A 288,358-nucleotide genomic window follows, 5' to 3' on the forward strand; every position below is an offset into this window, starting at 1 on the left:
GCATTCCCTGCCTCAAAAACGAGAGGACATAGTCACAAAAACCAGCCAGTGTGTTAAGGATTGTGCACATACATTTGTATGCAAACAAGAACATGTATTATGGGGTTTTTTTTAATATTTCAGTGGTTCCTGACTCTCTGATAGAAATGTGATTCACTGCGTAGAGAGTATTGGGCTCAGAGACAGCGGAGACCTGAGGTCTGTTGCTTTGCCTTTGTCCTGCTGTGTCACTTCCATTCTCTATGCTCTGGTTTGTAAGATACTTGGAGATAGATATTGTCATAACAAAATAATTCTACAGAACAGGCAAAATAACTTTTTTTTTCCCCTCGTTTTTTGGAATCATAACTAAATTTTGTACTGCAAACTATGTCACTTTTCAGTAAAGCCCAGTCCAGTTCAGAAGTGAATAGAAATTTTGTCACTAACGTGAAACACAGCAAAAGCAAGCTCTCCTTTTCATGGACTGGATTAATGAGCACAAGTTTAACAATAAATTTCATACTGAAAATTACAATAAAAGCTGTGTTGAATATACAACATTTACCTGTCGAGTGCTTAACAGTTGAGCAGCAAGATTGTAGTTTGCCTGCGATACAATACTTGGCAGCAAGAGGCAATCTTATTCCCCTGCATGTTGTCTTCTTTTGCCAGCTGAATTCTCTCAGCTGAAACTCCTTGTGTAGGCTGCTCCTGTGGCAAAGCAGGTGCCCTTACTCAGAACTCAAGCAAGAGAGACCCATGATACTATTTTAAAAGGCATTTGCTAAATAAGAAACTCCAGTGCTACAGCTCATGAGTTGTAGAAACTCATGTTTATTGTGCCAGTTGTTTCATTGCCTGAGGCAGCCAGGAACAGGGACAAAAGAGGATGACATGGGAAATCCTTAAGTGTTTAGGGGTGTTACGTTTTCCCACTGGGGCTAAAGAGTAATTCTGTCATCTACTTTATTATAGACACAGAACATTTGATGTAAAATACGTAGAAAAACTAGAATTAACTCAGATAATATATTCTACAGAATTTATTTCTAAAATATTAAAACTGATTACTATTTTTTTAAAATGGTAGAAACCTACTGTTATTTTCAAAACAGAGTCTACTTCATTAACGTGTCCCTTGGTATGAGACATGTCAACACTTGCCTTTTCAATGTTTCCAAATTTGTTTAAAATATTCCTTAATTTTGCTGTTATCTGTAATTGCTGTCCATATGCAAACTATTAATTGTCCATTTTCTCCAAGAAGTATGAAATGCAAAGCACGAACATTGTGGAGTGATGAACAAGTGCTATTTAGATGTAAAGATGTTGGAGTGAACATGCTTGAGTTCTTCATAAGTGCTTCCTGTTGACTGTCTCTTCCCACTCCTAAAATCAGAGGCAGCTTTTAATTTTGTTGCTAATAAATGTGCCAGAGTATTGTTTTCACTTAAGGAGGAAAGTTATAACATCCTTGAGAACTCTCTGCTACCGTAATAGCTGATACCAAGAATTTTACTTTTTATAAGAACATCCAATTCATAAAACATCTGTCTTGCAGCCTTAGTCTTTTCTTTTTTTCTTCCTTCCACCCTCCATCTTAAGAGTCTGGGAAAGGCCTGTTGTACAGTAAGACTTTTCAATAAAATTGAGCACGAGGGCAACTCTAGTATCCTCTGTGCTAGCCATCTTTATTTTGCTAAAAGGGTTCATTTTATTTTTCACTTAACATTAGCGTGTAGATTGGAACTGTGGTGAAAAATAGTCCCCCCATGGGCTCTAAATATAAGAGTCCCAAGGGAATGTCCCAGGGGGGCTACAGACTCTCCCTTCCCATACACAAACAAACCTACCCCACGGGCTGCAGAGATGTGATACGAATCCTCGTCCTCTGAGGGATGTAGATCCACAGGCAGTGTGTCAGTCTTGATACAGCACAGCCTAGTACAAGATGAAAATCCAAGACAAGGAGAAGCAGAAAACTATCACCTAGGGGAACAAAAAGTTTCCTTCAAACTACTGTTAGATTTTTAATTTTTTTTTTTCTAACATAGGTAATAAATAGTACATTAAAACACCCTTTTATAAAAGGGAAGGGAATCAGATCTTACAAAGGAAAAGTTAAAACATATACTGCTCTACTGCTGTATAGTCCTTATGGTTGTGAGGATGATACGCATGACACAAGGTCCCGCTGACCGATGTCACATCCATGTTGCTACTTCTCAGCTGAGAAGATGATTGATAGTACAAAAAAAGTCAGGAGATAAACTATTTACTGAATTATTTAATTTGGTTCTTAGCAATGACACTTTTGTTTTACTAAGCCATTTTATGAATTAATGTCAAATAGAACCAAGTCAAAAGAAGTTTGCCTGATGTGCATGTTCTTCTCTAACTGTGCACTTTTCCAACAAGCTATGAAGACTGGTTTAGCTTTTCTCAACAGGAAAAATGGTGGAAGATACAAATTAACACCACTGTTCTAACAATAAAAGACTTATCCAAAAGCATGGGGTAAAAACTACAAAGCAAAGCAACACCCTAGAAACATTGCTACCGTCTCTTTTTTTTGCCTATGTCAACTGCAACACCATTTAAGTTAACTCTGCTTCCAGGCACATGTAATATAAAGTGTTTCTTGCATAACAAGAGACACTAAAAGGAAACAAGAAATAGGCATCCTTTTTATTAGCATTTTAGCTTGGGATTTTCAAATAAGACATTATGGCAACTAATTCTTCTAGTTTTCTCCATCATAATCTCTTTAAAGACGTTCTTAGGAATGAACTTTTGGGCAGGATTTATGGGTGAAGGTCACCCTTGCTGGGCTGCTGGGGGAACATTGCAAAGAATCAGCCATCCATTTGTGAGCCTCTGATACACAGATTGAGGAGGAGTTTTCACCTTCTTGAAAAGATTCCATCATTGTGTGCTGGTTCTCTTAAAATCAGAAGCAAGCAGGCTGGTTTTTTTCAAACCATTTCACACAAATACCACCACTTCAGTTCTCACAGAACAATGCCCATGTAAACAATGCTTAACAACTGGGCCCTTTTTAATTGACTGATCGTAGGCACTTCTATGGAAATACGTCTGAAGTGTAGTTTGTGAAACATGTTAAAAAAGTGTTTGATGTAAAATAAGTGCTAGACATTTAACAGTGCAAAAATAGTCAAAATCTGTAGATTACAAATCCATTCCTAAGAGCCTCCGCCTGTAATATTGTCTTAGTAAAGTTGATATTTTAAGTTAAATTGCATTCTGGTGTAATAACCTTTTACAAATAAAATTATTAATACAAATGTAAATGCCTGTTAACATAAAACATGGCAATTGGTTATTTTTGTTTGTTTCCATCTACAGCTACTAGATAGCAATTTTGTAAAAAAAAAAAAAAAAAACGCAAAATCAACACTTATTACATTTCTTTATGTTTAAAGTGTTTTCCTTGTTTTAACAAGCTATGTAACATTTAGACTGTCTAGTCCAGCCGTCTTTTAGAAGGTTCATCTCTGTGTATATATATAAATATATATATATATATATATTTCCCCATAAGAATATAAAATTGCTTTTGAAATTTTTGTTGGCAAGTGGTAAATAATACACCACGGCATGGATTCAAAAGCACTTAAGTTGATGGTCTTTCAGACACGTAATCCATTCAAATGGAGCTCGTAAAATTGTGGTGTAATTGCAGACATTTGTTTTAAATTTGTGCATTACTTCTAACCTTACTAATTTTTGAGGAAAATAATTATGTTAAGTACTTAACATAATTTTCCATTACAGATAATCTTGCATACTAAAATTGTGGAGATCTCAACAGTAAAGCATCATATTTAGTTTGACTGTTGCTTTTAAACTGTTTGAAGAAGCAAAGGAAAGTTCATCTTAAAATTTGTACATGGAAATAATTTTAAGCTTCATGAACTACACATTTCCTTAATTTCTTTTCTTTTTTTAAACAAGTTGTAACATCAAAGATGCCAAAGGGTAATATAAGCTACAATAATATTCAACAGAACTTAACCTAGACCTTATGTTGTAATAATTTATTCAAATTTACTGTATTCTTCTGTATTTATATTTTCAGTATTTATTATGAATGACATGGAATTTGATGTATCTATTGTGGCTTATTACTGCAGTGTATATATATTACAAAAATGAGCATTTTTAAGTCTTACCATTAGTTTTTTTGTTAATTAGTGGCACTTGTATTGGCTGTATTTTTATTATATATTGTACAATATTGTCGATTTGTTTGCAATGAAGTAAAACAGGTTTCTACGTTACCTCATGGCTGCCAGTGCACTGTGCATCTTATTTCTACTATGCAGTTACTAGACATTCCTTTTTTTTCTTTAATTTAATCAGCATATAAATATGTAAGAAATGAACAGAAATGCCTTGTTAGGTATGTCCATTTGCCCTTTAATGATACTACTGCCTACACTTTTCTTTGGCCAACTGAATAAACTACACAATTAATGTACATCTATCATGGTGAATTTAATAATTGAAGTTCTAAGTTAATGAAAGAATGGTTTTCAACAGCCATTGGAAAAAAAAAATCCCAACAGCTCTCTCTGGTGGACAGTTTGCAGTAATGTCACACAACAAATCGTTTCAATGGCTACAATGGCATATAAAGCATACCGTTAAATTTCAGGACAACTGCTTAATTATTTCGAAAACTGCTGATCAACATTGCTTCATTATGAAAATAATTAACAGTCACAGTTCCCTCCCTTCTTTTTATTCATTAAAATTGAGCTGTACATTTATAAAACGCAAATTGTCCTTAAGTGTGCTAAATAATTTTTATTTACAGAAACTGATAAATATCAGGTGTTGTTCTCTAGATTATGTTTTTGTTAGGTGTTACACAGAATGGAATAGATGCATGTCTGCTATCAGACTGGTTTTTGCATTACTGTGAACATCGTGCTGCTATAGAACTTGCTAAGCCATATTGGCACAAAAAATTTCGTAAATCAACTTTCAACACTAGTGTTCTTCTAATTCAAGGCATCACAATGTCAGCTCAGAAGTAAGACGACAACACTATCATTCAGTTATAAATTAAGCTATGAATAGTACTTACATAATGCTGTACTCACACTAGTGTAACTCAGTGATGACACAAAATCCTCAGGTATGGTGAGCTGGTCAAGTCCCACTGCAGTGGGGCCTCTTGTCCATGGGTGGGAGTGGCCCAGAGCCACAGGCCCTGGAGTCCAAGAATATTTAGGATCTGCTTTGTCCTGTTGGCAGTAAGGCTGAGCTGCCCTTGCCTGAAAACAAGCCTTCTCAGCAGTTGTGATTACCTTCCTGTATATGTAAGAAAGCATGGCCAGATGGAGGTTAACACTGATGATGCTTTTCTGGTAAGCTTCAGTAGTTTACATATACAGTATGTAAAAATTCCTAGTCTATGTAATAGTATTTTCCCCCTCCCTCGATGAGGGAAGTAGGGCAGGGGAAAAGGAGCATAATATAATTGCTGTAAGTGCTTTAAATTTAAAACAAGGCAATAAAAGAGCCAGGGAACACCCTGCAACAAACCCTGATTTTCCAGCATGCCATATATGTGAACATCAATGATATCCAGAAGAGCTGTAGGTAATGAGGCACTTAAAGATATTTTTAGTTGGTTTTCAGATATATATTCCAGCATTAAAAATGTTGAAATGTTTCTCCATCTACACATTCCCCAGCACTTAGGTGCTAGTTGCAGTGGTTTCGTGCCTCAATCATACCGACTGAACCTGGATGGAATTTTGACTACATATAGCTGTAGCACTGCTAAGTTTCACCAAACACAAATTCACCTAAGTAGATTATTCTTTCTGCAACTGAGTTGCCAAGAAATTACCAAGCGTACTACTGGTTGATACTAGACACACTGGGTTGTATGTCTCTTACACTGCATTTCAGATTGCTAAAGACTTCCACCTTTCTGCTTACTTTGAGCCAAAAAAAAAAAAACAAAACAAAAAAAAAAACCCAACAAACGAAACCTAGGAAAAAAAACTAAGAAGAGAAATGGAATGGGTGGTAACAGAAGACCAAGCAGGACAGTTCTCTACTTCAGGACCTGAGATTTTTTTCCACTTGTCCTCTCTCTAAGCCTCTTTCCTGGACAAATTCTCTTTTCTTTGCTGTTATCCTTTCAGTCACACAGTCCTTAATATTACTGCAGGCATTCCCTTCTCACACCAGACACTACCATATGTACTTCTCCTTCATGAACCCAAGCTTCAGATATTCCTTCCTGGAGGTTCAACATCTACTAACTTTATCCACTATATTGAAGACATTACTGACAAGACAGGATTTACCTTTGGCTGTCTTTAGAGTGTAGTAATATTAGGTACACAAACTTATAACTTAGTACATTAAGTATTCCATTCTGTAGCCTTGAAAAAAATACAATGATCGATTAGGAAGCTGTGAAATGTTTAGTCTTATCTCTACATGATAGCTAGAGTTGGTCATGAAAAATGAGAGAGAAAGAATAATGATTTGTTAAGCATTTTTAAGGAGATTGTATTGGCTTTAAAAAACATTCAGTGAAACATCAGTAGAAAGCAGTGTTTCTTGCTAATTCACCATATATGTTTATTAGAATATAAGATTTTTAGGATCTGCAGAGCAATCCCACTGTAACTATGCTAAAAAGGGACACTGAGGTCTTGGTACCTTTTCACGACTTCAGTCTGAAGTCTGAGACGCCCACCAAATGCAAAAATCAGGTCAAGGAATCCTGGGGCACCGGAAACAGAGCAGATGCCTGACTGACTCCAGTTAAGACAAAAAGAGAAATGGGTATTTTCCAGCAGAAATTTTATGAAAAACATTCAGAAAAGCAATATGATGAGAAAGTAAATTCTAACAAGCCAGAAAAGCCTCAGACTGTTACGTATGTATTAACTTACGGCTGCCAAATCATGTCTGGCTGCCTTACCTTCCATAGGCTCCTATTTTTGCAAAAACAATGCACTTAAGCCTTTGAAATTATGCATATGTCCAGTGGCACCAACATACTGGCTGAGTTTCTAAACAGAGTGAAGGAGAAAACAAGATATTGAGAATCTAAAAATCAGGTTATCTTAGCATTTAAACTGACATAAGCCAGCATGAAAACCAACCTGGTTATAGCAGTGGCTTGTTTTTGCCCTGAAATAGGTGGATGATTAAGATTGCTCATGGTAAAGAGAAGAAGGCAGAAACAGTGTCGTCCACTTAAAAGCTGGGAGGTTAAAGGGACTAGCAGGAGGGAGGAATAAAAAGCTAGTGGGATAGTCACATTCAAAAGAGTAACCACTTGATTCTCTTCCCTCTCAACACACATTGGAGCAGTCTAACAGTATTGACATACTACTAGTAGTTGTTTGTGTCACTGCTTTTGAATTGTGCTGAATCAGCCTATCTCAGTCATTTAATGGAGACCATTCTCCAGTCACCCTGTTGTTGATACTTCAATCTGATAACGAGTTCTACCTGAAAGACTGAGAGGATGCTTTTGAAATTCACCAACCCAGAATGGACATGACATCCACTTTTTAGGGGATTTTGCTTCTGTTTTCTGAGCCTGGGAACACCAGTGTTTAATTTTAGTCTCTATATGGAATGCTATACAGTTTTCAATCTTTGCATCCATGCCCACCAAAAAATGAATGGCACCCAGTCTAGACAGTGGTATTTCCAATATAGCTCTTCCCCCATCCATTTAGCCCCTTCCTATTCTGATTTTCTTTTCCTCTTCTGGCTTCCAACCCTTTGCTAATGCTTTACTTTTGAAAGATTTTATCTTCCTTTGAAAATTATAATCTTCTATTAATTTCTCCCTCAGACTGTGAAGAAGCTGAACAAGACATGCTAATGTTATTATTGCTACCCTTTACAGAATGGAAATGTTAGCTTGACTTTATATTACATAGGACAGAATCAGATGTTGTAAATTTAACTTGAAAAATATACTTTTCAAAACCTTTTAAGAGGGCAATCTAAAGTGAAGAGTTAATGTTTGTCATGCAGCAAAGCTTTTAAATTTTTTTTTTTTTTTTTTTTTAACGTCATAGTCTTAAACTATTATTACACTATTGACACAACTGCAGTTTTGGAATGTATATTTTAGCAATTAAATCCCTACTTGAAGAATTCAGGAGGTACATAAAAATATAGAAAAGGAAAGATTACATATCGCTTCCTTGGAACATTTGATAGAAAGTACAATTCTAAAGGAGATCTGTGCACAAAAAGCTCAAAGGACTGGCTACAGTTCTGGCAACTCAGCCACTGAAAACAATGCCCCTAAATCTCAATATGATATTATAATCTTGATCAGATACATAAGATTATATAAGGTTCATTCCCAAAATGTGGGAGATTATTCTTTACAAGGAAAGTGTTCCACAAGTTCCTTCAGTTTCATGTATTTCTGTGTCAAAGTAATTCAATATATTTAAAGAAATGTATACAGCAAACCACGAAGTACAGAAAAGTTAGTACTGCATAGTAGAATGTACAATAATTACTCGAGAATCATGCTGGTGGAATAAATTATGCAAAGGAGAACATCTGCTTCTACCCTCTAAAAAATACCCTGCAAAATAGTTTACTTTTCAGGAAAGTTTGAAGACTGATGCTAGAAAAGCACAGAGAAGATGCACAATAACTAATACTTGAACTGCTTGCACTTTTTCTTACTTCTGCTTTATTGTTACTTTTGAAAAAGCAATTTTTTTTAAAACTATGTAATCATTGTTTTAAAAAATATTTTCTAAATTCCCAATCATATTTACAGAGATCTGATTGCTCTTCTAAAATTGTATGATACCTATATATATACATATACACACACACACATATACGTGCATATTTGGAAGCGTGATACTCAGTGTACAAACAGAAGTTAATTTCAGATCTTGCAACAGAATAGAACAAAAGAAGTCACTTAACATCTTCCTCTGTTTATAGACCTGCTTCCCTCTTTTCTGGCAGGTAGTAGGGAGTCCAAATAAGACTGAATTGCTATTGTACTAACTACTGCAAAAATACAGACTAAAATGTCACTCATAGCTTAAAGAACAGAGAGTAAACCTATTTAAAAAAAAAAAATATTAAGACTGTTTGCAATAGTTGCAATGGTTAAAAAGCCTATGTGCAAGTGTCTTATGGATTTTGGATTATTGACCTATGTTAGGCCAGAAAAGAAGTCCCAAAAAATGAAAGAAAACTATTAAAGACAATTTTAAATCACAGGATAAATTTTCCCCTTCCACAGTTAGAACTAACACAAAATATAATAACTAGCTGTCCTGCTATACCGATTCTTCAGAGAAAACAGAGTGACAAGTACATATATTGCTACATCTGCTATAATATCATCTTAGATTACCAACTAGAAAAACAAAAAGGACAGAGTGGATCTCCTCTAGCACTGAACTCCTGCTCATTAAGAGATTCCTCCCTGCAAGTGCAAGAGAACCCATGTTTCCTTGCAATTTAAATTCTATGCAAGTTTTGAAGGTTACCTCTAAAAAGAAAAACTGGTAATGAGTAGATAAATGATGCTTCATATATGCAAATTCCAATCTGACAAATTTTTAAGAGAAAGAGGTTGCATGAAGAAATCACCCTTTAGTGGTATTAGAAATAATCTAATGCATTTGCTGTATAACACAAATTGGGAACTAAAAGAACTCAAGTCCTTTTAAACAGTTACGCTAAATACCTCGTCTTCTAGAACAGGTTCCTTGAGCACGCGGTTTCCATTTCATACCAGTGAGTCAACACGGCGTAGCTGCTATCTAGGTAATCTCCCATCTTCTATCCGTATTTGCTGAACAATTTTCTCATTGACCTGCATCCTGTTTTTTCCTCAACTCATCCAGTTTGTCAAGAGCATTTGTTGCCTTTCCGATACTCATTTGATCTGTGAAAGTAACAAGAATACTTTGTATTCCATTACTGAATTATGGAAATATTTATCACAGGGCACAGCAAATTTTGGTGCAATACCATTCAATACAGCCCTCTGGTTTCCACAGCAGCATTAATAACCCTTCCCAGTACAGTCTTTTCAACAAGTTATATTCATACTGTAGCAAATCATTTTAAGTCATACAGGTTTAACTTCATACTCAGAGGCCTCACCAAAAGCCTTACAGAAGCCAAGACATGACTCAAAGGCATGAATATCAGGCCAGAAAAAGAAATTAGCTTAAGTTGTTAGTGCTACTGACAAGTTCTTGCTGCTCTTGCTTATTTTCACCTGTCTTTTAGATAACTTAGAACTAGTGAAATGATTTCTTGCTTTTCTTCAGAAGTTGAACTTGTTAGTCGGATACTGTTAAAGTGACCAGAGACAGCTGCCTCCCCACATTAGAGAAAAAAAAAGTCCACATCATCCATCCATCCATCTGCCAGACTCTATAGATAAATTAATAATTATCACACAGATAAATGCTAATACCAGGATAAAAAGACAAACTTAATCTAAATATATTTCGTCCTATTAAACCTTTAATACTCACCAATTGAAACTTATTCTCAGCTTTACATGTGATCATGCAGCCAAATACTTTCCTTTGTCTTCACTTCAAAAATTTGAATTTTCTTTCCTTTTGGCAGCCATGACTTTCCTTAATCTCCCTCTTCTTACAAGTACGGTACTGAAAGGAAATACTAAGCATTTCCTAAAATACTAGTACTAGCTGCATCTATCTAGGTCTGAACTTATTGCTCAACTTTGCCCTGTTATGTGCACCTTTCTTGAGATTCAGATCATTAAATAGTTCATTATTAAGCTGGTTACTATTACACCTCCTATTTTCTTCCATTTGAATAGATATTGCAGATATTCAGCACAATTCTTTCAACAAACTGCGAAGTCTAAATACCTTTTTACCTGTGATATTTCCCACCCCTGCTTAATAACATCACTGGCACTTCTAGACAACAGTAGGCCTTTTCCTTGTCTTTATTCTGCCATTTCCTTCCCTTCCTAGAAGTTTATTATTTTAATTTCATAGCCATTTTCCTCCTATATCATAACACATACAAATGTAAGGTCATTTTTAAACCTCCATAATTTGCATAAACCAATTGAGTCTTGTCCAAATCAAAATATAAAATTTTATTATGAAACAGAGTTTACCTTATTAAAGTGCAATTGTACGTGATGAGAGATGCTTTAAAGGTGGGATGGTCATTAATATTACATTCATACCCTGAAGGAGACATTTTCAAGTAACTGTACCTCTGTTTCTAGAGGCCATTTCTTATGCAGTAGAGCGACCTTCATTAAAGAAGGCCTGAAATAATCACAGTCAGAAAATGGGCATGATCAGTGATTGCAATGGAAGACTAACTCGAGGGTGTTCAAGAATGGTGCATCCAGTAAAATAAGCAAAGAAAAAACCAACCATATCTTGGGCTGCATCAAGAAGTGCAGCCAGCAGGTCAAAGGAGGCAATTCTGGCTCTCTAGTCTGCTCTCATGAGACCCCACCTGGAGTCCTGTGTCCAGCTCTGGAGCCCTCAGTACAGGACAGACATGGACCTGTTGGAGAGGGGCCGGAGGAGGCCACAAAAACGATCAGAGGGCTGAACATCTTCTGTATGAGGAAAGGCTGAGAGAGTTGGGGTTGTTCAGCCCAGAGAAGGCTCTGAGAAGACCTTATTGTGGCCTTAAATGTACTGAATGTGGCCTTAAATGTACTTAAATGGGGCTTATAAGAAAGACGAGGACAGATTTTTTTATAGGTCTGTTGTGATAGAACAAGGGGTAATTATTTTAAATTAAAATATGGTAGATTTAGACTACATATAAGGAAGACATTTTTTACAATGAGGGTGGTGAAACACTGGCCCAGGTCGCCCAGAGAGGTGGTAGATGTCCCATCCTGGAGACATTCAAGGCCAGGTTGGACAGGGGTCTGAGCAACCTGATCTAGTTGAAGATGTCCCAGCTCATGGCACAGGGCCTGGAGTAGATCACCTTTTGAGGTCCTTTACAACCCAAACTATTCTATGATTCTATGACATATTTTTAAATAATCAAATGAAGTCTATGTATGAAGACGTAGCTCTACATGATCTATTGAAGTATACTTGTGAATGCTTACAAGAACACAATATTTCATAAAAGAGCTAGCAGAATAGTTAGCAAGGCCAAGGTCTCCCTTGGACTGATAAAACTGAGGTCAGTCCTTTGTAAAAGGGGAAGCATCAAAAAGAAAATTAACATGCAAGTGTTTACACAAGGAATTATGTACAGATAACATTACAAACCTGTTAGGTAAAAATTGTATCTATCACTACAAGGTAGAAAAAAAGGTGGGTTTAGTAGATAACATCTAATTTAAAAGCAATAATGAAAAAAATGCTGAAAAAAACATGTTCATGTTAAGCAGCTCAGAAACCTGTTAAAATATAACTGTCATGAATTTTAAATTTTGTGAAATATAACAAAACCTATAGAAAGTTTGGGCTAAATAAAAGAAGATTAAAATCAGAATAAGCACATTTTCCATTAAAATAATCACAGATACGTATTTCAGTGAGAATTTTTTTTTTCTTCTACAGAAAAAGAATTGACTTGTTACAAGTTGAGCACAGTGTGTTAGCCTATTTGGCTTGAACCTGAAGATCAAATATTTAATTTTTCAAGTGAGGGAACTTAAAAAAAACTGAGAAAGATTCACTGAGTAAAGTAAATGATGTCAACCAATTGAGCATAAAAATATAAAGTGTCTTGGTTTTTAGACAGTATACAATAATTTCTTGTAACTGCAGAGAAAAATTAGTCTTCTTCTGAAGTACCTACAATACACGGACAAACAATATACATAGGGTCCTGAAGGTGAAGGAGGACTACAGGATCCATGTATCAGTGGCCAACATATGAAATCTTATAATAGAAATATTGTAAACATTTTTCTTAATCGGGACCTCAATGATCTTTGGTGTAACAGACTCCTATGGAATCTCTGATGACACATTTTATGTACAACTTAAATAAGAAGAAACTGTTTAAACATTTTGCATTTAAAGTACGCATCACTTAAAAACGCAGTATATATATATGATCACAGTCTGGAATGGATCTTCTAATAAAATGCTCCTGGCATATAAATATAAAATCTTAATTGTTCTGGCCAAAGATCCACTTCTGGAAGGGGTCTGACGGATTACAGGATGCCAAACTTGGATGTTCTCCATTTCCTGTAAGGCACATATGTAGTGCTGCATTGTACAGAGTTTGATCCTAAAGTGGGTAAAAAAGGAGGAGGAAAAAAAAAAAAGTGAACAAACAATGAGCATGCTATTTCCCCCCACTCTGTTTTTTCCCCCAAGTTCATTGTTATAAAATAGAGTAAGGCCATACAGCTGGTACAGGGGCTAGCAAACAAATGTGAGTAATATGCAAGTACCAACTTGTTTTGTTACAATTATTTTTTTAAATTTCCTGAAGATACAAAACATTTGGATTAACTTCCATGTGGTTGCCCAGACACATACACTAAAGTAGGGGTGTCAAACTCATTCTCACAGGCGGGCACATCAGCCTGGCGGTTGCCTTCAAAGGGCTGAACGTAATTTTAGGACTGTATAAATGTAACTACTCCTGCATTTATACAGTTCTAAAACTACATTTGGCTCTTTGAAGGTTTGACACCCCTGCACTAGAGGGTATCAACTGGCTTTGTAAGCAACATTTCTACTTCACATTTTAAATAGTGAAATTATCAAGTTTTGGCCTGGTAACTGAAAAGCTGAAATTATCCACATTTTCTTTGCACAAATAACTTACTCCTTTTTGACTTCAGAATTTTGTTTCTTTGAGATTTTCTCTTTTATTGGAAATCAAAATATAACTCATGTCAAATATCACTGATAAGATGCCTATTCGCTCTGCAGTCTAGATACCTTTTGATGCAGCCATTGCTCTTCTCCAACAGCAAAAGTTTTCTGGCCTTTGTAGTGACATTCACGAAGCTGCACAGGTCCTTTAGAAGCATGCAGACAAAGCTCTTTCTGAATGTTATGTCGAATTTCATGGTGTGCAGAATATTCAAAGTACTATTCAAATAATTTTTAAAAATTCAGTAAATAAATACAAACGAGAGCATAAAACTAAAATAACTTTGAAATTCCAAAACACAAATAGATTTTGTTATTCAACAATTTGAGACTACAGAATCAGTTATCTGATTTTTAGCATACGCACTGTAAATGTGTTTACAAAACTAAAACCATTTTTTTAATACTAATGCAATTTAGACATACTTAATTGTATAAATTGCAACTGACACTCACTGCATTATGATGCAAGACATCATTGCTTGCTCCTCCAGGAATTTTAAGTGATTCAAGGAGACAAACGGAAGAGTAGAGATGGTTGCATGGAAAACTAATATTTTGGCATTTCTTAAATTTAAATTAAAAAAAAAAAAAAAGTTGCTGAATTTTGGTTTTGTCACATGGAACAACACTGACTCCTGTACATCAGCTTTTGCTGCTTGATATAAAAAGTACATTCTAACAATAGAATGCTGTTATGTTCTCTTGTGAGGTAGTCATCAGAAAAGTAATATAAGCATGTATTTTTTGAGTGAATTTTACCATTATTTCCTGACAGTACTCTTAAGGGTCAGGAATCCTATGTTATAGTTCAGGTCTTAACAGAGATTTAATTCTAACAAGTTACAGACACAGCTGTCCTTGCCTGCTACCCTACCATCCTGGTCTCTTCTTTTTCTCTCTTGTTAAACAGCATTACATGCTATTACCACAGTTCCCTGGCTCCATATGTCAGCCTTCTTCACCATATCTTTCCTTTGACTTTTAAGCCCAGGCTCACTTAGCTCCCTGTGGCTTTCAAGTATCTGTCCAATTGGTTAGCGTCTGCCTCCTCACTCTCTCAGCCTCAATGGGAACAGCACTGAGAAAAACAGGCACCTCACTCTGAAGTCTCTGTGCCCAATATTATTCCCTGAAATATGTACTGATGGAAGTGACCTGCTTTGTCACATAGTTCTCAGACATAATACTTTACTCTAAATCTGTTACTCTTACTTAATCTGTTCTGATTTATCTTTTGAACTCCAAAATCTCTGCGAGCCCTGAAAATACAACTCAAAAGCTAGGTTTAAAACTTCAATGATTTTGGATATTGAGATGGACATGTTCCCAGCCCCAGCATGTTCTAAAAAGGAAGAATGATAAACAACTGATGCATAACTCTGTAGAGCAGGTTCTCTCATCTAGCCACCTATGGACAAAGATGACAGCATGAAAAATTTTAATCTACACTGTTAGAGTCTGGAAAAGAACATAATACAACTGAAAACAGAGTATTATAATGAGAAGGGTTAAGTAAGCAAATATACACATCTCTTCAGCATTACCAGCTCAACCTGTGTTAAAATTGCTGGTAGTGAAAGGGATTCAGACTGTTATTTTATGGCAGGAGGACAACCAAAAACTGCAACACTTGAAAGCGCAGTTATAGTACAGTCCATGATAACTTAGAGAGAGATGACAATAGAAGCATACAGCAGATCTCTTAATACAAGGCCTTGATACAGTGTTCTCGCATTAATGACTGTGACAATGCCAAAAGGCTAATATAATATTAATCCACAACAGAATAAAAAAAAAAGTTCAATACCGTAAGAAGCTAATGTAACAGGGTAGTTGTTAATCTAGACAGCATTCCATCTCCCATAAAAATTGATTAGGAAAACATCAGCTAACTAGGGCTGAGCTTTCACAGTGCCACCAATGTATGGCTTTTAAGACTGAATATTTTATTAAAAAAAATTAATTACAACTGTATTCTAACAAAAACTTTTAAATATTTGTTGACCTTTAGTTATTAACGATCAACAGTTAAAAAACTTTATTCCCCAAATAACTCTTTAAGGCAACAGAAAAGCATTCATTTCTGGTCAGGAAAGGAGGTGGCACTTTTATTACTATTACAGTAGTGCCCAAAGGATTTAGTTTCTGATATCTATTGCAAGTCATACTGAAGAAGAAACTGAGCACCACTGCTGCCTCCAAGAGCTATTCAAATACAACTCTTCTTGGATAAATTTAATCATATTATTCACTTGCATTAGCCAGTACAGGACAGATCACTTTGACCTCACACTATGAGGCTGCAAGCATGATAGGGAAGGTGGCTCAGGCCTGGCCACTTGGTGTCCCACTGGCCGGATTCCCGCCAACATCTTCCTTGACAGTGCAAGTCCTGGCAGCAGAGAAAGAAGCAACAGAAGGAAGCATAAGGAAAGGAAGAATTAAGAAGACAACAGTTACAAGAAAGTAGTATGGATAGGATTAAAAGGTTTTGCACAGAAAGGAGAGATCAAGTGAGGCAGTGCAATTGTGTTAAAAATCTGAATCTGCATGCTGAACATAAAATGTTACAAGTGGGGCATGGCGTGAAGAGCAGTATGAAATTTTCCTTGAACAGCACAGATACAATTTAACTGTTAAAAAAAGAGAGAAAAATTGCATATTAAAAATTAGTCCATTTATCTAAAATAAATGAAAAGCTTTAATATGGTAAAGTCACAGCTGAACAGATGATAAAAATCAGGTATCAAATATTTTACCTGATTTCCTCCAAGTCCATGACAAGAATACATAATCAATGGTTTGCCACCATGGTTATTTTCACCAACATCCAGACACATGCGGTTACCTGTGTTTTTTAACTAAAGAAAGGGTGTTATCAGAAAAAAAAAATAAATGAAGCTCAGTGGGGATTACAAAAAATTACAGTCTCACTAGCATACAAAACTAACCTTTGGCTTAACAATAATTACAGCTGTTAATTTTTACTTTCTGCTATGCTCAAATGTAAAAACCCTGGTCTCTCAGAGTTAATCTTTTCTAACCAAAAGCCTAGTAGCTATGTTATGGTTGTCTCCAGCCACACACTGTGAATTATTAGGCTACTGAAATACAAGGTTACTGTTATTCAAATTACAATTTGAACAGACACATACAAAGATACACAAAAAATATTCTAAATTGGAGGAAGTGGAAGTGCTAAACATTGCTAAATATTCACATGCACTTTAAGCAAAGAATTATTAGTTGTTTAATCTTTTGTTGGTTTTAGCAATGCAATGTCTAAGAAGTTATATAGCAGAGGAAATGCAATGCTCTTTTAGAAAACGTATGTATAACAATAAACACACATTTTCCTCATCATAAACCCAATTCTGAGAAGTAAACAGCTGTCTAGTTTTCCTCATGAACATGAAGTAAAAATTCCCTCAGACTACTTACTATATAAAGCTAAATTCACCTTGATAGTTCAGGAAATCTCTCACCACTGGCTTAGTACTTTGGTGTCACTTTAAAGTGACTGTTAGTGATGGTCAGAATGTTGTTTATCTTAACAGGTTTCAAGATCCCATTAAGCCAGGCTACTGTAGTTATTAAGAAGCTTTGCTTAAATTTCATATGACCATTGACAAAGTTATAAAATATTCAAACAGCAAGGTATGCAGAAGAGATTCTTTGTCCAGAGCAGCAACAGAAAACCCTGGAGCTATGGCTAAGGTAGCAAAAAAGATTAGCAAACTTCCTGGATTACAGAAGACTATAGAAAATAATTAAACTTACATATCCAGAAAACAAAGGATTCAGGTCTGGCACATATGCTTCTGGATAAACATTACTGAGATACCAGGTAAAATTTTTACACTGCAGACGCTGCCTTAAATCAAGTCTTTTTGAGATGTCTCCAAATGTTTTCTGTTAGAGGAAGGGAAGTTAAGGAAGGATGGAAAAGAAACATACTAACATTACTAATAACGATTTTGTACATATAAAAATCTATCATGTTCTGTATTGCAGTATTAAACAAGTTTTAAGCTTCATTTGGTTGTGGGTTTGTTTTGTTTTGGTTTGGTTTTTAGTACTGTACTACTATGGTTACTGCTGTTTATTTTTCAAGATCAGAACATCACTGACTTCTTGCCTTCAGCATTCCCAAGCATGTGCAAAAAAACCTGCAACATGGAAAAAACAGTAGTATCCTTAGTCCCAAGAGGGTTCTAACACAGTGCCATGAAGTGGGAAAGTACAAACAAGACCATACTGATGACAGCTATAAAGCTGAATTATCTCACTCAAAAGAGTGAGCTGAAACAAAGAATTAGGTTAATTAAATAATTAGCATAATAGTCAGTACAATGCAGAATCTCCCAGACAAAATTCTGTCGCCTACCTGCTAGCATGCTTTCAAAATCTAATGCTACTAGTAATTCACAAAAATTTATCATACAAAGGGAGGAAAAATAGTTTCTTGAAGAAAAGTCTAGATTCCATCTGGTGAAAGACCAAAGTTACAGAAAACCTGCAAAAATTAATAAACCAACACCCAACCCCCCCAAATTTAACTTAAGCTTTCAAATAGATTGAGACGGGACAGATATCATTGAATAAGCTTTTTTCTGCAGCTAAAGAACAACAAAACCTGCTTTTTAAGTAATAATACTAAGCAACTTGAGACTAATGAGACACTATATTTCTCACTCCAAGTTAGTTTGCATTTTCTGTGCTCAGTAACTTTTTTCATGCTCTTCTGGCAGTTGCAGTAGCTGTTCAATGCAAACAAGCCAGGATTTAAGAGAACGTATGAAAAAAACCTACCAGCTGAAAAAACCTCACCCCACAAAACACCATCACCACCAGACACTAACGTTTTTCATGCTTGTTGGTGCTACAGCGTTAAGAAACTGAACTCTGTCTTTTCATTAATATATCTGTAATCCTTACATACTTTGTCAGTAAATAACTTTTGCTCACCAAAACTTTCAACGCAGCAAGTGTGATTTCTAATACCACCACCACCACCTACTTGTTTCACAATTTTTGCTGCCTCTGTGTTTCTTCGGTAAAATATTTCTTTATATTCATCCATCCAGACTTCTGCAAGGCGGACTTGATTACGTGTGATCACTTGTGTACCTTTTGGGAAACTATGAGGACTCTTGCTGCGGAAGACATGGCCAACAACAGAGCAAGGCATGATCTCCAACTGTCCACCACATTGCCACACCTAATAATAACATTTTTGTGTAAGTGCACTGCAATTAGAATTAAGGGAGTGCAAAAAAATTCAGCAATGTTAATGTTCACCAGAAAAACACCCAAACCACTAGCAAGAGTGCATATATCAGGCATACCATAAGTGAATTTCCTAATCAGGTAAACCCTGGAAATATACATTTCAGTTATTGAATCGAAATACATTTAAAAAAAAAAAAGAAAAAAAAATCAGTTCAGTGATCTAATTTGTAGTTTACTTCATAGGTCATTAGTAATTCATTTTCTATGTTCTAGTTGGCTGATTCAGCAAAGAACTGAAAATATCATACTAATTTATCCTCAAAAATCCTGTCCACTTTCAGTATAGAGATAGCTGATAATTAAGTAGCTAAACTTACTCTGAAAGACATTTCTATATTTTCACCTCCCCATATTTCCATTTCTTCATCGTAGCTTCCAATGTGTTCAAAGTAGTCTTTTGATATTGAAAAGAGACCTCCAGCAAAAGTAGGTGTTCTGCAAAAAGAGAAATTTACTGAGGAAGACAGAATCCAAATAGGTAGGTTTTAAAAAATACAGATGTAAAAACATCACATAACTGTTCTAGGAAGTTTTCAGGTATTTGTCAGTGTTTCATTACATTGATACATTTTCTTGGCATAGATAATACTTCAATTAAATCTACCCACATTGAGTCTTATTTATCAGTTTTATTATCATTTATTATCAACCAGTTTAGACTAATGACCGCTGGTATAAAAATACAGCACCAGGAAAAATAACGTATTTTTCCTGTATGGAGGATATCAAGAAAAGCTATTACTCCTCCAAACCAGTAACCCATCCAAGACCAAAGCACATACAATTACCATCAAACACACCACTGTAGCGGACTAGTATTTTGGTGCTTCTGAACTTTTGTTGTCATCCTTTCAAGGATGACAAATGGGGAGCCAGAATCTCTGGTACTGTCTCTGAAAATAATTGTTTATAATCCTCTTCTCCCCACTCCCACCTGATGAAAAAAAAAAAAATATAGAAATTCCTTATTATGTTCCTATTGTCTGTAGAAAAAAGGTAACGCAGAACAATTACTGTCTTAAGGAGGTTATATTTATGTGAAATTTTAAAAATTAAAATGTGGTTCTTAAAGAAAATATTACAAAAACTATTTAAGACTTCTGATAAAACTCATCTGAAGAACTGTTCATTTACAAACTGCTACTCATAAAAACCTGAATTATTTAAAATATTATTCAAATTATGTTTACCTAATTGGATAGGTTTCATCTTTTCTTCTTTTATTCTCATGTTTAGGTAGAGACTCCCATCCAAATGACAAACTCCAATCAAAATTTCCTCTGTTGTGGCCATGCCCATAAGGAGATGGTTTAGTGAATTCAAAAGTATTGAGATCTATAGAAGCAATATCAGGGCTTACAACAGCAACCGGGTTCTCAGCTATTCTTGCCAATAATGGCTCTAACCAGCCATAAAAGCATTCACCTATGGAGGAAATGGGAACAAGCACTGAACTTCTACTTGTCTATAAAGTAGCACACAGCAACTATTTTAACATGCCCACAGCAAGCCAATATGCACTGCTTTTAAATAGCATTGCTAATTATACTTTCAATAATGTAAAACTGGAAATAGCAATATATATAAATAGCAATAGGAAATATATATAAAATAGGCAATATGAAAGATGATCCATTGCTAATGTCCATGATTCATAAAAAGCCTGCAATGTTAAATCAACGAAAACAGTGTTACAAACCAGACCTGGCACAGTCACAGGTTACACTTACAATGAGCATCCAGAAAGGTCAGGGTCTCTCCTGTTGCTACTGAAGCTCCCAACAACCGTGCAGTGATTAGACCTTTTCTTTCCTTTTGACGGACTACTTTAACTATTTGAAATTGTTTCACATATTCATCTAGTTTATCATGCAAGTATTCTAGAAAGAGAAATCAATTTCAGGATATTCAGTGCATATCAATGCCACTCCTTAAAATTTTATGTTATAAACAGGATAAACAATTCACACTAATCCCAGGAATGACCTCAACATCAAAGCCATAAACAATTCCTGACTGTTGAATACTATTTTTAGGGGCTGAGTTTTTTGGGTGTGGGGGTGTAGGAAGAGGTGACTAGCAGAGAACAGAGGATACTAAAAATATTCTAAAAGAGAAAGGCTGTGCCAGTACATCTCTTCTGCACTATCAACAGTTTGAATATCAATTCAACATCCACTTTCAGAGCAAATAGATCACGTACTTACTCAAGTTATCTGCAGAACCTGCACATTTTTTCCTTAATGACAGCACATTTTACACAGAGTTTTCAAGTGCTATAGTATTTACAACAGCAGCAGAAGTTATATAAAACTCTTTAAATGTGCAAAATTTGAGCAACAGTCCCACATCCCTCATTAAATATCCCACATCGTCTTCCTTCCTCTGCCCATCCTTAGTATTAAACTGTACAATCAAGCATACTTTATAACAAAGTGTGACAGTGTACTAAATACAGACTTGCAAAATGTGTAAATAAATTAATATAAGCATGTACGTATAGACATGTCTATCCAAAGTTAAGCATATAAAGTTTTTTGAACTTGCATTTGTGATCACACCCAGTATACATTCAATTGTTTTTGGCAGTCAACTTGAGTGCCAAAGATTTTTTTTTCCATTAATACTTTCACTTTCTAGGAAACACATTTCTCTTCATATTAATGAAATTAATTTGCATAAAGACAATCACTATGATAAAATGCAAACTGGTACAAGCCTTGGCCAGTTTATCCTTGGATACTTTGTTCTATAAACTGTGATTGTTTTGAAGCACAAATTACAGATCTACTTGTCATGCAACCAGTTATGCAGTTTAAGCAGCATTAGAATTAGAATAATCAGAAACAGAGTTTAAAAATTCTCTAGAGGACAAGAATTCCATATTTGACTACCTTATTAAAAAAAAAAAAGATGGGGAGAACTAATTCCTAGAAAAATCAATCAACAAAACCACTTAGAATACTTTATACATGTTAACGTTCATACTTATTTGCAATTCCAACATGCCTTAAATTAAAAAAAAAAAAAAAATATATATATAATCAAATCAGAAGAAAATAGAAAGATTTCTCACCATCTACACTGGCATCATCCACCAAAATAATCTCCTTTAGTAGTATGGCAGGAGAGGTATACATCACGCTGTGAACAGTTCTGAGCAGAGTGGACCATGCTTCATTATGAAAAACTATTATAATACTTGTGGTTGGCAATGGCGGGCAACGCTTAAACTTTTGTTCAATACATCTACAGATCAGAAAGTGTAAACTATTAGAAAATGGACAAAAACTTCTGACTGAAACTCTTCAAAGAAACCCTCTTCTCATACCCTGTAAGTATGGACATTAAATATTTCAGCTTTTCCACTTTCTATCCCAGTTTTGGAGCACAGAGGCAGGTACTCCAACTGAAGAAGCTGTACAAAATATTTTTTTAAAAATATGACAAAAAAGAATTCACTTGAACAACTGACTTAGTTCTGCTGCTACATCACAAACGTTTGAGTATGCGTAATAGAGCACTCAAGTCTCCTCAAAAAAACATGCTATTATATTGAGAGCGACAGATACTGAGCTGCAAAATTAGACTTTCAGTCACTATTACTGTTGAAATACAAAAATACAATGAAGAATAATTATTAGAAGAATGCAGAGTTTTCAATGAAAAATAGGACAGATCTAATCCAGAACTTCAAAATCTTGTAGAAATAACATATAATCCTTACGGCAAAATATCCCATTCAAGGGATACAATTTTAAACCCCTAGTTTTTCAAGGCTGATGTAGTCTGAACAGAACTTTAAATCCAATTGCAAGACAAGTTGACAAGTCAACACTTCTGTATTCGTAAGCTGCTTGCTTACTGTTTATTGCTTGTCACATTTAGAGACTGGAACATTCCCTAGGGTAATTATCACAGCCATTGCCTCACAAAATAGGCAAAAACCCAGCAGTTATGCTCTAGCAAAGGTTATTGTGAGTGGCACCACATGTAAGGTGATATTCATACTGCCAGCAGCAGCCCAGTAAGGTTAGTCACTTCTGACACAGACAGCTGAGAACGCATAATCTGGCTGTGACAGAGACTGCTCATAACCAAAACTCATTCTATGCAAGTCCTACAGTCTTCATTAATAAAGTTTATCAGTATAACAAGGCTCATGAGATGTTCAATTGCCTTCTTCGATAGTTTATCATTACTAATTTATTAAACTATGCTGGTGGTTTTATGTATGCTGAATACTTAAAAAAATAAAGGTGGGGGGAGGAATGGTCTTCAAATTCAAAAAGAGTTTAAACCACATTTTTAGTTTTCTTCTAAGTAAAACTTAGCAGGCTTCCAGAAATTTACTCAGAAATTGCAGCTTTAAGGCAAAAGCATAAAACCTCATTTAAATATGGTTACTTTGAATTCAAAACCATGACAGAAGTGAAATTTTCTAAACGTTCTTGGCTTCGGCACAGTGGATCATTACGTACAGTCACTCATTATTTACAGCTAGCAGACTTTCCTAAACTATCACCTAATGGTGAATTCAAATAACTTTGCAGTCTGCATTTCTGGCAAGTTTTTCAACCATTAGGACATACACATTTCAACATACTCAGGAGGTCGAGTGTCTGGTCCAAGATCTCGGTGTAAAGAAATCCTGTCACTTGCAAATGCATTAAAGCAGTGCTTTTCTTCTCCACGCTGTTTTTCTTTCTGTTCTTCTGAATTTAAGCTGATGGTTTTAAATGCTTTACCAGAAGCTCCAGGAGAATTAGGATCTTGAAGAGGTCGATCTAGAAAGGGTTTTAGTTCCACTGCAGTATAGTGTCCCGGCAAACAGTGGCCTTCTCCAGGAACCTTAGTTTGCCTAACAGGTGCTTTTATCTGCATTTTTGGATTTGCACCTTTGATATTGTTCATAGCATTTAACATGAGACCTAATACATGACTTTTCTTTCCAACAACTGGCTCAATTCGTGTTTCATCTTTAAAATCTTGAACACCCACTTCTCTTTGCAATAAAAATAAAAATACCAGAAAGACAAACACAATAATGCTAAACTTCCAAAGTTTCCAGTGAAAAAATAATTTCTTGAATACTTTAGGTGTCTTTTTCAAAGCCATTCTAGTTTTAAAAATTTGTCACCAGACAAAAGTTTTGTGAATTATGTTCTCCAAATAGGTCACAGCATTTCTTGAAATTATAAGACCTGTAAATTAAAACAAAAAGTATACATTTCAACACCTAGTATATTCAACAATGTAAAACCACAATAAATTAATAGACAGGAATTAATTCACAACTCCCAACTGTCATACATGATGTGTCCATCACTTAAGGTGTAATTTTAGGACTGTATAAATGTAACTATTCCTATTTCTATACAGTCCTAAAATTATATTTGGCCCTTTGAAGGCAACTGCCAGGCTGATGTGTCCACTGGTGAAAAAGAGTTTGACAGTCCTGACTTAAAGATAGGTCAAATCTATCTATAAGATACCCAAGATACACTTTGCCTGTTTGTTTGGGTTTTGTTTGTTTGTTTGTAGTTTTTGTGTGTGTGTGGTTTTGTTTGGTTGGTTTTGGCTTGGATTTCTTTGTATGTTTATTTGGGTTTTCTTTTGTTGTTGTTTTTCAAATATACTTTAAATAGAAGAATGAGAAAGCAGGCATATCACTAAGAATAAAACAATATTTTTACACAATGTCACTACTTCAGATTAATTTTCTTCCAAATCTTGATCATAAAGTTGTTTTAAATTGAGAAAGGTGTTGTTTTAAATCTTCTAGAAGCAGGGAATTTTAGCTGAATAATGAGACAGAAGGAAAAGAGAAGGAATCAATACAGTAAGTTCAAGTTGCATGTACGAAAGATCCACATTAAAAAGTGAACTATGAAGTTAGCAAGGACTTCTCAATCAACTCATTTCAATAATATTGACATTTCTAATATCTAAAAAAAAAATCCATTTCAAGATTAGACTGAAGTAATCAGACTTTCAAGTGGGAAAATTTTGCATTAATTTAGTTATCTAGTATACATATTCAATGCAGATTTAATACACCTAATTTGAAGTAGGTTACTTTAGCCTGAGGATCAAGTCATCAGCCTTTTTCACTCATTTGTATTGCATTTTCTGGCATGTGCCACTGTAGCTCATCAAGAGAACATGCCAAAGAGCTCTCCTCTTTCTGGAACTCTGCCACTATTTTTTTCACAGATAAGCAATTATTCAGTAGTTTTCAAAGACGGGCAACTATGAAAAACATTTGAGTACTACCAGAATCCAAGTGATTTGAATTAAATTCTGTCTGCAAAATTGGCACTTTACAAAAAGGGTAAAAATAGCAACCAGTTTGAACTTAAAACACAGCTTTATTTTTGTGCAAGTTGCATGTACATGAACTGAGAAAAGAAATAAGCAGCATCTAGACGAAAGCCACAGTTAATTTCCACTTTCTAACTACCAACCACAGAATTGCAAAAAACTACTTTTCTGTTTCATCCTTTAAAATATGAATAGTTTCTGTATTTATTAATTGGAATAACATATAGCCAGGCAGAGATATAGAAAACAGAAAAAACCTCACCTAGTTTCCTTCAAGAACTTGCAGGATAAATTAAGCATCTGGACTAGTTCACATTATTATTGATTTCAAAGCTTATGTCAGCTTTTTATAATAAACCCATACATTCAAACCGCAGTAGTTTTATCATAGAACTATTGCTATGAGGGTGCAGATGGGAAGCTCATTACATCATTGCCGTATAAATACTAAAAGGTACCAAAAATGTGCTTCACAAGGCTCCAAAAATTTCCAAGAAAACACATTAAAAAAAATCTCCATGTCACTTCCGTCTCGCACATTATTTTCCCACTTTTCTCTAGCACTGAAAAATTTGTATTACAATACTGGTACTTGGACACTGCAAGACTAAGAACAAAAACTTTCTTTCCTGGTTAAAGGACTGCAACCAATTTAACAATCTGCCCGATTAAAAAAAATGCCTTGTTTCCTCACAATGTCTGGTGGGTTGATGTTGGCTGGCTGCCAGATGCACCACCCAGCCAGGACAGTGAGATCACTTTCCAATTACTGTTGCAGGGAAAACAGAGTAGGATGGTGAGAAACAAAGACAAAACTATAAACCAGCTTCCCAGGTTCAACTTCACTCCTTCATTCCCAACTCTTCTTTCTCCAAAGTGATCTGCCAGGATCTTGCTCCTGCATGGGTTCTCCATGGGCTGCAGCTTCCTTCAGGGGATATCCACATGCCCCGGCATGGGGTCCTGCACAGGCTGCAGAGAAATACCTTCCAAGGGCTGCAGGGAAATACCTGTTCTGATATCTGCAACACCTCCTCCCCTCCTTCCACACTGACCTTGGTTTCTGCAGGGTAGTTTCTCTCACATTTTTTTCCTCTGTCACAGCTGCTGTGCAGCATTTTTTACCCTTTCTTAAATACATCATCACAGAGGCACCACCTGCTATGCTGGGTGGCTCAGCTTTGGCCAGCAGTGGATCCATTTTAGAGCTGGCTGGAACCAGCTGTGTCCAGCACAGGGGCAGCCCCTGGTCTCTTCTCACAGAGGTCACCCCTGCAGTTATCCCTGCCTCCCAGCCTTGCCATGTAAATGCAATATGCAATGTAAAACACTAAGCATATATAGAAGTCAGCAGCCAGCAAGGAGACACTAACTTGTAGAACTACCATTGCTGAATCTGCAAGGGCTGTGCCCAAGTCTACAGCTTCTGCAGCCTGTAACCAGAATGTTTTCATAACATCACAAAAAATTGCATTACTCTTTCTTCGTGCACTGTGCACAAGCACATATGATATTAGTCAATCTTAAAGCTTAGGAATCAATAAAACAAACAAACCCCAAATAAACAAACCTCAAACCTGAAACAAAGAAGTATATGGTTTGTTTGTTTTTTGGTTTTGTTTTTTTTTTTTTTTTTCCCCCAATATTTGAGAGATCTGGCAACTTCTTTATCTCACAGGCAGTCATTAGGCATAGTCAATCAGAAAATACCTGGAGGGGGGGGGTGGCTGATTTGGCTGCTGCCCTCAAATTTATTTTATATCACTAAACAAGCAATAATGTTGTCCAACTTCCTCTAGGCCTCTTCCTCTCAGTAAGGAGACTTAAATTTGTCTGTGACAAGAGAAAGGTAAATGAACATAATGGTATAAGATATGTTGTGAAAAGACGGGTTAAAGTTAATTCTACACAGCAACATTGACTGTTTTACACTGAAATTATGCTGAAATTTGAGAACTTAATCAGTATTTGAGTCAAATATTTATGTCTGTCTCTTCTTGTTTTAATAAGCTGGCATGAGACTACTCAGGGTAGAAAAACTACATGGTATGGCTATATATCAGTTATCCACCTTAGTACCACAGATATCTTTTAACTAATTTAACAACCACTTCAGAGAGCTATAAATTGCAGTTGTCAGATTTCCACTTTCACCTTCAGCATTTCAATTAATTCAGCAACGTTTACTTACACTAAGCTCACTATGCCATAACGTTCTTTTCTAGTTTTATGTTTACTACATGAAGTTCAGCTTCCCTGTCTCCAGCAACAAAAAGCAGAAACAGACCAGAAAGCAAAGATTTCTTCCACAGAGTTTTAGCACATACTTCAGACTTTTGCTTCTGCTGGCTTTGATGCTGACACACTGACCTATTCTTCACAAAAGGTCGAAAGTCCATATGTACATTTAACCAAAAACTTAAACTAAATTACCATTAATTTTATTTAGGATTATTTCCTGCACAAATTGAGCATATACAAATCCTTAATATATTCATGATCAACACAATAGTCAAGATATCTACAAACTAAAATAATGAAAATCTATAATCCATCAGAATATTTCTTGCACTACCTGTGTTTTACATACATCTGTCTTCCGAAATATAATTCATTAAAGACAATAATAAGTAGATCTAATGAGCAAACAAGAAGATAAAGTAATTTATGTAGCATTTGGTTTCCTATGTAACTATTTTCATTTTATACACTCTGACAACATATTTCCTTGCATTGGATACAAGTGTCTTAGCTGCTCAGGTCTGAAGTAGACCAGGCTGCCATAGCACACAGGTGAAATGTGTCTGTCCCTCAAAATTAAAAGACAATTCACCTGAGTCAAGTGGGTCATGCAAGCAGAGCAACACAACCCCATGTGGACTGGCACACTCCAGCACACATGGCAGCATGCTGCACACAGAAACTAGTGCAAGTGCTCTTTTTTAAAGAAACTATCAAGTGACAGCCTTGGGATATTATTTGCAGCAGAAATTAAGTGGGCAAACACAGGCTTGTTTGCCATAAACGTACAGGAAACTCTTTGATATAGAAGAATACTGAGTGTAGTTTTATTGACAAAATCTTATTGAGGTATTGCTTACAATAAGGGAAGAGCTCTTAGCCACACAAAATAGCAGTTTCCAGAACACAGACTATATTGTCCAAAGAACTTTTGTTATGAAAGCTGTATCTCTTCCTTAGGGCTTTTACCAGGATAATTCTGTGGTCAAAAAAAAAAAATCTTTATTTCCCACAAATGCCTCACACGTTTTTATGGCATAGCAATGTCAGTAAGCACAGAACAAGCTACTATTCCATCCTCTAGGACACACTGATGAAATACGTGGTATGGTTAAACTCCCTGAGGTGGCTGCTTAGCAAAGTGTTTCATCTTCTACTCATTAGTGTTATTTTCACTAATAGTAGTCTGGATTCTTATAGCACTTGGAAGTAATTAGCCCTAAATACCAGAAGCTGGAATTTAGGGAGGTTTGTGTTTTGTTTTGGTTTGTTTGGTTTTTTGTTTTGGTTTGGTTTTTAAAAGAAGAAAATAACCAGAAAACCAATATGTACCACAAAAGTCTTCTAAAAAGTGACAAAAAACAGCTGCCACACTACTTCAAACCACATCAGATGAGTAGTGTGCGAATTCAATACACGGTCTATGCTACATTATGCCACCCACTAACTAACTCTGATGTCAGACTGCAAATACTCTGGCTTACAAGAAAGCCTCACTACAGTAGCCAACATGTAGACAACTCTGACTTTTTGTTATCTTGGTCTGAAAAACACTGTAGACAATCTTTTAGAAAAAAAAAAAGTCAAGATAAACCAAATCAGCAGAAATTCTTTCAGACCATACCAGTAGGAGAAATTCCTTGGGGTCAGTAACAACAATATACTTGATCTTATTTATTTAAACAAAACTGCCTTAAAATTAATTTTTTAAAATTTGAATTATATATAGGCTTCTGACGTTTCCTGAGAATGTTGCTTATGGAACATTAAAAAAAAAAAAAAGAAATAAAACCACTGAATATAAAATTAAAAATACTTAAGAAAAAAGTTAAAAAGAGAAAAATAGGAAAATATTATAATCATTAAGAATGACTAATCACAACTATTTAACTACACAACTATGTTTCACCCTTAATCTTATTTCTTCAGTAACTCCAGGCAATCAAGAACATTCAAAAGCACTTCAGAACTTGGGGAAAATTAAAACAGTTGCTTCAGTTTACCAAACTATGTTACTGTATACAAGAATACTAGCACTTGGCTTCAATAAAGGAACAAACTATATAATGAAACGTACATAAGTTAAAAATTAAGGTTTCACATGAAAAGGAGACACAGAATCACCTGGCCAGTTTCTGTCTCTACAGTAGTAACAAAAGACACTTGCCTATCTGTTCCCCTAAGAATACCCACTGAATACATTCCTAGCTGGGGCACACATGCCTAAAAGAAATAGAGATTCACAAACCCCAGACACTGTTCCTCTGGGTACATTCTTTGAAGCTCAGCCAGTGGAAATGTGGTTCTACTCCTGAAAAAAAGTTGTAAGCGGAATACTGAACTTATTCAGTTCCTGAGTCTTAGTTTTAGAAACATTATGAGCATAGGTTATTCTAGAAAACACTGGGCATAATCTACACCAGTGATTATTACAGAAAAATCATAAGCTGTAACTAGATGATAACACAACAGGCTGAAGAAATTCAAAGCAGCAGAAGCCCAGAACACCTAACCAGAATACAACTTTGCAAACTATCTTCTTCAGCAGTTTATTTGAGAAAATAAATACAACACCCCTGCCCTCACGCATTCTGAGGGAAGTGCTTCAAAAAACTCTTTCAAAATAAGCAGTAACACTATTTTTATACAGCAAAGCACTGTACATGATAGGCAGAAATAGACAGTCCCCTGTGACAATAGATATTATATTAAAAGTATACATTAACCGTATACTGTAAAAATTTAAGGTTTATTTTTACAGTCTAGAGACTATAAATATGCACTTATCTCAAATTTAAATTTCACTCAATTCTGCAGTTTCCCTTTTTTGTTGGCCGGATTGGCTTGGGCCTCTCTTAAAATCATTTTATACTGTCCCTAAAAATGCTATGATGACAAGTGAGCACCATAGCAGCTGTAAAGTGCTGTTTTAATTTAGCATCTGATTTTCACTTAAGCACCAGAAAATAATCTCTGGATCATAACCAAGGGAATCTTCCTGATTGTAGTAATGTTTGTAAGATAACAAAACCATTTAAGTATTAAAAGCACAGGGCTTGAAATCAGTTTTACAGCCTAATTGGCCTTAAACTTTTATGTTGTTTAAATGATGTGTGTAAAGCAAAGTGACTCTCATCACTGATTCTTGGAGATTTACAGAGGTTTATCGGGTCAGTGACTGCTAAACTAATCTTTGTCAGAATCTCCCAAAGGTGTCTTCACTTTCTTCCTCTCCCCACTTCACTGGTTCTTTTCCAGCTACATTTCATGGCTGAATAACCTTACCCAATAACAGTCACTTGACTATAGAATTTAATTACTAAGTTACTGTCAGTAGTTTTGCAACATGACTTCTCTGTAAGCAGAACTCTTTCCTATAGCACATGATATCAGCAAATCTTAGGCAAAATCAGACAAAAGAAAGACAGCAAGTGAAAAAAATCTTGCCTTACACAGGTGGACACAATCTAGCACTTCATGGTCTAGAAATCTGAGGAACTTTCAAATCTTCTAGAAGATCTAGACAGAAATTAGCAATTAGGAAAAACTCATCAGTGCTGGCAGGCACCTGATCAGCAAATCACATTATTAACCTGATTCTCTACATTGATTCAAAAGAAAGGAATAGATATCAACTCTCAGAACAGACAGACCAGGCAACAAATCTATGCAAAGCAAAAAGGAATGTCGCAAAGCAACACAGTTTGTCACCTAGAACTGCAGACTTTGGGGAAATGTCTCAGATAGGGTAATTATACCTTGTTCCTATTTCGATCTAAATCAAGATTACCCAGGATGATGCTGGAATTGTCCCACCCCCGCACCCCCCCCCAAAAAAAAAAAAAAAAAAAAAGAGGGACAAAGTTAAATGGTAACAGCAGTTACAAGGAGGAAAAGTGATGGTCTGCTCCCTCCCACAGTGCAACAAAAATAGTAATTTTGGCTCTCTGTAACCAACTCAAATTTACTTTGCTATGTTATGGAGAAACCTTGAGATGATAGTAGCAGATGCCAAACTGACCAGCCCACTGAGCAAACCTAGTTAAAAAAAGAAACCAAAAGCCATAAATTGGCTGCTCTGTCTCAGTCTTTAATTCTGTCGCTTGGCTCAGCAGAATAACACTACCTTCAGTCAAGATTGAATAGATCAATATAATTCATATTTTTTTAAACAAAAGATGTGTTGTTACAGAAAACTAATATGTAAAACACCACTGAGATGCATGCATAAAATGCATATTTCCAGTCTATTTTATTCAACCAATAAAAACATTAATGGTTCTTTATACAAGCATATTTTATACAAAGTTAAAAAAAACACAACACACCTCTATGAAACTACGGCTACGTTACAATTAATTTTTCCTGTCAGCTCTCCAGAGCCACAAAAATATGTCAGTACCATCACCTGCTGTGTAGAACTATGACTAACAAACTGATGGAGAAAAGTGACAATCTAGTAACTTTAAAGCACTTCATATAGGATTAAATATACCAGCAGAAACTGGCAACGTACACAAAGAAACGATCACGCTACTGTTATCAAATCAATGCGGTTCTGTGGACAAATACTTGGGTGGGATCGGTACGTGTCAAGAGACACCTCCCTCAGTCAACACTTTTGGTTCGGACAGCGCGGACGGCCGGTGGCCAGCACTTCCCGGAGCCCCGTTCGCCCGGCTGCCGGGCAGCAGCGCCCTTCTCCGCAGCCCCGGCCCCGTCCCGCGTTAGCCCGGAGCGGGGCACACAGCGCTGGGCGGCCTCGGGAGAACCGGAGGGGACGGTGCGGGGGGCGCGTGAGAACGCGCACTGGCGGCGGGAGCGCGTGCGAGGGCTGTGTGAGGGGGACCCCGCGGGCAGGCCCCGGCCCCGCGTGTCACGCCTCCCTCCCGCCCGTTCTGCCCCGCGCGCAGCCGGCCGGCGGACGGTGACCGGAGGGGCCACGACCCCTGGCTAAGCAGGAGCGGAGCCGCGCGGGGGCTCCCGAGGCCAACGAGCTGCCCCCGCCCGCGGCTGCCGCACTCACCTGGTCCGCCGGGGAGAAGCCCGAGGCGCGGCCCGCGCGCAGTGCCCTCCGCCGCACAGGCCCGGCCGCGAGGCCGCCCACGGCGCGAGGAGCCTGCTGCCGGGCGCGCGGCTGCGGCTTCCGCTCAGCGGCCGCCAGGTGCGCGCGGGCGGCCGGCCCTGCGCCTGCGCGCGGCCCCGCCCTCACCTGGCGCCCAGGTGCGCGAAGCAGCTGCCGCCGGCGGGCCGCGGGGGTGCGCGCGCTGCCCGGGGCCCCGCGCGGAGGAGCGGGGGGTGCGGGGTAGCGCGGAGGAGCTGGGGGGATGGGTGCGGGGTCCCGCGGCTGCCGGGACACGGGACACAGACGGGCCCGCGGGGCTGCCCGCGACCTCAGGAGCACCGGCGCTCTCCGGGTACAGCGCTGTGCCTCCCTCTTCGCCTCCTGCACCCGAAGGAAAATGCAATTTTCAGACAATTACATAATGCACACCACAGCAGGGCACGGCCAGCGGTGTGTGCTGTAACATCTAAATTACAGATTGCAGTTTAAGCATCCCAGCAGGGTGCTGTGATTTTTTTTCTTCAATCACCTAAGTGTTACGCCGTGTAAGATGTGGTTGACCAAGCACTCCCAGCTCACGTTGCTGGGAAACAGAACACAAAATCCCTTAGAGGTGAGATCAGAGTTTGAGAGAAAAGATATCACACTGAGTTCCCTTCCTTCACAACGCTGAGGTTCCCAGAGGGACAGATAGAAAATCACTTTTTTATGAAAGCACAGTTTAAAAAAAAAAGTAATAACCACACAAAGTTTGCTCCTAACTTCCCTTAATAGAGCATAGTTTCTCTCTTTCTTCCTCCTTTCAAATGAAAGTTGCACAACTACAGTCTCAGCCGTGACCTCGGTTGATTTCTTTCAGTTGCTGAGCAATTTGCTCAGCAAATATACAGTGAGTTCACAGTACTTATACTGATTCTACAGCAGTGATAAAAATGCTAATACCTGTATTTCATAATGGAATTCATCTTCCTCAGGAAGACTTCATGAAGATTTAGACCAGAATTAATCGTAATTCATGTGTTCTGGTATTTCTAGCATGTTAAAATCCTTCTTTGTGCCTTTAAAAGTTGAGGCCTGAGCTGTACCGAGTACTTACATCACCTTATACATGCAGAGCCAATATGCAACATTTTGTAGCACAAAATTCAAGCAAGGCAAATTTCTAGCATGAACATTTTAAAAGCTGCTATTTTCCAGAATAAAGCCTGCATTAACAGGCATACTGATTCCTAAAAAAACCCCATCAAAACCAACAACTTCAGAACATGATTTAGACCACTCACTTGGCTCCTCTTCTAGCAAGCATCATGTCACACAATTACCAAACCAAGTTTAAGCAGAGATAAAAGCATGCAACTTTTGCAGTAGCAGTCTAATTCTAAACAATTTAAGGCAGGTCAATGTTTCAAAAAAATGATTTCAATTTCACTGCAAGATGAAGCAAGAGATAAAAACCACATAGTGAATGAAGCTAAAAATGAAAATCACAGTTGTAAGGAGCCTAAACTGCCAAAATAGTGATCTTACTTTAAAAAGTGACATAGTCACTGATGGAGAAGTACTTGATAGTGAAATTTTTCCTTAATTTTTTTCTCCTGTTTTTTCCTGTTCAGTATTGTGTAGGGAACACACTAATGAGTTCTTTATGATCAGCTTCCTAAGAGCCAAAATCCACCCCCACTATCGAGCCTCCCCTGAAATGTCTCCTGGATCACTTTCAAAGACAGTTCATTCAGAAAATTTTAAACAAATTCTGTAACACCATAATCTCTGTTTAAACTACTACGTTTATAAAGCTAATTACTCATCTAACAGCTACCAAGTAACCTAAACCTTAAATCAGTTGCCTGATTTATGAGCCTTTCTAAAAATTGTTCTAGCCACATTTGAGAAATTCCTCACAATAGTCAAACCTAGTCCAAAAAGAGGAGAAAATCCTGCAAATTACTTTTACTCCAAGAGTCTTGCTAGTTTAGTTATTTGAGTTATATACTAGTTATTTTGCTTAATGATACTTTCTCAGCCATCTTTCTAGTATTGGTACAAATCTGAAAAAAAAAAAAACACAGTAGGGATTTAAAACAAAAGTATTATTGAGTACACTGTTACAAAAAATGTTTACATATCCTCTAGAAGATATTCTAGCTTTCTGTACCTACAGGGGAAAGGGAGGAAGAGAGGAGAGGAAGAGACACCTCTGGCTTATGTTGCTATAGCTACCAGATGCTTGAGTGGGATCAGTACGTGTTGATGATTTTCATTTTCAATGAATGAATCAATAGAAACTGCAGCTTCACTCTCCTCTTTTATTCACCAAAGGCAAATCTGGAAGATGGGTTGCTAAGCAACACCACACTAAAGACTGCAGCCTTTGAAATCAGCATTACTGACTCCCCTCCACCCCAGGAGTCTCTTTCATTCAAAACCATTTATTAAGAAATTGGCTAAAAAAAAAGAAAAAAAAAGCGCTAGCAGGACATGCATTTTTAAAATAATCCGTAAAGGCAGAAGGAAAGCTGAAATTAACACTCTCCATTGACTGGAGTAAAGAGAAATGAAACAAAGCCATACTATTCCTTGTGCAGGGAAAGTAAACAAATATTTAGTAAGGACAGGAAAATTGAAATTGGTTTATATAAACCAAAATGGGAAGGCCATTTATTTTTCCTGGAAATACTATATTAGGACAAGATTTTCTCTAAAGGACTATTTATAGCCACTTTTTTTTTTTAATTGAAATGCAAAGATGTGCCTCATTTGCACTCTCTCTTTGAAGGCCTCATCTATAAAAAGACACCAGTGGCTAGATATGCTCAAGATGGCTAATAGGAATTCAGAAATCTTTCACCTGCACCATATACAAACAAAGCTCTTCACCAGAAGTTCACCATGAAAACCTCAGTCTCAGTTCAACTTCTATCAACTAATTTTTGTATCTTATAATTGTCATGACCTAATCTGTTACCCATCTTTTGAAAGAGTAATGCCCATCTTATGTTCATTATAAAACCAAAATACAGTAGATGTAGCTGCAGATTAGTTTTTCCTTTTTTGAAAACATCTTGCATGTATTGCTATGAAGCCACCTATTTTTATTCTGAACTTCAGCTAAATGTTATTCCAATGCTACTAAGGAAGCAAAACCACATAGATCCTGTATCAACAGGGCAGCATACAAAGAACTCCTGTTTTACTAGAAACTGCCTTGATAAGGCCTATGTACTAATGCTTTTAGAAGGGGAACAACAAGAAACTAAAACAGCATACTTAAAGAATTAATAGTGTACTGACCCCCAGAGCCCAGGTCCCTTACAGTTCCCCCCAATCTCAGCATCTTCCAGATCCTTCCATATTTCTCATTCCACTCCCATATAATTGTTTTTTCCCCAGTCTCCTAAATCTTCTTCCCCAGAGCTCTGTCACACTGCACAACCTGCAGGCAAAACCCAGGGAGCCTGTAATGTGCCTGGTACAGTTATGGACCCACCAACTGCCAGTGCTCAAACACATGGGATAAGGCTACAGCATAAGTTTCAAGGTTCCCTAGGGAAGGAGAGGCCACTTAGTTGGATCTTTTCTCAATTCTAATATTCATACAAAACTTGCAGAAGTGTTACAGTCCTGAGGTACATCTATTAATTTTAGGTCAGCTGACCAACAGCTCAAAATTTACTGGAATGCAGAGCCTGGAAGCCACCAGTAGGCAGCATCATTGCATAAATGATGCACATCAATCTATTTAGGAAACAAGGCTATAAAGTTACCCAAGATACAGCACCCAGTTATTCATAAGCAAGACTAGATACGATTGTAAACAGGCTCCCTTTTGTAGCCTTAACATTCAGCTGTTGTAAAAAAAAAAACGCAAAAACCAAAATAAAGTCACTTTACATCATGTCAACATGAAAAGCTAAAATTGCCTAAGGAAACTGAAATTGGTTATTTAAGAAAGTTAATTACTAGTATTAAAAATTCTCTTTTCATGCCAAAGCATTACTTTTCTAGTCAAATACATACAAAATCAAGTGCTGTTTGAAAACCAAATACAGCAGTGTAACAGTGGTTTTTGTTAGGCATTTGTTTTTCTCAATAACTCTGCATTGACAAAAAGCCTGATCCTTCTCCTTCCTCTCATTCATTTATGACATGTTATTGCTCCCTTAAACATCCACAGATGTATTTTGTATGTGTGAAAAGATCATGATCCCCTGTAATCAAAACCATTTACCCAAAAACGTGTTTTATATGAATTAAACAAAGTGACTGCTAACTTCTGCACATATGACTGCACTGTCAACACATACAATGTTTCAAGACTAAACACTCCAAATTAAAGGTGTTATATATTTCTCTTAATGGAAACCTGACAGGTAGATAATAGAAAACATGAGTGGAAAATCAATTCAAACACAATTTCTTTCAGGGCTACAGATTTTTCATTAAAATAATCCATATCTCTAGTATAATTAAATATATTCACAATACTTTTGTGCTGGTATGGTCTTTGTCAATCCAGTATTTAATTCATAGTTTCAGAAGTCAGATTAAACAAACAAGTCCCATAAGTCATACCAAAAAAAAAAAAAAAAAAAAAAAATCATGTTCTTAGTGATGCACGGGCCTTGTCGAGTATTTCCTTTCTGATCTTCGGATAGTTCGGATGCACTTCAAGGACCTGTCAAAAGACAAAACAACCCAAGAGTTCTGTGTCGGAAAGAATATTTTGTTTGGTTATCCCCCTCATCACCGAGTTTACACATTCAGAACTAAAATAACAATATGACAGGTTTGTTTTAAGAATGCATACATATTTAACTACCACCTTCAGAGGTCAAGAACAGCTTTATCAAAGACACCTTTCTTCCCTTGCACACTGTTCTGTCACCTTGGTGCAAAAGACTCAGGGGTCGAGGGCTAAAGCTTCTGGGTGGCTTGAAACACATGCAGCCAGCACAGTGACCTCGGAAGACATTTCCAAGGTTTTAAGTACACTTGCTCTGCCATGATAAACTGCTTTTATGTTTTCACTCCCTCAGGCTCTTTCTTATCCTTCCATTCAATTTGTCCTTTCTAGTTATCTTTATTTCCCCCCAAAAGAACGAATATAATTGATTTCATTATTGATAATAATAATAATTATTCATTCATAGTGTTCACCCTGCTTCTGCAATAGTAGCCCTTCCTCTTATTCTGCATCTGCTCTATTTATATTAGGACCATACAAAGATAATACTGGAAGATACTTTCTAACAGTGTGTCTGATATTAAGATTTCATTAACTTCTTCAGCTACGCTTGTCTATGGATTTACCAAGTTGCAACCAGAGGGCCAAAAGAAGGTGCTGCTATCTGAATATGCTGTCACACAGGATAGCCAGTCACTTTACCTCTTATTTACCCAGTGGCCAAGGAGCTCAGGATAAAGCAGATTATGTAAAGGATATATAATTTAATCGAACTTAGTAAATAGAGAATCTTTCTGACATTAAGCCATGTATTTTAGAAATTTAAACTCAACAAAAAAAAAAAGGATTATGTAAAAGAATGCTGCTACCATAGACAGAGTAGTAAGTGCATATACAAATTCTACCTTATGGCAAACATCGATTGCATCAACATATCTCTTTCCTTTCAGGTAATTGAAAGCCAGCTTGTAACCTGTATGTAAAAGAGGGGAAAAAAGGTGACAATTTCAGTTTTTGTATTGAATAATGAAAATATCACATTCAAATTAATTTTGGTCATTGTATGTTTCTATAGTTAGTATATTTGTTTCCTACTACTCTCTCATATAAGCCTGTAGAGATCAAAATTGCTACTGAAAATCACCTCAAGAACTAAGTAAAAGTCCTTTACACACTGATAGTTAATATGTGAATCAAAGGGAGACATTATTCTAGAGAGCATGTGTTACTCCAGAGAATACATCATGGTTGTCCTCTTTCAATTACTATGGTAACCCACAGAGTTCTTACTGTGACCTACAATACACTGTCCCTCTCTAAAGGCAGTTTCATTATCAAAAGACAAAAGAAGGAAAAAAAATAATCAGGATAGCAATAACAAACTATGGAATTAAAAAGAGACCACAAAGTATGTATTTTTGAGGGGTCACAAGCATAGCTCAAAACCTGGAATAGAATTTGTGGAAAACACCAGCCTTGGGACCTAGAGACAGACTCTAAGTATTGAGTAAGAAAAGGCATTTTATCCTATGTATAGGGTTCATAAAAGTTTTCCTACATCAAAACAGTCTAAAAATGAGACAGCTTAGCATAGGCTTGAATTAACTATCCACACTGGAACTTGAATTGTATCCCAAATTTCCAGTTAAGCACCTTTATTAAATTGGATATAGTTAAAGACATTTAAATAATTTATTTTTTTAATCCTTACACATGTATATAAAACCTTATCCATATAAGTAGATAATCTGTCTGATTATCAAAATGAAATAATTAAATCAATGATCTGTCACCATCAGCTACATATTGGGTATTATAAAAGATTCTCTACCATAGACAGTACATACTACATTAGTATAAATACATTATTAAAAATTAATACTGTACTTAAGGACAAAGTTGTTCACAAAGAGCAAACTAAAACTGTTTCAGACCAAACCTTGTACTAAAACAGTATGGAGAAACTTCAGAAGAATCATAAAGCTGCTACCTCTGGCCACGGGGGCTTTCCAAGTGACCGTTAAATACACCTTTGTACATCTGTGTGTTTTACGTGAAGAAAACCAGTGATACTCTATCTCTATGGAAAATTAAGAGCAGCCTTTTCAACAAAGGGTAGCTGTTCCATTCCTACTGCAGTGCATGAAATCATACATATAGGTTCTATATACATGCCTATTGTCGGATTTGTTTGGTTTCCGTATTTCCAGGCCATCTCATAATTTATTGCTGCATCCTTATATGCTTGTTCCTTTTCCATTATGTATCCCATGTATTCGTAAGCTTTGCAGCATGACTGCAAATATAAATATTCATTCACAATTTTACTTAGGAAAGCTTATATATAATAATACCAACAGCTTAATTTCTTAAATACTTCAAATCTGTGAAAGTGGAAAGCATAAGTGATATTTGTACTAACTTTGATGACAAGTTAGTCTTGACTTAACATGTCCGTAATACAAATCAGTTATATGGAATTCTGCACAGCAACTTCTTAAGTTACTCTGAGTCAAGTACAGAGTTCATCACGGAAGACACTGCAACTACTCTTAAAAATGTTTAAAGCCTCCAGGAACACTATAGATACCCTTCTCAGTTACTAATAGCCCTGCATCAGTCGCATGTCAAGACCAGCCGGAAATCATTTTATCTTCCACAAATATTGCTTCACTTTGTCTTAAACACGTATTTTCACAGCCTTATTTTTGGAAACAGTTTTGCATTGTGATTTTCCATTTAAAGCTGAAGACAGACCCGAATATCCTGAAGAAAACATAAACCATTAAATATTTCATTTTGTATAACTCCAAGCAGCAAGCTACAAGCATCCAAAAACTATTAAGCGCTAGATGAAAATATTAGCTTTGCTTATGTTACACATAAATGTAAAATTTCAAAAAATAAGCAAAACTCTAATTACCAGCTGGGCTTACTGTGAACAGCTTATATTATCATGCTTCCAATAGGTCCAATATTTTCAAGAGAAAACTGAAGATTCTCTAAAAATGTGCACCTGGTTTACGTAGGCAGAGTAAAGAAATTCTGAGATATAAATTACATTCCATCTTCACTATTTCCAATTAGGTTACTAAAATCTACTGATGAAAAGCTTTCAAATCACAGCATGCTGGGATAAATAGTATGGGAATGCCTGGAAGATAAAAATACACTCCCCCTATCATTTGTGATAAACAAAAAGATGAAAATCAAGAAGAGCAATCAGTAAGAAATCCTAATTTCATAGAAGTAATCTGCTCACTGGGATCTTACTAACCAAACCTAAGTCTTTAAAATCAAAACAAACCCATATTACAAGATAAGAGACTTCTATGAAGTTTTCGGTCAACATATTTACTTAAATTGTATATACAGATCCACATCATTCAATTTTCACTGCTAAAAATCCTAAAATCTAATTCATCACAATTACATGTTTTCTCAATCTAATAAAATCTTCCAGATTGCAGAATACCACACAAAATATTGTGTTGTGAATTAACAAGCTATTCTAAAGATCTAAAATATCCAGCATCTATTTGCATAGTACAATTCCTGCTTAGCTGCTCTGCGTTGGAGAAGAGTCAGTATTTTTTACTGTGCTGTTTTGTTAAGGAACTGGAGTTGGAGACTTGTAATTTGCCATCCTCCTTCCTATAAAGCAGAGCTTGTTTATCCAAGTCTCATATGTCTCAGACTCTTTAGAAGTTACTTGGTAGGATAACATAGGCTATGTTTTCAGAGCTGCTTGGGAATTTCTAAAAAGTGTCACTTGTGGTATACACCTGCTCAACAGAGCATCTATTTCAAGGTATGTTTTATTTTGGAAGATGACTCATGTTTATCCTCCACTGGGATAGATTTTGCAGCTTCTCTTGGCCATCTGGACAAGTGTGTAACTGACCTTGAGGGAGACTTTTTTCTCAACTAAATTCAAAATTATTTTCTGTAAAAATGAAATTGAGTATATCCTATTTTAAGAGGCATCTCTGCAGAAACACATCAAGAGCTGTTATAGCTGCCTCTTAAATTTATATTTAGAAATAAGGAGTACAAGTTCAAAAAAGTTAACTTCTCAAGGAGATAGCAGATATATGACTTAAAAATGAACTTTAACTTCCATATTAGTGAATTTGGAAAAAAAAATACACATCAGGCCCTTTCCTAAACAAAATCTGTGTACTATGAACAGTATCTTGAACCTGCAGCACAGGTATCTATTGGATATGCTTTATGTGAAGGGAAGTGTATGGACAGAAAAATGTGACAGCAAAAATAGACAAATTGAAAAATAAGCACAAGGCCTAGGATTTGTGCCTGTTCCTATAGTCAAAGAGTTTGCCTCCTCAGAAACCCTGAGGTAAAAACATCAGAGCTTGTCCCCAGACAAACTATCAGACAGTATCTTCACAAGAGGATTAATACTAGCATTGAAAAAAAATCCTGTATAGTAGCAGGCTTATGAACATAAACGTTTGAAAACACATTTTAAGACATTAAGATAATATCTCTTAAGAAATGGAGAAGTCTCCAAAATTTATATGGCTACATCTTCAATGGGTTTGTCAGACTCAGTAAAATGCCTCTCTGACTTTCCATAAACACCTTAAGCTTCTAGTGTCACCACAGCTAAAACATGCATAACTTTTTATGGAACATGAATAAAAATGACTAAGCAGCATTCACAGGTTTGTTTACTGTGCTCCAGTGTAAAGTTGCTGGTTTCCTGGCTTCTTTTGGTCTGCTTTTCCTTCAGTGAGATACCAGGCAATTGGAAAAAGAAATACATCTCAAAAATCAAGTTTCAGAGGAAAACCAAACATTTAGATGAATTAAAAAAGAAGGTTACTAAGGTTATTTTCAATGTGCACTCACCCTGTTCTGACGAAGGCATCGTTTTAATAATTCACCTGCCATATCATATTTTGCAGATTGAATATATATATCTGCAAGCAGAAGCCAACTCTTTTCAAACTCCTCTGCATCAATTGGATTCCAGTTCATTTTTGAAATCCGTTTTAACTGATTTCTGGCTCGTGGAGTCTGTTTCAAGATCATGTAGGCTGTGGCCATTCCCAAAAGTGCTGGTATATGATCCTTCTGCAGCAAAAAGAATAGTGACTGCTTGGTGCTTTTTTTATTTTGCTTTTAACGGTTTTTTGAAATTAGACTTTCACCAGGTATGTGAAAACTAAACCGAATGCTAAGTTTCAGTAAATATGGAATATCAAATCTTACGAACATGTTTTCCATCTATTGCTATGATCATTTCTGTGAGACTAATCATGATAAACACCACATTGAATAACTGAGAGGCTGAATACGAGTTTGGGGTCAAAACAATTTTCTTTGGGATCAGGAAACGCTGAAAGCTTCCACAGGTATTTCAACTCGACAAGAAACACTCTGATACCACTGAGATCTAGCCTTTTGATAAACAAATAAATACTTCAGATAGAAACTGAACTCAGTTGAAGTTACAATACAAGTGGTATTTTCTGCTTTTAGAACTGCCTGTCAAATGTCAGGGACAGGGACACCAATTTCTATTATTAGATATACAGATCCTGAAAATGCATGTCCAAACTGCCTGTTATCCAAAAGCTACGTATAACAACCAGGATTCTTAAAAGCCACTGCTTTACGCAAGAGCCTCAAGCAAGCAGTAAGTAGTGCATGAGCAAGTATGATTTTTAAAATCCTGCCTTTATCAGTAACGAGTATAGATAAGAACGGGGCTCATATCCCAAACCTGCTTGCTAAATGCAGAGAGTAGCTCTACCAGCAGATAACTTAAAAGCTTCTTTCTCCCCCTCAGTGTTCCTGGCTCACTATCAGTATCCTGCCTCTACACGTCTTTGTAGGGTTGTACTGCAAATCGCCTTGCCGTAGGGTATAAAAAAAAAAAAAAAGGCAAAAAAAACAACCCACCAAAAAACCTTCTTCCACATAATGATCAGCTCATCCCACCTCTCCCTCAATAGTCACACCTAGCATGGATCAATAACCTTTGAGGAGATTAACACTGTATATTTTATGTGACCCTGGAGAGAAGACTAGATAGACTGGAGCATTTTTCCTGCTGGAACTGTGTCACCAGATGAAAAACATTCAATATTCACAGGACCTCAGATCAATTCTGAGCAGAACTGGGAAGCCAGTACTGCAGGCAGAGGGTCACCTTGTTTGTGATCCTCTAAACTGCCTTACATACAAGATGAGCAGTTTACTCAACTCAGCCAAGGAGCAGTGTAGCACACAGTTAACAGCAGTAGTAACTGAAATATTTCTTGGCATTCTGATGGACTAAATGTGTCTACATGTGCTTAAATAAAATCTGTTGAAAGGTGCTGGTAACAAGAATGTCTCTTCTTAATGCTAAAGCTACTGACTAAAAGTAGCTATAAAATAATGAAGATTTCCATCATAAGGATGAATTTTAAGCAGATGGATAATCTTGCCATGGAATCTAAGTTCCATCAAATTGCCATGAAGTACACAAAGGCAGCTTATATTTGGTTTTGCTTACAGAATGAAGGTACTGGATAGACTTATATCATTAGACACGCTGGTGGCAAGATTGGGAATTAAAAAGCAAACCCAGCAACTCAAACCAAATAGTCTATTCATACTGCAGTAATTTGTCAATATTAGCATTTAGTGTTATAAATTTGCAATCCAACTGAAAACTTCTAGAAGGTGTTGTTATTTCAGCATCTTATTACAGCCACTATTCCTGAATGCAACTGTGAGACTAGTTAAAAAATGTGCAGTCAGTGTGAAAGAGAATACTGAGGAAATGAGACAGGTTACTAACCTCAGCCACTACTATTTCAGTGAAAGTGTTCAACGCTCGTTCAACATTTGATTTTTGTTTGGTTGCCATGAGACAATAATTTTCCATGATTCGTAGTTGAATGTGACCCTGAACGGTCTGAGGCTTGAGTTCCTTCAGAAGATTTTCTGCTGTTTTTACAGCCAACTGCACAGACTGCTGCTTCTCTTTTGAATTACTGTTATCAGAAAGAAAGTGTTTGTAAAAGTTTTTTTTTAATATACACCAAATTAATTACAAGTTGCTACCAATTTCATGCTAAACACATGTCATTTTGGCTCTGCTATATAGGCATTCTACATTCATTCTCTTCTGTAACAACAGTAGATCCAACCTAACAAGCTATTTTTAACACTGCAAGTGACCCGGATTCCTGATAACATCATCTATATTTTCTCCTTGAGACTGACCTATTACAGTCTAGGATGGTCTCTCACAATATATTAAGTAGAATAGTCAAAGCATTACATGGACTCAAAGTTCTAGCAATTTAAGTTAGCACACATCATTAAGGGGCAGCAGAGGAAGGGGATGACAGAAAAACCCAAGCAATATTTATTTCATTCACTTACCCTATGTCAGTATCCAGATTTTCAAAGACTTCACCACCCACAGTTTCATTATCTGGGTTCAAACAAATTTCAATCATGTTGTAGACTGCATTCTGTCCCCAGTCACTGTCCTTTCGGGCTTTATTAAAATGCCGGAGTGCATCATTCGGTTCACCTGTATACCTAAACAGATAACTAAAATATTTAAAGCTGGGCAAATAAAATTTCCTGTCCCAGCTCCCAAAAAGAAACCCAAGTATTTAAAAACAGACAATACACTTGCACACACCAATAATGCAAAGATTGAACAGCATACATACTATTGCAAGGAACCTGCTTTTGCAGAGTAAAAACAGCCTGATAAATTCTAGAATTTGAAACTAATCCTATATTATCAAGCCAGCAAGAATATCCATTTTAACAGCAGGAAATACGAAAGATGTATGTGAGACAGATAAAATCACTTCATTTTAAAGAGACGCTCATTGGAAAGTATTTCAGAAAAGAAAATGAGACCTTCCCTAAAATCCTAGCACCTCAACTAATTAGGAAATTAGTGCTTTATTACATATCACACTATATGTAGCACCTTTGAATGATAATGAATGACAAGAAAGTTAATTTAAATATGTACCACATAATCAAATAAACCTTATCTTAATTATAATTTAAAGTACCAAAGATACAGTCCTTTGCAGTAGTGAAATCCTGGTTCAAGCTTTGTTCTGGAAGAGTGCTTTTCAGCCATTAAAAGAAATCTTGGGACTTCTTCTAGTTTCCCAGCTCTTCTTAACAGATCAATTAATCGCGAGAGGGTTGCATAGTTATCTAAATACACAAATAATTAGGACATTGTAATTCTAGTTATTTGCTGTATTAATTTCTTAAGAAACGAAGAGCTTTCACCTTGTGGTTTTCACATACAAAAATTACATATGGTGTAATACATAAGGCATATTACATAGTAACCACGGATATAATTGTACCTCACTTTCCAAAGCACTCAAACAAAAGTATTTGCTGCATTCTCACAACTTCTTGCACAAGCTTCACTAGAAAGCTTTACATTTATTATAGCACTATTTTAACAGATTTTAGTACCTTTCTCTCTCTGTTTGTAATTTGCAAATTGCTAAAAGCAACTTATTCCTGTCTGACACAAGTTTCCTTTATCTATATTGAACTAAAATGCTAGCTTTGTGTTCATGCACTTGATACCTTAAACACAAGAGAAAGTGCTTTACAGTTACAAGTAAGTAACACCCCAGCTATATTTGGCTTGAGGTAAACGATGCACATTACACTGCAGCAAATTACTGTATCTACGATAAATAATTTTCCCATCTTCCCCTACAATCACTTCACATTTTTATATACAGTAATGGTCTTTGGTTTTAGTATCCACTGCATTATAAATAGCACCTTTCTTTTTAATCATACGAAGTATTTTTTTCAATTTCTATTCCTCTCTCTCATTAGAACTATGTATCATACAGAATTAAAAATATCACTGCTGAATATTCACCTGGCTTGCGTTCTAAGAGCTGCTGGAAATGAAAGACAGCGTGTTCATAATCTTGCTTCCTGAACATGAGATCAGCCATCATCTACAATATTGACCGATTTAGAGAAAACAAAATAAAATATTACAGATTGCCGTTTATAATTAATTCTAGTTCTTCAAAGCAAGGAATGGAAACTACAGCTTTAGCGTTCTTCAGGAATTGCACAAGTTGTAAATTGTGTTGGGTTTTTCATTACTCCCTGGAAAATAAACACTGTCTATATTACAGACAGGATAATAATGAGCAGGAACAGGGTCATATCTCAATTTTTCACTTAATGTAGAAATTAAAGGAGCATAAACCACTTCAATGTACTTTTCAAATATTTTGGTTTTCCTTGTATAGTTTTACTCCTAATTTTATTTCCAATAAATGCAAATTAAACATATAGAAAAGCAAATTTAATTTAAAATTAGGAGGAAAGAAAGACCATAGCCCCCCCCCCCCCCAGCCATGGAAGTAAAATTATTTCATTTCAGCTTTTCTCCTCTGAGAGGTAACTAATAAAGAAAAGATTTAGTAACATATATTAAGAGTGCTATTACCCCTCTCCTTGCACCATACTAGGATAAATTCCAGATGTTAGACTGCAGTGAGAAAAATTATTTCCATTTTAAAATCATTTTGCTCCTAATATGTTAAAGCAAAAGCTGCTCAATCTACTGAACTGTCTTCTAAGCCAGGAAGTATACAGAGAATCTTTAGCTGTGATTAAAAATTGTTTAGGAGTATGATTAACTATGATTGTATAAGGATGTAAAATATTACTGTGCTGGAAAAAAACTTCTTCCCTGACCATTAGTGAATTGTCAATAGAACATGCATTAAGCCATGCTTTAATTCATTTTACAAATACTACTTTTTCCTTTACTAGTGCTTTTAAAGACACATTTTTGCATTAAGATAGAATGAAGGCTATGATTGCTAGAAACTTCACATTGAATCATTATCCAACATAAACAGAAAAACATCATCTTGTACTTTGTTGTACTGCATTTTTCACGTATTTTTGAAATCGGAAGCTGGAAGTCTCTCTTAAAAATAGTATTTTATTGATCCATTGCATTGCAGACACACAAACCTCAAACTTCTGATACAGGATGGGTATAATAGCACATACCATCGTTGCTGCTTCATTATCTTGGTCGTTCTTCAGTAGTAAGGAACACTGATGTTGACAGGCATCAGTATCATCTTGTGCAAGATATAAACGTGCAAGTTCCAACATTGCCTGTAGATTAAAATATATGTAATCAAAGATGAAGAAAGCTGGTTCAGCTCTATGAGTATTAACCTGAGATTTCAGAGCCTCAGGGAAAATTTCTTTCTTTTCTAAGGAGAGAGCTTTCTGTGCTGTTTCCTATGGGTTCTTGGTCAAGTAATATAATTCATTTTCACTCCCTCACCTTTAAAACAGATAAAACTTTTCTTCAGAGGCTTATTCTGAAGTTACATTGAAAACAGAGCCACTCAGAGAGCATTGTTCTGAAGACTTCAATACTTTGGTAAGAATAATTTTCACCAATTGGTTTTGGAGTATAAGCAAATTCCAGAAGAAACAGTTCTCTTATTTCCATTTCCAAACCTACCACATTAAGACTCTGTGTGGATCAATTTCTGAGAAGCAATCGTATAATAAATACTAAACTGAAATGTACATAAACATGCATCCTTAAGGCTGAAGTCCCAGCACAGGGATTGTGATTTAAATGCCACAGAAAAGTTTATAAATGCAATAGTTACCACGGATTTAATCGAGTTCCCATTAAAGAAAACAAGCCAATCGCAAAGTAAAATTAGCAGTAGACAAACAGTAAGCAATGTCACTCCTGTTTAGTTTTAAATGGTGTTTTGATTTTGTTTTTGAAAGGGAGGCATTTATAATTGCATCACAAGTCTCTCTCTGGTTACACTTGCGAAAGGCACTTCTGAATCAAAACAGAGTTTCAAACATCCTGTTCAGGATATGAAGGCTATTTGCATAATATTTAAAAACTGTTTTCTTCTTAATTAGATATTCAAGCATATACTAAATATTTCTGAAACAGAAAGGCAGGTGGGTAAGCATTGAAATGAAATGGAGATAGCGGGCATGTAAGAATTTTAATTATAAAAGTTTTCTTCAAGCCACTGTTCTTACATGCATAACACAGTGGAAGACAAAAAAGCAGTCTGCTAGTCATGGAACACCTCCTGCCTTGGGCAAGGCAGAGAAGAATGCCAGTTAAACTGGACTTCTTGACTAGATTCCAGTGACCTGAAGTGGTCTCTCAATTTTCAGCTCCAACCCCAAAAACAATGATACTGTGAAATGTGCTTGATGCAGTCTGTGATCCCCTTCAAGTCTGCATCTGGAAAATGCATTGCCTCTTACCTGATCAGAAAAACGAGGCAGGGCATTACACACCAGATTTAACTACGTAAAACAAAACAACACAACACAAAACCCTTACAATATTGACTGCAATCTCTTCTGTTTAGCTAAATAATTTGTTTAATGCAACATTTAAAATCTGGTTTGGGTTACTTTGGCTAGATTATGGGAAATTTAGTTCTGATAAAACAAGGTACAGGCAGCTTCAAAGGAATTTCCAGTACCTCCGTATGTAATTTTAAGGAAAGTAAACTCTGTGAAGACATTGAGAAATAGATGGGTGTATAACAGCTCAAGTCTGTATTTCATAATCTAAAATAATTCAATTCCAACCTTGTAGCAATGTTTTCACAAAGGAAGGGAAGAAAATAAGTTCAAATCTACTGAAATTATAGTAGAGTAAGGTGACTCATTTATACTAGTTGTGGGTAACCAAAAGTATTTTGCTTTCAGTACTCTAAGCAGGGAACAAATTCTAACCCACAAATTCACCCTTAGATTGTTTAAGATGTAAATGTATTCTGTATTGCTAGCAAAGTAGGATTAAAGCAAAAATCTCCACTAAGTGCATCTCACAGAGATACTCAGTACAAACATCACTGCACAGCATATCTTGTAACACTGTGTATATCTCGGTAGTATCATTTTGGCCAGAAATGCCATGCCGGTACTTCAGTATTGATGTGAAAGAAAAAAAAAAGATTAAGGCTTTGATAATGAATTACTTTGATGCCATAGCACAAAAGCCATTGCTGTACCTGTACTATGACAGGCAGTCTCCTCACTTTTAATGGTAGAATAGGGAAGTTACCCTTCTTTTAAGATTTTAAGGATGTTTTTGTTCCTCTCCCAATTTATTTTTCTTCTCCACCATTCTTACAAGAAGCCTTGAGGAAAGCCCGTCTCAAAGATGCTGAAGTTGTAGCTTTAGTAAGGACCTTCCTTGAAATCACAATAGATGAGTTCAAGTATTAAAACCAGGTGATATCCTGATAATTTAGCGGCTAGTGAATCTGATAGCTGTGCAATAAGAAGCGGCAAGATAAGAAGTCTTCACATACACCTAAATATACAACACACTTATGCTAGAAAATAATGGAAATTTGACAAAAAAATATTTTCATTTTAATCTAAAAAACCCACTAAAGCTGACACTTAATTTTGGTGCTCATTATAAATTCCCTAGCATTTTGCTTTTCCCTCTCTTATCTCTAAAACCTGGGGCTGTGAAAGGAGGAAGACTGGATAAAAATAAGCTCAAAGTTACCAGCATTTATCAAGAGGCAGACTTGTGAAAAAGAGGCAGTGCAGGGAAGAGAGAAGCAGCGCAATAACCACTGCTCAACAACAGCAACGTTTTGTGACTAAATTCAGAATCCTATCAAGTCTGAATAAAAGTATGAAACTGCTAAAACAGATACAGAAGAGACAGAAATTATCTGAACAGACTGAAATCACTGGTTCTTCATTCCAGAAGACAAGCAACAAGCAAGACTGAAACAATCTCCATTATTACTATGTCCTACCTTACCATGTCCTCAACTGGTACATGACAGGCTGACTATATAATCTAAGGGCCAACTCAGAGCTGGCAGAACACCACTTGAATCAGCAGTTTGTGTAAGAGACAGAAATTAGCAATACGTACAAATATTTTATCATAATAAGCAACAAAGGGGATAAAGTTCAAGGTTCTGTCCATATTATTAAGCAGAAAAGATTGCAAATATACTTCCACACTGTGGATAATTAGCAAAATACATTGCTAGGTATCAAAACTTAATGGAAAAACTGCAAAATACTCAGAGGGAGAACTGACCTTGTTATCGGTTTCACAGTGTACAAGAGCTTCTTTGTAAAATTGAATTGCTTTTTCATAGTTTCGCTGGGCTGTAGAATGTTTTGCAATCTCAGCACAAATTTCAGCTGCTAACTTTTTCTGTGCAGGAACTGCATCCAGCTGTTCTATCTGAGCCCGTTTAAGCACTCTGGCTTGTAATTCTCGAGCCTAGTCGGGGGAAAGGAGCGAACAGTCAAAAATTTTCTAAGACATGAACTTTATATTATGTACTTTAAAGTAATGCAATTAAATTTTTAAAAGGTTCTATAAGCACACTATGTATTTTATAGATGAATAAACACCTAAATAATAAAAAAGCAGGAAAAAATGTCTCCAGTATAAAAAACATCCATGAAGAGAAGCAAAATAAAACAATCCTCACTATCTCCCCCTCAACAACCTGTCTCAAACCACCCTTGCTTTCCCAAAATCCACATTAAAAACATGCTGAAAACCAACTTAAGGTTCAACACTTTCAAGAACATGGAAAGCCAGTACACTTTTTCTAACACACTCCTTATGACAACTGCATGCCAATCCAATAATGTACAATCTACACTTTATAGAACATAGTTTTGACATAAACATACATGTGTTGTTTTGTGAAACGTAAGGAACCAGACATTAAAGCAAAAAGCTGGGGAATAATCCAGTTTACCCCTAGTGTACTTTAAGAAAAGTATGGTACAAACAAGCTCCATACACAAATGAAGGCATGTATGAATGCAGGCTTCCAGTAAAAGCCTGAATTTTGATCTAAAATTCAGATAACACCACTCACAAAAAGTTTAGTCTTTGTAACCACTTATGCTCTTTACACTTTGCACCAGTCACCGGTGCTTTATCCCTACCATGTATGCATTTTCCTCATTCACAAAAATATTATTGTTAGAATCTTGAATAAAAGTGAAACCAGGGATAAAAGTGAGGATGTGGCAAGCTTTCATAAGAGTTTTTTGTTTTCTCCTTTACCTGTTGCAGTGAAACAACAGCTTCATCAACCTTCTTCATTTTGCTGTAAATTTTTGCCAGAAGCACCTGGTAACGTGCATCTTCCATCAGAGAAGACAATTCATTAACTGTAAGAATTACATTAAACAAACATGATTCCTGTAAGAACTGATCCTAGTAAAGCCAAAGAAAGGTGAAGCTTTATCCATACTCCAGGAAGAGCTGATGCGAAAAGTTCACATCTTGATCTTATGTATTTAGGATTGTGATTTGACTCATCATGTTTTTAGTGGGCAGAGCAAACAGTACAACCTACAAACAGTGAAATTCAAGGCCAAAGGCTTTGAAAAGACGCTTTCCTCAAAAGGGAAAAAAAATCAGGTATTCTCTTGACTGAGTTACCTGGGTTTTCTCCCACTGGAGCGAGGATTCTAATTCAGGTCCCTCAGACAGAGTTCAATACTGTCCCCAGTTCTTTGACCTAGAAACGAACCAGTGACCATTCCAAAGACCCAGTAATACCAACAAGCTTCGCTTGATTCCCCAAGGATACTCAAAATCCTCAAGAGTATCTGTTATTTGTCCCAATGAAAATGGCAAGGTATAATTAAGCAACTCTATCAAGCTGCTTTAGAGCCCCTAAAATAATACAGAAACACTGTCTAGTCTATTTGCATTCTCAAAAACATGAGAGAAAAGCTTTTGATTTAAGCGGACAGGAAATAAAGCCACTCCTGACATTTCTTGTCTAAATACACCTCAAAGCCAATGACAAACATCCACATTGTTTCCATGGGTGCTACTGTATACCCAAAAAACATAAGATTGTTTGATGAAATTTCTAGTCAGACCTTAAACTACCTTTCTTTTGCTAGAGTCTGGAACTGACACAAAAAGTTACTTGAATTAAATATGTCAGTATCTACTCAAAAAGCAGCAAGCCCCTTTTGAATAATGGTTAAAATATATATGCACAAAATATTTGAAGAATACAAGTTCTCCCTTGCTTGTGTTCATTTTAACCTATTGACAAAGTGGTATGTTGAACACAGTTCCACATTAAAAACATATGTCACTAAAATTCCTGTTTTATCTTTAAAAAAAGTAGAAAAATAAAAGTATGTTGAGCTATGCTTTATTAGCATACTGTCTTCAAAGGTCTCTAATTGTGACAAGCTATTCTAAATCGGCAATTAGGTCATGTAGCCAACTATATAAGATCATTCCCTCTAGTACATTTCTTACATGTCATTTTTCTTCCACAAATGAAGGATATTTTAGCATGTCTAAAAAAATAGACTGAACTGTTCAATAATCTTCCCAATCAGCCAATGAGAAACTACTTCTTTTCATGTAGAGAATGCTTGTGTATCAAATACGTACAAAAGGGGTACTGGCTTATGTACTTTATGCTTCATTTTAAGATGGAAGAGAAGATTTTAAAGTACATGGGGAAAACTGTATTTACTGCTAATTTATCTTTCCACACTAGGAGATCTTGAGTGTGATTGTTACATTAGCCAGATCCTCCAAGGCTTAACTAAGACAGGAACAAAACATTAAACTGGAGTAAATAAGAAACAAACGCAACATTCCCCTGCACAACATGAAAGACCGGTAAAATAGCAACAGAAGAAAAACTTACAGAAGGGACTAGTAATAAGACTTGATAATACTGTTTCTGTATTGAGATAGCCACAAAAGTTAACAAATATGATTAAACCATTACAAAAAGATTCCTTAAGAGTATAGCTCAATAGCTCAGACTAAACACCCTAAAACTTCTTCATTGCCTTTTAACAAAAACAAGGAAAAAAATCTAAAAGGTTTAGTTTTGTTAGTGCATATTCCTACAAGGTAAAAGAGGGTCCTAAGAGAGGTCTTCAACCAGTTCAGTCTCTTTGCTCTGAGGACACTGGGTAGAATTCACCAGCTAAACCACCATTCCCTCACAGCAGGAATGACTTACCTATACTTGTTCAGTTCAGAAACTGATCATTTGTTAACCACAGAACAGAAAAAATTTGCATGTGTAGACCTCTGCTATTGTATTTACTGATTTCATCTATCACAAATGTTCCAAGTTTAAAAGTCCTGGCAAAAGCACTTTTAAATATGAGTATTTTAGAGTGTATTTCTCATTTAGCACTTGTCTCTTATTTTTTACTGTTCAAAAGCAGTTTATGTGGAACTTGTTTATTGCTTAGAATCATGCAGAAAAGACAAACAACAGTATAAATTGTATGTTTTGCTGTAAATTAGTAATATTCCTACCAGGCTTATGATCTAAAGCTTGCTGAAGTACTTTTGCTGCCTTTTCATACTGCTTCAGTTTCATTAAAAGCTCAGCCAAATCATAGCAAAGGAAATTCTGTTGACCGCTTCTCAATGAGGCTTCATAGTAACTGATTGCCTAAAAGGAAGAAACAAAAAAAATCTGCATGTTAAAGACAAATCTTAAAGACAACCACCTTACCACTCAGGTATTTAATGACACGCTACCTAGAGTTCTCTCCACTTTCTTCTCTTTTCTTGTAATCAAGTCATTTCTAATAAATACTATATTGAAAAGATGTTATTTAGTTGCAAATTCAGGCTTCCATAATGTAATGACAAATTAAAGCTAGAGCCCACATGCATTTACATAGTCTAACCACATCATTACATTTTATCTCTGACAAGCTTGCTGCCAATTAAACTACATTTTCATTAGCTGCTGAAGTTGTATAATTCCAGTCCCGCTCTATTGTATACAAAGGACAAATATTTTCCCAAAGTCTACCTGCAAAACTTGAAGATGAAGATGTTTAAAAATACCAACTAAGCATAATCTAATAAAAAGGAGTCTTCTCTCTTTGCATTTTTAAACATAAAACCTGAAAATCATATCAATTAAAATGTTAAATATTTACTCAAGAAAAAAATGCAATAATACTTTATTGATCCAGAACATTGCTAAGTTTAAAAAACCCACTCCAAAATAACAACTTAAATAGTGCTGAAATAGGATGTTACGTCTTTAAGCCAAGGGAAAAATGAGAACTGAAATTAAGTTGAAAAGTTAAGTTTCCAAAATGAATTAGAAATATTTTTATTAACTTTTATTGTTTTAAAATAGAATATACTTAAACATGCTTTTGCAAGGGCCAGAGAGTTGACTGACCAGGTATTTTGAAGGGGATCTACAAACATAATTCCTGGATATTAATGCTGTTTAGCACTTTAAAGTGAAATGCTTCTTCTACCCAACCTGAAAACAAAGTCAGACAAAGCCTGATGTTGACACTAATGGACACAATACTTCCTTAGCCTAATACAGTATTTATAGAATACCTTCGAATAGTTATGCGTTTTGATTAGGGCTTTTCCAATTTTACTTGCTAAAGCTGGATCTTTCGGGTCTTTCTTCAAGGCCTGTTCATAGACTTCTATGGCTTCATCAGGCTTCAACAGTAAAAGATAAAAACACAGCAGTGCAGGATTAAGATAAAACATGTATGAAGAAAACAAAACCTGGTAAAACCTCCAGAAATGACTACAAAGGACTACTGGTTAATAAACTGCAATATTTCTGAGGGAAGAATGCTAACTACGAAATTGCAGGAAGCATAAAGCCCATGCAAATTTACATTTCCATGTTAAAACAGAATGTGGAGAGAACTTGGCAAACAAATACGTCTGAATCAACCTGATTCTTGTTCCACTGAAATTTCTCTACTAATATTTTCACTATTTAACAAACTTATTACTGTCTTGGATGACCACCCAGTTCTCTCCTCTAGCCATATTATAGCAGATCTAAACAAATTCCCCTTTGCTTTATAATTCTTGATTAAGGAGAAAACTACACACCAACATTAATAAGTAAACAACAATTCATCACCTGCAGATCCCCAAACTAGTAATCTAAACTATTAGCTACGCATCCTAACCCAAACCCTTCTTTCAAAATGTTAATTTAAATGTATATAATTTAAATTCCTATGTCCACCTGATTACATTGTCTTCTACAAATACTGAATAACGTTTCCATTTCATCAAAAAGGCAAAGCACACAAAAAATGTATAGGAATTCGATAATTTACATTTCTTTAAAAAGACTTCCAACATGAGAACTGCTACCTAGAATTATTCTAAGCTTTAGAATTTTCTAAACATCTCCAACTTCTTTCTGAATTTAATTTAGCTCTCACTTTAGATTTTTGTTAGTCCTACGGGTCAGTGTACTTCTCTCCTTTGCTTCCATCCAATCAGTTATTAGAATACATGAATTTTCTTTGAACTTATAATAGTCACGTTGTAGCCAGCAAGGGGGAGGGGCGTGTGTGTGCGTGTGTGTAACGTTACCTCCTAAAGTAAGAGTCAGCATCCCACATTGTCTCAACTTGCCAAAGTCAACAAATGACTCAATCATTCCATTCACCTCTAGCAAGCACTTACCTCTTGAATATTCATGTATGCATCACCAAGAAGAAGAAAAGTATGAGCACTTGGCAGTTTTTCTACTAGGTCTCTGGAAAGAGAAGACAGACCTTTGCTCAATATTTAGATAACCAGTATTGACATGTTAAACAACAACAAATAGGGCAAAAATAAAACAAAAAACATTTGAGATATCTTTCCAAAACAGGACTTCCAACTTCTGTTTCAAATGTCACAACTCTTACTCAAAGGAATTCATCATGTCACTAAATATTTCTGATGTATTGTATTAGAAAGGGAAAAATGCGCTCACCATGCTACCATTAAAAAAATCTACAGAAATACACCACCCTCGCCCCACAAACTCTTACCTATAGCAGCCAGCATATAACTTCTTATCTTTCCTGTACTGAAGATAAATATCTGCCATTTTTTCTTTAGCTTGTACAAAGTAAGGTTGTTCAGGTGTAATATGTCGAAGCATAGTCAAGGCTTGTTCAACATCTGCTTGAGAAATTGCCAGATCTGCATTTGCAATCACAACTCTTAGTTCCTCAGGAGTTCCAGAAAATTCATTAATGGCCTCTTGCAGTATTATAGCAGCTTCATGCTGCAAATAACAAAACCAACAGAACTGTCATTGAACAGTCAAATATAAAGACATCATAAGAAAATTAATTTCTGGGGGCATTACACAAGCCAACCAAAAAAACATCACCAAAACCCCCAAACCATACTATTCATTTCTTTTGCTAAAACTTTTAAAATGCTTTTTCCTCTTGATTTTGTAAGTAAAATTTATACGATATGCACTACCAGAAAAAGTTTTCGTAGATAAAGCAACGTTTTCTTGCATATATACAAGGAGATACTCAAAATTCAACCGGACAATGCCTTCAGCACCTTGTTCTCACAGGTCCGGCTTTGAGCAGGATGACCTCCAGAGGTCGCCTCCAGCTACACGATCATGTGGCTTCTCTTATATTCTTATATGTATGTAGTGTCCTGCTGTTTATTAAAGATTGGGCTGGTGGCAAGGATGCTGCTACACAAGGAAAAGGACACAATCCAAAAATATTTCTAATAGCATTCCGATAGCAAAACAGGAATCTACATGTCAACAAATGAATCCCAACAGTATCTCCTCCTCAAAATTAAAAGCTGTTTTGTATACTCCAAATTGATCACCTGCAAGTAGATTTTTTTTCTCTGTACAATTTAAGGTACGAGCTGTCGAGTCAGATATTAACACCTCTGAAATTTTACCAAGCCAGTCCTCTTGGTAAAAGAGGTGATGGTTTTCTATTCTGAATTAATGAGGATAGACACTTTCTGTGAAATTGTTTTCAGGTGTGTATTACATCTTAACAAGTTTGCCATCTTACCAGTTCTCCATTCAAACGATGAGCTTCTGCTAACTCCAGGAAGATAGACACACGGTCACCTGCATCAATTTCAATTTTTTTCCCTTTACTTTTTGAGGAAGCTGTAGGTTTTCTCATGCCAGGCAAATTCTTCGCCATCTGTAAGGTCTTAATAGCTTCTGATAATTCTCCCATCTTCTTCTGGGTTTGGGCCTTAATTAAGTGATAAACAGGATGTTCTCTCACCTAAAAAAAATATAATGAGATAAAGAGTTCTGAAATTCTACTTTACACGTAGTATTCAAACTTCCTGAAAGAAGATTGATTTTTTTTTGACCTTGGTTTCTTCTTTTCTCCAAATATACCCTGTTCCAATGTTAATAATTTACTTATGAAAATATCAGAATTTTCAAAGTGTATGCAAGCTAGTAATTAAGTAGGATTTTAATTAAAAAAGAAAAACTATGACATGAGAGGAGACTTTGGGATAGAAAAACATTCATTACAGCATTATTTGAAACTAGACTGAATTTTAAAGGATTCTGAGTGTTCCCCGCACTGCTGTATGCACACTTCATTAGGCTATTAATTAAAACAAGTATACAATCATCATTTGGCATAAGTCCTGCCTGCCACTTCTCCACCTTCTTAAAATACACTTCACATGAAAAGGAAATGTTAATGGAATGGCAATGGAACTGTGTACAAGGTTGTGAGCACCTCAGTGTCTCCTTAACCAGGCAGTTAATCTTCAGCTTTCTTGCATCACTTGGAAGAGGAAGCAAGATGAGAGCACACTTGCAAGGACATGGTATTTTGTCACTTTTCAGCTAAGCTCTGTCAAGAGACCTAGCACAGCTCAGACCTAATTAGTGCTCTGTAGAGAGTGTTCCCAACTCAGTGTTAATCATGAAGTTCCACTGATGTCAACAAATGAAAAATCCCATACTGCAAGGTATAAGCCCCAGGAAATAAAACTGGTGAGGACCACTGCAAAGCAGTGAACATTGTCTAGTACAGTGCTTAATTTACCAAATTCGCTCCTGAAAGGACAGAAAGGATGGAGAAAGATGTGACGTTAATGGAAAAGTGCATAGAATATGGCTAGTTTCTTAACACTTAGACCACTTAGAGCAGCATGAATTACCAAGAGGTAACTACAAACCCCTTTTGATGCCCTCATACATCTGTGCGTATCTTCATCAGCAACTGTACATCTGTGCAAAAAGTCCACAAACAACACTGGATCACTCCTCAAGTCCTTCTATGTTGACTTTTAAAGATTTGCAAGGTTAGTCTGGAACTACAAGTTCTATTCATAAGATGTTTTTAATATTTATGTAAGGATTTGAGAAAAAGCTAACAGTTCTTTCTTTTGTGTTTCAAAGCAATTTCAGCATGTTGTAATAAGGTGTTAGTTTTGTTCTTATGGTCATTCCTTTGATAAATATTCAGATATCATGTTTATATACGCATTTGGATATTAAACTTATAGTGGAAGAGTCATAAAAATTTCAGCTTAAATGTCGGTTTATACAAAAACATTCAACTTCAGACAATTGAATATATAAAATGGTTTAATTCTTTTGTCCAGCTCACCTCAAAATTGTAGCTCAGACAAAGTTCCAAGGACTGAGAACACAGTTTAGTATTGTTTTGAGCCAAACAGACCTGGGCCATCAGTAAGTGTGCATCTGCGTAAGAGGGGTTCCTTTCAAGACAGTAACGTAGATTACTATGGGCTGCTTCAATATCCCCTAGGAAGTTAAAACAGGGAAAGTAAAAAAAATAGTTGATATGAAATACGGAGGTTAAATATAGAGCTTTTACTAATTATTCACCAATTTTATAACTTGTGTTTTTTAAAATAAGCGTTTAGTGAATAAACTTACATACAAAGTATTATATGGCTATTAAACAAAACCAAAACCATGTCAAAGGGGAGATATTTTCCCATTATTCCATCTGTAAATCATTCAATAAGTGATTGTTTTTGGAAGCAATAAATTTTAAAAATACCATATGTATGTGTCTAATTAAGATATGCTCACACAAACTACAAAAAAGGCAGTGCAAATATTCTTCACCTAGCTGTAATACAGTGTTCTGCAGAGAAAGAAAAATATTCATTATGATTTAAAAGTATGAAATTATTTTTTTATATTAAAGAAATTAAAGAGGTGGATAGCTAACCATTCACGTAACTATTACCTGACAAGTATTTCACTTTTGCAATTAAAAAGATGGCTTGTTGAAGACCAGGCACAGTTTTTACCACAGTTTCGAGAACATAAGCACAGTGCTTGAGAAGTGGTGAAGGAGACTGCCCAGGTCTTGCAGGCTAGGAGGTAAAAAACAAAACAAAACAAATAAAAAAACCCAAAACACAACACTTCAGTTAACAGGTTTTGGACTTAAATTTCATTTTAAGTCAGAGCTTCACTCAAAACTCAAATGAGCAACAGCAAAGCATTGTTGGTTTTTTTCAGCCCGAAAAGCTGAAAACTGTCATTGTGAGGAAATGTTAAAATGCATTTTAAATGTAAGGGGGCAACTTCTTGATATCAGCTGGAACACAAGACAGCCTCATAGATTTTAAGGATGATAAAGCACTTCAGATCTGACATAAGCTGAAGAGTTGGTCCATAAGCATTTGGCAACATACTCCAATAATCCATGCCAACTCATCCAACGCAATGGTAACATGACCAGAAAGATGAGAAGAAAAGATTCTGGTGCTGTCCCTCCTACCCTCAGTTCCACCTCACAGAACGTATCCTTACTGCTAGCAACAAACTGAAAATAGCAGCTGAGAAATAGCTACTTACATGTAAACTGCTAGTACAGTGTGCCACACTTCAGTAGCTCACTATCAGAAACACTGGTCACTTCCCTTTATTAACTAGTTGCTAACTGTTATATATGTATATATATAAAAAGGCAACCTAGAGATCCTTTTGTTCAAAGCTAACATTTCCACAGGACCTATGCCCTGGGGAAGCAGCAATCCTCCACTCCCAAACTAGCAGCCTCCACCACCTGGCTGAACTCCTCACCTTCTACTGCCACAAACTCCTTTTTGCAATAAAGGGATAACAACAGTTTAGGAAAAGCCTGTCTTCTCTGTTACAAATGTTTCTATAGACAATAGTTCAGGAAAAACAGTTTTCATTCCAAATTAAAAACCACCATTGCCACTAAGTACTTCTGGAGTATACCCCAGGGAAACCTTCAGACAAGATGCTACATCGTAAAATGACACTTGTTATTTATCTCCATCTGTGACATACAATTGTCACTGCTTCTGATGTTTTAGTCTATTAAACATTACCATTTCATTACAGGTGGTAGGACAGATTATAACAATGGAAAACTACATGTTTGCCTGTTACATTTTAAAACTCTACAAATATTTATGGAAAGGTTCTGTAATTAGACTAGAAATCTGCTAATGACAGGATAACAAAAGTCATCTCCCAGCTGTTTCAGAAGGATGATCTATTTAAGGAAGACACTAAAGAAACTTTAAATGTGTTTCTTCTGCCTTAGAGATGTCAGGTCCCCATTGAATTTATTAAGTTCTACATGCCTTTGTTGCCAAAAGTAGCACAAGCAAATTCAGTCACAGAAAATGACCCATCTAAATATGTGAGATTTTCTTTGGAATTAGTAATAAAATTTTTTAAAAGTAGATTTTTACCAACACACACAAGAGACTGAAACAAAGGAAGAATATATGTATATTGAAAAGATATTTCAAGAATAGGACCATCAGTATGAACATCCTAGTTTCATATCGAGATAGCTCTTTTCACTGTATTGTTACAGTCTTCCTGACCAAAAGAGATACTAAAAAGAGTATAAATACACACACATGCATTAAGCAAATATCCCAAGTTTCCTCAGGTTTTATCATTGCAACTTTCTCACTTCACAAAAAAATATTTTCATAGTTATTTTGACTAAATAGTGGTATGATGTTTTAAAACATGCTTTACTTCAAATAAATTCACATTTTAAGATGGAAAATTCACTCAATTTTTGCTTCATGATTAACTGATCCCAGAATTAAAACCAAGAATATTTTCCATTTTCAGACAGACATGATATACAGCTGCTTACCTGTGCTGGGCAAAAAATAAGATATTCACTAACGATTTCTAGCAAGAAATCAGGGTTTAGTTTTTCAAAATATTCCACACTAAGAGGAAAACCATGCAAAGCTGAAAAGTGAGTATCCAGAACATCATTCAATAAGGCAATAACTTCTTCTTGTCTCTTATGTTTTTTCATAGCTAGAACTGCACGCAAGAAAGACAATTCCTATAGAATTAAAAAAAAAATAAAATAAAACATCCTCCATATTCCAGATACATTCCTCTGTTATCAATACTACATAATTATTCATGTTAGCCATTTTTTCTTTATATTTAGGAATTATGTAAGACATTTAGCATGTTCACTGACAATGACACTGATGATGATATCAATAGATTCCTTTAATTTGTGCAAGAAGCTCTAATTTTTTCTCAGCTCACAATCCTGAAAATAATTAATATTCCTCCCTTCCTAACATTTCAAACTTATTGTCAGAGATAAAGCACTGGAGGAAGGCAATGATGCTTTTGCTCTGCAAGCAAACAGCCTCATGTTACAAAGTTAAGCAAGACGTTAACCTAGATTGACAGGAGGAAAAACTGAAATTCAGATTTAATGGTGCTCCATTACGAATACTCTGCTCAAGTGTCTGAAATACAGAACATGAAGCAGGCAGTGGACCAGAATTGAGATTGTAATCAAAATACTTTAATAAAGAAAGATGTTTCCTACCCCAGATTTCCCAATGGATTGTTGAATTTCATTAAGAAACTCCAACTGCTGCTCTGCATCTTCTAATTTGCCTTGTATTAGCTGACAACGGATAATTCCTGTAACATATTCAAACATTTTATTGCAGATTTGTCTTCCTGTTCAAGCACATGCTTCGGTTTCCAGAACTAACTTTTTCTCTCATTAGCCTCTTCATAGAGTGGTGGTATGGGAAGAAAGAATAGATCAAGACTTATGGCAATGCAGATTTTATGTACTTAGAAACACCTAGGACAGATGATACCTGATACTCTACTATATGCAATGCTATAAAGCAGTTTCATGAGAAGATCTCATCCCTTATATTACGAAGTTTAAAACCAAATCTTAACTAGATCTAGACTAAGTACAAGTATCATAAAGTTTGGCTTCTGAATTCAGAACAAGATGTAAAATGAACAAACAAATAAACAAACATGCACACACCCAACTACACAGATGAATGACTCCTTCCCTCTAAATCTTTTGTACTGTTTCAAGTTTCAGATTACAAGGCAATGGCATAGTCAGCAACAAAAAATGCAGAGGAAAAATGTGTGAAGCACATATGCCATATTTACTCTCCATTTTCTTGACAGCAATTGGACTTTATCAAAGGCATTTATTTTTGTTTCAAAGAATGCAATATATACATCAAAAGTCTCATGTGTTTTGACTTGATCATGTTTGTCAACCTAATTTAGACATGTATGAAGTCATGGACAGCTTGTTTTATCAACCACCCTTGAATTTTTTATTTTTGTAGTGCCTAAAAAATCTCTAGCTCTTAGGCACTACAGAAATAAAATAATAATAATTTTAAAATACAGCTACATCTCTATCCTTGCCGTTACTTTGAGAGTTTTAATTTTAAAAAGTTTCACTTTTCAAAAGGAAGACCAAAAGACATATCCAGTGAGGAGAAACTTGCTACAAGGAAGACAGTATAACATGAATGAGGAAGCACTATCCAATCCTCTTGCTCTAGTAGTTCTAGATTTTCCCAATAGCAGCAGTAGAAAAACTTGATCAAGAAAACATCATCTGTGTTTCAAGATCACTAAAAAAAACCAGACAAAAGTTAAAAAACTTACCAGTTAGAGCAGAAAAGCTTGTTTCATCAAGTGTAATAGCAGTCTCATACCATTTTAAAGCTTCTTTCACTTTCCCTTGTAAAATCATTTGGTAGCCAAGTTCAGTAGCAAATTCTGCATTGTCAGATGCCAAATCAGCTGCTCTTTCAACTAAGGTTTGTGTGTGTTGAAGGATGAGTTGGTTCCGGCCACACTAACGGGAAGAATAATCATTGAAGTTTTTCTTATTTCTCAGATTCACTTGGAAAAACACACTGAAAATTGCTGTAGCAGTGGAGACAACATCACCTCATATAAGACTAATATGATCTGTAAGTAAGTCTATAAAAATGTGACATTCAAGTGTGCTGAATTCAAACAAATATCCAATACCATACAATAAGTTGATAGTTGCTTTGAATACCTCCTTCAAATGATTCTGATAAACACAAAGATTAAAGAAATCCTCAGTTTCAAGGCTACGTGATTAACCTGGTCAGTAAAAACATCTTTGAAATTAGATAGTTTAAGTATTGTAATTTATACTGAACGTAAAACTTCAAAAATGTAGTTAGCAAAGGCTACCCAAGGTAATCTATTTCAATCATCTGCAATCTTATACTTTTTAGCAGACATTTAACATCTGTCTACCAGAAAATAAAACAAAAATAGCATATATAGATAGTTGTATGCTCCTTAAGGAAAAAAACATACTCACTGTTCTAGTGAAAGCTAAAGCCATTTTACAGAAGAGCTGTGCATTGCGTGGTTCTAACCTCTCCAGTGCTTTAATGAGGTCTCCCAGTCTTGCTGAAGCCTTGGAGTAAAAGGAATAACATCATAAGTAATAGAAAGAATGAACAGATTAGGACAATTGAACTTTTCACTAAAAATTAGTCACATATTTTAATATGCAATAATAGCTTGCAAGTTAAACTCGAAAGTTTTCAGGGCTAAGAGATTTATTTTGGAGTTCCTAGCAAAATGCTTTGGAACAGTAAAGTGACAATAAAATAGATTATGTGTCCTCTATACATGCTCTAAAAAAAGTGAAAGACTTGAGCTGAATCTGATATAACAGAAGAGCCCATAAAGCATGACAGTCTGAGGAATCCAATCTGTCAATCTTCTTTGGCCTTCAGTGTAATACAAACACACATGCTCAAAATCAAAGCACTTACAGATGCTCAGATTTTTAACATCACAGCTTCTCAAATGACCTAAGGTATTTTAGACATTTCTAGGCTTACAATAATAACACACATGGGGTTTTTTCTAATATGATTTTAGAAGTAGACACCTGAATGATGTTTAAAACTCGTCAGCTTATTTAATTTTTTCCCAGATACGGGGTTTCATCACATGTGACATTTTACCCCAGAATCTTTCGTTTACACCCTACCATGTCCAGCAAGTTTCATTCCTGGACAGCTTTACTGAATTGGAGTCTGCAATTGTTACTGTTTCTGCATATTTCCTATGATTGTGCATAAGTAAGACTTAAATTTGACTAAAAATAAAATAATGACTAAAGAGTTCTTTGCAATAACAAAAAATGTGTTAACCTAACGTATTTTTCTTCTAGAACTTGAAAAAACACTGAAAAGACTTGACTTCTGCTAAGTCTCCACTGAAATTATACCAGCATTTTTACATAATGAGAAAGAGATATTTAAAAATATTTAATGATTTTTGGTGACAATTTAGTTGATTTATTTTAAAATTTCTTGAAAAATGGCACAGGCAACATACGTACAAAATACATCCATATGTCCCTGTGCAGAAAAGGATCTTGAGACCAAAAGCAAATGTTAGAATTCTTTGAGCTAAAAATACCCCAGTAACTGTCAAAAAAAAAAAAAGTGAACAGGTTATACAACCTAACATGGCCGACTAAGTGGCTATGACCCCCTTCCACAAAATTATCACTACAAAACCTCATTATTTCCCTTATTTCAATAAATTAAATACTTAAATGAACGGAAGACTTATGATAACTAAATGCTGTTTCGATAAATTCATAAAACAATAAGAGCTTGCTTTGATGATTCAAATTAACATGATGCAACTAACTCTCCCGCTTTCTGGAATGATGGAGGAAAAAATTTATGTTTCCCTTGGCACCCAGAAAACACCCTGACAATAAGCTAGAGCAGCCATTTCAGTCAGAATAAGTGAATATGCATCTTCCTGCACCTTAGTGTGGCATGCAACCAAAGTATACGAGTTGAAGACATAAAGACAGTGCACGTAGCATCTAGTCCCTACAAAGGCTCTGTTATGCTCAGTCTTCTGATAAAGAGACTCACCTCAGATATATTTCCTTCCCTGCACAGATGATGCAGAGCCTCCATTCTTATGGCTTCTAAATTGAAGGCATCTTTCTGCAATAGTCTAAAGCCAAACAAAAAGTGAAAGTAAAGAAACCAAAACAAAACCTTTGCTCAATCATCTGTTTTATCCTAAGAGGGGAACAAAATAACTTGTATTGCACAGTCACTTGAAGTTTTAGCTCTCAACTGAAAGCACAGCTTTGTTACTTCTTGCCTATCTCTGAAAGGTACTCTTCCAGCCAAAATGGATTCACATATAGATGTAGCATCCTCACAGAATTGCAAGGCTTGACTCTAATAAAACTTAATTTAGTTTAAATGTATTTTTAAACAGATTTAACTAATTCAAATTCATTTAAAAAAAAATGGAAACCTATCTACTTTTGTTTCAAAGTCTTCTTACAGTGTAAACATGGCAAGAACACAATTAGTGGTGTGCTACTTCATACTCAACCTGTGTGCAGTTTCAACTGCCTGCTCCCAGTCCTGCAGGGCTAGTTGTAGCTTCATTTTCTTTATGAAAGCAGGAATGAAGTTTGGAAAGTTTGCAATTATCTGGTTCACAGTTTCCAGAGCTCCTGAATAATTCTGTCGGACCTCAAAATACTGTGTCTAATGGAAGGAAGAGAAGTCACATCAAAAGCCTGTACACTCACATAGGTTCTTTCATACAGAAACTAGAAAAGAGAGGTAGTGCGAGAAAAATCTTTCTTTAAGCATCTTTCTTTAAAATCTTTCTTCAGCATCAACCACTAGAGACACTGCAACAGTCAAACAGCATAAGATGTTTTGTAAAACCTGGTGTTTGGTGGGCACTCTATAACAATGGTAAACTCAGCATTTCCAAGCTACTAGTCGGTTACAAGCAAGAAAAAGACATGTAGATTAAGAGAAAAATTGTCTTATCAGGTTTCAAATAACTTTGCATAAAGCATCTCACAATTTTAGGCTATTGCACACAACTCACAGATTAAACATTTTTTTCAAGTCCTAAAGTGTGTACCATCTAAAAATCCACACTTAGCAAGTCACTGTTGTTGTTGCCAGAATGAACACTTTTTTAATTGTAAAGCAATTTACAAAGTACTCCAAATGCAAAACTGCTTCAGAAGTATCAGGTATCACAGTTTCATATGAATTTGAGTAGAAATCATCTTAGGGCTTAAATTTTCTATTTTGCTTTGACGCTTAAAACTTCCTTATCATATGCCAGGTAACTGTGTGCCTGCCATTTTATTTCGTATTTTTGCAATAGGAATAGTGCAAACATAGTAGTTTCTGAGAGCTAATTTCTTAAGCCGCGGCCAGAGAGCTGTCTAAAATCTAATTGCAGTTAACTAAATTTGAGATATACTGGTAAATGAGCTAACAGTCCACACACAGCCAAGCACACATGCCAAACCAAATGCCATTGTGCACGCTCTCCTGAACTTCAGCCTTCTTATTTGCATTGAACAATTCTTCTCCACATGCAGCTTTAGAATATTAAACAAACATATTAATAAGTAACAATGGCTGTGATATAAACAAGTAGCATACCCTGAAACAGAAAAATGTGTACAGAAAACAATTCATACCATTCCTTTAATGAAATATAATCAAGACAAACACTTGAAACGGACTAACGACAAATAAAAAAGAGTATTAACAATATTCACAGATAATCACACTACAGTGTTTAACTACTACTGGTTTTTTTTGCCATGGTACACAGCAATTCTGTAATGTGGTGTAATGTAGGTGGTCCCATGCAAAAAAAAAGAGATCACAGATACTTGTGCACTTTCAGGTGATTTGAAACCTCATTTCTTACATACAGACACATGAATAAAAACAGTTTTACTTGTGTACATAGTAAAATCATAACCTCAATATATATTTAGACAGACCATATTTAATACTGTCTACCACAGGAAACAGAAGTGACAGCATATTTATATTGTGCTGGTCATCAATTTATGTGATAACTCTTCTGTATTCTCTAAACTATTTCTTAAATAAATTTAAGCTCCATTTTTGCTAAAACCTAGTGTTTTTCTCTGAAGAAAAAGAATATGACTGAGCCACATTTCTACTCCTTGGACAAGCTCACTTACAGACAACCATTCTCAGCACCTATCGCTCTACAAGGCTAGTATGACATGTAGGAAGTGTTCAAATCATGAGGTAAACGTACTTTACCAAGCAGAGCAAAAACATCATTGCCTTCCTGCAGTGCTTCATCAAAGTATTTCACAGCTTTTTTAATGTGAGTTTCTTTCCCACAGGTGACATCAAGCCATGCTTTCAAAATCAAACCCTGTAAAGAGAATATAAATTGAAATTCTTCACTAACTAGGTAGTAAAAAATAATGTATACTAGATACAGCGGTAAGTAGAAATAACCTAAAAATAAAGTAAGACTTAAAGTATCTATTTTTAACTAGTTAACATACCTATTTCAAATTATATCCAGTCTACAGAATAACCTCAAATATTAGTAATTCATGCCAGCATTAAACAAATAATATATTTTCCTGCAGGATTAAAAAAAAACCAAAACAACAAAACAACAGTGGACCAGGACAATTCTAACATGCTCAGCAGACAGAACAAAACCTCATGGGATTGCATGAGACAGTAAGAATATTTTCTGCAAACATGTCTGCAGAATATTTTCTTAAGATTTTGTTTAGATGAGACACTGAGAAACATGTGGGGTGCTGAAAAAGGAGAGATTTTTCCTTCCACTGTCTGTTAAAAAGAAATACCTGTATGTGAAGGGAAAGATCTGAAGTTTCAACAGTATTTAAAAAAAAAAAGTACTTCAAACTTTTAATAGGTGAAATTTGTCTTTTCATTGAAGTAACTATTACTTATAATTAATGAATGTTATTTTTCTTATGTGTTCCAGACATATAATTATATACCTTAAGTAAATCAAATGTATTTTGAAGTGCTGGATTATTTAACCAAATTATAATTGGCATCAAAGCAAAAATTCAAACTATAAAATATCAATAGCTTTTTTGTAACCTAAAATTAAAAAGTGAGTCGTATTTAAGACTCAAAGGTTAGTGGAAAAGCCATATTTTGTAATGGCTAACAATCAGAGTCATGAATTCATACACATATTAGGGTTGAATTCATACATTCAAGTATTTAAAAAAAAACAATGGGGGGTATTTTACTTCTATACAAGGAGTACATAAAGTATCTTATCAAAATGAACTCTATACACTAAGAAAATCACATTCCATCAAGTTTAAGCACCCCAAACACCTCCCAAAAACATTGCTATATACAACACTTACATAGACTTCAAAATAAATTACATTGGGTAAAACCCTGGGCAAATTTTCTCTTTAACAGCTGCTGAAAATTAAAATCCCTAATCCTCTAGGTATTTTTGAATCTTTGGATTCAGAACAGATTTCTCCCTCTAGTGCAAGAATCACACTTAGTTTTTTGGTAGGAATTATGATGCTCAGTATCAAGTAGCAAAATTGGCATAACTACATATTATTTCCATTGGTCAATGCAGACCTTTCATTTATTACATGAAAATGAATACTGAGCAGACAAAACCAAATCATTATGTGAATTCTACTCTGGCCTGTCAAATGAATTTATGAGATCTAGAAAGTATTGACACACAAAACAGTTAATGGAAACCTCTGAACAGTGCTGGTGCAATAAGCCTAGCTTCACAGTATTTGTGGTCCTATTAGTATTTTATATAGGAAAAAAAAGTTACCTCTTTGCTACCACCAGAAACTTTGATCATTCTATCAACATATTCACGGGCTTTGTCCTCACGACCAAGATGCCACAAAAATAAGCCAGCAAAGTACAGAGCCTGCTGTCCTGCTGTTTTACGTTGTTCCTTCAGTTTTGCATCCAACTCTAGAATAGCTTCTCGATCTGAAAGGGTTTTGTTCAGAGCTTTTGTTGATCACATCTCAAAATATTACACATGAGCAGCAGGTAAGCCAAGGGCTTCCAAAGCAAACATTGTTTCATGTATTATACATCGAGAAACACACAGGCAATCTGGTACAGAAATTAAAGACTTAAGAGAGTTCCCATCAACATGACCATTTGTGCAATAATCCTGCAGCTTGTTAAACCTTAGATTGTAGTTGAGATTACTGCCACATAAATGGAAACTGGACAATAACGTTCAAATTTATACCAGTGTGCCAAATAAGTAAAAAGTTAACTGTAGAGCACCCTAAAATGCTGAATCCAAGATGATTTAGCTCCAGTATCCCTGGGAAACGTGTGATGCGTTTCTTAACACTAAAATTTATTTTCTTACATTCTCTTTGTTATTGTCAGTTGCTCTCATCAGGTTAATCCCCTATAGAAATTTACTTTGGTGTGTGGGACTTACTGTCAAATATTTTCTTTCAACCTCATTTATTTCTGGTCCTCTTTTAGGAGCCATTAGAAGCAAATGTTTGACTCTTACTCCCATGACTTTGTCAGAGTCTTGAAATGCATGATAATTTTGCTGCCCTACAGTATTAATCCTCAGGGACACAATTAAGAGCAATGTCACTAGTCAGAGCTGATTCACATCATACCACTTAACAAAACTGTCAGTAACAGTTATAAATCTGCAGAGCCAGGAAGATACCATGGCAATAGTTTAACGACAACTCAGTTTATCTGATAAACCAATTCTTTTCTCCCTTTGTAAGAACAAGTTAACTTGAAAGATAGAAATGGTATGGCTTTAATGACTTCTTAAATTGTACTTCTGCTCAAAAGTATCAATATCAGATAAGAGTGAACAACAATCACAAGAAGCACAATCCAGCTTCTTTTTTTTTTTTTCCCATAAAAGATTTTCCATCATGGTGAGCAAGTTGACTTTTTTAGTGTTTTATTCTAACGCCCAGTCTTACTCTTCACAGTTCTGTGTTTTGGTATTTTTCTTTACAATCGTGATAAGCATCACTTAATTCAGTCCTAGATACTATGTCAAATGCAAAGCTGGAGTATACCTTTTTAAATTAGGCAGAATTAGTCTATAGCTCTCAGATCTTCAAACACAGTTGTTTAAAACATGAAGCAATATTGTTTTAACAAGCATACCTGGATTAGGGCTCTTTTTATGGGCATAAATCAAAGCCATTAATGTGCAAAGTGACACCTCCTGTTTGTTTTTAATAGACTCCAACTGTCGAATGCCATCTTGGATGTCCCCTAGTGAAGACAAGTGCAGAATAGGCTTTAACATTTTTCAAGACAGAGAACATCTGTATCAGATCTTAATACAACTTAAATTGTCCCATTTTTTCTTGAGTGTTTTTGATAACACTTCCTTTGTAACTTCCTTCATTATTCACACATCCATTTTCACTTGTTTATGCAAGTCTTTCAAACACCCACAAGAAAGAAAAAAAATCATCTCAATGCAGAGAACTTGAAAAGAGTTATGTGCTAGTTCTGTCAACTGCCATAAAGATGAAAATCATCTTTATTATTTGTCTTATACAGGGCACCAAGCAGGCCTTGTTGCTCCTGTTTCTTTACATAGCCAGGATTGTCTTATTTGTCTGAATCTTCTGAACATCAAAAGAAGAGACACTATCTTGAAAAACAGGACTGTATAACTATGAAACAAAAAAGTCAGGCAGCTTGGGAACAGATACAACACCTCAAATACCTTCAAATCCTTCCCAGCCCATGCCTCAGTCCTCCCCCACTTTGGGTTACTTGCTAGTATTCTGTGACATCCTTGAAATACAGATTTAGCTAAATAAACTTCTCAAACCAATTTTATGTATACAAATATCCTCCCAACAGACATCAGCTGCCAGCTCATTTGAGGCAGATGGATACAACAAAGTTAGATACAGCTGCATTAAAAGGAAGAGATATTAGCTGGAACAAGAAAATGTATCTTTGTGATACAATGTAATAGGCATTCGGGTAAGGCTCAAATTCCCTTCAAAAACCTTATTTCTCACTTCATCATTATGCAGTCTAGATCAGTTCCATTCAAGCTGGCAGGGGGGTTACAGATAATGAAACAATGGTAATCTTCTCAACATGGAAAATATTCGGACTCCATAACATCACTTTCTTTCTGTATAGGAGACTAAGGACAATTTTGTGAGGCAGGGGAGCACAGCGTTTCGGAGCGGGGCTCCAAGTCAGCTCACACCACCGATCCCAGCCCCCGTTACCTGCCCTCAAGGTGCCGTAGGCCCGGTAGAACTGGAACACCGGATGACTGCCCAGCCGCCTCAGCGCCTCCTCTGCCGCCGCCCGGAGGTGCTGGAAGTGGCCTTCTTGGCAGTAGTAGTTGAGCAGCGCCTGCGGGAGAGGCGGTCACCACTCACTGCTGAGAACGCTTCACTCCGGGACGGCCGGAGGCAGCGCCGACCGTCTCGGACCGGCCCCGCCTGGCCGCTCGCCCTCCTCTCCCAGGCTCCACCGCCCCCTCCTGTGGCTCGTCGCCCTCCCACCCGCCGGCCCCAGGCCCTGCTTGGCCCCACACCCACGGAGAGGCCCGGGGCGGGACGGCGCCCACCTGCTGCCCCTCGGCGTCCATCGTTCCTACCCGGCGCCGCTGAGGGGCCTCCGGAAGGGCGGCGGAGAGCTCGGCAGCACGCTGCCATTGGCCGGCCAGCTGCAGCGCCCATAGCCATTGGCTTGGAGGAAAGGAAGCGGGAGAAACACGGGAAGAAAAACTTGTTGCAAACGCCGGAACGTGTATGGCGAGCTATTGGGCTCCAGGGAGATGGGGGCGGGACCACCCTGACGCGAGATCCCGAAACATTGGTGCGAGGGGGCGGGGCTGGCTGAGGGGCGTGGCGCCTCCTGTCGGCGGGGCCTGGCGGTTTCGTCGGCCTTCGCTCGGGTGCGTCAGTGGCAGAGGGCTAGGTGCAAACCTCGAAAGTTTGTTTTCTCTTCTTGCTGTTTTTTGGCTGGATGTACGACTAAGTGACCCACATTCCATGTGTCTCGTTTTGTATCTCAATACTGAGCACTTCAGGTTACATGAAGGTTGATTGTAGAAATTAACAAACGGTGGGGTAAAAGCAAATACATGAAGTCCGTTCCTTCCTTCCTTCCTTCCTTCCTTCTTTCCTTCCTCCCTCCCTCCCTTCCCTTCCTTCCCGTCCTTTCTTCCCCGCCTCCAGGTGAAAGCGTTCTCAGTCATTATTTCTAGGCACCAGAAACAAGAAGCCATTGCCAAGTGACGTCTCTCCAGAAGGGCTGTGTTGTTGGTCCCACATGAAAAGCACCAATAACGCCGTTTAGCACCAGAAGACAAACCCATCCCGTGCTGAACGAGCAGGTGAAGCTGACTCTGCGGGCCAAGAGCACTCAGAACTTCCCTGACAAACCCACTGCACAGGGCACTTTGTTGCACACCTCCCATCCACAGGGCCAAAGAGGCAACGCAAAAGCTGATGTGTTTTTCCCTTGTTGGCCAAGATAATCCTCAAAATTTTCTGTTATGTTTAAGCGATACTTTACCTGTTCTGAAGTAACTTTTTGGCTTCTGTAACACTGAAAACCTAGAACAGATGTGAGAAACAAGTATTTTTGCATGGCCATGACCTGTGATCTATAATGACAGTGGCATGGTTCTCATTTATGTTAAAATTACTTCCCTGACAAAACAAAGTTTAAAAAGCTGTGCATAGAATATTAAAAAATATTCTTCAATTTACTACTGTATTTTTGAAGCAGTCTATTATTCCTATCAGTTTGTGGATAATTTACATACTTTTTAAGGTTACCTTTTAATAGCAGGCACAGACAAATTGCTTATAAACTGGTTTTATAAGTTTAGTATTCACCTCTGAGTGTTTTCATTGGAAGTTGTAGAGGAATGCATGTGAGCATATAAAATGGACATTTTCAGAAATTCACTGAAGCAGTTGATCAGGAATAACCGACAGACCCACTTCCCAGCTGCATTTGCTTTTTTCCATATCACTGTCCACAAATGATAGCTTCTAGGAATGTTGTGGTTCCGAGAAAAATTTCTGAGGAAAAGTGCAATGGTTATTCACTCCAACACTGATTCACCTTTTTCAGAAATGCACTTGAATACAAGTTGTTCTGTAGCCTATTGGTGAAGAGTATGTAGCAAAAATAAACTGGTTCTCATAATCCAAGTTGGGGAATGTATTTAGTACCATTTTCAATCCTCATTTTTTTCTTGTTAATCTCTTGAATGCTCTGTTCTTGTTCCTGGGAATGCTATGAGCCTCCTGGGACACACTCTGGAGTCGGACGGTCGAGTGTCCCACTGCACGGAGCTGCTGCATGAACTCTGGGCAGTGCTACTGGTACTCACTGAATCATCATGTGCAGCGTCTGACGTCCGTTGAAGTAGAAACTCCTGGTTGGTGACTAATGAGCAAATCCCAAGGATTTGCTTACACAGAAGAACGGTACGGCTGGCTGTAAATGTTTTCAGTATCCTCTCATTCTGTGGTTTTAAAAGCATACCTTTTTATATTCAAGACAGATAATAAAGACAAAAGGAACATACAATAAAAAATGTAATCTTTATTATTTTGGCGCATTAATAATGTTGTTTAGCATCAGTTAGGGTAATAGTAGCATTTTCCTGCATGCAGTTCACTAATACAGTATTAGTCAATAATTTTAATAAAAGTAATGTATATTTAATTTTCCTGTGTAAGAAACATAAAATGTCCTGATGTGTTGGATTATACAATTTTGCTACTTTCTCTTTGTGAAAAAATATTGTGGACCCAAGATAACATTAGTTCTAATGCAGCATGGATAAAAAAAACTATGTGAGTAAATATGTGAAAAAATTAAGGACTTTGTGAAACAAAGGTTGTATCTGAAAACTAATGATGCAGGCACTGCTTAGACATTCAATTTTAACTTTACACCGTTTCCCAACTGCAAAAATCAAATGATTAACTTATTTCACAGAATGTATTGATATGTTAGCAAATATTGTAAAACATCAGAACATACAGCTATCCCTTCTTTTAGTTAGCTTGTTCTCTGGAGTTCTTGTGTGAAAAGGTACTATGGACAGAAAGTAATAAAATGGTGTGACATCAACCTGAAGATAAAATTCAGTTCTTGTTTTTATGTACATAATGCTGAAAAATAAAATAAAATAAAATGATTTTTACAGTATTTATATTTGCTTATAAAATTCTAACATTATTTTCAACAGGTTTAGTAGTTCTCAACATGACTGTACAGTTTGGATATACACTATATGCTTCTTACTGAAAACTAAAAAGTGTAAAATAAATAAGCTCCTAAATAGCTGCAAAATATTGCTTAATGGTATGGTGGAATGAGGTCTTGTTGAGTAGTTTATTTCATTTAGCTCTGATGTATGGCTTCCCATATTTAAGAATCCTGGACAGTCAAAGGAACAGAAGCATAGGCAATATAAACATGCACTGATAGCATCCAAACTATCTATAATGGTAGATAATAGGTAATTTTACCTGTTGAACACTTGCACACTACACTTATTGTGGTACATATTTGATGCAATAAATGTGCTTAGGTCATTATCTGTTTGCTCAAACATGCACCACAGGTTAAAAATTACTATTTACATAGCAGAGGGCTTTTCATTAACATGTACAACAACCACCTTACTGAGAGCTGAAGATGGCTAAACAATACTGCAGGATAAAGCAGAACAACTGGATCGAGGGCTCCTTTTGATCAGTTTGGAGGGTTGAGGCAGATTCATTTAGTATTTGTACGCAGAAATGCACGTGACAAAGACAAAATCTATGACTCCAGAGCTAGAAGGAAGTTTGCACTTTCTGAAACTTAATGGTCTGTGCAAAAAATAAACTGCCTCTACCGTTGCTGTGAGTTATAGGGGACTTTACAGGCATTTCAAGACTTGTTTGGGCATGATACAACATGAGTACCGTAATTAAGCACCTCAAGATCTGTTATGCCTTTCCAGAAACACTGTGCTAAAAAAATCTGTTGTTCTTTGTGGCTTAATGTTATTTTCATGCATGATCTATAAGTGCAGCATGCCTTCATGCAAAACATTTCTGTGTGTATATTAGTTGGGTATTAGAACACAGGTCCCTTGTACCTGTAAAGACATATTTCATCCCTGCCCCAACAGAAGCCCCATTTACAAAAATAGTCACATGTAATAAACAAGATATGAATAAAAATAAGATGAACCCACTAACACAGGTTTTGTAAAAATATGATGTGTGTGGCAGTTGAAATGCAAACAGTGGATACAGTTACTGTATTGTTTTATGCTAAACACACAACGGCGTGGTTTGCACCCCTTTTCACTGGTCCCTACAGTCTGAGTAGCCATTTTGTCTCTCCTCTTCAGCAGTGTCAGCTGGTAGTGAGAACAGTAACCTCCTGTCACGGTTGTTTCCCCATATCACAGTCACAGTCACTGACGAGGGGTCACTGTCTTTAAATAGGCACTGACCTTTAATGTACAGTATATTTGTAAAAATTGTCAGTTTGGCATAGACCTCCAGCAGGAGTCCTGTTGACACAAACACATGATCCTACAGGCTGTGAACTATTTTGCACATAGATGATTTTGCTTGCTATTTGCTTTTATTTCTGAACGTCTTTACCTTCCTTTTCATGCTTTTCTTTGACTGGCCTTGTTACACGATCATAAGAAGGCGGACAAAGTGCTGTTGATGCGGTTACATCAGTTTTCTCTGTAAATGAGTTTTCATTTAACTTGTCAAGAAGGATTTCATCCTTCACACCCAGACCAGCCCCTCCTTCGGTTTTGTTTTTGTTATAGATAAAGGAAGCTTGTTTTACTGTTCGTTTTAAAAGGTGACGTCTATAAGCCCGTTGAATAATGACAGCAGATACTTCCTCCTGTTTTCGTTTTAATGTGGTTGTAATTGGTTCATAGGAAGCTTTTGAAGGATTGGATGCCATAAACCGATCTTCCATCTGTATTCTGAGGGCGTCCATCTCCCCACTTTCCCCCAAAACACGCTTTGTGAAAGCAAACAAGATGTCAAGGCAGTGAATTCTGTCACCGCTCACCATGGGCAAATCCATTGCAATAAGCTGGACTTTGTTGGGTTTGGGTAGATGAAGAGGAGGCTCAAGTGCTGCTGCAAAATCAGACAATTTCTCAAATTCCATAAATTGTGTTGCATCAGGATCAAACTTCTCCCAGACTTCATAGAACATCTCAAAGTCATCCTCGCTCAAGGGTTCAGCACTTTCTTCAGTAGCAACACCAAAGTTCTCCAGAATCACAGCAATGTACATGTTCACCACTACCAGAAATGAGATGATAATGTAGCTGACAAAGAAGAAAATCCCAACGGAAGGGTTGCCGCAGTCGCCTTTCACAGAGCTCCCTGGATGAGCTTTATGGGGGTCACAGTCTGGCTCCCCACTGTTAAGAATTGGGGCAAGCAAACCATCCCAGCCAGCAGATGTGGTGATTTGAAACAGGCAGATCATGCTGTTGCCAAACGTTTCAAAGTTGAACATGTCATCTATACCAGCTTCCCTCTTGACATAGGCAAAGTTGGACATGCCAAATATCGCATAGATAAACATGACCAGGAACAGCAGCAGACCAATGTTGAACAGAGCAGGAAGAGACATCATCAAAGCAAAAAGCAGAGTGCGGATTCCCTTAGCGCCTTTAATGAGACGCAGGATTCGACCGATTCTGGCAAGTCGGATGACTCTGAACAGTGTGGGGGACACAAAATATTTCTCAATCATCTCAGCTAGGAACATACCTAAAACAGAAAAAGAAGAAAAAACAAGATAAATTACCTCTTAATATCATCGCAGAAATTTAGAAAAATCATTTGAAAATCGGTGGGTCTCTGTTGCAATTAAAGATTATCTCTAGATTCCACTTGCATTAATTCTGTTATATCAGTTATACCAGTTATGCTTAATTTCTGAAGGTGCAATATATTTTGAATGATCGTAACAGTTTTGATGGTTGGATTAGGTAAATTAGACTAAATGAAAAGCTGCATGACTTAGCTGTAAACCTTGCGATGGCAAAAGCTAACCATATAGCTCTATTTGAGTAAAAGTTCACCTTATATTTATTTTGCCTTCTTTTTAGTTTCATAAACAAGACTTACCTACTATTGAGAGAATAACAACTACAAAATCAAAAATGTTCCAGCCTATAGTGAAGTAGTAATGGCGAAGTGAAATTAATTTCAGGACACATTCTCCAGTGAAAAGGACAATGAACACCAGGTTTATCCAGTATAAAATATTTTCCATTTCTTTACTCTGGTCATCAGTTTCTACCATCATGGTAACCATGTTAAGACAAATAAGAATCATGATGCTGATGTCAAATACTTGTTGTGTCACAAAATCAAAGACCATGCCTTGGAATTTGTTCTGAGGAGAAAAGAAAAGAAGAAACATCCAATACAGCTGTAATTGTTTTCCTGCAAGAAGAAAGTAGAAAAATACATGCAGTAAGGCCAGTGGGACTTCAATAGAAATGTAACTAGTGACCTTAAGTAGAGTAGTCATATTAAAATGAATATAACAGCTAAGTTCGGCCACCTTTGTTTGTATATTCATACATAAAACAATTGCAAAGGAAAAATATTTTTTTGTGTTTTCATTTTCCATTTTTGCTGACTGATACACCAGTTAATTATAATTTTCACATGGGTATATTTCTGCTCTCTATATATCAATAAAAATTGAACTGTTCATAAATAGCTATTAGTCTGATGTATATAAATGATTTTACCCCCGGTCTTGGTATAGGTTTTTGTGGTTTTTTGGATCCCAGCTTTTTCATTGCATTATAATATTTCTTCTGCTCCTCTGTCATAAATATGTCTTGACCTCCAAAGTAAAAACATGAAATCAAAACTGGTTATAACCACATTTATATGCAGTGTTGAAAAAAACTCTTAAAAAGAAACGTGATATGTTTATTTATTTATTTCAGGAAAATCAGGCTTGCTGAATTGGGGAAAACCTCTTAGCTATCAAATGCAGCTGTCTGAAATCTAAGCATTTAGTCCAGAAGTTGTCTGAACTTCCAGTACTGCATTTCACAAAAAAACAGAAACGCAGTATTCTTCTGCAGTTATTTTCCTTGAGCTGCAAGAAAACCTTTTCAATACCACTTTTATTTTATAGTAAGAGATACAGTAAACAGCATCTGAGATAAGCTCAAATAGTCTGGGCTGCTCAGTACAGTCACTTCTGAACTGCGATTTTAATGCAACAAAGGAAGCAGACAAACTCAAGTTTTCTGTACATGAATGTGTTAGTGTTTTACGTATCTCTAATTTAGCAATCACAACAGTATCATTGGGAGTCTTCAAGATTTTTGAGAGATGGATTATCAGACTTTGGAGAACACAGCCAAAGACTGAAGCACTCTCGATACTGTTAACAGCAAAATGGTCTCCGTCTTTTATCTTGTTTAGCTTTCATGTTCAATGAAGTTCTGATTAGCCAAAGGCAGAACTGGCCTTTGGAGTCCTGACAGGGAAGATAAAGAAAGAATTATAGGTCTTTCATGGCAACCTAACCAAAATCCACTGCCCATAATAGCTTTCTCATAGAGACAGCTTGAATGAAAACTCATCAGACTCTACATACCTCTTGAAGTAAATTTTTCCTGGATAAAAGATACTTGCAGACATCTGATTCCAGGAATGTCTACAAACACATAGGACTTGGATGCAGCCCTTTTGTGGATGTTTGGGAAGCCTGAAGAGATGGGAATGGATACACCATACACTGGACAGGCTCCCCAGCCATATTCCTCTAGGTCTTAATCATGTGTGGCTTCCAAAAATCTTAGCATCTCTTATTAGTAACATAAACCCACAGGAAGACCACTAAGGTAAAATTACTCCAGTAATTCATAGCTGCTTTTGTCCTTTAGCTTTCATTACCTTATCTATTTACAGAAAATAGTTTTAAAGACGAGCATCTTATACTCAGACCATCTATACCAGTGAGATTATCTACATCTACACAATGAAACAATTAAGAAAGGCCATAAGATAGCTACAAACTGCTCCTGTTCTGTATAATTTCAGATCCTTTAGTGGCAGAAAACTTGAACACCGGGATCATTAAAGCAGCATCTGTAGTAGTGTGATGAAAGAATGCTTTATTTTTCATAACCAGGTAGCTATTTTTTGTGTGCGTGCGTGTGTGTGTGTGTGCGTGTGCGTGTGTGTGTGTGTGTGTGTGTGTTCAGAGAATCACTACAAATCATGAAGAAAAAAAATCAATAAATTAGAAATGGTTTAATGTACAGGCCTAAGTTAGGCATTTGATCATGTAAGGAGATTTCATGCAGTTTAGGCATGGAAAAGCAGATAACTTGAGGAAGACTAAACTGGACATTGAATTCAGAAGAGTCTGTGATGTTAATATATACTACATCTTGATAAGATTTTATATGCTAATATATTTCAGCTTTTTCAATTTTGAACAAACCTTGTGCTTATATTCCATATGTCATGCACTTGCAAAAATGCGATATTTTAGAATATCTTTAGAAGAGAAATGAAAAAATACTTATCTTCTTTTTTTGCTGATTGAAGTTATCAATAATGACACCAATGAACAGGTTCAGGGTGAAAAAAGAACCAAAAATGATAAAGATGACAAAATACAAATACATGTACAGGTTGTCTTCATACTTGGGTTGCTGTAATATCTAAGGACAAAAAAAAAAAAACCAAACAAAAAAAGTTGAAATAAACTGAACAAGTGGCAACCTAGTGTAATATAACCTTAATATTTTTTGTCTAGACAATACTCTTGTCATCTATTTCAATGTATTTTGTCTATTCCATCTATTACTGTCAGCATCTGACAGTTCTCTACAATTTGTTACAGCAGAATCTCATATTAATTTAATTTTGTTTCATTGTATTGCATGAATATTGTTTTTTGAAGATATAGAAGTACACACTTGTTGATAGATTGACCTCAACAAAGCAAAGAAGGTAATTTAGAAATATTTGCAGTACTTACATCTCTTGAGTCAATAGCTGCATACATAATATCCATCCAGCCTTTAAATGTAGCCTGTAAACAGTACACACCTGTTTAAGCATAGAGCTTGAAGACAATTCATGTAATTATTTCAGCAACTGAGTACAGCACCAGAAATAATTAGCAAAACATGAGGTTTTAGATAATTTTATCTCTCTTTTTTCACAGCTGCTCATTGGATACATTGCTGTGCATTCTCATTGTCTCTATATGAGCACTTTAAGAAGTAAGTGTAATTAATTTATTTCTAAATAATTATCACAAATGATAGAATGCAGTATCTAAATGTTCAACAAATCTTGTCAAACTGCAAAGGCTACATACAGCTGGGAAATAGCTTTACGGAACTGAGTTGCCACCACTGAAGACTGATGTGGAGTCCCTCTCAAATCAGTCAGAAAGGTGGCAACCAAAGAGAAGCAAAACTTTGATCAGCTCAGAAAAGGTATTTTCCTATCAATCACAATTCTAATTTTTCTCTGCTTCAAAAGACTTTACCTGATTTAGGAATTCTATTTTCACTTTAAATGTATTGTGTTTTACAGAGGTTAGATCCATCAGATATGTTCTGAAATAAACTGGTAAGAAAAGGATGTGTTTTATGTGGATCAAAGGCTTAACAAGCCTCATAGGTGTCAGTATTTACTGATTTTTTACAGCTATTTCCTCTGTCCAAAATCCATAAATGATTATATCTGACAGAGAGGTGTAGATTGCTTTATCTGAGTTCAAAACAGAAAGTAATTTTCTCTGTTGTAGAATTAAGTTCTCTTTTGACTAGGCAACACCTCCAAGTAGATATCACTCAGTTTTTAATCCTGTTGTGCCCAGAATAAAACAAAGAAGTGAAATAGTTCTTTGTCATTTAATTCCTATTATAATTCTGCTAAACAAGGCTGCAAACCATCAGTTCCTTCATATTCTTTGCCACAGAGATCAGCTGCACAAACAAGTTGGGAATGGAACACTCTTCATCTGTGGTTATTTCTGTATCTCCATCATCCTGAGGCTTCATTTCTAGTGGAGGTTTCAAAAAGGCTTTGCTTATGCAGCATACAAAGGAGCTGGCATTGTCCTGAAGTGAATTTAAAGGAAAAAAGGTCCCCTGAACTTTTGAGACCATGGAATACGAAAGAGAGCTGATTATCCTGAGATGCAAATCCAGTATGCAACAACTTTCACATCTTGGGGCCAACACAGAAAATACGAAATTCTAGCAACTTGCAGTATGGTGGTGAAATCAAAGTGTAGTATCAGAGAACCAATAAATCTGAACCAAGTAGAAGTCTCAGCTGAAGAATTTAAAGCGGAATATTTGCACTGCAAGGGATTAGGAGAGGTAGGATCAGCTTTATTTATGTAATTCTTAATATATGTTTAACCTGTTTTCAAAGACTTTAATGATGGACACTCCACAACCTCATAAAAATATATTTTCCATCCCTCATCTTGATTTTTTTCCTGATATCTAAATCCTTCTGTTGCTGTTTAAGAGTGTCACTTGTCATAATCGTTACATACCTGGAGAACTGAGTACTAATCATCCTTTGTGTAGTACCTTTTACTTATTTGGAAACTGTTGCTGCCTTTCTTCATTAGGCTGTGATCACTGTTCCTTCAATTTTCCACGTAGATTGTTTTCCAGAACTCTGGCCATTCTCATTATTTTCCTCTGAGCTCTCTTCCGCTAGTTCATCTCTTAAAATGTTAACCAAAACTGGACTCAGTATTTCCGCTGAGGTCTTAGAAGGTCTAAATAAGGTAGGATGACTATTTCATGTCTTACAGGTGCTATTTTTGTTTCTGTCTTGATACCTTATTTGCATTTTTTGGAATGTCATAACTTAGGTTGAAATCAGCATTTCAACCTGTAACACTAAATGCAAACAATGGGCATACTTTTACATCAGAAAGATGATACAAAGGATGGCTCTTCTGCAAAGTGTGTGCTGTTGCCTCAGATTCAGACGCATGATGATCCTTGCATATCATCCTCCAGGCAAAGTGGAATTACTGGTTTTTGTAAATTTATTGGTGTACCCTAGACTAATTAGACTGAATGGGAAAAAAAAACCTGAACTAATTTAAAAATATTAAGCTTCACCATCATCAGTAAAGGACTCCATTATAAACAGACAGTACCTTTCAGCCTGTGCTAGGAAAAAGAGCTGAAGAACTGAGCTGCTTGTTGTTATAATTAAAGAGGAAAATTGAAGAGTATGGGGGGGTGGAAAAATGTAACATTTTACTATCTTGCAGTTCAAAATATCTAAAGTAAAAGATCTGTTTTCCACAATTAATTTAAGAAAAAAATAAGATATCACCATTCTTGAAGAAATAAAGTAATAAATCCCCAAACCTAATTAAAATTAAGTAATTGCAATAATTAAAATGTTCCCTCATCATACTATTTGTTTTATTCTAAATCTCTTCTGAAAATCGGTAGGAATCAGTGAATACAACCATCATTATGCAAACCCCTTTACACCAGTTAAGAACTTATCTGCAAGTAAACGGATTCTTAATTCCCAAAGCAGAAGCATCAGTTCAGTAGGAGAACTTGTAATTTTTTAATGTGTTGATTGAACAATAGCAAACAATGGAACTGGAGGTTCATTGTCAAGGCATCACATTTGGTGAAAGAATGTTATTTCTACTGCATTCAGTAGAAGCTTAGGCCTGGTCATGTTAGACTTAAATTTTATCTGCAACACACCTTCTTTAAGGTAACAATCGGGCATTTGTGCATAATGAATAGAAAATAAGACAGAAATATTACTAAGAGATGAAATTCTTAGTTTCTTTTTTGTATATTCAAATATAAAAATATATTGTATACTCTCAGTGACACAAAATCAGGAGTAATTAATTGATTTCAAAGATTACAGCAGTGTAACTGAAACTGGCATCTGATCCAAATGTTGTTTTCCCTAAAGAAATTTGAAAGACACGTATTCAAATGCAGATTCAAATGTAGTTAGAAAAACCAACAAAACAAAAATCTCCCAATCTGCTGTTGTTAAAAGTACATAGACTGAATAATAATTTCTAATGGAGCTATAAGTAATGCTGGAGTTTCACCAGTCCATTGCTTTACCAGAAATAACCACCAGGAAGATTCACATTCCCTTTTGGAGATACAATAGCAACTTGCTTTTAAGATACTAACCTGCTGGAACTTTGGAGCCATCCTAATCTTATAGCCCTAGAATTCAGCTTCTGATTTTTTTACCCTACACTTGATAAAATGTGTTTTCTTATTTATATTGGTAACAGAAGAATAATATAACATTGTGCTTTGAGACCCAGTGGTTCTCCACATTTTATCCCTGTAAGCAGGATACATGCTTATCAGCAGGATAAAAGCAGGTCTCCGGGAGATTTACTTACCAAAGAATCCAAACACTAGGTTTAAGTTAAAAAAGCGTAAGGCCATAAAATTATCAGGGCAGATGCCACATCTCTCTGTGTACACCAGCCTCTTCCTCTTCACCCACTGATGTATGCAAACTGCGAAAGGAATTTCTGCAGCAGATCTGTCTCCGCTTTCGTGCTTTTCTTTATGGACAGAGAAACACTCAAGCAAGTTCAGACCAAGAAATGAAAAAATAAGTTTGTAGATCCATGTAGACCAACATGAGCTACGCTGGATCATAGAAGAAAAAAATTCTTATAGAGAGAATGTGTATTTATATGACCAATTGTATGAATATTTACACTCCAGCTTCAAATTATGTAAGAATTTTGGAAAATAGTCTCAGATTATCAATGTCTATAACACTTGGTTACATCAATGGCATATACTGTTGGCCTGTATTTTGGGGCAGAAAGAATTGTAACACTGCTATCAACACTAAAGATTTTCCACACGCACACACCTCCCCCAAAAGAAAAAAAATACAATATGCAAACCAAAAATGAGTTTGTGTTCTTTTCTTAGGTCCCTCATTCCTCATCACCTCCAAGGAACCTCAAGAGCCTCTCAGAGAGTTCTTTTTGATAAAAAAGCCACTGCCACACATTTCCAATCTTTTTTTTTTGTGACTAGAATATTTCCTTCAAAAATTATCCCACTTCTTTGGAGTATTTCTGTGTGAAATATCTCTTTCTTTTCTACGTCACTCTTAAAAAAGAGATTTTTTTTTTTTTTTTCCCTGTGATGATCAGACTCATCTACTACTAGAAAAGCCTTTTCACTCCAGCAGGATTGTTCATGAGACTCATTTGTGTCTTTCCCAGAATAATAAGGTCCTCAGTGCTAGGGTCTAGAGGTGTTTTTGCTTGTTCTTTTTTTTTTTTCCATGAAATTGGCACTACTTCCAGTAGTGGTCACTCCAGACAGAAAACCTCAGTGATGCAGAAAAATTTTTATATTGTGTTACAGAAAAGCTGAAGGGAATTACAATACTCTTCGACTAGCTCAAAGGTCATAAGTAAGAGGGGGGAATCGAGAATGGAAGTAATACTGGATTGTAAGAGGCAGCTTTCTGTAATCAGTTTCTAGCTTCCTGAAAGAGGAACTTTGTATCTGTAATTCATCCATTGATACTTATCACTGAGTTTGTCCATAGGAAAATGTCATTCAACTCTATGGGATTTTTTTTCTCAGATCTACCACAACCTGAACGGAAGTCTGTCCTTGAGGTTGTTAAGGTGGAGAACCAAATAACTTCAGTAGACTTTTCAACTAATCATGAAGATGTTAACAGAAGGCCATTAATGTTCAGCTTGTGTGCAGAGAAAGCATATTCACTTGCAACCATGAGTTTTTATTCCAATTTTTCAGGCTTAATACCTTATTTGTGGCCAAATACTCAAGTTTCAATAGTTTAATCTTTGTTTCTGACCTAATAATGGATACCTCTAATTAATTCTTAGTATTTACTGATCTTTTCTCTTGCTACAAGCTGAGTAGGAAAGGTAGGGAAATCTAGGGTTATGACATACCTGTTCACTTCTAATGTTTCATCTGAACACGATGTTCTAGATTCTCATCAAAAGTACTTCATAGATCAAATTGAACATCACCTTAAAAATATCTTTGATTGAGAAAGTGATGTAAGAATCTCAAACATTTTTGAATTTTGGCCTTTCTTGTGTTCTTGAACGTGAAAAAAATATAGATTCCACATATTCTAAAGCACTAGCTGAAAATCAAGCTGATACTTTGCTTTCTCTGGCCAAGGGCTTTTATAAGTCCATAACTGCAAAATCACTACCAGCAGCTTACTTACCAAACCCTAAAAGATGTGGAGCCAAGTGTCTGTTTTATGGAATGACAGAAGTGCCCATTTTTCTGGTATGTGAAACAAAAAAATGTGTTCATGTTTTTACAAGCATTTTAGTAATACAGAAAAAATAAGTGGTCTTGTCACTGACATTCTACTCACACACACAAAAAATCGATCCATGAGGAAGCCTTTGATATTGGTGCAAAATCTCTATGTTGTAGATACTGCAAAAACAACTGGCTTGTCCTCCTATAAGAGCTAGCATCCCCCTTGGTAGGTTTAGGTTAATTTTTCCTTTGGAAGCATAGGAAAAATTGGCAAATTTCTCCCAATTTGCCTCCCGGAACAATCCAATAATTTAAGAATCCAAGTCTTACTGTAAGAAATATTTGTTAATTTCAGTGAAGATGGAATGAGCTATGTATAGCCGGGACACTGAAATATGTATAACTGCAAGTAGCTGAGTGGGGTGATTGTGGCCACAAAGCCAGGAAAAAATGTACGTGGTGTTATTCCTGTCACAGAGTAGTCTCGGTTACTACTGGAAGAAGCATTGCAAACCACTCGGAAAGAGTGATTTTGCTGATGTCTCATTTCTCTTGAACATGTGTAATAAAGCATTCTGCCCCCACTAGCCCCAAGGGAAATTATAGATCAGTGCATTTCAAAAATAAGACAGAGTAAATAAATATTTAAAGTCTTTCTACTACAATCTAATTTTTTAATCAAAATCAAATTCGATTCAGTAGTTTATTTTTTTAATACTGCTGGTCCCTGCTCTTTCCTGATGTGACAGTAAATACTTAATCAGAATGAAATTGATATTGTCAGAGTTATCAGTCACACAGGTGAGATGCTGTATTAGCCGGGAAAGGCAGTTCACAATGCTCAGAACTACTTTTTTAGACCCTGCGCAGGACCATCTCGATACCACTGCATCATGTTACTGAAAACTAGGATTTTGCAGAATTACACAGTAACCTCAAAAAAACCATAGAGGTTGCTAAATGCATACAACACAGGTTAGAGTGCAGTGTTTTCTTGAGTAGAGCTGGGTCAAAATGTTAGCTAATTCAAAATCTAAAGACAGTGTCGTCAGGATGCAATTTTGATAGGGAAGCCATAACGTTATAGTATCTTTCTGCATATATTCCTTTTTTTCTTCTCTCAGTTTTTACTAAATAAAGTCCACTAGGTGCTTATGCACAGAAATGGCAGGGAAAATATTTCATAGACTGCAGTACCTAATGATATTTTTCTTTTCCTATTTCTCTTCTGAATGAGAAATTGCTTCTTCAATCCCATAAGTCTGCACTGGTGGCAGCCACATCACTGAGATGGGATTTCCGACCTGGAATTCTTCTCTGTGACTTATTCACATCAATCAGGTTTTTGGTTTTCAGCAACAGCAAAGCTTAAAGTATTCAGACAGCTGAATACCATTCCTAGGTGCTTCTAGAAACTTTTGAAGCTAGAAGGGTCTAGAGGACTAAGGGAGCTATAAATGAGAAGAATAGCAATTGTTCTGTCAGATGTCCTAGAAACTGTGTTCTTCTTTGTAGGCTCTACTTGCTGCTTACTACAAAAAGAGTAATCCATTATCAGTGCAGCGGTAATACTAAATTACAGATAAAAATCATCAGGCATATCTGTTTTCTGTCTTTTTTGCTTGCATTGCTTTTCACTACTACGTATAAACAATGAGAGGTATATAAAGAGTGATAAAGAGTGATCACTTACTACTTGAAGTAAAGAAAGATACCCAAATCCTACATTATCAAAGTTTACTTTCACGTTTTTCCATCGGGCACTTTGATTGTTTTTTATGAGTTCCTCGCACTGACTAAAATTGTTGATTTGGTCGACTTCAAACCTTTCATCAGTTGTGGTGTTAACACAGTAGTAGAACTTCCCAGCAAACAGATTTACTCCCATGATGCTGAAAATTAGCCAGAATATAAGACAAACGAGAAGCACGTTCATGATGGATGGAATTGCTCCTAAAAGGGCATTCACAACCACCTAGTACACAGATACAGGGGAAAAAAGAAAAGAGTGTAAGAATATTTACAGCAGTAAAGGCTTGTATACTGTTTTACCAATGCTTAATAAAAGGTTGTTCAGAAATTAATACTGTAAGTGTTAAAGCAGTACATTAATAACTGTAGCATTGCACTGTTCATTTAAATGGTCAACATTAGAACACATAATAAAAGGAAAATAAGTGAGAAGATTAAAATAATTAAAAGAAAAGCAGGAGAAGACCTGGTGCTAGAAAGATGAAGCCTGACACTGATATGTTCTATATAAAAAAAGACAAATGTGTTAAATAAAAATACAGACATAATAAAATTCTAAAAATGCATCAAATTATGTTTAAAATGTTTAAAGAAAAATGGCAACCTATAGATTTGTTCAACATAGCTTTGAATTTTAAGCTGAAAACATAAATGCCATGAATCTAGAAACTAAGCTCTACATTAAAAGGATTATGCAGGAATTAAATACATATCTTTATTGCCTTTTTGTTCCATGCAGATTATAACAAAGATTAATTTCTTTGTATAGAAAAGCAAGACAGTTTTGCAATATGTGCCTACTTGAATCAACATAATTTATTTCAAGCTCCAGTCTTATTGTTTCATATATTGCATTTAAGTCAGTAATACCCTTCATTTATCTAAAGAAGGACATATATCAAGGACATATTTAAGGGTTTTGATTTTGCATTTTAAATTACTTTTGTCCAGTTGCCTTCTCATCCACTTGCAGGCAAGATGTCAATGATTACTTTTGTAGATAAAAAGTGTATTTTTCTGATATATACAGTAATTAATCACGTGTCTGTCAGAGCTATCAAAGCTTTTGTGATATTTGTTTGGCTAATAGCTCAGCAATCATTTCTCCTTAAGTATCCAATACCAGGTCTCATTTAAAAGTTATATTTTAAATTTTACTTTTCTTCTTTGTGAAACTTTTAGGACCTTGTAGGAAGGTAAAAGAAAATATATAGTAGGGCTCTGATTCCAAGTAATCCAGCAGCTGCAGTAAGACAGGAAAGGATTGGCATGGATACTTGGGATGTATTAAGGCATCACAGTCCATCTTTGTTTCCTTCTTTCTGCAACACAGAGGGATCTTCCCCACTACCAACATAATTCTGAGCAAGTTCAATCTTACTACCTGTATTTCACAGCCTCTTGAAGGCCTTTGGAACCCGAGTATTGTCTCAGCACCCTTCTCCTCCCAAATGTTATGGCCAGGAATTAGGACCTGTTTAGAGATCTTAAGTAGAAATGTTATTTCAGGGCACGTTTTCTTCTCATTTAGAGGGCCTCCTGCATTGACAGAGAATACAAATGAGACCTTTCTGTAACTGAAAATTCTCCCTATCTTTTATTAAACCAAGATTTTTTTAAAAATTAGCTTTTCTTGGCAGCTTCTTGAGATTTATACTATAGAAAATGTGAAGGTGATGTATGCATAAGGTAGCCGTTAAAAAAAAATGTTTAAAAGGCTAACAAGGTCCCAGTAATATTCTGAACATCAGAAACAATTTTCAAAGGAGTGAGGGAAATGGGTTTTTACTATCATATGGGGAAAAAAAAAACTGTTACTACTTAAATTGATGAAACTGAGGACAACATAATAATTAGGAATGCAATGATTCTGGAACTTAGTGCTTGTCTTTTTTTTTTTTCTTCACCCATAATAATGTGTTATACTGATTGAATTCCTCCATTTAATATTGGCAAAAAGCCTGAAAATAAAGATGTCAGGAAAGAAAGATGGGGATTTAGGCCTGCAACTTAAATAAATTAAGGTTACTTGTGCTCACATGAAGAATGGTTTTGCATGAATTGAGTGCCTGTAGCAGTTACCTTTTTAGCAATTCTGAGATCCATTGGACCACAGCACAGATCCAGAACAGGCAGCAGAATATTAACAGTTAAAGTAATTGTTATAACAATGATGAATTGATAATAGTTGTAGAAAGAAAGATTTCTACAAAATGCCATCAGTGCATCTCACATCTTTAGATGAACAGGCAATGCAGTCTCACTGCTGAGACTGCCAAAAGATCAGCCACGTCCTCTTGAATAAGAAGTGACAGGTTCCAGCAACTGTTCCAACAACGGTTCCAACAACTTATTTCATGTAGGTCCCTGAAAATCCATCAAATGGTAACAATTTTTGGTCATTACTGACCTGGCCTGGATGCGAACTGGTGACCTAGAGATGAAAGGCTCTGTATCCTATTACCAACCCCTTGAGCTATCCAGTCCCCCTGGAAGGTTTTTTAAGAAAAGAAGAGAAGAAAATTAAAATTTTTTGAAGTTGTTTTCTGCTTGCATTTTGTTTTTGTTTGATTTTTCATATTGTTTTTATCCAACCAGTGTTAAGCCTTTGACCTACCATACTTATAATGTAAAACTGCATTTCTACGTGCTGGTCAGATGGTCGGCTGACTGACAGTCTACTTGAGGACAAAGTCTTTAATTTCTTCAACATACACAGTTGAAGGCAATTACTTTATTGATGGATAGAATGCTTTTTTCCATTTACTTTTTTGGTATTTGTTTTGGGAATAGCTGAGGTATATGACAATAACCAGGACATTATCTTACATAATATATATCCAAGATAGCACCCATACATACATACACAACACCTACTCACATAATTTACAGCAAATGGACACAAAAAAGTGAGAACCAATTGAAAAGTGAACTGAATGCAACTGAAAAAATAAAAATATCAGCTTTTGCTACCAGAGCTGTGCATGTGTATAGAATGAGGGTTGTGCAAAATACCAGTTTATCACTGCTATATGAGTAGAATATAAGGAAGCTTTACTAGATTCAGCCTTGCTGTGGGATACATCTGAAATACATCAGGAGATATAAATTTATTATATTTTCCCACATCAAAACAGTTTCAATAGATCCCGGCAGCTCAGCAGCCACAGGCTTTCCAGGAATTCCTACACTGGACCTCACTAATGGATATATCAGGGCCTCCTAAAATCTGTAAACAAAACAGAAAACGACCTTCAGTAGTACTTAGCCAATTTTTCCATAACTTTTGCAGCTTCTGTGAAGAAGTTCCAAACTCTGTCCCTGGTACAAATGAGGAGGACTTTACCAGCTTGGGGATGGAAAGGGACATTTATGTCAGGAACATTCCTGCTATTTAAAATGGCAAAGTACTTTATTTGCCTCCACTTTGGAAGTTTTCAATTTAATAATTTTAGGCTTAAACAGGAAAAGTTTCTCAAAGATTTGATATGCTAGATCTCACATCAGAGTCCTTTGAAGGGGTCCATCAAAGGCTATAGAGGTTATTTAACTGTTACCTCATATTTTTTTCTGCATGTGCATTCTCAGGTAAGGTTCACAAGCACAGAAAAGCCAAATAGTTTTAACTTCACCAGGACCTTTATGGATGAAATCAAACCTTGTCTTCTATGCATGCTCTATGGCCCTAACAAGAATAAGATATGTTCCTACTGTACTCAGTTCCTTGTTAACTGGAAAAGCCTGAGAAAGCCTTCAGGAACGTCAAGGAGAGGACCAAATGTCCAGAAAAAGGAATAGCGTATTTCTCTTTAAGTGACTATCAGCATAGTCACACAGTTGTAGACTTCAGATCGTGCTTGTTACAAGAAGCCATCCATTTCTCTCTTATCAGTACAAAGACTAAAGAGCCAGTAGTTTAAAGACAGCAGCATGCAGATGGAGTTTGACAACAGCTTATGCAGCATAAGCCACATTAGAGCAAAACAGGAAAATTCATTCCTGACTCAAATGAAACACTAACACTGCCTTGGTCAGGATTTGAGAGTAAGTGTTGCCTTGTCTTGAACAAGTATGAGGTAAGAACAGCTGCCATAAGATTATGAACCTCCTGTGCTCAACTGGCCCAAGTCCAGATGTACACAAAATGAATTTGCACTGAAAGATGAAGGAGGGAGTAAGTGGCCATTGGTTTAGATTCTTGGTAAACAACAGAGGGACAATCCATGAATGGACAGGAATAGAGGCTCAGGTGACATACATGAACTGAGTTTAACATGTTCTCATAGTGAAGAATTTTGAGGACATCACACAAGGAAAGCTAGAAGATGCTGAAAGCAGACTGGCTTGACCAGATGGTGGGTGTCAGCTAAAAGATAGGTGTATTCTATCTTAAACTGTGGAGGAGTTGAGGCAAGGGAGGAAAAGACATAAGGAATACAGTAACTTTCCCAGTCAGGGCATCAAAAGAGCATCTGAGAGAGACTGTGAGGAAAGCTCATACCAGAATAAAAAAGATTAGCACTATTTAATAGACCAAGGCAAGAAATCAAGGGAATAAACCTCTGCCTTGAGAATTATAATCCCCGGCTCTTTGCATTCATGGGTCAACATCCACAAGAGAGTCAGTGCATCAGCAGATTTCTTTCTGTTATGGCAGCATAAGCATACCAGTGGACCTTCACTGACCAAGTACCAGCACAGTGAGATCAGCTGTCCAGCATCTGGAATTCAACGTACGGCTCCCCTTCATGTACTTTTAACTGGTAGCTTTTCCACTGTCACTGGATCCCCTATCACATGTATACTATATGTTTTATAGTTTACCCATCATGAAGCATGAGCACATGTTCCTATCAGACCACTCAGAAATATATAATAGGAACTTCTCCATATGCAAAAAACAGTGTTTTCCAAAGACTGGCACATAAAAAAATAGACAGATGCTCATAAAGTGACGTGCAATCAAAAAAATTGTTATGCAAACTAAATTTAAGAGAAATGTGCACCCATTCTGCTCTTTATGTCCATGTGAGAGGAAGACCCGTACGTCAAAAAGAAACAAGCTAACTAACTCCACCCCCCACAAGCCCCTCGATTTTGCTAATTGCACAGCAAAACCAAATTCAAAATGTCAATTGCCTTATTCACAAAACCTTTTGAAAGGTAATGTGAAATGCAAGGGTAGGAAGTATAGAGCAAAAGGTTCCAAAGAATTCTTTAACGTACCTTCCCCCAAAAATACTTGAACAGCTCCTCAGTCCCCGGGGATTAAATTCACCTCATAATTATATCTATGAAGAATGGGGAAAGTCTCACAGACTCTCTCTTTGCAAGCTTTTCACACTTTGGGGATCATAGGTGGCTTCAAGTTTATGAGATGGCAGTTTCTGGCATTTCACTACAAAACTCTATACATAAAGATAATCCGGAACCTTGTAGATATGCAGTGTGATGCAAAACACGAGACTAGTTTTCCAGAAGAGAAGTACCTTAAGAAACATGCAATTCCTTCAATTTTCTCATTTGGTTTGTCAGGTAAAAGAGGAAATGCTTGGACCTGCAGAGTAATCAGTGGTGATAAAATCTTAATCAACAAACCAAATCAACAGAAAAAAATCTCAGCAAATAGAATTTTCATCAGTTATGAGATCATCCACCAGTGCAGTGATGAAACTTGGATGTGGTCTACCTTGACTTCAGTAAAGCCTTTGACACAGTCTCCCACAGCATCCTCACAGCTAAACTGAGGAGGTGTGGTCTAGACAATATAGTGAGGTGGGTTGCAAACTGGCTTAAAGAGAGAAGCCAGAGAGTGGTGGTCAATGGTGCGGAGTCCAGTTGGAGGCCAGTATCTAGTGGAGTGCCTTAGGGGTCAGTACTGGGGCCAATATTATTCAATATATTCATTAATGATTTGGACGAGGGAATGGAGTGTACTATCAGCAAGTTTGCTGATGACACTAAGCTGGGAGGAGTGGCTGACACGCCAGAAGGCTGTGCTGCCATCCAGCGGGACCTGGACAGGCTGGAGAGTTGGGCAGGGAATAACCTGATGAAATTTAACAAGGGAAAGTGTAGAGTCCTGCATCTGGGCAGGAACAACCCCAGGTTCCAGTATAGTTTGGGAAATTACATATTAGAGAGCAGTGTAGGGGAAAGGGACCTGGGGGTCCTGGTGGACAACAGGATGACCATGAGCCAGCACTGTGCCCTTGTGGCCAGGAAGGCCAATGGCATCCTGGGGTGTATTACAAGGGGGGTGGTCAGTAGATCGAGAGAGGTCCTCCTTTCCCTCTACTCCGCCCTGGTGAGACCACATCTGGAATATTGTGTCCAGTTCTGGGCCCCTCAGTTCAAGAAGGACAGGGAACTGCTGGAGAGAGTCCAGCGTAGGGCAACAAAGATGATTAAGGGAGTGGAGCATCTCCCTTATGAAGAAAGGCTGAGGGAGTTGGGTCTCTTTAGTTTGGAGAAGAGGAGACTGAGGGGTGACCTTATTAATGTTTATAAATATATAAAGAGTGAGTGCCATGAGAATGGAGCCAGGCCCTTCTCAGTGGCAAACACTGATAGGACAAGGAGTAATGGGATCAAGCTGGAACACAAGAGGTTCCGCTTAAATTTGAGAAGAAACTTCTCAGTGAGAGTGACAGAGCACTGGAACAGGCTGCCCAGGGAGGTTGTGGAGTCTCCTTCCCTGGAGACATTCAGGGCCCACCTGGACACCTTCCTGTGCGACCTCACCTAGGCGTTCCTGCTCCAGCAGGGGGATTGGACTAGGTGATCTTTCGAGGTCCCTTCCAATCCCAAACATACTGTGATACTGTGATACTATCCAGGTTTCTGCAAAGATTAACAAGGGTGAAGGTGAGCTTAAATATTTAAACAATTCAGACTAAAACTGTTAAAACCTTAAAATAATTCAGTTGGAAGATGTCCAGCTTATAACTATTTGAGTTCATCTTCATCGCAAAAGCATTCTGTGACACTGAGATAATGATCAGCAATGTGCTATCCCTCAGTAAAGTGTAAACAATCTCTAACAAAATACATAGTTTGCCTTAATGCCATATACATACATATAATTTATTCTTCACTACATGATCTATGAATATGTAAGCACAGAATTACATAACGTTTAGAAAAACATTTAGAAAAGTTAGAAGCAAAGGAAAAAATAAAACTGAAATCGTATTCTATCGAACTAATGCTTACCCTTAATTCAGGATCACTACAAAGTAGCAAATAGAAAGTTTGTAAATTATGATAATGAGCAAAGATATTATTTAAATCAAGAAAAAAGTATAAAAGGTCCTTTCATGAAAGAAATGAAAGCAATTTGTCAGTGTTAGAACTGGCATGAGAAGCACCTTGCGTATGGAACAATTGAAAAAACAATTAGTATTTAAGACAAGATTTATGATAAGGTTTTTGATTTTTGAGTAAAATGAAGACTGTACTGGGAATACAGGATGAAGATTATTAGAAAACTACCATTTAAAGCAGCAATTGTAAAGAAAAATTTGGACTTTACTGAGAGTCTGCAAAGAGAAGATAGGCAGATGGAAAGAATCAGAGACCTGACAAGGAGCTTAATACTAACAGTTATGAACAAACGAAGTTGAAGAAAGAGATGGAAGATCTCAGAGGAAAAGAAAATCACTCCCTTAACAACTGCAGCCCTTTCTACTTTCTGTTCCTCAATCATTACTGTACAAGTGCAGCTGACCGAAGAACATTTCTACTAGATAATTTTATCTTCAAAGAAAATAATTCCTCAAATACTTATTACGCAAACTATTTTTACAAGACTTTGTGCTGGAAAAATTCCATGCTATTGGGTGATGAGTTTATATCTTGGAAAGCTAGAACTGTTAGCAGGGAGGTTCAACTAGATGATCTCAGGAGGTCACTTCTAACCTCAACAATTCTACAGATCTGTCCTAGCTCTTATAAGAAAATAGAACTTGTTTAAAGTACCAACAAAAGCATTTCTTATTCATGTAACAGTCTATTCAAAGCAAGCTACACTGTTGCATTTAACCAAACAGTGGAGTTCCCAAAGCAGTTTTCGTTCTGTTTCTCACCAGAAATCAAGTATATAACAACACAGAAGAAAAGACATAATTTAACATACTGTATGATGAAATACAATGATTATCTGCTAAGCAATAAATTACAGGGCTGCATTTGTTTGAGAAGACCTGGTAAATATTGTAAATACACATGAGTATGAAAACAGAGTGACTATTTCCTGTGGAAACAGTATCTTTGAATTTCACCGGAGGCCGTAAAAAACAAAAACCAAAAAAACTCCCCACACCTGTTTTGCTCTTTCTGTTGCATGAAAGAAATCTTATTGACCTTTATGTGTTTTTAGCATTTTGTATTAAACTATATTATGTTCCTCATCCAAATTTCATTAAATTTGGATCCTAAAAGTAAGGATTTTTTCCAACATAAAAACATCTGATAGTGAATGCAAATTTTTATATCACTGACGTGTCTCTTGAGGACATTCCTAAACTCCAGGAAAGATATTACAAAAATAATACTGCTATTGGCATTTTATAAAAATCAAAAAAATAGTTTCAAACACAGGCCAAAGATGACTGAATTCAGATTTAATAAAGGATATGTTATATGGTGTCTCACGTTATTTATATACACCTGGAGTGATTTTCTTAACGTAAAATGTAGGGTGTTAAAAATTATGCAAAAATTTAAATTGCAATTATATAAATATCTATAGAAGTGACTATTCAGATCATAGTGTTTTGGTGTGTGCTTAATGTATTACAAGTGATGTTCAAAACTTTCTATGAGATGTTTTTGAAAGTATGTAGCTATAAATTGAGTAACAGAGTAAAGCACAGATCTTTCCAAAACAATACAAAAGCCAGATTCAAATTTTTAAAGAAAGCCATTTTTTATCTTGGTTAAAAAAGCATCTGAAAACGTAAAAATAGCTGAGGTACCTTACTCCTGCAAGAACTCAGCACTGAATAATAATACTGATTTTATAAAAACTTTTCATGTTATTTCTCTAACATCAGAAATTTCAAAGGATTTCCAAATATTTAAAGCAGTTAAGAAGGGTGTGTAGGGTGAATAGTTTTTGCTCCTAGGGAATCTCAAACAAGATTGTTTCTACTTCTAACCCTAAATACACAAGGTAGTGGTCAGTCACACTGCAATCAGTAAGGGTAGAAAAGGGGGAAATACTGTACCCATAATACAGATAAGGGGAGGAACCTGTGGTCCACCCCATCCAAGCTGAAGAAAGGTTATCCTATATGAAATAGAAATATATAGCCTGTTAGTAGTTGTGAATCTGTAATGACAGACACTTGATGTAATGTTTTATAACTCAATCATATGAGAAATGTCTCTTTCCTACTCATGAAGTTTGGAGTTCTCTTGAAAATGCCTCATTATCACTTTCTTGGTTGAATTTTAGAGGATATTTAAGACATCAAATACTCTAATTTAATTTTAGAAGTTGTGAAATTGGACTGGAAATTTGAAATACAGTAAATGTTTAAAGCCATCAGCCAGAAATATGCATAAGGCATGCAAAACTGAAAGTGCAAGTGTATTTCAGATTGTTTGCTGCCTTCTACTATTTCTCTAATAAATAAATCAAGCACGGCATGACATGCTTTATTTTGTGAAATTAGACACAAATGCATGCTTTATTGTCACTTAATTCTCTATCTCGGCAAAGCAATGTATACTCAGTATTCTACATTTACAAGTAGCATACCAATTCAGAACTAGTGCAAAAGCATTATATTGCAAGTACTAAAAAGCTAAACAAAAAGCAATGGGTATATTCAAATCTCAGTTTGCAGATATTTCTGCTCAGTACATACACTAATTGAGATGAGAATATAAACCCTAAGACAGAAGTTTAAATTGAATTAAAGCAATCCTTTACTTTGCCTTCCAGCATCTGTGTGGAGTTGGGTTTGAGATTCACTTCGAAAAGTATTATAATTTCTCAGAATTCAATATACTAGCAGATATTTTCAATGCCTTCAATATGGCAAAATTCACTTTTTGCTCAAGGCAAGCACAAGCTATGAACCACTTGTACCCTATTTTGTACAAGTGATTGATATATCTTATATTCACTTTGGAAATCGAATTTATCCCATTTATGAAACAGCATCATTACAAAATTAAGTTGTAACTACAGAGTATAACTGCAGACTTATAAGAATATAACTTAAAAAGTGAAGTAAGTTTCATATTTAGGGTTAACAAAATAGTTATTTGTATTTATTGTATTTATTTGTATTATTTATGTAAAATGCTGTATTCTTCTAATTCACATGAATGGTAAATTTATTTAAGAAAAAGAACACTTTAAAGTAGCTGAGAACTTAGCAGATAGTTTCACAAAATGATGCAGAGATTTTGACATACAGGGACTTTTGTGGAATACATATGATCTCTTATATTTTCAAGACAAAAACTGCACAGTTTTGTACATGGGAGTAAACATGAATATTATAAATACATGCTGAATAAAAACTCAGCTTGTTTTGTTGTAGTATTGTATAGGTATAGGTAATGTAAGAAAGCAAAGAGGGTTGATTTATTTTTACATTCTGCTGGCAGATAAAAGAATCTGTTTTAAAGGATTTTTATGAAATGAACTCAGTTTCTGAGAAAACTGTAATTTGACTAGAGTCTTATTGTGAGCTGAGCTGGTCAATTATTTGGTATTTGAACCTTTTTACTGTTCGTGAGTCATTCATCAAGTAATGCTACTATCTGTCAATGAGCTGTTGTGAGTACTTGCCAAGTGCTTTGGAAAATCCATTTTCAGAAATACATGTAACTAATAGCAAGGAGAGGGCCTATAGAGTTGACCAGTCAAATTTGCTAAGTGACTGGAATGAGATACTTCATTGATTGTCATTAACATTGGAGGACAGAGCTGAAACTTTTTTTCTGCTTTTCATACTTGTCTGTGATTCCTGTACAGTAAGGTGCTCGTGAATTATTCATGTTGAGTATCTGAAAATCTATCATATGATTTGGCTTCTGGCATAGTTTCATAGTTATTCAGTGAGAAATAAGGGAAAGCAGTAAATAGATTTCAAATAACAGGTACTTTTCTTTGAGCATGAATATCCTAAATCTTTTAAGTGGAAAACTTACTAAGGCAATTATGTAAGGAAAAAGAAAAATGGAATAAAACATTTGGCAACCGATTTTGACATTATCTTTCTCAAAATGATCTGTTTTTTCCAGCATCATCTAAACAGCTGTCTTTCTTATCCCTGTTTAATTTCTGTACTGGTCTCCCAGTCCTCCTGCAGCTGACCAAAACATTATTAAAAAAAGTAAAGCTGACAGCAATTTCTCAACATTTATCTGTATAAAACCACATGTATCTGAATGTTCATGAACAGTAAGTACAAAGAAAGACAAAGAGAAAATGGCTAAATCAAATAGTAATTCCAAACTGAAATGAAAATTCATACATTCTGTAGTATTTGACCAGCTCGTACCCTGCTGAATATCGATTAATAAATTTCAAATGATGAGAAGACTGTTAAAAGTCAATTTGCTATATAAAACTGAAACTCATTAATCTAGTAATCATTGGTTAGCAATTTTGTTTTCTGATGCATTCTGAGGTAGAGATATGTAGCCTGATGAATACAATTTAAGGAACAGAATACTAAGCCTCAATTTTACTTGATTAAGCTTAGATTTGTACCTCAAGGTTGTTCAGACAGTATATTCCAGGCTATTCCACTGGCTTATAATTGTCTTGAAATTCATAGTTTCCTTTTTTTTTTTTTCCAGGAAGTAGCAAAAAGCATTCTCTTAAAACATATTTCAATGACATGCATATAGAGTTAGTTTGTATTCAGTGGCTTTAAGGAACAGAAGGTATAAACAAATGAAAAAAATAAGTTAAAATGCTTTATTGAGTGAGATGAATAGTAAGCAGGGCCTCTGTGTTACTGAACAAGAAAGAAATAATCATATATATATATTGTATTGAATAGAGGTTTGTTGAAATAAGAAAAGCATTTACCTTACAAAAAGAATTTCATAAAGACATCAAATGACTTGATTTGTTTTTAAAGTCAGCCAAACTCAGAAATAGACATAAACCACTAGCAGGTATGAATATATCTCTAGTACCATCTAGTAAAATTCAGTGGGGTTAGACCAAAGATGGTTCATCAAATATGAAGAAAAATGAAGGATTTCAACTGGCAACAGAAAATATATTTATTAACTAATGCTAAATTAGATTCCTGTATAAATATTGTGATAGGCTTATCAGTAAACAATTAATAAAATCTTATCACATTTTATTCATTATTGTCTGCTGAAAGAGTTCATAGTTGGTAATTTCAAAACCTTGCATGGAAAACTCCTGAGATTGGCTAGAAAGTAAAGTAAGCTTAATGAATGTAACTTCTATGCAATACTGCATATGGATTTAGGTGAATTGATGAAGCTTTTTGCGTATCTGTTAGTAAAAGATATGCAGTAGATAAAAAGATAGTGCAGCATTTCTGCATGGACTTGTCATTCCTTATTCTGCATGCATGGATTCTTTCTATGCATGCATAGTTTCAGATTCCTTCATGTTGTCTTACCCTCATGCCTTCAAATCGTGACAAAGCTCTTAGAGGTCTCAAAGCTCTTAGTGTCCTAAGAGACTTAATGGCACCAAGTTCAGAGTAACCCAATGCATTTGCTGTTAAGCTAACCAAAGAGACCTATATGGAAACAGGAAAGTAAAAATTATTATATCGTACATACTGCTTTATATACCATAGATGTGAGATATAAACTTCCTTACAATAATCTAATTTTGGACCACTTTCTTCTGGAAAAAGAAGTCTTCTAAATTAAAAAAAAAAAAAAAAAAGTAATATGAAAGAAGAGTAGGACAGGTGAATAAACAAAAATTTCATAAGGTAACAATACCTGGAAACATTAATACTTTTGAATTTCGTATTTTGCTAGTGATTTGAAGGAATTTTAAACCAGAAAAAGCAAATTAAATTAATCTCTCCATTTTACAAATTTAGGTATTGCTGTCACTTTTTCTTTGTTTTACAATGCTGCTACAGCTGGATCAGTAGTTATAGCTGATAACGCCCATTTTATTGCCTGCAACTGAAAGGGAAATAATTGAACCGTCGAAGCCTCTTTTGAATTAACAGATGGGTCATAGAGCAACAGTGCTCCTCTGGAAATTGGTGGAAAGGATTCATTTTTCTGTATTCAGTTTCACTGACTAATCCTGTTGCCTGACTGCTGAATTTATGTGCTCTACAGGCTGGCATTAACCTGGATTATGCCATTTCTTGAAGACCTTCTAAGAACAGTTCCACAGGCAGCAGGTGTAATGAAGTTTCATATCCACAGGCATTTATGTATCCTGTGTTCCTACATTACCTCAGTGAGAAGAAAACATGTTCTCTACATTTGCCTTGGCTCCTGTCCAAAAGAATACCTTCTGTTTTCTTCCCATTTCCCCTAGATGCTCCTTCATCACTCTGTTCTAATGCTTCACATAGTTACTCAGCCAAAAATAGCATAATGATCTCATGTGCTCTTTCATTATAAACAACAATGCATCAAGTAAAGATAATTCTAGTACAGTGCTCTTTATGAACCACATTTAAAAACAAGCTTTATGTGTGAATTCTTGAGCTTTTCAAAGTTCACAGTTATTTTGTACTTGTCAGTCCCAAGCTCTAGCAAGCCACAAAACTAGGTCCTTCTGAAAACTGAATTTCTTTCTCCAATACATTCATCATAATACTGAAAACTTTCAAGCTGCCATAATCTAAAGACAACTTAAAGAAAATCGCCAGGTTTGTAAATCCAGGATTTAATCATGAGCTTGTTCAGACACATGAATGTGTGTTATACCTTCACATAAAGAAGTATTCAAATTTTCACATTCATAAGATGGGTGCTCAGGATATTATGATTTAAATAAGGTCAAATTTTAGTGAAAGTGAGTTTAGAAAAGGAACCAGTGCTCCTGCTTGCATGCTTGTTCAAGCTTTTTCGTTATAGGTGTCACTTAGGTACCCACTTTGAGAAGAATTTAGATATTAAAGAATGAAAGTGTTTTCTAAGGAGAGGGTAATGTCTTTGTATGAGTACTATGTTTGAACGTGTTTATCTGTAGCTGCATATGTGAGGCTGAAACCTAGATACATTTCATCCATAACATACACCAATCCAAAAGGATGAAGGCACCAGTCACAAAACAGATGTAGAGAAAATGAACTGCTTTGATTAGCCCTTGGAGGCTGGGAACATATTCAGAAACTGTTGGATTTTTAGCAATTCTTTGGGTCAATAACTACTTACAAAGTTTACCTTTTACCTATTCAATGTGTGCTTCTAAATCACTGAAATGAAGAAAAAATGCATCTTAATTCTAAAGTTGAGCTTGTTTAATATTTGTTTTTGAGGTAAGTTTTATCAGAAATTTCTGTCTTAAAAAATAGCAACTGTTATGGTTTTGTAACTACGTAAACACAGAACTTCATAGACTGCAGAAACAGTATGTGTTTCTGCACATTGGAGGTTTTCTCAAGGGGGCCTTCTTAGGACACTACTTTTTAAAATTCTCTGTAATTGCATTAATACATCAAGAAATGGCCTCCCCCATTTCACAGCGCAGCAAAGTTGTAACTGTTAGATCACCCTTGAGGAGAAGGTTATTGAGCCTGATTTCAAATACAGCTGTGAAGATTGCAAGTTCAGTAATATCCATTGGACTTTTAATACTAAGTAAGCCACACCACAAATGCTACAGATACATCTTGCATTCCTTGTAGAACCCTAATTCAGACATATGCGTAAAGTTGTGGACTTTTGTGATGTTCATTCTCTTGCCAAATGCGTTTTAACTGAGATGAGAATTTGATGTCTGGTAGACCCATCTAAATGCTGGATGCAACACAGATCACAGCAATGGGAAGGCAGATCTGAAGGCGGGAATGAGCTGCCAGGAGCAGAACTACCTCTTTCAACAACAGTGCTGGGCGAAACCCTCTAACTGTGGGGATATGATGTGAGCTTCTTTTGTTAGCAGATCTTCCAGTCTTTCTTAACTCTGTGGTATAGGAAGGCAGTGTTGTAAGCGTAAAGTGAAAGAGAGAGAAATATGGTATTTTTTCCATCTACCTTACTTTTTAAACTGAAAACTAAACTAGAGCAAGAAATTAGAAAAACAAAATAAGAACAACAAAACCAAAACAGATAAAGTAGGAAAGATACTACATACATCAACAATCAGGAAGTCCAGCCAGCACCAGGCATTAGTAAAGTATGTTTGATACCCATAGGCCACCCACTTCAGCAGCATTTCCAGAATGAAGATGTAGGTGAAAACCTTGTCAGCATATTCCAGCATGGTCTTGATAGTTTTGCGCTGTTCAATATATATGTCTTCAAAAGCCTATGGGTAAACACATACAAAAATATTTGTTGTTCCTTTTTGTAACTTTGTCACTGCACATACTTCATGTTGCAACCAAAAAACAAACAAATACAACAAAAAAAGGAAACAATCTTTCTTCACAGAAAAGCATAGGAGTGTCATATCTATCTGATTTCTCCTTTTCTGCTAACTCAGTATATACCTGTTCTTCCCGCATGGAAGTATATTTTCCAGCTCATAGGAAGGAGAAGGAGATATTACAGTGCAACCACTTCAATGGTCAAAGACCTTTTAAAAAATTTATTTATTGCTGATGGCGAATTATTCTTCTCAGATAATTTTGAGTACTCACAAAGAACACTGATTTTGTAGAGTGAACTGCAAACGCAGCCTGAACTGAATTCTACTGAGATCATTTGGCTTGCACATAAGTAGATCCATTTTCAAAATCCAGAGCCATAGCTGTAAAGTTTTCAGGACAATGACAGTACAACTGATCTTATGTTTTTAAGTCCTGTTGCTTTTTGAAAATTTTAAATAACAAATCATAAACCAAGTTCTTTCTTCCTTAAAAGAATATTTATTTCTCTAAATCAAATACCTGCTTTATTACTCAGCTTTTATGAGATCCTTGCAATGTAATTTACATTTTTGTGTGTTTTCATTTTTAAACATTTGAAAAAAACATATAGATTCTGCTTTTTAGAAATTCTTGCTGTCCTCGAAGACATTTCCCCTTTAATTGCTTTTCAATTTTAATTATGCTTGTATTTCTTACAGAGAACAATTGATTTTTTTTTAAATTGAAAGAACAGCAATGATCTGATAGTTTGTAAAGACTTGGATATTCATTGATATCAACATACATTTTTACCCAGCCTACTTTTGAATTCTTTCACATCTGTCCGTTCAAATGATTAGTGTTTGTCTATCAATCATTGAATTAACATCTGTGTATCAGTAATTTGGGACAGCTAGATGAGGCACTATGATACCTGACACTTCTGTACGCACTAACAAGTCTGTTGCACAAAAGTGGGAAGCCACACACCATTTCCTTCTCACAGCTGGGAAGACAGCAGTGGCTAAGCCAGCGGGGCTCTGGGCAGCTAGCACCATGTCTGCTCTCTGCCAGAATGGCCCTACGGAGGGGATTTGCAGGCAGCCTGCCTGTGCCTACGTCTGCCTGCTTGTTCCTGTCTGCACCTGCCTGATTTCCTGGCTGTAGAGACAGTGAGACTTGCCTGGAGCATGGTCTTGGGGTGAACATTGGGATACAGCGCTGGCAGGTCCAAAGAGACCTTTTCACTACCACAAAGGAAGCTGAAGGCAGAGCGGGATCTCACATCTCCAAGGGACTGGGCTAATCCCTGGTCTCTAAAGCATTTTCACAACATAAATGTTCTGTGGATGACACATGAGTGAGAGATGCTAATACTGTGGCATCTCCTCTCAGACTTCCCCTAAACATAATGATGGAAATTCACCTTTATCAGATCTCCTGCCAGTACTTTTCTCTCATTTAAATTCTTGTCACTGAAGGCTTCCTCCACTTGGTAGCATGAACCTAAACTAAATAGATGTGAGTCTTTTGCTATTTTGAGGGGTTTAAATCACAGGAAACATGTTACATGGTGTTGAGTAAAAGTTGCTTATTTGATGGTTGTGTTGATATTATTAGGCCAAACAAAAGCAGAATGATTCTTAAAGATTTAACTGAAACTAATGACAGGTATAATAATAAACTACTAACCAGTAATGGTATTTTAAAATGTTGGGAGTGGTATAATGAGTTTATGATACAATTTAGCAAGACAATTTTATGATGATTATGATTACTTAAGTAGTTTACCAAAGGGTAATTGCGACTACCCAAGGTATATGCTAGCTATACACTGTTATCTGAGGGCAATTTATTGTTATCGATTCATATTATGGTTGGCTTCTTTTTATTTTGCCCTCACATACTTGTTAACCTTAAAGCAAATTCATGTTTTTAAAGATATCCCTTTAGTCTACGTGAGTATGAATCAGTAGAAGCTGAATTAGAAGCATAAATAATAAATTCATAGAAGGGAATAATTATACACAATCCTTATTTTTCTTGTTGTTCTAGCACGTAACATTGATAAGACTGTATAAACCATCTCTGGCTCCTGCAAGGTATTGAAAGCCACAACACTTCCACACTCTTTTTTGACAGCTGTTCTCCCTAAGTTGTATCAGTAAATACCAGTAAAACCAGAGAGCAAACTCAAATAACAAAATCAAACATGTTGTCCCTTTCCCTGCTTCACGAGTATCACTAACTTTAAGCAAAGGAGTTAAGCTCTCTCAAATCAGCCTTTCGGCTGTTTTTTCAACATATTGTTGAGAAGAGACTTTTTCTACCACTCTTTCAAAGGTCTGACTAAAATGTAATCCTGCCATTTGAACTGTGTGTTTTTTCTGGTGGAGAAAACAAAATTAAAACTGTTTGAAGACCAAACTTCTAAGAAATTTTCTGACAACATTGTGTCACCATTCATCTTCTACTTACCAGAGCTCCGCTACTGAGGAGAATCATAAAGACAATGAAAGTCTCAAACCAGTTGTGTTCGACAATCCTGAAGCAGGTTTTTCTAAGGTTCCACCACTGCTTTCCTCTCCCTTCTTCTATACTTACTTGACAGCACTTGAACCTTCGTACACACCCTTTAAAAAAAGGGTATGTATTGGGGGGGGGTGGGGAGGGAGGAGGGAAAGAAAGAGATTTTGTTGAATTGCATTAATTTTGGATATGCATTTTGTTAGTGATACAATGCTACCTTTCCAGAAGCAGTGCTATTTAGTAAAAACCCAGTAGATTTTCACCTCAATGACCTTGCTTTTCTCCAACACAAAAAAATTTAACGTTGAGGCAACTGGAATTTACGATCAAACGAACAAGTGAAAAGAAAGTATTTCTCATTTATCAAGAACTAAGTGCTCAATATAGAGCACACAAAACATTAGAAGTCCATGGAACATGAAGCAAAATTACAAAATAAAAAGTACTAGTAAAACCATACAAACTCATCAAATACATAGTAGGTTTATGTAGTAATTTATGGACAAGTATTATTAAATTTTATTCTCTCTTTTTGGGGGATACTAAATTCAGACAATTTTGTGTTTATTGTATGAAAAAATTCTAAGTCTCATATCTGAGTTCTGAGCTTTTCAGTATTGGCTAACTTGTCCAACTTGTGGCCTTAATTTGTTTAAGCTTTTATGATTTAGATGCTAACTTGGTTTTATTCTTTCACTTAGGTAGAAAAATACTAGTAACCAATAATGGTATTTTCTTTGCCAAATCCAAGTCTGTTACAGTACTACTTCTTACTAGTTCAGTGTAAATTTCTAAATAAATGTCTATTATCAGATCCAGAAATAACCCAATCCCAGCACCAAGTGTAGCACTTTTTTTCCAAACTCTAAATCTAATTTTTGCTTACATATACGAAAAATTACATTTATATCCTTAAATTACTGTTTTAAACCTATTCCCTTCCCCAATTCCTTTACATACACACATCCATAAAGTTTCTAACATGGAAATGCTTTTGCAGATAAAGTTTATGACCAGATTCTTGTTTTATTGAGTTCTGTAAAAGGGGCAACAGGAGGAAGCATGAAAGACAAATGAGTCCAACAGGTGAGACTGTTCTTGCCCCAGGTGGCACACAAAGGCTCTTTCTTCTCTTTTGCCAACTTGTGGAAGGTTCCTTCAGCATTTTGCACAAAACCATCCAGGTGCAGTTTTTATTTACTTCTCAACAGCTATTTCATTAATGCACATTTTATAAAGCACTTTGATAGATATCTATGAAGTGTAGTGGTTATTTTATTATCTAGGAAACTGTAATTAAATTCAGGGAGCACAGTATTTTGTACTAAAATAAAAATTGCAGTAATATATTTTTCTTATTTTAAAAATAACTATAACTTTCTGATAAAATGTTTTATTAATTGCTTATCTGATACATAGTATAATTGTGGTATCAGTACTCATATGGTAAATTATGGTCTAAAAGTACTATCACTAGTAATTGTAGTTTAAACATTAACAAAAGAGTAATTCAATAAATAAATATTCTTAGTTTAAATAAATAATTATTCTGCATTTCATGAATAAGTATTAGGAGTATTTTAGTTCCAATCACCTTCTGTGAAGCAGGCCTCTGGCTCCTGGGCTTCTTCAGGTTCAGCTTCTGGTTGCTCTTCTGCAGGAAGTCCAATATCAACTGTGCTACCTTCAGATGAACTAGACATGTTTAACTTCTGTAAAGGAAAAAAACCCAAACCTTAACAAATACACAGTAAATATTTTTAAGGCAAAAATCAGTTGTTTTGAGAATAAGGAAATACTTCTGCCATGTTTTTAAATGTTTGAGTATTCAACATAACTAAATTGCTGATAAACATATGTGAAACAGGTACAATCGTTCGGTTTCCTTCTACACTGTATGGAGATATTACCTAGAAAGTGTATTAAGCTTTAAACTGAAACGTATGAATTGTAATGTTAAGGCTGTAAAGTTTTATGACCACAACTAGCTGTAAGCGGCAATGATCTCTTGATCATCATAGAAATAATGAAGTTCAAGTATATATGTGGGAATCTATAGCAAACACTGAAAAGCAGGTAAGAGCCTAAATATATGAGGTGTGAGCTCAGAGGAATGAGGGAAAAAAGCATTGGTCAGCAGACAAGGTTGTACTTTACAGGTCAGAAAGTCCAGATTAAAAGTGCTGAATGTCTAGCTCCGAGTGAAGCAGAAGCTGTGTACAATAAGGCCGAGGTAGTTTAAAGATGGCCCATAAAACATCAGATTGTGCTATATAACCTAATCAAATTTTCAATTTGATTCATGCTCATCAACATGATGACCATAGAGAGCAGTGAAAGGTGGAAACTAAATATTAAAAAACTGAATACACTTAAGCTAATCCTACCCTAAAAGTCCTCTAAGTGTTGTAACATGTAGCTAGCACCTGGCTACAATCCAGCTGGTTGGTAATGTGGCTAAAGATTGGGTAAAAGTTGTGAAGGGAACATATTTAAGGATGTAAGGCTAAAGAAAATAATGGAATAAATTCAATACATGCTCATCAATGCTAGGCTGCAGCAGTCTTTTTGATATTCAGAACAAAAAACTCCCCAAACCCTAACAGCAAAACTCTTACTAAAACAGTAGCCAGTCCATTTTTCAATAACAATTCCAGAACTCATTGAGTTGCATGGCACTTAATAAAATCTGTAGTATTTTAAGTAGCCTGGTTTTAGTTAATTTCATCTTGTGGTGAATATAGATATATTGGGAGAATAATGTTTCAACTTTATCAGAAAAATGAGTTGACGTATCCAGTTTCAGGCTCTGTTGTTATTTGTCACAAGAACCAGTCTATAAAGGTTATTTTCCAAATTACATACAGAGTTGCCTCCCATATTTTTACAAAAATATTGTATACTTGTAGTAATCAAATTTTCACAAATCATCCTTTGCGGAAAAATTTACCATTTTGCAAAATAATTTTGAAAATAATTTTAAAAACTTTTCCACAGCTTTTTCATTTTTGGAAAAAAAAAAACCCACCCTGTAATTCTATTTCTGTATTTTCTTCTGAGAAGCAGGTTTTCTGTAATATTACTGTCAGCTGCTTTGTGCACACTAAAATTAAGATCATTGAAATTAACTGTCTATTTTATGGTATTAAGATGATTAATTTGTTACTTTGCTAAGGGAGAAAAGAGTACCCAGCAGAAAAACAAAGGAAACCAGATCAACTAAAAACCAACCTCCTCCTGAACACTGCCAGGGGGAGGGGGAACTTTTAGAGCTGACACAATCAGCAAGAAGGGATCCAGCCCTGTAAAACTCCAGGAATGGTGCTGAAAAACTCAGGATGGTCTGAAGCCAGCTGGAACTCATCTGTTAGTGCCCTCTGGCCTGAGATGTAGAGAACCCACACAGCCTTTCCTAAGTGGCTTCTCATCAAAAGCTCAGCTAATTCAAAGGCTCTGCTGTTCTGGTGTTTATAATTTCTTTTCTACAATCCCGTTATACTAACCGTCAATATAAAATAAGGACTTGGACTCAAATCCAAAACAGCACTGCTGGATGGATCTTCATGTAAAACAAAATAAAAGACCTGCTCTTTCAGAAGCTTCTGGAGGAGGTCAGAAATGCCATAGTACTTTCTCGATGGGATAAAAGGTAACCCTGGCCCTGCAGTAGCAGCACATTTAAAGACAGCTTCCTAAGTTGAATCTGTTGCCCACTGATCAGTCATAAACCAGCCCATGTCACTCCATTGGTCTGCCTGCCCTATGATGGGTTAGACCACACTGACCAGCATTTAAGGTAGTTGTGGGGAGAGTAGATGACCGTTGTTTTTCACCAATGGATCTTTGGTTAAATCATATGAATCATAGAACACCAGGTTGGAAGGGTCTACAAGGATTGTCTGGAAATGTTGTTCTATTCAGAAATTCTTCTTGCTGGGGCAAGTTCTTTATGTGCTCCAATACATTTCTGTAACCTCTACTGTTGCAGTGGTTCAGAGGCTCGAGTCAAAGCCAACTTATAAGAATTTTGGCTAATATGTAACAGGAAAAGAAATATCAATGATTCAGACACTAATTGGAAATGGCAACAACACTGTCTCTTGTCGTGGGGAGAGGCTGTTTGGTACAGGTTTGCTTTCCTGGGGGAGGAACCAAAGATTGCACTTAGCTTAACAATGGGTTTTTACTGGGAACACTAGAGGGCTTACGCACACTGCAGTGACTGCAGCACAGAATTCAACTGGCCTAAAATCAGGTGTCTGAAGTACTGCTAGTAATACAACAGGAAGGGGGAAAAGATGATCGGTCCCACAAAGAACCCGGATTGCTACCAGAATGGACACTAGCTAGTTTAAGGCTGAGGTCCCTCAAGTCCGAAAATTAGTTTTGTTAAGTGTCTGGAAATATAATTTTTTCATTTTATTAAAATGTCAACAAACTAAGTCACTGAGGGTGTAGCTGTTTGGCAAATCATGTTATCAAATAAATTTAAATATTTTGTTAAAATAGTCACAAACAGTCATGTAAAGGAACAGTTATAGCCTTAATATGTTTTTTTATAAATACAGTTCTCAACAAGGCTTTATATCTACATCCTGCTTTGGCATTCCCTTAGCAACATGAGATATTTTAGTCTGTTGATACTATTTTCTAGTTTCAACAGCTAAGTGAATTGGAAGTATATGGAAGAGTCTATGGTTAAAACTTTTTATGGGAATCTAGGTCTAGAGGAGTGACAATTTTAAAATCTAGAAGAATTCCAGTGTCTAAAGGAAATAGATAAACTATCTCTATGATTTCTGATTTATAATTGCTCACAAAAAAATGCCATAGAGGGGGATTTTTTGAGTGGCAGAGAGAAGTTGCATGACACACCTCATGGGACCTTTGCTACAGGAGGCAAACAAAAGTTTCTGGGCTAAGGCACTGCCCTGCTCTACCAGTTGTTGCAACTACCATATGGATCATAAACAGTTCTTACGGATTAGTTTGGTCTCCCATTGCCTGGCCTCTTGTCTCCTCTTGGAGACTGTAATATTTAACCCTTCCTTACACTTTCGTTCATGAAGAATAAAACCCTTCTTTATATATTCATTTATGCCCATGTACAAAGAAGCATAAAAATAACAAATGATCAAGAACTGAGTACACTGGCTTATGCTGAAAAAAAAGACAGTCAATAGATCAGAGACAAATGCACAAAATATCTAAATACCTCTTTGCTTTCTTCCAGGTCTGATTCACTACTAAATTCCTCTGTGTTTAGATTTTCAAAGTCGGATTCACCCAATGCAATAGGCACTGTCACAGTGAGGCTTGGGTTGTTTATGAATGACATGTAATCACTTTCATCAATTATGTATTTTTCCACACTGCTGCCTGTGCCTATGCCACTAGTTGTTCCATTTGCATCTCTAATATAGTCATGGTCCTTGCTTAGTTCCACGGTAGTATGGTTAGAAATACAGCTGTTTTTGTTGTTCAAATCTTCAAGTGGTTTGATTTCATCTAAGGCTTTTTGTTTCTTAACAAAAGCTTTCTGGATAAATTCACGTGCTTTTCTTTTTACATAATCTATGCCTTTCTGCATTCTTGCTACAGCAATTTGCAGATTATTCATTTCATTGTCATCATCTGTCACGGCAAGGTTGTCCGCACTAAATGAGCTCAAGAGCAAGGCCAAAAATAGGTTCAGTACCTGCAAAAAGAGAAAAAAAAATGGACGTTCTAGACTTTATCCCAACAAACAACATTTAGTTTATTAAAAATTGTCATATTAGTGATATCAAAGAGTACAATCCCAATAATTCACCATAAGCAAAGAAAGACACCCTCAAAAGTTTTAACTTCTCCATAAAAACCTGAGCATTTTTCATTTTGCTTAGGTCCCGTTCACCATTCAAAAATATTCCTACAACTGAATAATATCTGTAAATGTGTTTTTAAATCCCCACAGTATATAAATATTAAGGTGCAAAGTCTAAAAATCCAAAACCAGAGATAGCAGATTTGCTATTAAGCATCATTAAAAAGTTTAATTTATCCCATCACACAGCAGACATTAGATTATGTAGGTGACTAATCATATGGGATAAATAATAAAGAAATCCACAGCAAATGTTTTATAAAGAGCCCATAAACTAAAATTATTTGAAGCACAAAATATTTACAAAGAGCAAGAATACAAATCTAGAATGTGACTAAGTGCTCACTCTAACATTCTTAGGATTTTGATATGGCAGAACACTTTGTTCTCAATCCAAAAAACCTCTTAAGCTTAACTTTAAGCATCGCTTGAATCCACCTGCTTAAGTGCTTCATTGAAGCAGGGCCAGAGCACTTAGCTGACTTCAGGACTGAGCCCACTCTATTGCCAAATAATTTTTTGCTAATGCTTTGATTACGTACCACTAGGTTTCCAATCACCATGACCATCATGAAGACAGTAAGGCACATGGCTTGGCCAGCAACCTCCATGCAGTCCCACATCGTTTCTATCCACTCTCCACACAACACTCGAAATACGATCAAAAAAGAGTGAAAAAAATCTTGCATGTGCCAACGTGGAAGCACACAGTCACTTGCGATTTTGCAGACACATTCCTTGTAGTTTTTCCCAAACAGCTGCATCCCCACCACAGCAAAAATGAACACAATGATGGCCAGCACCAGGGTCAGATTTCCCAGAGCTCCCACCGAGTTCCCAATAATTTTTATGAGCATATTTAGTGTTGGCCAAGACTTTGCCAATTTGAAAACTCGCAGCTAGAATAAAAGAAGAATATCGTTAGGACATCCAGCAAGAAAGACACAAAAGATATCTTCAAGTAAACTTGTGGGAGGATATCACTGCAAAATATGCCCTGAGTATGACTGTTCAGAGGGAATCCTCTTGTCTAAAGCATGAAAAAGGAAGGTTGACTCAAGAACATTTTGTGAAGTTAGAGCTTGAGATTCTCAAAGCAGAGTTCTTACTGAAGGCCAAAGAAGCTACTGGCCATACTAGGTGGAATTCAAAATCTAGGGTTCATCTGTTAGAATCATCTGGACCACTTTTCTACTGATATTTGTAGAGCAAATCTATTCCTGTGATGCTAATCAGAGAGAGCACAATACACCTAGGGCATCGATTTGTTTCTGCATAACAGGGTGTTAACAGTGTTTAAAGCGTGCATATAGAATAAATACATTGGAAGTAGGCCCAGGACACCCACTGCTATCTATTTGTTGGGATGTCTATCAATTTCCATTGAAGACAGTAAGATACCACAAATAACAAGGATTTAAAAGAGACATCGGGGTATCATGGCAAAAATCAAGCGAATTTTTAAGGCCAAAAAAAAAAAATTAATGAAGTCCCATTAAAACTCAGTACAATTGATGTATATTTACCAGCCTGAAGGATCGAAGAACTGAGAGCCCTTCCACATCTGCAAGACCAAGCTCAACCAAGCTAAGGGTTACAATAAAACCATCAAAAATATTCCAGCCTTCCTGGAAATAATAGTAAGGATCCATTGCAATGACCTTGAGAAACATTTCTGCTGTGAAGATTCCAGTGAAGACCTGAAATCAAAATGCAGTTGTGAAATTCCATTGTGAAATATAATGTTACAGATTTAGCTGTTGTCTAAGTTTTTAATTCAAGCTACGTATCTGCAATATCTTATTCAAAAGTGATATTTAAAACTGTTCAGTGTACTGTAGTGATTTATTATGCCTAGCTTCCATTAACAAGTGCCATACAAACCGATTAATTTTTTCAATTCATTAAATTTTATACTAAACAAATCACATAAACTTCAGTTTTATAACATTTATAATCCAGTTTCAACTCCATCAGGATATCGACTTTTTCATGTACTGGACAAACAATATCCCAAATTTGATTTTTACAACATAAAATGGAATGGTTTCCAAGAAATTACATGGTATGACATCTTTCTTGATATACTAGGTACAATATAACAGCAGCATGAATGAGGTCAAATCTAAGACTCCAGAGAGGCAGATCTTTCACTGGAATAACCTGCTGTAATCCCCTTCAGTTGAGCAGAGGTAGGATTATTTATACCAGATGGGGATCAACTGAGATAACAACTATCTGCTGAAGCTAAGGAACTTCAACCTGGCTGTTGCCAGTAAGTTCAGTGAAGTTGATTGGCTCAATGATTTAAACATCAGGAATAAATGAGCATTTAAGAATACATTTTAAACATGATATTGCTGATAATGCTTTCTCATCATGGGCTGCTATGCTGAATGAAGTAGGACTCATATTTAGGAGTCACCAAGGCAGTGATGCTGTGCAGCTTTGAGAGAAGTCTTAGAAGAATTTCCTGTAGGATATGCCTCCGTTAAAGACTGCCTGAGCCCTGGTCTGAAATACTATTTTTTGGATTTTGATAACCCATTTTCAAGCAAGCTGGACATAAAATGGGACAGCTGAAGAGAATCATCTAACTGGGATAACCAGGAGATGGACAAGAAGAGTCTGACTTGCTCTGCCTAGGAACAAAAAAGCTCAAAATAGATTTTATTACAGTCTTTAAATACATTTCAGATATGAACACCAGAGACGCAAAGGTTACTATTTTTTAAGCTACAGGACTAGAACCACTGAGTAAGAGGTAGAAAGGAATGAATAGATTTTGAAATGCTGACTTAGGTTCCTAATAATCAGGATGGTGAGGTTCTCAAGGAGCTTTAAAGTGGAACTACCGGAGCAGATAACCCTGACAGCCTCTAGACTGCAGAAGGGGTTATGTCAGGGAGCCAAAGCCTGGAAGATCATGGTGCTTATAGCCAGGTTCTTTCACACTCCCTTTGTAGTCAGATGTACACCAAGATTCATATGGCATTTTCTTGGTTGGAAAACAAATCTGTGTAATGCTACAAAACAAGATTTTACATTTTACTAGGAAACTCAGATTTAGAGTTTCCCTTATTTGAAGTATCTTAAAACCAGCATTTATCTATTAATTCTCCCTTCTGAATGCTGTAGTTATCTACATGATCTGAGATATTCTGTTCCTCATTACAAAACAAGGATTATTAAAAATCTCATAATAAGAAAAAATTTCTTAAAATAACAAAGTAGGACTACAGCTGCAGATACATCTATATGATCAAACCTGTCAGTTCAAAAGCACCAGAGCTACACAAAATTAACTCCTGAATTCTTTAATAATTTATCTTTTTGAAGTAGAAGGGAGAAAATATAGTTGATATCATGAGGAAAAGATATCTTACTAATTATCTGATGATAAAAAATATGAAAACTGTAAGAGGAAAAAGTACTGCAGGATAGTTTTTGTAGTTTTACATAAAGCACATAAAGAAAACAATCCACATATCCACAGAAGAAAATTCTAGAAATACTTTTAAAAGGCCCTTTTAGCTCTTCTAAACCTGTGCTCAGGAAACAGAGCAATTAAAACCACATTCATAATTTAAAGATTTGTATTGTATTGATTGTAAAAGTGACACTACGTTTATTTGCATAGTGTCTTTTTCATAGTAATGCATTTCTTCGTTTAGTAGTTAGACAAATCAACTTCTGTTTAAGATGGACTCTACTTAATGTAGTGTTGGTGCCATTTTAAAAAAAATTTATTTGGCTTAGCAGAACACTGCAATATATTGATTTTACAGTATCCTAAGTTACATGAGCCAAGGTAGACAGTGAAATTTCCAAAAATATTCAGATAGAGTAATATCTGGAGGCCAATAAACATCCAATAAATCTACTTTCTAAAGAGATAAAAAGAGAAAGAAGGAAAAAAAAAAGCTATTAAAGCTCCTTCTTTCAGTTAATTCAGTGCCAACAGACTTACCAGATTTCCAACTGAAAGTACATTACTGAATTCATCGGTCATCGGATAATGTTCCATAGCCATAAAGAGTGTATTTAAAACAATGCAAATTGTTATAGCCAGGTCAACAAATGGATCCATTACCACTAAGTTGACGATATGTTTGACTTTTAACCAGTGTGGACTGCAGTCCCAGATCAAGAAAATATTTGCAAATTTATACCAACATGGTGGGCATTTCTGTCTTGATTCTTCAAGTTCTGTGGGTAAAGAAAATTCATACAGGTAACTATGTGATTGCTCTAACATTCCTCAATCTTGTATGAATTGTATCAGTCAAGATGTCAATCTAAACTGGTACTGACTAACCTCTATAAATATGCCGTTTATACCTTTTTACAGGACTTTTCAATAAAGTCTTTAAAAACTGTTATCAATTGAATGAGTTTATTTTGTTCAAAGCTTATCTATCAAGCACAACTTCTTTGTATTGTAATCACTATTCTGACCAATATAAATTTATGCATTGATTTGTAATATATATTTCATTATTCGTTGATTACACTTCAGCCTGCTTCTCCCACTTACTGTTCTCTTATGGAAAATTTTTTATTTTGAAATTTGTGGCGTTTACATAAAATTTTCTAATATAACTTTCATTGCTAGTTCAAGAAAAAAACAAGTTTTTATCACCTAGAATAGCACTTCTTTAAAGAGTAACTGAATGAATATAACTGCTAAAAATACGCATATATTTTAACAACTGTTGCATATATTTGAAAAATGTTCAGTGGCCTTTTTGTGTCCAATACTATATCGTTAATTAATATGCATAAGCGTCCACTCAGTTATGACCATCAAACATAACTCTCTAGTCCTGATGACCACATGAGGTAGACAGTGGCAAAACAATGAGATAGAAACAGTTACTTATGTAATAACTTTAATGCTTACTTGTGTAATAACCTTAATGAATAAAGCTCTGAGTTTACTGATAAATATGTGTCAGTTTGTGGGATGCTATCTGTTAATTAATCTATTTTAAATCAGTTCTTAAGCTTCAAAACTTACTGAAGTCCATTGCAAAAAAAAATGTATTAAATACTAAGCGATGTGTAGCACCCACCTTCCACAGTGTTTGTAAGAATACTGGCAATACTCATGGCTCTTTCCCTTAAAGCTGGATCTTCAAGTAAGTCCATAGAAACGTGTAAAGAACCTGATATTCTCTTCCTCATTTCTGTTTCTGTAGTGGTGCCCTACACAGAAAACAAGAGTGGGTGAGACCACCTTGGACGAATAAGATAAGCACAGACTATATAGAACCCTGTTATTAATGTTGTAGCTTGGATACGTGCTTCATGCACTTCAATTTTTATCATGTCAGACTTTTATTACTTTTTAGTATCTTTTAAATAATTGTAAAGTATATGAGGCAACAGTTTCCTACTGTTAAGACTGAGAGTTTATTTACTTAACTCTTGCATTTTCTTCAAGCTATAAAAAAGGATTTAAACAAATGTAAAAGGATTGAATAAAAAAAAAAATTGTATAAAATTTTTGCAAACTGTAAGTTTTTTCCTTGCTCCTGCTGACAGAGTATTCTGCGGTTTGTGATAGAATAATCTTTTCCCCTAGGCAAACTGCAGCAAGTAAGAAAAGTCTGACTTCCTCATGCTTCCTCATGCTAGTATCTTTTTAGTAATTTAGTAATGTGAGCAGAAAACTTAAAACTAAGCAATAAATTTTTTCCCGACATCTTCTCTTAGGTTGTGTGTGGTAAAAGAGTGGCAGCAATATGGTCTGTTCACACAGACATCTGTATTTTTGTATGTATTGAAATGTGGTAATCCAATAACTATTTGTTATCTACACTACAGAACTCCACGAGGAATGAGAAACAAATTATAATAAAGAATTGACAACTTCCTTATATTTTTAACAGGGCTGATAAGGAAGAATGTTATCAAAATTAACTGATAACACTAATGTTGATAAAGTGGTAATAGCAGCATCATATTGATTGCAGTTATATGTTAACAGTTTTGTATACTATTTTCAATTGCATAGTAACTATGATTTGGTAGACGATAGCCAGATGGACCTTTAGATCAGGAAAAGTAAAGTAGAGTACAGGAATATAGTAAAGCATCGTGCTTTTATAAATGTGTAAGTTAGTTAATATTTTATTACTTGGAGACTGGAAATTGCATTTTTAGTTATGAGAATATTTGTAAGCAAATGCTTAGGCTGCCAAACTGTCTTAGCTGTTTTATTTATTAAAGATTTTACAAGATGCAGAAGCATTCACAGCTTGACCAACCAGGAAGCATTGCCAAGGGTTCCATTCTGTAGAAAACACTGGCTGGTGCACTAAGAAAAGGCCACGATGCCTAAGCTATTTAAAACTTTCTTACATTGTCATCAGTAGCTGGTTTATCTATTATCACCTCTGGCAGAAGCTGTCCAACAGGTGATGTAGGAACAGATGGTCCACCAACCAGGGAAACCACCCCATTGCAATCCACAGTGCTGTGCATCTTCCCATTCACTGGAAACACTGCCAGCATCCTGGATGACCTACTGGCCTGACTAATGTTACTGTTGCGTCGTTCACTGTGCCTGCGTGGCACAAAAAGAGAATCTCTTCTGCTGTCATTGTCTTCAAAAGTGCTGTGCTCATCATCAGCAAAGTCATTTTCCGATCCAACATCCTTTGCTCTGCCTCTGAAGCTGAAAAGACTTGTTCTGCTGTTGCGCCTCGGAGAAAATAGAGAGCCGCGAATGCTCAGCAAAGACTGCAGGCAAACAAAATTTGTGATTATTAGCTGAAACCTTCACATTTTGCACTGTTATTAGGATAGCAGAGGGGTTTTTTTCTTATATGAGAGTAAATATTTTTCCCAGAAACTAAATGCTTCTGTGAAGTTGTTGCATTTCATTATATTTATATTTTGCAGATAGAAATGCTGTTCAGTGATTCTTAAGACAAAACCAATTATGAGCACTCCTTTCTCCTAACATCAGTTAGAGTTGCTGAGTGGAGTAGTTGCACAACACTTCAAAAAAGGGAGTCTATACATGCACATTCCTTCATGTATGCAGTATCCTGCATATATTGAACCAACCTCCAAACATTGAAGCAGGAGGAAAATACAAGGCTATCATAATGGAAAAATACTATAGTATTTTAATAAGTCTACATAATATATAATCATACCCCCTCCCCCCCGCCCCATGGAATCAATCAGAGAATATTTTAAGATGTTTTTAAACAATCCTGTTATAAGAATAGAGATATGAGGTTACATTTAATTCTCTGTGGTTTTTTACGCAACAATCTCACAGCTACAGCACTTTCTCTCAAGCACTAGCAACAATAATAAACTTTAATGAATACCTCTGTGTTTCCTTTCTTTAGGCAGCAGGGTCATATTACAGTACCAGGAAGACTAAAGTAGTTTTCTAACAGCCTATAATGCTTTAAATGTAAGCTGCTACTAAAAATAACTATATACAATACCTGATGTGGAGAAGAATACTTCTTTTCATATGTCAGTCTATTGCCTTCAATAGATAATCGAAAACCTTTCCTTCTGATGCTGTCTTCTGATTCAGACTTGTGAAATTCATCTTCATCTTTTTCCTCCCCTCCAGATTGTTCTTTTTGTTTTCTTTTTTTCCTTCTATTTCTCCTCTCTTTTGCACTCTTTGAGCTCAATTTTGATGCCTCTGAGGAACTTTCTGAGAGCCCTCCTGCTTCTCCCCCAGCACTGGGCTCCCTGGACTCTGCGGATGCTGTTGCTGCTGCTGCTGCTACCGCTGCTGCCTGCCATATTGCAGAATGAATTTGTGTCACTGAGCAAACCATCACATCATGTTTTTTATAAATTTACTTATACAGAATTTCTAGTCCAAATGCCCTGGATCTTAACACTTTTGATTTCCATAGCATATCCCCTCTCTAGATTTTTTCTGATTTCTGTTACTCAATTGACTCAAAATCTGTGTTGGTCATAGTATTCTTCTATATTTCATGACTAACTTTTAAATGCAGAAGTCTAACAGACAGTAGGGTAGGAAAAACATAATGAATAATTGATACCTAGTTTTGAATATTCCTTCTTGATTATGGCTGGGTTGTTCACAGGACAACGTCTTTAGTGCAGATCAGAAAAACCTCTGAGCTAGCTCTGTTGAAAGCCCAACAGGGTAGTTTTATAACTCCAAATTTAGAAAGCAGAGAGTGAATATCTTTGGTAAAATCACATCCATACACTTCAGCATTACTACACCATAAATGATACCTGAGCTGCTTCTTGTTGCTTCTTCAGTTGTTCCAGCATCTGTTGAAATTCTGCCTCTTTCTGTTCTGCTTCTTCCATTGTTGCTTGATTCTGTTCTTCATAGGCCATGGCAACCACAGCCAGAATCAAGTTGATCAGGTAGAAAGAACCAAGAAAAATTACAAGAACAAAAAATATCATGTATGTCTTCCCAGCAGCACGTAGTGTCTGGAAATAAGAATACATACATAAGCAAGAATAGGTGAACAAAAGTTTTGGTTTTCATATTGTTAAAATGAAGATTACATAAGAAAATTTATTTTAGGCCTCTTGTATTGCTAGTAAAGAAATATTTTATTTTTCATTAAAAATTCTCACCAATTGATAAAGATTTTCCCAGAAGTCTTGAGTCATCAAGCGAAATAGTGACAGGAAAGCCCAGCTGAAAGTGTCAAAACTTGTGTAGCCATAATTGGGGTTTCTACCAGCTTTCACGCATGTATATCCTTCTGGGCACTGCCTACAAAGGCAAACTGGATGTTACCTAACATAGTTATTTTGAAATTATCACCTTGAATGTCCAGGACAAGATTAGGATTAAAAAGTGGATTTTTCTTTAGTTAATCAGAGTAGAAATAATAGTAGTTGTGATTTTTAATAGAAAATTATTTTAAAGCATGTTAGAAAAATTCAGTAGGAAAGGCACATAAATAATTAGGGTTAAAAGTTTAATCTAAGCTTCTGAAACATAATATTCCAAATATATTAATTTTGTAACAATAATGTAAATGTCAGTGTTTTCTGTTCTCTCAACCTGCTAGTACTCATACGTGCAGGTAGAACTGCAAAATCACACATTTTCCAGCTGTTCCATCTGTTACTCCTCATCCAGGCAGGAGCTGCACCAATACCAAATTACTGATTCATCTGTGCACAGACTAAGCTCGTTTAACCAATCCACTCAGCACTGCCCAGAAACCCTAATTCTCAGTCCAATGTAAAATCCTAGTGTTTCTTATGTAAAAGAAAGTGGTCAATCAAAATATAGCCCCCCTTCAACTGCACAGCTAAAGAACATGGATCTCATTTGTATATGGTGCAATAATATGGCGAAATTGGTTCTTACCCGGCATCAGAACTATTTCCGCAAAGCAGAGCATCACTTTGCCCTTCCAGAAAATAAAAATGACCTGTTTAAGAAAGAATTTTTAAAAAATTATAAAATTTGGAATATGAAGGTTTTCCTACAGCTTTAGGTGATTTTGAATGCAATTTTAAACAAGCAGGATTTTTTTTTTCAGCAAGAACATAACTTTAGAGTGAATGACAATATGAATTGCAGCAAGTGCCATCACTCACTGCACTTACTGTTAAAATGCAAAAATACACTCAAATTCCTGTCAAATGCTGCTGGATGAAGATGAAATGTACATTTCTCCCTTCAGTCTGATCACTGCAATTTGTGAAATGATATTATAATAATTAAATTGTATCTGAAAAAAATATACTGATAATATATTAGTATTGCCAAGGGCTCCAGTTTGCCACTTACAAACACTTGTGGCAGTTATCTAACATGTGACCTCTGCAAAAAGCCACCCAGCTGCCAATGGCTCTGACTATTACAAGTGCGTGCACGCCGTAAGTAGTCCGCTGACTGATGTGAATGCCCTGGTGTACATCTAAATTTAACTCAAGACAGAATTACTGAAACAGTCATGGACTTGCATAGGTAGGATTTTAGGAGTATATGATGAAATTATTGATCATCTTCGCAAAGAGAAATTGGGTAAATTCCACCAAATCACCCCGTAGACAACCGTCCTGTAATCTGTATAGTAATCCTGTATTTAAAGGACATTTTAGATGGTTTGAACAACAAAGACACGGACCTGTGTGTTCTTAGAAGAATAAAGAGATGATGTGTAAAACGTTGTGCTTATTAAGATTCACTTTGACCATATCCTTAAGTGCTTTCCTTTTTCCCCTCAAAGCAGATGCCTACAGTTGCTAAATTCTTGATTTTGGGAGAATTATCACAGGAGGAACTTCCTCCTGCAGTAACGATCTCCCATAGAGTCACAGGCTTAAGGACGCAATTTACACAGGGTCAGACCACGTAGCCCAGTACCCCATTTCTGATGGAGACCAAAAGCGTTGCCTCAGGATGTCTGTAAGGACAGGGCCGGAACATGATGATACTCCCTATAGCACCTCCTCAGCTTCCAATTCTTCCAAAGCACAGCAGCTTTGGAAGGAACATGATGATACTCCCCATAGCACCACCTCAGCTTCCAATTCTTCCGAAGCACAGCAGCTTTGGAGTTAAGGTGGTACTTTTTAGCCTTCCTGAGAAGACTTAAATCCCACATTGGATTTATTTTCCATTGAACTGACTTGTTAGATTACCCTTAAAACGACCTCATTTGAAATGCTACCAGTGCAGCTCTATTTAACCATGACTGTAGCTGTGCTGGCTGTGCAGCCCAAGCAAGGCTACTACAGAAGCTGATGAATTCCCAGTCTGAGGAGGCGTCACAAGATACTGGCTCAGCTCATTGCTTTGCTGCAGGAGGGACAAGGTACCCCAGCCAGCTGCATCTCTCCATCCTGTGAGCGAAATTCACCATCCAGTAAAGTTAGGTTGTGAGCTGTACGTAGACCTTGTTCTGACACTCTGTCAAGGACTCAATTTCAGTGTTTAATGCTAACACTTGCACCTTACAAGGTACAATATTCTGTACTCTGCAAAGTGTATAACACTATGTGTGGCTGCTGTGCATTGCAGAACTGCACTCTGCTGAAACACAGCTGTAAGTAGTAAAGGTAGCTGACATGGTGCTGACTGCAGCTGACCCCTATGAAGCAAATCTTATTCTGCAGTATGTCAGCTAATCACGATTAAAACATAGCAGCTGGTTGGGAAGAATGCAAACCTGACTTGATATAGTTTCCATGGAGCGGTCACTCATGATCAGTACTGCATCAGCTGAGCTGAACTGCTAAAATAGGGTCTGCGTCCAAGTTCTGTGGTTCAGACAAGATGTGCCCTGTAGGCACGCTGTACCAGCCAGCTCCACAGGAAATAATAGCCACATGGGCTTTCTCTGGGTTTCCTGATACAACTGTGACAAATGCTCAAAATATTATCATGAAAGGAAAACGTTTATAACAATGCCAGCTGAGGGGTATAAACATGTGTCCCTAACTAGAAGCAAAACTCTGAACTGTATTTAATTAAAGTAATGTGAAAAGTCCCTCAGTACCTCAAATGTTTGGCTCCCCTTTATTTGATTAGGGAATGGGAAATAATTCCTGGCAGGTGAGCAATTTACTCCAAAAGAAGTTACCATTGTTTGGATACACCTAAGGTAATGACTGAGGATAACTGCTTCACAGAATAGATTGCAAGATGTTATTTCCTAGAAAAAATGGCTTATGGCAAGCTTGCCAAGATAAACTTTAACTTATCTAGCATGAATTTTATCAGATTTGCTGTGCTAGGGGAAGGAAAAAAAAAAAAGTGCTCGACTCATTAATGCCAGAAGTGCTTATACAAGATTTCTCTAAATGGTATTTCAAAAATTAGCTCAGTGGCAAAACTGGGTCTTACATGCCTTTTTCTGCATAGTATACATAACTATTGGCACAAAAATTTTTATAATTCCTAAAAAAGACAGTGACATTGCACTGCTCTGAGCTCCAGGTAAGTCTCTTTTAATTGCCCTATAGCATAGCTGGTTTAAGAAGCATTTCTGTATCCTGTCTGCCCACCAGGAAGAAGAGAGCAGGAAGCTGTGAGAAGATAATTTTTCTCTTTGAAACTGCTGGTAAGCAAGGACAAGCTTATTAACTTCATAATAAGACTCATAATATCATTATAAATTTCATAATACATATGAAATCCTGTGTAAATATACCAAAGGCTGAAGTAGCCTTTCGATAAAGTATTTTTCTGTAACTAATTCAATTCAGCTTTGTTTTTCAGTGGCTTCAGCTCTTCTTTAAATCAAATGAAATCAGAGCCTGAGTTTATAGATTCTTTGTTAAAAAGCAGAAAATTAAGCTTGACCTTAAAGTCCAGGTCCTTCATTATGAGACTTTGTTTAGACTTGGTTATACCCTGTGGCATGGGATCTCCATGAGTTCATGTGTTCCAGTGTGTTTCACAAAAAGATTACATCTTGATTTAAGAAATTGGAATGGAAATCCATCACAGTCATTGATCAGCTATGTGATCACAGTTAGAAGCTGTCTTTTATTTGAAAACTGTCTGGCTTGAACTTGCAGCTATTGAACCTGTTATATCCTTGCCTGCTAGATCAAAGATATGTCTATGATGAAATTTCTTTTCCCCGTGAGGTTTTTCTCGACTGTGATCAAATCACCCCTTAAACCTTCTCTTTGATATGCTAAGTAGGTTGAGTTCCTGGTCTATCTTGGTATAAAGCATGTTTTCCAACCCTTTAATCATTCTGCTCTTTTCTGAACATCCTCCAGTTTTTCAACATTCTATCTAAATTGAACTTTATATAGTATTCCGGTAGCAGCTGCAGCAGTGCTAAATACAGGGGTAACATTGCCTTCCTGGTCAATAATTTATTTATGTGAATAGGATACTATTTAGCTTTTTGGCTGCAGTGTTTTAGCATTAATTTGTCAAAGTCCTGGCTGCTCCACAGTGCCTTAGGTGCCTTAGCCTCAGCCTCTCTATTGCTAAGGGCTTTTCAATTGTATTTATATATCCTGCCTCTCAGTTGCAGCTCTGCAACCTTCCACATAAACTGCTGTCGCAGTGTTTTTCAGAGCCTCTGCAGCACCATTTTTCCTTTGTTGTCCTGCTGTTTTTCACACTGCGGTTATTCTCATGACATTATACCTGCAAACACACGATTGTTGCAGCAGACAGGCATGGGAAGCAATTGTCTCTGGTGCGAGATTCACCCCTCTTCCTTCCCCTTTTTCCTACTCCTTGCTTGTAGCTTTTTGTTTATATTAGGCAGCCTAATAACATACATGCACAAGCTTAAAAACCAACCAGCCCATGCAGCACCCACCCTGATCAAAGTGCACTCAAATTAGCGCGAATAGCACTGTAGGCAGGGACAACCTGTGGGGAGTTTGAGGAGATGCTAATGAAAAATACATGGTTGCTATTGGAAAAGTAGTATGGAGTGATTGCTGCTGCACCGGAAAGGATACCTGGGGAGAAGACTCATCCAGAGACCCCATCACTTCTCTTTGCAGCTGGCTACTGTGGTCAGTTTTCCCTTTTCCCTTCCCTTTAATTTCTCTCTCTCCCCTTTAGTTCTCATTTTTCTCCAAAAGTTACTTTCCCAGTTAGAGATGCTGTATGCCATCAGCTACAGTCTATCAGTCTATGCACGTGAACTTGTCTCAACATGAATTATGCAGCATTGATTTTTAAGATGGGGAGCTTAGGTTTTGAACCTCACATTTAACTGTACTGGAATGCATTTCTTTATCTATTCTCAGTTTGCCAGACTGCTCTGTCTCAGCAAAACTGGTTGGAAAATCACACTTTGGGAAATTATCAAAATGGAAAGATGCTTCTGAGCAATCTTCGTCTGAGATTGCTCCTGTTCAAGGTTTTAACTAATCTAGATGACAGAAGAATGTTTACCAAATTTGCAGATGATACTGATCTGATAAGGGTGATGGTGAGTTTGAGGAAACAATTACAATTTAAAATATCCGGTATAGCTGGAGAGATGGTCTGAAAAAATAAGGTGCTGTTCAGGCTGGAACAATAAACTGTGCAAATACCAAGTGGGAACTCAACAAGGTAAAAGTCTGAAAAAGATTCAGAAGGCAGATAGACCACAATCTGAACAGGATTTAACAATGTTACAGTTGTAAACAACAGCAAGTCCTAGCCTAGGATATATAAAACAGAAGTTACTATGATACCACATAATCATTCTTCTCTACTTAGTATGCCTCCTATGGAGGAGAAATGCCTAGATGTGAGTTCTGCACTTCAAGAAGGATGTTTACAAACAAGAAGGGATCCAGATGAGAGATCAAGATCTAGAAAATAAATTGTAGGAGTGTCTTGGTTTTGTTAAAAAAACAAGTTTCTCTTTTAGTGAATTTTTGCCTGTCAGCTAAAGCCTTCATATTAGCTGCATTTTCCTGGAGAACCCGACACATGTTTTGGTTAAACCTAGCAATGGAATGCAAACTTATTGATAAGCACGGATGGACATCTCGCGAGAGGGGCAACGAGAAACTGGTGATTGAGAGACTGACCAACGGTGTATAACATTCCATTCACGTGAATACTTCATATAAAAGTGGGAGATCACGAGGATCTCATCCCTTTTTCCCTTTTTCCTCATGGCTGACATTAGGAGAGGACCTTGCTGGTCGTCCCTGCAAACTGAGGCCTAGTGACAGACTGAATCCAGCTCCGGTTGGCTACAGAGTCTAATCCAGGACTTTGGGTGCTGGCTCTGCAGTTGCTGAGACTTTCAAGATTGGTTTTGTATATTTTGTATTATTTTCTCTATTCTTATTAGTAGCATTAGTAAAACATCTTTAACTTTTCCAACTCTTCTCTCTCTGTCCTTCTTTCCCTCCCGATCGCCTGTCCTGAGTGGGAAGGGGGGAGAGGGAGGGGCAAAAGGGGGAAGTTGGGGGGAGAGGAGGTTAACAATACATCTGCCAGGGTTTGATTGTCACCCCGCAAGGAGGAAAAGGTTAACGATCTAGGTTGCTTGGTGTACGAAAAGACGACTGAAAGAGCAGAGCATGGCAACATAAGAACAGGCTCTAAATACCTCAGAGATCAGTGATTTATGATAGGCAATAATTTGGTTTTTGATGCCTGTTGTGAAGTTGATAAGAACAATGAGCTTAAATTGCAGCAGGACAATTTGTTAGACCTTAAAAATTCCTTTCTAATAATAAGGATAGTGGAGCACAAGAATGGATAGACAATGCAAATACCAAGGACTCCATCACCGGAGTCCTCACTGAATGTCATAAGTCTCTGACATCATGAGAAATGACATTGCAGTCTGTTGCTGATCTTGCTTTGGAGTATAGGAATAGAAAATGCCTAAGATTATTAACCAATTTTAAGAACTCCTTTGGACCTCTTTCTGTTTCAGAGATGTGGATTTGGCAGAGGGAGCTGACAAACAGAGCTGTATCAAGAAGAGAGACGATGTTCCTTGCTCCCTGTTCCATGCTGGCCTTTGGAGTAATCTATGAGAGAGAGAGAAAACACTTCTCCTGCTCCATCTTAACTACATGTATCATCCGTTCCCCTCCTTATTTCTAGGAAATGTGTCAGCCACAAATCACTTCAGTAAGAATTATGCTGACAATACTTACTTTCATCTTCAATGTACCCCTTCCAGTCAAACGGAGTCACTGTTGAATTAACCAATGTACCATTTTCACCTATGGTGCTGTTCAGCTGGGAAGTAATATTTGTTTCCAGAGTAAAATTTTCTGGAGGCCACTGCAGGCATTTATTCCTCAAGTTGCCCATGAAGAGCTGCAGCCCTATCAGTGCAAATACACTCAGGCAAAACACAGTCAGGATCATAACATCCGAGAGCTTCTTCACAGACTGAATTAGGGCTCCCACAATAGTCTTCAAGCCTGCAAATGCAAATAAATTTTTATTCCAATGTTCAAAACTTTTTAAAAGCATAAAAATAACAGTGTCTCCCAGTGAAGTTCTAGATTTCATGCAGAAGCCCAAATAAATGATTGTAATGTCTGTGAAATAACATTTTTGTGAAGATATTTTTCACTTGTGAAAATGAATAAATAGCTGAATTTATGTTCATTTGAAACTGTGAATGGAATGAGTTGCATATATTTCAAAACACTTGTTTTAATGCTAAAACAAGTGACTTTTTAAAATTCATGCTGTACATGAATCTCACATAAAAGTCTTCTTTCTTTGTATTTGTCAATACCTCTTGCCCCAAACCTTTGCTACTATCAGTTTTATAACATACTAGATTTAGAAGACAGTAGTAAAAAGCCTGTTCAACAACAAATAGGGTTAAAAAATAATGCTATAAAACTGGAGACGGTTTGGAAAAACATAGAATGTAAAGATAATAAATCCCCCATGCAATGCCCATGCTACACTTTATTATCTTATTCCTTCATCTTCTTACTAAATCAACATTTCAAACAGTTCTATTTTTTAGACACAAATATTCACCAACATATACCACACAACATCATGTAGGTAAGATACACATGGGTAAGAAAACTTGGGGGTTTCTGATATTCGTTGAATGTGGAGAAGAAAGCTTGACATCATACGATGCAAACCACACACACTGTGTACTGCAATGTCTCATGCAAGAATCTGTTAAACACAAAGGCTGATTTCAAAAAGAAAGAGCTCATGTTAAAAAGCAATGAATCAGAGATTTCAGTGAATTCTAATATCTTCCGATTCCTGCTTTTTTGTGGAAAGAAATAAGACTTATGTTTAAAAAATATGAATTCCATTTCAGTGAATTAAAGTCAGCCTCAGTGTTTAACCTAGCTCTCACCTGGAATGACTGATATTGTTTTCAAAGCTCGGAGAACTCTGAATGTTCTCAACGCTGAGACATTGCCCAGGTCCACAAACTCTGTCACATATCTGTAATAGGGGAGTTCACACACAAACACAATGACAGGATAAAAAGGAACAGTTGGGAGGTACAAGGGGCCTAACACCTTACACCAACTACTTCTTACCTGGAATTACAGAAATAGTTTTCAAAGCTCTCAATACTCTGAAAGTTCGAAGAGCTGAAACATTGCCTAGGTTTACAAATTCTGTTACATACCTGTAGGATTAAATCACAGTTATTCAGAATTTAGGCAAAGTTTATGCTACTTACTTGGGTCTTTCATCAAGACCGCTTTGGTGTTTTTAGCAAGAAATTAAATAGCAACAGTCAGAGGTTTACCTTTCACTGCAGTTTGCCTTGCATTTATATGCTTTCAGAGCCTTCAGTTAAATTAAATGTCTCTGAAGTGAATCGTAGTGATTTAACTTTGAAAGCCTAAAATTTATCTAGACTAGATTGGTAAGTTTGGAGAATGAAGTCAAAGGGACGCTCCTTTTCTGCTCAGAGAAAAAAATGCAGGACATGAAATTAGCCTTTCTAATACTAGTTGTACTAATGGCTTCTGCAGTATTTATGTTTACATCAAAATATGCATATTAGAATGTGAAAATTGTTTTAGATAAAAGTAAATCCGTACAATAATTTCCATAAAATGAAATTGATATGTATTGATACTAATTTCATGCCCTTTTTGCCCTTCGCTTTCAAAGAAAAAGCATAAAACAAAAACTTACGCAAAGGTAATGACAGTGAAATCAAGCCAGTTCCATGGATCTCGAAGAAAAGTAAAATCTTCTAAGCAAAAGCCCCTTGCAATGATTTTTATGAGTGACTCAAATGTGTAAATTCCAGTGAACGTATACCTGGAAAATACAGAAAAATTTAATCCAAATAAGTAGCAACGTTTTACATTGGTATTGTGATAGAAACGAGATGATCAAATGAAGGAGTTGTTTATTTCAAAACTGGAAAAGAAATGCAGTAAATAAGCATTATACTTATCCTATACACTTGTGTATTGGCATGCATTAATTGTGACATGCTGTTGAAGTACAGCCACCCTGACATTGTACATAAATCAAAATAAATACATCCATCAAATAAATGAAATATATTAAAATTCATTGGTGACACTCAAATTAAAAGTATGCAACACCAGATCCATTACTTTTAATCAAGTAAGCCATGAGCATAAGTTACTGGATACTGTCTGAATCACTAAAATCTAAACCATCTAGTATTAACTCTAAAAAGGGAAGAATGCAAGCATGCACTGCATTCTCACTTAAGGAATACTTTTGCTTACGTGCTGTCCTTAACTGACGTGTACAAATAGATGACCACAGTTCTGCTATTAATGCATTGGTGTAAAGGAGGGGTAAAACCCATGAAAATGAGAGAACACTAGTGGAATCTCAGTAGAATAATATCTGTAAACAACTTCAAATTTTTTCTACCCACTCATTCTACTAGAAGGAGAATTAAATCTTTATTCAACATTTCTACATAGTTTAGGGAGGAAATAGTAGCAGTGGCTCATGACAGCTCCTGCCAGCACACATCACTGCAGTTACTGGCATGCTGACTCCACGATATCTTCAAATAACATAAGCAACTTACTCTACATTCTTTGTCCAGTCTGGAGGGTTACTCATGGTCATAAATACACAGTTGGTCAAAATAGTGCACATGATAAGCATGCTGAATAATGTAGATATAGTTAAGGAAAACCCAATAATAATTCATAGAATATCACGTCAGTCATATATCTTAAGTAGAGAAAAATATTGCCGCTTATATTAATCTTTTAGACTTTGGTAAACATTGCACAGAAATCCATAGGATGCTCAGGGATTAGGGTGAGTAATTTTCCAATATAATTTTGGGGCTCTCTCAAAACACGTTAGCAGCAAAAGGAGCATCCCTTGTTCTACCAATGCTATCAGTTCAAAATGGATCAATAGTACCTTGAAAAGCATGGAAAACTGGTGAAGATTAGAATGAAAGTGAATTTTTATTTAGAGTTCCAGCAAGAAACAATTAGGTATTCTGGTACTGGGAAACCCAGACTAACATCTCAAAGGGACTTGTGCTAGGGAGGTGGGACAGGCCACAGGGGCTTTGATACACTAGAAGTGGTGTTCTTGGTTTACAAGATCTCTGGCTCTACGAACAGCATGATCCTCTTTTGTGGTAATAAAGTAAAATGAATCATTCAAAATTTGGAAATATTGAAGTAACCAAACTAGACCAAAACCTGACTTAAAATGGCCACATGATGGCAGCAAAAATTAAGAACCACTACACCTTTATGCCAAATAGTTAATCCAACTCTTAATTTTTCCTCTAGTCATCTCTCTAAATGATGCATTAATTAAAAATAGTTGCATCAACACAACTGGCAAAGAAGCTACCTTAAACACAAGAAAGCCATCTACAGATAAACTTGCATATAAGAGCCCAGGACCTTTTTCCTTTTTCTTTTCTTTATTTTTCCCTTCCTTTTTTTTTTTATTTTTTTTTTTATTTTTTTTTTTTTTATTATTATTTTTTAAAATCAAGTAGCTCAGATTTTGTTGTTTTGGATGTATTTTTATGCCATGGGAAAAACCCACCCCCCCAAAAAAACAATCCTACACTCTAGGTGAAGGAAGAATAGGAGAAGTAACATACCATAAACTTTTTAGAAACTTGGTGCAAATATTAAGATCATAATTTACAGCTGCTGAATGATTTAAATGAGCATATATTTTCAAGTAAACATTTAAATCACAGGGAAGGATGCCTGATTCCCATAGATAGGTGGGTGACCTTTGTCTAAATGCCTGACCACTTTCATTAAGTGATTGAAGTTGTTTTGAAGATCATGTTGTCATGCAAGCCCTGTACGGTAAAAATTATGGTTCAGTGGCTTAGAATAAATGATTAGAATGGTCCACAGATGGCTCTAAAGAGTCTGACTAATATAGTTGGAAAATTTCTTTAAAGAAAGAGAATGCATTTTGGAAGTTGAAACACCAAACTCTGCAGCTTCAGTGGTCTCATAGAATAGTCAAAGAAGTGGAAAGTCCTCGTAGGAGAGCTGAGGTTTTACCCCTATGCAGTGCATGACGTGTTTACAGCTAGGTATCATCCATAACAAAGGTCACAGGTAGACCCTTGCACATTGCTCACTCTGTACATAATTTGCCACCTCTGTGGGTTGCATGGCCAAAGTGAGGTTCATTCTCACAGGGAGCAGGTGTTCAATGAGGGCTCACATACTTTGAAATATGAACTCTGGCCATGACTTCCCTTATAGGAATATCAAACATAACTGCCACATTCAATGTCTGTGCCTCTCTTCCTTCTTCTTTCACATTTTATGTTCTATAATAATTTGACTATACACATAGGTAGACAATTCTGGTGTGTGGTGACTTCATGGAACCGAGCACTGGAACAGGCTGCCCAGGGAGGCTGTGGAGTCTCCTACTCTGGAGGCATTCAAGACCTGCCTGGACACCTTCCTGTGTAACCTCATCTAGGTGTTTCTGCTCCAGCAGGGGGATTGGACTAGATGGTCTTTTGAGGTCCCTTCCAATCCCTAACATTCTGTGATTCTGTGAAAGGCACGAGCTACTGTCTTGTTCATGCTCTTCCCACATAGGCAAGCAGAAGGGTTGGAGGCACTATACAGCCTCAAGCTAATACAGAGTGTTTTATCGCCTGTGTGGACTTGGTGGAAGATGAAGGTTGGAAAAAACAAAACTATGCCAATTGGTTTCAGATACCTGTTGGCAGTCAGGCCACACTGAGTAGCACTGTAATTTCAGCTTCCAAAGGCTACCATGGGGTACTTAGGAGGTACCACATTTTCTCTAGAGCATCTCCCTGTTCCTTTGTAACACTCCTTGCACTCTGCAGCTCCAGCCACTGCCACCTCCCTTCTTTTGTGTGCTCTACCCCCCACCTATTCTTACCTCTTTATCCTCTCCTATTAATTGCCAAAGTCTGCCCACCTTTCATCACTCTTGTGTTGCCCCCTCAGTTCCACACTCTAACTTAACTCAAGTCAAGCAGGCAAAATGGAAAAAAAAAAAGGCAGGACAACAGGAAGTGAGCCAGCAGGGCATGAGAGAGAAATTCATGCTGTTACCAGTTCCTGTATGTGATATTAGGACAGGTACTGGCAGTGAGGAAGAACAATTGCAGGGAAGGTCTCTGAGCGCTGGGAAGAGACACACACAGTTTCTCTGCAGGAGGAGCAACATCTGACCACAGGTCTGGGCACATATGACCACAGCACCCTATGCAGAGGTTTGGAGGATTTGGAGGACGTGCAGATTAAGGTTTTCCAACGAATGTGCCGATTTCACTGTGCTCAACACACATCTTTCACACTGAAAGGGAAAGGCACAGTTCTGTCACAAAGGCCAAAATGCCAAACACACACCTCAAAATGTGAGGGCAGCAGAGCTTATCAGCAAAAGTCAGAAGATTATTGAAAATAATAAGCAACATTACCTCATTCTCCTTATAGATGGCTAATCTTGTACAAGCAACTGAAATCTAAAGTGCATTTTGGAACATATTACATGGTTCTTAGTTAAACACATACATATTCGCAGTGTTTGTACTATACAGAATTAAAACAGCAAAATCAAAACAAACCAAATACTATACATCTATTTTTATGTTTAAGATGAAAAACTAAAACACCCTACATGTATACCTAAGATAAAAATATCCCATCCCATTGTTGGCTGGCTGGTAAATAAATTAGGCCATCTAGTGAAAGGAAACCTCCTCCTATAATGGAGCTAAACTGCGCAATCACACAATCAGTTAATAGATAGAAGAAAGAATATTGGAATTGCATATTGTTTATTAGAGTTGCTTTTGTTCTGACTGCCATCAAGACCTGCTGGATTCTCTTTGAACACAATTAGGAGGAACTTAAAAGCAAAACTAAAATCTGTAATCAGTACACCAGTAAAAAACATTACTCACAACTAGGACAGTTGCAGGGTTGGAAGGTATTATAAATTAAGAGTTTACAACTTGAATGGTGAGCACTCATTAGATGCTTCCATTTGACAGTTTTTGGCTGCATTCTCTCACCATCACCATCACTGTGTCTGCAGGTCTCCACTAGGCCCTTTAGCTACTGTCCCCCATCACTCCCTGACTCCTCCCCAGACACATTCCTCCCCTTCTCTTGCTGTTTTAACTTTCAGGGAGCTCAGAGGAAAAGGTCTTCTGGGTCTGCAACAATCAGCCTTGTTTCTTGCTTTTTCCAAAGACCTGGAAGATTCTTACAGCAGTCTCTAATAATAAGGTTTCTGCCTTTGACTAACTGTTCAATGTTTAAAAGTCTTACTATCACATTGAAGTTTTCATTTGGTGACCACTTTTCCCAGTCCTGGGGGTCTGCAAGAAAGGTGCTCCAAAACCTCACCTGCTAGAAATTCCCATCAACCTGTCATGAACATCAGGCACCAATCCCACATGCCAGTCTAAAACTTTACCTTTTGCACATCAGTTTTGTTTTCCCAATCTTTCCGCCATCTGCACCTACAGATGCTTTGCAAACCACTTGCAGGACTCTTGCCTACACTTTCTGGCAACGTATTAAATTTGGTAGAGGCTTATGGTGCAGCTGGCCAGGTTTGGGAATGTGCTCTTCAGCATGCATGACCCAGGCTCCCAGGCATGCTGCTGCAACAGACTATAAAGTGGGTCCTGAGGATGGCCTAAATTACAATACAATTACACCCCCAAGCCAGCTATTCCTGAGCAGTTCCATGTACATTTAATAGTTTGCAAAACTGAGAGCTCTTCTGGAATTTTTGAGCACAAACTGCATTAAAAACCAAAACAAAACCCACAAACACAGTAATTATTTAATTAATAGACTTCACAGAGCAAAAAATAATAATAAGGGATGCAATAAATTTCAACGTTAAAAGAAATCTGAAAAAACTTCAGAAAAATTGATCAAGATGGATTCTTAAATCCATCTGTTTTTGTACAACAGAAGTATTGAAATTCAACAGAATAGCTAAAAGTGCATCAATACGATATATACATGTTTTGTAGTATATATAAAGCCTTACCATAAGTCTTCCCCTGTAAAATAAAAATTAACAGCTTATGAAAACCTTTACTTACAATGAAATAGAATTATGAGTTTTCTTACTTTCAGTGTGTAACATTATGAACCACCATTGCAAAAGGATATGAATGTACCAAAATTTTAATAGCTATTTTCCTAAGAGGATTGAAGGGAGTTAAAATGTACAGGGCAGAGGTGGCACTGAATCGGAAGATTGCCTTCCCTTTATTCAATACTATAAAGGTCTGAAAAAGAGAAACACAAAACATTTTATATTTTATAAGTAGTTATTCACTGTTTTAATAGATGCTAATTTTTAAACTGTTCATAGTGACCAATCACAAAAAGGTGACTTTTTGAATAGTTAATACATAAAAACGTGACACCTTAAAAAAAAAATAATAATTTCCAGTACCTACCTGATGTACCTTACATGAAAATATAATTTTAGATATCACTCAATTTATTCATGTTTTTATAATACTACTTCATTTAACAACCTCAATATAGTAACATGACATATTTACATGTGTTTCTTGTAAAAAAAAAAAAAGGTGCAGAAATTATTAGCTATAATTCCTGTTTGAATACCATAAGCAGGGAAACCTTACCTGTGGATGTAATTAGTGTTCGTAAAAGAAGTCCTTATAGAAACTGATTTAATAGACTACCCATTTTTAATTTTTTTCTTTTATTCTAGTTTGTTTCTTCGTCTTTGTGCTAAGGAAAGACAGAAATAGCAGTAACACATATAGCCATGATTAGGTAGATCTCTGAGGATTGTGGGCATCTGAATATACCTGACCAGAGGAGCAAGAGATATATCCCAGATGACCTCCCTGGACAATTGTGCTTTGCAGGTGTGAAACTTTCCCAGAACATACATGTTAAATTTAAATTTGAACTGCTAAAGAGCCTATCAAACTTAGAGAAACTCAAAGGCAAGCAAGCCGTACTTCAAACAACTGTAGAAGACTGTGGGCTGAAAGTCAATTTTTCTCAAATAAATGGTATAAGATTAAACCCTACAAACCCTAAAAACATTTATTTGCTTCTACTATAGGCTGTCCTGGCTGCAACAGCATTAACAGTAGAGCACAAGACATGAGGACTGTCATGTTTCTTTGTGGCACTAAGGTGCTCTTCAAATGCAACAGCAATCAGAAAAGAATGAAAAACACTGCAGAAGGAAAGCTCACTAACTCAGAAGAAAGCTGCATGCAATGGAAGGGATGATGCAAGGATTATAGCCTAAATTCACACTGAATTAAAGGTACTAAAGAATCTGCCCAAGAGAAATGTTCAAAATTGCTTTTTGTTTGTTTTGTCAGAGTTGTATTTTTTATAAATAAGTTATGATAAAGCCTTCTTATTTTTCATTATGTTCCTGATGAAGTGAACTGTGAACCAGAATGCCAGCTGAAGTGTGAGAAAGGGTATGTTGGTCTCTTCTGGTGTCCATGACATCAAGCATTGCTTCAAGAACGTAAGCAAGGCTATTTCTGGGAAGGCTGACAGACAGAGAAAATATGACAAGGAGGTTCAAGAAGGATGATTCTTCAGTCTGCTTACATTTGGGAAGCTTACTACCTGTGGACCCTGAAGAAGTGATACAAACCTAGCAGCACCCAGGAGGTGGAGAGTGATATGGAGATGAAGGTTTCCACCAGTCTGTGACAGGTACCGAGCACTGAAGGCAGAGGAGGAACAGGAATTAAGCTCTGAGGAAAAGCTGTCCCAGTCCCAACTCACTTGCTGGCTTCTTCCCTGAGCTGTCTCCCTGTCATAGGTCTACATGGCACACCTCCTGACGTAGACCAAACCCCCTAACAATAAGACACATTAGTAGTGAGACTTTATATTGTCTTGAGTACAGACTCAAGGAATGGTATAAGGTATGTATTTCATAGCCCTGCTTCTGCACAGAAATGGAGAAACTGCATATGAAATTGAGGACAGTGGGACAAAGCCTGAGCTAATGTTTCCAAATTACAGATAACAGCAATATTCAAAACATGACTACAAAAGACCTGACCTTAAATGAAGCTTTCATTTGAAATACTGAAGCAACCAAGCAGATGAAGGGGAAAGGTGAGTTTCCCCTTGCAGCCCCCAGGACTCACAGCACAGAAGCCTCCAGCTCACCCCCTGGGCTTCTGTAGCTATGAGGTAGTTGACAAAACACATTAAAAATCACACTCCCTACTAACTCTGTCTCTAAGACTACACCACCTACTTTTAGTCAACCTACATTTTTTTAAGAATCTTTGAACACAAGCATATTAAACATACACCTCTTTTCTAACATGCCTTATGGAAAATAACAGCACACTGGCATCGCTCCAGTTTCAGTTGGAGGCTGCTGCTATTTTCTCTGTTCTACTTTTGCTGCCCTGTATAAGCAGAACCAACAAGACATGAATTCCCTACCTCAGTTTTAATTTTTCACTCAGAGCGTGTTTGTGACTGGAGCCTTCAGAATGATTTTATTGGTCCTCTGACTTCTAGACTTAAACATGTACTAAAATTGTATCTTATCTCTGAAGAAGAATTTTCATCACAAAATACAGATAACAGCTGATATCCATTCCCTATGCAAGCTACCCTCCCTGGTAAGCCTGCTATATCTCACTCCAGTCTCAGCCCTGATGCAAGCCAGTGTGTAGGCAGTGTGGATGTACATGAAGTATTGTACCCAAAGCTGTCAGGATAAGGTAGACATACACTGAGAAACACTAAATAAATTCTAAACAAATTGTAACATTAGTGTATGTGAAGGATTATGGACATTTTTCAGGGCTTAGGTTTTATAAAGTGCTTTAATAATTTTATAAAGGCAGAAAATGTGCTCACACTCAAAGTATTCCAGTGTGAATACAAATTCAAAGAAATCACTAAAGAGAAGTCCCTAATTTGCTGCTATTGCATCTGTAACCTGGATTCCAGTTTTGTAACTTCTTCCATATTTGATATAAACCCAGGACCTGCATTCTTAACAAGGCAAAGAAGGAGGAGTATTTTGAGAAGATGCAGCTAAGAGGGAAGTAGACTCCACACCGAACATAGACACAGATTCCGAGAACCTCTTGGGACAAAGAGTTCCCAAAACCTTATTTCTCCTCTCCTTCCTCCCAGTGAGCTTTAACTGTAGTTTCTGGAAGGCTACATTTAGCAGGCTGACTGGTACTCCATTGCATTTCCACTTCACACAGTTAAACAAACACCATCTAAAACCTCATAGGACCTTCTGAAAGACAAGAGGTGACTTATTGCTGAGCTGGGTTTGTAGCTTCTCAAGAAAAGCCCCAGCTAGAACAGACTCATGTCTGTGGTGGATGCACCTGGCCCCTGCTCAGCCAAACCATCAGCAGTTTGGTACAGACTCCAAAGAAGAACCCTAACCACTCATCCATGACAACGGCATATTGAAAGCTGGCATTTCTTATTTTTGTGGTTATCTTTTGAAACCATGTTTTCTAGCAAGACCTTAATTTTTTGCTTTGCTAGAACTTTTCATTTCTCTCACTTCCACCTATCAAAGATATCTAAAAATAACTAGTGAATTCACCTTTTCTGATGTAACTAAATTAAGTGAAGCAATTTTACAAAATACTTTTCATTTCTGCAGCCCAAGATAAGTCTAGGAATCCCAGGAGCTAGTGGTTTGTTCAGACTAGGGACTGATATTGTCAAGTGCCAGGACAAAAGGAGGAACCTTTTCTGACAGACATCATTTGACGTCCTTCTGAAAGAAGCAGGGCATGGAATAGCAATCAACAATGTTATATCTATATCATAGCAGAAGAAAAGTGAAGACCCATTTAGTTCTACTTATTCTTTCCCTCCTCTTTACAGTAGAAGCCTAGGTTCAAGAGAAAACAGCCAGCCCTTAAAGTGTGAAACCAGGTGGACCAGATTTTGATCCATGCCTGCAGGTCAGGATCTTAGGGGGTTCCAGCTGATTCTTTGTCTACAAACAGTGATGTGAACTTCCTTAATCCTTTGTGATGGCAGCTTGAGCATGAACAGGCAGTGACTATTGTACTGGGGACACACAGATTCACACTTACACAGAAGTGGAATGCAAAAAAATGTGTGAAGTCCAAGTTCATTTTTACTCAATTTTGGATTAAAAACAGCATTGCAACCACGTAGGATGGAAAACTTCACAGTTCTTAAGATCAGTATTATTGATCACCACAGTAAGCAGCATTTCCTTATAGTAAAATCATAAGAATATAAGAACAGGTATTGTATTGTATTGTACTGTATTGTATTATATTATAATAAAATAATTACGTTCCAAGGGTAGAGTTGCTGGCTATCTGTGATACTGTGTTAATCATAATACTGTCAGGTGTGTAAATTTGCTATAATGTTCTGTTCTGTCATCAAACAGAAGTTGTCAATTTTTTTTCCTTTTCCTTTCAACTTCATATGAATATTGGGCATGATTCTGTTCACTTCGGTTGTAGGTTTTGCATGGAATCACAATTACAAAACCATAAAACTAGCATATCTCTCTGTTTTTATTTAACAGCTTTGCCCATTTTTAACTTTCCATCTCAGGATTCGACTACAAAGGTCCAGGATAAGCTGTGGGCAGGTAGGGATATAACTACACGTGATTCTGTATGAAGAACAGACACAATTAGCACAGAACTCTATGAGGCCTGCTTTTATAGAAGTGCATCTTTTTTTGTGAAAGTAGAATTATGAGTTGAAGATAAATCTTCATATGTCGTGAATGTCAGATAAAGGTTCTTTCAGAGGCATCATATAATAAAGATAAAAATATTGTTCTTTCACATAGTATTTTCTTACCAAAATCAGACTCATAAATCACATGGATTATAAGCAAGCTAAAAGACACTTAGAACACAGCACTTTGTGAAAATCACAGTAACTCCTGTCTCGATATTTAAAGAGTTTTCATAATCACAGTATGTAATGATTAAAGTATCACCAAAGCCAGCTATCACTATAAACAGTGAACCTTTTCTGCTCTCTATGGGCTGTGCAACAGAATCATCCTGAAAATATTCCCAGAACCGTTTGATGCCAGTTCCACTAGAAAATTTAGAATCAGTTTTACACTCTCTTGATGATATTTTCTGCTTATCCATGTATTCCTCTATTGATTCCATAAATCTCTGAAGGATTTGCCACCAAAGGAGAATTCTGAGAACAAAATGTGCTATGCATTGGTTCATGCTGTAAATTTTAAATCTGAAGAACATTAGAGGAAGTGTGGTGTGTTGGTGTACTCAGTTTCAATATATCTTCACTTTTTTAAAGTGTGCAAAGTATGTAATCCATTCTATACACACCTATTTGTATAGATATTCTATATTGCTTATAATCAAAGACAACGTACTGTTTCTGCTTTGATAGAAATGTTCCTTTGATATAAATTCAATTATATCACAGGAATAAATTTTGATATTTTAATTTATATCAAAATTTATTCCTGTGATATAATTGAATTTATATCAAAGGAACACACAAAGGAAGAAAGGGTAGTAAATATTAAGGATGATGGATTCTGTCCTGTACTACAAAGGAGGGTAAGCACTTTGCTAATGCTTTGGAGAACAGTGAATAGAAGCCTAAATTTTCACACTAGTTATTTACACCCTGCTATATCCATTGCACAATCATATTATACAATTTGTCTAATGTTACGTTTATTGTCAATTTAATTAATTTAATGTTAAAAATAATATTACTGCAAAATTCCTCCTCTTTAAAGCAGGAGAACCAATGTACAAAGAACATGAGAGAGTGAACGTCTCCTAAAAACAAACATTAGCTAAATCAACATTTTATAACTAGAAGATACTAAAAATTTATTTATCAACTTTCTCACAGGTAGAATGTATATGCATCAAACATTTTTGGCTTTTGCTGTATATCTAGTCCTATTAGCAATGTTTCCACATTATTAGAATTACATTTTCCTACATGGTTGCCAATTAACAGATTGAAGTAACAGACTATATAACCCATCGCATGGCAGTGAAATGAACATGACCAAGCGCTCCAAAGGCTTGCATATGAACAGAATTGATATTAGACTTACTTTTTTATTGATGTAGTATGGGTCCATGTCTTCCAAGGGCTCAGACACCATTCCAGGAGGTATGTCGCCATATATAAACGGAAGTGTTTTTCCTGCCTCCAAATCACTGTTTGGTTTTGGCCCGTTTTCATCATCATCTTTACAATCTTGTTTAGAATTCTTAGCTTTTTCTGCAGCAATGCGTTGTTCAATAGCTGCAAGAGACTCTCTAGTGAAGTATTGGAAGCTGTCTGGTCCGGGTGGTACAAGCACTGGCTGCTCCATCTTTTCATCCTGCACATTTTAATTACCATTTATTCTTCTGCATAGGAAAATACTAAAAGAAAGCAGAAAATAAACATGGTAAAATCACCAAGTGAGAAAGATATAACATTTCTTTTGAGTGCTTTTCTTTATGCTGTGTTGTAACATTCAAATACACAATATTGAAAATTATGTAAAGAAAAAGAAAATAAGCATCTTAGCCAGTGATTTGGCCTTTGTAAGAGGCACTTGTGTGGTTCTTATGGTGGTTACAGAAACTGCAATAATTTCTCAACTCTAGGACTATAATGGTCTTCTAGTCCAAATAAGTAAAATCATTATACTTAAGAACAATCACATACATTCTTTCCTCATAACTTTAATTATCTTAAAATCACTTCACATTCCTCTGGCGTCAATCAGGAGTATATTGGTAACTATAAATAGCACAGTTCATCAGACCTAATGCAGAAATGTCCCCTTAGTTCAGTAAGAGTATCAGAAAACAAGCAGTGTAGAATCAAAATTTCAATTAAAAAAATAAAACCCAACTCTGCATATTAAAAAGCAAGAGTACTTCCAAGTAAGTTTTTGTACAGGTATTCTAGATAATAAGAAGAACAATTGCCTATTTTTATTTGAGTTTAATTCTTGCTATATATCTGGTTCTATAACTGGATAATTCTGAAACTATTCTAATACACGTATTTATGTATGTGTTGGAACCGAAAAATAAACCAAACAAGGAAAAAAAAAAAAGTTCTGCTAAAACTAGGGATCTGTCGACTTTCATGCTGCTCAACAGTATTCTGACCACATCAGACATACAGATTAAATGTATATTTGGGTACACAACAGTGCATATATCCCTCATGCCTGTACTTAAAGAGATATTTGCAGTCTCCACCCTTTACTGGGGTCCCTGCAAAATGATCAGTCAGCCTGTCAGGAGACTTAAGGCTAAATGCAGGCCAATACCCATTGAAATCAACTAGAGATATGGAATGACAGAGAAATAAGAACACAATAGATGGCTGGGTTGAAACATATGAAAACAAATAAAAAGGTCACAAACAAATCAAGGAATCACAGAAAGAAGATTAATAAGATGAGAAAAATACAGCAAAAAATGGAAAGAAGGGACCATAAATGAATGTAGAAAACATTAGGGGAGAATGTGACAAATGTGAAAAGAAAATATAGGAAAACCGGAAGATTAGCAGTATAATAATGCAGAGGTGAAAACAAAGAAAACAGAAAAGTAGGCAGAAGAACCAAATACTGGGAAAGGAGTAGGAATGGAAGCAAATACAGATATGGTTAAACATTCTATTAAGAAAAAGTCAAAAAGCAAAATAAGAAATTAGATACAAAATAAAGGGAGAAGAGAGAAAAACGTGGCTGGGAAATGAAAGAAAAGGTCACTGGTATACATTAAGTAATGAACCTCAAATACTCTAGAGCAAGGATTTGGGGTTTATTACTTCATTTATATTAGTAGAAGTAGTTACATTTACACAGTCCTAAAATTATATTCAGGTCTTTGAAGGCAACTGCGTGGCTGATGTGGCCCCCGGTGAAAATGAGTTTGATACTGCTACTCTAGATCATCAATGCCAGGTTTTGCAGAAACATCTTAATCACACACATGTATTGAGTAGTGGTATACAGTGGATTAAATAAGAAAGAAGCGTCAAAGTGCTTATGGGCTCTATTACCCCAATTTTCTTGATTTCTCAGAAAAATTAAAAAACAAACAAAACAAACACAAAACAAAAAAAAACCACAACAAACAAACAAAAACAAAACCAAACAAAAAAAAAAGAAACAAAAAAAACATACGTCACCTGGATGTATGGAACGATCAACCACAATCAGAATAATGCCTTCCAAAGAATCAAGGTGGCAAATTTATCACTGTAAAAAATTAAAGGGAGCTAATCTCCTACCAAAATATGAAGTATTGACCCATGCAAAGCAATGACTCATGCCAAAAACAGTTCTCTAAAGTTTTCCCTTCTTTCTGATCCTGAAAGGAATCAGAATCATCCTGTTCTCTCTCTCCAGTAGGGGCAAAAGGGATATTAGAAAGTGTATCTCAGCCAACAAGGATTTAGAATCTTCTCTTCCTACACACAGAGAGCATCCTCTAGGCTTCCCCCAGCTCCCCATTTTGTGGTTTGGTTTACTTCTGGGAACTGACTCTCAAGTCTCTTAACTACAGAACAGTTATAATCTCATAGTTTGTACAGTCTGAAATTATTTTTTAATGTTCAACCACACCTTGTGGATTCTGAGAAAGAAGCAAAAAAACTACTAGCCACACTACTGATTTTGGCTGATCCTCAAATCGATCCCTGTGAGTGGCACCACCATTTGGGAACCAGCTCTCATACTAAGCCACTATTCAAACACTATGAGAGCCATAGCTACAGGTGGGTACAACTTGCTCCGTGGGCTTCAAGAAGATACAGAGACACAAGAGACAGCTCCTTCTCCTCCCCTCTCCTCTCCACAGGTATAATCTCCATGGGCACCAGTAAATGAGGCTACATAGCCATGTCTACCTTTCTCTCTCCTCCTCCCTGTGGACCAAGGAGGCTGGTTTTGCCCTTTGCAATTTTTCCTTTGAAAATTCTCTTCATTGTCCAAAACCCCCACCGTACAGGGCACTCCGTGTTCCCAGCCATGGTGGCCAGCGAGGGTACAGCAAGCCAGAGTAGTCTGGGCACAGCAGGAGGGAGGTGCTGGAGGGTAGCAAGGGCAATCTCATGTTTTGAAGAGGAAGGAAATAGAAAGCGAGCAAAGCTGAGCTCTGAAGCCCTCTGGTGCTCTGTCAGGATCACCTTCTCGCTCAGCAGACTGTCCCCAGCTGGCACGCAGAACAAGGAGCTAAGCCTGCAGATGCACAGAAACAACCTACTTCACAGCCATTAGCCAGGCTGCAAAAACATTTGATTCAGCTACTGTGTTTACATAGTGAGTTTAAAACCAGCAAACCCCGTAGACCTTTGTAATAATACCTGTATTTTATTTTTTTTTTTTCTGTAGAAAGGAACATTACATTTTTTTCTATAATTAGTCCTAGAATATTCTCAGGTCTGTCAAATGTACATGGAGCTAGCCATATATACACCTTTAGATGTATCTAGAACCAAGTAGGCTGTACTTAACAAAATGCTTTAGGAGACTTGGGGAAGATGAAATACTTTTTATCCTCTGCTTAATAGATTAGAGGATGATATTCTAGAGACATTTTCCTTCATGCATTTCCACGATTATAAGTCTTCAGAATTGCAAATAGAAGTCTTTTATAAATTTAAAAGTCAGTATTAAATACACACAGAATTCACTACAATCTTAATCCCAAATCACTTCTGTCTGTCATATCACAGTGGTTAACTAAAAGGTCTGTATTTCCTTTACTATACTTGATTAATTTGTTCTCACTTACCTGTTAGGGATGGCTAATGATTGATACTAGGCCAGTTAATCAACCAATATCCTTCTGATTTCTATCAAGTGATATATTAAATATTAATTGAATAACTACAGAATGCTTATATGATCGAAATTGACTTAGCTCATTGTTTTGGTTGTTTGTGGTTTATTTGTTGGCTGTTTAAGGTTTTTTTTGTTTTATTTTGGTTGGTTGGTTTGTTTTCTTTAGCATAGCACTGGTAATTCAACAAAGGAAAGAATATAAGAATACACTAAATATAGATTTCTCACTAAGTTCTTTCTTACTTTCCTTCTGGAGTGAACGAGATTTTTTTTTCCTTTTTCATCTCCAATTGTGTTTGAGTGACTTTCTTATGAGCAGCATATCAGAATAAATATGCTCTAGAGAATAACTAGACAATAATTTATGTTCTTCACTTTTGTAGGCAAAAGCTTGCATACGTATGCCTCCCTGTTCCACTTTTTTTATTATACAGTTTCTCAATTTGGTGAAAGGCCATCAAGACTAGATTTGTACAATGCTACACGACGCAATCTGAGTCTGGTCCCATCCTCTTGACATCCACCCTTGAGGTATTTATAAACATTTATGAGATCTTGTCTCAGCCTTCTCTTCTCCAGGCTGAACAGACCCAGCTCTCTCAGTCTCTCCTCATAAGAAAGGTGTTCCAGACCCCTAATCATCTTCATAGTCCACCACTGGACTCCCTCCAGTAGTTCCTTGTCCTTCTTAAACTGGGGAGCCCAGAACTGGACGCAGTGCTCCAAGTGCAGCCTCAGCAGGGCAGAGCAGAGGGGGAGGACAACCTCCCTCAACTTGTTGGTCACACTCTTCTTAGTGCACCCCAGGATACTGTTGGCTTTCTTGGCCACAAGGGCACATTGTTGATTCAATATTAAGAAATTAGCAAATGAAACTGCACTGTTTTCACTGTCTGGTTAATCTCCCTTTGAATTTCAGGAAGACACCCTTAAATGTCTCCACAGACTGCTGTTTCCTTGTACTTTCCAGCACTGTGAAACTGATTACTAAGGGAAAACGCAGACAAGAGAATTCTGCTAGAATAAGCAGAATTTAATCTTTGCCCTTCACTTTGCCCTTGTCCTGTGACACACATAATGTTTTTGCTTTTGGCATAAACTAACAAATCAGTTCTATGAAAAATAATGCATTTTACTATTTTTAAGAGTAGTAAACAATAGCACTAAAATTTTGAAGTGCTCTAGATGCAATGATGTAGCATTGGTAACTTCATTTTTATAAAGAAACTAAGTGTTAGTGAGGTTATCGGTGACGCGCACAGGGAACATCATCTGACTGTGCAACTAACAAACCACAGCTACTACAAAATAAAGATAGATCAGTGAATCTACATGTAAACTCACAGAGACCAAATCTCTGTGTTATATCACTTCTCATTGTTTATTGGCACAGTTTCTCATTATTTTTGATTTATCAACAATTTATTATGATTCTTGTCTTTAAAGTAAAGAATAAATATAAATTATCTTCCTCAAAGTGTGTATTTGTGGATGGATAGGAAGGTATGGCCAGCTACTGTGGTTGTGTTTGTCAGGCCTTAGCTAAGGAAAAACCCCTGTTTCCTTCTTCACAGAACCTTGCCTTTATCTGGCCTGTTCATCTCTATTTTAGGGCTACTCCAAGTAGCAAAAGTAGGTAGGATATCCAAAGTGAACACACTTGGCAGAAGACATCAGATTAGAATATTAGGACTATGCAACTTCTTAAGACTCCCTGTAGCTCATATAGAAAAATAAATTTAATTTTAATGGACAGCTTTATAAGGGGAACGTCCATATTACCAGACCGATAATAGGATTCTCCCTTATCTTTTTTCACCAGTGTCTTGATATTACCTCTTGGCGGGGATAATGCAGATCAGGGCACAAGGACTTGCTTGCTGGCTAACTATATTTATTTAATGCATATTCATTTTAATTAAAGGGTAGATACATTAATACTGCACATATCAGAATAGGGTACATATATATGCACTGAGCTATAAATGAATTATCTGAAATACTGGAAGCAACCAAAGAGTATATACTAGCTCAAGTCTAGACATTTCCACTGCCTAAGCTGAGACACAAGCAAGGTTACTGTCACAGGGACTCCCAGAAAGGGAGGGATGACGGAAGAGATGACTAGTTTGCCAGAGTTGCAAACAGGCATGGGTAGCTATGTGATTTAGGAAGGCAGTTTAGTGCCCCAGTCAAGGCTGCTCAACAGCCAGAAAGCAGGACAGACAGAGACATGAAATATAGTTGACGTCTGTGATATCCACGCCGCTGTATAATTGCTTAGCTTACATCTCATTACATGAGTATCTGTGCTAAACTCCCTCATCAGCTCCAGGGAATTCAAAGCCATATTTTCCAACAATCAGCAAAACTCTTACACTACCACGGGCAACAGACCATCTGATGTCTTTGCACAGCGCTCTGCCATCACTATGCAGGAATGAAATCAAGATTAATGGGGCAGAAAAAATAGAAGAAAACATGAACTTTGCATCTTAATGATAAGCCTTCATTTGGGAAGGCAATCCTGGCTTCTCATCCCTGCTCCTAGAGCTATTTCTCTATTATATCTAATAAATTCACTTAAGTAGAGTCGGTTGAAAGTCGCTGGAGGTGTATTCATAGCTGAGAACAAAAAAATTATGAATAGAGGGTTTAGTTCTAGTTTTCATTCCCCATTAACTTCTTCAATTCTGGAAGAAAATACAAGCCTCAGTTTTGAAAAATAAAACAAAATAAAACAAGCCAGCTCTCTCCAAACAAAATAACTAACCAAGCAAAACCCCCATGCTGGGAAAATAAGAATGCTCCCTGTGAGCTATCTGTACGAGAAGCTGTTGTCTGCAGCACTCAAAGCAGACTTCTGTGTAGCTGCAACCTTTGTCCCCCTAATACTAGGATTCTCAGTTCTATCCTTGCTTCTTGGTTACAGTAAATCAGAAGACCACATGATGTGGACACAGAATTTTATTCAACACTATTATTTACATATATTTATATATGCATTGTTGAGACGCCTCATTACATTTTAAAATTTACTAATGCATGTCTAAACCAAAATATAGCTACTATGTTCTGCTTTAGACTAAAAATAGCTTGTGTCTGCTTGCTGCTTTGCTAGCTTAATTCCATTAACTGCAACCAAGTAATTTCTATTTCAGCAAGCTGCAAAAACCAAAATTAGTTATGCAGTTCCATAGGAAGAAAAAAAATATTTTAATGGGACAAGCCACAATGCATCTGCAGTACTACTTCATCGAGTAAATATATTTAATAGGTTAGAAATACTGGATTGCTACCAAGCTGAATGAATTCCGTGCTTACTGTGTTCCTGCAGTGTATCTTGTGCAGCAAATGACTGCAGTACAGAACAGCAGTCTTTCTGCTTTCTTTGATTTGATCAGAGTGGGGATCCATTCTATTCACAATCTACATTACTAATTCAAGATTAATTTTCTCAAGCAATGTCTGAAACATCTGTTTCCATTTGCCTTAGCAAACATAATAGCACCTTTTGTTGGTTGAAAAAATAAACAAAGCAATGCAGGCTATACAGGGTAAATTATATAATGCTACTGATTCATTTTACATTAAGGTAAAATTGAATTTAAGACAAGGTTTAGGTTCTTGTTTTGGCATATTAGCACACTTGGGAAACAAGAAATAAAAGCTGATGGAAAACAGATTACTCTATACCCTTGAATGATGCAGAGCTAACAAGCTCAAAGACATCTCCGTACTCAAAAATGTTACTAATTTACCTTCTTAGTGGGCTGCTTAACCCCATTTACAGCATTCTGGTACTTGCTGTCTTCATGTGGTCAATGGAAGGGCCAGTCTGACATAATAACCAGAAGTCTTGAAGATGTAAAGGCAAAAGTATTTACACTTTTTGAAACTTTCTGTCAGTTTTAGTTATGTGTGTATTTTTCTTGCAAACAGAACAGCAAGCACTGATTTCATTCTTGAGGTTCCTGAGTCAAGGAAGAGGATGGAGGGGACAACAGGAACCTATTTAACACACAAGATAATGTGAAAAAAAACACAACTGCAATTAAGGAAACCAAAAGAACTGCTGGTTTGCAAGCAAAACGATGGGACTGCTATGAAGTGACTAAAAAACAAAAACAAAAAACCCAACAAAAACACCACAACTGTAGAAACTTGTAAATACTTTTTGTACTGCGCAGGAAACCCTTACACCGCATGAACGGCAGAAGAGTTGAGTTTCAGCTTTCTTTAATTAAATATTAGAAACCAGTCTTGATCCTTCATCGCCTTGCTTTCACTGTGCACTCCAGGCATGTTTCAGCACATGCTTGTGCATAGTGCAGAGAGGAGGCAGTAACAGCCCTGCAGCTCTGTTTTAGATGCACGGTATTACATACTAAGTCAGTGCAGTGCAGCACCCAAAGTGAGAGATCCATCTCACAAATCGTCTTTGAAAGGATGGAGTGGTCAAGGAATTGGAAATACTCAAACCACAACTCAGCTCTACAAGCCAGGAAGCACTATTGCCACTGCATGACTTCTGTATAGCTCCTGTGTTCATCATTCCCTTCTGCACCCGTCAGCCTATCTTGGGTTTTATGAGATGCATCAAACATATGGGCCACATGTGAATCAAGTGTTTGTTAAAATAATTTCTATGCTATATGCTAATGTTATGTCACATGTGACATACAACACATGCCTGTAAACACATGGAATTTTTATTGCTATTTATGTGGGCAAGGCAATGTATCCTTTTTTACTGGCCACTTCTGATCCTGCTAGGGCCAGACGTCTACAGTTCTCCCTGTATGTCCCTCTGCAGTTCTGTGATTCTGAACTCAGAAACGAGCAATCATTTTTACCAACAGTAAAAGGATTCTGCTATTTCTTAATAGACTGCTTCCAACTTATTAATAATTTTGGCAAGAATATGTGAGAAAAGGCTTATTTCTAGGAGATTAACAATTTCTCTTTGCAGAGGCATAATTAGTATCTGTTCTTGGAGATCCAACTTTATTTAAGTTCATAAACTATTTATATATACAGATATTAATAGCTCTCAAAATTTCATATAACCAATATAAAAACTCACATCACTTCTGTAAAGAAACTTCTTCCAAAACACAGTCCTGGTCAAAAAATGACTCTCACTTATTTCCAGATTAGTTTTGAACTGATTTTCAACAAAATCAGAATTAACAATGGTAACCCAATGTCATTTTGGAAAGTTCTTATTAAATGGACATTCACAAGGCCACCATCTCTCAATCTGTGTCCAGGCATGGCTGGACATGACAGTCGTCTAAAGACCTGACAATGCTCAGGACCTGGCACCTTATGCCCTAGAAGTAGTATAGTTACACAGTTAATTTACTGTATTGAGTATCAGATCAAGTAATTTCCACTAACATCCAAGAATTACTGCTGCTACTAATCAAGCAAGCAAGCACATTAGAGCTGTTTTCCACATCTCTTCTTTCTTTTGTGATCGAGGTGATGCACCCTGTGTAGGTTACACATTGCCTTGGTAAGTCTCCCTGGCACATCTCCTAGGCACAGACTGCCTTTCCTACAAATGTCACCTATGGTTCAGCAACCAGTCTAGAATTCCAGCACTAGTGCATACTCACAGACTCATCGTGTCTTAACAGATTCATCCCAAAGCTTCATACTTCTCACACTGATGTGCAACTCATCACTTAGAAAAGCAGCAGCTGAAGCATGTGATCCAGAAAAGCAGCATTTGAAGCAAATGACACAGAGACTTTGCAGAAGTCCTTGATATGGTTATGCTTTCCTCTGAACAGAGTAAAAGAGGTAAAACCAAAGGTAAAAGTAATAAACCACTCCTCCATTACTACTTCTCTGAATTTCCTGGAAACTCTTAGCTTAACCTTCAGTCATTTCACTTGTGCCTCCCTGGAGGGTTTTCTCAAAATGGTCAAAGAGAACCTCTTGCTTTTACCACTCTCAGCTTCTGCATCAGGAGACCACCTGGTCATCCCCATCAGCTCATCAAAATCCATCCATTAATTTGCTGTTTGGTTATCATCCCGTTTCGCAGAATGAGTTTGCTTGGTCAGCTCCCATTGACAAACATGCCACCTGTGATCCTGTGTTTACATGTTAGTTGTTTTACTGAAGCCAGGTTAAGACCAAGGCTATAGATCAGATTTGCTTTCTGCTCACACTGTTTCCCTGTGGAGCAGCATGGAAGCTGGGGGTGACCCAGCTGGGAAGCCTGAAGAAGGAATTGCTAAAAATGAGTGAAACGTAGATGACATTAAAAGGTGCATTGACTTCTTGTGTGGATGGGTCACAGGCATATTTACCTGCCCTACCCATCCCTCTCTGTCGCTGTGATATTCCACACAGCTGACACTGGGCAGAGGTAAGGTCCCATGTTCACTGCCAGAACACGTTTAGCGATTAGCAAGAAGCCTGAACTCAGATTGATTGTCTTGATGAGTACTGGCATCCACCTAGAGTTTCACATAGATAGTTCATAACTTGTAAGAGCATTTTGTGTAGACATGGAACATCTTAGCCCAGAAAGCATGATTTAAAACATAATATTAGTAATTATAAGGGTTTAGCCATAAAAACAAGAAAGTATCTCAGAATAATAATCTGTAATGTATAATTCCAAATGATCACAGTTGGATTTAAGAGACCCAGCCCAACTTGGCTTTGTATATTAAAGATGCCCCACTCATTCCTCAAGACTTATTTCAGCATTTTTTAAAATTCTCATTTATGTCCTCCAATGTTTAGCTTGGTTTGAGATCTAAGAAGTTCTTACATGATACTCATGGTATTTTCAGTCACATAAAGAGGAAAACAAAATTTTGAAAATTCCTAGAAGCAATGAAATAGTCTTTGCTACTAAACGGTTCACTACAAGCAGCAGCAGCAGCAGCATCTGGTGCCTCTGGCACACCCTTTGAGCAATGCCTTAGGGTAAAAAAGCTTCAGATTTGCAAAGAAAGGCAGAGCCTGGGAATTTGTATTTCTGCAGAAGCGGTGGTTTGAAAGTCACTGAATGAAGACTGTTACACTGACTTTATCTAAAAGCAAAGATTTTACCTTTCACCATTTTTTTTTTTTTAAGTGCTGGTGAGTTTCTAGTCATTTAATATTTTATATTCTAACCCTACAATACATTTTCAGGATGTTAATTTGATTTTTGAAAATACAGTAATGTAAATATATAATAAATAATCCAGTCAAAAGCTAGAAGTGCTAAAATTACAGACTATGAAATCTATGGGTATTGGGATTTGAGAGTTTTCTGGGTTTTTTTAATCCTGTGCTTGGTCAAGAAGAAAAATTAGAGAAATGCGCTTCTTTAAAATAAATAAGAATCTATTATGTGCACAGACTTTAAATGTTCAGCAGCCCAAAACATTTAAAAATTCATGAACTTAATGCTACTAAGTGTACTGAGAAAACAGACAAAATGTATATTACAGGTAACAACAAATTTAAAAATTAGGAGAACTAAGGGAATATCACTGGATACCATGTAATATTTTAAAACAAAAAATGATTAATCAAAATTTGTGAAATATATCTATAGACTTTTAAATAGTATAAATTATAACAAATTTTGCAGAAACACACTCACTCATTCAAACTTGGAGTCACTTCTAGTACCTTCCTGAGGCCCAGATCACAGAATCACAGAACGTTAGGGATCAGAAGGGACCTTGATCATCTGCTAAAAAGCATGCTGCATTTACTTTAGCAAATCAAGTACTGAACTATGTGGCTAAAATATAACTGTAGGGCACATTTATTAATTATTTTGCAAAGAAGCCATTCTCAAATACAGGTACAGAAATACAAAAAGGAAAGCGGCTTGAGATGTGCAGTTCCTATAAACATCAGTCAGTGGACATCAAATGTGCAGTTAAACTGTGTTAATGAAGCTAACAAAGTAACAAAATATTTAATAATTTTAAAGGCTTCTATCTTGCACTCTATCTTGAATTGAAATTGACAGATTACAAGGTCTGACTCATGTGAATCTGTTCATGGGAATCCACCTGTAAGATGAGAACTCAAATAGGAGCAGCAACATGGTACAGTGGAGACCACAGCAAACACTGGCAGATCTGACTAATGGCAAACCACACCTCACGGCCTCAGCTCCGCTGATGGGGAAATAACAGCTTAACCAATCCTTTAACCAAGGATTTGAAATTGGTGATTAAAATATTTTGAGCTGCTCTTCTCATTCAAAACCATATATTTGTCTTTTTCATGACTGAAAGTACTCTTGCATTTGTGATTTTTAACTGTTTCTTGCTGTTCTGAATTGTCATTTTAAACATTAAATAGAGGTTAAAGTGTTTTGGAATGCTTTTTCTAAATAGTAGTTTTTAGTTTATACTAGTGAGTTATAATGCCTTCTGGTATTTTAGCACTGGGTGTCCAGGGAAATACCTAAAATAGTTTGAAAATAAATGATAAGATTAGTCATTTTTGTCCCATAACTCGTTACTCTGCCAATAGCACAGCTGGTGTGAAAGCCAGTTCTAGACCTACTAGATGAGAGAAAGCTTCAACCACTCAAACTCCCAGAGTCAGGTATTGATTTACAACACACCCAGCTGAGAAACAATGCAGAGTGACATTTCTCAGCACGTCACTCTTCTTGTCTGATCAATGCGTCTGAAGACAGGGCACCATTTCATACTGGACTCAGAGCTGAATAATGTTTCTCAGGCATCATATATATAACCTAGATGCATTTGTATAGACAAACTTACAGTCAGAGGCCTAAGTAGGAAACTCTATTTTCTAAAACTGCTTGTGAATGCACTTGAGAGAGGGCACAACGATAGAAACAAATGCATGGCGTAAAGAACATGCAGTTATGAAAAGCAAGGCTTTAGTATGTGAACAACGAACACTGTCAGAGAAGAAATCAATGCAATGTGTAGGTCATGGCTCTAAGGAATCAAAGGACATGCACAATTAAGAAGCTTAGAAATGATCATGTTACACTGATTATAAGGACTCAATATTTTTAAGTGGAAATTATTTCAAACAACTCTTCATTTGTTTTTGAGGAAAAAGCCTATGAAAAAATATAGACACAAAGAATTTTCATGGCTTACCAATTCTGAGTAGGAGTTGGTTTGTTATGCTTGTTTACCCAGTTTTCCGTATTTATTACTCTTAAAATTCTTGGTTTTTCCCTGTGATTTAAAACTGCATCGGGATTTATGTTTGTAACATTACAGATGCACACCTGACCCTAGCGAAGCTGTTCTCAAAACATGCTATTGACTTGATTCATACATGTAAGTTTTATTCCCTAATGGATATATTTTATTTATATCTTGAAGAAGAATTCTGATTTGTGCTAGGTTAAAATGTCATTTCAGCTGAAACTCTTGTCTTACCTTAATGTAGAGGCACACTAACCTGGAGGAATACTTCCCTTTTCTTTTACATATTGAAATTTTACCAGCTGGCTTTCACATGTGCTAAAAAGATGCAGTCCCCTACTTCTGAGCATATTTTGCTATTTCAGTGCTGTCAGACTAATGCATAGAGAAGAAATATGAGTGAGAGATATTTGTATTAAGAAATTAATAAAAGTACTATTTCAAATCATGTAAATATACATATATTCTACTATCCATCATTCAATAATTATTTTAAAAATTCTAGACTATATATATTATAAATTCATTATGATGGAGGTCCTCTTTTGTGACTTATAGTGCAAATTATTTCTCATACTTTAAGTTGTGGGACAGTGAAATGCTTTTTACATTATGACATGTAATGCCATAGAGCATATAATGTCATTGGAAATAATTGCAAAGTGGGAAAGGTTGAGGGTGGGGGAGGATCTAGCCTGGGAAAAGTAATTTTAAAAGAGTATTAAAAATTTCATCAAAATTTTTGCTCTCCCTTCCTCTCTTCCTACTTTTCTTGCTCAAACTTTTTTCTTCATGAATTCTTTTCACCTTTCTAGCAAGCCCATGAGGGTCTTGAACCGAACATTGTCCTAAGGAGTGAGATGGAAATGTGCTCCCTCCCTGCCTGCCTGCTCCAGCCCCCCCAGGCAGCTGGGCTTGCTGGAACCAGAGTGCTAGGTGGGGAGCGCTTTGGGCTGGACAGGATGGGGGCTGAGTTTTCAGGTATGTGGTTGTGAAATTCAGCTTTCTGCTGGGCTGGGTGGTGACGGAGTTCTTGGGTTAAGTAAAGGTTGACTGCAGAAGCTTGGAGCAAGCCAGCAAGCATGGAGAGGTGAATGTATCCAAAATATTCCCAAACCAAAAAAGGTCAAGATCAAAACTGTTGCCATTGCAAAAGACAGTTGAAGACAGATGAGAGTGCAGAGCACAAGGCATTTTTTCAGTAAGAACACAGTGATCTGATGCATAACAGATGGCCAAAGCATAAGACTGTGAATAGGTACCTTAGTGACTGTGTTCCCTAAGAAGGAAGGGCCTCAGTCAAAATGTGGGATATATTACAGTATCAAATCTTAAGATGCCTGTTATGAAATGAGCACATAGATTTATCACTAGCAATATGAAATGTTAAGATTCTCTTTAATTTTACTAGCTATTTTTCTCAGGCTACCTCTGTACTATATTTGACACTATGCAGCCAAAACTGCATTCTGTCACAAGCTGCTCCTGAGGCAACAGGAACCTGTCCACATTGCCTTTTATAGGACATACTTCTGGATTTGGGAGGGAGGTTGCTTGCAAATCCCCAAGTCTGCAGCAGCAGATATCTGAGCTTTCCCAGGAAGATGTCCCTCTCGAGTTACTTTTGTTCTTGTGCCCTGAACAACAGACAGCCAAGATGTGTTCACGCTGCAGGTAAATCAGTTTACGCACCTTTGAGGATTACCTTTTCAGAACAGCATCAGAGCTGGCCAAACCACATGGGCCCTGCTGAAAGCAGGCAGAATGGATGGCTGTAGCTGTTTTGTCCTCCAAGCTCCCTTCAGAAACATCCTATTGATCCTAAATGCAGTCCAATTGACCCAAATTTTAATTATTTCAGACTTCTCTATGCTGCCACTGCTGGTATAAGCTTTTCAGTTCTCAGGGAGAGTGATCCATCCCAATCTATGAGTGCCTAGCACAGCAGTTTGGCACATGAAAGGTTAGCAACCAAGCCTAAGGGCTTCCAAGGTTAATTGCGTCTGTGCTACCAGTCATGATAAATCTCTTACACGTGTCAATTGTCCTCACCTAAGTTTTGGAGCCTGACCACATCTAAATCTTACTGTACATCCCCCACTCCCCATACACACCTAAGTTGCAGCCTTTCTTAGCCATCCGCAAGGGTATTACTGTCAAACAGTCTCTGTTTTCCACCATACTTACAAGAAAGTAAGTTTATTTGGCCTCATCAAACAAAAACTGCCCATATCCAGGGGGATTTTCTTACTGGTTCTTAGGCTATGTTATCCTGCTGTATACATTCTTAGAAAAGAGATTATAGGTTTCCTCTCAGAGAGTCTTTGCAGGCTTTCTTCATTATCTCAAACTCAGTTTTTTAGATTATAACTCCATTGTTCAAATTTTCAATTTACATCAACGTTGTGCGTTCAAAGAAGACTCCCAGTCACATTTAGGAAACACAAATATCTGCAAAGCTCCCTCATTATCCTCCTTTTAATCTCTTATTTTTCAAGGTACCTTCCATTTTTGGTGGTTAGGCTCTCAGCCACCAAAACTATCTTACTCCTTCACCTTCAAGGTCCTCTTTCTCTCTATGCCACCTGAGCGTTTTCCCTTATACTTACATTGTATGTTGGTAGGAGCAGAGATCCACTTTCTCTCTGTGTTTGAACAACACATAGAGACTGGGGTCCTCGATTCACTACAGAAACCCCCACCTGTTATAGGCATAAAAAATATATATATGTATGCAAAGCAACAGGTCATGTTGGGCACAAACTAAAATAGAACCATTTGCGGGTAAGAATCTAGAATTTATGAGGTGCTGAAGTTCAAGATTGTGTACTTTAGAGCAGTAATAAGAAAGAACACTTTCAGAACTAGAGCCTGACAGAGCCAGAAAGCAGGAGGTTTTTAAGAAACATGTTCCTGAAACTTCCAGAAGCAAAAATATGCCCTACAACACTGAAATACAGTATTTTAACTGAGACAACACATCAAAATATGTATAAAAATCTTGTTTTAATCACCCAAAGCAGTTAATAATTACTGCTTCAGGAAAGTCACCTGAATGAGAAGCATTACACAGAGAAAATCAGACCTGCAGACCTCTAAAGTGAAGGGAAAATTGCTTACTGTCTGGATTTCAGTATAATGCCAATCACAGTGTCACTATCCACAGCCACTATTTAGCCATCTTCGCAATATTTTCTCACATAAAAGAGAGTAAATGACCCATATTTCATATGTGGAATTTATCTGAACAGACAGCTAAAGGCATAAGCCATCCTTTCCCAAACGCTAAGCAATCAAGAATTCACACAAAAGTCGATATAAAATTCTTGTCACTCTGTTCTGGGACACATTATTTTTTGCCTAAACACCCAAATATAGACTGAAATACATACTCTTAGGCCTATCTTATGAAATTCCAGTCGCATATCACAGTCAATCCTACTTTGGTAACAGGAGAGGAAAAATAAACTATTGCCAAAACTGACCAGTTTCCTGCATTTCAGAATCCTACAAAGCATAGGACCCTGAGAAATAAATGTCACTGCTGAGATGCCCAAAGAAACATTATGTGCAAAGAGGTCAAAGAAAAAGGGAGACAAAATTTTGAATAAAACACTGTTATGACTATTCGTTAAATACTACTCAATGTTCTGAAGACAGATTTGTTTCAGAACAGAGAAATAGCTTTGAAAAATAAAATTGAATGTTTACTATTTCCCTGTATTTTAAAAAAACTATGCATACTTCCTCAGGTTTTTTTTAAAAATTATTTTTCCCCAAGAAACTCCATGTCAGCTATTGTCTCCGAATTAGGTATGCAGACAAAAGAGAGGGGGTACTCTATCAGCTACTTCACTTTCTCTTGTTAGCATGTCTCATGATTTATCCTTCCCTACTCTTGAGCAATATGATTTTTTGTTTCTCCCAGCTGAGCAACTAGTGTTCCAAAAAAGTGTTTTCAAAAAATAATTCCAAAATAAAAACCTAAACATATTATTTGAGTGAAAGTAATCTTCAGTTAGAATTCTACTTAAAAGGGACTCGAACTAATCAAGAGGGTTTTTTTTCTAATCTCATTGCACATGTACATCAATAAAGTTGTAAACTTCTGTCTACTATATGTTCCACTCATAAAATATGATGGTGTTTTCACTTCAGGGCAGGTACAGTCCTCATACATGATGATGCAAGACTGCCTCTATGTTAGCATTTCCAAATTTTCTATTTATATTTCTATTAATAGACATATTTTATAATTTTCTATATTTTCTATATATTATACATATTTTGTAAGTTATATTTCTATTTCTATCTGTATTTCTATTTATATTAGCAGGTTTTGTATTTTGGTGCATAGTTGCTCCTTAATAAAGGCTTGTAACATTCTCCACCCTGTGCTCCTAGGATGTGGCTTTGTTTTACAGAATCACAGACAGGCTGAGGTGGACAGGCACTTCTGGAGTTCAGCTTTTGTATCAGAATAAATATATTTTGCAAAACTTTCTCAAGTATCTCTAGGCCACCTGAGTGTAAATTCCAATTGTATAAAATGGTACAGACAGTTTTGTATTTGCCCATCAAAAGGAAACAGTAAACCAGACAGAAATATGCTGAAATAACATCTGGCAAGTCTTCCTCATCTGGATGTGTCAGTAAATACAGTTTTACAATGCTCTCCAGTCCCAGACAACAGCACTATGGAATAAAGTATATTATTTTGCAGCAGATTTTAAGTATATTTGATATGTCTTCCTTTTATCAGAGCCTATATATTTCTTGTCCATTGTTTGTTAAACAAAATCAATTTAGTCTGCCATTAAATAGGAATACATTTTTAATGACTCATATACACTGGTTTTCATGTAAGTATTCCAAATTATTAAAAAGATATAAAGCAAGTTTTTGTTTTAATTAAATCCAGTTTGGCACCTGATTTAGCAGGATACTTTTTAAATTGGTCTTGCGTTTCTTTTAAGTATTGAATCACAATCTTCTACGCTACAATTCAATTTTTTTAATTAGCATTAAAGTCAAACAGTCTATTTGAAGATGTCTCCCTCCATAACATTGACTTTCACAGAAGAAAAATAAGCTGTACGTTTCAAATTTATTTTTCCCAACTATAGACTGTTCCTGAAGGACACTCAAGCCATTATTGTGCTGTTTCCTTTGCCATTGTTAATTCAAAAGTTAAAAATATATATGTTTACTCAACATGTTATTCCAGTTTGTGAATTTATTTAGCTTATTCTAAAGCCTTACTCTTAAAAAACTCTGCACAATAAAATTTTATTACTTTTTTTCTAGGTAATTTCATTATGTATATGTTTATATGAACAACATTTATTTTACTTACTCTGTCGCTTAGAAGCCAATGCACTAATTGATGGTATAAAATCCTGCTGTATTTGGGGACAAAATCACCTCTTGTTAAAAAAGCTGACCATGGCACAGTTTTCACTTGTTTTAGTTAGTAGCTTCCCAAGGAGTTTGGGGGCATGGCTCAAGGGTGAGCTCACATGGGAAGGCACAGCCTCAGGACAGGAGACATACAGGACCAGACCCTCTGAAGACACTGGCTATCTCAATGGCACTTAGTCTTGGCACAGATGGAGAAAAAATGACTAAGAAAAATGTTACTGCAATACATAGATCCTTTTACTTGGAGTGCAAATTTTGTTTCAGACGTAATCGTTTATTATTTCAGAGTATTATATCTGTAATAAACTTTTTGAGACAATATGAAGTCCTGAAAACATAGTAAAAAGGGTCACCCTTTCTGGTCTATCTCCTACGTGTGTGTATACAGAGAAAATAAGTTGAGCTGAAGGTAAAAATATTCAAATGTGAGATTTCTAGATAGTATTTGAATCACATAGTTAATGTTTAAGAAAAAATATTTTTAAAACTATTGGATAACTTCTTTTTCAATTAAGCATGGTTAACGTAGCCAGTATGGAGCTCTGAAAAGTTGTCTGTTTCTATCCATCACTGCACATTTCACGTTATATGTTTGGCATTATTTAGGCTTTCATTTCAGAAAATGAATGTATCATATTGTGTTTCTCAGCTGTGAAAAATACTGAATATTAACATAAAATATAGAACATTGAAATGGCTCTGGAACACTCACTTTAATCAGCTTTTGAAGTGTTATACTTCTCTGCTGAAGATAAACTATCAATTTAAAAATGCTTTTTAATTAAATGTATGGTATTCTCCTGATAGTAAGAAAGAGTCAATCAGATTTTTCAAATATCCTTTCCTATTCCTTTTATTAGCATACTCACTAAGGTTAACCAGTAAAGCCTATTTAATCTAAAGAAACACCACAAAATTAGATAACTTTTTAGGATATATTTTCTGTTCTTTACAAAAATATATTTGGTGTTGCAGAGTGTATATTTATCAAGACATACGTAGAATATACTGTAGAATAAATTCTTGAGGAGAGGCTTATATACTTTAAGAAAATTCTACCGAAGATAGCTTCTAGACGGCCCATTTTGGGCCCTCTGTAATTGATTACATACTTTTCTTTAAGTCTGTTGTACCTCAGTTATCTACTTCTTTTCGCAGACTCGCAGAAAAATTGGTTTGGAAACAATTATCAGAGGCCACCCAGTTCATCTTCCTGTCCAAGACAAAATTGCTATACCTATTATATTTCCCAAGAGATGTTTCATCTAACCCCTTCCTACAGACCTTCAGACAAAATATCCCCTGATACTCCATTGCCACTCTTCACTATCATTTGTCTTACAAAGTTTGTTCCCTGTATCTCATCTGGATGAGCCCATTTCTTCAGTTTTCCTGTTCCATCCACTAGGAACATAAAGAACAGAATTAATTTTCAGTATCAGCTGCTAATGATCCACCAGCCTCCTCCCTTCTGTTTTCACTTCTAGACCTGCTTCAGGAATCCTTCGAAGATACTGGAAGAGCCCTGCTGGGACATTCCTAGGAGGAGCACCTATCATCTTCCTCAGAAGTATCTTGGTCATTAATTCCTCCGGGCAAATTCCTACAATAATGTGCAACAAAACAGATAGATGCTTTAGATCATTTAAGAAAATGAAAGATCTTGCTCTGAAGTAAACATCATTGAAGAGTAAGTAGAAAATGGAGTCCAGGGAGGAATGAGAGGATGTATCGCAGGCAAATACATCTGGAACACAATCAAGTGACTGGCTTAAAATGCACTTAAATAACCATACATTTGAAAGCATCCTCCAGATACATTACTTCAGTTAAAAAGTAGTGTAGCTGCTCCTTAGTTTTGTCATCTTTGACCAATACCACTATTAAATATATCTTGTTTGAATCACAAACAAGATATATTTACATTTTACATTTATTTCTAAGCTTTACATTTATTTTCTAAGCTTTACATTTATTTCTAAGCCTTTCTTTCTGTCTTTGACAGGATTTGGCTTTTTGTTTGTTTTTGTTTTGTTTTACCAGGAGGATGATCTTCAGTGTTTTGAACTGTATTATGAAGTAATTCTAAAGAGCCAATGCTGGAAGCAAATCAGAGAATCTGTTTAAGGAGTAGAGGAAAGATGAAAAAGATTGATCTGCATGTTTACAAGGTACTAAAATAAATTACCAAGATAGAAGGCATGAGATGGGATGGGATAAAGCTTGAAAACATAAACTGAGCTGAACGTTTCTGAGGCCAAAAATAGAAGGGCTATGTCCTCTCCTTTTTTTTTTTTTAATAGATTTGTGGGGGGAAAAAAAGAGAAAATTAATAAAAATAAGAATGGAAACACTTTAAAATAGAGCCCTGGGAAGATGGTGGGAGATGCTTGGGATTCTGCTGAGACAGAAAGCAATGGAAACTTGTGTTCAGAAAAAGCAACATAATGAGAATTTCCTAGCACAAAGAGGAAGGAGAGCGCCTTCCAGGGCTGATAAAAGCAAATAGTAAACAGAATTGTGGCTTACTCAGAAATGCATTTTTTTCAAGTGATATTTAGTATGGCAGGGAAGGGTCGTACTCAAAATTTTGGTAATAAGTACAAAAAAATTCAATTATTTTTGTCAGAGCTAGATAGCTCTGTGAAAGGGGCCTGCAAGCACACACTGGTGGAAATGCAAGAGACAGAACTTATGACACAGTAATCACTAAGAGACAGGAAGCCTGAAAACAGTGAACAGCCATGTATTCAGTAAGACATCACAGTGATTCTTTAAATAAATAGTACTAATATTCAGTAAAAAGAGATCAGTCTGTTTTCCAGAAATTGGACTAACCTCACTATGATAAGGGCAATGATTTCTGAGTCTACATTTGTCATTTACCTAATTACTCCATCCATAACAGACTTTCAGTTGTTTCTATCCAACTTGTGTATGTTTTTATGGAAAGGATTCTACAGAGAACAAACCTACATCTAGAAAAAATAGAAGTAACATGTGCCAGAACTACTGAGTTTTGGGAAAAACATCTGAAGAACTTCCATGATATTCCCCATCTCCCTACAAGATCAGATTCAGTCAGAAACATGAGTTGTAGCTTTTAATGGTTAACATTTACTCAAAGGTTCCTTTTTTTTTTTTTTCCATTTTAGAATGTTTCAGATTTATGATCGTTTTCTCTTTGAGCAATTTGATCTCTTAAGTGCTCTAAAACATTATGCTAAAAAAAGCCTAATGGTCTTCTTTATCCATTATGTCTTACTGACAGCACATTTTTTTTCTCAGTTTACAAGTGTGAATATATATTGTTCAATTTTTAATTTAGCTTGCCTTCTGTTGTATTCATTTTGGCATCAACAGAAAGTCTACAGGACAAATATGGGTCTCTTACTCGTGTGGAATCCCCCTGCCTCCTATATATATCTGCTGTCTCCAGCAGAGAAAAAGAAGGTAGAATATGTTTCTACTACTGGAAGAGAATCAACAAATCTCTTCATGATGTTTAGCCCAAAAGACCAAACATGTTTTCCCACAGGTGAGTTGGTAATGGAGTTCCGAAAATTAATAAAATAAAAGACATTCATCCCAAAGAGCATCACACTTCTAAATACATATACACAGAAATTACTTCAAGCTTTCTGCTCCTTTTCAAAAAGAAATTTGCAAAGAACTATCCACTTCTTCTAATTATTGACAGAATATTTCTCACAACCAAGAGAAGGAAAACATTCTTCTTTAATCTCAGTTCTTCAACTTCAGATAGACAAAAATGATAGAAAAAAAAATCTGTAAAATACCATTTAAGAGACAAAATATAATGCTAAGCTTTGTGATTTTGTCCCCTTCTGTCATTAATGCAGAGAACTCTTACAGCAGAATTCACATGTTGGAAGGATGTGGTGTGACATGGACAGTAGCAGTGATGCCAGGCTTCAAAGTCAACAAGCAGCTGTCCTTTAAAGCACTTGGCATTGGGATAGTACATTGAAGTGTCATTTCATAGACACTCTAAAGGTCTTCTAGTTCCAGACCACCTTCATTTTAAAAACTAAATAATATGTCATTTATTTTAGTTTCCAAATATCTCAGTTGTTGACATTTACGACTTCTGAAACTTCAAAGCAAGTTTAGATTATGACACTTTTCAATGCAGATTTCAGTGATCAATAAAGCAGCACCCTTGCCCCGATATAAAGTATTGTTGCAAACAACTGATGAGATATATGATTCAATGATATACATTCATCTATATAATTTTCCTGTAAGTCATTATAGTCAGACTTTTGAAATTATTTCTTTCTGGTACAAGATATTATGCAAATTGCTGCTGTTTTCCTAGAATTTCCATAGAATTGTACTGATTATACTATGCTTTATGCAATAAAGATTTGCCATCCCTTGAGACAGGCTAAATGTCTTACTTCCACACCCCCACACCACCCCCCATCATTGATACCCTCTTTAAAACAATGAAAACTTTCTGTGACTACCCGGCAAATGAGGACAATCAGTTTAAGGCTGCCTGTCACTAATTTGCTTTCTTAAGTCTAAATACTTCAGCAGATATTCAAGATCACACAAACCAGGCTCAACAGAATAAACCAACAGGGTGTCAGTCTTGACAGCAATCATCCTGTTATTGTTTCACATTAGATTCTCAGAGTAATTTTTAGCAGTCTTTTTTCCTTTGTACTTTAGCTTAATGTATCAGTCAAGCCTGAAAAATACAAAAGAAAAGTATGTGGATTTCAAGAATACAACACTAATATCAGACGATATAGCTCAGGAGTTTGACACCATTGCTACAAAATAAGCATTTCTGGAATAAGTACAATTGAATCAGTTTTCAACAGGGACAGAAAACACCGATCCATTTTCAAATACTGCAGAATGATCAACAACATTTTCAAAGCGGGGACGAAGGGCGGGTGGGTTGAACACACAGCCCAATCCCAGTTAAATTAGTTCAGTGGGAGTCTTTTAAGCACATACCTCAGACAAGCAGCAGAGAAGAAATCCATTTTAGAAAAGATGCTGAAAGAGCTTGATGTCCACCTGGCAAATTTCTTGTGCTGTTTGAAAAAGCAAGACGGTTCAGATGAACCGAGTTACATCTACAGCATTACAACCAGTCCTGATCAGTATAAACCAAAGTAAGAGCTTCTAGCAGTGTACCTGATCAGAAAAACTAAGGGCACAGGGAGATGGGGAGAGGGGGAAAAAGAGGAGGGAGCCTTTTCTTCCTTAAGTAAAGCTCAAACATTTGTGTGAAGCATTTGGCCTTAAAGCAGAGCTTCTCTATGGGTAGGAAAGCTGAACACTCCTGCAATGCTAGTATTTCAACTAAAAACTATTTGCTTCAGCCCTTAATACGTTTTCCATGTGAAGGAACAACATGATCTCTGTTAACTTCTGAACAGCTCAGAGGAAAAACCTTGAATAATAATTTCAACACTACCCCCCCAAACTGGCAAACACCCAAAAATATAAAGCCAGTGCGATCCATCTTGTAACAAAATGCTGTACTGCCAAAAAGACCCAACTGCAGATTTTGAAACATTTTTAAAAACCAGGAGAATTGGATTTTCTCCTTAATTATATGTTTCACAATAACTACCAATCAAGCATGACGAAATGATTAAAAAAAGCTGGGGGGCACCCCGTGTGGACAGCTAACATAAATGAACTAAGGTCTGGGACTTAACATCCTGCTGTCTTACCTGATAAAAGATGAATTTCAAATGTATTATGAGAGGGAAAAAAACAACCAACCAAAAAACACAAAAAAAGCAAAACAAAACAAAAAGAAAAAAACCAGAACGCAGTAGATAGTGATGATGAAATGCTTGAAATGTTCACTAATAAACTTTTTCAGATTCCTAGCTCCAAAAGATTACCAGGTATTTATAAATACCTGTATTCTCAATGCGAAGGAAAAAACAAACAAACCAACAACAACAAAAAAACCACGAACAAACCAAAAAAGCCCACAAAAGCTCTGCAGTATCCTCTCTGCTTCTCTGCTGCATTCTCTGTTTGCTGTTCTGAGACTCTCTCTATGGTACCTAACACAAGTCAGCAAATAGCAGGCAAAAGGAAAACGGGAGCGGGGGCGGGAAACGGGGGAAATGGGAGGCAGAGAGAGACAGAGAGGAAGGTGAAGAAAGAAAAAAAGGGAGAAGGGGAAAAAAAAGATACTGAGCCATCACCTTAACGGACAGCCCCATCTACCGGCAAAAGAAACGAACCAGCTGTAGAGGTTTGCTTTTAAAAAGAGATTCTGACTTACACGGGTCTGAAGACCTACAGCCGCATGCTCCTTCAGCAAGAACAAAGGGCAGGGGTTGTTTTGAGTACATGTCCTTATCCAGTGTTAAAGAACAAAAAATTCTCATTAATTTTCATTCTTTTCTGTTAATTATTTGTCTCTGAAACATGAGAAGGAAACAGTTTGGGTAAAGGTGGAAGGTGGTCTGTTACGAAAGCACCAGAAACCTTTCTAGGTCAGCCCTTGCATGTCACAAGCAAACGCTACCTGTCCTCTGTCTTGTCTTAAACCTCCCCGCTGAGCGCTGGTGGTAGATTCAATATCTTCAGTCATGGGATCAATAAAAGAAAAAAAAACCTCCTGTGCCAGAGTCATGTGACGTGTCCATCTATCACAGACAGCGCTGCCAATCACACAGCCTGGTACACGACTGCCACGTCAGAGCTATACATTCCTGTGTTCAGATGACAGCTGCACAGCCAAATCTGGAACTTGGACAAAAAATGCTCCTTTTTATTATAATTCAGACTGCTAAGTAACGGTATCTGCTAATCCAGCAAACTCCAGCTGCACTGGACCAGCCTCAGTTTGAGCTAAATCGGACAGCATTATGTATTTCCTGTTTTGCTTTCTTGACAAAAGAAAAGGAAAAAGAAGTGGAACTGGGATGTGCATCAGCGAACACTTTTGTAACCCCTTGTTTCAGCCACACTGAGGGGAGTGGGCACAGTATGGCAGGAAAGGGAGGGTGCAGTTACTTGGAAGGTGAGAGATGCATAAAAGAAGGGCCAAAAATAATATTGCATTTCTTTCATGGTGTAATACAATTTTGGCAAGCAAAGACAAAAGAAAATACACCTAATTAATACCTGTAAGCAATAAGGCTGTCATCTATGATATAACTGGTCCTTCACATGTTAGTCAGTGATTCAGTGACCCCAGGCAGCTATAATGAGTTCGATCCTCTAGAGTCAATTCCAGTATTGTTCTGATATGTTCTTTAATATTTTTACATAACAAGGTTTTTGACTGCTTAAATTTTTGCTTGAATCCCAGCTATGTGAAGCCAAATTTCTCTACCTCCCAGCGGTGGCCTTACATGTTTGGCCCTTCACAACAAGCACTTGGAGCCTCTCAGCAGAGTACCTACTAGTCAAGCATTTATCAATGCAGAATGTTATAAACAGCTGTTCTAACACTGAAATCTAATCTCATAATTTTAAAAATATTTTCTTTGCAAATACTACAGTGATTAAAAAAAGAACACAGCAAACAACCTTATGACACTAAATATTTAGTTAAAATATATCATAATATAACCAAATACTAAGGCTCAAATAGTATCCTGCAACGGGCAAGACCAGGTTGGATACAACCATGCAATCGGTCTCCTTTGAATGTGCCTGGACACGGATTTAGAAAGGCTTCACGTGTGGTCACGTTTCACTGCTGCCATGATCACCAGTTTCGAATCCAGCTTTTCTGCTGGCACTACTGGTCAGCTGCTCAGTAGCTCAGGTAGCTCCTCACTACCCAAATGTACTTCAGTTCTCTGACCTTGAGGTAGAAAGAGCTATAAACCCTTATTATTATCAGCTGGTAACACACTCTTTAACTGTTTGATTCTTATTTAGGTATAATTGTAGAAACTGGGTTATCTTTTTTTCATAGATTTGCAAAGTTCTTCAGTGCTATAAAGAACATTTGCAGGTGACAAATTACTTTGTTGTGCTAGTAGCACCTCTGACTCAGAATCATCCTTAAGATTTCAAATACTAAACAGATGTCCAGATACAATTGCTGATGCCAACTGATCATTCCCTCATGAAGGATGTTTCTGGAAATGATGAATTGTCTGGTGTTTACAAATGCAGATTTATCACTAGGTTGAAAGGCAGAATGTTTACTCCTCAGCTTGAAGTTCTAATGAGTTCCTGTAGTCTTTGCTACAGTCTGGGCATGTTTGACATTTTATAGGTAAATATTGCCTTTTGAAATGCAATAAACACCACAAAATAAAACAATAAACTAAGAATTTGGGTAGTTTGAACAATAAACACTGGGCAGTAAATATTTCTGAGATACCTCATGTGCCTACAGTTTTCATCCTGAACATAACACTGACCATACCAAATTTCCCCCCAGCTCAAACATAATTTTAATGCATTATGAAAGCATGCAGTTTTCAATAGTCCTAAAACATCCTTCAGTAAGCTTCAGTAGAGGTGCAGCATAGGATGCTTAATGATGACTGACTTTGTTAATGATACTTGGAGATCTCTAAAGTACTGAAAGCTTTTTTTTTTAAGCACCCTTTCTCACGGCTCAGATTTCATGTCACACTGGCATAACCAGATACTCAAGTTCAGGTCCACCTGCTTAAGTGTCAGGAAAACTGGTAGGATTTGTGGTTATCTTCAAAAGCTCTTTTGGTGGCTCCTTGAACCAGACTGCCATCTGATATACAGTCTCAGAAAGAAGACTTTATCAACACAATAGCAGCTTCTTCCCAGCTGCTAAGGGGCCAAATCCCTTGAATTCTGAAGAAAACAACAATAATTATGAAAAAGTACAGCTGCTCCAATTCTGAGATGAAGTGAAAGTTAGTAAATAAAACATGGTCTCCCCTCTCCCCCCAGAATTCCAGCTTGTCTTTTTTACTGTCTCTAAACAAACAGGACACGGCTAATAGCTCACAAAATAATTACCAAAACCAACCAAGTCTGGGATAGTCATGACATTTACTTTGGAAATTTCTGATCACTTCTTCCTGCAGGGATGATGACAACTCTCAACCTGAGTGCCCAAGGAGCAATCATCTGAATGGACCTGGGCTGAAGCAACCATCCAACAGGCCCAAAGGAGAGCACCTCCATGCCCTGCACAGCAGGGACACAGTTGCCAGGCAAACCCCCATTGCAGCCTTGAGCTTGCAGTTTTGTAGACTTCAGATTCTGCAGACCTGGTAAGTTTGCATTAATGGAGATTTGTGGTTCACTTGCCCTCACACGGATTTTGACCACTTCTGCTCTTGGCTCTGCCTCAGGAATTACTTTGCAAATATTTAAGAGCGCTGATGAAGAACAGCCCAACATATTTTTTGCTCAAGTGCCACAAAATGCCCACCCTTAGTGATAACCAAGCACTAGGAACTTCTGGTTTTCTTCAGCACTTGACAGGATTGATCTGGAAGTCCTTCTCTTGTGATCCTCTGCAACACAGTTCCCTTTCTGAAAGCAACCTATAGTGAACTCCAGCTGAAGAAAAAGAGAATGTAGCTCTTTCTATCACTATTCTGTTTCAGCATTTGCAGTGCAAACATTACAGTTCAGTACAATCTAGAGAAACCTTTAAAATTAACTTTTAGAAGCTTGGATGTTCAGCCATAGCAGTAACCATGAAAGCAGCAACACAAGACTGTTTTTTATATACACAATGAATAAAGTGTTAACAGCAATTTTTATACACATTTTTTTAATAGCAGTGTCTGAGGTCCATTTAATTTATCAAAACATGAAGAAATCTCCTTTGATTCTTTAAAGTATCTCTTTCTAGTGTTCCAGGAATGAATTCTGCAAATTGCAGTGGGTGTGAAAAACTGGTGATGGAGTGTATGTGTATCTAATATGTAAGGAATGAGCCATCCAATATCCTCCATGGATAAGCAGGCGAACTTGATAATCCTGGGCGCTTTTTATCTTTCTACATTTGTGAATCAATCATACTGCAGTCACAGAAGAGCTATACAAGCAGTTGAGGATGGAAAAACATCATAATGGAAAACCAGGACCTGGAAAAATGACGTGGACTGTAGCAACACAGAAGATTGCATCTAACTAGGTTCAATGAAAAGCAGGGCAAACCTTTGAATATAACTTTTTGCACAAGGAATAGAGTATATCTACCAGCTTCTAAACAGGTATCTTCTAAACATTTGGAATGTTTCTGTGTACTAGATGGAAATAAAAGTTGGCAGTTCTGGACAATCAAAGATCTGCATTTGTGAGAGCCCAGACTTACCTGGAAAGCTTGTGAAGTGTACTATGACACTCTTCCATTTAGATGATACATGAAGATAAACTAAAACACAGACGTTTGAAGCCTTCCTTTTTCAATTTAGCACTAACTTAGCACATGAATGTAATCACAAAATATACCTCTAGTACTCAATTAAAATGGGATGATAAAATCTGAAATATAAATATCTTTACAGAAACTAATAGTCTAATATATACTCCTATACTTTGCTAATGTTATGGTTTACAAAAAATGGTTTCACTATTGCTTATGCTAAACACATTATTCTAAAAATAATGTTGCTCACACACTTCTATACTGTTTCCATGCTCCTCAGTTTTAGTGACATTTCCATGGCTATGAAGAGAGCTGAGAAACTCCCTTTCAGGACAGAAAACTCTAGCACTGGGAAGAAAAGTGAAAAGTTTGTCAGAAACTCAAGCTGCTTATTGTGATGTGAGGGAATATATAGAATACTGAAAGCAAGCTACTGAGGTAGCCATGGATTAGACAATTCCAGTAAACCACAGAAAAATGCTAGGAGGAGGCGCTGACCACTAATGGTCAATATCCTGCACTGTAGTGGGTTCAAAACATACCTTAGAGCTCAGATTCAATTTCTCAGACCCAAAGTAATACACCAGAGTATAAGAAAGATAAATACACATAGGAAACACCATTTTCTAACACTTTGTATCCCACTGAAGCATCTGCACCTTGCTATGCTGAGAGTGCTGTGCATGCCCTGCTATGAACCATGATGCAATAAAACTAAAAATAACACATCCAGAGAGTGATCATACATTTAAAGACAATAAGTCTTCTTTAGAATTATTATTCTATATGCTATTAATACTCCTTAAGCCTGTAAGAAAATACCTCAAGCACCCACACTTGAAATTGGAAGGAACACAGTGTACGCATATATGATAGCATAACTATTTTAGAACACTTCAGGCAACAAGAAGCAAAGAATCTGAAGTACTTCATTAAAATAATGCATGGTACCCAGCAGTTTTGTTCTAAGTTCTACACTATGCTATCATTTTAAGAGTTTGTTTGCAAGACGTACTTCTGTATTTCGAAGTATAAAATTGTGTGTTAAAATATTACACAAGGTAATACATTGCATGGCAAAAGAGGTGTTTTCAAGATACCAAAAATGAGTTACATTTTCTTGAACCTAACTTCTCTCACAATGTAATAAATGAAGGCAGCAGCCTGGTATTTCTACTATATCACAGCATAGATCTACATGATTGTCATTTAAAAAAAAAAAAAAAAGAAAGAAAAAGTAATTTAATAACTGGTAAGGTAAGACCCTGATGAAGAGACAAGTAACTGCTTGACAGTTCTTTTCAAGAGAAAAAGAGCTTCTAAAGATAATAAGAAAATGATACAACAATTTACTTCACAAACAAGTGTTGAAATTGAATTCTAACAGTTATTTCTAGAACAGTGTGAAGAACTACTAGTTTCTAGTGAGGGAAAAAACCCCACAATTACAGGACTTCCACTCTGCCCATCAAAAATAGTTTTATTCTGATATTAACACATAATCTTTTATTAATATTCAATGTTACTTTGATTTAAGAAAGGGACCTTGCTATTTATTCTTAGAGTGAGCAGTTACTTATTAGACATGAAAATTCTGTAAATGCCATATTGTCAATAGACAATAGTTTTGCCTTTTTAATTTTCTGTTTTGACGCTCATTAACATAATTCAATAGAAACATCACTATTTTAAAGTTAATATATTAAATGGAATCTTGGTGGTAAGCTGTTAAATGTAACTCATTCATACAATGCTGACCAAAAGGGAAAAAAAAAACAAAAACAAAAGTTGCTGTCCAAGGTACTGTACATAAACACAAGTTTTCTAATTATCTCCCAAAATATTAAAATATTTACTATATAGTAACTGTCCCTAGCAAGCAGGCTAGCCTTGCTGAATTTCCCTACATGATGCTGCAGTATCAGTGTTATGCTGTTACTTTCCAGGGCCTCTTCTGCTGCATTCCAGTATAATCAGATGTTCCAGCACCTGACAATACGTATAATTTGGTTAAGGACGAACCTGTTCTATGTTTTGTCACAGACTGATTTGTCAGCAGAGTGGAAATACAAAAAAAATCTTTCCATTCTAGATGCTGCATGAAAAAAAAAGCTATACTGTAATATAAATCTAGCTAACACGTAGTGTTCTGGCATTCTGCAGAGCAGTCACTAAATATAATTTTATCTGCAGTATTCACCTTACATATTTCAGAAGCATACAGATTCACTCATTCATGCAGTAAATAGCAAAGAGTATCTTGGATTTAATTGCTACTTCAAAAAATAACTTAAGAGTTCACTACAATTAAATACAATTGCTAAAATTTTGCTTTGTTTAATAAAGGAAGCATATTTGTAATCTGCAAGGCTAAAACAATGCAACAGCCAGGAACTGCAGTAAACCTCTCAGAGCTAATAGCTATATCCAATAATGCTTTCCCACACCACCTTCAAGCAAATGCACTTCATTCACTGCTTAATCATTCAAATTAACAATAATCCCCATACAGTTAGAAAAGATGTTAGTTAAACAAACCCAATTTATGATTTATTTATTTGTAAAGCATCTTGAAGCTGAGATGCCTAGAAGAACTACTACTCTGTTCATTCAATCATGCTGACAGAGCTGGTTTCACCTAGCAAATTCTCTCTGCAATTCACAGCATGGCTGACAGCTATCTGCATAGAAAAATAGCACAGTAACCACTTAAATAATGCAAAAATGTTTACCCAAGGAGATGTAGCAAAGATCAGGATCCAGCTTCCAGACCCCATGAAGCATGAAGCTGAGGAAGCAATCCACCAGCTTGCTCAGGCCAGCAGTGTCTCTCCTACACTTGACCTAGACTGCCTTACATAATGAGGAATCAGTGCTGTATCCTGTGCGGAGGAGCAAGCTGAATGTCATCACTGGCAGAAGTAGGGAGAACTGGCAGCAGGCAGGCTGGTAGTTAGCATGGAGATCACGAAGTCTGCTTTCCCTGGGTGTTCTGGGAGAAAACATAAGAACAGCTCAGAAGTGCTGCTGTCATTCCTCCCCTGGAACGAATGACCGGAAGGAGCAAGGGTGTTACGAATATGAGGCAGCTAGCCAGGGCTAAAGCTGCATCTGCACCTACTGTCAAGGTAGCAGAACTCCCGCCACTCTTTATCTAGAGGACTGCACAGCTACAGTGAACAGGAGAGCAACTGCAAGGCAAAGTAAGGAAGGAGAGACACAGACAGCTGCTGCATACATTTCTCTATATGTTACCCATTGTGGTAAGTAGAAGAAAAGCAACGGTATAAAACAAAATACCGGGATTAACTTCCAAATGGAAGTGCTATTCCCTTAAGTAAACTTTACTGCATGCAACTAAATTTCTAGAAAAATAACCATTTGTTACCTGTTTTTAAAGTGGTTGTATTACAGTAATTTTGATATTTTCAAGAAAATGCTGGGTAAGATGCATTCCTGGTTGTGAAGATGTTTACAGGCACTTCTTGTATTTTTTTTGTATTTTTTGGAGAGCAGCTTTGGAATATTTCTCAGTTTATTATTGTTTTGGTTATATTAACACTTCTTTTGCGGGGGCCACTAGAGGAGAAACAAGTATCCAGGCTTAGCCAGCAGCTAGAAACCTACACAGCCTTGTTTACAAAAAGCAGCTTTACATTAATTTAAATCACTGCATATAACTTGTATTCCATATTTATTTGAATACTTGAATAGTAAGTAAAGAGCCTTACTGATAATGCATATATAAAATATGCTTGAATTAGTATTTTGAGTGATATAGTTTCTCCTTAGAAAAGAAAGCAAAGGTTTCACTAAGATAGGGCATCTTAAGTTTTCTAGTTATATGAGAGACAGTTTGATTAGGCATGATCAAGAGTAATGCAACTGGACACAAATACCTAATGTCAGAGATCAGCATCATTTGATAATGAATACAAAAAAGGAGAGATAAAGAAAATATAATTTAATAATATTTAATGCTCCATTTTATGAAAGTACTTCTATATTTGATGGTCCTTCTTGTTTAAATTAAATGGGTTTGGGTGAGTAAGTGAAATAATGGACATAATTCTCCATACAGCTCTGAAACTTGCCAAGTTAAAATCCTGGGCTGCATTAAAGAGGAAAGAGGAACTCAGCAGTAGCATTGCGGCAACACCAAAAGACAGGTCACCAAACTCACTGAAAGTTTTAGTATCAAGGTAGGACATTGGCTGGGTTTTACAGAAGTCAGCTTAGGTACAGAGACTATTACACTTAGTCATGCCTTTAGCAGAATAAACGTGATTTGAGCTCTGATCTCAAATGGGAAAATCAAGGTGAAGGTGAAAGGAGCATAAGTAATCCAGTTTTTGTTTACAAAATCTACTGAAATTATTATTTCTCTTTTATCAATAAGCATACAATGACCTTTCTAACAAATTTGATCAGGTTAAAAAAATATACTTCTGTTTTTTTAAATATGTTTTTCTAGTTGGATATACTAGCCGTGGGTTTAAAGTATAATGTGGAGACAAAAAATAATGCAAGGGAAATATCATCTGAGAACAATTTTTAAACAGTTAATGCTGGTTTTGAAGTCAGTAACATCCAGTCAGTGCAATTTATTTGTACCGCATCAGCAAATAATATTAAACATGGTGCATTTATTCTTACTGGTGCTGACTGATAATGAGGAGTCTCTATTAAAACTTGATATAATTTATATGTACCAGCCTCTACTTTTGGTGTTTCAAGTGTCAAATAAGAGTATTTTCTTACAAGAAAACTATTTACATGCTGTTGAAAATACAACCACCACCAGCTATGAAAGTAAACAATGACAGTTTAATTAAGGTGCTAAAAGTTGGCGATTCTGTTGATCACAGCACTCAAAAACATCAAAGTAGCCAAACCACTCATCTAAAGCCAGCTCAGATGCCTCCACAGCCATGCCACAGTTAATACAATACCAGGATAATCTGCTTACAGATAATAAATGTTGACCACATCAGGTAGATAAATAAAGTTTGTAGGTAAACTATAGGTAAACCAACCCAACACACAGACATTGAGTAGAAAATGCTGCCTAAATGAACAGAATAGCAAACTTGACTGTCAGCATTGCAAAGGCAAGACAGAGTTTGTTTGATGTAACAGTTCAGGCTAACTTGTCTAAATTTGATACAGCTGATTCCATCTTTGGGCAAAATTATGAACTAGATATTCCTTCAAAGCTTTTCCAGTCTTCTTTTCTATGATGTTGCCTATAAACCGTATGTTCAATCACAGAATAGTGACTGTCTCATTATACTCTTTTGTCATGAGGATAAGTAAATACAAAGTAATCATTTGTAAACATTAAGTTATTGTCATTCAGAATACGCCTGCAAGCCACGGTTTCTGTCTGGGGTGTAAAAATGGTTCACTTTTCTCGGGAATTAGCCAACTTATTCTTCCATCGAGCCACAAAACTTTTTGGTTTACAATAATTCTTATAACCATTTTTGCTCTAGATGAACTCATTTTGATCTGCTGGCAAATCAAGGCTATCCTAACACAAATTGATAAAGAAACTGCCAACATGTAGGATGCGTAGTGAAAGACTGATAATGCGAGTAGTAGAGTCTAATGCTTGACAGTGGTAAGAAAAGAAGTTTCTAGGGTTCTCCATTACCAAATTAATTATTCTGATGCCCCAGCAGTTATAAGATTTCTGTCAAACTAAATAAACACATTAAAAAAAAAAAAAAAGGTATTATTTTGCAAATGACTGTACAATAAAGCTGATTAGAAAAGAAGAATGGGCTAGAATAGCCCTCATGTAAGGATGGAGATGAAAACATGAATGTTTGAGAGTTTAATGTGAGGAGTACAAAACAATCTAGACTCTTGCTATACCTGTCTTATAAAGATAATGCTAGTGACGTTTTACAGAAGACTGTAAGTCTAAGAAACAAGTTGTGGATTTTTTTCTTTTATGAAAAATTTGGTGGTAGAAATTAAGAATGCTTATCACCAAATTTTCCTTACTGGCTGAGTTTTATGTCCACAAGGTTCTTTCTGTTCCATGCTCAAACAAAGGCAGCAGTATCTCATAGACATTACTCCTGCCAAGAATCTTGAGGAGGATCTTTTTTAGACACCTTGCTCTTAAGGTGCCTTGCACATAAATAAATCATTGCTTGAGGTTTGCTCGTACTAAGATAGACTCCATTTGGGATTTTATGAAACATTATAATGCTCCAGTATCACTGACAAGAGAGACGTCTACAACATCTTTAGGTGCAGGTTTTTGGTTTTTTCCATCCTCTCTGACCTTGCTTTCTGGTCTCAAAATAATTTCTCCCTTGTGTTCCTGAACAACTTTCACAAGTGATTCATGCTGAAATGTGTAAACAGTGGCTCCAAGTCTGCATTTAGACCTGATATCACGGGGCAAGGGGTTTCCACATACAAGTCCTTTACACAACTCTCTCTGAAGTTGTCGGCCATTTCTATTTGGTCATGTGCTACTTCTGTTAGCAAAACCAATAAAAGCATAGCTCATACCTCCTTTTTGAAAAAGGCAGCATCAGCTTTGATTTTGAGTATTATCTGACAACTCAAGCCCTGAATTTACTCTACATGTGTTTTTTTAATTGTTTGACCCAGTCATATCACCACAGATTGGACAGCTAGAGAAAGAGGAAGATCTTTCTCCTTTAGTTGACCAGACTTCCTGGAGTGTCTGACTGACACCAATATTCAAACAGGCAAAAGTACAACTCTAAATATTCATTTATTCTTAGATAATACCTTACCAATCTTGCAACTGCATTCAAGAGCACTTTACAAAGCAGTGATATTTCCAAATGTATTAAATTCTATGTTTCATATGGAACGTGTCAATGTTTCCAACTTTCCTTTCCTTAGTATTCTACATTTAGTATTCTACACATTTACAAGAAGGTCCCTGATTTTCCTCCAAATGGTCAGGTATTTCAGCAGTGAAAAGCGAACACCGAATTCTCAAGTTCAGTGCAGTCTCCTCAGCTAGGCATCACTAATTTTGGAATTTCGTAAACGCATGCAGTTTCTGAATATTTAACATTATACATTATCCTAGAAAATAACTGAAAAATTATAACCCAAATAAGCATAAAAACTTTCTACAATTAAACTATGAACACTGAGTAGGTCAAGGTCACAGCAATCTTAATATTCATGGACTATTCTTTGACTTCTCTTTGATATCTTTTCCTCTGCAATAAAACTAGCTATGATAGCCTTTTTAATTCCTTTCCCAGATTTTTTGAAAGATTTATAGGTCTGCCTATTATACGTCTGAGAGTGCCTACAAACTGATTTCCCAAAGCCACTATTTTTGTACTTATCTCCTAAAAAGCCCATCTGCTTTTTGCATATTAATGCTAAAAGAGAATGGCAAAAATAGGAGAAAAGAATAAGTTAAAATTAAAAAGCAGTTAATTAAGCGTTCAATAAATATTCCTATTTATTTTGGGTAATGAATGATCTTTATCAACTGAAAATAATCAGTACTGGCAAGCTTTTTTGTTGAGTTTTCTTTTGTCGATTATTCCAGGATGTTGAAATTAGATTATCAATTTTTTTAGTAGCTCCCTAAACTAGTTCTTACAAGCTGAAGAGCAAAGAACAATACACACAGTTCTGGAGACTACGTTGCTTAAATTGTAAGTCATCCATGAAAACTCCTCTAGAAATTACAGTGCCTTGAACTCCAAGCCATGAGATATTGATGCCTAAAAACAATGTCAGGCAGAACAGATTTATGGTTCAGCATAATAAATCTACCATTAGCACTAAAAGCATAAGAGCAGAAGGCACCTTTCTTTTCCCCTCTCCCTGCCCCCCCCCAAAACCCTCCTAAACAGCCTGTGGCAAGCATCATTTGTGATACTGATTCCACACAGACACAGAACTGTCTAATGCAACATTTTGAAAGACCTACTGCAATGAACAAATTCAGACTGATCATGCCCTCTAACAACATGTGAAGATGCAATCAGTACTGACTTTGAGCTAAAAGATGTAAATTTATCACTTCAATTTCATTCTGAATACAAGTAGCTTGTTTTTGTCTTTTTTCAGTTGACATGGGACCTGGACCTGTCAAACAAATTATATTTAATTCTCATTAGGTTTTAATTTCTTTTCAATTCCTTGAAATGTCTATACTTCTGGAAAAAAAAAAAATCAGATTTAGTTCTTAATAGAAAAGTGATACTGCTTGTATTTGGTTTTGCCAGAAATTTTAGAAATATGTTTAATAACTGCAGGGTACCAAAGGTGTGGCTGAGCTGTTAAATGCTTTCAAAAGATCTATTTGACTCCCATCAAAGAAAATGTTACAGCTCCTGGATACTCTTCCTCTTGTTTCCGTCATTTGGATGCCTCCAGGAAATAACACAGATTCTCTCTTGTCTCTTGCTTTCCTTCCCAAGAGGTTCCTAGTCACTTGGGCATAGCTTAAAATACAAGAGCTCACACTTGCCTAAAAAAGCCTGTGTCTCTGGCAACTTTTCAGGTCTCTAGCATCTGCAGCTCTTTTCCATAGAGAACTTACTGAGCAGTAATCAAAGCTTTTCAGACTATGTATTCCACATTCAAACTTTGGACTTGCACACTACAAGCACTCAAAACCAAGAAACAGCATAGCCTTCACAATCTCCAGAGATGAAAACGTAAATGATGCACAGGTCTAGGTCAGAGCATGCCTCTGTCTTCAGTTCTCCTCCACCAACCCAAAGATAAAGACTAGTAAGAACAAGACAAGTCTTTCAGGTCAATACTTTTTACCTAAATGCAGAACTTGCATTCAGTGCTGAGAGACACAGTGTTCCAGCACACCAGATCTTCTAAATGTTCTTTGTAAGTTGAGAGTAGTCCCTTGCAGAGCAGGAGGGTTCAGAGTGCTGTCAGTTATATTCTGCAGCTCCCAGGTTCTCAGGTTCTCCAGTTCAGTCCTTGGCTGACTGATATGCAGTGTATTATTTATTTACATAGCAAGATGCATACTTGCCAACATTCTTCACATTCTTAGGTTTGCATACACATTTCACTTACAGTTTAAGTGATCCCATGTCTAATTCTGAGCGTAGAAGCATGACATATAAGCCTTAAAAAATATTTGAGCACTATCTCATCTAAACAAAATTCAGGAACTCCTAGAATGCCGCCTTCTTCAAACATTCCTTTTACCTGTCAGAATAAGTTTTTATTTGTCCACTATTAACTAATCTTTCATTTAAATAAACTCTCTACTAAAAACAATTAACAAGACAAAAGAGAGATTAAACTGTGTTATTTTTGAAGATATACTTTTTTTGCTTATCTTGCTCATCTTTTTGATGCAGCTGTCTTTTTTTCATTTCCTTATGTGAGCAAGCAAACTGAATGTCCTTGTAAGCCACCATGGCTTGCTGTCAGGCAGAGTAAAAAAAATTAACTGTAAACTGACCAAAGCAGTGATAAAATGCCTTGTCTTTTAAAGATATAAGCCCTTCATGGTGATACCTTTTTTTTATGATTTAATGGTGCAAAGCAATGAGATCTCACAAAAATCTGTTGCAGAAGTTGTCCTTTCCTTAATCACTCTTAATGAGTCATTCTTCAAGATTCAGCTATAGCCATACTCAAATCACTAAGTTGTTAGAGATCAATTAGGGAAAATACTTTTTCCTATTTTTTCAGGTCATCTCAGATGAATTCAGCGAATTCTATTCTTTATGGCACTTTAATGAAGTAAAATTCTTTACTTCAGCAAATTTACATCAACAGTTTTTCATTTTTATTGAAAGCTGTGACAATGTGACCTTGAGAAAGACATATCTTCATTTTTCAGTCACGTACAGTGCAGTATTGGGATGCCTATCTCAGTCGTGTCAGAGAACACGTTCCTCCCACAACCAGTATCTCAATTTATGGCAACTTTGAATCACTGCTTTGCAAAATGCAGGTTGCTGTCGCCTTGTGTCCAACAGTGGACCTGCAAAGGTAAAGCAATAGAAATCGATCCATTTTCCTGTCTAAGGACAACTCGCTGAAGCCACCCGACAGCTCCGGGTCTAAATAGAGTCACCTGGGAAAGAGACTGAGCTCTTTCACAGGAGATGTGAAGATTCCTATGGTACTCAAATAGAAACATTAATAGGACTTTCTGTCTATAACCACAGCTCTGTGGCCTCAAACCTTCCTTTGGGATTTCTGTTTTGATTCACCAGCTTCCTGGAAACAGTGGGTTTTCCACAGAACTTTCCACACCCCCTTCTGCATGACTAAGAAAACAGGATCAAGTAATTTTTCAATCATCCATTTTTAACATAGGACTTCTGTGGGGACACTAACTATATAACTGTTGCTCCCCTAACGCTAAGCATAAGCAGGGTTCCTCTGATATTGGTTGTAGGGCAATATCGATATTTTCCTTCTACACCCTCTGCCCCAACATCTGTTACTCTGAGTCTGCTAGAGTAGCAATGTCAGCCTAGAATTTGAACAGTATGGTACAACCTGCCATTGTTTAGAGCTAGTCTTAAACATTTTCAATAGCAATACAGAAAAGAATACTAATCCCTGATGACTTTACTCAGTTGCAGCCCCTTTCAGGAAGGGAAGTGATTTTAAGCAAAAAAAGCCTGAAAAATATAAGCAGTGTTGTTTCATAGTATCAATAGTTCGGGCCTCACGGGCTAGAATGCTTAGTCTGAGCTTCACTCCAGTAGATGTAGCCAAGTTACTCCTCTAATTGAATCAAAATTTATTTATTTTGATTGAAATCTGGCAGAATTAAATAATTGCGTGACAAAGGGCACAGAATGAAGAGAAATGCTGCAAATGACACTAGAGAGAAGTTGTTGCTAGGTGAAATGTATCAAGATGCTCTGCGGTGTGGAAGAGAGGAAGGGAAATGCCTTTTAGAACCTTTTTTCTGCTGATTTGAACTGTAGGCCAAGCCCAACAACCACTTTAAAGTCAAGTTCATGAGGAAGGTACAGCTGGTTCATTCCCATTGTCTTTCAGACTACAGCTATATTCCAGAAACTATCTACTCCCCAGTGGCTAATTTATATTGCCTCAAAGCAATTCAGAGGGGAAAAAAAATAAAAATAATACAGTTGACTAATTTATGCATCGGGGAGAAGTTCTTTCGTGACTTCTAAAGGACATAATTTGACTATATTAATCTTAAAGCGGAACTGCCCTTACTATTCATAAGAAAATACTGTTTTAAGATAAAGGGAAAAGAGGAATTGCTAAGTTAACAAATTCCAAGAACAGTGAACAGCTTCAATCCAATTTGCTCTGAATCTGAATTAAAGGCCCAGACTAGTTCTATGTCCACTGCCTTTTGTATGAGCTGTTCAAACACTTATTTCCAATAAACTGTATTTTACAAGGTGAACTTCTCTACTATCAACTGCTAGTTGTTAGATAATACTATTCCATTGCCAGACATGCTGGGAAGTCCCAGCAGTATCTTCTCCAACAGTCAAAAGAGCTTCTTCGTTGTTCTCTTCAGCAAGTTCATAAGCTGAGTTCATCAAGCCTGGTTTAAATCTCATTGCCAGTCCCTAAAATCTCTCCCGCAATCTGTTAGTAGAATGTCAAAACCTTTCTTGAACAAAAGGCAAAATACCCTAAAGAAACCTGATCAGTGCAACACATTGCAACTCATAGCACGCTCATGTCCCTGCTTCTACTCACAGCTTCCATTCCAGTCATCACAGGATCACATAGACCTTATTTCCCATACTACTGACTCTGAGCTTGTTTGGGTTTTTAAATTTTCAACTCTTGTTTCAATTGAAAATGAATTTCTTATCCTGTAGTATGATGTCCCACTTGTTGTACCTTGTATTTGACTATCTTCAAAAATAGTGTTTTCAACTCAATTTTTTAAGACTACCCAGCCTGCCCTGAAATAACAACCTTGTTAACGTTCTTCTTTTTTCACGTCATCTGCAAACTTTACTACCAAAAACCTTCCGGTATTGTCTGCATAAATGACAAAAATTCTAATTACACCAAATAACTAACTTATTCGTAGAAGGTCCTTCCTAGAAATAATACCACTCAGTTACATCTCCCCATTAGTGACATTTTTAAATCTATCAGCACAGGTTGTAGCCCACCTAATGTATTCTCTAATACTTCTAAATCAAGTAAGCACTTAATGAATGCATATTTAGTGCCTTAGAAAAAAAAAAAATCCCAACTATGCTTCTGCATTTGCATTTTTAAATAGATCTGCAATCTTGTCAAAAAAAAAAGGACATAATTGGACAAGATTTATCTTTGTGCTGATTCCCATAATTACCACTTTAGCCTCTAATTTCTTTGTTGCTCAAGTCCAAAATTTTCACTATTTTACTTGAAATTGACGTCCATGTAACTAATCAATAGTTCTTCAAAATGTCATTTCTAGTGTTTATAAATTTGGAGTAAGATTGGCATTCATCCAGTGTTCTGAATGTCACATTTTCTGAGGCTTGCTGTTAGCTGTGCTAACAATAAGGAATATTACTATTGTTCATCAAGCCTTCACTGATTAATCTCATTTATTGTAACTTTTAATACACAGTAATAAAATGTATTCCATGTCTGATATGTCAAGAGACAGCATTCAAAATACCAAAGATAAAATTATGTATTGTTTCTCTCCTTTTCTTCTCGTTCATGCTAAAGATCTGTTGCTTATATTCCTTTCTTCTGCTGTTCCAGTAAAATGCAATTTACCCTCTTCAGTCACAAGGGCTACTGTTAGTGCTGTGAATACTGAGTGTCTATTCACGTGTTTACCTTGGGACGATACTGAAAATTCTCACAAAATACTTTGAGGCTCTCAAACATACAGCTTTATAGAGACAAACTTTGGGGAGTCATACCACTGCCTGTGCTCACTGCATGTCACCCCATTAAGAATGCTATAGCTGCCTGAAGTGAAATGTGCCAGTTTATTAACATGACAACAGTAGGAAAGCATTTTCTGTATTTTTAGCAATCTTTTAACTGAGATTCGAAATGGAAAATACGGAGCAGCAGCAGCAGGCCTGCACAAGTCATAACATGGCTAAAATGTGACTTTTGATAATTTGGAGTTAAATGATTCTCTACTCTCCAAGTTGTATTTGTTTTGCTATTTTGTTAATGTTTCAAATTTTAAAAATTTTCATTACACTAATTTTTTGAACAGAAGAGGTTTTTTTCGGATCGGTCTAACTTTGGGAAAAAATATGCAAAGGTATTGTTCTGGATCTATTACAAAAGCTTGAAAACAAACTGTTTTGGATACTGCCACTGTAGCAGTAGACAGTGAAGTTTGTCAGTGCAGTTGAATTGAGGCAGGTTTCGGTAAACACAAGTAGCTGCAGAAGAGCAGCAAGTCTGCTTTTTTTTTTTTTTTTAATTTCCTGAAGACCAACACACAGCCAGGGGGTGCCACAAAAATGCCCCCAACCATGTTGTAAAACTACTCACAACAGTATAAAAGGTGGTTGTCTTTCTTATTTCACATCACACTACAGAGCACAGTTCCTCTAACAATTTAAGATGCACCAGTAATGTTTACCTTGATTCAAATGCCTATCTGCCTTGCTTTGCACATTTTATATCCAACAGGAGCCTGAAGTCTTAGAATCACCATTTTCTTTGGCTAGGAGTAGCCACTAGAATACATTAAGGAACATTTTCAAGGTTCCCCCAGCATGCTCCCAGAAGTATCTTCCTTCCATTCCCAAATATCTTTGCAGTCTATCACCTAGAAATATGTAACTATTAGAGAAAGGGGATTCACACAACCTCTGGATGAACAGTGAATAACGGACAACTTGATGCAGGTTTTTGTGGCACTAAGAAGTCATTGTTTCTATAGATCAGGATTTCTTGCCTGCAGAGACAAGAAGCTCTGCATAGCTATTGTGTGCCAGGAGCTATTGATCTTCATTTTTTATTGAACAGAACCAGGAGGGAGTTCAAATAATTATAGACATAAAATGTGATAATCTCCCAAAAGATCTTAAGCTTGTAATAATAACAAGAAAAATAATTACCAAAGACAGTTTAGATAATTTTCAACCAAAATCTTGCAATCAAAGTGCAGAACAAATTATTAAATTTGTGAAAGAAAAAAAAAAGATATTTAAAAAGATAATAAAACCTTGAGTCTAAAACATTATCTGGCCTATTGAAACATGAGTGGGGAAAAATTAGATTACCCAAATAAATCAGTTAAAAAACTGCTCAGAATAAATAGCATATATAATATGGTAGGAAATGTTAACACTTAAACTTTAGAGTTGTATTATTTTTGGTAAATTAAAATTATTGAGTTTGTTATTAAAAGATACAATTACATAAGACTATGTATGACTTTTTCTCTATGGGTATAGCTGAGTTTCCATTTGTGTTCTGAAGGTTTTGCTACTGAAGTGCTAACTGCTTCTTGAGGTATTCCCAGTGTGCACCTGCATGAAGCTGCCTAGTGATACTGCTGCATTCAGCTTTCTGCACCGCACTTGCAGGCTGAAGTCTGGAGCCATTACAAGCACGGCTTTTATATTATTATTTTCAACAATTTGGCAGAAAAACCCTGTGATTTTCAGTAATGAAAGTGAATGAAATATGTTTGCTTATATTAACAATTCTTTTAACCAGTACAGCTGGGTACCTACTATGTTTGGGAGCAGACATTCCAAATTGAGCAATTACTCCTTTTTTACAAGGCATTATCAACAAGAAGCTTTTGCTCTTTTTTTTTTTTGCCTTTTTTTTTTTTCTCATGTGCCAGGTACATCTAGATAGGCATTTCGCTGTCGCTCTGTGCTTACACATATGGGATTATAAAGCCAGCCTGATTTCCCTGCAGATGCTGTAGTACAGGAACACAGGAGCTGAGGAATCATTTCTACAACCTTACTTCTTAGTGTTTCCTTGCCTGTACCCAAATGATTTGGAGATAAAACCTGTCTAAGCCATATCCAGATAACACAGCATAGGAGATACACTGGGAGTTGGAACTCTTTTGATCATGAGAAATAAGAACTGATCAGAAACACAGAAATTTTGTGCAGCTGCAATAAAGGCCCATGCGTGTGCTTCTGTATAGGAGTGTCTAGAGCAGAGCATATATGTGCAAGCTGTTTTGTTTAGCATAATAAACTCTTCCTCTTTCAAATGTGCCTGGTATCTATATTTCTATTTTAAAGAAGACTGAAACATTATATATTCCAGCAATTTCAGAATCAAAGCAAAGGCAGTTTCAGATCTTAGCTATTATTATTCAAAATCTCAGTCAGCAAATATAAAGTAATTAGGTTGATGGACGATCATGCCCAAAGGTGTTTTCTCCCACCATTTCGATATATAAGTATTAGTGGAATTTAAAAACATTTTCCTGTGTTGGAATAAAGCCTAAGCCTAATTCTACAAGTTGCCACCTTTTAAAGAATGCAAAATTCTTTTCTTCCGGCACTCTGTAGGTGTTGATTGGCTTTCAGTGCTCTGTCTAAATGGTTACACCTAAAGACTCATTTCCCTCACTTTCCATTTGTGGTGGTCAGACGGTATCCAGAATGGTTACTTTTAAAATTGACAACACAGTCATGAGCTTCAAGCACGGAGAACACTTTCAATTATCTATGTTTCCGTCATTACATTGAAGTTGCCTTTAGCATTCAGTATCTAAGCTAGTTTTGCTTAAATTTGCTGGTAAGTGTCTGAAATATCGACCCTAGATCTGTCATTTGCTTCTGTGGCCTATTCTAATGCGCGTTCTGATTTTTTTTTTCTCTCATCAGTTGATCACCTCCCATTAGCCACATTAGGTAAGAAGCTATACTGGTATTCCTTCTGGTCTGGTCTTTAAAACAAATATGAATTTGGACCACAGTGCAAAGTATGTGATTACATTTGTAATACTTTTAGATCATTTAGATTATGGATATTTAGACTTGAATACCTCTCTGTAAGAGGGTCTGAATGTTACAGAACGGGCTGTAATGTCAGTGAAGATTATCTTGTATCCTGAACTGAAAAGTGAAATCGTAGTGAGCTGAGTGGTTGTGTCTTTTTTTTTTCTGAATTGTGCTTACTCAATTCCAGCTGAGACTGGCATCGGTAGGTCTTCCATTTGGGAATTCTATGACTGGATGATGATTAGGCAGCTCTGACTTAACAGAAGGAATAAGGTACCAATAGGGAAAAGACTTAGAACAGGGTTCATGGAGTATCTGTTCAGCTAAAACTTATCTTGAGCTGCCCTAAGTTCCTATACACTGAACAGGAGGAAGCTGAGCAGCTCCAAACACCTACCATCCCTCTTAGAAGACAATCCCCCTTTTTTGCAACCAGCGCTCTCACAATCCTGAAAAGCTCCAGGCACTGGCTCACCAGGTTCATGTTGGTGAGAGCTGTAGGCAGCCAAACCACTGGTCTCTGAGTCATTTGTTCTGACCTGGTGTGTCAACTGCTCTCTCATTAGTAGACCCCAGACCACATCCAATCCTCCCCTATTTTTCTTTTTCTTTTCTCATTATAATCTGCTGCCCAATTAAAACAACAGATTCATTCATAGACCAGCTTCCTACAAGTAAAACATACAGTATTCAGAAACTATTGTGGAGATGCTTTGTGTTTATCATGATTTGATCACATTTTTTTCTTTAATCTCTACTTTTTTCAGAATGTTATTTCCCTCTTTCTCTACATGCTTCAGGCCACCCACTTCCTCTCACCTGTTTTTCCCTTCCATTTTATACTATCTTTTTAGTTACAAAGTTCCCCCTCAGCCACCCACATGTTAATGTTTAGCACTTCGTTACTAGTTATGAAGCTTTCCAAAAACAGGCAACTATGCTTGGGATTCTGGAATGAATGGGACAGAACCAGTGTAACATAAAAAAAATAATCTGTGTCATACTAATTCTTACATGAGAGTAAAACACATACAAATAAAATCATACGCATTGTATTTATAATATGCAGGGTACTGTCTAAATTTTGTTTCTTCAAGAGAATGCTACCTTTTTTTTGCCTACTGATTCCATTTCCCCCACCCAGCCAAATCAGAAAACTCTCTGCCTAACGGCAAAGAGAGCACAGACTGGTCAGAGCCTTTCCCAAATAATATTATGCCTTTCCTGCTATTCAGTATACATCAGCTCTGACTTGCCTGGCCATCCAGAGATTTGTTCTTTCTCCTCCCGAGGAGATTAACAAGAAATTTGATAGCTTTCGAATATGGTTTGAAACCTCAAATAAGAAATAAGAGCAGTTGGGACCAATTGTTCAGAACAGTGAAATCTGTCACGCTGCATATAGCCAAGTACGGTCTGACAGTTCTTTCACTCTGAACTGGGTAATGTGAAAGTCAGTAAAGAAATGTTATGTAACCTGCCTTGAAGCCCATATTATCTGAGTTTGAGAGAATTTGAACACAACACGAAGAAAACTGTATTTGTTGTATAGGAGGAAAAAAAAAAAGAGTTGGTTCTGCTTATCTTCTAAAGTAAGCTCCTCCAGGCAGGGACTGTATCTTTGTACTTTTTACAATATCAAGTGTGCTGTAAGCACTTAACAATTAATAATGAATAGTAAGTAAATGCAAAGTTTGTGAGAGGTGCCAGCCTGACGTCTCTGGAGAATTCTCCTGTCCGTGCAGAGAACTGGCAGAGCAGCAATGCAGGCTTGTTTACACTGCCCCCCAGCTCACTAGTGCATCTCACACAGGCTGCTGTCAATGGTAATTGCTCACCGTCACTAAAATCCTAGAGAGATTTAGACTACTGGCTTAATATTCTAAAACTAGAAGTATGGGTTATAACTTACTGTCAATCACTGAAATTAAGTAGCATCCTTTATTTTTAACTGGAGTAATACTACTGAAGTAAATGAGAGTTTTGTTAGGTACATTAAAAAATCTTGCAAGTAGGATTAGAGGAACAGCTATTTGCCAGATGTCTGGTTTTGTGCCACAGTAAGTGAGTTAAAAGTAACTTTTTTGCTTTTTAGCCATATAATTTTTATTTTAGTTAGCATGTCTTGTCATCTTCTGAAATGCTGAGGAACACAGACATAGTACAACTGGTAGTAGGTCAAATTCTCAGGTGATATCTAATAACCCTCTTTGAATTTCCCTCTAAAATACTGGTATGAAATACTTTTCAAAGAAAACTTGAACAAAGTAGAAAAATAATTAATTCAGTGTTCTACTTACTAGTAGTACTTTGCATGGCAGTCAGGAGACAGGAGGACCTTCTTTATGCTGTGCAGAATTAAACAAAGAAAACCCAACTATTTCATCTGAAATTGTTTCCTTGTCTACATCATTCCACAGAACAAGTAGTTTATCTTCATATCAGTTAATTAGCAAAGCAACAGCAAATCAGCTTATCTCTGTTACAGCTACCAAAACACAGTCTTTCTCATTATCCAGTAACAGGAAAAAAGGGAGTAGCAAGGTAGCACTCTGTAAAGGTACCCATGTGCTTTTGCATTGATTTCAGGACGGGGCTGGTGTTGAGGCAGGGTAAATAACACCAGTCTGTCTGAAACAAACTCCTGCAGACTATTCCCGCATGGCTGTGCACTCCAGGCATAATGGGTTCAGGCACAGAATGGTACAAATGCATTTAAGTCTAACTGTGTCACCCAATGTTGAAGGCACATGGTTTGTCTAGACACTCTGGCTTTTAGGAAAAGATGTTACACTAATTGCTACAACCCCACCCCATAGAGAAGAAGCCCTTTTTGATAACAAAGTCGTCTTCGGCTCATAGGCCCTCTGAAGCCTGCATGCCTCCCTCCCCATTTGGCAGGTAGAAATGAATGCCCCTACAGCTGATTTGTGATGTTGGTTTTTTTAATTATCAATAAAATAAGGTTCAAAGTAATATCTGTCTGCTCTGTTAACATGCTGATACCTTCACATTTGGCTCAATAATCATGTAGCAACCACAGTACTGAATGTGTCCACCCACTACACCAGCCATCAGCCTGCAGTTTTCTTGCTACCATTCTTGACTATTCCTCAAGTTACCATGCACTAGCATTTCATTTGATGGTAATGTAATCAGTCCTCTAATTTTGCCCTGAAAAAAACTCATCAAAATGCAACTAATATGCACACGTCTACCATTCACCTTGAAATAATAAATTCACAGGCACTATCCTCTACTCCCCTTCTACTCCCCAAAATACTATGACACTAAATATAAGCTTTTTTTTTCTTTTAATTCTAAAGTTCATTAGTTGATTAATTTACATTCCACACTTGGAACAAAACCCATAAAAGCCAAAGAGTCACTACCAATCTGTTCCTACAAACATAGTCAATAGCAGGCTTTTTATTATTTGTTACAGTAACATAGACTCTTCCCTGAATCTGTAGAGTGAAGAAGACATAATCTTAGCCAGTTCATACCTCTGGACTTCATAGTGTTAATTTACGCTCATAAGCCTCTAAGGAACCAAGAGATTATTGAATATTTCCGTATTCTCTTAAAAGGCATCAGCAAAATCAGTGGATTTCTGAGAGCACAAACTGCAAAAGGCTGCTGTCCTAACCGCACTTGCAAAGTGCTGCCGCACAGCAGAAATTCCCCCCTGCTCAGCAAGGCTGCTGCAGAATTAATCCAGACTCTCTCCATTTTAGCCCCCAAAATCCCAGTACATGTACTGAGCTTGGCATCCAAGTGATTTATTTTTTCCATTTTTTGAGCATTTGTGGAGAGACAGGTGAGATCTAATTTTAGAGCCTTCAGTCTAATTTTTTCACCATGGTCAGGAATCTTGGCAGAGAGCCCAAAGATAAGAGAGGATGATTCTATTTATTCATAGGGGAGTACTGCTTCAATTAAGTCCTTTAAAGCTAGGAAAGTATAGTTTTATTCTCTTAGTAGTTTAAGAGGCATATGTAATTACTAGATACATGTTTGAATTTGGTTAATCAATTATTTTCAGATGTATGGCTTAGATATATCAGAAACAAGGGTTATTCAAAGAAGTTAACCGATGCATGTTCTTTCTCAAAAGGTTTATTGCTGGTAAAAGCTGAATTTCTTAAATTTAATGATTGATAAGGATTTTGTGAGATAATTCTATCAGGTTGACTTAAAAAAATCACCACCTGGGAATCCTTGCATTCAGCTTAGGTACAATCTGCTTTCTGATGGCGTGACTCGGGTTGGTGAGCTGAGGTGGCCAAAGTGACAATAAAGCCATTAGAGGTAGGGTGGCAATACGCTAAAAACATCTCATGGGACATTATGTCTTTATATTACTATCTGTCCTGTCAAACATTAAGAAACTATTTTTAATTAAAAAGTCATGGAGATATTTTGCTTCATAAAAAGATCTCTGGTATTCTTTAATTGAATAAAACTCAAAATCTCTTCTGATCCCTGGAAAACACGGCTATGGCAAAGAGAGTTATGCATGACGCACTTCCAAGTTATGCAAATCCTAAAGAGGAAATCACATTAATCCCCAGATTCAATGCATTCTTCACTAATAATTTCTTATGCATGCTCAAAATCCAGAAATAAACCCAACCTAACACTTTTTTTTTTTTTTAAGAAGTCTAAAATTCACAGATCATCATGGACTAAATAATACATGAAGATACAAACAAAATATGAATGTCAACCTGAAAGTGAAGGTAAATGGATAATGTCTTACCCCTGGCCCTGGATTTATACAACTGCCACACGGCAAAGGTATCACATCGCTTATCTGTGGTAGCTGCTCTCGCACATTTTGTAGCTGAGCCACGATGATGAGCTCTGCTCCCACCTCACTAGGTCACTGCCTCTGCTTCAACCCACCCACCCTGCTGCCATCTCACCGTCCCTGCCAAGGTACCTTTTCATGTCAGACAAAAATACAGTTGTACGTACTACAAATGAGTAACAGATGAAGTTCCTCTGCTTGGAACTGGAGCAAAGCCCTCTTCCTTTAAAATGGAAGTAGCCTGTGTTGGCTTTCTCTATAACCCTCTAAGTATTCACTCTCAGAAACCAGTGTTTCTGGAAACTGGAAGTAGCACTATATATTATTTATGGACTGCATTGTGGTCATAGTTTCATCTAATTATTTATAGCAAGATTGGGTAAGGAGAGGTGACTCCTAAGAAGGGCTATAAAGGATCCAGCTTTAAAAATCATCAGTCAGAAGAATAAGTGAAGTTGATCAGCTACACATCTTCTATTTCTCTTAAAGGTAGAAGAAATGACTAGCTGATAAAATCAGTAGCTACAGTTTCCATAGATATCTTCTTGGGGTTTTTTGTTTGTTTTTGTGGTTTGGTTTTGAGTTAGGTTTTTGTTTGTTTGTTTGTTTTGCAATGACATCAGTTTATATCTGTCACGGAGGCACCCCGAGGCTAATTTAAGGGACAACAGGGTCCAAAACAACTTTTATTAAACCGGTGAGAAACAGGGTTTTAGCACTCCAAAAGTGACTTAAATATAGGTTCGGGTATCAGTTGAGGAAAATTATTAAGGGGCAGCAACTAGTACAACAGGTGGTCCACAGAGTGCATGCACGTGGCTTCACCCAAAACAATGCCGGAACCACCCCCGAGTCCCAGAGGAGTACACACTTGCCTGAATACGGTGCGGGATTATTCTTAAAGAGATACAGGTAAAGCGTACGCTCGCGATTCCGCGAGGGTAAATTTATAATACACTCGCAATTCTGCGAGGGTTAATTTACTTACACGTGCGAATGTGCACGGAATACTACACGTGCTTATGTGGAAGCACGGGAGGAAAATCCCTCGCGATTGTGCGAGGATAAATTTATAATACACTCGCAGTTGTGCGAGGAAATGAAGTTACACTCGCGATTGTGCGAGGAAATAATTTAAAGTACGCGTGCAAATGTGCACGGAATATAAATACACTCGCGATTGTGCGAGGGTTTTACTCACACCCGTGGCGGCAAGGCAAGCGGGGTCTCCATCCCGGGGAGGGGGGGTTTCAGCGGCAGGATCTTCCTCGTGCTCCGAGAGACCAGCGACAATGGGCCCAGTCTCGACGAGAGTCCCGTTTTTGTACTGGCTGATCAGACCTGACTGTAGGCATTCTAGAAGCTTCTCTGCACCCCCACACCGTGTGTGGGGCGCCCCTGAAGCCTCCAAACATCCCCCACACTGGTCACAGGTGCCCAGCGGCTCACTGGGCCTCGGCAATCCCTTCTCCTAATGGCCCTGGCCAGGGTGCTCTGGGCCAAACAAAAGAAGCTGTTGGCCTCAAGTAGCAGAGAGAGGGAGATGTGCCTACTCCCTCCATACTGCCGGGGGGGGGGGGGGGGGGGGAGTGGGGGGTTTGCATTCTGCCACAATATCTTAGAAATTATAGTAGAGATAAGTAATTCAGGAAACCAGAAAAATATAACACACCATATTAATTGATGTTTAATCTACAAGTCAGCTAGCATTTGCACAGAGGTAAAGACAGCATGGGGCTGGATTTTGAAAGCATACAGCAGCCATGCTCCTGGGAATCATGGAATCAGAGGCTGGTGAGGCAGGTTAACTCATGACATCCAGCTCCTGGACTCTGAGCTGTGCTCCCTAGGAGCTTCACATCTTGGCAAAATCTTCACTGCTTTAAGAGGAATCACCCTCTGGAGTCCACTGAGTTTCTCCTGCTGGATTTAATTAGTAACTGGGTACCATTTTAAATAAAAGAGCTCAAAATAATTTAATCATATACCAATTTCTAACCAAATAGAATTTTGATAAATATTCACTTTGTTGATATGAAAAATTTCTACTTTCACAAAATGAATTTAATACCCAAAGTGAAGTTCAATTAAGATAAAAATGGAATATTCATCCATATTACAAAAGAGAAAAGCTACCGATTCTAGTTAGCAAATTTCTTGGGTTTAAGAACAGACTATGTCAGGGGTATACAGTATTGTACACTGAACATACACAGGTTTGGGGTTGACCTACATTAAGCATAGGATGCCACAGTGTTTGAATCCTGATTTTTAATTCTCATAATATAGGTGGTTTCTTGTTTAATTTGGAAATTTATTTCCCTTCTAGGAGGGAAGGAAACCATCGAGGCTCTAGCTTGAGGGAGCACCAAGAGAAATCCAAAGCCACAGTTTCACAAATACCAATTAGCACAAAAGGGCATTGCTGCTGCTGTCCAAATCCTTCTGTCTACCACAAGCATTTGTCCGGCCATATTGTGAACTGAACAGGGAAACTATCTAGGTTAAAGATAAACATTTTTCATTCTCACTCGGTTTTTAGTTCTCCAATCTAGTCTGTTGTAGCACAACACAAATGGTTGTGCTAACCTGGGGAAGAAGGAAGGGCAGGGCTGCTTCTTTCACTTGCGTTGCCAGCTTATGGCAGTCAAATATGTTTGTGAAACTATGGCCTAATTTAGACCCTCTACTTGACACTTAGTAAGGATGAGACACTTTCAGAGATGTCAGCTGTCAGAAGTGCTACTGAAACAAAAATAGTGAGTCACCAGCACCAGATCTTACTCACCAAAGAGTTCTCAAGAATTTTAAGGAGGCAAAGAGAAAGCCACAGATACATGAAATATACCCACTTAAATGAAATTATGATTGTATGATAGCCAGCTTTATGAAAGTTATGACTGTCAGTATTACTCATACTATATTCACACTGAATCAGGAAATACAAGATTAATACATTACATTTCAAGGAAGGCAACTGGAATACTGGAAAATAATTTTATGTAAGTCTATAAAATAAGAGAATAATTTTGCATTAATAATATGCAAGGAATGACATTTTCTTCCTAAATCAGTCAACTTCAGGAAAAGACACTTATTTGGTAAGATTTGACTTTTCTGTGTTCCATTCACTGTCTAGCAGCTGTGTAAATGTCTCTTACATAAACCCTGAACATTAAAAGTACCTAACAGTACTGTAACAAATTCTTTTCCAAAACACTTTGACAAGGCTTTCCCATAATACCTTTCACAGCTGTGTTGTGAAAGAACTGCCAAATTGACAGCATATCCTAGCAGATTTCTCAAGCCACTTATAATATTCTTCAGTTATACTGGAATATAAATGTCCCCATATTTTTATCTGTTTTGATAGGCCAGAAAAGTTTCTGAAAGTATTAGGGAACAGTGCTGATAAAACCAATGAGGTGACCCAACTCCTCTCATTTGCAGTGTGTTGAAAAGACAGAATTTTCTACCTGCTTGGTAACTACCATAACTCATCTAGTGCATCTTCAATGACCAGACTGGGAAGAATGGGAAAGCAATAGATTGGTCAGTCTCTCAGCCAGGGAGTCAGCTAAGCTTTAGTTCACCTTTGTAACACATCTGGTAGATTGTTGTCATTAAAGGCACCTCAAAGTTTCTCACCACTGAAACGGCTAGCAGCTGGTGAACCCCAAGAAAGGCTTTCCAGACCAGTACCTCAGTTGTGCTCAGAAAGACTAGAAATTCGGACTAGAATTTGTTATTTTATTTTTTTTTTTTTAATATACTTGGTGCTGTATAGATTTGCAAGATTTTAGAAAATCTTTAGGTAGTATGAAAAAACTTCTAAAGTGTTAGAGAAGTCTGTAGCTGAAATTGTCTTGACATTTAACTATACTCTTGAAACTGTTAAGAAAATTCAGTCAAACCCAAAGAAACTCTCAAAAGATCATGAATAAATCAGATCCTTTCCAAAAGTCCTTATCACTTTCATCAGATGGGACAAGTTTTAAAAGGATAGAACCAACTTATCTACATGAAAAAATAAAGTACAAGCAGGAAGTAAGCTGGTTATCAGTTTTTAAGTATGAACTATTATCTGCTTCTGCTTACAGCTCAACAAGACATTTTAGGGTAGTATTTTTGTTATGTTTCAAAGTTTTAAAAAATCACTTCTGGAGTGTCTTCTACCCCCATAAGGGAGGGCTGAGTACTGCAAATCTGCTTTTCAAAGAATACCTAAACAAAGCTATAGTTTTATGTGGCTTAAAGTTATAAAACTGAAAAGACTTCAACTTGCCTCTAATTTATGTTTCTAAATGTCTTTTTTCTTCATTCTTTAACTTTTCTTCTAATTGCTGCAGAAGTCTATTTGCTAATGAGGTTACCTACCACCATTTGCTGGTGCTGTCATATGTGAAATAACTGCTACAGCTGATCCAATTACTCTTCAGCTCCACTGTCTGAACCATCTGCTGCAATGAATTGATTTCTGGTCTTCCTGCTTGAAAGGCAACTCTTTTCTCTTCCAGACTGGGAACAGAACAGGAAGGAGAAGAGATGGAGACTGCATTGTACTCTAGTAGAGTTCCCTAAAGTCAAGAGGGAAAAGAACCTATGGCTAAAGGAACGAGTGTAGGCTCTCAGATATAGCATTAAAGGTAAATTTATTGACCCCTTCATATCAAATAGGTGCTACATGAATTTTGAAATAGTTAACATTTTTTTTCATCTGTTAGACATGTATTTAAAAAATGCAGCAATTCTTTAACTGTACAGAGGAGTAGTATCAGAATCGAGGAAGACTGAAAAATTAATCGAATTTAATCCATTGTTATGTTCAATTACAGTTGGCCTTCTAATACATTTTTTTCACTGGACTTGATGTTCTAAAACCAAAACCTGGGGACTAAGAAAAAATTTTGTTATCTGAAACAGGATTTGAACTGCAGCATCTGATAGTATACTAATTCCCACTCTCTCCAAAAACACACTGCTCATTGAGCAAAAGGTGCTATAGCTTTTTCAAATTCCTTGTTCAACCAAAGGAACATGCATTTGAAATGCAACCTTTCTGTGTCCTTCAGAAGGGAAAAAAAATATCTTTGATTTTACTTCATCATGGATTTTTAAAAGGAGTTCATTCCCTTCAGTCTGAATCAGAATGTGAAATCTTCAAGTCATGCAAAGCAATTGATAGTGGAACAGGGAAAGAGAAGCTGGAGTGTATGTACCAAGCGATACAGAAAAGTTGAGACTGCATGCCCTCCTGTTACGCCTTTTCCCCTTTTCTTTTTCTTAAGAAATTTGAGGAGAATTTTACACGACAGAATTATTAAATAAGTTTGTATATTAATATACATATATACGTTTTGGATATTAACAGATGTGTAAAGTATTTTTTTATCCTAGGTTTCAGTATGAAGCTTTCTCTCTGGTCACAAAAGCAAAACAGATTCACTTGTGCCATACAACCATTTCTAATTGTACCCTGCTGCAGCTTTTTCTCCCTTCCATGTTCTTTCGTACAATCTTTTAGAGTGCATCAACTTCCAATTAACTACTAAAACAGATTATATAAAAATAACTTTTCAGAAATATCTGCACCATAATTTCCTTTCCTGTCATCAGTTATTCTATGTACCTTTTGAAATTTCCTGTGTTTGAAGCTCTCCTTATAATCGGTAGAATTCAATTGTGAAATTAAGGATTTAATCCTAAAATACAAGTAGAAAAGTAATGTTAATATTTCATTGTGTTTTCTCCACATCTGCCATTAATTACTATCCTTTCAACACGAACATTCTCAACTCCTTGTTCTCTCAATTTTCCCTAAAAAGTAAGAAAATTCTAAAAGATTGTTGCAGCATGGCAAATAAAATTTCAAGTAAATGCTTTTCAAATAAAAAAGGAAGCAAGAGCAGTAAAGCTGTTGAGTTCACAGTGCTCTTGAGCATCACTCCCAAAATTGTTTTGTTTCTTGGATCTACGTGCAGCTCCAGGTAGAGCCTATCAGGGGCCTGCATTTATCTGCCCACCCATTCATCACCACATAAATCACATCCTATTTCCAATCTTATACAGTTAGAACATGAGCAGCTGCTTTCTGTCTATATAAATAAATACACTAGTATTTGCAGCAATGCTGCATGAGCCTTTATACATCACATTTGACAGACATCAAGTCTACCAGGAAGTTAAGAGAAAGGTTGCAGGGATTCGCAATACCTGTTATTGGAGAGAGTATTTTAACTCTTTGCCTGCCTCAGACCATGAACATGATCATCATCGGCATAGTCTAATTTGCCTTATGTGATGGATGCAGATGCAGGATTGACTAAACATTATATACAGACACTAATGCAAGTATCGATGCAGAATATGGACATAAAACTACAGTATATTTTGGTAATCAAAAAGTGTCACAACAGGGGTTGCTATGGTATCTGCAAGCATGACATTTTTATAAAGCAATACTGCAAACAGTAGCACAGCATGTAATTCTCTGGTTTTGAACATGAATGTTACAGATACTGAAAACAGCTTATTATATTCTGTTTCAGATACACATTTTCTGAAAAACGTGAGGGCTTTTTTTAATCAGATGTCGGATTCTACAAAGATTATTATCAAGATTGCTGTTAAAGAGAAAATAACGTGCTTTTAAGACAATAGAAAATGCAAGCGTAGAGCATGTCTGACACTGCTGGGTTTGATTGTCATAAATTGTTTATGAATTGTCATTCCTTATTTTCATCAAAAGCTTTTCTTGCAGCAGAGCAGTGTGCTTCAGCATGCAATTTTCCCTCTCTGGAATGCTGAGAACGTGCCGCAGTTACTTTGCTTGGGTTACACTGCAGTATTTTTTTTTTAAAGGCAAGCACCAGAATATGCCTGTTCCACTAGGCAACAGCTCCCACTGATCACGAAGGAAAAAGAAAATATGTGAAGTAACACAGGCTGCATGCTGCATCACAAAACCTAGCTCTGCTCAGAGAATGAGAGATGTGTACCATCCTCCACTGAAAATGATGTTGCTAATGCAGAGGTTTGTGAGCCATTAAATATTCCTACACTACAGATATTTCAGATTATTTCTCCTAATGCATTATAAAGCTAGCTAAGCCTTTCTGAGTATATGCTACAGAATGAGTATCCTATGAATTTTCTATGTTCAAAAAAACCATTGTATTTTTAATAAAACTTCCTGTTATTTATAACTGTTTGCCATGAAAATGAGATATACTCTCATACGTGACTCTTTTACAAGGCTGGGGCTGATTCATAGGTGCACTGTGGAATTAAATGAATAACGCCTATTTAAAAACCTAAAGCTAAATCCACCTGTGAAATTTTTCAGTGCATCAACACCCTTCCGTTATATTTTAGTAAGCTCAGGCAAGTGTGGCAGTTCTTAACCAATGTGTTGTCAGCTCTGCATATAGGGCCACCTGCCCTACAGACTACAGAACCTAAATCAAAAAATTGCTGATCCAGTCACAGAAATATTATCAACAAAGCTATCTTTACACTACAAGCCAAATCACCATGTCGTAGCTTCATTAGTTCACTAGAACAAAACACATATAAAATCTATAAATTCTCTGGAAAGCTATATGCTATCCCCTGCGTCTATTTCTATTTCTGGATTCTATCTGTGGCTGAAGACACGAGGCACAGTCCCAGGATCATCTGGTGGGTGCTTGTGCCCTCCACTGGCTGCAGCCAGGCTTCACTACTCTTCAAAATCCTCAGCTAACAGGTAGAGAAGAGATGCTTTTACTGAATCTGATGTATTTATGGTATGCAGCAACATTCCTGCTTAAATATAACACAGACAACCCTCAGGACATATCTCACACCTCTTTACAAAAAAAAAAAAAAAAAAAAAAAAAAAAAAAGAGCAATATCCTATATTTTCCCTCTGTTGACTTTCCCTTTTATATTTTTTCAATCCAAGTAATTTTGTGTGCTGGATCCAGAAGTCTCGTCCTTAAAAGTGAAAGAGAGTTTTGTTATGGAGTTGAGCAAGGCTAGCAGTTTAAATAACCAGAGTTTTCCCCCTTCTATGTCCCAATATAGTTTTGGTTTTAGGTGTTTTGGGTATTTTTTGGGGGAGGTGGGAGGGGGATCGATGGCACCTTCATAAAACAAAACATATTTACATTCTTGGGTGGGTAAAAGAGAGTAAACAAAGCTCAATTCTGAGAAAATTTTAAGAGAACCTTGCTTATTAATTTTCCATTCTCTGTGAACTGGGACAGTAAGAGACTGCCACGTCCTCCTGTTCTAGGAATTTTGCTTAATGCTTTGCATGATGATATGTGACTGACCCATTATGCTGAAACATCTGTCTTCTGTCAACATTAAAACATGTATATATTTTAGACCTCCAGGTTAAGGATGAAGTCCTTCCACAAAGTCAGTGGAACAATTTCAAAGAAATATTTGAATAAAATTGTATCCTTTTATATATATAGTTGAAATCTGCAAATATATTACGCTTTTTGTGAAGGACTAACAAATTTAGAATTTGAGTAAATAAAAATTGAGAGTGACTTCAATAGAATTACGTTTTCAATGAACATAATTTTAACAATGACAAATTTTATAGGGTAAAATCATTTTATAAGTGACCTCATATACTTCTGTGCATGACCAAATTAGTTGAAAAATTATTCCATACACATTTCTTACTTATTCCACCTAGAATTTTTAAGTTAACTACATACCTATCCATGCTTCACTTAAAAATTTGTCCTTTAAACAGCAATTCAAGAGTATGACCAAGAATTTTTAAAGCATTTACATTATTGTTTTGTGCAATTATTGTTAGTAACTAAGATACTAAACCAGTAACTGTTCAGGATTTAAAACAAACAAACAAAAAAGTTTTAATTCAAATCAGATACAGTTACTAAAACCATATACTTTATCCTTCAAAGCACAGCATACTTCAGGTTGTTGGTTTTTTTGTTAGCTATATTCACCCAAGCATTCAACAGCTGCTCTGCACAACAGAAACGAAAATGGAAAAACAAGCATTAATTACTCCAGGCACAGGTCCACCTGCCTGTGCTCTACCCCATATCCTGCCACCTGTAGGTTGTGACCTCTTGCCAGAGCCCATGCCGGACTGTGTCCAGGCATCAGCTGCCTGCAGACAGCTGTGGGGCACCACTAACACCTCTAACAGGTTCCCTTCTCTTGGAAAGCATGGGATTCTTGAAGGGGAATGGGATTAAAGGGACTCTGTTATCTCCCTGTGGGGCTATTTCGTCGACAGATCCCAGACCACCCACCCCAGGGTGATCAGTGTCTGCTCGACCTGCTGCTCAGCAATAATGTGGATACAGCCTTTATCGGACTTGGCCACCAGAGGACGCCACTGGGCCTCTTCCTGGGCAACTCAGAAAAATCTGACAAAACCGAAGTTGGAATGCAATTATTTTCTGAATTCTAGAAAAACTTCTCTGGTCAGGACAACATAAGCATTTCATTTCATCTAGATAGTGACAAGTTGACACTGATCTAAGTCATCAAGCAACATATGATCTAGAGGTCTAAAACCCATTGCCTTGTTGCTAAAGTTCCCCCTTAATTTTGCCAACCATTACTTGGTAATCTGTATAAACTTCATACAATAAAAACACAAAGACTAAAACAAGTACATTAAAAGGTTATCTTTATTCCTTTGGGTTGTTAGCAATGTAGTTATTTTTTGGTAAAACAACTTCCTGCATGCAGTTCATCAGTACAGTATGAGCCAATAATTTCTATAAAAGCAGGAGCCCATCTATATTCTAGTTCTTTTTTAAGAAATGCAAGGTATTCCACTGTCCATTGCACAAGTTCACTATTCATTCTCATGAAGAAAATTTTTTAATAACAAAATATATTTAAAGCACTTCTACTACAGTATGAATCAACAGGAAAAGCAGATTATGTGTGACACTAACACAGAGGAAAAGCAATGTTTCTATGACTAAGATGACCCTGACAAGTGACAGACAGGATTAAAATTTCAAAAGAACCCCTTCGATCTTGTTTCCCATACAAAGACCTAACAACTGATCAGAAAAAGAACTGTACTGTCCATTTCTCTTAAAATTATTCCTAATTAAAATACGCTTAATATAATTAGCAGAAACTTGCAATTACCAATTCACTTTGTACCTAAGGTTTCCCAATGGTGTCACAGATAGACACCAACAAAAATTACTACCAACATGAAGTTATGTGTAGTTTCCTATAAGAAGTATAAAATGTTATAAAATAAAACTGTTTTCAAAATAACAAGAATAGATCAATAGATATATAATTTTTTTTCTAGCCCTAATTTTAAGCAATATATTTGCCCTGTGTAATCTGGATATTTACTGCATACTCGCTGATTACAAAACTCAAACAAAATAATATCTATAATAGCAGCAGACTATTGCTTACTGGTATGAGGAACGATGGTCTCATCGAACAGTTTTATTCTTTTACCACTCACATGTCTTTCCATCTTAGCCTTTAATAGCTGTAGGATAATAGCAGCAGGCATGCATCAGTCAAAGCTTCCCAATTACGTGGAGTATTACAGAATATACCATATTATCTACTGAAATGTTATCAGCTATACTTACTAGGGTACGTATTAGATGCAATAAATATAGTACTTAGGTCATTGCTTCTTTGTTCAAACAGGCACCAATGCATAAAACAATTGATTAAATAACAGAGGATAGTTTACTTCCATATATAGTGTCAGCCTTGATGATAAAAAGTCATCTAAACCACAATGCAGGACAAAGCTGACCTCAGTTATCTCCTTTTGGTCACCCCAGCTTTCAGTGCAGATTGCACTACCTGTGGCAAAAAGCTGACTAAAGTGCCATTGCGGGTCAAAACCACCTCTGATGTTCACATTTTGTGTCTCTGACATGACCCATCCTTCCAAAGCATGGAAATTTAAGCCTGAGGTATACATTAAGGTAGGATTTGTACCAAAAGATACTTTGCTATCAATTTATTCACGTAGCTTTGATTATTTTCCTAAGTGTGATACATTCATGTGAAATAAGAAGTGTAGAAACAAAGTTTGGAAGGAAGTATGCAAGCGACTCATGAAATTACAGGGTCTACACGTAAAACAAGAAAAAAGACTAATTTCAGTAATTCCCTGTAGGCACACTTTGGCATTCGTAGCTTTTCTGTGAAAATAACTGTTTAAATCTCTCAGGAATGATGAAATATCTTTGACTTTGAAAGTAAGTATGTTTAATAGTTTCACATTTTTCAAAACAGGAGTTGAGTGTGTAGCATCACTTATTTAAACCATTGTATCTGAAACGGACTGTATAATAAACTAAGAATTACTAAAAAGTATTAAACATAAGTATATTAAAACCAAGAGACTAAACTACCAACCTCTTTTCTGTGAAAGTTATCCCCTTGATTTATTTTCTGATAAATTCTTTATCTACTCTGTTATTTTTTTTTTATAATTTGTTGTTGATTTTCTCTAGATCCTGAGGTTCAATAACCTAGAATCTTGTTTTTCTGCTTTTAGAAGTGGCTTGAAGAGAACTACGTTCCCATTATGCCATAATTACATATTCCTGACATCTGCATTCCTCTGCAAGAGTATTTAGTTTTTCTCAGCAGAATTACAAATAGCAGTATGTGTATTAAAGCAAATGAGATCATGAAAAAAACTGACACACATGGAGCATCCATAGGAGATGAAATGTACACACTTATTCCACAAAAATACAGACTTATTAAGACTGGTAGTTTTACAATCCATTAAGGGTTCCTACAGGCCAAGTAGAGATTTTGTGTCCCCTCTCCATTAGTGCCAGCTTTCCTCTGGCAAAGTTGTTTCCCTGTTACAGAGAGAGTTTGGTAGTGAAGGGTCATTGTCTTGGTACAGGCACTGACTGTAGCAGCAGGTAAACATGTAAAAACTTGTAATTTTGGCATAATCCTGTAAGAGTGCTATTGATAAAAATTTTATCTTCTAAGGCTTGTGAAGATTCATCATGGACAACTTCTTTGTGTCTTTTACTTCTTGTTTCCTTTTCTGTCTTTCCCCTTGTCTTCTTTTTCTGATTTGTCATCTTCATATTTTTCTTTTTCTGGTTTTGTTACACTATCATAAGAAGGTGGAGATGTGGTAGATGCAGACATATCCACTGGAGATGAGTTTTCACTTAACTTACCAACAATCATATCTTTTTTCATAAGCAGATCAATGCCATCTTTCCGATACATAAATGAAAGTTTCTTTACTGACTGCCTTAAAAGGTGACGCCTATAGGCACGCTGAATGATGGTAGCAGACACTTCCTCCTGTTTTCGTTTTAACGTAGTTGTAATTGGTTCATAGGAGACTTTGGAAGGATTGGCTGCCATAAACCGATCTTCCATCTGTATTCTCAGGGCATCCATCTCATCACTGTCCCCCAAAACACGCTTTGTGAAGGCAAACAAGATGTCAAGGCAGTGAATTCTGTCGCCACTTACCATGGGTAGATCCATCGCAATAAGCTGAATTGTGTTCGGTTTTGGTATATTAAGAGGAGGATCCAGAGAAGCTGCAAAATCAGATAATTTGCTATATTCTATGAACTGTGTTGCATCTGGATCATATTTTTCCCAAACCTCATAGAACATCTCGAAGTCATCCTCACTCAAGGGTTCAGCACTTTCTTCAGTAGCAACACCAAAGTTCTCCAGAATCACAGCAATGTACATGTTCACCACTACCAGAAATGAGATGATAATGTAGCTGACAAAGAAGAAAATCCCAACGGAAGGGTTGCCGCAGTCGCCTTTCACAGAGCTTCCCGGATGAGTTTTGTTAGGGTTACAGTCCGGCTCCCCACTGTTAAGAATTGGGGCAAGCAAACCATCCCAGCCAGCAGATGTGGTGATTTGAAACAGGCAGATCATGCTGTTGCCAAACGTTTCAAAGTTGAACATGTCATCTATACCAGCTTCCCTCTTGACATAGGCAAAGTTGTACATGCCAAATATTGCATAGATAAACATGACCAGGAACAGCAGCAGACCAATGTTGAACAGAGCAGGAAGAGACATCATCAAAGCAAAAAGCAGAGTGCGGATTCCCTTAGCGCCTTTAATGAGACGCAGGATTCGACCGATTCTGGCAAGTCGGATGACTCTGAACAGTGTGGGGGACACAAAGTACTTTTCAATCACTTCAGCTAGAAACATACCTGTCAAACATAAAAATAAGATCAAAAGGGTAACATCACAGATTACATTTTTCACAAAAAAAAGTATAACTAAAGAACATTTCTATCTGTGTAACTAGTGGAAACTATAATTGGAGATTAATTTTATCTGCTATGGGTAATTTTAGATTTTCCCAGAGCTCTTAGGGAAAAAATATATTAATGTAGAATTAAGAAAGTTCATACTCTAAAGTATGATTTTCATTTCTTAAATAATCAGAAGAAATTAAAAGGTACTATTTCTTCTATTTTGCAAAATTTGACAGAGATAAAGCATTGAATACATCTTACTATATTTCCTTTTGAATGTAAGGATTACTTACCTACTATTGAGAGAATAACAACCACAAAATCAAAAACATTCCAGCCAATGGTGAAGTAATAATAACGGAGTGAGAACATTTTGAAGACACATTCTCCAGTGAAAAGGACAACAAAGACCAAGTTAATCCAGTATAAAATATTTTGCGTAAGTTCACCCTGGTCATCTGTTTCTATCATCATGGTGACCATGTTAAGACAGATGAGAACCATAATGGTGATGTCAAATGCTTGCTTTGTTACAATATCAAACACCAGACCCTGTAGTTTGTTCTGAGGGAAGAAAAAAGAAAAGGTGATAGTATCTTGTACATAATGAACACCACTTTCCTCTCTCCCATTTCCTTCCCCCTACCCCAAAATAGGCAACCAAGCAAAAGGTTGAACAATCTAAGAAAAGCACTGTCCAGTAACTTCTTTATTGGCCAGCTCTAAGTCTTCCCCTCAGAACCCAACAGGTTTCTATTTCTTCAGATTCTTTGATTCTCTACTTCCTTGGGCGTAACAAATACCAGACATTTTTCCTGCAGAACAGAATTATGTACATGTTTTAATTCAGAACAAAGGACTAACTTCAGTTAGGCCTAAACCACTTTAGAAGTAAGGGAGAAACTTTTTTTATAGTTAAAGTACTGCTGCAATTTCTTCCCAAATGTAGATGACAGAAGAATGGAACACGTTCTCACCGTTGGTCTAGGTATAGGTTTCTGTGGTTTCTTGGACCCCAGCTTCTTCATTGCATTGTAGTATTTCTTTTGTTCTTCTGTCATGAAAATGTCTTGACCTCCAAGGTAAAATAGTAAAAATAAAACCGATTACAATCCATGAATTCACAGCATTGCAGAACATGTTTTTTATGAAGCATGTATTCATTCTCGTACATTGTTACCAAAACATAATAAATTTATAAAAGATTGTTAAAATATCTGACAATTCTTGATGGAAAAATAAAACAAATTAAGTAACAGAGAAAACTCCACACTGTAAATCAATCAACCAGGAATATAAAAGCTGCAAAGGTAGAAAGATTCACCGAGTGCTGATTTGCCCTCAGGGAAACCATATAAGGAAAAAATAGTGATGTGACTTTTCAGGATGCATATTTTATCATGCAAGTACTTTTATCTCAGTTCAGATTTTTTTTTGCCGCAATAGTACTTCTACAGTGCATATGAAGCTTGATTATCCTCCTACGCTGTATGGAAATCATCAGAAGCGTGGGATTACTCTACAGTTTCTTGCATGAATAAGAGGGCAGCAGTCAAGTAAAAGGGTGTCTAGACTGGTATGTGTAATACACATATGGAAACACTTGTCAGAAATAAAATTTATATGGACAAGTAACTGCTTTTTTTTTTTCCCATGCATTTGTTTTTAAGTACATTCCAAGAATGCATAATGCCAAAGCACTGGCATTTGGAAAAGAATTTTGGAGTCACAGGTGATTCTGTGACTTTGTCAAATGCAGCATCAATCTTATGGAGAAAGTAACAACAAATGTGGACAAAGATGTGTTTGAGTCTTTCAGTTGTGGTGACATATAGACATAAAGACTTTTAAGTCAAAAGAGATCTTGCTTAGTACACTCAGCCCACAAGCCAAACATTCAAGTCAAATTCAGTTCTTAGAGAGTAAGAGTTTTAGGAGAAAAACAAAAAAATAATTTGCTGATTATGGCAGAAACATGATGTGACTCTGTCAGGACATTTTATCCAGTAAAAAAATTTTTAAAAGGTGTAGAAGAACTGGCATTGAACTGGGGATTTCTTCTGATGCCTCACTGATGTAATGGCTATCAAGAGTGAACAAGCCGTCATTGTCTCGGTGTGCTGTCCATAGGGAGCAGTCTCGAGGTACACCTTATACGCTTTTGAGGACTGTAATGGTTTGGAATGTGACAGCTAATGGAACACTTTTTTCCCATGGGAACTAAAGTAATAAAAGACACACATAGGGATGAAAAAAATGCACACAGTTTAACTACACAGGGACAGTATAGCGTGGCATCAGGTCTTTCCCATTCATTGCCCAAAATGAAGAGATCTCAGTGATGTGAAGGCAGAATAAAGAGAAGAAAAATACTGCGAGGTACCCACAGACTGCATGATCTGCATATTTCTGTAAGGGTGCATCTATAAATCCAAAGGCAGGTGACTTAATATTTGCTAATTTGCTACACGAACCTGAAAAATAGCACATACATAGAATTTTCCCCAGCCCAATTGCAGTCCTTTATCACACCTGCGGTATTCTACTCTCCTGGAGACAGTTACAACAGCTACAAATGTACAAGGGGTGTATACCACACTCCCAGAAAAAGCCCTTAGGCAGGAACGCATCTCTGCCTTTTAAATCATTACTACAGTAGACAGTGTCTGCCATTCTTGACACAATATGGTGTTCATTTGAATCACAGAAATTATTTCAGTTGAAAAAAAAATTATTATCCCTATATACATTTGCGGACTGCTCAATAACAATGAAGCATTATGAAAATTAAACATGTGATACTTATCTTCTTTTTTTGTTGGTTGAAGTTATCTATGATGACACCAATGAATAGGTTTAGGGTGAAAAATGATCCAAAGATGATAAAGGCAACAAAGTAAATATACATGTACAGGTTGTACTCAAACTTCGGCTGTTTCCCTGTCTACGTAACAGAAAAACAGCAATACATAAAAAATAAGAGTTAGGACAAATTATAGAATACCGAGCAGAAACAGCAGTTCCATCCAGCTGAATAGTGACTCCTTGGCAAGGGGGAAAACCAGCTGTTCTGGACACATTTGCCTTATCTTTGAACTTGAAAGTCTATTTAAGCAGGTGTCTGTAACTGCACACCTGCCACTCCTCCCCTTCCTATCTACCACTTCCTCTCTAATAACATTTGATGATTCATGTAATTCCTACAAAATCTGACAGCAGCGTGCTCAAAAACAATTCAGTTCCTCTGGACTTCATACAAATCAGGAGCTGGATTAGAGGACACATGCAAAATAAATACTGACATTAACAGAAAAACAGGCAAAATTCAGTCATTTTATATTTAGAGATCACCAGAATCTGCAGCTCTGTATTAGCTATTGCGGGTCTTGTGATTTGATCATTGTGGTTATTTCTGGAGACACAGGAAAAACCTATTTCCTAATCTGTGCAATCTCAGTGACATAAATTAACAGGAAAACAGATTTCATTATTTTTTTTTTTTACTTACAGATGATTTATTAAATTGTTAATACTTTATGCAGATCTACTGATATAATTATTTTATCTATTAAAAGTATATGCACTGAACTAGTTTACAGTCCATAGATATATACAGAATATTTATTCAAGGTTTTACATTTTTATTCTTTATATTTTACTTTATTTCAACTGCCATTCAGGAAGCGTTACATCAATCTTATGTTTGGTTTCACTCAGTAAATCTTATATTGCACTCACGTCTCTAGAATCAACTGCAGCATACATGATCAGCATCCATCCTTTAAAGGTTGCCTAAAAACAAAGTTTGTTAATATTTTCGATCAAAGTTCCAGTTTTGTTAACATTCTAAATAAAATACTGTCTTCTGCAATGTATTTGCACCCACAAAAATAAAGATTAATATTAAAAGTCTGGTAAGACACAGGAAAGTATTCACAGAATGTAATTTACTGTGGAATAATTCTCCCTAATATTTAAACACCGAATAAATTCTAATCTTCATGCAAATTCATATAAACTCTATGTGGGATGGGTTGCAATCTGCATCTGAACATAACAGACTGCAATTTATAACAAGACACTCAGTTCTAAGTTGCTGACTACCAAAAAAATGGAGGAGGAGTCCAAAATCAGCCACCATGGGTTGGCATTTTTCAGACAGAATATGCAAAGAGTCCTAGAAGAAACTCCAGAAAACAAGTAGTCCCAAGAAATCTTAAGAAAATAACAGAATCATAGCATGGTTTGGCTTCAAAAGAACCTTTAGAGATGATCTAGTCCAACCCCTCTGCCATGGACAGGGACATCTTTCATTACATCACACACTTCCAATGGTAGCACATCCACAGCTTCTCTGGGCAACCTGTTCTAGTGACTCACCATCTTATTGTTAAAACAAAGAAAAATTCTTCCTAACATCCAATCTAAATCTATACTCATACAGTTTAAAACTGTTGCCCCTTGTCCTGTCACACTACAGGCCTTGGTAAAAATTTTCTCATTGTCTTTCTTATAAGCCCCTTTTATATACTGGAAGGCCACAATGAGGTCACCCTGGAGCTTTCTCTTCTCCAGGTTGAACAACCTCAACTCCCTCAGTGTTTCTTCATATGAGCCCTCTGATCTTTTTCTTGGTCCTCCTCTGGACCTGTTCTAAGATGTCCATTTCTTTCTTTTACTGGTGAGGTTGCATGAGAGTGGATCGGAGGAGAATCACCTCCCTTGATCTGTTGGCCACACTTTTTGGTATGCAGCCCAGGATATGACTGGCTTTTTGGGCTGTGAATGCACATTACTGGTTTATGTCCAATTTTTTGGCCACCGGTATCGCCAAGTCCTTCTCTGCAGGGCCACTCTCAATCCAGTCATCCTTCAGTCTTCACTGATACTGGGGATTATCCTGACCTAGGGACAGGACCTTGCACATGGCCTTGTTGAACTTCATGAGATTCACATGGGCCCACTCTTCAAGCCTGTGAAGGTCCCTCAGGATGGCATCCCATCCCTCTAAGTGTATCTCCTCAGCTTAGTATCATCTGCAAACTGCTGAGGGTTCACTTAATCCCACTATGTCACCGATGAAGCTACTAAATAGTACTGGTCGCAGTGCAGACCCTTAAGAGACACCCCTTGTTACTGGTTTCCACTTGGACCTTAATAAGCTGACAGTAAGTCTTCGGACACAGCCATCCAGCCAATTCCTCAGCTTTCCATCAAACCTGTTCCTGTGAGCTATGATATTAAGTAAAAACAAGGTATGAATGGTACGTTTACTGAAAACATTACATAGCTGAACCATTCCATGCAAGAGATGTTACAAAAGCCACAAGCACTGGTGTTCCCAACAGTGGTGATTTATGCAATTGCGTAGTATTATTTAGCAATAGCTGTTACTCCCCAGAGCAATCAGATAGTAGCCTGCTAGCACAATACTAACTACTAAATACTACCAGTTGTAGATTTTTAAAGACAGAATAATTACCAAGTGCTCATGAGCACAAATATTTCCCCAGAAACAGGTTGTCAAGCGAACTCGATTAGTGAATTCTGCAGCTGCTCATCTAGAGTTTAAATATAAGCTAGAAATTACCTTCAAAAAAACCCACTTGACAATAATAGACAATGACTGGAGTAGGACTCACAAGAATAATAAAATGGGAAAGAAGAGAAAGAAAAAGTAAATTTAAAATCTTTTTCTATTTCAATAGTTGGCTTTCTTTTCATTTGAAGATCAGTTGAGCCCTTGAATGCATCTGTCAAACTGCCATTGTAAAAATCTAAGTCAAAATGCCTTAACAGATCAAGGAATTAAAAGAAAATTAATCCTAGATACACTTTAACGATTTTTTTTCATTTTTAATTTTAACTAGGTACTGTATTTCTGTAGAACTCAAAAAGGTACTAGCAGTTAGGAGCAAAGGAACTTTATATCTATCTGGTCATAAAATGTAGCAGATTTTTACCATAAGCAATATTATTAGTTTCATGGAACACAATTATAAAATCAAATCTCATACCCATTCATATATTCCAAAATAACACTGAAAAAAAAATTTAATTAAATGTTACTGCTATAAAGCTTAATACAGGAAAAGCAGTTTATGAAAATTTATACACTTACTACTTGAAGCAGAGAAAGATAACCAGCTCCAACATTATCAAAGTTCACTTTCACATTTTGCCAACGGACATCTGTAGCAGTGCTGGTAAGATTTTCACACATAGTTACATCATCGACTTTCTCTGGTGGGAATGGCTCACCAGTTGTGGTGTTGACACAGTGATAGAACTTGCCAGCAAACAAATTTACTCCCATAATGCTGAAAATTAGCCAGAATGTAAGACAAACCAGAAGTACATTCATAATGGATGGGATTGCTCCAGTAAGAGCATTCACAACCACCTAGGAGAAAAACACAGGGAAAAAAAAAATTAAAACCAGTATATAGGGTAGTAAGAAGAATATTTTCTTTCCAAATACAGCAAAAGATACAATGTAAAACGTTAAAATACACTGAAGTAACACCAACAGGAAAGGAATAATATATGTAATACAATCAAACATGTTACCGTTGGCCTTGAAAACAGACATGCAGTTTGGTATTCCTCCATGATTTCATAATTAGGTATACTTTTATGGATTTGTTTTACACACTGCTCCTTTTATTTTCTTACCCTCATGCCTTCAAAGCGTGACAAAGCTCTTAGAGGTCTCAAAGCTCTTAGAGTTCGGAGGGATTTAATTGCACTGAGTTCTGAGAAACCAAGGGCAGTAGCTACTAAGCTAACCAAGGAGACCTGGAGCAAAATAAACCAAAACAGAACTTTTTTTTTTTTTTTTTTAAATACAGTCTTACAATACAAATGTAGTTCCTAGAGGAAAAAAGCTTTGATCTGGATATCAGGAAAAAAGTTCATAAGGATATTAAGCTTCTAGCAGAAGAACAACAACATGAACAAAAAAAGTGTGTGCATATATATATATAAATATATAAAACCTGAATACAACATTGCATGTATATTTCAGAACAGTTTAAACAAACAGACCTTAATCTCTAGAACTTTCATCACAAAGTGCTAGTTAGAACAATGCACATAATACCTATACAAAATGAAGGGCAATTTGGGTAAAAATAATTTGAATAAAAGCTCATCTTCCCCATAAACTCAGTCAAAGCCTGAAACGTACTGAAAACCTAATCCCATTCTACATGGCGTTACAATAGTAAACAGTGTTGTACTACAGATGCATTATTATAATCATGATAAAACGTGAGCCAGCAGCATTTGCTTCTGCTAACTTACACTTAGAATAATTCACATAGTAGCAGATACATGAACCAGGAATTTGTAGGCCATAACTTTTTGTTCTCCTCAATCCTTTGTACTCCAATTGGTGTCCCCTTTCCCCCAACCCCTCTTATTTTGCTCCCTCCCCAATTTGCTGATACCATTCTCCCCTGCAGTTCCATGCCAGTGATTCATCACGCCCAGGATCAACTGTCCTATCTCAACCCTATGTGCTCACTTAAACTTCTCTTTCCTTTCTGTGTCTGCTTCCTCCTTGGTCTCTGCCACCAACTCCAGAAAGTCCAACCAGCTGACAGTCCTCACGAAGTGGCTGGGACCCAGTGCAGTAAAACACAGAACACATGGAGTCAATGACAGCATAAAGGAAGATTTTTACTGAATAATTACAGTGGAATCTTATTCACCAGTATGTCTGTTCTTTTAAGCCCAGTTAATACATATATATGTATATATACACAATGCAGAATATGTATCAGATTGGTGTTACATAAAAGGACCTGCTTAAACAACAGAAATAAGCTACCCAGGAAAGTATAATACCTACATCAACAATCAGGAAGTCCATCCAGCACCAAGCATTAGTGAAATAAGTTTGGAAACCATAGGCCACCCATTTTAGCACCATTTCCAGAATAAAGATGTAAGTGAAGATTTTATCAGCGTAGTCCAGTATGGTTTTTATAGTCTTGCGCTGTTCAATATATATATCTTCAAAAGCCTGTAAAAATGGGTTGTATATGTCAGATACTCATAGGTCTTTGCAAACTACACATTAAACCAAAAGAACCGAATTAAAATGGCAAAGTAAAATCACCTTCAACTTTAGACGTTTTAACTTGAAGAGGCAGCATTAGCAGAGATTACGATTGCATTTGTTCTGAGTTTTAGGATTTATCATTGCTTCATAATAGAATTACAATAAAATGACTGAAGTTGCCAAAAATGTTTTTAGAAATTTCAATAATAGTCAACACAGAATTACAATTTGTCACCCTGAAAAGCCCAGTCAGGCTCAGTCAGAAGGCAGTCTCCCAGTTATAACAAATTCAGCTATCAAAACTGAATAATGAGCTACAGTGACCAAATACTATGTTGCTGATGACTGCTGAATTCCAATATTGGGTATTGGTGGCAAGGTTTTGGTGGCTGGAGGCTGCAGGGGTGGCCACCATGAGAAGAGGCCAGGGGCTGTTCTACGCCAGTTCCACAGTGGACCCACCACAGGGAGCTGAGCCCATCAGTGAAGGTTGTGATGCCCCTGTGAAAACATGTTTAACAAAGGGCAAAACACTGCATGGCAGTGTGAGGACTGAAGAAAAAAGTGGGAAAAACTACTCTGCAAACACCAAGGTCAGAGAAGAAAAAAGGGACATGGTGCTTCAGGTGCCGGAGCAGAGGGCAGACAATTGAATAATTGTTCCAGCTATTGCATACAATTAATCTAGTGTGATTTTTATAATTTCTTAAACAAGAATCTTAGTGTAAGCCTTTTCATAAGCACTATCACACACACATATCACCTTGTTTTCATCAAAAATTAATCTGCAGAGTGTTATTTGATAGCAGAATTTTAATGACTTCTTTTATATGCATTACCCAAAATATTCTGGGAATTTAGTTCCAAGGTCTCTTTCAAGCCAACTCTGTATTTTTTCCTCAATGAACACAGATTCATTATAACGCTATCTTTGATAAAACATTTTTATAGATACTGTTTCTATGGGTGTATGCTCTACCTACCAGAGCACCACTGCTGAGAAGAATCATGAAGACAATGAATGTTTCAAACCAGTTGTGTTCTACTATCTTGTAGCATGTTTTTCGAAGGTTCCACCAGATTCTTCCTTTTGTGGTGTCCGTACTTCCTTTACAGCATTTAAACTTCCGTATACAGCCTAATAACACAAGGACAAACTGTTACACGGTAGAATTGTCATTAGACAAAATCACTCTTAATTAGCTCCTGTTTAATGTGGAAATCGGCACTTCAAATTACTGCATGCTACCTTAACCATCCTTACCTCCTTGATTTGATACTTTGGATGTAGGAAAGCTTGCATGCACACAATTCTTCTACTACCCTGATGCTACAACAAGCTTAGAATCAAAAGGAGACATCTAATTGATCTCATTTTCATTTATAAACACGTTTTAAAAAACTATTTTCCATTTATACACAGATAATCAGAGAACATATAAAAATTGCCAGGGAGCAGAAACATAGCAGCTTTCACACAAAGGAGTTGAAGAGTACAGCAGCTTATTTTAAAAGTACATTTGCCTCTCAACTAAGGTTCTAATATATCACACAGATGTGAACATCCTTTATTTTGTTATACCAACGAATGACCTCTGCTTCAAGGGCTGACTAAGGACACCTCTTTCATGAGAAAAACAACTGATTTAACTGGAGACTGTGAGAGCTTTTCCATGTGGTAGAGACTTGTGGCAACCAGCCACAGAGTTCTGCCCCACTGTGCAGAGCTCCCTACCTCACAGCACAGCATCTGCCTGGCTAACAGTAGTCCCCTGATTTCTTTATATATGATTAACCACATAGAAATATAGTCAAGTTTGAACCATTTTAATGGGTCCCAAAGGCAGCATTATAGTATTCCCGTGTGTCATTAAGTTCATATGTCACAAGTAAGTTATGCTATATGTCATCAACTCAAATAAAGCAGCTACCAACACGAAGAGCATGACTGACTTTAACTAGTCAAAATGCCTACATTATGGAAAAAATAATCACATGCCCAAGGATTGACAGACATCACATAAAGGTAAGGAAGAACTGTAATATAACATATTATTTGAGAAGTGTAATTTTTATTTAATCAAGAGCTTGATGTATTCAATATAGCCTCACATTACAAATATTTTTTTTTTTAAAGATGACTGAAATAATATTTCAAAGGACAAGAGACCTAGCCTAAGTCAATGGTGTCTTCATAACAGTAAATCAAAAAGCATGGATAGGATTGAAGAGTTAAGCCTGGGACATATTTTGTTTTGAATTATTTTAATAATGAGTTATAAGAAAGTAAAATCTGTAATATCACAAAAATGGGAACAACATTCCTAAACAGTAAATTTCAGTAGTCCCCTAAAGGATATAGCTGTTCAGAACTAAAATAAATGGAAACTGCTAAGGATGTGCAAGTATGCTGTTCAGACTTCTTTACTTGAATAAAAACATTATATTTATGCACACCCTCCCTCCATTAATGGTGTAATGTCAGGATAATTACTCTATTGTTTGAGTTGTACTTTTCAAGATCTGAATCATCCACTCAATTGCTTTCTAGCTCTGTGAAGGGACCATGGGTAATCATATGATTCTGGTTTGAATTTCTTAGTGGAGCAAACCTGGTGTAGGATTTGGTCTTGCGGATTTCACTACTAAGAATGTAATTTTCATCAACAGGATTCCTAACTGCTGAGAATCAGTTTACAGAATTGTGCCTAGTGCTTATTTAGCAATATTAGAAATGATCACATACACACATATACAACTTTCTATCCACAAATGGCTCCACGGACTTCTGTACAATTACCTAAAACAGGCGAAATTATCTATATCATAAGCCTTGACAAACTAGGATCCAGGACTGCTGTAGTAAATAGCTTCCTTGAACTGCCAATGCTTGTTATGAACAATCGAAACGTAATTGCTAACCCATGGTTAAGCTTTATTTCCATACCTTCTGTAAAGCATGCCTGTAGCTCTGAGTCTTTTTCTGGTTCAGTTTCAGCTTTTTCTTCTCCAAAGAGAGCTAAATTGACTGTACTTCCTTCAGATGAGCTAGGAAAATTTAGCTTCTGAAAACAGAATTCAATAACTGTTATACTTTATTAATATTTACATTTTTAGAATTGTAACTAACTTCAAGCATGCAACACTGTGTGCAAGTAATAATAAGAACAATATTTGTCACCAGAAATACACACAAACATCCACATTTAGCAGTCAATGCTGTTGAAATGTGCATAAATCACCCACTTTTTACCCAGAGATTGCAAGGTATATTTTGGCCTAAATACAGCACCATGTTATCATTCATCAAAGTTAACAACTACCAAAGTAGAGCTTCTGATACATATTCTATTTATTTTGTTTTCTACTATTATTTTCCTACTATAATTTCTTTTGCTATATTTTAGACAAATACTATTCAAGTTACATGGTATGCTTTAAGATGACATATGTTTGTAGCTACTTCCATTAGAGCAGTCTCCTCAACCTGATGACAGTAAATTCTGACAATAAAAAACCTTTAAATTGTGAACTGTATACTGGCCAACGGAGAAAATGTAGTAGATTTTTAAGGGCAGATTTTAGTTCAGTGCCCATTATTTATAATACAGAGGAAATAAATTATCAGTTTTTTTTTTTACCGACATCTTCAACACCAGTGCGATGCAAGCTAACCACTTCAGGCATATACTACAATTTATAATAAAATTTGGTTACGTTTGAACACAGACAATTCAGTTACTTGTCATTTTACGATCATTCTTATTATCTAGATTGGAAAATGTTGAAGTAAAATCAGGACTGAAGCCTTGTTTCAGATGTGTATTTGAACATTACCCTCAACGCATTCATAAAACAAATTAAGCCTGCCCTGTCTTAACCCATAATTATAACTACTGTGTTAACACCTTTTATGTTTTTTCATATACACGGTTAAGCTTCAAAAAGGAAAAAGTATGATAAAATACATTTCAACTGGCATTAATTTGCATTCTTTTTTGCGAATGCACATATGTATTACATTGTGCATTCTGAAACTACTCATTACTCTGGTACACATATCTGTACAGTTAACACCCAGAAAGAAAGGAAGGATATTTTTTAATAATTAAAATTACATAAGTCACATTAGTATTACAAAAGTTACTAACAAAAGAATAAGCCTTAATTTATTTTGTAATCTGCATGTGCATTGCAAAAAATCAATAGTCTGGACATTTTAAAGGAAGATATGGTGTCCTGCACACTTGATCTGAGTACCAAACTAAGTCAGAGTAGTTTTGGTCACAGCATCCACTGACATCTTACAGTCTTATTATCCAGAAGTACACAACATCAGTAATGAATTCACACAACTACATGTCTGTAGGGAATGATGTAAGCACAGTTTGTAAAACAGCTTTGGTTCCGTAGAAATAACCATTTTCATTAATTTAGCTAGACTTGCATGATTAAGAGACATTTAAGACACAGAAGCAGCCAAGTTACAGGCACTATCCAATCAAGCTATCTTTAGACCTTAACTGAGAAATGTGAAAGGACAAAATTATTTTAGGTATCAAACAATTATTTTTGCCATGTTTGTGAAAGAAGACAGAGACTATTTAGTAAGAAAAGTAACCCAGTGTTCTGCATTAACATTGAAAGTGAATCAGTAATATTGCCTACTTTGCTGCTACTTTAGATACTGTTCATCTGGAGTAGAACCCCCAAATTACTCATATTTAATGTAAACACCTCTTTTCATTTTTAGTAGCATTAATTTAAAAATACCAATATTGGCAGCAAACAGCTTTTCCCATTACTAATCCTACTGAACCCGAGGAAAGCACTATATGCCTCCATCATTGTATTAATAATCTGCTTTCATCATTCCATGACATAGTTTATACGTTGCAACATGTTGCAGCAGTGGTGGGTAAACTGAAATAATGAATTGAATTATAAAACAAATTACTATTAAAAAAAAATGTATTTTTTAAGAGTAAGGAAGTTTTGCATCATATTGCTAATAAAAATTAAAAACAACATGAAGTACCCTAGGTCATTTCAACTGTAAGCTACTTAGTACACTGTTTGAGCAGATGACATGAAGACAACTGAACTAATACAGATTTTTAAGAATTAACAACATTAAAAGATGAACAACCAGGAATGAAAAGGAAACAGAAAAGAATCAATGTGTTTATAACATGAAGCTTTATAACTAATTTAATACATGGTAGAAGAATTAGCTTGGTTCCCTCTTTCTTCTAAGAACATCATAGGATATAGTTTTGTTCCTGAAGAGCTACAGATTTAATTAAACATTGTTTCTCTTTTTCATGTGAGGTGCTCATATTTTTCACCACGATGAAGGTATCAAACAACAACAAAAACAGATGGTAAAAAACATCATGCATAGAAGAATTTCCTATTCTAATTCAGCTAGTTTCTTTACTACGTATGAAGTTCACAGAGATGTAACTGATTTTGTGAATCACTCCAAGAACAAGACTTCTAGGAAAGACAGAAATTTTCATCCTTCACCTTCCAGGGCACTGAGCTGCTTTTTGAAGTTCACCAAACTACAGTAAGAAGCCCCATTTTGTATACACTCAGCACTGGATTGGATGGCACAACTCGTACTCAAAAGCTGACAATCTGCCTTGACATTTGCAAATCAGCAGCTAAAACATTTTTGTTAGAGAGAATTGCCTCAATATAATACCTGTTTCCCTTTTCACTGTTGGCAGTAAAAAGCAATTCAGACTTTGAATAGATTAACTTTTTCAATACAAGTATCTAATGTACTATTGCAAGGTCAAAATTTGGAGCTCATGATCCTTCTGTTTACTGAGGGACTCAAGGTATGATGGCACAAATACTTGCAAGAATAATGTTACTACTACAAATCATCCCACTGAAGCCACTTAGGATTGCTTGAGGTAATTAGTAAAGAATCAATGCTTAGTGAGTATCATCTAAAAAATAATAAATGAAAGTGTATACAAAATCACAGGTAATGACTTTAAAGGAAAATTCATAATAAGAACTAATTAGAAGTAGGTCACTGACTATTCACATGATGCAACCTACTGTGCATTCAACTTCTAAGTCATTCACATTTTGATATGCAAATAGCGAAGGAAAATCGGATGCTTCCTGTACTCCTAAGCAAAGAGCAAACATTCCAGCAATACAGCTGACAATACAAGGAATAAAAGGGAAACATTGTCTTGTGTTATTTAGAACAAAACTGAACACCCACAAACAAACAAAAAAACAAAGGAAGACTGTGCTGCATATTCTCATCCTCTCAGTCACTGAAGATATCTCTCTTTTTTTCTTTCTAATTTAAGTAGACTGAGTCCATTTTTACTGGAGGAAGAGTTAAAGTAACTGCAGTAAAATGTGAAAGATGATTGCTGGTAACAGCGCTTTGGAGAGTATGTTCAGGAACCTCTTAGAAAAGAGGATCAGAAAATATTACTAAATAGAAATGCAACAGAAAACCTCAGCACACCTGCATTACGTCACTTATATTCCATCAATTGAATATTTTCCTGCTTAATCAGATCTATTTTCCGCAGGAAATGCTTATTTTCCTTTTCTGAAAAGAGTAAGTATGTCTATAAATAAGTTTAACAAATTATTTACCTTTTAAAGAAAGCAAAAGTAGTGTCCATACAATGTACTTAGTTTTTTTCACCAAACTAAATCCAAACCTTACCTCTCCTGGTCTACATAACTTAAAAAAATAAAAAGGGCACACATATTTATTTAAAAGAAAAAAAAAAGGGCACTGCCTTATCATGCGAGGAAACTCACAGTAACACAATGTGAGATCCAAATTAAAAAACGTTTTTCAGTCAAATGATTACAAGCCCTGGGTTACTATTTTGCATGCTGTTCTGTCCAATCATGACGGTAGAACTTGAAGCAGTAGCAGTGTCACATAAACAATATCCACCAAATCAAAATCATTAACCCCAAAGTTAGCACCAGTAGCACGGGATGCTACTACATTCTACTTTCCCCTACTTAAGTACCTCTTCTAAAATGGGTTGGAAAAATCCTTACAAAGATATTTTTCCATTCCATCTTTCTGAATAGCTTGCAGAACCCCTGGGCACAGAAGTGAGTCCCGAAATATTTCCAGTACGTAATTCAGTGTAAAAAAATACATGAAAGATAATGCAGGATTCCACAACAAAACCACATGGGCAAAATTTGTATTTACCCTTAATAGCAAGGAAAGGTACTGCCCAATTATCCAGAAGAGATCATGAAGAATAATAGCTTGGTACAATTAAGGTTTTTTTTTACAGTTGTGGAGGTTCCTGAGTTTAGAGGTTTGGGAGGGTGTCAGTTCCTATTTTTTTTTTTTTTTACAATTGTCTTGAATTTTAGCCTTACTCTGGTTTTCTCTATTTTTTTTTTCTTTCTTGCCTGAACTTTCTAATTTGTATCATTTTAAAACACCCAGATATATTTAGACACTAACACAGAATCCTATAGAATCAAATTTTCCCTTGAAATTGTGTTTTATGTCTTTCTAAAAATCAAGCAAATGGATCAAGTTCACAAATAAACAATTATTGATGATGAAGATCAAAACTGACATAAACGATTCTCTAACTTCCAGTCTTACAGATATACACAAACTTCATGAGTAGAATGTAACTGAATTATTATGTTCGTATTCCAAAGGACTATGCATATGTATAAAGAACATGTTTGATTGTTTCCAGGAGTGTATCCTTCACCTTATATTTTAGCTTCTCTCATATGAGAAAACTTGAATGTAAATTATAAAAACATTGACAACAAACATGAAACAATTTATATCAAAAGATACAATCATGTTAACACACAAGTAATTGTATATATGCAATATTATAAAGTCATTTTCAAATGACTATGATCAGACAATGTTCATAAATACATTACAGCTAAAAATATGGTTCAACAGATGAACAGAAAATATCAAGTGAAGATTACCTTTCCATTTTCAGAAAATCATAGCCTCTTAACCTCTCTTAAACTTGAACAGTCATGATGCTTAAGGTTCAGTTAACAATAAAAATCCCTACAAAGCATGCAGGTTATGCCATGGAAGTAGTACAGAAAATACTAAAGATGTAACAAAGAGAGAGGAACATGTTTCGGTTGCCCTCAACCATGCTGTGACGTGAGTCATGGGACTCAGCTTACAGAGCACTGTGCGTGTTTCCACCACATTGCAATGGATGGGGGAAAAATATATTGTAGCTGGGTAGCATGCAGGCCAATCAATCTCAAAAATGATCATATATGTATGATTTGTTTAGGTAACCTGTGTAAACATGCTGACACGTTGTTCTGCCTGGTTAAAAAGCACCAGATCTGCATTCTTGATTGATCCAGCTTGATTTTACTCCTGTGAGAAGTAAGAATGGTACGCAATGAAGTTAAAACATGGTACCGTTTAGGCTGAGTTCTAGAAACAGCAGAAGTATGGATTCCTACTTATATAAATATGTGTTTACTAGATATATCACACATTAGCAAAACATAACATTTATAGCTGTTGATTAGAGCAACAGAGATTAGATATGTGCAATTAGATATCCAAAGACATACTGAAAGAGGTAAAATTCGCAGAATATCTGATGCTCATAGATGTATACAGGTCTTGGTTCTGAACTTCAAAAAGCAACCAACCAAAAAAAAATAAAAACCCACAACAAAAAACCCAACCCCCCCCCCCCCCCACAAAAAACCACCCCAAACCAAAACCAACCAACCAACCAAAAAAACCCACACCACAAAAGAAACAAAACCCTCTCCAACGCCCCACTCCCAAGAAAACAACCCCAAACCAAGCCCACAGAGACAGATCCAGCCACAATATGTATATTAAAGCCTTCATCATCCTACACCTCTAAAAGAACAGAAATATGTTTTCCCTTGCACTTAATTTTCAAGGTTGTTCCTGGTCTTCACTAGATGCCAAGTATGTAACTAGGATACACTTTCAGAAGGAAGCCACAGGCGAAACAAAACAAATCAATCATATCAGGTCGAATACGAAAACGTCTGGGTTAGCGATTTTTCCCAGCTTTTTTAATTGCATGACTTAAAAAAAAAAAAAAAAAAAAAAGAAGAAAAGAAAAAAAAAGAAAAGAAAAAGCAAAAGCAAAAGCTTTCATCACAGAACCATAGAATCATTTTTGTTGGAAAAGATCTTTAAGATTATCAAGTCCAACCGTTAACCTGACACTGTCAAGTCCAACTCTAAACCCTGTAGGCAAGAACATAATGGAAGCACCTTTTATACATCTTCAGAGGTGGTGACACAACCGCTCAACCGCTTCCCCATGCAGCCTGTTCTATTGCCTGACAATCCCGTTAGTGAAGAAGTTTTTCCTAAAGGTACATTATGGATTATAACAGATATATAACAACATAAAAATGAAAAACCCATGCCTAGCAATAAACCTCAAATTTCCTCAACTACCTCAAATCTATCTTTTACTACATGAGACTGGTATAAATCAAACCTCACTTCTTGCCAAAGGCCTCTCAAAGGCTCATCAAATAATGTAGCTATCTAACAACCTCAATACAAACTGCTCCCATTTAAAGGGAAAGTCTGAAAGAACTGAAATAACCTACAAAACGAAAGACAATTTCATTACTATGAACTACTGTATGTGATTTTTTTAATTGATAGTTTACATATCTCCTCTATTTGTCTTTCAAGTATGTCAATCCTTAGCCACCTTTTCCAAATTTGAGTGGGTTAAAATTAATTCTAGATTGTAGTATCTCATAAATAGCTAATGCTGATGTTGGATCTTCAATATCAGAGGTGAGAAGGCATAGATTTTGTTACCTAATTCTTAAATATAAAATAGTGAAGAACCAGGTGTCTTCAATTGCTGGATGATTTCCAGGTAAGGGTTATATTTAACAGAGTTATCAGAGCAAATTACCTGGATTCATCAGATATTCCTTCCACAAACCCAAGTTTTATCAAAACACACTAAGAAGGCCAGTATCCTTTATTCAGATTAATAACATATAAAAGATGTAGCAGCTGTTCAGCAGACATTATAGCTTCCTTAGAAAGTACATTTAATACTTAAAAACAAATTATGAACATTATTTGCTTTTAAGAGGCCTCTTAGTAACTGTCATGGTTTTGGCTGGGATAGAGTTAATTTTCTTCCTAGTAGCTGGTATAGTCCTGTGTTTTGGATTTAAGCCAGAAGAAAGGTGACAACAGACTGATGTTTTTGTTGTTGCGAAGCAATGTCTGTAAGTCAAGGCCTTCTCAGCCAGGAGGCTGGAGATACACAACCAGCCAGGAGGGGGCAGAGCCAGGCCAGCTGACCCCAACGGGCCAAAGGGATACTCCACGCCACCGAACATCACGCTCAGTATATAAACTAGGGAAAAAAGTGAGTTGTGGGACCGCTGCTTGAGAACTGGCTGGGTATCAGTTCAGTGAGTGGTGAGCAACTGCACTGTGTATCACATCTTCTATGTATTGGTTTATTATTATCTTTACTATAATTTTTATTTTCCCTTTCTGTTCTATTAAATTTTCATTATCTTAACCCTCAAGGTTTACTTTTTTGTTGTTGTTCTCGATTCTCTCCCCCATCCCATCAAAGAGGTGGGGTGGTGAGTAAAAAGCTGTGTGGTGTTTAGCTGCCTGTCAGGTTAAGCCACGACGGTAATCTAAGGTCTTTTTAACTTAGACGTCAACATAATATATGCAGTAACCGAAGCTCCAAAACACAGAAGAAACAAATCAAGTGTCAGGAAATGAGTTGCTGAAATAACAAATGAGTGTAATATTATTGAACACTGCACTCTACCATAAAAGAAACACTTAAAGAGTCACCTTATTATACCTTCCAAATTTAAATTTAGTTTAAATGCAGTTCACTAGAACAAACTTATTTTCTAAAATTTAGAAAGAATATGGGCAAATTCCAGTTCAAAACAACCAAGAACCTAAAAAGCCCACAACCAATCAAATAAAAATACTCCAAAAGGAAACAAAACAACCCAGACAAAGCAACCCAGGTTGAAGTACAGCAGTCTGCAAAAGCAGTGACATTCCACTAACAAACTTGTGTCTTCAGGTGCCATTGGAGTTGATACCAGACAGAGTCTGCACTGGAGCCACAGCACAGCAATCTGACTTTTCAAAGTTCTCTCAGGATCCCACTGAAATCCATGATTTTGCTTCTGCCCTCAGTCTGCAGCTGCTAAAAACTACTTTCATAAAGCTGGCTCAGTTTAAGGTCAGGCAGTTGACTTTGAAGTGACTGGTTCAAACAAACTCTCACAAACAAGCAAGAAATTAATATTTTTTCATTCAGTAATTCTATATTTTTTCATTATTTTTAGTTGACACATTCACCTTGTAATACTGACATTGTTCCCTTGGCTTTCCCACTTCATTTTAACTTCAGGACTTGAAAACTGGTGTTAACTGCTCTCATTAGCCTGAGTTAGCACCTCTGCTAGATTATCTGCAGAATTCAGCGAGCTTTAAAAATCAGATGCAAAGGGTATTTATATTCTTTATTAATATCTCCTCCAATGTTTTAAAATAGTAGTTTATTTTTATCCTTATTTCATGGGAATATTATTATTATTATATAAAAAAACCCTCATGTCTTTTGTTTCTGTTTTGTTCTGTACATATATGCTAGTTTGTCTATGCAACTAAAAATTTAGAAAAGCTTGTTTTCAAAGCCCTTTATACATGGGTTCATACACGTTTTATACAGTTCTGCCAGGATTTCCTACTCTCTTTAGCTCCACTTTCCCACTTCATTCACTCTCAGTACAGTCCAACAATCTTAAATCACAAACACTCCCTATTTCTAAGCAGAAAGAGACATACTATGTAAGAATACAAATACACAAAACACAAAAATATTTAAATCTTACCTCCTTGCTTTCCTCCAGTTCTGAGTCACTGCTAAACTCTTCTGTATTTGGATGTTCAAAATCAGATTCTCCAACAGCTATTGGGACTGTAACAGTAAGGCTTGGGTTGTTTATGAATGACATATAATCACTGCCACCTATAACAGTGGCCATTCCATTCTCATTTTTATGGTAATTTGTATCTATCCTTATTTCAGCGATGGTACAGTTGGAAATGCAATGGTCTCTCTCACCATTCAACTGATCTGTTGCCGTTCTTTGATTTATAACAGTTTGTTTCTTCCAAAAAGACTTTCGGACACATTCACCTACTTTTTTCTTTACATAATCTATTCCCTTCTGAATTCTTGCAACAGCAATCTGTAAGTTATTCATTTCATTATCATCCTCTGTAGGAGAAAGGCTGTCTGAACTAAATGAACTCAGCAGCAAGGCCAGAAAAAGGTTCAATACCTAAAAAAAAAAAAAAAGAGACAATACAGATGAAAGCTGAATTTTCTCAATTTTTCATTCACATGCTGTTTCTGTCACCAATTATGAAACCCATTATGAACATAGGTTTCATGATTTCCTTTACTGTATGTAATTCTGGAATCAAATATTCAGTAAACTAAATAAAGTGTGTTTTAAGCACAACACCTGTCCTATACCCCAATGCAGTTGTTTGATTTGGTTTGGGTTTTTTTGTGGTTTTACATTGCTGCATGACCATGAAGACCCTTGTAAATTCTTTTTCTGCTCGTGTTTGTAGAAGGTCAGAAATAAATGATTCTTTGGTACTGACTGAACAGATCCAACATGTTTACTTCTCTGGCACAGTGAAACACTCTGTAACAGAAGATCTGTGTAGCTGACCTCTGCAGAAAAAGCTTGCTTAAATGCTGGTCCAAACTCACACAAATATTTTGCTTTATGTGACTTTAAAAAAGTGATGTACACTCCATCTCCTAACCTCAAGTCATGCTCTTTCCATGGCAAGACAAAACGTGGAATAGATCCCAGTTATACAAGCCCAGAGCTTACCAGGAGCTCAAATGGTATAAGGACAGACAAAGCAGCAGAGCACCAGTTCTTAAAGCCTTCAGATCAGCTCTTCCGTGCAGCTTTGAAGGCAATAGGGTAAAACTATGTGTTGGGAAAACTGAAAGTAACTGGACAATAGAGCCCTGAGCAGGGATTGTGTACTCATGTAAGAAATTATTCTAGAGCAATGGTACAAAATCAGGATATAGTAAACGCTGTGGAAAAATTCAGAGAGATGGATACTTCATTCTACAAAGTTCTATCTTCTGATTTAGAAAACTATTTAAGGAGAGTGTTTTGTTTGGTCAACCGATTTCACAGTTCGCTTCATTATAAGACACTACATTCGTAGAAAATCCTGGAGCAAATGGCTGTGCTACTAGTAGCATGACTGGTTTAGAGATAATTAGCTTATTCACATTGTTAGAAATTTTAGTCCTAAAGAATGCCTCCAGGATGGACAGTTTAAAATCTCTTTTGCTACTAACAGTTACCTAAAGAAAAGATGCAGAATAATAGAGGAAGATTTAGTAGGCAATGAGAAAAGCAGAGCAAAAGGTGAAGCAATGTGGGTCTCAAATACTGGTGAGTTAATAAATATAAAAAATATTTTAAAAGACAAATTTATACACAACAATGTACAAACTGGTACAGATCTGATGCTTTCCTGTGGAAAAAAAAAAAAAAGATATAACACAGACCACTTATAAAAGTGTCTGTATAAAGTACTTACAAAATAGGAAGCAAAAAGATGAAGAGTTGAAAGAGAACATGAAGTATTTGGATGTTTTTTTCTGCTGAACTGCTGCTTTCCAATTCAAGTTACTGTACCCCATTTGTGTAAAAAGTTGGCTGTCAAGCAAGCAGGGCTCAAAATGACTTAAATTTCAGAATCTTAGAATCTCAAAGCATTCTTTTAGGTAGGAGATAGCAGAAGTAAAATCAAATTAAACAAATGTGTGATTGAAAATGATGCTTCAATCAGTTACGGAGAAAAGGCCCTGCTGTGCCCTCTTCCGCAAACAGCAAACTCCCATCCTGGGAGCGTAACGCTTGGGGTGCCTTTGTTCTTCTCTCTCCCTCTCTCCATGAAACTAGGAGAAGTCCACAAAAATGTGAACACACAATGCTTCTCTCTCACCCATATCCTCTGAATTGTACTCTGGACCACTGAGGAGGGCCATCCTCCAAGCTGAGGATTTTACATAGGATCAGAAATCTAACGAACAGAAAACTCTATATCAGAACCCATACTAGTAACACATTCAAAATGACAAAAAAATATATGTAAAGAAAATATTTGATAATGCTTGAAAATTTCATTACTGGTTCTGTTACTATTCTCTCTCTAAACGATTTCTCAGATTATTTTGGTTACATACCACCAGGTTTCCAATCACCATGACCATCATGAAGACAATAAGGCACATGGTTTGGCCTGCAACCTCCATGCAGTCCCACATGGTTTCTATCCATTCCCCGCACAGCACTCGGAATACAATCAGGAAAGAGTGGAAGAAGTCACTCATGTGCCAACGTGGAAGTTCACAGTCACTGGAGATCTTGCAGACACATTCCTTGTAGCTTTTTCCAAACAGCTGCATCCCCACCACAGCGAAAATGAACACAATGATGGCCAGCACCAGGGTCAGATTCCCCAGAGCCCCCACTGAGTTGCCAATAATCTTAATCAGCATATTTAGAGTTGGCCAAGATTTTGCCAGTTTGAAAACTCGCAACTGAAAAACAAAACCACAGAGACATTATTTGCAGTAGCTACAAAAACGCTATAGAAATCATCAGATTATGAACCAGTCACTCTCAGCCATATCAAATAGAAGAAACTTCAGCATGATGCCAACAACCATCCCTTATAAAGAAAGAGAAGTTTTGTAAAATCCACACTTTTAAAACATAACACATTTTAAATTTGCTCTTTGTGTGTGGCATATATGTATTCTTTTCTATATAAAAGAAATAGCACACTGGTTCAAAGTGTCAACATTCATTTCTCATTTTTTAAATAGAAATATTTATCTAATAAAGTAAAGCATTCCTTTTTTTCCCCCCAAGATGGAAGAGAAAAATCAATCTTTTTAAATTTAAAACATGAATTTCATAATTCTGGCATGAAAAAACCCACTTCTAGTCTTTTTACAATTTCCAGATATGAAATTAGATCAAAGGCTACAACCATTTTACTTATTTATATATCGCAATATGGACTAAATAGGTTGTACACTTCGCTGTGCTTTACCCATCTATGTAAAAACAATTACAATAAAATTACAGCCCCTTCCCTTGAAAAAATACTTAGTTGTTTCTGAACCATAAAATGGTACACACTGTTCAGTGTTAACATATAATTTTGTAAAGGATGTTTGCAGAGATAGCCTGTGACAGGAAAAAATGTAAAACTAAAAAGCATCTTATTTACATGAGTACACTTAAAATACAAATACAACACATTAACAGGTATATTATTATCACTAATTTATTTACCAATCTGAATGATCGGAGAACGGACAATCCATCCACATTTGACAGAAAAAGTTCCACCAAACTAAGGCCAACTATGAAACTATCAAAAATATTCCAGCCAACTTGGAAATAATAAAAAGGATGCATGGCAATTATCTTGAGAACCATTTCTGCTGCGAAAACTCCAGTAAAAACCTGAAGGAATAACATTTATTGTTACTTTATAGGTAAGTATGAAGAAGTTGAACCAGCAGGGAAAGAACAACTTAAGAAGTATCAACCCTCTTACAGGAGGACGTAGGTCAGGAATATTATCACAAGCTGAACCTCAAGAAAAGGTAAGTGGCAACATCAAAATGAGCTGTAGCAAAACTCTGTTAACTTGTTTGCTCCTCGTATCTGCCATTCATCTAATTAAAGGAAATTTCTTCAGCACAATAATGACAGTTGCTCTTGCTACAATGGAAGCTGCTTTAATAAAGATGTTTGGAAAAACATGAGTTGGTCATAAATTGAAGAGTGGCTGTTAAATGAAGCCTTTGTGAGAACTTACAGATACGGTAAACTTGTCTTCTCTTCCTAGCTACCAAAAAAAAAAAAAGCAAAAAAAAAAAAAAGCCAATTCTGCTGAGGCTTATGTTTGAAGTATAATTCATCTCTGCTTTTGAATGTCTCTGATGCCTTCTGGAGCATAAGGCAAACAATGCCATTGAAAAGGGAGTAAATTAATTGTATTTACTGTAGATGTATGACCACCAGTATCTACAGAATGGAATATTTTTTTATCTTTTTCTAGACAGATGAACAAACTTCAAAAAGAATCAGGACCATTTGCCAGTCTTTAGCGCTCCATGGTTCAAAAAGCAGGAAAACAACTGCTGAAACTATACCTGTATTACTGTGGCATTTTAGCTGACTGGGAGTAAACACAAATTCTTATCAGTACAAAGGAACACATACACAGCCCAAAATTAGATTAATATTAAGCTACTTTATTACACATGAAAGGAAAAAAATGGTTGTGTTTTCTGGGTTAAACACACAGGCATGATCACAGCTCTGTGACAACTATTGATCCTCACCTATTCATCTTCCCTGTCTTCCTCCTCAAATACATCCTACATCTATTTTAAACAGCAGCATGGCATGATTATGTTCCACAGACAATGAAAGACTCCAGGTTTAGGTAAAAGCTCTGAACTATGTCTGTATTGGCTAAAATATCAGCATAAAATTAAAATGTTGACACATTAACAACTCTGGAGTTAAACCTGAATACATTCCCAACATGTACCAGAATTTCATATATTCTAATAACCAAATGGTTTTATTGTATTGCTACATCATAATCACCAGAATTAGCACTTAGAATAAGCATAGGTTAAGGAATATAGCAGATAATATTATCTGTATTATTGCCATTATAAAAGAAACAAACAAACCACCTCAAGCCCAACAAAGAGACTGTGTCCACTAGGGAACAAAACCCAAAGTGTCAACAGACACTCTTGGAATAAGTCACACATTCTTTGCCTTCCAAATTGTTATGGACCAATCAAAGCAACATTCTTTGTGGAAATACAAAAAATAACAGTGCAAAATAATAATCCAAACTGACATAAAACTCTTCTTGTGTTATCAATGATATTTACAGTAGAAAGGATATAACTTGGCTTGTACTTTTTTTTTTTTGGAAATACTGAACAAAACCAAGTCAGATTTCTTTTTTTGGTTTTGTGTCATTCAAATTCTGGTTGTTAAAAACTATTTGCAGAAATTTTACTATAGAAACTGAACTCTTAAATACCACATATCTCAAACACTATTTTCTATTCTTAGTACAATTGAATGCTTAACATTAATCTTATGAGATGATAATACTAAAAAAAACCCAAAAACACAACAAAACCAAACAAACAACAATAAACAACAAAACCAATAAAAGTAATTCCATTTCAAAGAGAAAACAGGTTCCAAATGTATCAAATTATATAGCTTGATCAACTTACCTGATTTCCTATTTTAAGTACATTACTGAAATTATCAGTCATTGGATAATGTTCCATGGCCATAAACAGTGTGTTTAAAACTATGCAAACAGTGACAGCCAGATCAACAAATGGATCCATTACAATAAATTCAACCACATTCTTTACTTTTAACCAGGGCTCCCAACAATTCCAAATTAGGAAAGTGTTAGCAAACTTATACCAGCAAGGTGGACATTTTTGCCTGGATTCTTCAAGTTCTGTGAAGAAAAGAAATGTATAGTGAACAAGTTTTGGAAAAAGTGAAGATAATTTTTTCTCTGCTTTTTCAGGTTTTAGTCTTTATCCCTGGAAACATTAAGAATGCTTGGAGGAACCTCCTCAGCGTTCCAGGAATTTGACTTATTGGTGACTAAAAAGTTTTTACAAGACTAGAAGAAAAAATCTCAAGAGTTTTGAGCTAACAATTGAAAAAGCGGTCTGTTTTTAAGATCACACAATCCTGTTTAAAAAAATAAAACAAAACTATTTATGCTTACATTTAAGGATAGTTTTCTCAGTAAAACTTCCAACTTCACAGCCCTCTCTAATGTCTAGTTAGTTATTTGCAGGAAAAATAAGATTAATTCACCATGAACAGTTTTTTGAAAACTATTCAGGCTTTTTCAAGAATTTCACTAGTAATAATTTCACTGTTCCAACTAATCCTAATACAAATTTCCTTCTCCTTCTTAACTAAGGCCTGGTCTTTAGTTTTCAGTAACATTTTTTCTGGAAAATTTATGGCAAGGCATTCTTCCAATAACTGTAATGCTGAATATGAATAACTAGTATAAAACACCTACACATTATCTATTTTAATTACAATGTGTTTCTTAGTTTAGCCTGCTCATCAGATTCCTTCATTTCTTTTTTCAGTATGTACGTGCACTTTTGTTCTATCATTTAGCTTCCATGTTTGCAATGGCTATCTATCTTTTCTCTTCTGTATTTGCACTGAGATATAATACCTTCAAGAAAGTCTAAGACTATGTCAAGAAAGTTCATGTATCTGAAGTCATAACACACCTTCCATTGTATTTGTGATAATCCCAGCTATACTCATGGCTCTTTCCCTTAAATTGGGATCCTCCAGCAACTCCATTGGTATTTGATATGAACTTGTACGCCTCTTTTTTATTTCTATTTCTGTAGTAGTGCTCTATATAAAAAAAAAAATAAAAATATATATATATATATTAGCACAAAGAAATTTTGGAGGAGGCCATAACCAAGGAAACAAACTAAGACTGTTGCAACACTGGAATCAGAAAAGTTCCCAGTTGTATACTTCACCAATATTTCACTTCCCAACTAGCTTAGTTAGAAAATACTTATAATATGTGATTTATGCCAGGAAGATTGCTGCAATAACAATTATTTTCTAACAGTAATTTTTGTAGATTGGCCTTGACTTCTACACCCATCCAGAACTAATTTAAATTATATTTTTTATATTGAAAAGCTATCATCTCTGATTTTTTAATGAATTTCAACAGAAGCAACAAAAGAAGTCTGACTTAACTGACCCAAAACCCAAATGATTTTAAAGTATTTAATCATTTCATGGAAAAAAAAAAAAATGAAAGCTGTGTTATATCGTTGAACACACCTCAGTTATAAAGAAGTTTTGAATGTATGAGCATAGATAGATTTTTTTAAGTAAAATAAATAAATAGATGAAAATGAAATTACAATAAACTGCAAGAAGATTATAACTGTAAGGAATCTGGCTGATGTTCTTTCAGATTCCAGGTTTCTAGGAAAAAAACATGCAATGGATCCCTCTGCTCCATTGCTAAAGAAGACTGAGGGGAAAGGGTAAACTGACTAGAGGAAGAAATGGATGAATTTGCATGCACTTTTTTTTTTTTTTTAAATTATACCCTGATTCTAGGCAGTGAGTAACTCAGATCATCTCTGAGACCCAGGAGAAAAAACAGCTTTCAGAGCTTCTAAAATGTCAACATAATCTTAAAGGCTATGCTACATTTGCATGATACTAAATATAGGAGAGGTGTGGGGGTGGCAAGCAGAACCAGCAGATTACTGATAGATAATTAGAAAACACATTTAAAGGGAGATTGAAACCATAAAGAAAAAAATATCAAACAAACATAATAATACGCAGAATGTTTTAAAAGCTGAGCACCCTATTTTGAGTTCTAAAACAAATTCAGCAATGGAACATTACTGATTGGATTCACCATGCAGGTGTATGCATGTCATTGATCTGTAAGTATATAAAACATGCTACTTTGTTCTCTTTCATTTTCATGCTTCAACCTCTTACTTTGCAGTGAATCACCGTAAACTCATTTCATTACAGTAAGATATGCAAAAGCATTTACAATTTCTCAACCATTTTCAAAACATTTAATTCAATTGAAACATTGTCTGGGGCAATAAATAAAGGTCATGAAACCTGGAGTAATTTAAAACTTTCTTACATTGTCATCAGTTGTCGGTTTATCTATTATCACCTCTGGCAGAAGCTGTCCTGTAGGTGACAACAGACCTGGTGGTCTATCCATTAAGGAAACCACCCCATTGCAATCCACAGTGCTGTGCATCTTCCCATTCACTGGAAAAACTGCCAGCCTTCTTGATGACCTACTGGCCTGACTAATGTTACTGTTCCGCCGTTCACCATGTCTGTGCGGCAAAAAGAGAGAACCTCTTCTGCTCCCATTATCCTCAAACGTGCTGTGCTCATCATCAGCAAAGTCATTTTCAGATCCCATCTTTCTTCCGTATTCCCTAAAACTGAAAAGACTTGTTCTACTACTACGTCTGGGAGAAAACAGGGAGCCATGAACACTCAGTAAAGACTGCAAAGGAAACAAACAAAATGACCAATTCAAGATTTTAAATACATAAAATGCATGTCTATGTATTAAAAAAATAATAATTTATATTCCCCAGGAATCTGTCAGTGTTACTGTTAATACAGTGCCTTAGGTAGATATCAGACTAGAGATGAGAGTCATCTGAATGGCTAAATTTGCCATATACATTAATTATTAGAGAGAAAAAAATGAACATGTATGAGGCCATAGTAGTTTCTTTCACTGTATTAAAGAGAAAAATCAAGACTTCTAGAAATTCTAATGATCCACATAGATAATCTTAAAAGATACTACTATCCTTAGTCTTCTACATTGATACTTTCTACTTAGATTTCCATTTCAAATTAACTAGGAAAATGTAATGCTGCTGTGCTTGTTAAGACCCACCAGGTCCTAAACAATAAAATGAGAGAGATCAAAACACTTGTTCAGGTACACTCTAGAAAATAATACCAACAGTAAGTCAGTATTTAAAATAACGCGTGATTTTTTTCTTGGTTGTCTTACTTTACAAACTTGCAGTGAAGTTTGTCATGTATTACAGTTACCTCATAAACCCCCAAAATGACAACTGAACTATTCACAGTACCTGGTGGGGTGATGTGAATGGCTTCCCATAAGCAAGTCTGTTCCCATCAAAAGAAAAATGGAAACCTTTCCTTCTGATACTCCCATCTGATTCAGATTTTGGAAGCTTTTCATCCTTCATGTCATCTTCTTCTCCAGAGAGCTCCCTCTGTCTTCTTTTCTTCCTTCTATTTCTCCTTTCTTTGGCACTTTTTGAGCTAAGCTTGGATGCTTCTGAAGAGCTATCGGAAGGTCCACCAATCCCACTCTCACCGCTGTACTCAGTCATCTCTACTGCAGCTGCTGCTATTGCCTGTCACAGCAATTATTTAATGTGATGCTTAACAAATCACATTTTTAAAAGAAAGCTAGAGATCTTGATCCTAAGACTTAAACCAAAGTGCTTCTAGATGTGTGACAAAAGCCTAGATGGATTTGTGCAAAACTTTAAATGGAATTCTGTAATTAGTTAAAATAAAATAGCAGTTACGAAAGTTGCCAGTTCTACTTTGCATCTATATACTGGAGTCAGCCTCCACTGTATACAATGTTCTGCCCCAAAACTCAGTAGAAAATACATGAAAATAAATAAAAAAAAATAGAGTGAATACAACTGCAAATGAAAGAGCTAAACAGAGTCATACTTCAGCCTGTATTAATTTAGTAAACTAATTTAAACTGTTATTGTACATAACAGCTTCCTTAAGCTGCTCTTAGGAAAAAATACTGGGGTACTACTTCCAGTCTTTCATTCACTGGTGATAACACAAGTAGCAAAAATCAGTCAGAAACTTATGGATAAAAATATTTTAAACTCTAATCAAAGCTTGACAAGTACTTCACAAGTACAGCAATTATTTCTAAAATGACAATTTGGAAATTTTATCATAAAAGGTTATTACATACTACCTCTAGATAAGAAATACTTAATTTAAAACTATTATTCTGATTTGGGAAGTACTTTTTGTTCTCAGTTCAGAAATTCATTAACACTTCAGACATCATACATTTTAAAATGCATAAGAAGCCATAGCCAAAGCAGTCTATAGTACTTGTGAGGCATGTAAAAGAATAGGTTCTTAAAATATATATTAATTTAATTATTTGGTTTGTTTTGAACAAATAGCATGCAAAGGAATATACTAAAGCTCAAATTCTTGTTAGAAAATACCTGAGCTTCTTCTTGCTGCTTCCTCAGCTGTTCGAGCATCTGCTGCAAGTCTGCCTCTTTCTGTTCTGCTTCAACCATAGTTGCTTGATTTTGTTCTTCATAGGCCATGGCAACCACAGCCAAAATCAAGTTAATCAAATAGAAGGAACCCAGAAAAATGACCAGAACAAAAAATATCATGTATGTTTTGCCAACAGCTCGTAGCGTCTATAGGAGAAGAAGATAAATGAGCCATATGGTGAAAACATGCATGAAGTGCTTATGAACTGCAGAACTACTGAATTTGAAAAGTGAACAACTATGGTTGAGTTCTTCTTCCTTCTGTAGTAAGATCATACAAGCTTTCCGAATTACAAAGTAATCAAAATAAGGGTAGCACTCATGTATGAGAAAAACATGTTTAAGGATCATGCTGCTTTGAGACAATCCTCTTTATACCTAATACTCTTCAAAAGGATATGGGATCACAGCAATTAATGTAAATCACATATCATAGGTTGGATGCTTAGTATGCTCAGCAGGCATTAGCAGGCCTTCTCCTTGAATTAATCAAAAGAATTCAAGATGGCACAATTGATTAAATAATTAAAAGATAATCTATTATCATTCACAGACCATACAACAAAAAACTATGGTAAGATAAGTAATATAAATCAAGACATGTACTTGATGATCAAAAACAGGACACAAGGTACAGAAATTGAGATACAGGTTTTGCTGTCACGGTATTTTTGCAATTTAAACACAATATTAAAGTTTTTTGAAAATAAGATATTTTATCATAAGGTACAAAATGCAATATACACTGTAAAAATTAAAGGATCAAAAAACCTCATGTGTCTGTTCAGAAACCATGTGAGATTCTGGAATAAGTGCCCATGTCTGCTCAATTCTGCAACTGAATTGAGTGGTGGATGTGATCTACCGTGATCTATCTTGACTCGAGTAAGGCATTTGACACAGTCTCCCACAGCATTCTTCTAGCTAAACTGAGGGAGTGCAGTCTGGATGATCAGGTAGTGAGGTGGACTGCGAACTGGCTGAAGGGAAGAAGCCAGAGAGTTGTGGTCAATGGGGTGGAGTCCAGTTGGAGGCCAGTATCTAGTGGAGTGCCTCAAGGGTCAGTACTGGGGCCAATATTATTCAATATATTCATCAATTATTTGGACGAGGGAATGGAGTGTACTATCAGCAAGTTTGCTGATGACACTAAGCTGGGAGGAGTGGCTGACACGCCAGAAGGCTGTGCTGCCATCCAGCGGGACCTGGAAAGGCTGGAGAGTTGGGCAGGGAATAACCTGATGAAATTTAACAAGGGAAAGTGTAGAGCCCTGCATCTGGGCAGGAACAACCCCAGGTTCCAGTATAGGTTGGGAAATTACATATTAGAGAGCAGTGTAGGGGAAAGGGACCTGGGGGTCCTGGTGGACACCAGGATGACCATGAGCCAGCACTGTGCCCTTGTGGCCAAGAAGGCCAATGGCATCCTAGGGTGTATTACAAGGGGGGTGGTTAGTAGGTTGAGAGAGGTTCTCCTTTCCCTCTACTTTGCCCTGGTGAGACCCCATCTGGAATATTGTGTCCAGTTCTGGGCCCCTCAGTTCAAGAAGGACAGGGAACTGCTGGAGAGAGTCCAGCGCAGGGCAGTAAAGATGATTAAGGGAGTGGAGCATCTCCCTTATGAGGAAAGGCTGAGGGAGCTGGGTCTCTTTAGCTTGGAGAAGAGGAGACTGAGGGGTGAGCTCATTAATGTTTACGGATATATAAAGGGTGACTGTCAGGAGGATGGAGTCAGGCTCTTCTCAGTCACAATCAATGATAGGACAAGCGGTAATGGGTTCAATCTGGAACACAAAAGGTTACACTTAAATTTGAGAAGAAACTTCTTCTCAGTAAGGGCGACAGAACACTGGAACAGGCTGCCCAGGGAGGTTGTGGGGTCTCCTACTCTGGAGACATTCAAATCCCGCCTGGCCACCTTCCTGTGTAACCTCATCTAGGTGTTCCTGCTCTGGCAGGGGGATTGGACTAGATGATCTTTTGAGGTCCCTTCCAATAGCTAACATTCTGTGATTCTGTGAATTTGATTCCTTTCCTACTGTTCATTTTCAATTGCTAACAATAGCAATGGTATGTAATCTAAACACAAATGGCCTTTCCATGTTTGATTTGGGGCCAGTAAGACACTAACCGCAATTTTAATATACACTCGCCTGCTGATAAAGGGTTTCCCACGAGTCTTGTGTCATCAGTCGAAATAGTGACAAGAATGCCCAACTGAATGTGTCAAAGCTCGTATATCCATAGTTGGGGTTTTTACCAGCTTTCACGCAGATAAACTCTTCTGGACATTTACTAGGAGGAAAAAAAAAAGTAATGCAATGCATATAAAAAATTGTTTTTAAATTATTGTATCTTGAGCATCTAATGAAGGTTCATTAGATCTAATCTATGAGGGGCAGTGCTATTTGTGATTTACAACATTTTAAAAATTACTGAGGAAAAAAAGAGTGTTCTTTAAAAAAAGCCAGAAAAGGGCAAACAAATAAATGAAAAATCTTTCTTCCAAACTTTTTTCACCATTATTCATAAAGTGAAACCTATTCCCAACAGTTCAGTTATTACCTCTGCAGATACCTCTTCAATGGAAATAATGTATTTACTTAACACAAAGATTCCATAAGGTGAATACTTCTGTGCAAATAAAAAGGAAGTCAGTATACATATGCTGAATTTTGTCTGTCAGCAGGGCTGGCATACCAGATTTTTTTGTTTCTTAAGATCTGTGAATTATTCAAACCAAATTAACAAATTCTACCAATTTCTTAACAGCGAATAAGCATCATACTGATACTTTTAGCTCCAAAAACTGTACATATCAGATAGTAGGTGATCCAATCTTGATATCAAATGTAGGTACATTTCAGTTATGATTCCATTCTTGAAGGGTAGATGAGGTTCTTGCCTACAAACCTCCACAGAAAGACACTAGAAAGATTTATTTTCATATATATGCACGTGTAAATTAGACCTGTATTTACATACACACATAAAATTATCTGATAGTTACTAACACACATACACAAAATGTTTACAAAAAAGAAGATATATCTTTTTTAAACATATAACTAACCAAAACCAAGGGGTGAACTGATAAATCATTAGAATATAGAATAATGTGATTTTGTTAAAAAGAACTGTCACAAAGAGAGAGCAAGACAGTGCCATGCATGCAGTCCACAGATAGAAGAATCCTGAAGATGCCTTCCCAAAAGTTGGTCTGCAGCCCCAGTGCCCCACGCATATTCTAGAGAAGAGAAATGGCATGAAACTCACGATAAAGTGTGCTCTTATGTCACTGATAATGCAACAGCTACCTGCTGAAATTGAATTGTCTGGTTACATGAGAGTTTTTAAAAGCAATTTACAGCTAAGTATTTTCTCATTTAACATTTTTACTCATTCAAGTGTTTACTTACTATGAACCATGACCACATATCATTGATTGTGAAGTTAGGTAGCTAAATTAGCTTTTTAAGTCTACAGTGATATTTTAATGGGGTTTTTTTAGACAGTTAGTATATAATTTTCAGTGTAACTTACCCTGCATCTGAGCTGTTGCCACAAAGCAAGTAATCTTTTTGTCCTTCTAGGCGATAGAAATGACCTAAAGAAAATATAAGAAGCGACATAATTATAAATGGAAGGAGTTTTTTGAGTTTTCCTTGGTTTTTGTTTTGTTTGTTTGTTTGTGAGGTTTGGGAGGGGTGGTTTGGGGGTTGGTTTGGTTTTGTTTGGTTGGGTTTGCGTTGTTTTTTTTTTTTTTTGTGAGGATGAACCTATGTTCAAGTTATCATAGTTTGAATGCTCATAATCTCTTATGTTTTCCCAATAATGGGTTCAAATACTGGCACTTCCACAAAGGTAAGTAAAGTTGCAAAATTAAAGAATAACAGAAAAATACAATGTAAAAACAAAATCCTAGAATAATGATTAGAAGAACATAAGTTGCCTATATTCTCTTTTTGAGCCATAGCAAACTGAATATCCTTCCAAAATCTCATGTTCAATAACTGAGAGAAAGTATAAAACTTAAAACACCTCCTCTTATTCAGTAGGTAGACTGTAATGAGACAATTAAAACCTATCTTTTTAAAAATGGAACTATTTACAATGGTTGGCTAACAGTTTTGAAGTCAGAGCAACATTAGCTAGCACATCTTGTGACTGAAAATATGCAGGTAGAATTTAAAATGAAGACATATGTATATTAATACCAATGGCAATGTTGTAAAAGCTGCTGTACTATAAACAACTTAACAGAATTTTTCTTTTAATTATAAGATGGTAGCCTTCAGAAATAAACGGATAGATTTTGTTATTAATGATTAACAACTGTGCTGTTCTTAAAAAAAAAAAAAGAAAAAAAAAGAAATAAAAAAGAATACAGATCAAAAGACAACAAATTGGGGAAGAAAGTGACATGCCTGAGGACAGACTCCATTCAGAGGGACCTAGGCAAGCTGGTGGAATGTGCTGACAAGAAACATAAAATTGGGCTGTATCTGAGAAGGAAGAGTCCCTTGCAATGACACAACCTGGGAGCTGCCTGGCTAGGGAGCCGCTCTGCAGAAAAGGCATTGGGGTCTTGGCAGACAGGCAGGAAGGTGAAGGTGAGCCAGCAGTGTGCCCTGGCAGCCAGGAAGGGCAGCAGCCTCCTGGGCTGCATGAAGTGAAGCACAGACAGCAGAGCAAGGGAAGCAACTGTCCCGCTCAGCTCAGCACTCCTCAGACTGTACCTAGAGTATCATAGCCAGGTTTGGCTGCCGCAATGCAAGAAAGACATTGATGAAGGGAGCAAGTTCAACAGAGGGTAACCAAGATGATGAGAGGGCTGGAGCACTTGCCCTTGGAGGAAGGCAAGCTGTGAGGGTAGTTGGTAGAAAGCATCCAGCAACTACAGGGAGGTTATTAGCAGGACAGAAACAGGTTCTTCTCACTGGTGTTTGGCAGCAGAATGGCAGAGAATGGACACAATTTGAAACAAGAGAGGTTCCAACTGGATATAAAGAAAAACTTTTCATCATGGGGATAGCCAGACACCAAAATCTGGAAAACAGAAAGATATGGAAAAGGTTTATCCCAACTAAGCTAATCTTCAGTCATCCTCAATTAATATTCTTAATGTACCTTTCAAGCTGACAAATGGCTCTGGCTTTTACAGGGTAAAATAGTATTGCAGTATTTAAATCACCAGAAACAGCCCATGGGATGAAGAATATGTGAAGACAGGAGGATTTTAAACTGAACACCTAAAGCAAACCTAGTGATGCCAAAACCCTACCATTCAAGAACAGTACTTATACAATGTTAGAAAAATTATAATCCTATTACACTTCCATAATATCTTCAGAGCTGGCCAAAAGTCTAAGTGTTCAGATCCTGATCAAAATGCCAGGTGTCAGTACTTTGACATGTGGATACAAGACTTGAAAAGTGGATCTGGCCTTGATCCTAAATAAATGAACCCACACAGATGTTAAGAAAAGCCACTAGAGGGTATCACACTCAGTCACAGTTGACCAGCATATGATATGCTGGAAGAGATCTCAGGAGGAGCCATAACTCAGCCTAATGCAATTGTAATACAACTGACGCATACAAATGATTAAGAACAGGTTCTACAGAAAGGAGGAATGCAAACACGACTAGATGGAACCGCTTTGCCTGCATCAGCACTATGTAGCAACTCCCAGTAAAGTCAACAGTTGTAGCATAGGAAGCAACTGACATTCTGGAAGATTTAAGTTCTGTCTTTTAGGTTTAGACTGCTACTTAGTGGGAAATGGAAACAGAGAATTTATATACTGCATTTGAAGAGAGAATTCACAAGTATTTTATAGCATATAAGCTATCAGACAAAATTGTCCACAAAGCTGATAGATAGCACTATCACCACTCCCTTTTTGTGTCCCTTCTTAGGCAAATAGTCGAAATGACAGATCGCACATAAAATGTCAATAGAGTCACAGAATTTCCAGAACTTTAACCATTCGGAAATATAGAAAGAAAACCTGAAAACACAGAAAACAGCAGAGATGTTAATGTGCATTTTTAAGTAAGGACTGAAATATGACTCAACAAAACTCAGTCTATAACAACTGTATTTTCTTCTACTTTTGGGTCACTGAGGAGGAAAGCCAGCATCTATTATTCTACCAATTTCTTTTTCCTTAAATACTACTACTTTTACAATTAAGTCCTAAGCAATACCCTGTAAATCCACTTCCAACACAAACATAACAATCAATCACATTTTTGGCAATCAGAAGTTGTTATAGTATATCTCATAGTTTATGTGCATCACAACTTCACCAGTGCTATCACTTAAAATGAAACAGTAATGTTCTCTGTGAGTTTATATACAAAAATTTTAGCAAGTTATAACAGTGCTTCTTACTTTCATTCTCGATGTATGCCGTCCAGTCAAACACCGTACCATTAAAGTACGGAGCTATGTATTTTTCAAAAGATGTTGAATTTTCTGATGGCCATAACAAACATTTATTCTTCAAATTTCCCATGAATAGTTGCAGTCCTATCAGTGCAAATACACTCAGGCAAAACACAGTCAGGATCATAACATCTGAGAGCTTCTTCACAGACTGAATTAGGGCTCCAACGATAGTTTTCAAGCCTGCAAACAGAGACAGATTTTTATTATAATATTAAATATTTACCTAAGCCAAAATGAATGTGAACTACTCCAACACACTTAAATATCATGCAAGCTTCACGAAAAGAGCCTTAAAATATTTCCCAAAGCAAAAATGTACCAATAAGTCTCTTAATTCCTGACAAATTAATTTGAAAATATGAATGGGAATGAATGGTACACATTCCAAACCACCTGCTCCTCAAACGAAAAAGTAGTTTTTTATTCATGCTCTCTATACATATAAAGTACATGTGAAGAAAATAGTTGATTTTATTTTCTTCTTGATGCACCTTGCTCCAAACCTTTGTCAGTATTCCATTCTAATATACAATGTATTAGTTCTAGAACAGCAAACAAAACCAGAACACAATTGCATTGTAGCAGAAATGTTAAGGAATGCATTCAATTGCATCCTGTTCAACTGGAGGTTGGGTTTGGTAAAGACAGGCATCTTAAGGGAAAAAATTCATCATGCAGTTCCCATGCTACCTTCATTTTCTTATTCCTTTGTCTTTGTCAGTGATTCAACTTTCACAACAGAGTGAAATTTTCAATCCCAATGTCTTCAACAAAGAGTAACATTCACATTAGCAAGAGAAAAATGAAAATAATTAATTTTGATCCTTAAAGTGGGAGAGAAAATTTCACATCATATAGTGGAAATATACACAGGCTATATAATTCAATTTCTCATGCAAGAATGTATTAAACACTGATGCAGAGTGTTTTAGAGAATTAGAAAAAGGAATCAAATTGAAGTTAAGACTAAAACCTTGATGCTTCTGTTAAAAATAGAAGTTCAGCTTCCGTGGAATTTCAGTCAGCCTCAGTGTTTAACCTAGCTCTCACCTGGAATGACTGATATTGTTTTCAAAGCTCGGAGAACTCTGAACGTTCTCAACGCTGAGACATTGCCCAGGTCCACAAACTCTGTCACATATCTGTAGTGAGGGATTCCACACACAAACACAATGACAGCACACACAAAATTAAACAGAGGTTATGTAGAACGCCTACCATTTTACACAGTTACCTCTTACCTGGGATTACAGAAATAGTTTTCAAAGCTCTCAATACTCTGAAAGTTCGAAGAGCTGAAACATTGCCTAGGTTTACAAATTCTGTTATATACCTGTAGGATTAAATCACAGTTATTCAGAATTAAGGTAGAGTGTATACGACTTACCTGGAGCTGTAATCCAGACTGTTTTTCTTTTTGGAAATGTCAACTTTACATGACAGACTTACATTCATATTTTCCTGTTTCAATTAAGTTTTCCCTAAGAAATACACCCTTAAGTATTTTCACTGAATATAAATTAAAAAAATGAAATGGATTTCTGTGATTTTATTGTTTAAATACTACTTAAAATTGATCATTCAGTGGCAGTTTTTCTTTCATACTGTGGAACAGTCCACTAATTCTGTTGTGTGCTACAGTAGTGTAAAATATTAAAATGGAAAATTCTGAAACAACTCAACTATTATTAATTTTAAATAAGCTAAGATAACTCAAACAAATCATAACAGGTTTTCCTTAAAAAAAAATTATATACTTACGCAAAGGAAATTACGACAAAATCAAGCCAGTTCCAGGGGTCACGAAGGCAAGTAAAATCATTTATACAGAAGCCTCTTGCAAGGATTTTTACCAAAAATTCAAAAGTATAAATTCCAGTGAAAGTGTGCCTACAAGAAAACATAAAAGTAGAAGTTAAAGATTGTCATTTAATGATACAACATCACAGGTATAAAGGAAAATCTCTCAAAGCAAGTGATCAGTACATGCACTGTAAGAGCAGTAACAAACTCATATAACTAAGACTGTTTTCCCACCATTCTTCTGTAAGATATTAGGATGTATTCATTTATTTATTTTGTCTGAAACATATTTTTGCAGTTTCTGGCATCTAAGATTTGGAAATCTGAGCACAAATAACAACAATCATGACTAACATGAAGAAAATATTTTAGCTCAAATAAAAATTTCAGCAAAGTTGCCATGTCAGAAGTAAAATCCATGGGTAAGTGAAACCTAGCGCTTACTAAAGTTAGTTGGTAGCCAACCAGGTAGACTTAAGATATGTCTAAAAATAATCCTCAACGGAGGTGTTTTCTTTAAAGATAGTGTGTCACATTTCTAGATTTTGTTACACAAAATGAAGGTGCTTCATAAGGGCTATAGAAAGCATCTTCCACACTGCAAAGCAGCAGTTTCAAGTTGAGTGGTTTCTTGTTTGTTTTTTGCTTTTAATAAAAGTGCTGAGGGAACAACTCAAGAGGGATAATGCGTAAAAACATGACTTGTATAAACATTCTGAACAAGAATTTTAATCAGAGTTTTGCTCAAAGAAAAAGTTTAACGATATCAGAGCTTTTCTCCTCCCTAGAGCTTGCAGGTCCGTGCTGCTCTGAGTTGCAGCTGGGATCAAACTCCAGGCTAGAAAAAGAAGAATACTGGTAAGTACACTTACAAGGGTAAGTAAAACTACATGGCCTAGCTCTTAATTTAGCTTTTCATTTTTAAACCGCTTACTTATACTTACTCTACATTCTTTGTCCAGTCTGGAAGGTTAGTCCATGTCATAAACACACAGTTTGTCAAAATAGTGAGCATAATGAGCATGCTGAACAATGTTGACTGTAGTTAAGGAATATACTCTTTTTTTTTATGCTGAATTTGCATCATACAAAACACGAGGATTTGACCAGGCTATAGAATACTGACAACATATATGATACAGTTTCCCAACACTAGCAAGGTAATAAATAATGCAAAGATGTTGCACAATAATGCTAGCTATACTACTGCCTGTCATCTAGGCACACATGCTGTGCATCTCTTCCTCTGAACTTAATCAAAGGGTTAAAGTGACAAATCTTAGCTCTGATTCATTTAGAGAGAAAGAATTAAGGGCAGGAACACATTTAAACACTAAACAAAAAACTCCAGTATTATTAAATGTTAAAAAAGACCAGTAATCATTTTTAACAAACCACTTGAAAAGGATATGAATGAACCAAAATCTTAATAGCTATTCTTCTAATGATATTGAAAGGAGATAAAAGGTACAAGGCAGGTGTGGCGCTGAACCTGAAGATTGTCTTCCCCTTATTCAATACTATAAATGTCTTTTAAAAAAAAGGGGGGGGGGAAAGGAGGAAATAGGAAATTAAGGATACATGGTAACAAACTTGTCATCAACTGACGCTGCACTTACACAGATGTAAGTAGCAAATTTATTTTCAGCAGAATTATCCAAGCAAGTATCAGCTTCTACATTTTCACGAGCAATGAAAACTGAACACCATACAGCCTTTGTGCTCTTAAACAAAATCTGCATTTCAGCATTTTACAGGATTATGCCATTATATTAAAAATATAATTAACAATTTGTCATTTTTAAACATTAAAAATTAATCCACCTGTGTTACTTGCACTTTAGATCAAAGCTGGCAACGAGAAACAAAGCACCTAGTTAACCATTTTTGAACATCTAGGAGCAACTCTTTAACCATTTCAGCACTTTAAAACTGCTTCTGAGTTGAGACATCCTTGGCTTTTAAAGGCTTTACTGCCTTTATTGCCTGTGCAGTCATAATTAGTACCATTTATACAACCACTTGGGATTTTGACTAGGAGACACAATGAAACTGTCATCTAATGAAATCTTAATTCAATCTACATCTTATGAGTATTCTCCCAAAAGGCTACTTTTCAGAAATAAGCAGATTTTAACACTGAATGTTTCTGTTTTCTAATGATATTCTATTTTAGAAGAAACAGATTTGACAGTAGCAACCATGAAGTTGAAACAACAAAAACTAAAGCAACTAAAAAAAATACATCTAATTATTAGTTTTCAACATTCTGTACTAAAAAAAACCACTGCTTTAACTTAGTTGCTTCTACAGAGACAATATAGCTCTTAGGTCACTTACTTACATGCAAGATATCAATCTCTCGAATATCCAGTTCTTCATTTCAAAAACCTGTTCTATGATTTCAATTCAACAAGCATTTTATTGATTTACACAGTAAAATAACCACTTACTGCTTATTTTGGATTGCCTTGTTAGTGTAAACTCAGTTGTGCATTCATTCTGAACATCATTCCACTTCTCATGCCTACACTAAAACACCTTCATCTGGACTTGCCAAAGTCATCACCCTTGCTCTTTCCTCATTTTGTTATCATTGTATCTAAAAAAGAATCTGAGTCACATTAGAGTACAGAAATATAAATTTAGATTTTGTCTTCAGGTCTACATAGGGCCTAAAACATAGACCCAATATTGAAACACGAAGTACACTGTTCTAGTCTTGACTAGCATACAAACTCACATTTGTAAGTGATATAAGCTGTTACCGATCCACAGAAATTACATGAAGCTGGCAGTATGTGATAGTAGTAATTTTTTTAACTTATGTCCCTCCCTAGTCAAATAGAGTTTAACAAGTATTTATATGAGATTTCAAGGAATGTTTGACAAATTATTATTTTGGCAGATGACTGAATGAGCACTTTGTCCAAAGACTACCGTCCTGAACTAGACCTCAGGTACTGTCTGTTTGCTGTAGAACCCAGAAACACAGTGGTCAGGCACAGAGGAAGTTTTCAAGTGCTTCAGCATTCAAGCAGGTTTGAAGAGATTAAAGGACATCTCATGCAAAATCCACTAACTCAAAATATCATAAGTAAACCTCAGACATTAAAAGAAAAGCTTTTAATTAAAAAAAAAAAAAGGCTAACTTAAAACACTCTTAATATAAAACACTTACTTTTTTATTGATATAATATGGATCCAGGTCCTCCAGGGGTTCAGACACCATTCCTGGAGGAATATCACCATAAATAAATGGTAGTGTCTTTCCTGCCTCCAAGTCACTACTTGGCTTTGGGTGATATTCTTCATGACCACCATCATCTTTATGCTCGTCTTTGTGACAACGAGCTGCTTCATCAGCAATACGTTTTTCAATAGCTGCAAGAGATTCCTTGGTGAAATGGAAGAAGCTGTCAGATCCTGGTGGTACCAGCATTGCCCGTGCCATCTTTTCATTCTGCAAATTTTAAATGCTTTTACACTCTTGAGCAAGAAGATCCTAGGAGAACAGAAGAAAAAAAGAAAATAGTGGGCAACAGCAACAAAAATCTCCAAATCTCTTCTGCCTCTTCTAATTTGAAAGCACCGTAACAAGAGGTATTTGAATTCATTGTCAGATCCTTAATAGGAAATTAGCTACCTTTGTTTTCCTAAAGCAATGACATGGCAAACAGATGTGAGTTATGAGGTAAAGAAAAAAAGTAAAAGGTAAAAAAAGATAAAAAGATCAAATTTGCATACCGTTTGTCAACTCAGGTTAATACAAACCTCACAAGGAAAAACGTTCTCTCTTTCCCAAGCCTAAACATTAAGTTAAAGTAGACCTTATTGTGAAAAAGTAAGAAATGTGTTAACACAGCTATGTACTACAGTCAATGGTTACAAGTTCTACCATATGGATTTATACATTAAATTGGCACAGTAGCTTAAAAAAAACCTTGCAACTTATGTTACAAAAGTAAGAAGAAAAAATATGTTCTTTCTATTAGTCTTCATTTCTGATGGCAACACTACTCCATCTGGTGGCTTATACTATGCTTGCTTAACTGATGTATATATTGTACTATTAGACAGATAGTACACAAATGTATGGTATATTTAAAGCCAGATGCACAAGCAGAAAGCAACTGAAGTTTAGTCTTATGTCTTTTGGGGTTTCCTGACTAGCATCTTCCGGATTTTTAATTGTAACTTTGGTGGTGCTACAGTCGATAATTAAGGAAGTTACGATAGATGAAGGGTTTTAATTTCTACAAAAAACACAGCATACTGTCCCCAAAGTTAGAGCACTCTCTCTGAGGTCAGATATATTTTCATGACCTAAAACCAATGAATCAGTTAAATTACAACAAACAATAACTTTACAACAGATTTTTCTAGGCTTCCATTTTCTACAGTGAGAGCAGAGTTAACACTCACAAGTGCAATATCTTCAGAATAAACCAATATTATGGACAGAGACAAAATGGAATCCAGTCCCACTTGCTGACATGCATAAGGGTTGGAGCCTTTGCAGACCCTGGTGGGCTGGCAGACTCCCAGCCAGCTGCTCCTGAGTCCCATGCCTCAAAAGGAGCTTGGTGAGGAGAATGAAGTGCAAAAGCACATGCATCAAGATAAAGATAGGGAGATCACTTACCAATTACTGTCATGGGCAAAACAGACTCAACTTGAGGAAAAATAATTTACTGACAACCAAAATAGATTTGGATGGTGAAAAACAAATGCAAAACCTAGAAGAATTTCCTGCACCTTTCTTCCAGGCTCAAGTTCACTCCTTCATTCTCAACCCTTATAGCTCCTCTCTTCTCGCACAGCCCGGAGAGCATGGGGACCAGGGGTCTAGGGTCAGACGGTGGCTGTTCCCCCTGCTGCCGCTTCCTCCTCACGTGTTTCACCTGCTCCAGCACTGGTCCTTCCCAGAGGCTACAGCGTTTCAGGATAAGACTGTTCCAATGTGGGCTCTCCACATACCACAATTCCTTCAAGGAGTATCCAGTGTGGTGTCCTCCACAGGCGGCAGCGTGGGTATCTGCTCCAGCCCGCTCTCCACAGGCGGCAGCGTGGGTATCTGCTCCAGCCCGCTCTCCGCAGGCTGCAGGCAATACCTGCTCCACGGCCTGTCCCGCAGGATTCCAAGCAATCTCTGCTCCAGCACCTGGAGTTCCCCCTGCCCCTCCTTCCTCTTTGACCTCGGCATTCGCACGGCTGTGTCTTGCACTTTTTTCCTCACACGGACATGGGGCTTTTTGCCGTTTTTTGCATGTGTTTTCCCACAGGCGCCACCATCTTGGCTGAGGGGCCACGCAGTGCCATGGAACTGGCTGGAACTGGCTGGAACTGGCCGTGTCCAGCACAGGACAGCCCCAGCCTCTCCCCACAGAGGCCCCTGCAGCCCCTCCACAAACGGGCATCCAGGACAGAAACTTCGCAAATAGTGGTCAGGAGGCTGTGAGGCCTAATTCCCAAGAGGACAAAGAAAACCTGGAACGGATTTACATGACTTGCTCCATTTGCTATTGGCTTCTGTCACCAAAAATGCTGCAGACTGAGCCTGTTCTACCCAGGAGGTGAGATTTGGCTGAAGACAATTTTTTTTCTGATCGCAGTGTGAGCTCAATAGTGAGGGTGTGCTGGGAGAGAATAAAGTGTAACAGCACCAAAGTCAATTAACACATGATACCATGAATCCCAGAATTCTGCCTCTTCTAGGTCAACTTTTAGGTAACTTTCAGGTCGACTTAAAAAATGGAAAAATTCCTCAACTAATGTTAAGTCTTCCAGCAGAAACTAATTTCTCATGGACACACAACCTAATGTTCCACAAGCCATCCCTTCATCAAAAGCAGCCACTCCAGGGTGTGCACAGACTTCACATCCCTGCTTTTTCAGCTGAGCTACAACAGCTTCTGAGTCCTTAGCAAATACTCTTTACCACAATAAAAGACTCAAAAAAGGGGTCTTTGCACAGGCTAGTAACGACATGAGAAATTTCCTAATAAGTAGCTATAAAAACCCAGCATTTTTCACATCAGCCACAAAACACTTTAGGAAAACAGAGAAAGGGGTTTTTTTTATGTGGAACAGAAAGCCCAAGAATGCCAAGTCTTTCCTTACTTATTAAAGAATGAAGAATTTCATCCATGCCATCTTAAAGTGATTTGCCATTCTTAAATGAAAGGTTTGATTGTTGTTTGGCCTTCTCCAGCAAATCCTTCTCAAACCTGCAGATCTGCCCAGCCATGCTTGGGCTGCAAACCAGCTGTGTCTCAAACGTACTTTTCCTTCAGAAGTTGCATGACATTTGTGGCTCTAAATACTGAGGGAATATGCACCAGTAAAAAGGAAGAGGGATCTGTCTTACAACAAAGGACACCAGGATCCTTTTCCATAAGCTTCATTTTCACCTAAGAGCTAAAGTAAGTAATGCAAGTATTATTAGGTACCCTTAGGTCATTTATTTAGCTTACAGCTCTGTTTTGGTTGTTTGTTTTTTTTTTTTTCCTCCAGAAATAAAATAGAGGGTTTTCATTACTTAGATAAAGCCTTTACAAAACCTTAAAAATAGTTTTCTAGCCAATTTTGTCAACTAAAAGTTCATGACTGCTCACTTTACCAAATGCCACTACGGCCTCACAGCAGTTTTTCTGAGTTGTTACAGATGTTATCAGAACGAAAACTAATCTTTATGCTTGCATGTTCATATTCCACTGGTTTATTCAGCAAGGCTTAAGTGGTATCCTTAGGGCTGAGATGAACTCCGGTATTTCTCTCTAGAGACACCATAGCCAATGACTGCAGCACATCTCTCAGTGTTATCATAAAAAGGTTCTTTTCTAATACATAACAGGAATCTCTTCTTATTAATGATTTATCCTAGCAGGCAAATCACAACCCACACTTGGAATAAACCCCACACCTATTAAACACATCTTGAATTATAGTTCAGTGACTATATTTTCTTGTCATGACTTTTTTTAAAGTACTGCAAATATATAAACTCTGTAGCATTGTAGAGTGAACTGATTCCACTTACATCCTTATCTCATGAAAACCATTTTATCCAATAAAGAAATGGATTGAAAAAAAAAAAATATGAAGACTGACGGATTGGTTTAATGACTTAAACGTTCCCTCTTTTCTGCAGTCTTGATGGGTTCTGTATTACCAACTAAGAGGTATAACAAATCAAATTAGAAAACAAGAAAGAATGTGCATCCTGAAGGAAGTGACACCTCTTTCCCCCAAAAGCCTTAAAAAGGTCCTTCTGAAAGCTTCCACCACCACAGCCCACCAAAAAAAAAATATTTTCTCAGCTTACTATTAAAAAATACGCTTTTAATCCAACATGGCTATACTGTGCATGTAAGCCTGAATGGAGACTCTTTCCATCCAGCAGGGCAGAAAAAGCAAGTTATAAATTAAAAGCTACAGACAACTGCTGCCACTGGCTGTCTAGTAACACAGCACTAGAAGGAAACTCCTGGATCCAAGAACCAGCCAGTAATGTAAAATATGGATATATTCGTATTGAATGTGATTGAATGAGCAAGAATAATTTTTAAACGCTCTGCATCAGGGTCATATTTATGTCATTTCAGAAACACTATGATTCTTTTATTACTACATTTTCTACATTTGACATGTAAACAGATTGCTGCTCCAGTACCTTCTCCACCAAATTGTTGTTTTCTATAGGACTGCACAAAATGTTTATTTTAACATTTACAAAAATAATGGTCAAGTTTAGACCGAAACCATACAGCAATGAACCCTGAATACCAAGGAAATGTGTTTCCCATAGAGACATGGTATATTTATCTTCTTATTTTTCAGAGTTATAAACAACGTATCTGCTCTTACTACTGTGTATTCCATAACATAATGATGAATTTTTACAATATGATTTTCAATGTTCTCTGTACTATGGCACTATTCATAGTGCTATTTGAATAACTTGAATAAAGTTTTCAGCATACTAAAGAAGTCTGGTAAAATTACCAGGTCTCAATAACCATATAAGTCTCACATGTATGAAAACTAATTAAAACTAAGAAGATACCACCATGACAGCAAGCTGAAGATGTATGGTGAAATTCAGCTAGGTAAATGTTTAAATTTGGTAAGTCACAAGCAAACCTACACATATTTTCTTTGCTATCCTCTTTTTTGTGCATGTGTGTATATAATATAATACGGCATTTTTCAGGGATATTGAATTTCACTAGCTAAATTAAGACTTACATTATTAACTACTACATTGTCATTATTCAATGATGCAGCCTTAAAACTGCTACAGTTTCTACAGAAAATAAGCTGTTTTTATCCCTGCTACTTAAATATTACTGTTCTGTGATTGTTTGCAAAACACAAAGCAGGACAACACACAAATCCAGAAAATTCTTAGGCAAATCTTAATCTAGAAAGCATCTGCTCTCATCAACAATTAACAATCCAGTATTCTTCCTTCTCTCAAACAATTTCCTGTCTAGATGCTAACAGTACATACACTCTGTGTCCACTTATAATATTAAACATCAATGAGAACTAAAACATTTCTGAATTATTCTGAGACTGAATAAATTAAACCTATAGTACATTTCACCCCGATACTTCTCAGTGCAAGACTGTGGAAATACAACAGGACTACATGGGACTTACTTTGAACAAAAGATTTTGCCGTGTCCTTCATTTATCAGTTGTTTCTTTTTTCTCTATAGCTTGTTCATGAAAATAATTTTAAAGACTAAGACAAATGCTTATAGAAGACAAGACTGAATATCTGTTCAGTTCAAGGGATTCAGCTTCTTATATGCAACTCACTTTACATGACCTGTGCCTCTTCCAAAGTTGTTCCAAACAAGCTATTTTCAATTCAATAACCTCTGATTTCAAGGTGTGAATGTATTGTAATACACAGAAGATGCCTGGAAAATACTAATATTGCAGGAAAGAAAAATGCTTAAAAGGTAGAGAACGATACAGCCAATCTTAAAAAAGCATTCTAACATAAGTCCATTTTTAGACTCTGCAACCACTTAGGCAAACTGATCTGCCTCTTTCCTTTATGTCAGAAAATGTATTCAATCAAGTGTAGATCCATGAAATTCAGTCCTCACAAACAAGCAATCCAATCACTGGTGTATCAAACAGAAAATCTGGAATAGATCCAACACATAGCAAATACAAAACTGTGAAAGTTTTTTCTCTGTTGGCAACACAATGAAAACCATTGAAAACCAGGATTCACATTGTCAGAAATGTGAGATGCACATATTTTTATTCTAGCACGTATGATATTTCTGTCATTTATCTGAGTGACTACCATGACATTTTTTCATACCACAGAAATACTTCTCAAAATCTAAAGACCCTGCTTCTAGTTAGGTCCAAATAAGTCACGTAGCCAAGTCCCTGGATAATAATCCTAACTTAAATCTTCCTCAAACCATTAATTCCTTTTACAATCTAAAATCAAGTTTATATCAGATTTGCTCCTACACTAAGGCTGTTCTTCACTTCCGTAGCCCGTTAGCCACCAGTGCTTCCTACTTTCATGTACTGACAGTAAAAATTCTCATCTTCTACATTTTCACCTGGTGATATGAGTTCAGTGAACCTTTTCTTTAAGTCAAATAAATTATACCACTCATTGAAACTTATTTTCACATTTTTTCTGTTTATGTTATTTCATGGGACAGATTTACTTTTGTAAATCCTGGTGTTCAGTCTTGCGAGGTTTCATTATCAATATGTTGCATTTTTTTCTCCTCAGTTCTCCAGATTCCTTCTTCAATTTGCTGCCATATTTTTGTGTCATTATACCAGCTTATGGTAAAATAAGACTTTATGTAGTTTCCAACACAGAGCACTGATAATGTATGTTGAGTGACCTTTGCTCCAAAACACTTCTGTTTTATGACACTAATGAAGATGACATCAAGTTATTTACATTGTAACCTTTACAATTTCAGATAATTTTTCTCTGTAAATCCATAGCAAAGACAACTGCCAAAGCTTTTAAATACTGTCTATGGATTTAAATGAGCATGCATCTAACTCCTTGTTCTGATGCTTAAAAGATAAATAGAAAAACTAAATATCTCCATGCATATCACACTACACTGTAGCTGCTTAGAGATGAAGCTATGAAGCAATTCTCCGTATATGTATTTTCAAATAACCATGGTGCTTGCACAGTGTAACATAGTTTCCTTGTATTCATTAGAGAAAAGAGCATGAAGGAAAAACAACTATCATACCGGATAAATGGATTTTCTTCACAAGGAGTACTTATTACCCAATAATTGTTTTCAGTTACAAAACTGAATAAACCACTTAAACTGGCTTTAGCTATAGGAACTCTTTAGGATGTAACTGCCAGATTCTTCAAATGATAATCCAAAATATATCCTATCTAGAAATTGTACAGACTTGATCTTGTATCATTTAAATCCTGTATACTTTTGCAGCAAGTTAGTGAAAACACAGCGAAAAAGAATTTTTATCTTTGTACAACAGAGAAAATAAAGTTTTAGAAAAGGCAGGCTTAGTAGGATGTTTAAAAGGAAATTTAAAACAGTTCTCCAGGTGGCTGTCTGTTTCCCTAAGCATTCAAATTTAAATGAGGGGATATGAATGTTAGAAAAAAAAAATATTAAAAATATTTTTTTAGAACTACTTACTCTGGTCTCACAGAATAAGACCTCAAAGGTGCAGGAAAAAAAAAGAATGTCAATGACAACACTGCAAGCTACTTTTCAGAGTTAGATTTCTCTTGCATTACAGATCTGCTGCAGTGATTCCAAAAGCCAATAACACTTCTAGATTAAGTTTTCAGAAGCTCTCTGGCTCAGATTTCACCTGCACCGAATGAATGCCAGCTGAAAAAGAAAAGCACATTTCCTTGAAAGAAAATTGTGAATAAAAGAATTGCCACAATAGGCAGAAGTACTGATTTAAAATATTCTGCCTACACAAAATCCAGATACTCACGGAATTCTTACAGGTAGCAGTCATGGCATCATCACCAGCACTTGTGCTCACTTCAGTTCCACCCCCCCCCCCCCCCATATGCTATTCTAACAAAGCTGTGTGGTCCTTAGCAGGACTCTGATGCACAGAATGAGAAATTAATATTCACATACAAGTACAAAGAAATCCAGAAATTGCACTATTAGAAATGCGAAAAATATTTCTTTCAAGTTCACAAGTTCATTTATTATCTGCCAAATGCTACATTACAACCTAAGACCCAGAATTTGGTCCAAGTTCTTAAGTCAATAATTCTTATTTGATTTAGCATATATATGAGAACCGAAGCTTTTAACATAATATCTAAAACTGATTATGCAGATCCTCTTTTCACAATGGACCATTTATTGGAAGGTGCTCAGCTACTTTGCTTTCTCGCACAGCAGAAGAATAAGCCTAATTGTGTATGGCATTATGTTACATGACTAATGTTAAATTCATTTTACCCAAAGCCATGCACAACTTCCATTAACATATGAAGAAGATTAAAATAAACCTCAATGTTTAAAGTGGTTAAGGTCTTCCAAACAGTCTTTGTCATCAAGAGTGAACATTTACAAAGAAAATACATTTGCAAATTATAAACTTGGAGACAATAAGGAACTTCTTTTGTAAACTAATGGGAGAATGATAACTTTTAAGAAGTGAGTTTGCTTTGTATTACAGTTCCATATAAACTAGGATAATATATTTTAACATATTAAGTGATGTACTTAGAGAAGGACATGTTAAATGAAAAGCAGAGACATTTTTCCATGCATAAAATGCAAACTTCCTGCAAAATACAATGGACACGGCAACAAGATACGTAACGTTTGGACTAACATCTACATTCTGTCGAGAGAAGCCTCATTGCAAAACCACAGCCATGATACTTCTCTACGTTAAATATCTTCATGTTGAGTTCAAAATCCAACATAGTTTTAAGGTTGTGTGTAAACTGTGGTGTTGCCAGAGATCTTTTTCACTACTGTTCCATAATATGAAAATCAAAGGAAAAAACAAACAAAACTCACCCAAACACAGAACCAGCATGACTACCTACCTAGCAATGAAGTGAAAACACACTGTTTAAGACTGAAACATTAATGGATAAGTCAGAGGCATTTCCCAAAACCTGAAAAAAGCTGAGCATCAGGAATCCCCGGGCACCAGTTAACCTTACAGTACATGAGCAACCTGCACAAAGCTACCTGGAGAACAGCAGGGTTACACTGCAACCAAAGACAACAAGCCAGTCAAACCGAAGATGTTCTGAAATATTTCCACTTCACCAAAAGCTTTAATTTTGTGGATGTGTATCTACAAACAATGGCCATTCAATTCTTTTAAACAGCTTAGACAAATGGAACATACATTTCTTCTTGTATATCTTGTATATAGAAATTTCTATATGTTCTTACAGGAAGGAATTTTCTGGTGTCATAGTAAAATGCAGCAGTATTTGAAACAACAAATCTGATGATCTCTGAAGCCAAACAATTATTACTACATATGAAGTTTATGACTTCCCACTTAGGGATATTATTTCCCCTGACACAAGTCACTGCCTTAAATTACCCATATTCTGCTTTTCTGCAGAGACAGCAGCAGAGAATTTTTTGCCTCCAGCAGCTAGAACTTCGTATCTATATAACGCAAGCAAGCTAGGAACTAATTATCTGTCGAAACCAAATACATGATCTACCTGAAATTTTAAATGACTTGACCTTCTAAATGAGTCTTCCTGAGAGAGAAGAACTCAACATTAAGTAAATAGAGGAGGATGAGTTAGGTCATAGTGCGCACCATGTCAGCAAACATGTTGCAGCAAATGGAAGAAGATGAGCCTGTCTCAGCTACCTGCACTCAATCCTTAAAAAAAAGGCATTGTAAGTTAATCCATATGATACAGTAGCCTAACGAAAGCCTGGCAAGATCATTACATCAAACATAGTATGAGTTTTCAATAACCTATTTTGTTGATTTTATTTTCTTTGTTATACAGTGGTACTGCTAATGGCCATTTCTTTTTACGATTAAATGTATTTTTCCATGAATAATCAAAATTTTATTGGGGTCCACAGATCTGACCATGTTCCTCACATTGTTAGCAGTGAATTGTCATCATACTAATATCTACAGAGCTCTGCCTGTGACCCTGGAAGACAACCTGAATGTACTGATTGTCCTTTCTTACCAATTGTTAAATAAAAAGTCATTACACAGGAGGAGCTGCACATACCAAATCAAAGCAAAATGCCTCCAATAAATTAGTTATTCCAATAAGGGTGCTATTTGAGAACGAATTCTTCAAGGCATATGGTTGAGCCTCTGCACTGGCAACTGAGGGAACCCTCATGTCCAACAGAACTGCTGTCAGTAGTCACTAAAGGCAGCTCTTTGGACTTTGTGAAATGTATTAGTTTTCAGGAAGGAAGATAATTTTTGGAATCAGGCAAAAGACACAAGACATTTACTATACAGAAATAACTTACACCAAACTTTTGATAGAAAATTAGACAACCCAACAACACTTTCAGTTCTCTCTCGTAAATAGATATCTTCCCTTTAAAGATGTTTTCACTGTGGGTTAAAAGACTTAGGGCTGGGAAGAAGGAGAGAAACTGAGAGTTTCTTTCACCTTTTTATAGCTAGGTGCTGGAATTTTCACAGTGAATCCATAGCTGATCCATCAATATACATCCTCTCAAAGGTTATTTACTATCCAGAGAGACTGCCTCAGCAGCAAATCAGAACTGCTCCACAATTTGTTCAGACCTCACAATTTAGTATTAATGAATTATTGATACAGTAATAAATAAATTATATCCACACAATATTACAAAGTACCTAAGAACTATGTACAGCAAAGAAACTGCACACATCCGTGTACATGGGATTTTTCATTAGTTTGGCTCTTATAAGCATGGAATTGAGAAGTCATCTATTAATCCACGTACATCGGAATGCTCCATGTAAATTACTCAAAGTTTGTACATGATACTCAGACATTGCAGAAACATCTCCAAGTGATTTATTCCAACAAATGGTGGTGTAGCACTTGCTACAATTTTTTTAGACTTTAGATTGTTACATGGTTCAAAGTTTTGTTTTAATAATTCTGATAAATTTACTGTAAAATTGATTTTAAAATACAATTTTCTTGAGTGCCTTACCTCTATCAGTTTAAAGTTAATGTATTAGGATCCCTCTGACTGACTGTACCAACACCATCTTTACATCAATTAAACTTTCATTAATGCAGAAAGTATTACTGTGAATTACAATCAATTTCATGAAAGTCAGAAAAGACTGAATTTGGCTTTTCCACACAGGGAACATGTATGCCATGTCTAAAGCAGAAGATTCAGTTTATTGCAATTGCAGGTACTGATTTAAAAGGAAAAAAAAAAAAAAAAGGTCCATTTCTGATAAAATTGTTGGTATTTATACTCAGTTATGTAAAATAAGATTACAGAAATCAGAGAAAAAGATGGTTTGGGAGGCACCTTTGGAAATCAGATAGTCCAAACTCCAGCTCAAAACTAACATCACTAACATAAGTCAGCACTGCAAAGCAACAGCGATAAATGATGTCAAACCAGCACAGCTCCCAAAAGAACTGCAGCTGAAAGCTTCCCTCCTGAACAATGAAGATGAATTAGGAACTGAAAGGGATTGAGATCTTTAAGCTACCACAAATCATCATTTAAAAAAATGGAAGACTTTTTTTATATTAGGAAAGTTCTCTTGAATAATAATAAAATTTTTAAAAAGGCAGAGAAAAATGTAGCAAAAACTAACAAGACCCAAGTTAGTAACATACTACAGAACCCAAACCTATGCTTCACTAGATTTGAAAAGGTAAAAAATAATGCTCTCAAATTCTTAAAATGTACATGGACAATGCTTCTATCAGAAATCTCAAAACTTTGTTTCCTTTAGGCCATAGCAGCAAAGCACATATCTACCTATAATACAAAACACGCTTTCCCATTAACTGAAAACTGCTAAAATTTCGAAGCAATCTTTGAGTTACTTGCTACTATGGATAACATTGTTCTGACATAATACACACGATGGGATTTTTATTAGGTGTTCCTAATGATTATTTTAAAACTCAGTAATTTGGTTGTGCTTTGATTTTCCATGTAGTAAATGAAGGAGTTATTTAAAATTATCAGAGAGCAGAACCAAACAGAGATATCATTTGAAAGATTTGAGAAAGCAAATGTGTTTTGTTACGAGTCTTTTAGTGTGCAAACACCTATTGGGTCAGGTTTTCTCCCTCAAATGTTGGAAAAGGTATTTTTTTCTTTTTGCAAATAAGAGAACACAGGAGACAAAGGGGCAGGGGGGGGAAGCAACTACCTCCCCCCCTGCCAAGAAAACACAGAGAAGGTGAAAACTGGCTACATAATGTAGAAGACACAAAGCAAGGAACACAGCCAGAGCCCTTCCAGTTCCTCATTCTGGTCAGACAGGCTCCCTATACCTCACTTAATGGGCTCATTAGTGTAATCTGAGTCTACATTTTGTGCCTGTCTAATTTCCTAGTGAGGCTCAGCTGCTCTTCTGCAAATGGATACAGGCTCGGGGTGATCAGCAAAACCTGGCTTGGGTTAGAATGATATGGAGGCAAAATTCCCAAATCCAATCTATGTGTTTACGCAAACACACTGAAAATGGAAAACTGCATCAGTGTACGTCACTGCAGAGATGTATGGCAGGATGTTCTACTTGAAAAGGGTCATCTGTCAGGTTCAAAAAGGATTTAGCACCTCCAGTCTATTATTGAATTTTTACATGTATCAGGAAAAAAAAAAAAAGTTTACTCATGACATCCATTAAAAAGCCACAGAAGCAGAATAAGCCTGTAAAATTGAGATGAGAGTTCAATATCAATTTTTCCTTTCAGTTCAACAGCCTAAAATGCAGTGCTGTGTTGCTGCTGTCATCCACATTGGCAAAGTTCACTATCTGCTTCCCAAAGAACACGAGATCATGAGAAGGAAAGAGAAATTATGCGACGATACTTGACACCAGGATGGGAAATCACAGGAGATAAAGACCAAGGTAGATATGTAAGAGAAACTTCATTCTCACAGCAAAGCCTTGCTAACCCACTTGCAGCTGACAGTTCTGCCCACAGGAATGAGACTTTTTGGACACTAACACCACTGCTCATATTGCATCCAGCCCATATATAGAAAGCTTTACTTTATAAATATTTGAACCTAAAACAACAACAACAAAATAAACAAAAAACAAAACAAACCAACACAAACCAAGCCCTGCAGAACAAATGCTGTTTTTAATGCCACTTTTTAATGAACCATCAGCAAGAAAATACTACCATACTTTAAGATTTAGATTATTTTGTCCACTCTCCACAGCATTTTACTATTACTGATGGTATACATATTAAAAAACCAAACATCAGTTACTTTCAACTCCAGCCTTACTGTCAAAAAGCAATATGATCTACAGACAAAAATATAGTAAACACAAGGGAATGAATCCTGTCATCTGCATAATGTCCTAACCAATTCAGTTAATAAAGCACCGTAATATTAAAGATTACGAACATTTGTCTACATTTCTGTGACTTTACAAAATGCACTACTTTTTATAAATACAAACACTAATGTAAGATCCTGCCTTCTCTTTGACACTGTAGCTGCAGAATATCCCTGGGAATGTCCATCCAGCAAAGGTGCCAGGAGAGTACATACAAATGACAACGTGTTAGAGATACAAGGAAACTCCTTTGTCTGAGGCAGAAAATACACACAGGAAACATACACATGGTAGCTAAACAGCAATGTAGAAACATGGAGAACGTGGTAACAAATTACAAACAGCACAGCAGTTAGTGAACATCACATAATGAGAGGAAGCATTGATGGCCTTTTTCCTTATGCCAAATTTAACACACACAAAAAAGAAACGCAGGCACCTTCGTTGTCATTATTTTTAAGTAAAGAGCTAGGAGGCATTTCCTTTGGTTTTCCTACACTTACTGTCAGACCTATTTCACTGCAAAATTGCTTTTTACCACAAATGACAAAAGGAAAAAAGATCATGAAAGAAACTGGGAGAACAGATTTCTTGAATTTGAAGTGTTAGAAAATATCATGGTGAGAACAGGATGATAACCACAGGTCTCTTTCATAATCAAATAAGCCCTACATTTGTTAAACTTCAGCTGTTTGGCTCAGTTTTGTTCAGGGATGTAATTCTTTTTAAAATATTTTTTTCCCTATGACCACTGAGTATTTTCTGTACACAATGTTAATTCACTTAGTCTTTATCAGTCATTTTCAGACATTCATGTGATCACAAGCCAGAAGAATGGAACTTCAAGGCAGCTTTGGCAGTAATTTTCTCTGGGGCTTGAATCCTGAAGTCTTTATATTTCCTAAAATATTAATATTTGTCCTCCCTCATCCCTTGTTCTTCTTGGCTTTTTATTGTGAGACAGGACTGCATTAAAATTCATCTGACAGTAAAGTCAGTTGGCAAGAATACATCAGGAAACCTTTCTCCACTTGCACAAAACCATACAAAACCCACACCACTGAAGACTCTAATGGACAGCTGTTCCAGATTTTGTAAACAACAATTATGGACAACAAAAAAGTAACCAAATTAGTAAATTATTCTAAACCCAAACCTCAAAGTTAATAGTACCCTAACACCTACATTAGAAATGATGAACAAGTAAACAGATATGACAGTATCCTCTATAAGAAAACAAAATTTGCTGAATGAAAAAGGAAATTCAAATCTGAAGCAGTAATTTAGTTTCATAAACATTTTCTTTCCACTGGAAATGTTTTGCCCTCCACATTTAAATGCAGAGTTTCAAAATCAATGTTGCACTTGCTGATATCAATTGTCAGCTGAAATATGAATAAGAAGTAGCAGCAAAGCGCTATCCTGGACTGTTAAAAAATATTGAAATATTAAGTTATTAATGAAGCATTACTATTGATAATATTCGAATCAAACTAGGGAAATACGTTCTGCAACCAATCTACCTGAATCAGACTCCAGTTTAAAGGAAGTCACTGCTATGTGCAATGAGAAACAATGTTCAGCAACTAAAAGACTATTGAGGACCAGTGAGAAAAGGATCCACTTCTATGATCTATTTCTTGATAATCTGTAGACAAAGTAAATTTAGTGCTCTGGTGCAATGCACTTTTCTGGTCACTGACAACATAAAATAATTCAAATATATATATATATTTTTTTTACCTCATACTATTACAAGAGATACCGTATTTTCCCAAATATGCTCAAAAATGCAATGATTAAGATGAAGCAGACAAAGTTGATAGTTTTATTGACCTAGCCTTGATAAATTCTGAAATATTCCAAGTGTTCGCAATTATTGTACCACCTGCATGATTTAAAATAAATAAATCAATCAAGTTCACACTGTATTATCAGGGTGTGCCACCTGGTAGAAGAAAAAAAACAGAGAAACATGTCTGCCAATAAGGGCTCTTCAGAAGTTATAGAACCATCTACTGGCTCGGAATCACCCACTTCCCCTGCCTTCAACCCAGTGAGATCCACAAACCTTCGGAACAAGCGTGCCCAGACACCTGGCACGTTCAAAACTCAGGCTGGATGCAGTGAGAGATGTCCCTGCCTGCCTGCGCTGCCAGGCCTGGCTGGCCCTGCCTCCAACACAGAGAGGTAAATACCCTTCTGATCACCACACACGTAAAGCACTTCAGAGAGCCCCACTTTTATTAACACGGTGTGATCAGCGAAAAAAATATCCAAATTGATTTCTATGATAGCTATCAGTGTTTGTTCATTCTCAAATCTAGAGCCATTAGGAACACATCCGGAAATAACATCTGTGAATCATTTACTCTGCAGCACAAAGCAGTAGATTAATATGGGCAACCTACAGGCAGATCTTTGAAAACAGACCTATAGCAATGGCAACTGAACATAGTCATAAGCACATATGGGGGGACAAACAGTCCCTCAATTCTTCCAACTCAGATTTGCAGCTGAAAAAGAAGGCTGTATAATAACACCCCTTTAAAGAAATGATGATTCAGAGGAACATAAAATGATACTCCAAGTAAAGGATTACTGGTAAGGTGACAGATAGCTCATTTTGTAATACTGGATCAAATTTATTTTTCATGCATTTTTGTCATTTTAAGGAAGGCTCTGGAATACCCTAAGACAAATACACAGTTGAATGAAAGGGTCTCACTATAAAATCTGGAGTAAATGCGGAGCAAAACAAGCAATTGCAGGGCTTTTTTTTGCAACATTTGAAGGAATGAGAAGGGCTTCAGAGGCCATGCCTCATCCCCAACCCCCACATCAAAGCTGGGAGAGCAGCAGGTAAACTGTATATACACAAAAACTCTTAGAAGGATTTAAACATGAAATTTAAAGAAAACTATTAGAAACCATCATAATATGCTTTTTTTTTTTTTCAAAAACATTCTTCAAATTAAATACTTGTATTATAAACAGATTTTAAGATCTCATGCACATGTGAAGATTTTAAACACACACTTCAGAAGGTTCAGCAACATAGCATTTGCCATCATGCATCCTGACACTGAAGTATTCAATTTTTGGCTAAAGCCTCCTGCATTCACTAACATTGCTCAATTTATATGCACATTCATAACTTCTATATGCTGAAGAAAATAAACAGTGTTAAATTCAGAATGGGAAGTGTCAAAACTCAACCCCACATCTCTGTTGCCCCAGTGGCTTGAATACATATTTTTAGATAGCCACGTAAAAGTGAATGAACAACAACAACAAACACCACCCAAAAAAACGCAAGAAAACGTAATTTGGTACATGGACTAATCTATTGTTCCTTGATGTAGGCACACAATGTTTCTTAATATGCATGCAGTATCATACATTGTTCCCTAGAAACAAGGGAGTCTTTGCCCCAAAGTGCTACCTTGCTGCAGAAGACAGTGATTATATTGCACAACTACATCATAATTTAAACAGAATTGCAAGACATTCACAGAAAACATTTTAAAAGCACTATATAAAAATGCAGCATTTAGTCTAAAAAAAAAAAAATTTCCTTTTTTTAACTTATTTCACCACTGTTTCTTTTTCAGACTCCGCTGTCCAAAAAAGCAGCTGTTTCAGACCACACTACCAGAGCCACTGTACTTAATCAGCACTGTGGAACGACTCTCAGCTTCAAAACCTTCCATGTTCCTTCCTTCCTAGTCATACAATAGCAATAAATAATTTAATCAAGTATTCATCAGGAGACGGGAACAGCCTATTACTCTGTGCCTGCAATCCTTCCCCCTCGCTTCCTTGCATCTCTTAAAACTCCAGACAAGGTAGAAGCGTACATCTTTCTTTTTATCTGTGTATTTTATAGCTTGGCTAAAAAACAGCTTTACAACCTTAAGAAAAAAAAGAAATTTCTGATTTTCTTCAAATTCACACACAGCTTTCTAACATTAGAAATTAGTAAAAAAACAGTATAAACAGAATGTTACAATTTTTGGAAAAGAACCAGAAAATTCATACTGCATAAGAAACCAGAAATGGCACTAAAACAATAACACTTTTAGAAAAATCAGTCACCAGAGCACTCCTCAGTCCCCCAAATTAAACAGCCATCTCCTTCTGAAAGATTCCTATGAGCTCACATCCCTGTAATGCAAAACCATGAAAAACACAGTGGGGTTTGGGTCTCCCTCTTTTGTCAGTAACACATGACCATTTCTTAAATTACTTACAAAGCACCAACCCACTGCCATTGACATACTCATTCAAAGATGGGAGGAACATTGTCCTCAATATGATTACCAGGGGTAGATTCTAAACAGAAAAACTTAAAGATCATCATTATTTATTATTTCCATTTCAGCTGGACTAGAATCCTTGAAAACAACAAATACAAATGGAGTAGCAACTACTGTCCTTGTCAGACACCCTTTTCCCACTTCTGGAGCTTTTAATAAATGTTTTAGCAATATAAAGCTTAAGAAAGAGATATCAGTACTGCTCTCAAACATAGAATCCACCAGTGCTTGACCACAGAAATGATGGCATTTGGTTAAAAGAATGGGAGTTGCTGTTCTGAGGCTTAAAATGCTTGATGCTGTTTGCCTTCTGTTTCTTCTGTCTCTGTGATTTGGTTACCACACTGTCAACCACTTTTCCAAAAAAACCCAAAACTAACATTCATCACTCCCGTGATGCTCTAAATAAATAAATTCATTAACTAATCCCCACCCATGGAAAAAAAAAAACAACAAGCAAACAAGGAAACAAGAGAAACTCTTCATAGTGCCTCACCAAAGTCCATTTCAAGCTTCTGGGCTTCCCTAAATTATCATCTCAGATATATCCATGCATATACTTCATGAGAACAGAATGTGTCTTATCCCTAAACAGAAAACCACTGTAATTATTTAGAAATTAAATAAATGCAGATACTTTTGATCACAAGTGTAGATCATCACAAATCCAACCTCTGTTTACTTAGTGCAACAAAGCCTCTGGAAATCACTGTTTTATTCCTTTTCACCATCCATGAGGTATTACGTCAGCACTACACCAACGGAAAGAACTTCGCTTGGATTCAGTGAAAGAACAAAGATGCAGGAAGATGAAAATAAAATATGCCTCTAGGGACTGGGAGACGGAAGGAGAGTGAAGGAAAGGAAGACAAAATAAGTGCTCATGGCTATTTGATGCTCCAGACAAATAGACTCTCCTTTCATTCAATTTATGAAATCTAATTAACAAAATAATATCTCTTTAAGCCACAGAAACTGCTACAAAACATCATTAAGTATTGTATCTGAAATATCATTGAGTATTAACCACAAGTATCTACACCTTGGAAGCTTTAAATCATGTCTTCTCTGTGACAGTCTTTGTTTTACAAAAAAGAAGGGCAAATTGATAAATCACCAGAAGGACACACAATATATTTAAGTGTTTAAGATTATAAAGGTAAAAACCATAACAATTCTCATTGTTTGCACTTACGTATACGTTCTCTAGAAGTCCTTCAAGGTGTCACTAATTCTGAAATATCTTTTCCCATTTAAACCGGGGGTCATGTTATTAATAAAGTGAATAACTTGAGAGTAAGTGGAAATCTCTTTTATTAAAAAGAGACACATCCTCTTTTTAACATGGAAAAATATAATAAATCCTTCTTAAAAATATATCAGTTAGCCTGCAAACAGAAAAATAAGCTTCCAAGAATTAGGATCTATTATTGAATCCAAATATAATTAACATATTTTTCATAATACATGTAGTATAAAATATAGGGCTCAAAATTATCTAACACAACAGTCCACTATGTCATGCAGTTATGTCCTTTGAAATCTCATGCACAGGCTACAGAGGAAACACAGGCTGTGTTGATCAAGAATTTTGAATCCAGCAGTGAGAGGACTGACTGCAGGTAGAGGTCAAGCAAGACACTATTGGATATCCTCTAAGACAGACCATGAGATCAACAGAAGTTCAACACAACCCATCACCACCACTGCTCTACACAAAAGCTGGAGTCCCAAGACAGAAGTAGTGTAATAAAAAAAGGAACCGTATTTTTACTGGGATAGGAGGGAATAAAAAACAGATTACACTGCAAAAACTGGTGTCTCCTGCCCAATAAGTAGCTCTACTCCTGGATGAGATCCCTCTGAGTGTGCTAAACCTGAGGTGGCCAACCACAGTCTCAAGGCTGGGGAAACGTGCAGCTCCCAGGCAGTAGGTACCAAAGCAGCCTCTGATGGATTCAGCAATCATTTCCCCACTGGCTAGCCAGCTGCTCAGAAGGCACATTCTCACTATTACGAAGTATTTGCGTGCTAGTTGATCAAGCCAGATGGCCAATAAGCATACACACATTCATTAAGCATTTATGTACTAAAAACAAAAAGCTCCTTCCTGGCTGCTATCTGATCAAATATCAAACATTTCCTCTACACGTGCAGCTACAAGGCCTGCATGAGAGCTGCACAATGCTGTCCAACCTGGGAGGGCAACCATCAGTGCTGGACGCAGCAGCATGAGAGTAAGTCAGAAGGGAAGGCTGGAGAGACAGAAGTGGCTAAGGTAAGAAAGATGACGTGTGAAATAGTCAAGAATTACTAACAGAATGAAGTGAAATGCAGCAAATGCAGCATTTATACAATCTGTAACAGCCTATCCACTGATCTAGAAGTTATTTATACACCGTAAAAACACTGCGGCAAAGCACTTCTCAGGGATGTTGTAAATATCCCAAGATATACCTTATACATTAAGGAAACCTGGAGACATATTAATGAACACAGTAGGATTTCAAATTGCATACTTAAGGCACAAAAAAAAAAAAAAACCTTGTCAATGACATTGTAGCAAGGTAAAGCATTGTAAAGTTACATAAAACTTAAAATAATATCAACGTGGGCTTCAAAATTGTGTTTGCTATTTGGTTATTTTTGCTCCATAATATCTTCTCACTGTATTATCTACTCATTTTCATACCAGGACAACCTGTACAGTAAATCATAGCTGTCCAGATACAAAGCCAAACAGCAAGTCAAACACGAAGAGTTTGCCTGGCTTTTTCCAGGAACTCAGGCAGTTCCTGGGTGGTCTCTCAGGAGTAGCCACAACACAGACCCAAAACAGAGACAACCTGCCTGCTACTGCTTTGGGTGCTGCATAAATGGCATCAGATCTCTACATCCTGGCAAGTGCACTGGGCACAGCACCAGCTGCTAGAGAACGTGTGTTCAGGCCCCTCAGCAGGAACAGGTAATGCTGCAAGGGCACACAGGGACACTTCGTGTCTCTCAGCTACTCAGGTCACTCTGTCTAAGATATGGCAATTTTAAACAAGAATTTAATGTCCAAAAGTTCAGGGTAACATTGGATAATGATTCTGCAAACGGATTATCTGAGAAAGATACCATTTCCAGGTAAAAGAAAAATAAACTACATCTTTACATCAATAACCTTGTCAACAGAATAATAATCCAAGGGGATTGACTAAATGTGTAGATGCAGTATGGACTCCCATTTAATAGCTGTCACCAATATGCCACAAAAGTGCATATTTTCAAGGAGTCTTGCTGGAGCATTGCTGCTGTTTTTCTTAACTTGTTGAACTCCAGGCAAGAAAATTTCATGGTGTGACTTTCAAAGTAAAGTTCAATCTTGACAGAACCACTATGGAAAAACTGTATTAAACTTAACTGCTCACATGTGAAAATATATTCCAATTTATACCAAACTTACTACACTGCATGGGAAAATGCAAACTGTATTTAGAAACATAAGAAAGCATTTATCTTCTATTTGTAAATCGGCTAGTTTGGAACAGGCTGCCCAGGGAAGTGGTGGAGTCACCATCCCTGGAGGTGTTTAAAAGGCATTTAGATGAGGTTCTTAGGGACATGGTTTAGTGCCAGAGTTAGGTTATGGTTGGACTCAATGATCCCGAGGGTCTCTTCCAACTGAAATGATTCTATGATTCTGTGATAGTTAACAGTGACAAAACCAAAACAATAGGAAATCTTCCCTGGTAACAGACGAATGTGCTTTGTACACAAGTGCTTCAGCCAGCACAACCATTTAACATTGAGAATGACTCAACTCTAAGGAGCGTGACATCTGTGATTATTATTGATCAATACATCTTTGTCCTGGGCTGAGTTTGCAACTAATTTCAACAGGAGGGAAAAATCTTTTTGGAGATTAAATTACACCAATTTTCCCTCCATGTCTTCTGCATTGTGTGCACATATGCAGTCTCAAAGGACACGCTGCACGACGCATCCAGCTTAGTGTCCCTATTCAAAAATGAAATGAGGACATGTACTTAAAGGATTGGATCCAGGGCTAGTACGTTTCCTTGGACTAGAATAAGATGGAACATCTCCTACATCCTATCACTGCTTATTAGTAGCAAGTATGTATTAACAATAAATTAGATTCGCTAATGTGCAGAAAGATTGAGTATTTATCTTTTCAGCACTACCTAAAAGCTTCATCCTTGCATCAAAATGCGTTTTGAGACAAAATAGAAAAGACAAAAGCTAACCTTATCAATATTGTACTGCCAGTAATAAAACCTTAGATTAACAACAACTATTTGAAAGCCCAGGAATCTGTTCATGTCTCATACTATTTATCTGCACTTTGCATTTCTTTCAACATGTATAATTTTAAAATTAACAATCTGGTTTACTCCTTTTTGTTTCTCTCCATTGAACTTTAGCTGCAAACACAGAATAATATTTTAAATACAAAATGGGCAATGTTTGCTTTTATGTCTCTTAGGAATAATATAGAAGTATCTATCAATGCCTAAGATTTATGCAAATTCTGTATCTTCATCAAATCTCTGCTGGTATAACCTTCAGCAAAACACACCTTCAGAAGACCATTTAAAAAGCATGTGTTTTTAACAATATGTAAGAAAGAAGAAAAAAGGCCAAGAGCCTAGATGAAACTATCCTTTTGCACCCCTAACACCAACAGGCGGTAGGGATGGAGTGGGGGTGAAGATGACATGAAACCCCTTGGACTAGGGGGTGGCAAATCTGGCCCTTGGCAAATCTTGCCGCCCCTGTGCCCACCCCAAAGGGGGGATGCCCAGCAGCAAGTCCTGCCTGCCCCCCCAACACGCCCTTCTCCAGCAGGACCTGCCGAGGAGCCGCGTATCTCACAGACAGGCCAGAGCCAACATAGGAGGGATTCGTCCTGCTTGTCTGCAACAGCTGCGTGTGGCAAACAACAATGACGACACAGCAACCGAACAGATTCTAACAAAAAGTAGATCTTCAGTCCACTTAGAAGGTAGAAGGCATTTCCTCCAATGCATGCTATTGATGTGAAAACGGCACACTGCCATATGAAAATTCACACCTAATTAGTGCTGTGGTGCTAATGGTAAAGATGTCATTACAGTAATTTATCTTACTAAACACAAAGTTGTAGTTTTTTGGTTGGTGTTTTTTTCCTGTTTGTTTTTGTGCTGCGGTTTTTGTTTTGTTTTTTTCCTGAGTGAGTGTGTATGTGTTGTTGTGGCTAACTCCCACACATATATTTGCTCTAAAACAAGTTCTGTTAGGGAAAAAAAATCCACAAAATTTTCCCTTCCACTATTTAATTTTGCTTTTTGCATCTCACTCAAATCAGAAGTCTCTTTAATGTGTTCCAGAAACAATGAGACATTTTGATAACAACGACAACAAAAAAAAAACCCTGTATAGATTGGGGTCCTTCAGTTAAATTGCAAAATCTGAATTAACTTGAGTGAAAGCATACCGAAATTCATTTTCTTGGTAAAAACTTCCTACTGCATGACTTCTCATAAATCAACTGTGTACATTTGTATAAGCGTTACTCATTCATTTTCCTACCAAGATTTATTTGAGGTTGAAGCACAAAGTGCTCTTTTCTGTATTACCACTTTTTGTATAAGAGTCACAACAAACCAATTTGGGTAAACAGAATAGTTTTGCTCTACTCAGAGTACAAGATGGGATGCACAAAGTTTAGGGTTAAGGTAACAAGGTGCATAAGAACTATTAAGGTGTTGGGTTTTTCTTCTCTACACAAACAGCTGGCAGACAAGGCTGCCCGAGATGGGAACATGCTGTTCTTCCTCACTTTCCTGCTGCTCTGTCTCTTGTGTGCTTCCATCTTTCTACAGTTGTGGTCACCACTGCTTAGCAACCAAGGGGACGTGATAGCACTGAGGAAAATCCACTGTCTAGACCTCACCCCACTCCACCTTCATGGCTGCAAGCTATCTTTCACAGCAAATTAAGAAGAATGTGTTTTCTTTGTTGCCTCAGAGATACCAAGTGGGACCTCAGATGCAGGTTGGTGTAAGCTGAATTGTCTTTCCTCAGTGGCTGTACTGGAGAGAATTTAACAAGCCGGAGACAAAGAGAATCTGAGACTTGCCAGTGAAACAGGTCTCCAGGTGCTAATGCAAGTGGTTTTTTTAAAGAAAAACAAACAAACAAACAAACAAAAAAAACAACAACAAACAACAGCCAGATGCCATGGTGATGGGGAAAAGCAATGGAAAGACACGGGAATCAACAGACACTACCTACTTCTGCTCAATGTTCCAGCCTTGTTCCAGGCGAGGAGGGGGCAGAGGGACTCGCGAGCGGCAGCTACAAGCAAAGTCCGGGCAAAACCCCGCAAACGAGACGGAGGACGGACAATACTCACTTCTCCCATGCCACAGGTAGGTGCTGGCTACGCGCTGCTGGGCGGCCGTCGCCTCTGAGGCCGTCTCCTCCGCACCCCAGCCCGGCCCCGCCGCTCCGCGCTGCAGCCGCCGCCCTGGAGCCCCGCCCGGCCACGCCGGGGAAGCGGCCGCGCCCGTCGCCGCAGCGCCCCCTCGCGCAGGCCGCGGGCCAGCGGGGCCGGAGGGCGCGGCGGGGCCACCGGGAAGCCAGAGAGGGCCGGTAAAGTGGGGCGGGAGCTTCCCGACTGTGGGTGCGGAGGCCGGCGGCTCCGTTGGGGATGTCCCTGCCGGGACGTGGCCGCACAGAAACTTCCCGGCTGGACAGCATATTTTCTGCGCGCAGCTGTCCCGCTGCCGCCTGCCCGTGACCTCCGGGGCCGCGGCTACGCCTGGGAGTTCCCCAGAGAACCGGAGCGGCGCTCGCCTCTGCCGGAGGGCGCGCCGGGGCAGCCCCGAGGGGCGCAGGCAGCGGGGGGCACGGCGAGGGCCGCGTTTCTTCCCGCAGCTCCGCGGGTGCAGGGTGCGGGCAGCGCCGGCAGCTCCCGCTCCTGCTGTGGCGGCGCGCAGGGGGCAGACGGTGGAAGCTTCGCTTCCCTTCACCTGCGCGGGGCGGTTCCTGTAAACACGAAGCCAAAGTAGTTCTTCACAGCCGTGCTTGCTGTCCTGGGGCTGTAATCCAAAGCAGTGACAGTACGGGCTTTTAAAATAGGTGCGTTTTTTCTGCTGATGGCTAATTGTAGTACCTTTTGAAGATTGCTTGGAAAGCAAACAACGAACAGTAAGTTAGGCTGTAGATCAGTTCGAGGTGGTTTATGTGTAGGAAGTACCTCACTGTTGTCTTGCTCAGACAATGAAAACATCCTCCATGCTTCTGGATATGGACAACAGACAGTAATTCCATACAGATTTTAGGGGAAAATATGCACCTGAAGCACTGAGGCTGTACACCTCTATTTCTTACCTTGTCTATCTAAAACCATTATGGATAGCTAGTTGTGGCCACAGTCATAGCTCAGCCTAAGTTCACATGCTGAGCCCTCGGGTTCAAATGCCAGCCCACCTGGGCTCCTCGGCACTTTCACCATCAGTACTTCATATTCCTGAAGGCTTCCTGCTGTGGCCTGGGTGCAGTGTCTGCACCAATTCCCCATTATGATGTTAGAACCTCAGTGGAAGGCTGCACAAATTAATCACTGTCGAGGGTTAAGATTGCGGGGTGACAATCAAACCCTGGCAGATGTATTGTTAACCTCCTCTCCCCCCCACTTCCCCTTTTTGCCCCTCCCTCTTCCCCCCTTCCCACTCAGGACAGGCGATCGGTAGGGAAAGAAGGACAGAGAGAAGAGAGTTGGAAAAGTTAAAGATGTTTTACTAATGCTACTAATAAGAATAGAGAAAATAATACAAAATATACAAAACCAATCTTGAAAGTCTCAGCAACTGCAGGGCCGGCACCCAAAGTCCTGGATTAGACTCTGTAGCCAACCGGAGCTGGATTCAGTCTGTCACTAGGCCTCAGTTCGCAGGAACGACCAGCAAGGTCCTCTCCTAATGTCGGCCATAAGCAGAAGGGAAGGAAAAAGGGACGAGATCCTCGTGATCTCCCACTTTTATATGAAGTATTCACGTGAATGGAATGTTATACACCATTGGTCACCGGTTTCTCGTTGCCCCTCTCGCGAGATGTCCATCCGTGCTTATCAATAAGTTTGCATTCCATTGCTAGGTTTACCAAAACATGTATCTGGTTCTTCAGGAAAATGCAGCTAATATGAAGGCTGTAGCTGACAGGCAAGTTCACTAAAAGAGAAACTTGTTTTTTAACAAAACCAGGACAATCATATCTGTAGTTTTTGTCTGTGGTCATAGCCTAAGATCATGAAAAGTCCCTAGAAATACTTGGAATTCCCTGCTGTGTCAGAGCAGAGAAGGGCAACATAGGATATACTTGTCCCAACAGAATAATAATCCAAGCAATAGCAATTGTTTTCTCTATCTTTAGAAATAAATCTTCACTTTCTTTAGAACTGTGGAAAATACAGTAGCAAAATCCACAAGCATAAAATGTTCATACGTGATCTGCCTTCTGTGCTCCCATTTGCTTACCCGAAATCTGCCGCTTTTCCTGATGCAGCACCAGCATACCAGGGCAGGGCAGGAGCTAGGAAGGTGTTCTCCTCTTCAATTCTGTCATTTCAGCACAGTCAACAGGTAGCATATTTCTGCAGCACATTTAGTCCTTTCCTCAAGTTGTGTCAGATTAGTACCAGCCCTAAGCCACACGGAGCCTGCACCAAACGGTATCAGTGTCCTGTCTGACTGCCAGAAACCAGCTGCTTGATTGTGTCTAGTTTTCTCTTCATTTAAAAAAAAAAAAAAAAATTAAAGAGTTACATTTATTCCCTAAAGTATAGTAACAATATTTGATAGCTTCAGTCTGGTTGCTCTGAAAACATATTCTAACAAGCTGACTTTGGTGACTACAAATGAAACCCGTTAGATTTCTGTATGCATTTAAAGCTGAATGTTAAACTGGAAGAGATCACATGCACAGAAAGAATTTTCTTTATTATTTACTCCTTCTCTCTCAAAAGGAAACCCAAATAAAGTTTTTCCCCTGTTTTTACTATGTTCTTTAAAGTTGTTTCCATTTTTTTTCCTTATCATTTTCACATTTTAGTATTGATGTACATCTGCTTTCTGAATGCCTCGGCTATGTTGAAGTCTGTAATATTTCAGTACACAATGTTACTGGAATAGTCATGTTAGTCCTTGGGGTAAGACAGGCCTGTGATATTCAAGATAATGATGTAGTTGGCTAACAATGACAGTGCTTTTAAAAATTATTGTGGATTATAAACCCAATAGATTTCCTTAAAACACAGAATGCTAAATTAATATTAAGTAAGTAATTTGTTATGTTAAATTGAAATAAGACATGCAAAAGCATCTCTGCACAGCTGTGGCATTTTTCATCTGTTTAGATAACAACAACTACTGCAACAGGATCTGGATTCATTACTAGGCTGCAATTACTCAGTGCTAGAGTTGCACGGACGATGAGTACAGACTACAGCTAATTTATTTGTTTAGTCCTTGTTTTCACGCAAAGCCTTAGACATGTCCCATAATAATAATGAAGCCATTATTACTATTTAATACAAGTAATAGGATCATAACTGTAATTGCTAATTAATAAATGAAAAGTGATGGGGTTTATCAGATGGTACAACCTGTTTCTAAGGGAGAAGACAGAGTAAATTACAATAGTTACTATTGTAGCACCACTCAGTGTTCAAACTGGATATAGCTTCCTTATCTGAACATTTCTTAACAGCTATGTTACCACCTGAAGAACCACAGTGATTGTACAACTTATAATCTCACTAACCCTATACCTAAGGCAATGTGCATCTAAGGGGAGATCTCATTGTGGTCTACAGCTTCCTCACAACACAAGGGGAGGAGGAGGGACAGGCACCGACCTCTTCTCTCTGATGACCAACAGCAGAACCCGAGGGAATGGCAGGAAGATGTGCCAGGGGAGGTTTAGGTTGGACATCAGGAAAAGGTTCTTCAGCCAGAGGGTGGTGGAGCACTGGAACAGGCTCCACAGGGAGGTGTCACAGCCCCAACCTGACAGTGTTCAAGAAGAGACTGGACAACGCCCTCAGACACACGGTGTGAACTGTGGGGCTGTCATGTGCAGGGACAGGAGCTGGACTCGATGATCCTTGTGAATCCCTTCCAACTCAGGACATTCTATGATTCTACTGCAGCTATACCATGAGAGAAGTAAAACATGGATACAAACGTGTGCTAAATATATTGGAAGAAAAATGCTTAGTACCTATCTTGATATAAATGAGCCAAATGGAAGTGTTAACAGAATGGAAATCACTACAGTTTGTTACTACCATGTTTTCTCCAAAAGCTAAGAAAGGATTTTTTACCCATTTAGTCCTTTAGTTCCTTATCTGCTTACAATAGATCATGCTAAAGAACAAAACAGACTTACCCTCTGCCCATGCTTCCTGCCAAATAGCTTTATGCCATATAATGCATTACTGTGCTAACCTTTCATTCATGGAGGTGATTAGCAAGGAGACGATCAATAACTGGCTTCAGAAAGTCTAGCCTCTTGCATCATATTTCCGGCTTGGCATTTGGCTGCATTAAAGTCACAATGCTTGTATTCAGGTGACAGTTTCCTCACAAAGACTGGATATATGTGAAATGAAAATGATCCTGTTTCCTCCTCCACAATCCTTGTTTCTGTCAGTCATGAAATATTGCTGTCTCAGGAGCTGCTTCACTGGTGTCTCTGCAGTGAGCCGAGATCAGCTCAAAGCCTGTCAACAGTCAGAAACAATTAATTTTTCAGTGGATTTTTTTTAACATGTACTTACGTTAATCTTCCCTTCCTCTAGTCAATAGGTGCTGTTTTTCTATAAAAATTGTACCATCAGACTTAACGACTTACACTGTCCAGTTAGGTGTTTCTTTTCTGGCATCAAACTGTCTACCTTCTCCTGGCTTTTCTTTACCATAGGTCCTCCTCTGTTTTAAGATAAGCCATTCAGATAGTGCCTTACAGGAGAATTGTCATGTGTGTGGCCTCATTAGACAGCGGTCTAAGATTTCAACATCAAATTCGATAGTATGAGTCAATATTAGCATAGAAAATATACATGCCAAAATATGCAGTATGTAAATAAATAGTAGTAAAGCCCAAAGTACCACGTCATGAGGCGCTGCTGCAGCAGCCCCATGAACTACAGGTCTAGCTTCAGCTGATTGCCAAGTGCTGCTGCATCAAACTGCTTACTAATTGTAGAGAGCAACGTGTTGCTGGCTCTGTGATTCCTCTGCTCTTCCACAGTATGGCTGTCATTGGCTACAGAACTAGTGGACTATTACCACAGAAGTATTAGGATCTTTCAAAAATCTCCTAATGAAATAGAATAGGGCTATGAAATTATCTAACTTAAAAAAAAAAAAAAAAGTAAACAGCAGTCAAATTTTGCAGTTAAAACTTTTACTATAGTACACTTCTTTCAGTTTAAGCAAAAACTAATTTCTTGCTATGCAAAGCAACCTGGAACAAATATCTGAAAGGTCTTACTGAGTTGCAGTGTCACAAGGCCCATGGGCTATACAGAAAACAGTGCTTCAAGACAGTGAGTTGAATTAAGGGAATCAATGTACTGCTTTTACTCTTTCACCGTTTTTCAACAGCCCACCAACAGTGGTCTCCTACTTCTTGCTGAAGATTTGCATACTAGAATTTTTCTCTTTTTTTTAGTGGAATTGTCATCTACAAATACAACTCATTTTCAGAAGGTTGAATTCAACTCCTTGCTGACTGCAAGAAGTTTTAAAGAAAATGAGTACTTCTAAAACACCTTTTGTGTAGCTTTTTTATCTCAATATGAGTGACTGAGCCAACACTGCAGAGAGATCAAATGAAGGATTTAGTGCAAAATCTCATTACATTGCTCAACTCTTGTAACACCTGATAATCAGTTTTACATTGCAAACACATTATTTTGCCACTTCATTCTAAGTACCAAGACAGGTGGAGTGGATGGAAAAATGTGTTTTGTAGAAGTGTCATAAGTTGCATTGTCAGGTGTTTGAAGACTGGATCCTGTTCTGTCTGTTCAAAGTGGAGCCATTGCAGTCGGTAATCTGAAATACCTGTAGACCAGCCACTTCTTCTAGACAAGCTCAACAGACAGTTCTTGAGCTGCTTACCACCACACGTATTTTCCAAATTTCAAATTACTGGTTCTATCAATCATTTTTTTATCCCCTTCCAGTTTGTTAACTTTTTCCGGTGTGGGGGCAGTAGAACTGTTTTCCACTAATAGTCTCACTAAAACCACATTTGTTTGTTACAGTAACTCCAACTGCAGCTTTCTATTTCCCTTTCTATAAAGCAAAAGGTAAAATGTGCTACAGCGCGATAAGCAACATAAAATACATCAGTGATTCTAAGAGCTTGGACAATTCCTTTTGCTCTTGGACACAAGTTATTTAGATCTTTAGATATTAAAAAATATAAGCTTAGTTTCAATGTTCAATACTTTCAGTGTTACTGGTGAACAGAGATGTTTAGGGATTTTTAAGACTTGCTTAAGCTATTCCTTAGCACACCAAAATCTAAACTAGTCTGCTTAATTTTGAATAATAATAGAAATATTAATACAGTATTTCTGTGTTACAACTGATTATTTTGGCCTGCATTATAGCATCAGATCTCACCTAGATATGACCTGGATTTTACACATACCTTTCTAGTCACATTACATTGACACATTCAGTATTTTTATTTTCACATACTGTGATACTGTGATACTTCTAAGTAGGAATAAAACAAAGAAATATATTTTTAACAATAAATAAGTTTTTAGTAGGAAATGACAAAAGTATTTCTCCTCATAAAATGGTTTGCCTAAATCTCCCTTTCACAACCACATCAATGTAAGCATTCATCTCAGTTTCCAACACAAAACCCACACAGTAATACAGATAAAGTTGGATGTACTTTACACATATGAAATGTATACCTGTATTCTGACTTAAACCCTAAATAATTGTTACTAAATTAATATTGAAAATTAATATGAGCAAATATTAGGTGCTTTTAAAATAATTTTTAAATCAAGTCTTTCCCCAGCTATTCACATTTCTTAAGTATTTTTTTTAATAGGTGGACTAATTTTTTTCTCCATCACTTTTGATTGTACTTGCACAATTTTATCTGTAATTGAAAGAGAAATCCAATTGTTGTTGAAGCCAAGGGCAAAACTACCCTAAAGAGAAAGATTTTCGTAGGAGCGTACTATGAAGAAATTAAGTGCTTATTTCAAAGAAAGCCTCTACTTTCTAAATTATGTGTTTTATTACTTGTCCACCTACTGTCATTTATTGTCTGTCCACTACATCGATTTGTAAAGAAAACCATGTTTACTAAGTCCCTAAAAATAGAACTTAAACTAACAAGACTTTGTGCCCACGATCTCCATAAGAGGGCACCCTTACCTAACAGCTGAATTTTATGCCCCAAAAAACCCCTTTCTAAAAGCTTAGGAGGGGAGAAAACCCTATGGAAAGTTTAATGAGAGACAAAGCTCTTAAATTATCTTAATTGTCAGTTTAGTGCTGATAAGGCAAGTCTAACTTTAAGCATGCATTAACTCTATATTGATGTTTTCCTAAAACAACTCAGTTTGTTGAAATTGTCTCATAGTCTAAAAGTTAAAATAATGTAATTAGGTCACCAGAATTACAAAGCTTTTTAGCACTGTCTAGTAAAGTAGGTTTATTTTACCAAGACAGACTTGCTAGGAGGAGCAATGGAGTCTAGCTAACACATGCTCAAGCAAGAACAACATTCCTTTCCCCCAGCTCCCCTTTATTTTCTCTCCTATCTTACCTCAGTAAGGTCAGGTTTTCTGATTTTGTTGATAGGGAGCTTATACTGACAAGAGTGTGAGCTGCTATGTCTGGTTCAATTACTACTGATATGTCTGTGATTATATCAGTGATAACATTTACATGGTGAAAAGTCTCTAAACAGTGGATAAAATAATTTAATTTCTAATTTCGGATCTTTAAATTGCCATGATATGTCTTTCCATTTGCTTGTGTGTCCAGAGAGAAGGAATTGCCATTTAGAAATGTACACAGAATACACGTGCATCTGTTGCAAAAAAACTTGCTCTTCTTAGAAACTCTAATACTTTCACTCACCTGCTCCCCTAAAACTGACAATGAAACAATTTCCATTTAAAAGAAATTTGCACTGGTTCTAGGCTTTATCTGTTGACCTTTACATATTCTGGTTTTGTGCCCTTAGAAAGAGATGTGCCTTCCCGTCACTCCTAAGGAAATATTTTTAATAATAATTTTCATATACTGACTTGTTAGAGTATTCCATGGTGCCAGTGACACTCTTCTGCAGCTGCTTTTCTTGGGATGATTCAGGGGCACAGAGAGGATATGACAGCCACATGCATTGCTGGCATTTCCATCAGTTTGCTCCCCAGCCTTTTGGCAAGGGTTGTGACTGCTGTGGCACGCACCATGAGCCAGAGCTGTGCATCGCCCAGGGAAGACAGCAGATAGGCATGGTGCGCTGCTGTGCTTTTCTTGTCATGCCTGTTACGTAGGTCTCCCTGGGAAGTACCAGATTTGCTGGGCAAACTCAACACAGCAACCTTGTTCAGACCAACGGGACCGGGCTTCTGCAGTGAGCACAGCTGTAAGGGACAGGCCGCAGCGTACAATCTGCCCAGGACACCAGCAGAAGCTGAAGTACTCTGCCCAGAAAGGCTGAGCACTTACTTTCCAGCAACAGATTTGTTTATATGAAGAGCTTTTGGATTTTGTGTGTGTGTGTGGTTTTGTTTGTTTTTCTCTTTTGGTTTGGTTTTGTTGTTTGTTTTGGTTTTTATCCTGTGGACCTTTAGTTTGACTAAGTACATGTTTTCCCACTCAGGTGTGGTCTTAGCAGAGACAGTTTGAACAGACCTTCTAAACTGGCATTTCAGACTGTTCCAGGACAAAAGTTTCTTCATGTGCTTGCAAATTCTGTTTCTTGCATTGTCTGGCTTTCTTTTACTACATGTAACCAGGGACTAACCTTCCCTCTCCCCATATTTAATGTCTTTGAGATCAGACATCATTTGCTTTTATCATCTCCTGAGTACCATAATGCAAATGGGCAGAATCCCTGAAAAAATGAGATGGGCACAAGTCTAGCACCAAGATACCATGAGTTGCTAACAGGAGAATATTAGCTACAGCTCCCTTCTGCCTAGTGCTGTTCCTTCTAGCCAGACATTTTTTTTCTTGCACTTTCCACAGGTTATGATCTCAGGATTACTCCTTGAGCCTGAAGTCGTCCTCCTCTGGGGAAACCTACTCCTTGGTTGGGACCTGTCCCTGTCACATGTGCAGAAATGCACAACACAAGTAACTCTGATGCAGTGTTTTGGCTCAGTGCACTGGTAAAAATCTCTCCTCTCTCATCTGTTTTTAGAGGCTGAAAACCATTATTTAGAAGAAGGCTAGCCTTTCAGAAAGAAGGGGTTTTTGCTAGTAACTGCAAGATGAAAGTCTTGAGGAAAATTAATGACACACTATTTCTTAGTAGTCATTCTCCAGTAGGAATTTTCTTTTCAGAAAGGGCTCTATAGTCTAGCTTTTGTTTCAGATGCTAAAACCAAACAGAAAAAATGGAGCATTTGCACTATGAATATAGGACAATTAGATCTTCAAAGGGGATTGTTGTGTTGCTGGAGAGCATCCGTCTTTTACCTGAGCATCCAGATTAATATCAAAGGATTATGATTGCTGAGATACTGAGCTGAAACTAGCTCTTTGTTTTCTTATGCAGAACAGCAATAAACTTTGATCTATTTTGCGGACTTCTGTCGCACACAAATCAGAGTTCCCTTACTGTTACTAGATTATAAATTCCTCTGACCACTGAAAAGGTATTATTTTGGAGAGAGAACTATGCACATTTATAAGAAGACAAAATTAAACAGTATCACCATATTTTCAAGACGCTATGAAAATTTGATTATATCCTGAAAGAAAGAACAAGACGCAGTTCTTTGGCAGGAGGCAAATTACAGTATCACAGTATGTTTGGGATTGGAAGGGACCTCAAAAGATCATCTAGTCCAATCCCCCTGCTCGAGCAGGAACGCCTAGGTGAGGTTGCACAGGAACATGTCCAGGCGGGTTTTGAATGTCTCCAGGGAAGGAGACTCCACAACCTCCCTGGGCAGCCTGTTCCAGTGCTGTCACCCTCACTGAGAAGAAGTTATTTCTCAAATTTAAGTGGAACCTCTTGTGTTCCAGCTTGATCCCATTACCTCTTGTCCTATCATTGTTTGCCACCGAGAAGAGTCTGGCTCCATCCTCATGGCACTCACCCTTTATATATCCATAAACATGAATGAGCTCACCCCTCAGTCTCCTCTTCTCCAAGCTAAAGAGACCCAGCTCCCTCAGCCTTTCTTCATAAGGGAGATGCTCCACTCCCTTAATCACCTTCGTTGCCCTGCTCTGGACCCTCTCCAGCAGTTCCCTGTCCTTCTTGAACTGAGGGGCCCAGAACTGGACACAATATTCCAGATGGGGTCTCACCAGGGCGGAGTAGAGGGGAAGGAGGACCTCTCTCGATCTACTGACCACCCCCCTTGTAATACACCCCAGGATGCCATTGGCCTTCCTGGCCACAAGTGCACAGTTCTGGCTCATGGTCATCCTGGTGTCCACCAGGACCCCCAGGTCCCTTTCCCCTACACTGCTCTCTAATATGTAATTTCCCAACCTATACTGGAACCTGGGGTTGTTCCTGCCCAGATGCAGGACTCTACACTTTCCCTTGTTACATTTCATCAGGTTATTCCCCGCCCAACTCTCCATCCTGTCCAGGTCCCGCTGGATGGCAGCACAGCCTTCTGGAGTGTCAGCCACTCCTCCCAGCTTAGTGTCATCAGAAACTTGCTGATAGTACACTCAATTCCCTCGTCCAAATCATTAATGAATATATTGAATAATATTGGCCCCAGTACTGACCCCTGAGGCACTCCACTAGATACTGGCCTCCAACTGGACTCCGCACCATTGACCACCGCTCTCTGCCTTCTCTCCTTAAGCCAGTTTGCAACCCACCTCACTACTCTATTGTCTAGACCACACCTCCTCAACTTAGCTGTGAGGATGCTGTGAGGGACTGTGTCAAAGGCTTTACTGAAGTCAAGGTAGACCACATCCACCGCTCTGCCATCATCCACCCACCTTGTTACATTCTCATAAAAGGCTATGAGGTTGGTCAAGCATGACTTACCCTTGGTAAAGCCATGCTGACTGCCCCTAATGACCCTCTTATCCTTGATATGCCTGGAGATGGCACCAAGGACAAGCCGTTCCATTATTTTCCCAGAGACACAGGTGAGGGTGACCGGTCTATAATTACCTGGGTCCTCCTTCTTGCCCTTTTTGAAGACTGGAGCGACATTTGCTTTCCTCCAATCTTCGGGCACCTCTGCCGTTTCCCAAGATTTCGCAGCGATCATGGAGAGCGGTCTAGCAATGACTTCAGCCAGCTCCCTCAGCACCCGCGGGTGCATCCCATCCAGACCCATGGAGCAGTTTGAGGGAACAAACCAGGATGAAGACTGGAAGGAAAAGAGTAATATAGAATAATTTTTTTGTAGGAAGATATGAGAAACCAAAAAAATCCATGTAATTAGGAGCCTTTTTAAGAGCACACCTGAAGAAGAGTTCAGTATAGATCTGGTCAGACTTTTGAAATTTCATTCTCCTGGGAAAGTGTTCATTCTGAATCAAAGGGAAAATGCAACAGTTCTGAAGCTTCGGATGGGTAGGAAATATAGGCTGTCTCATTTCATTTCATCCTGGAATAATTTAAATGCACAACTGAGCCCTCAGCATGGCTGTGATCCCTAATCTGCAGAACATGGCATCTACAGGTACCAGCACATAACAAGAGTGCTAAAGATACCTCCTGAAGACACCTAGTTGAAGAAGGCACCCTAGCAATGAAGAACAAAAGATTAGACAAGACTAGGGATGCATGAGTCTTCACTCTAAGATCATGGCAGCAAGAATCCTCCAAGCACTAAAAGTTCTGGTTCAAGCTTCTATGCTAGAAAAGTTCGTGAGTTTTTGCAGTTAACTAGCGGTACACGCAGAATCTACTGAGCAGACAGAATGCAAATCTACCTACAGATTCACCAAATAAGACCTGGAACAAGGAAAACCCACAATCTCTGCAGATAATAGCACGACTTAATTCACTTTCAATTGCTCTGATAAACAGAATAATCAGTTTTGTTACAATGGCCTCAGAAGACAGGATTAACCTGTTTCTTATGAGCCACAATATTTAGCATCACGTTTTGATGAGATTTCCTCTGCCCAGAAATTCAGGCTGCATAACATCCAGTGTCTGTTAAACCCAAATGGACCATCTGATGATGGATACTTTGAGTTAAATTGACTGTGCAGCTGTCTGAACACCAAAGGACCTCACGTGACTGCTTAAGCCATTATTGCTAGAGGTACTGTATTCTCAGTCAAACTCTCTCTAGAAAGCAAGTTGTGTCTTCCACGTGATTTTCATGAAACATACATACTGAGACAGAGTAACAGGATAGGTACCTTTATAAATATGGTTTATAGAAAAAATATTTTTAAATTACACATTTTAAGTCTCTTTTTGATAACATTTTCCCCAGATTTTCCTGTTCTGTGCTGTGAATTTTTCATAAATCGGAAATTTAAGGAATGTGATCTACTTGGAAAGAAAAAAAAAAAGTAAGTTAAGCAACAACAACAAAGGCACTAGATTTTACTCTGCTTATGATGTGACATTCTTCTAAAACAGTAATAGGCAAGGTGCTTTGACAATTTCATTCAGAAAGCAGAACTATTTTGAAGCAAAACCAGTCTTCATTGAAAAGCATTCATTTTGGTTAATACTTCTCACAAAAAAATTCAAAGCATAAATAACAGAATTCTGAAAATTGTCAGCACAAACTTCTAAGCAGGTTTTGAACCTCACCCTGGAAATTCTAGATATCATTTCTCATCTTTACTTTTTGTTGTTGTGGTTTGGGTTTTTTTGGTTGGTTGTTTTTTTTTTAAATCAACTCTTGACATCAGATTGCACTACCTGGTGATTATGTTCAAATATCTTGTGGAGAAAGGCTGCTAAAGTAGCTTTTGCCCTCCTTCCTCCCACAAAAATTCTTCCATTATGCTTTACATAGCAGGGCTGCTTCTGTCATGTCACTTGACATGTAGTGAAATAATCTGACAAGGGAAGAGAAGGAAAAAACTTGATGACCAGTCTTCTTTGAGGCCAGAACTAAACTCACAGCCAGCTCAGAAAACAGCCTGTGTATTAAGTTTAGCAATACTATTAACAGCACATATTCTTGAAAAAACTCAGAACAAATGCTGGTTTTATTACCTTCATATTCCTCACAGGAACATAATGATACAGAATTCATTCCCCACTCTCTGATATAAATGATGACCCTTCATTAATCACTCAGTTTTACAATTGTTTTTGCATATGAGTAAACTGCACAATGCTCTTTCTCCGGGAAAATTATAGTTTAAATAATAATGAAACAGCATTTTATAAAATATATATTCTCTTGATTTGTTTCACTGTCATTAAATGGCTGACTACATGGAAAATATATGCACAGTTTGTCAAATTGCTTTCTTATTTCAAAAAAATATAACTGTTATTCTTTCTGATTATTGCAATAACAAATATCTTTGTTTTTAATCAGCAGGGGTTATTTAGGGTTTAGCCATAAGGACAATAAATGGGCACATAGAAATCAACTTTCTGGAGCAGCTTTGTAAATGTTCAGCATTTGAATAACACCTTTTTTAGATTAAATAGCTTGGAATATAAATGAAAATCTCTAATATGGAATCTGGTTAAAAACTAGTATTCTTACCCACAAAATACATATCCTCATTTCCTATTTTTTACAGACTCGAATTCACAAAAATACATTACAATTGTAAGTAATTAATATTAAAGATAATATTGACAATTTCAAGCTTGAAATTGACAAATTTCAAGATTTGTCTAATTTGAAATTGTCAAAATGTTTCTTATTGGTGGCATGATCAAATGGATGGGTTGTGAGATACACAAAGTACTTGGTATTCATTGTGTACTTGGTCATGCACCACAGCGTCAAATGAAATCATCGCACTTTGGGAACACTGAAATATTAAGATCTGCAATGAAAATTGAATACATTTATAAAACTTACAGTGCCAGTCTCATCATATTATGAGAAAAGAATAAATTAATAGTGTGCCATTTCTTTCTCCCCTTACAATCTTTGTCACAATAATGAAGTGTAACAGACTTTAATATACAGACTTGGTAGGATGCTAGTCAGTCCCAATTCAGTCTCAGAGGCTTTTATGAAAAATGAGGTAAGAAAAAACCCATCATAGGCTTTGGCTTGAATTAGCATTTTGACACCTCATATAGTATGTTGGAATATGGTAGTACCTTGTCACAATAATAGTTCTGAGAATTTCAGATATTGCAGATAACACTAATTTGGTTCTTGCATTCTATAAAGGTGATAAGAATGGCATTTGGGGGGGGAGGGGTGCGGCAAAGGAGAAAACAACCTGTTTACGTATGTCAAACCTTTCAGCCTTGCAATCTGCTTTCCCATAATGAGCCAAAGCAGACCGAGAGAAACTGCTTTGAAATGAGGTAAATAGTACAGCAGAAGTCTTAGCAGCTTTTCAGAAACACACAAAATAGCCATAATTTGGTACATAAAACTAATGCTGCACTATTGACTCCTACCTGCAGAACAGACAGATGGCAGCATACAGCCACACATTTGTGAAAAGTAGAATTTCAACATCGACCTTCTGAACCAGGATTCCAGGGGCTCAGAAACTCCGTAGGAGCTTGTCAGGGTGTCTCACCATGGCTTCATGGCCTACGTACAAGTAAAAAACAAACAAACCAAACAAACAAACAAAAAGCCAAACCCTGTTCACTTTCTTTACTGGTATCTTTTGAGAATAAGAAATACATCACTTGAAGAAATACATCCCCACTTACTGGAAGATTCCTCACTTCACAGCCTGCCTAAGAAGAAAGTTCATGCCGTATGACTAGTCAGGAAGGATCTCTACGGCAAGGATTTCCCAGCAGAAGCAGTAAGATGTGGAAGGGGTAAGGAAGGGACTAGAGTTCTCAAAATCTACAGACTGAAGTGGAAATAATTATCCTGCATTGTCAAAAAGACCATCATCTGACTGCAGAAGTAAGAGGAGCATTGCTGGGTTCTCTTCTTGCTGTTACTACCTATGTCCAGCCACATAAAATCCATGCACAAAGGTGGAGGAAAAGGATAAGATTCAATTGTTTGTGCAAGTGTTGGTTTTTTTTGCTTAGAAAGTTTCCTTCATATGCCCAGATTACCTTGGTTCAAAATGACTGAGTTTCACAGGGTGTTATTTCTATTTAGTATAGGAAAGCATCCTGTAAACTGCAGACCAGTGTAATATTTACTTCAGTGAATGTATATGCATTTGTTCCTCCAAATAATAAGTGATCAATGAATTTTCATGTTGTTGTTCCCTTTTTTGTCACCATCTAACCCAGCACTCAGTCTCTGCTCCAATACAGTCTGGGAATAGCTGGAAAAATGAACTCTATCGCCCTTTTTCAATGGGGTCCTTGTCTTCAGGAGGACAAGTAGCAAGGGGACATTGCTCACCTTCGCTACATCTTAAAAGAGCACAAAGTAGATCAGATACTTTCTCTTCATAGCTGCCAACAACAAATATTTAAAAGCATCACTTCCTTTCTCCTGCAGCTGTTAGCAAGCTTACTGGGCCTCCAGCAACATAAGACAGAGAGTATTAACCTCCATATTAGAGCATAATGATGTAAGGAACTTGTACTGCATAAATGCTGTATCACCCATAGAACAAAGTAAAAAAAATTAAGCTGCATATTATTTTAAATGCATAGCATTATTAAAACAAAAACTTGAAAAATAAAAGCTTTTAAACCTTCAACCTTAAAAAAAAAATTGTAAAAAGGCAGTCACAGGCTTCCCCAAAAGCATCCTTCTCAAAGAGCAGTCCTTGCCCTACTGGGGAAGAGGTGGGGCGATGGGGAAAGGAATTCTCAAACCCACATTTCCCAAGACTTGGACACACAGATTCACAGGTTAGACAGAAGTCAGTGCTTGTGGAACAAGCAAGCAAGCCAATAAGAAAAGATTCCTGTGGTCACCAGCAAATGAAAACAACAAGTTTTGGAAGACACCAAGAACAAAGTTTCCACAAAGAAGGGAGTCGCTAGATTTTTTGCTTTTCTGCCCTCCTCTTGGTCATTTTTTAAACCCACTGACTAACCTCAGCCAGATTTGATAAAAGTAAGCCTGTTAGCTATTAAGAGTCTAAAAGTTTCAGGCCACTAACAGGTATGCAGAAAGGACAGATGTTATTAGTGCCCTCAGTGAAAGACTGGAGTATGGGCACAAGAGCTATTAGACTCCAGAGCATCCAGATGTGACAGAACTGTTACAAATATTTAGTTAAATTTTGCATATCATTCCAAGGCAAAAATAATATAGAAAGCCTTAATAAGTTAAGCTACGTAATTTCCAGTATTCGAAAAAACTACTGGAAATGTCCTTTTGATGTTTTACAGCTTTTTCATATACTGAACATGGTTTACATGGCAATAGGTTTGTAGGTATACATATAAAATAAATTATTTTTCAGAAAATTCAGATTTACATACATGGAGTGCAAGATGAGCCAGATAGCCTGACATTCCTCTTCTGTGAAGAATCTTCACAAAATGAAAGACAACTAGAAAGACAATTGCCTGTTCCATCTTCCAGCAGTTCTTGTTTTAGCACAGTGACCTGACTGTCTCTTTAGGCACTTAAGTCATCACTATGAATATATTCTGACTTATTTGGTATGGAAGAAAATAGAAGAAAGACTCTATATGACCTGTTGCTACAGCTGTGTAACAATTAAGAAGAAGAAAATTGGGTTTCAAATCCACAGACTACAGTGGTTTACAGCTACTGTGCTGCTTACAAGATTGTCTTTGGGAACAGACCTATTCCATGGTTTTGGATATTAGGATTAAATTACTTGTATTGCTTTGGAAATCTTCATCCTTAGATGTTGTGCAACTGTTTTACACCTGCATAAGGTCTGAAATGAGTCCTGAGCTAATTAATCATCATGGCATCATTTAAACTATCCAGATGAATTTAATGCTAACTAAAGGCTTCGCCAATCTGTTTGGTGCAATGCAGGCGAAACACAGGTAACAATGTCAGCAGCTGCATTTCTGTATCTCATTAGCTGATGAGTTGGTTATATTTTTAAGGTCATTTGTTTTAGTTCATGATCTACGTTATAGGAATCAAAAGACATTACATCAAGTACTTAGCTTCCAAGTTCTACTATTCAAGTCACCTTTCTTAAGTCAGGTTTTTCAAAGGTAACTGCTGTTACTTTCTACTCCCACAGGCACGTAACACACCTGGTTTGCTATTCAAAGCTCTTCCAGCTGAGCGTGGGGTTCTGAAAGATGTTCATAAATGGCAGTGCAGTGTTTCTCAGGCTGCCCTCTCCTGCTGACAGGAGCATGCTTGGAAGAAATCAGCCTTTGTGGCTACCCTGATTTCCAAATTGGACAAGGATGGCCAGTTCTATTCCAATACACCTCTGAAATCAATGTGACTCCTCTTTCCTCATCTTTTAAATAGACAAACTCTGAACGGCAGGATGGGCGATTCAGATTCACAGTGAAATGGGTTTAGATGGTAGGAAGAATTCAGCTGAGGCTCCTCCAGCATTACCTTAAATGGATATCCTTTTGCCTCTTAGCAGCATATACTCCAAACCTGTTACATAGACTGATGTAATCTATGTCCATTTCTACAGTAGTAGTAATTGCACCTTTGTGAATTCTTGCCTCTTACTAACCTCATGACTTCAGGGAGATAAAGCAGGCAAGGTAGAGAGGGCAGGAAAGCTGCCTGTGTCTACAGAATTGCAGAGGAGATAGCATGGACATACACGGAGGTGAAATAATGTGACAGAACTGAAAGAAATACAAAGCTATTAGAGCACTGGTTGAATTAGTCATTAAAAGTATTCATAGTCTGTCCTATTTCCATCAGCATATCTGTGCAAATGAAGGCTAGAAAGAGAGTCAGATTTTCTACACAAAAGCTTAAACATTCACTTCCCAAATACCACTTTTTCAGGCTGGCTTCACCAACATAGTGGGGGGAGGGACTTGGTTTTCTTTTGCAGTAAGTGGAATATGGAATTGGTCAAGGTGACACTTTGGATAGAGCTAGAATTCTTTAGCATACATCTGATGAAGTGCACAGTATAAGAAAACAATCTCAATGTCACTTCTCAGCTGGCTGCTAAATTATTTCTGCCAATCAGACTAATGAATGCACTGGGTTACATTTGTAGTCCTTATTTATATAGTTAGATTTAGAATCCCCCTCATAATCCTCCTTTAAATTAATCCCCATTTATGTCCTCATTTTAATTGCATATCTCGCAGATGCCTCTTTTGTATTTAAGAGACAATCCAAAAATGAACCACCAAGGAAGCAACAACACAGAAAGAACATTCCACAAGAGACTATTTTGAAACATAACAGTGAAAAAAATACAAATGCCATTTATTTCATGATGTAGTTATGCTGTAATTCTTGCATGAATTGAAGCAGCCTCTATATGCTGTGTTACATGAACTACCTTAATTCTCTTAGGAAGGCAATGCCATGGTTCAGAATGATAACACTGCAATACTTCTGCTTAACTTCTTACGGTCATCCATAAAAATGTTTAAATAATAAAGTATATTTTAAAGTAATTGTGCCGATGTGTCAGAGGAGGATAACATTACCTAAGAACAGTACCAAATCCCTGAAGCTGGCTCTGCATGTAAGCCAACAGACTTTTGAATCTCACATGCCTGTTCCTTGTGTTTGATTGATGAGCACAGTGCAGCGCAGGATGCACGAGCTGTCTGAGCAGCATGCCAAAGGGGGAGCTGAAGTGGACCGAAGCAGAAGCACATCCCGGAGCGACTGGGTCACCTGCACAAAAAATAAAATGGTGGTTTCTGCCTGATTTTTGTCCCTGCAGCCATCATCATGATAATAAGCATTTTTTAAAAGGAGTAACATTTTTGGAGAGGCAACACACATACTTACATATATGGAAAAGAACTTTGTCCCATAGGTTACTTTGGGTACTTTGATATAGCTTATTTGCTTCTTACTGTTCCTACTTGATAGTATTTCATTATCTGTGTGGCCACACTGAAACATTGCTGCCACCTTTTGAAATTCTCTTACCTGTAGGCATCCTCTGCTATGGGTTCATCACCAAAGCATTTTGTATTTGAGACAGCAGTATGAGTCTTACATCTGTTTTTACGAATGAAGGCATCATGGTATAATATCAGTGCAACCATTTTGTTTGTAGCAGAAATACTAGTATGTGAACTAAAGGAAAAAAAAAAAGATACATTTAAAATGAAAATAAAGGACTTAATTATTTGGATAGTGACAGCACATATTACTGCCCTAAGAGAGTAGGGTAGAATGAAGAAGACTGCTTTCTGTCCTTCGGTGTTGGGAATTATACATAATATTGTTTTTAAATGGTAGAATCTCTCAGCAAGTTTCGTTCTTCTGGCTGTGTCAGCTTTTTCAGTG

At 36.8% G+C, this 288,358-nt stretch overlaps 4 protein-coding genes and 2 long non-coding RNA genes across 21 annotated transcripts in view; all 6 read right to left on the reverse strand.

Moving 5' to 3' along the window:
• Positions 1–348: 348 nt before the first annotated feature.
• On the reverse strand, positions 349–2,070 carry LOC139828422 (uncharacterized). The gene is made up of 2 exons (XR_011739986.1): positions 1,836–2,070; positions 349–1,371 (listed from the first exon to the last, which is right to left on the reverse strand). It is a non-coding gene; the product is annotated as an uncharacterized lncRNA (long non-coding RNA).
• Positions 2,071–4,052: 1,982 nt separating this feature from the next.
• On the reverse strand, positions 4,053–32,874 carry GALNT3 (polypeptide N-acetylgalactosaminyltransferase 3). Of its 7 annotated transcripts, XM_071811008.1 has the most exons (14): positions 32,749–32,874; positions 23,764–24,361; positions 22,234–22,406; positions 20,888–21,037; positions 20,348–20,582; positions 19,475–19,592; positions 18,886–19,086; positions 17,646–17,777; positions 16,625–16,726; positions 13,929–14,008; positions 10,533–13,266; positions 9,731–9,931; positions 6,694–7,049; positions 4,055–5,322 (listed from the first exon to the last, which is right to left on the reverse strand). In XM_071811008.1, exons 2-11 carry the CDS (start codon positions 24,273–24,275, stop codon positions 13,059–13,061), a joined length of 1,911 nt encoding a protein of 636 aa, XP_071667109.1. In that variant the 5' UTR covers positions 24,276–24,361; positions 32,749–32,874; the 3' UTR covers positions 4,055–5,322; positions 6,694–7,049; positions 9,731–9,931; positions 10,533–13,058. The 7 variants fall into 7 exon arrangements, with proteins under 7 accessions (XP_071667106.1, XP_071667110.1, XP_071667111.1 ...); XM_071811005.1 differs by having other exon boundaries at positions 4,053–5,322; positions 9,731–13,266; XM_071811009.1 differs by lacking the exon at positions 32,749–32,874 and adding an exon at positions 27,192–27,868 and having other exon boundaries at positions 4,053–5,322; positions 9,731–13,266.
• A 2,982-nt stretch (positions 32,875–35,856) lies between these two features.
• TTC21B (tetratricopeptide repeat domain 21B) lies at positions 35,857–72,308 on the reverse strand. Of its 2 annotated transcripts, XM_065840706.2 has the most exons (29): positions 72,154–72,256; positions 71,807–71,936; positions 70,710–70,820; positions 69,364–69,530; positions 67,804–67,926; positions 66,082–66,239; positions 65,604–65,688; positions 64,013–64,111; positions 63,316–63,508; positions 62,204–62,301; positions 61,496–61,696; positions 59,585–59,714; positions 58,973–59,130; positions 57,395–57,619; positions 56,381–56,619; positions 56,028–56,100; positions 54,921–55,031; positions 53,862–54,000; positions 51,609–51,715; positions 50,616–50,804; positions 47,543–47,653; positions 46,383–46,464; positions 45,535–45,685; positions 44,879–45,040; positions 44,289–44,484; positions 42,347–42,571; positions 39,647–39,767; positions 38,377–38,444; positions 35,857–37,462 (listed from the first exon to the last, which is right to left on the reverse strand). In XM_065840706.2, exons 1-29 carry the CDS (start codon positions 72,172–72,174, stop codon positions 37,385–37,387), a joined length of 3,951 nt encoding a protein of 1,316 aa, XP_065696778.1. In that variant the 5' UTR covers positions 72,175–72,256; the 3' UTR covers positions 35,857–37,384. The 2 variants fall into 2 exon arrangements, with proteins under 2 accessions (XP_065696778.1, XP_071667113.1); XM_071811012.1 differs by lacking the exon at positions 39,647–39,767 and having other exon boundaries at positions 72,154–72,308.
• A 1,822-nt stretch (positions 72,309–74,130) lies between these two features.
• On the reverse strand, positions 74,131–172,179 carry LOC136102875 (sodium channel protein type 1 subunit alpha). 5 transcript variants are annotated; one of them, XM_065840303.2, is made up of 27 exons: positions 172,033–172,179; positions 140,615–140,930; positions 134,659–134,777; positions 130,056–130,145; positions 129,170–129,298; positions 128,560–128,651; positions 127,180–127,452; positions 120,944–121,007; positions 120,196–120,337; positions 119,839–120,045; positions 119,055–119,360; positions 117,949–118,329; positions 116,658–116,790; positions 115,553–115,791; positions 113,109–113,282; positions 112,125–112,481; positions 110,932–111,414; positions 107,311–107,428; positions 105,666–105,820; positions 102,971–103,144; positions 100,311–100,433; positions 87,617–87,898; positions 80,625–80,678; positions 80,167–80,304; positions 78,364–78,468; positions 77,729–77,999; positions 74,131–77,368 (listed from the first exon to the last, which is right to left on the reverse strand). In XM_065840303.2, the coding sequence occupies exons 2-27, from the start codon at positions 140,876–140,878 to the stop codon at positions 76,200–76,202; spliced, it is 6,042 nt and encodes a 2,013-aa protein (XP_065696375.1). In that variant the 5' UTR covers positions 140,879–140,930; positions 172,033–172,179; the 3' UTR covers positions 74,131–76,199. The 5 variants fall into 5 exon arrangements, with proteins under 5 accessions (XP_065696375.1, XP_071667115.1, XP_071667114.1 ...); XM_071811014.1 differs by lacking the exons at positions 134,659–134,777; positions 140,615–140,930; positions 172,033–172,179 and adding exons at positions 89,060–89,214; positions 90,086–90,164 and having other exon boundaries at positions 117,982–118,329; positions 130,056–130,140; XM_071811013.1 differs by lacking the exons at positions 134,659–134,777; positions 140,615–140,930; positions 172,033–172,179 and adding exons at positions 89,060–89,214; positions 90,086–90,164 and having other exon boundaries at positions 130,056–130,140.
• A 27,522-nt stretch (positions 172,180–199,701) lies between these two features.
• Positions 199,702–269,099, reverse strand: LOC136102917 (sodium channel protein type 3 subunit alpha-like). Of its 5 annotated transcripts, XM_065840426.2 has the most exons (27): positions 268,997–269,099; positions 244,914–245,237; positions 243,144–243,262; positions 242,677–242,766; positions 241,691–241,819; positions 241,171–241,262; positions 239,873–240,109; positions 237,016–237,079; positions 235,626–235,767; positions 233,413–233,619; positions 232,264–232,554; positions 231,276–231,656; positions 229,855–229,987; positions 228,808–229,046; positions 226,820–226,993; positions 225,700–226,056; positions 223,295–223,747; positions 214,305–214,422; positions 212,341–212,495; positions 211,145–211,318; positions 209,965–210,087; positions 209,411–209,692; positions 207,028–207,081; positions 206,096–206,233; positions 204,267–204,371; positions 203,583–203,853; positions 199,702–203,241 (listed from the first exon to the last, which is right to left on the reverse strand). In XM_065840426.2, exons 2-27 carry the CDS (start codon positions 245,184–245,186, stop codon positions 202,064–202,066), a joined length of 5,979 nt encoding a protein of 1,992 aa, XP_065696498.1. In that variant the 5' UTR covers positions 245,187–245,237; positions 268,997–269,099; the 3' UTR covers positions 199,702–202,063. The 5 variants fall into 5 exon arrangements, with proteins under 5 accessions (XP_065696498.1, XP_071667120.1, XP_071667119.1 ...); XM_071811019.1 differs by lacking the exons at positions 243,144–243,262; positions 244,914–245,237; positions 268,997–269,099 and having other exon boundaries at positions 223,295–223,380; positions 223,528–223,747; positions 242,677–242,761; XM_071811018.1 differs by lacking the exons at positions 241,171–241,262; positions 243,144–243,262; positions 244,914–245,237; positions 268,997–269,099 and adding an exon at positions 240,980–241,071 and having other exon boundaries at positions 242,677–242,761.
• A 1,408-nt stretch (positions 269,100–270,507) lies between these two features.
• The window catches only part of LOC139828355 (uncharacterized), a 20,527-nt gene continuing 2,676 nt past the window's right edge, over positions 270,508–288,358 (reverse strand). Inside the window, exons 3-6 of the long non-coding RNA XR_011739867.1 lie at positions 287,996–288,145; positions 287,542–287,734; positions 273,034–273,367; positions 270,508–271,372 (exon numbers count right to left, since the gene is read on the reverse strand). This is a non-coding gene — a long non-coding RNA (uncharacterized lncRNA). The remainder of the gene's footprint in view (positions 271,373–273,033; positions 273,368–287,541; positions 287,735–287,995; positions 288,146–288,358) is intronic.

This window comes from Patagioenas fasciata, chromosome 7 (genome assembly GCF_037038585.1).
Source record: "Patagioenas fasciata isolate bPatFas1 chromosome 7, bPatFas1.hap1, whole genome shotgun sequence".
Lineage (NCBI taxonomy): Eukaryota > Metazoa > Chordata > Aves > Columbiformes > Columbidae > Patagioenas > Patagioenas fasciata.

Excerpts from the sequence above, each read along its gene's own strand:
- GALNT3 (XM_071811005.1), bottom strand. The coding sequence starts at position 24,275 with ATGGCTTTGAAAAAGACACCTAAAGTATTCAAGAAATTATTTTTTCAC. Across the intron at positions 21,038-22,233 it reads GGATGATGCCAGTGTAGATG|AATACTTGCATGATAAACTA; the intron begins GTGAGAAATCTT and ends TTCTCTTTCTAG. Across the intron at positions 13,267-13,928 it reads AGCAATGGCTGCATCAAAAG|GATCAAACTCTGTACAATGC; the intron begins GTATCTAGACTG and ends TACCCACTTTAG.
- TTC21B (XM_065840706.2), bottom strand. The coding sequence starts at position 72,174 with ATGGACGCCGAGGGGCAGCAG. Across the intron at positions 50,805-51,608 it reads CTGTTGTTTCACTGCAACAG|GCTCGAGAATTACAAGCCAG; the intron begins GTAAAGGAGAAA and ends TCCCCCGACTAG. Across the intron at positions 47,654-50,615 it reads ACTGTGAAACCGATAACAAG|GCAATGTTGGAACTTGCACG; the intron begins GTCAGTTCTCCC and ends TTTAATCTACAG.
- LOC136102875 (XM_065840303.2), bottom strand. The coding sequence starts at position 140,878 with ATGGAGCAGCCAGTGCTTGTACCACCCGGACCAGACAGCTTCCAATAC. Across the intron at positions 113,283-115,552 it reads TACTTTCAGTTGGAAATCTG|GTCTTCACTGGAATCTTCAC; the intron begins GTAAGTCTGTTG and ends TTTTGATTTCAG. Across the intron at positions 105,821-107,310 it reads AGAGGCCTGCTTCACAGAAG|GGTGTGTACGAAGGTTCAAG; the intron begins GTGATTGGAACT and ends CTTTTTTTAAAG.
- LOC136102917 (XM_065840426.2), bottom strand. The coding sequence starts at position 245,186 with ATGGCACGGGCAATGCTGGTACCACCAGGATCTGACAGCTTCTTCCAT. Across the intron at positions 204,372-206,095 it reads TCAACCAACAAAAAAAGAAG|CTTGGAGGTCAAGACATTTT; the intron begins ATAAGTATCACA and ends TTACTATTTTAC. Across the intron at positions 203,242-203,582 it reads TGTTATTCTCTCAATAGTAG|GTATGTTTCTAGCTGAAGTG; the intron begins GTAAGTAATCCT and ends TATGTTTGACAG.